Source organism: Leptinotarsa decemlineata, unplaced genomic scaffold, assembly GCF_025532065.1.
Source record: "Leptinotarsa decemlineata unplaced genomic scaffold, Ldec_3_MD MMD2_tig00002082_RagTag_RagTag, whole genome shotgun sequence".
NCBI classification, from domain to species: Eukaryota; Metazoa; Arthropoda; class Insecta; order Coleoptera; family Chrysomelidae; genus Leptinotarsa; species Leptinotarsa decemlineata.
The window spans coordinates 9,200,806-9,489,163 of record NW_027412573.1 but is presented as its reverse complement, the minus strand read 5'-3'; the positions used below and the strand labels follow the sequence as shown (position 1 = coordinate 9,489,163).

At 35.8% G+C, this 288,358-nt stretch overlaps 3 protein-coding genes, 1 long non-coding RNA gene and 1 pseudogene across 5 annotated transcripts; 3 read left to right on the top strand and 2 right to left on the bottom strand.

The window, feature by feature from the left end:
- The first annotated feature begins 60,406 nt into the window (after nucleotides 1-60,406).
- On the top strand, nucleotides 60,407-164,877 carry Ntan1 (N-terminal amidohydrolase 1). Of its 2 annotated transcripts, none has more exons than XM_074176970.1 (7): nucleotides 60,407-60,593; nucleotides 116,080-116,273; nucleotides 116,329-116,394; nucleotides 155,375-155,557; nucleotides 159,363-159,571; nucleotides 162,102-162,263; nucleotides 164,609-164,877. In XM_074176970.1, the coding sequence occupies exons 2-7, from the start codon at nucleotides 116,087-116,089 to the stop codon at nucleotides 164,732-164,734; spliced, it is 933 nt and encodes a 310-aa protein (XP_074033071.1). In that variant the 5' UTR covers nucleotides 60,407-60,593; nucleotides 116,080-116,086; the 3' UTR covers nucleotides 164,735-164,877. The 2 variants fall into 2 exon arrangements, with proteins under 2 accessions (XP_074033071.1, XP_074033070.1); XM_074176969.1 differs by lacking the exon at nucleotides 60,407-60,593 and adding an exon at nucleotides 95,006-95,161.
- On the bottom strand, nucleotides 61,730-62,289 carry LOC141482862 (uncharacterized). The gene is made up of 2 exons (XR_012465763.1): nucleotides 62,147-62,289; nucleotides 61,730-61,986 (listed from the first exon to the last, which is right to left on the bottom strand). It is a non-coding gene; the product is annotated as an uncharacterized lncRNA (long non-coding RNA).
- On the bottom strand, nucleotides 73,090-86,023 carry LOC141482858 (uncharacterized). The gene is made up of 3 exons (XM_074176722.1): nucleotides 85,294-86,023; nucleotides 82,910-83,424; nucleotides 73,090-73,128 (listed from the first exon to the last, which is right to left on the bottom strand). The coding sequence occupies exons 1-3, from the start codon at nucleotides 86,021-86,023 to the stop codon at nucleotides 73,090-73,092; spliced, it is 1,284 nt and encodes a 427-aa protein (XP_074032823.1).
- A 92,704-nt stretch (nucleotides 164,878-257,581) lies between the features above and the next one.
- On the top strand, nucleotides 257,582-258,337 carry LOC111504955 (small ribosomal subunit protein RACK1-like; annotated as a pseudogene).
- A 16,473-nt stretch (nucleotides 258,338-274,810) lies between these two features.
- On the top strand, nucleotides 274,811-279,390 carry LOC141482924 (uncharacterized). The gene is made up of 2 exons (XM_074176966.1): nucleotides 274,811-276,178; nucleotides 276,267-279,390. Exon 2 carries the CDS (start codon nucleotides 277,765-277,767, stop codon nucleotides 279,112-279,114), a length of 1,350 nt encoding a protein of 449 aa, XP_074033067.1. The 5' UTR covers nucleotides 274,811-276,178; nucleotides 276,267-277,764; the 3' UTR covers nucleotides 279,115-279,390.
- Nucleotides 279,391-288,358: the final 8,968 nt, after the last annotated feature.

Here is a 288,358-nt window from a genome sequence, read left to right as displayed (position 1 = left end):
CCTCTGCCATAATCATAGTGGCTTCTTGCAAAAACATCTTGAGAGTCGATTCATCAGAAACACTTGTAACGCAGTTGTCGAGATAAAATCTTTTATTTGCCAGCTTCAATATTAGCCTTCGGATGTCTGCTTCTTCGTACACAGAAAAAATTTTTGAGTAAAATTTCACTCCGAACCTGCTCTTAGCAGGTTCACTGTTTTCTAGAGTGAAATTAACTCGTAATTTCCTCGGAGTAAGTGGTAGTGTCTTTCCTCCTCCAGCTCAATGTTGATACAATTGATAGATTTTGAGTGAAAATATCCACTCTTTATAGAGTTTGAATTTGGAATCTAACTAGTGTTTATGTTACAGTCGAGCTCGAGTTGAACTGAATCCAGTTAGAGTTCAAAATTGCATCTTGCTAGAGTTCAAATTTAAGTTTATTTACAGTAGAGAATTCACTAGTAATAAATAGTTCTAGAGTTCTAGTTCTAGTAGCTAGAGTTCGAACATAACCCTAGCTGAATTTCCTATTAAACTCTTGTTAAGACTTCGATAATATTGAATGTCCTTTAGGTGAAACACTTTGTGGCAAATAACTTTCTCTAACTAATTCTCAAATGCATTCAGTCAATACAAAACAACATAATAATGAACATACACTTAAAAAAAAATGTCCTTTCCAATTCTTCATCTATAATTGGCCGAAGGATTTTTAATAAATATGAAATCTATTCCTGAACTGAAATTATTCAAATTAGCATTGAACGAACTTTTATTATGTTTTTTCATTCTGTAGATGAATATTTTTTGCACTGATTTCAGACCTAACAGATATATGTATGTTTCTCTTTTGTGATAATAATGTTGCAGAATTTAGGCTAGGTATTATTTTTACTTTTAGGACATTGACTAATCATATATAAATTATTTCATCAGCAGAGAAATAAACTCTTACTCACCTACTTACTTTTTTTGCCCTTTATAGACACTTTCACTTTCGAATATTATGAGCCTCTCTTCCAAAGATCTCCGTAAGTTGATTTCTACTCCTTGATAGGATGATTGGAGGCAACATGAATAATCAGTGTCACTATTTTTCGGGTTTGAAAACCGTCGACGTTTGGTGGTACCTGGATTAGGTAATTTGCTTAAAAGGAGTTCATGTTAACTCAGTTGATTTAGGTAGGTGCTAACACCTGTACCTAGAGACTGAACGGAACCAACAGCTCATCGTACGATGAGATACTAGACTAACCCACAAGGTGTACCGAAAACCCACGCACACGGGTAGGTACCTGCACGCACTATTCTAGACAAAAACGTGGAGTCATCTCTACTCTAACTTAACAGGCTCGAAGAATAATATGTGAACCAGAGCATCTAGAGGAAGAACTGGAACTTGAGATCGAATGGATACAGAATACCAGAAATGAGACGGGTTGGCTGTCCTTGTTCAACTTTCTCTGACTGATCCACTGTGTATGCTGTTTTTGGCGAGTGCTTTAGCTGGGGATGTGAGGGTTGAGCAAACTGGCCATCGGATGCCTGCTTCCACGTAGCTCCGCTGGATACGAGAATGACAGAATAACATACGATTCTATTATTCCCTAACTGAATGGCATCCCAACGAAGGTTCAATCCTAAGGTGTGTGTATCCGTGCCGAAAGTATAAATGACACTGAGCCTATCAGCTGTCTCTAGCGGAACCTTCAGGATACCGGGCGCCCTCTCGTCGTAGCATCGCCTTGTAACGGTAATGCCAGGCACTGCTGTGATTTACCTTCTTTCCCTAGCTACTCTTGGGACTTTTATGGACAGAGTAAACCTTAATTTTTTTTTTGACGCTGAGTCTACGAAAGAGATGGATGTCGAGCTTACGACTCCAACTGATCTCCCTGTAAGTTTAGATCAGGAGCGAGATCTTCTCAACTCCCCAACTCTTGATCCAAAAACTGTATCTAAAGAAAGGTTCGGTGGTACAGCCAGGAAACGACTGAGTCGCCTCCTTAAGAGCGGAGTACCTTATGAAACCGCCTTGTACCAAATTCTTGAGCGGCGTACGCAGAATCTGTCTCAGGTGGAGGAACACACCCCCCACGAGCACGTTAACAAACATTTGCGGTCAAGTGATGATTCACCAAAACCAAAGGCGAAAAGCTCTGCATGGTTGAATCTAAGGCATCGTCAGGTATACCTGACATGCAAAAACCCTCATATGGGAAGGTTGTCGCGGGTATCAAGGTGGGCATATTGCACCTTGATTATCCGACTACCTCATTAACGGCCAATCAGCTGGAATCTCTTCAGGGGGCTATTTTATCGGCCACTTGATGGGCCACAGGTACAATTCCAGAGCTGCGTTTTTTGGTCTGGATAGTTACAGGTCGTCCGTGAGGATTAGGTTAGCGCCGACTGGCTTGCGGGTGTAGTTAATACCCTGCAATGCGTCACAGGTGACCAACTTCCGAAGCCACACATCTGTGTTGCTTACCTACCCGACGGAGGCAGTCAAAAACTGACCTCCGAGCAGGTCCTCACTAGAATGAGGAAAATGAACCATAGTGTGTCGACCTTGGAGTGGACTAGTCTCCACAAGGAAAAGTCAGACCCTGGTCAAACATGGATCTACGCTGTTGACGATAGATCTATGACAGTGCTGGCGTGAATGTGTTTCAGACCACATTTTGGTTTTGGGCACCCCTCCAAAAGGAATCTACTCAACCGAATCACTCCAGTGTACCGTTAGGGAAGGAGTTCAATCAAACCTCTATCCAAACATAGGGGTAAACCAGCGACTCACATCCATCTCAAGGCCGGGAAAACAGGTGATTTTCAGGAGATGAAGGCGGCTAAAGTCTCGTCGAGAAAACCAGGTAACAAGGCTGGACGTGGCTCTCTGAAAGCGAAGAGAATAATCGTCTCGTCAAAGTGATCCAAAGAACCAGCAGGCAACTCAGAGCCGGCAGGTGTCCTCACCTCATCATCTGAGCCTACACATTCTTTGATTCCGGGAGAGGAGGGTGGAGGGCCAATTGTAAAATATTACATGTTTCGTTCATGCTCCATGTGCATTTGAAACGCAAAAACTCAGTTTCCGTATGAGTTTCAGAGAAACTCTGGTTTCCAATATTGAAGCACGGAGATGAAGGTATTGACAGTCCACGAAGAAGTGGCTGCATTCCACCAGCAGCATACTTGTCAACAATGGGGGACAAGCAGGATAAAACCTAGTAACAGTGCGTACTGCGTACCAATGAAAACGAACCAGCATAAGTGGGCACCAATTATAGGTGAGCATTCGCATGCACACCCCATTTCTACCAATATTCCTCCTACTACCACCACCATTATCTCCACCGCAATCTTCATGATCCCAACCTTCACCCTCTAAAATTATAAATACGAGTGAACTTGTAGCTCGCCACTCAGTCGTTGCTGAGACTTCCAGATATAACCTTTGTCCTTGCACACACATACCACTGATGATGTCGCAGAAGTAGACGAAACGTTTGTTATATTCTCTGCAATCGTGACTCGGGCCGTGAAAACGTATGTTTTTATAGAGGAAATTTTACTTCAATGAGTGATGTGGATTTATTTCTCATGCAGATTTGCTCACTAGCAAAATATATTTCACTGGTTTGTCGACTTCTTTGCCTGAACACACCCAGTATAATACTATAATATGAAATATTATGTAATTTCAAGGAGTAACGAACACTAATTAGTGTAATTCACTTTACACCGAACAGTTATGGTTCGTGGTAAATTTGCCAAAGATTTTTCCATTGCGAATCACGCCTAGCTAGACTCGTGATGTTTCCAATGCAGGTAAGATCTTATTTAGTATGGTCACAAACCGAGTTTACAAATTATTATCCGGTGACTGATTTTTTCGGTTGGTTTACCGTTCTCCGGAACATCTCGGTTCTGGACGATTGTAGGTGGACTAGACGTATTATTTTGTCGGCATCTTCGACAGTATCTACAGGGTTTGTTGAGAATTTATAATGAGAAGCCTCTTTGACGAAATATTCATTGAACATTTTATATGAGGCATAGGTACTAGCTACTTGACAGAAACAACTCCACTAAAAATCATACTGACAGAATCAATATACGTTTCACGGGAAATATCAAGAAGTACTTGTGTGAATCGCAAAAAATGGATTGTTTTTTTAAATATTCTGATCTTGACAAACGTGTGAGCGATTCAAATGAAAAAATATTGACGTTGCAGTTTCTTACAGTACTTCTGTATTCTCTATAAACACATCTGAGTGTATTCTCTATAAACACATCTGAGTTTTATGTGTTCCTGCTACCACAGATTACTACATATCTGAAAGTCATACCGCATGCTACAGAAGAGTATTACAAAAATTATATTATTGTGGTATAAGAGGACCACCTCATCAGCTAATAAAGAATTATTTATCAGATCGGGAGCAACCAGTTCAAATTGAAGGAAGTAGAAGCTGCTGGAGGATAATAACGTATGGTGTACCTCAGGAAACGGTACTAGGACCACTTTTGTTTGACATTTATGTACACAGCCTAATTTCACTCAGAACTGAAGGAAGGTTCATACATTTTGCAGGTGATGTGGCTATCCTATATACTTACGACGGGGAACATTGGCTAGATTTAAAGGTCAAAGCAGAACGAGATTTAAAACATATTATATGCGATTGGTTCAAATATGATAAATTAACATCAAATAAGCAAAAAAAGCATCATCCATCCTTTACATCTCATCTCCACCTACAAGAAGAATCCTCAATTCAACTCGTTAAATTATATTGTACTCGTAATCGATGACTAAAAATCTGAAATCACGAATAGTCAATAATTGTGGGTTTACAACAGAACGTGCAACCAAAGTGTATCACTCATTGAAAGACTTCTTGACTTATATAACAACCTGCCAGTAGAAGTTATGACGGTATCCTGGTGGGATTTGCCAAGTTTACGATCAGTGAAGCGGTACCTACCTATTACTTCTTTCAAGTCAAAACAATACGGTGGTACAGTTTCCATTCGAAAAGTTTTTGAAATGATAACATTGGTGAGTTTTCTCTTTCCATGGATATTGATATCATATGATTTTTGAAAAGAAAGATGTACACAATACTGGAATAATGCAATACAGTTGCTTCAAAGTACGAAATTATAATTTTCAGAGGTAGAAAGTGATTTTCACCATTGAAACTGATAGTGAATTGACAAAACTATTTTTTTATTTATTATTGAACCAAATAAATTCACAGTGGTTTATTAACTAAAATGAAGATGCAAGTTGTTTTCAATGTTTTTTAGGAAGTTTTTAACATACTATTGGTTTAGTCGGTATATTGGGCCGATGCGAGTGTTAAAAACTCACAAAAATTCATAGAGAAAATAAAAGATAATCAATTAGAAGAAGGCGAATTATTGGCATCGTTCGATGTGAGTTCCTTATTTCTAGAGTGTTTGAGGGATCTTCTGAAATCGAACAACTTAGCAAATGAAGCTGTTGAAGAATACATTCAACTCACCAAGCTTTGCATGGATCAAAATTGTTTTCAATATAATATTTTGTAAATATATTTAGATAGGCAATATTGTGAAACTAATTTTATATAGATGAAAATTGTTCTATATATAGCTGTAACATTTAAACATACATAAGGACATATTGTAAATAATAGAAAGGCCAATTGTAAAATTAATTTAGGGTGGTACACTTGTATGGGTGGTATTACTGATTACCTACCTGTATGATGTACCTGATTAGTATAAGTAGCTTTAGTTTTGAGTAGTTATTAGTTTTATCTTCCTCTTGAAGATGATCACTTGGTGATCGAAACACGTGTCGAGGTGTAAAAATAACGATTTGGTGTTGGGAAAAAACTCCAGTAATATTCATTACTACACCAAAGGTTCCAAACAGTATATCACAACTACTCCCTTGGCTAATACCACGAAGGGCGTTGGATTATATCCGACAGGCGTCAGTGCAGGAATCTTCACAGATAATTTCCTGCATATGCAATTGGCAATACAACTGAAAGAGTCGACCTTCAATTATGGAACGGGCACACTTGCAGACCGGTTTCGGGCTCATTAGCCACTCATCAGTGCAAGATAGTGACCATCATCGACCTAAAGTCAATGATATTCCACAATTGAAAGTGGAATTTTTTTCAGAGTATTTCATTCCTCTTCCGAAGTTGGAGCGAACATCACAAATTGTCACTCCATCTAGTGGACGAGGTACTAACCATCTGCATATCCGTAATTTGTCCGATTCCTCTGAATAAGGAAGAAAAACTTTCTTAATAGTCAGTGGGCTATGTTTGAAGACTGGCAGTCGTTTGAAGTTCCATTTGCTTTAGATTTGTTTACGGATATAATCCAACGCCCTTCGTGGTATAAGCCAGGGGAGTAGTTGTTTTCTGATAGGCGTCAGTCTATTAAACCTACTGTGTAGGTATATAGAGACTGGCTTGAACGTTTGAAGTTGCATTTGCTTTAAAAAAAATTCTAATATATTGGCAGTTATTCCTTTTTGATTTTTAATTTCTATAATTCTTCGACAGATGTCAAAGATGTCAAAGAAAAAGTGTAGAAGGGCAAACTCTTTAGTTTGCCCTTCTACACTTATATAAAGTTCTCCATTATAATGTTTATATTTTTCAGATTGTGGAAGGTAACAAATATCCAAAAAAGATCGATAAAAGGCTGATTTTCCTTCCCAAAAAAAATTACTTCCGTTGAATCTTTTAATACTCTTGACAACAATTAAAAATGTCACTTTTGATGACGGTTGTACAAAAAAAGGATTATTTTCCGAAAAGTCTACCAACTGAAGAAAGCTAGGTATGGAAAATTAATATTTTCGGATGGTTATTCAATTTGTGTGCAAAATTTATGAATATGACAAGCTATCGCCTATTTGAACTTTTCAATGGTTTGCATTACCTTTCGGGGTGAACTTTTCAGTTTGCCCTTTTTATCAATATCATATTGATAGAATAGAAGCAATTCAACGACGATTTTCAAAACTGCTGAGCCTAAAAATCGATGGCATTTATTCTCCAATAGGAACAACCCACTCTGAATTGCTACAAAAGCATAACTTTTTCAGTCTCGAAAAAATGCGTGAATGTTATTGTGTTGTACTAACCTATAAAATTATCAAAAGCATAGTAGACTGCCCAACATTACTGGAAAAGTTTAATATTTGCATTCCTAGAATCAGTTCCAGACAGCCGAGTACTTTCTTTACAAAAACATCTCGCACTAAAATAATTGTTTTGTCACCTATAATAAATATAAAATGTGTAGACTTTATAGTCACTTGTTGGTATTGTTTGTAGTGTTTATAGACTTTACAGTCACTTGTTTGTGATGTATTTATTATACTCTGTTCTGTTTCCTGCTCTGTAACTGGGATATGTCCTGTAGAGTATTGTATTACAAATAAATAAATAAATTATACTTTAGCATATCCTTTATTAATAAATCTTCGTTTATTTTCAAGTTGTGGAAAAAACAGTGAGAAGCATAGAAGTGTATTATTGATGTATTCTCAAATTCCAAACTTACCGTCGGTATCAAACAGTTTCCCGTTATTTTGCCTTACTATGTTCCGTACCATAAGTTCTGCTAACAATTCATATATGAGTCATAGCGCACATCGGCAATGCATAAGGGCAACGACACAGAAGGCTTGCACTGAGGAGAATTCCACATATCACCTTCGGAATCAGAGGATGAGCTAGTGAGCGAACTCACGATCGGTACACTCGTATTGCATTCGTTTTGTTAGCATTTGACTGTACTCCAGGCGAATTAGAAAAAAGTACTTTAATATAGAGTGTACTGTGAGTTTATCAAATTCAGATCTGGGTGCTATAATGTGCAAAATATACAAAATATAACTTTCGAAAACGAAAGCTTTGTGGTTTTCTACTCCTTTGCCGTTGAACACGAAATGTAGGAAACTCCCCAAGAAATGAAGAGAGAGAATAACTACAATGAAGTCTCTAGGAAATATGCATATCATGCATATGTCTCAATATTCTGAGTAGTTATTCAGAAAAAAGAAAACAAGTAGTGAAAATAGGTGATGGCCTGATTGAACTGCAGTATAATAAATGTGGTGTACCTCAAGGTACCGTTCTTGGTCCTGTTCTTTTCAACCTTTATGTCAACGATGTGTTTAAGTTGAACAGTGCAGGAAGAGTAAATGGATACGCCGATGATATACTACAATATTTTATCAGGCGGATACTTGGGACGAATTGAAAAACATGGTGGAAAAAGATTTTATTCTCATAAATGACTGGTTTTGCCAAAAACTGTTAACTGTCAATCCGAAGTGAACTAAACTTATCACCTTCAGTTGCAAAAAGTCCGGAGCTGCACCTTTCTATCAAATTGTAGTAAACTTACCTAAAAAACATTATATATCAAATCTTAAAGAAGCATCAAATATCTAGGCTTGTACATCGATAATAACTTGAGGTGGAACTCCCATATCAACTTTGTTATTAAAAACTGCGTAAAATTATTTATCAATTCAAAACTGTTAAAAAATATTTGCCCATCACCGAATTGAAAAAACTGTACTATTCTCTTGTTGAGAGTCATTTGAGATACGCTATTAGAGTTTGGGAAAACGCATCTAGGATATATGTGAATCCTTTGGAAATAATCCAAAAAAGAGTCATTCGACTAATTCTCAATAAACCCCTCAGATTTTCTTCCAATAGCCTGTATAAAGAGTGATTTTTTTTATATTGGACAGCTATATTTCCTGTGTGTAAACGTCAGATTTCATTTCTGTAACTCAGAACCAGGTAAGTCTGAACACGAATATAATACACGAAATCGAAATGTAATATTAATAATTGGTTTTATTGATAAGTTCATACATAAGTAATCAGTACATACATAGCTCTTATTAAATGACCTGATTCATTTTTCGCCCATGTCACATGACACATGGTCAAAACTTGCTCTTCCATTCAACCTTAAACGTGGGAGATAAGACTTCAAATACTTGACACAAATTTAACGTCTGAGCTTAACGCATCTTTCGCAAATGAAACACTAAATTAAATCTAAATTATTTCCTCATTGTGTAAACTTTTTGTGTAGTGTAAGTATTTTGTTTTATCCCATATACACCTGACAAATATTTTGTTTTGTCTCATATACACCTGTTTTTTTGTGAAATTGACAAGTATAAGTTATATTATACAATCATATTTGTAAATATGTTCATGTGTGAAAATGTGATGATTCAGTTTTTATTCATTTTGTTACATGACTCTACATTTATTTGTGACATTTGTGATATTTATTTGTGTGTGATATTTAAGTGACGTGCCAAATATACACTATTGTATCAAATATTGGTAAATAAATATTCTATTCTATTCTATTCTATTCTATTCCTTACTCATTGCATTTTTTTGGATCGTAATAATATTAGTATATTAAAATTTTATCATAATATTTATATACCTTCCTGTTATTTTATTTTATTATATAAAATACTTTTCGTTTTATTTACTGTCTTATTCATTTACCATTCATACATAGATGTCAATTTTTATGGGAAACAAGTGCTTCGCACTTATCCTAAAATCACTTTATTTATTCATTCTATGTTGTGACTTATTTGTATCTGTATTTGCATTTATCTCTCGTGAATGAAGTTATATTATTATATTATATTATATTATTATATAGGTTTCTTGATATAGACAAGACATTGAAATATGTATAGAGCCGTAACGGTTAATATATTAAATTTTTTAAATAGAGGTCTACAGCTGTCAGTTCGTTTTGCCCTTCCCAGGATTCTAATAGCCGTTTTTGTAAAATGAATATCCTTTCCCAATCAGTTGAAAGTCCCCAAAAAAATCAATCCTTATGACAGCTTACAATGGAATAACCCCATGTAAGCTGCTCTCGAAATATAAGAGGGAACAAATTCATTGTTTCTACAAAGCAGGTAAAGGGTCTGGACAGCTTAGTAGAGAGATCTTTGATGTGTTTTTTCCAATTGAAGTTTTGATCCAGTGTTACCCCCAAAAACTTAATGGATTTTTGACTGTCCTTCAGTTCTTTCAGTGTGAACGTAATTGTTTCAGTTTTCTTGACATTCAAGCATAACTTATTGGCTGCAAAACAATTTCGATTTTTTCCAAGGAGTTGTCAGTTAGTTGCTTTGGATATTCATGTTCAGGGTGACTCTCAAAAATAGTAGTATCATTGGTCCAAACACAACGCATTTATGAGTCAACATCAGACAGCGCTGTTTCGACTCGTCATACGTTTCATTAGTGGTGTTAGGCTGTACTACAAATACACTGCTTGGCTCAACTGTCCTTGAAGGACTGAGTAAGTAAGGAGGATGAAATCGCCTTTCTCGAGTTAAAAGTCGAATCAACTCTCGAGTTGAAAGTCGAAATTTTGAGATCAAAGTCGAAATTTACAAGAAACAAATACTTAATTGAAATATGTGGACCTTTTGCTCATTTTACGAATTACTTACCTACTTCAAATATTCTAGAGATCTGTACATTCTTTTTTTTAACTTTTTTCATATAACTTAAGAATGAAAATCTGTTGGTTCGATACGCCCGATTAATTTTGTTGGAATAATACTAATAGGGCATTAATTTCATCGGCACTGAATATGCCGGCCGGCTGCATTTTATTACCATTTGCTCTGGATTTAATTAGATGGATTTCGCTCGGTGCACTAATGGCGAATTATTGAAAAGTCGTGTGAAAGATGTGGGAAAGATTACCATTTTGTCCCACTTTGTACCTACTCCATTTAAATTAACAGTTAATGTGTGGTATTTTGCACCATTGTTAGAGAACTAGCTCTGATATTTATTCCGAGTCTATTACAATTAGTGTAACACGATATCAATTCCTTATTTGTAGGATACTTTTTCATTCACGAATAAAATTACAAAATCTGGTTTTGTGTTTATGACGGAAGTATTAGCTATATCACCGAATATAGTTTTATTTAGGAAAAACTACTTTGAAGAATGGAAATAATTGTTGAGCTGAAATTGTTGAAATATAAGATAAAGTAAAAAATTGATATTCAAAAAGACATTCAGAAAGTCAAAAATTATCGTAGTGGGATTTGCAATTTGTACGTTAGAAAATGGATTACTTTCCTATGCATCAAACCTATATTATATTCTACGGCATTGAAAACTACCATTTGTGCCATTTTGTGTTATTTTATGAAAACATATCGATAAAAAAAACATTAAAAGTGTCAGATTTCAAATAATTTCTCCATGAAAGTTATGCTTATTCATTGCCTCACAGAGGCTATCCTTTGTTTGGAGGTGATTGACAATGTTTCATAATGAATTTCACTAGTTCGGACTTCCATTGTCTACTATATAAAATGATTTGAAATCCCTCAATCAACTAAAAAAGAATAATTAAAAATGAATAGCTGAAAATAACAATTATATTAAGCAAAATAAACCTGAAATGAAATAATAGTGAAATAAACTACAAGTAAAAATATAACAATTGAATAAATTCCGTGATTTTTCAAAATTCGTTGTACTGAAGCATGTGATATACCTAAATCTTTATCTGCACTGCGAATAGAAGCTTCTGGATATATATAAAAATATGCCAAAACGTTAACAGTATTGTTCTTATTTGAAGTAACAGGTTTTGGTAATGTTGAAGGCACTTTTAACATGGAGCCATAGTTAAGGAAATTATTTTGTAATCTTACAAACTCCCTCTCGTTCATTGGTGTTAATTCAGGATACATTTGGTTGAATTTTCTACAAGTTCTGACAATGATTTGATCACACTGTCCGTGTATAATAAATAATTTCATAAGAACTTCGTTTGAATAATCAATATTTGCATTCATTTTTGGCGATTTTTTGAAACACTGTCAATAACCATTTATCAATTACTTATAAAAGTTACCAAACTGTCATAAGCTTGATATTTTCACGGCTACCTAGAAATCAAATTCTTTAAAAATTATTTTTTGTACAACTGTTATTGAAAATCTCTTTGATAAAAACACTTCAATCAGAATACCTATCAAAAAATCATTTAGAAAAGTTCACACATGCAGTTCGTGCTATTGGTAATATTGAATCCCTGTGAAGTTACTGACGATGACGAAGTAGTATTTAGTTCAACTGTAGAAAGTCCTTCATGACTAACCAATAATCCTCCTTAAAATAACCTGAGTAGGCGTATGTAGTTGTAACATATGCCTTGTAATCCAAAGATCGTGTGTTCAAATCCCATGGACCCTATAATTTTTTTTATTATCAGCGGTAACGTTATACAAAAAAATTTGTATGATACATTTGTTGAAAGTGATTTTATTTTGCTCGTTAGTTTGCTCCACTTGCTGACGCTCGTTTTGCAATAATCCCCACTCACAAATTGAAATGCCACTTTCACAACAACAGGTAAAACGCGAATAACTATTTTTCCACAAAAATGGCTTTATTGAGAAAACTTGACGATTTAGGTATAGGGACATGATATATCATCTTGAAGCATTTTTCACCATCTTTCAATTTACTGAGTAATTTACAGGGGGTTTCATTTGAGAAAATGAACTTTTGACTACTTTTATGCACAATGGAAATAATAGTTATTTTAGCACGCCCTGTATGATATGGAGTCGATTTCTTGGTGTTATTTGAATATTTCGAGTTTGTCCAAATTATCATCAAAATATCAACTTTTCACGAATTGAGAGTACTGATGTACTTAATTTCAATTAAGGCTATGTTTTGGACCATATTTAGCACAATTTATTTTTTATCTCGAAAATACATAGAGATAATAGGACATTATCGACAAAAAAGTATTAAAATACCAGAGCGATTCCAAAAATGTATCAATATATTCCATTCAAAAAAATAAAGTTGCTAGGACTTTTTGATGGAAGTGGCAATGCCGCAATGCTGAAAATATTTCAGTTCGATAGAACAGGTAAGGAAATGTGATAGCTGAAATTTTCAGAAAAATCATGCTCTGCGTTCTCCAGAAACGTCTAACCTACCATCGACCGTGAGTCACGCTGTATAAGTCAAATATTACAAATGTGCCATTTACTTATTTTGATACTTCCTGTTGCCTGACAAGTAAGTAATCTTAAATAATTTTTCCAAATTCCTCAACCTTAAAGATTAAAAACTTTTGGAACCTCAATTTTCACTAAACTTCCTTTTCAATTAGATCACTTTCTTTCAGGTGAGCACTGAAGATGACGAAAGTCTAAAGCGCTTTGCAAGAATTTCAAAAATTTTACACTTGAAGGTTATCTCAATGGTGACATATCCTTCAATCTATCACAAGACTGTGTAGATCCAATAATTAAACAAATTTTAGAAAATTGATGACAATTTAGTAGAAAATGAAATAACATTTCAGTAGAATGGTGCACCACCACATTCTGATGTTTGGGTGAGACAGTTTTTGGACGAACGATTTCCAATGCATTGGATCGGCAGAAAGGGTCCAGTGCAGTGGCCAACTAGATCACCTAATTTCACACCGACGGACTTCTTTCTGTGGAGACACCTGAAGTCGAAAGTGTACTCTACTGAGCCTACAAATCTAGAAGACCTGCGATAGAGAATTGTTCGGCTTGATTGCCGACTCCCAACATCTTGAATAATGTACGGAACGCTTTCGAGAGTAGACTTTATTATTGTATGGAACTAGATGGAGGTCATTCTGAACACTTTATCCATTGATTGTGTTGCTATTGATATTACTTTTGTTGATTTCCTAAATAAAATGAGCGACAGCGAATTTTCTGTTCTTTCTTAAATCAAACGTTCAACATTTAATTTCTCAATAACGAATGAACCAATTTCGAAAAAAATTGCAGAAGTAATAGAGGGATAAAATGATGTTTCACTCGACACCCATGCCATTGAAAAAATTAGGGGGGGGGTTGTTGCTGATCGCAGGGGGGTGAAGTTTCGTACATCAATAAAAAACACATCAAGTGAAATCATATTATATCATATCATTATAAATGAGCTCGAGAGAAGAACAAGCGATTCTCAATTTATTTGTATAATGTGTACTGTCAATTGTATGGCCCAAAATTTTATAGGAAGTTTTTATGGGTGAAGAGAAAATTAGGGCTGGTAGTCCGTAGTAGAATGGAACATGAAGTATCAGACGTTTCGTCTGGTACTGCCGCATACATCATCAGTGGTATGTAATAGAGATATAACTTCCATACCAGCACATATCACTGTTGATGTCTGCTACAGTGACAGAAGAAACGTTTGGTACTCCATGTTCTATTCTACCATGGCCTACCACACCGGATTTCTTTTGTATTCACGACTCCGGCCGTGAGTCATGATTGAAATCTCATAAAGTTATTATGGGATCATATCCATTTTCAATTTTGAATAAATCATCAGATGAAATGTCACATGCTCTAAGTACATTATCACAGATGTGACCTATTACGTACGTAATATATTTCAATACTGATTTTGTTTCATTACCCAACACAACAAAAAAATATTTTTTGAATGTTTCCTACACTAAATTAGTCAATTTCTACTAATTTTGGGGTGATAAAAACGAAAATAACAATGAAAAATTTTTATTAGCTCTGGTTTTTGAGATACACAGTACTTAATCTTAAAGAGTAGTTATACTATACGTGAAAAGTGAAAGTACATAAAACAATATTGTTATGTTTCTTTTAGAATATTTTAAGTACAAAATTAATAAAAAAAACATTATTCTTAGTGTTTTGACAAATAAAAGAAGTTTGTACCACCAAATTTCAATTAAGTCCATCCGATTCATTGTAAGATCGCTGTCGTTTAGCTTGTCTTTTATAAAACACTTCTGGAGCATCTCTACACACAGACCAGCAGTAGTCTGCAAGCATTGCTTCATTCCAACGGCCCTGATATCTCTGTTCCATTAAGGCAATGTCTTGATGGAATCTTTCTCCATGTTCGTCACTCACAGCTCCACAGTTTTGTGGGAAGAAATTAAGATGAGAGTGAAGAAAATGAATTTTTAAGGACATGTTGCATCCAAGTTGGTGGTAAGCTTGAAGAAGCTCTTTAACCAATGCTGTGAAGTTATCATCTCTTTTGTTACCTAAAAACCCATGTACAACCCCCTTAAAGGCTTCCCAGGTTTTTTTTTTCATTTCCTGTTAAAATCATGTCAAATGCAGGATCATTTACGATTTCACGGATTTGAGGCCCAATAAAGATGCCTTCCTTGACTTTAGCATCACTCAACCTGGGAAACTTTGCTCTCGAGTACTTAAAAGCTTGTCCTTCCTGGTCCATGGCCTTCACAAAGTTTTTCATTAGTCCCAACTTAATATGTAATGGGGGAAGGAGAACATCCTTAGGATCTACAAGAGGCTCGTAAACTACATTTTTCTCATTAGGGTTTAGCTCACGTGTAGGCCAGTTCATTTTTTTATAGTGAGATTTTCTATCCCGACTGTCCCACAGACACAAAAAACAACAGTACTTGGTGAACCCTAATTGCATTCCTAGGAGTATAGCAATGACTTTCAGATCACCACAGATGTGCCACTTGTGTTGTTCATATTTGATTGATTGGAGAAGTGTTTTCATATTTATATACGTTTCCTTCATGTGAACTGCATGACCTATAGGAATAGAGGGTAGCTGATTTCCATTATGCAGAAGTACAGCTTTTAAACTGTATAAACAGTCTCCATTCAGATGGAGTGTGATCCAAATTCAAGCAGTCCATCAAACCATTAACATCAGAACAAACTACGAGGTTTTCTTTTTTCTCAAAAAAAGGAAGCAAATCTTTTTGACGCTGTCTGTACTGAGATATTTTCACATCATGTTTTAGAAGATTCCACTGTTGTAGTCTTGACCCTAACAGCTCAGCCTTTTCCTTAGACAAGCGAAGATCTCTTATAAGGTCACTCAACTCTGCTTGCGGATCACTAGACCTATCGCTTACCTCAAAATCAGGGTCATAGGATGTAGAAGGATTGGTTGCTCCTTCTAAACAGTCTTCATCACCTTCCTCTAAAATTTCATAGTTTTGGGGTGGAGAAGGGACTGGCAAATTGTCTGAGTGTGGTACAGGCCGAAGAGCAGATGGGAGATTAGGGTATTTAACCGTTCCTCTTTTCTTCATAGATAAACCTTTCTTAATGGGAGGAGTTGAGCAGAAATAACAGTCGTCTGTATGATTGGTAGGCTCACGCCAAACCATAGGTACTGCAAAAGCCATTGCCCGGTTTTTATTTTTCAGTCACTCTCGCAATATGACGAAACAAGAATTACAACATATATGAGTAGCCCATGATTTATCTTGGTCCCCAACTTTCACACCAAAATAATGTTCATAGGCTGTCTTAACGATAGGTGTCATTTTACGTTTCTGAGCCTTAAATGTTATTTCACCACATATATAGCAAAAGCTATCGATAGAATTCACACACTTACGAGGCATTTCAGATCAGCACTTAAATCAATTTAAAAATCAACTTCACACGATAATTTCAATAGCAACCACGTGCGTACAATTGACAAACTCACATAGGTTATGTTTACTACTTAAGAACAGCTGATGAGAGGGGTGTTATGTAATCAAACATGTGTACCAACTGTTGGTGATGAAATATTTCATTTGTTGAAAACTCAATATACATATATATAATATAATGATACTATATCTTGAAAACAAGAGCTAATATATAATTTTTATGGTCACGGTTTTAACACGTGGAAATACATTAAAATCATTTAATTTCAACCCCGAAACAAAAACTTTGGAAATTAAACTCGGTCTATGTATTCAGAAATCAGGAATCTCTTATCTCCTACATTTTTCAGCGTTGTCCTCTTTTTTCTTCAGAACTATACATGTATCAGAGTTTTATAATTTATATTTGAAATAGTTTCTAGCAACAATTTTCTATTGCGATATGTTCCATCAGGAGTGAAACAAATCAATGGGAATTAACGCTTTAAAAGAAATAACATTAGACATTTGGTTATATTTCACTACAGGCATATTCGCGTATCTATTTTCTTGGTAGGATTTTGCTCGACGGATTCCATTTGTTTTGCCAATAAGGAGTTAATGGGAGTTCGTGTGATAGATCAGGATAGGATAACCAATATTACCTGATTTCTCTTCATTTACGTCTAAAGTTAATGCTCTTTGTCTTGAATGTATGACTTTCCTTTATTTTGTATTACACAACGTTGTTGTCTAACTACAACCTGAAGGGTTTAATTTATTGACCGAAACCTACTCTGGTTCTTCTGAACAAACAAGATGATTGTGTAACAATATTGATTAATATTATTAGTATATTTCAGAAAACTGTATCTTCTGGGTATAATAATTTGTAGTATCTGTGCTGCGTGTATCAAATTCTTTACTAATCATTCGAACTGAAGTTCGAATGATGTATTTTTGGCGTGTTGATGAAACATGTTGGGTATTATAATGAAGTTGCACTGCATTTAGTTTTGGAAAACAAACGAGAACATAAAACTTATTCATTCAATAACATACAGATAGAAATGTGAAATAGTAATTTAGTGTCTGTTCAGTTTGAATGCTTGAAATTGTATGCCTGTTCTTCACGTCGACCTCAAGGTTGTGCCTGGCATCCGGAGGGAAGTAACTATACAGGGTGAACGCCTGAATAAAAGATGTCCCATAAATAATATACATTTATAGAAGCAGTCCACTTGATAGTTCAGTATGTAACTGAGGGTCTCTCATTAAGGCCTATTGATGTCATCATGTGTGGAATATAACACCGTTCAAATGTCCGCCACGGCTTCTCTGAGTAGGGCGCATCAGAAACGTCCAATTTTCCATGACTCTGGCGCATAAATGAGGATGAATTTGACCGATGACATGGGTTATGTTGGCTTTGAGGACCGCTGTGGTTTGTAGCTTATTCGCATACACCTGCGACTTGAGAAGAAGTCTAACGGGGTCAAATCTCACAATCTCGGTGGCCAGTTCACATCACCTCCACATGAGATGATCATGCTCCCAAATCGCTATTGCAAAATATCCAATGTGATATGAGCTGTGAAGCACGTAGCGCCGTTACGTTAAAACTATACGTCGATGGAGTCCAGATCATCCAATTCAGGCCAAGAGAAGTCCCCTTGTTTCTCCCTCACGGGTTGAGTGCTCTGAGTTGAAATCTTCTCCACACGGTTACTGTGTGCAGAACATTCCATCCCGTCTTACCAACCCCGCTCCTCCGGAGCGGTCCACAACTTACTGATGGCACTTCAGAAAGATTGACATCTGGCCTTTTTAAGTCGAAAGTCAACCTTTAGGTGATTTTACTTTCTAATCTGATGTTTTGTTTTATCGCTTTTTCCTGACTCCATTGTGTCATATTATTAACCTATGTTTCATACAAGGATATGTACCTATTGCTTTCAAATACTCTTTTACCATCAAATCTGGCATCAAGAAATTTGCCACAAATTATAGGCCAATAACTATCACAAACAATTTCGCTAATGTTTTCGAAAAATGCTTGAAAAATAGACATGTTCATTACCTAGACAAGAATAATATCTTAAATGAATGCCAGTTTGGATTCAGAGAACATATGTCAACAGAAAATGCTGTCTTTCAATTGATTCATAGTATATGGAATAATTTCAATATTGGCAAAAAGTGCCTAACAGTCTTTTTAGTTTTAGCGGAAGCCTTTGACACTGTCAATCATCATGTCTTACTTAGGCGTTTAGAATTCATTGGAGTAAGAGGAATCACCCTTAAGCTTTTTGAAAATTATTTATCTAGCAGAAATCAGATTGTTAAAGTCAACAATTTTTATAGTGATCCACTACCTATAACCATGGGCGTCCCCCAGGGGACAGTTCTAGGCCCAATTTTGTTCCAAATATACATCAATGACATTTACAAACTTGAAAGCATCCAAGGCAGCATTATATCTTATGCAGACGATACAGCTCTGTCATTTCTAGGCGATACATGGGACGACGTCTTTGAAAGAGCTGAAAGGGGACTCACATCTGTTTTGTCTTGGTTGAACACAAGTCTCTTGAGCCTAAACATCGCTGAAACTAAATACATAACATTTATCCCCACAAATAAAAATCAACCTTCCAAAAATAAGCTCACTATTTTCCAAACCCCAATGATATGCATATGTCCTACAGTTGATAAGGTAAACAACATGAAATATCTTGGTGTATATGTAGACCAACATCTACGATGGGACGGACGAACATGTAGACCAGACCGTTAAAAGACTTAGTAAATTATTTTATAAATACTACCAACTCAGAAATCTCAATAATAAAAAGCTACTAGCAATGATATATAACTCACTCGCAGAATCAGTTCTGAGATATTGCATTATAATATGGGGTGGCGTCAGCAGAAGCGTGTTACATAATTTTGAGGTAATGCAAAATACTATCCTGAAAATCATTTTCAAACGCAAAAAGGATACTCCACTGTAGCACTATACAAAGAATCAGACTTATTTGAAAAGTATACACTTATCACTGCATATTATGGATGCATAATAACCTCACCTCCAATATAAATCATAATTATGAAACCCTAGCCAAACTTCATCAAAAAACGTATGTCCCTCGCTGTAAAACCAGCGTGAACAGTAACCTCGTTACAATCTCTCTTTCCGTGCACAAATCAGAGCTCCTCTAGAAAAATTACCTGCCCGAATAGCTCGGGATAGCAACTCTTGGATATAAGTTTACATATTGCTAAATACTGCTATATCTTTTACTGAAAATGCGCACCTCAAGCGATATTGATGAACACATTCGGAACTTGGCTGGATGCTTTACTGGTTTCAATGACACAAATCAATTAATTCATACTTGTGTTTGTATGGGGTTGAAATTGACGAAAAGGATATTGTGACTCGTAAATTTTCACAAAATTGATGGACTCTAGAGAGCATTTCATTTGAATTACTCCAATTTCATACTATATGAACACGCCTGGGGAAGTTATTTGTATAGTGAAACACGTATTGTAATTTTGTAAACTGTCCACTGAAAATCTCACAATTAGGACTTACCTGAATATGTTATGCATTATCATTGGCCAATCCCATTACATATAGAAACATCTCAGATGTTGATGATGTTCTTTTCAACTGTTTGTATATATTATTTGAGATGAGAAACCGTTCGAAGCGGGGACAAAATTATTTATGGTGCTCAAACAAAATGTATGATATTTTTTTGAAAAATTCAGTTATGTATGTCTTTACAAAGTCGTAGGTCCACACCTGAACTTGGGCATATCATGCACCAGAATATCACTCTGGAGTCAGGGCCGTCGCAATGGGGGGGGGATGGGGGGATCCCTCCTCCCCTGCTTTTTCGACTTGGGAAAAAGTAGGGAAATTTCAGGCCATGAAGGTAGAAAAAATAATAGTAGGGGTGAGTGGCGGGGGATCTCTGTCTCTCTCTTATGGGTGTTTGACAGTCCCCCGGTGCAGACCACACGGCACTCAACCAGTAAAGTTATCGGTCAACCACCTAATCCCGCATCTGCGGGTAACAGGCGTTGGCCGGTTTCAAGCTAGATGTGTGGGAGAGGTGCCTCGCAAGAGCCCTCGGCGGCTACTCATCCAACGCTGGAAAGGTAACTTTCCTAACATGAGTGCCCCTCGGGGTAACGTAAGGGTATGCGGTGCAGACCACACGGCGTACACCTAAAAGTTGTTGATGAACCGCCCTATCCCGCACCTACACGGGTAATGGGCGTGACATCTTCGACATATGATGTGTGGTAGAGGATGCTCGAAAGAGTCCTCGACGGTTACTCATCAAACGTTGGAAAGGGAACTTTCCTAACATGAGTTCTAGGGGGGAGGTGAGTGCCCGCTCGCGGCTGGAGGCTAGCGAGCCTCATCTCCAACTGGCGTTGACCTCTTAGGGGCAGCGGCTCCACTAGCGGGTAAAGGGATACAGGGTTGCGGTAATCCATTCATGGGTGCATTGCAGCCCCATACCGAGGCACTGGACGGCTTATGCTGTTACGTGATCCTCGCCTGCTTCTATACAGATCCGAGCGTTCGAGGTGTCGGGGCTCGCGGTCCTTCCGGGCTCTAGTATCCGAGTCTAGTCTTGGAGGGCACCAAGGCAGACGCTTGAGGTGTCGGACCCCGGTTGGACGGAGCTACTAGTATCCGAGCTTAGGACCCCGACCGGCCACTTCCGGGACCATATTCCCAACTGATTTGGCATGGTTGGCGGGGGCAGGTGTGCGACGCGATCACTCTCTGGCGAAAGAAGAGCTCAGTTAACTTATAAGAACGTTCGGTCGAACGCTGCCGATGGTCCTGTCTCTTGGTTAGCCACACTAAGTAGATGTAAGGAGGCAACTCCGGGTTCGATGAGCGGGAGGAAGCCCTGCGAAATCCTGTTGGTGTGGGGTGAAGGGCGGTACCCGCAAGGATTTCCCGAAAATCCACCCCTCCACACCCGATCGCATCCAACGCCAGGGTGCGCCACTCACCCCTTTCATTTGTATTGATAATTCCCATACATGGTAGATATGTTGGAAGACCAAGGACCTTGGTCCAAAGTAGAATAATTCCCATTATTATTTTCATTATTAACAAAACAAACAAAATTTTTGTTTGTGCATACATTAACGCATACGCGAATCTTTGGATAGCTAAGTAAGAAATTAATATATTATAGTAGTAACTGATTCCTCGGCTTTCATTTTTTCGAAAGTTGGGAAATTTTGCTGGTGGGGTTGGCAAAATTTGGATTCTCTCCCCCCCTGGGGCTACAGCCCTGCCTGGCGTATGTGTTTGTGGAGTTGTTTTCGTACGTTGTCTAGAAGTGGCGTACTGGGCATCCTACTGAATCAACTGCAGATAGAGCTTATGACTACAGTTGGAATCGTGATTTTGTTCACTCCTTCTGAAATGACCTGCCCGGTACTGACGAAGAGAAAGTACCTCGAAACCGGTCTATCTGTGGTTTTCCTGACCAAATGAAATTAAATTTCTGCTTTCAAATGGAAGACGATACACAGGGTGCCTGATGGTTTTACTTCAGCTTTCTGCGCGGCATTAGCTGGGTTAGTTGTTGTTTTTCCATCGGGTATCTACCACATGTACCTAAAAAGTCGAAGATCCACATGAGAGGCAAGGGGTAAGGAGTTTTTCACCTGAACTTGTCAGTTCAGCGTTTATACCGAGGTTTCTCCGAATTTCTAAAAACATCTACTTTTCCTCAATTCCATAAAACTTTTCAATTGTTTCAATATCAGAATTCACTGAAATGTATTATTGATTTGGGTTCACACCAGATCTTTTGTGAGTTATTCCGTTATTTCAGTATCTCGACACGTGTTTCGATTACCAAGTGGCCATTTTCAAGAAGAATATTGAACTAGTTCAATATTCCTCTTGTTCATGTTCATATCCACTCAGAGTGGTGTTTTACCAAGGTTTTGTACTTTGATTCTGCAGGATCTTCTTTTATATACTTGACGAGTATGAGTAAGAATTTAAAATTCAATTTCAAACAAATTTCACGACTATTACTTACTTGTAGATATCGCACTGATGATGGCGTAAGAGCCGAAAGCGCTTTGCAACTTACAATTAATTATTCACGCGAAATACGAGTCTATTCCTGATGTATTGAAATTATTTCAGTCATATTCTAGCCACGTCAAAAATTATTATTATATTACAATATTGCTCGTAATTTGTTTCCAAAGATATACATTAAATAGTGAATCTACTGATAAATATCCAGTATGTAAAAAAACTGAACCAATAAAATGGATAAATCCATTGACTTCAGTATTATTTATTATCATTATTTTAAAGAGTCGTAAATCCCAATGGACCTGAACCAGTTAATTTCTAACTTCATAGACATCTACATGTGGCTCATATAATAAAATCTTATCTTCCCCATAAGTCTTTTCGAGTAATAAATTCAAATTTCAGTGAAGACCCATGAAAACTATCCGACTGAAGGGCAAGATAAATGTTTTAATCCTCGAATCTTATCGGATATGTCAAATAGAGCGATGGTCGAATATCTGAATTTATCAGCAGACCGTGATTAATATCCCAATCTTTTCTGATAGTCTTGTTAAGCGTTACAAATGCTTCAACTCTAAGGTTCGGTTCACGGAACATGTGAAGGATTTTCCTAGTAGGCGGGGAATTTACCACCGTTTTTGGGCGTTTATTAAGGTATGGGATAATGAACTGATATATCAATGAAATGCTGACGTTAGAAAGTTGAGATTTGAGAATTCGAGTCTTTCAAAAAAGATAATATGAAAAACTGCAGTTCAAAGTTGTTGTTGACCTTTTTTGGGTTCCTTCACCTCTCACATATCTCAACTTTTCTAAGGCCAATATCTACTTCACACTGCAGGAGTGGAAAAAAATCTAACAAATCTTTCAGTACTTTCTTGGGTTTCTTGATAGCATTATAATGGTCTCAATTACAATTTCAATTTATTTTCAGATTGTGGAAATGATCGATGGAAACTCTATTTCTTCACAAAAATGACTTTCGTTCAAACTATTCGGATGGAAAAAATTCTGAGAAAAAACCAATTACACTAGCCAACAAATAAGAAAAAAACTAGTGACTAATCCTAACTACGACTTCAACATCAAAAATTTTCCATCACGTAAAGATTTTGCGTTATACGTAGTTATTTTTATTTTATACAAACATTTTCACATATTATAGGGAAATATAAGATCAAAACAAGAAAAAAACAATATATTTTGAGGATAACAGACTTTATTTACAATACACATGAAAAAACATTCAAATTAAGCCTTTTGTGCATAACCTTTTTGCAAATGTTGACTCTCGTTTATGTTTATGTTTAATAGTTTTCCCTCATAAAGAACCAACAATAATCCCCCATCGTCGCTGCATCCCATCTGCCTTGGTAACGTTGCTTCATGGTGAGCATGTCTTGGTGGAACCTTTCCCCTTGTTCGTCACTGACAGCACCCAAATTTCCTGAGAAAAATTCAAATAGGAGTGTAATAGTTTTCCTACAATTGTTTTGTAATTTTCTACTTTCTTGTTTCCCAAAAACTCCGAAACAATTCTTTTGAAAGAACTCCACGCAGCTAATTCAACATTATTTAATTTTTGATCAAACTTGGTAGTTTTCTAATTTGTGGTCCAACAAATATACCTTCCATGAGCTTTGCATCACCTAATTTTGGAAAAACGTTTTCAAGAAATTAAAACGCATAACCTTCTTTGTCTAATGCTTTTACAAAATTTTTCATCAACCCCAGATTAATATGTAACGGGGGTAACAAAAATTTTTGGAATTAACAAGAGATATATTCTTCACGTTAGCTTGACCTCTGTAATATATTTATCTCTCGGAGGCCACTCTTTTACTTGATGAAGGCTCTGTGTTGCTCTACTGTTCCAAAGGCAAAGAAAACAGCAAAACTTCGTAAATCCGCCCTGAAGACCTGGTAATAGTCCTATGACTTTTAGCTTTAGACGAATCTATAAATAAAAGCCATTCGTCCGGGTTATGTGCAAATCCTAATTTATTCCATCACACCATTTAGATTTACACAAATACACATTTTATCCTGCATAGTAAAAAACGAGGATAGCTCTTGGTTACGGTTCCTAAATATTGTAACTTTGGTTTTAGAGGTTAGTTGTAATCTAGACCCTAATAGTTCAGCATTCTCTTTGGACACGTGGAGGTCCCGAACTAGGTCATTTAATTCAGGTTATTCGATTAAATGGGGTGTTCTTCCTTCACTCTCGGGAAAATGAGGACAGTCTTTTTCTGGCACATCATGGAAATCTGCCTGGTCATCATACATTGGTAAACTGGAACTGGTAAACCTTCTCTATGAATACTGGACAGAGCCGCTGTGTTGCCAGATTTTAAACAATTTCCTCAATCAAGGGTTAATTTTTGTGAAAAAATCATAACTCAAAAATCTTATCTAGTGTTATCATCATAAACACGAAGGAAAACAATCATTGAAATGAGGAAAAAACTGCAACTCAAATTCAGTAATCGATCTGAACGAGAAACTTATCACATGAAGTGAAAATTTCATAACAAATAAAAAGGAAAATTGATATGATAATATTTCAAACTCTATAAATCAGCAACTGTTATCTTCAGATGATGAGTTATTTAGTCTAGTAATACTAACATATATTTTGCAGGCTGATTCAGTACAAATTCTACAATGCACATAACTAATGATGCTAACTTGGTTACCTATTACGATTACCTAAAAAAAACATTTCTGGACTCTATAGACACTTTCACAAATGATATTGATATTTCGTGATTTTGTCTTTCAAAATACTAGAAGAAATGACGAGAAGAAAATAACTATCGAAAACGAAATTGATTATTTCAGGCCCAACAGCACAAATATGACAAAAAATATCTTGTAATATGAATATTCAATGTTTTCAAATCTATGGATTGCTAAAAAAATAAGGTAAATGTTCAATTTTCGCGGGATACTTACACTCAATTAGCGATTTTTCATTTTTTATGTTAGTACACTCGTCTCAAACATATGTTCACAGTTTCAGTTGTTTAGCATGTTTTGTTTGTTGACAGGGGCATACGGTGATTGTACTCTGAGTCAGAAAAATGTTCACAAGTGGTACAAGCTTTTCACAGAAGTTCGAGGGTATGTGAATGACAACGCTCGTCCTGGATGCCTCAGCACATTGACACCCGATGGAAATCTTGGAAAAGTGATGGAAATTATTATGGAGAATCGTCGAATCACTATCAGAGATGTTGATGCGGAGGTCGGCGTATCGGTTGGTTCATGACATGCAATGCAAAATTGCTGAATTTTAACCAAAAAAACCGTCGCATGAGCATAGCTCAGGAATTTCGAATATGTCAAGATTTCACTCACTGTTTTCTTAGATTACCGTGCCATAGTGTATCAGTAGTTCTTCCTACATGGTCGTACAGTCAATAAGGAGTATTGAAGGCATGCGCCGCTGGCGAGAAGCAATACAAAAAAAAACGTCCGGTATTGTGAAAGAACAGTTCATGACTTTTGCATCCCGATAATGCACCTGCTCACTAGTCATTGCTTGTTCGTAATTTTTTGGCCAAAATCATGCCTCAGCCACCGTATTCACCCGATTTTCCCCCTTGCGAACTTCTTCCTGTTCCCACTATTGAAGAGACACATGAAAGAACAAAGTTCTGAGAAATTGAGGAGACAAACCTAATCACTAAGAAACCTCAAGGACATACCAAAAAGTGTATATCTTAGGGAACCAGTCAGGTTTTCGAAGTGAACATTCTTGTGAAACAGCCTTACAACTGACAATCACTAGGTGGAACCAATTGATTGATAAAGGAAAGTATATCGTGGCAGTCTTCATTGCTCTGAAACGAGCATTTGAAACAATAGATAGAGGTATTCTAGTGCAGAAATTAAAAACATATGGAATCAAATCAACTGCTTTGAAATGGTTGGAAAGCTACCTGAGTGATAGAAAATAGATTGTGAAAATAAATAACCATTTACTACAAGACAGATAAATATAGGTGTACCACAAGGTATTGTAATTTGACCTCTACTATTTATACTATACATGAATGACATCAACTGCTCTGTTAATTGTGAATTTATTAATCTTTATGCAGATGGTACTCTGTTGGCAGTTACTGGTGGTTGTATGGAGACCTCTGTTCAAAAAATGAATGATGAATTAATTAACCTTGAAAAATACTTGAAGGGAAATAAGTTGAAATTTAATGTACAAAAAACAAAAGCTATGATCATTTCCAATTACAACAGGACAAAAAATATAGATGAAGATAACATAACTTTAATTATAGAAAATACTTACAAAAATTGAAAATATAAAACAATTCAAGTACCTTGAAAATTTAACATATAAAGAACACTTTATATCAATACAGAAAAAAATTCTAAAAAACTCTTTTTCTTCTCAAGAATAGCTGCTCATATATTGTTGAAAGCAAGATTGATTGTAATTTCAAAAACTACACCTCACGGTGTAGATTGATAGTTTTTAATAGTATCATTAAACCACATTTTGACTTTTGTCCTACAATATACTATTTCCATCAGACAATAACAGGGAAGCTTCTCTACAAAAACTTCAAAATCGTGGGATAGGATTAATCCTAAAATGTAATAGATATGCCCCAATAACCCATATGTTAGAGACTTTACAGTGGCAATCAGTAACCAAAAGGTTGACTTTCTCAGTAATGATTCATTTTTAAAATTGTCAAAGGTTTGATGCCAACTCATTTCAAACAGTTGATCAAGTTTAATCATGAGGTCCACGAATACTGTACTAGAAGTACAAACAATTTTCATGTATATAGAGCCAATACCAGAAAATGTATGAACTGACTATTCATACGAGGTTTAGTTGAATATAATTCCCTTCCGAATGAAATTAAAGGATGTGGCACACTTGCATCGTTTAAGAAAATACTTGCAAAATATCTGTGATTGTTATGAATATAGTTATATTGTATTATAGATTTTCAGCTGAATTGAGTCAGTTATTGTATTGTTTTGATATTTGTATTATCTCAAGCTCACTTTGTTTATTGTTAATAATGTATTTTATTCTAAATTTATATACGGATTCATTTACTGTATTATGTTTTGATATAGTATTTACTTAATAATCATTTATTGTAGAATTATAACTTTGTATTGTGAATATTACGATTATTCCTATTCAATGAAGACTAGTTACTCACTTAGAACAACTTCAAGGACTGGAAAAACGTTGAAATTAGTCAATCATATCTGAGGGGACTACTTTGAAGATGACAAACTAGAAATTGATTAATTAATAAATATTTTTCGAAAAAAATTATAATTCACCCTATTGAAAATTCATTGTTTTTAATTAATGTGTAACTTTTGTATTGCTTGTATCACAACCAGAAGCCAACTGATGTTCTGTCAATTTATAAATTCTTGTTCAACATTAATTGAATTCGAAAACTGTACAGTTGCTAAAGTTCAGTCATAAATTAAAATTTTATCCAAGAAACAGATATATTAGCATTCAAAAACAGACGCGGATTAAATCAGGAATGTATATATTTGCAATATCTCACCATTTTTATAAGCAGTTTTGTTTAACGTCTTCTTAACTCCTGACGAAATTACTGATAATAAATTACCTGAAGATACATTTCATAACAATTTCGGCATCTTTGATTTGTAATACATATTAATATGATCAAGTCATATAATTTCATAGTTATTGTCTATTAATTATCATTTATCATGTATGTAAAGTAATCGAAATTTTCCAAAAATGTCACAAGAAAGTATATTCGAAATTTTTTCGATTTAATACAGAATATGTCGACAGAATATGGATCACAAGGCCATCTACAATAATGTAACGGGGTGTGGATAATTCAACTCGGATATTATTCAAAATAATTGGAAAAACATATTATTGTTTTTTTATCCATTTATACATTTGAGAATTAAAAAAAACAGCGATATGTTATTTATTCGATGTGGACATAACGAAAGTATACAGAGTGGGTCATCAAAAAGGTAGCGTAACACAGATTTAGAAAGAACCCAAAACTCCACATACTAATGACAAGTATGTTTATGAAAAACACAAACTGAAAGATTCCTAGGAATATCATCGATGACACGAGTAGATTTAACTTATTCGTGACACAACATTGTGATTTTCTGAATAAATTGAGGGCTTCCACTCGTAATGTTATCCAGATTTGTGCTGAAGAATGTTTGAAGTAGAAATGGAATGGAAGTAGTTGTTTCGCAAGTACTCTTTTGTTCGTATATTTCAATTTTTTTTTCTGATTGATTCGGTCGTTACTTGATGAAGATCCATAGTAATTTCATAAACTACAACTCACAATTTGATCTCCACGAACATCATTTGAAAAATATATTATAACATGTTCCGCAAACATAGTAGCTTCTTCAATAGTGATTTCTCTATTAGCAAACAAAGTAGCTTCTTCAACAGTGATTTCACTGTTGAAGAAGCTACTGTCTTAGCGAAACACCTCGTGATATATTTCTCAAATTAAGTTTGTAGGATCAAATCGTGAGGTGCACTTTATGAAATGTTTATTTGGATTTATTTGGTTGGAGAGGTTTTTTTCTCCATTCTGTGTCTGAAAGTTACTTCTTTGCATGAACTACACACTTTTGTGTAGAGTTTGATTTGAAATTTATTGGTTTCTTCATTTAGAAGCCAAAACCTTGCTTTTCCAAAAATTGAACTTGGTATTTTGCGTCTCTTTTGGTTCGAATTTATAATCTCTTTTGTTCGCGATTTTTATTAATGATTCAACAAAAATAATACACAATTCAAAACTGCTCTACGCCAATGAACTTAAAATTGTTCAAAAGTGATAGGAAATTATAGGGACTGCTTAGACTTATAGTATGAATTAGATCTGATATATGATTGGTGTTCCAACAATCGTTTGAATTTTAACAATGCTAAATGTCATGTATTGTCTTTTTCCAGAAAGGCAAGTCTAATACAATTTACTTATGAAATTGATAACAATACCACAAGTCGTGTTAATGAAATTAAAGATCTTGGCCATTAATTTTGATCAGAAATTGACTTTTGTTTCACATATAGACCAAACTGTTTCGTCCGCTAGTGGAATGTTGGGCTTCATAATGAGAAACACCAGAGAATTTAAAGATGTTAAGGTGATAATCACGTTATTCTATGCTTATGTGAGGTCAAACTAGAATATGGGGCGATGATCTGGTACCCCACTTATAATTCTCACATACAGTTGTCTGAAGAAAGTTCTTGAAATTCTTGTCTTTTAGCACTACAGGTATTTACCCCCAAAGGGGAGTAGACTCCTCATTACGGCCACATTTCTATATAATTTAATAAATAACAGCATCTCTTGTGCTCTGCTTCTACAAAAAATAAATTTTTATTTACCACGCCTCAACTCAAGATACGAGAAAACATTTTATTGTCGGAGTAGCATAACAAATATGAATTTCAAATCACCAGTAAATTTAATGTGTTATAATTTCAATTTAGTATGTAATATGTATTTTATGTCAACATTGTGAAGGCTAATTCATTTTTGATATGTCAAATGCGGTTTTTTCTATTGATTGGGAATGGGATAAAAAATGTTCGTAAATAAACAATTTAGTTCAATGTCAACGTTTCGGACCTTATTAAATCCATCATCAGGGATCAACCATTAGTTATCCATGTCAAAAAAAAGTTTAAAATATATGTGTCAGACAACATAGGTACAAACGAAAATGAGGACTAACTAAATGAAAACACATACACCACAGACACATTTTTAATGTGTCATATTCGTTTGTACCTATGTTGTCTGACACATATATTTTAAACGTTTTTTTGACATGGATAACTAATGTTTGAGCCCTGATAATGGATTTAATAAAGTCCGAACGTTGATATAAAAGTAATTTTTTCATCTACAAACATTTTTGATCCCTTTCCCAACCAATAGAAAAAACCGCATTTGAAAATATTTTGGATCACCAAACCAGCCAAATTTAATATGTCAATTGAATCTTATATTATGTCATTTACATTATTCATATCATTTGTAATTTGTCCATTCAATTTTGTAATATGTAGATTTAATTAAATTGAATGTTAATTTTTCAGTATATTTTTAATATTTTCTGTAATTGGGTGTACACCTGTTGGAAATAAAGTGTTATCTATCTATCTACCTATCTATCTATCTATCTATCTATTTTTTTTTTTTTTCAGGAGGAGGGGAAATCTTCATAGACTCTGTGCCGGATTCCTACCGACTAAAACCCCTCCCCCGTTGCTTAGCAATACGTACCGGAAACTGCTCTCGCATTACTTCGATACGTTTTCCCTAGACAGTGTTTGTACGAAACACTAAAAGTAAAAAATTGAAGAACTATAGGACGTTTACATATACATTTAAAGAAAATATCACAGTTATTATCACGAACTTTTGGCAGCTATCACATTTGGTCATCGATTTGTGCTCCGCCTGATCTCAAGTTTCCTTGAGCTTATTTCTCGTCACCTGCTCTCTTTTTCCTTACTTTTGATGATTCCTCTTATCGTCATATAGGTTTTGTTCCAAGTCTCTTTGCCACACAAGAGGCTTCCCATCATATTTTCGGCATTGAATATGGTGTTTGTTTCACATGCATACAGAAGTCTCGCATTTTCCCATCTTATACAGACAAAAAGGGTGTGTTCTACGTCGTCGTCTGCAATGCAATAAATACAGTCTGGAGATTCTGCTCTTCTACGGTTATATAGGTACCTACGGAAACAACCGTGCCCCGACAGTGCCTGGGTGAGGTGATAGTCCACCTCTCCGTAGGTTCGATTCAACCAACTCTCTATCACAGGTATTAATCGGTGTGTCCATCTACCGTATTGACCGCTATCCCATTTTCGTTGCCAGTTATTTATCAAATTTTCTCTAGCGATTCCCTTTGAAAAGTCTGCATATTTCTCTTTTCTCTCGATGACTTGGAGCTCTATTGGTGGAACTCCAGCAATAACACATGCTGCTTCTGCAGATATAGTTCTATATGCACTACATATTCTAACTGTTAATTTCTTCTGTAGGCCGGTGAGTTTTTGGACCAATTTTTTGTTTCGCGTTACTGTGTGCCATGATGGTGAACCGTATAAAATCTGGGAGTGTACTACTCCAGACAAAATCTTCCTCTTGGAGGACCTAGGACCCCCAACATGGGCATCAGATTGGCCAGCGCAAAAACTGTTCTTTCTGCCTTGAGGATACTTTGGGTTACGTGTTCGGCAAAAGTGAGCTTCGTGTCAAGCCATACCCCAAGATACTTGACAGCTTTGCTCAGTACTATCTCTGTGCCTTGCAGATCAAAAGTTATTGGTCCCATTTTTCTCCTCTTAGTGAGCAATACTGCTTCGATTTTTTCTGGAGCTAAACTAAGAAGTCTACTCTCCATCCAGTTTGCCACCAGCAAAAGTGCTCTGTTTGCAGTGTTAACTAAAAGTTCTTCTCTTTTTTCTGCAACGATCATCGCCACATCATCAGCAAAGCCGACCAATTCAACTCCTTCGGGCATTTTTATAGAAAATAGACCATCGTATAATATATTCCACAAAGTAGGGCCAAGAACTGAGCCTTGAAGCACGCTGCTAGTGATGCTAACAAGTTTTGTCGCTTCCTTTGTTTCCAGAACAATCTCTCTTTCTGATAGATATGATGCCATTATAGTAATCATGCTCTCATTAATTCCCCTAATCCTAATTGACTCCAGTATCACCCGCCACGATGCACTATTGAAGGCATTTTTTACGTCTAGAGTGATTAACGCACATACTTCTTGTTGAGCGGCAGCTCCTTGTGCAATATTCACTACCATATTGATCGCGTCTACAGTTTGTCTTCCTTTTCGAAATCCAAACTGCTGATCTGACAGTCCTCCGGTACGTATTAGTTCTTCATTGAGTCGTGTAAGCAGGAGTTGCTCATATAGTTTACCTTCTGAATCAAGTAAGCATATTGGTCTATATGACGAAGGATTATCTATGAGTTTGTTGCCTTTTCTCAAAAGCACAAGCTTAGCATTCTTCCATTCAATTGGAAAGTTTCCTTGCTTCGCTAATCTATCTATCTATCTATCTATCTATCGGCTCAAATTCGGCTCGATACATCACTTATTCAAATAGATGAATCAATGTATTTCAGAGTGAATATTACTGGAGTTTTATTCCAACACGAAACCGTTATTTTCAACACCTAGACACGTGTTTCCATCACCAAGTGATTATCTTCGATAGAAAGATTAAACTGTTTAATCTTCCTTTTGAAGTTGATCACTTGGTGATTGAAACACGTGTCGAGGTGTTGAAAATAACGGTTTGGTGTTGGGATATAACTCCAGTAATATTCATTAATACACCAAAGGTTCCAAACAGTGCATTACAAGTACATGATGACATCGAGGTCAACGGAACCGAATCCGTATCGTAACAATTCAACAAAAATTAAGCTAAAATAAGCAGATATTTGGTTTGTAGAGAGCCAGTTTGATGTTTCTCTTGGGGATGATCACTTGGTGGTTGAAACACGTGTTAAGATGTTGAAAATATCTGTTTGGGTTGGGATAAAATTTCAGTAATATTCATTACTACGCCAAATATTCCAAACAGTGCATAACAAGTATTCCAAAGTGTTGAAAATGATAATGTTTGTTATTTTGGATCACAAAATCGATCATTTACGTATCTTTTAAAGCAATTGATCATGAAAACATCATGAATAACTGGTTAATAACATTCGAGAGTTATGATTATTGAAATATTAAAAAAAGACTTTATAGCGTTTTCTGTGAATGTTGAAAATATGATTTGAACCATAATCGATCATACATTTTTTGTTGACCTACATATTCATAAATAACTCATCCACTTCAAAAAATATTTTCTCATTGTGTCACTGGAAGTCTGAGTAGAGTGGCATATTTGTTATGACAGACATTATCGAATGCTTTTGAACAATATATGGAACAATATATAAAGTGTTTTTGGAATACGTTAGTTATGGATTTTCATCAAGTATCGGCCGATTCCATCATATATATATGGATAAATTTCAAGTTGGCCTCTTTTTTGTCGAAATCATCAAAAATTTGAGATGCATATCCAGCATTTTTTGTAGGTCGAAATCTACACTTTTAGTTTGACTTATCTGTATATATGTATTTTCCTCATTTATTACACCACACACAAGTAACATATGTTGCTTCCATGGATTGTACGATATTTATTTGCAATGTATTTCTCTTCTACTTGTCTTGTATGTGAGCAAATGAATATATTAACAGTAATAATATACTGTTATATTTGTTACAAAAACTAGACAAAAATTAATTGGCGCTCCGGTGACTTTCTTGACTCAAGTGGCGCATTTGCTTTTTTAGCTACAGGAAAACACGAAAAAACCTGCAGCACCACTTCATCTGAAGATCTTGATCTGCCAATGTCCTCTCTTTCATAAAACAAAATGTAGGCAGTCTCCACGAGGCTCCAATAAATTCAAGACATCGCCAGAACACTTAGTAATACGACTATCGTGAAACTTAAATCAGTTCGTTTCGTCTTTGGTCAATGCGTAATAATGACCATATTCAACACAATATCCACAGTGAACAATTACTACATGAAGATTATAATAGTAGTTTGCTAGATTGAAGTGTTCATCTACCCTGAATCTTTGTAAGAGTTTGGTTCTTGAGTCATGTTTGAAGATCATCAGTATTATTATTAGAAATTAGTAGAAGTGTTTCATATTTGATGAATTTCTCATACAACATTGGTATAGGACCAAAGTTGACCATATTCTACTAGTATGATTTATTATACATCGTGACTTCTTGATAGTTTTAGTGACAAGCGAAGAAAATCTTACGGAAAATCCACCTTTTTTTTAAGCCATTATTAATTCCGGTCGTGAAAGCAGAAGAGCTATCCATGAAAATCAGCCAAGATATTTCCTCTCTGAAATATATCTCTTGTAAGTGTTTTAAACGACGAACTGAACTATTCAAAATTAGTTACGCTTCGAAAGTCGACTTTACCGTTTTGTAGCCAATACTTAAAATAACTCATTTGAATATACCGCATCTGATCCACCTACCCGACAAGTTGTTCCATCTAATGAACATTTAGCAGATAATTATAAAATCTATTTCTTCGTAAACAGATTTTATGTTCAAAAACATTCACAAATCGTAATAAAATGATCGCGGGAGAGTCTCAATAAGATACGCCCAGATGAACAAGGTATTCGACAGGAAGAAATAGTTGGGATTTTACCACAAGTAACGAGTGACGTAAAACAGTTTTTTTTAATAACTCTGCTTAGCTTCATGCATATTAATTGATGTGAAATTTTTTTCACGTTGTGAGTACTTACGAACTCTTTTAATTTGGATGACTCGAATGACCTTGGAAAATATTTTTCAATATCCTGGATTGTCATACATTATTCCATTATATTACCATTTGAAAATTTCGCTGAAATTTCCATCAGAAGGTAAATAAAATTCTGCTAGAAGAACTGAAATGTATTTCATTCATTTTATTGCTTATACAGTTTTTCGGCTGTAGTAGATTTTGATGATCCTTTGTTGAATGTTTGCCATATTGAACCAAAGTCATTTTTTGTAAAGGAAAATAGCATTCCTATAGTCTTTTTTTGGTTATTTTCACCTTCTACAAACTCAAGTTGCGATGGAGGACTTTATACAGATGTAGAAAAGGCTAACTTCTTTGGAGTATTGTTCTCATGTATGGAGCTCCACCCCTAAGAATAACCTGAACCTGAAGTTGCTGCCATCCAGAAAAGAACTTTATGCCTGATTGGAGACGCAAACATCACTTGCAACCTTGATAGTCTGGAACATCGAAGAAAAGTTAAGGATTTGCCTCTCTTCTATAGATTCTTTCACAGAAAGTGTTCAAGTGACTTGACCCATTTGATTCCACCAAGAACGATACATATCAGAAATACGCGACAGACTGTGGCTGCTCATCGTTTCAAAGTTCAACCCAGTACACCTCGAGCTCCACTGTTTAAGAAGTATTTCATTTGGAGAACTGCGTCTACGTGGAATAAACTTCCTGAGAACGTTTTTCTGAATGGATTGAATCTCCAGCGATTCAAATCTAATGTGGATCGCTACTTTCATACAGGCACTGCTCTACTGTATCTGAATGTGTAGAGTAGGGAAGGTGAGTGTAGGCCCACAGCACTTAGGCCACATGTGACCCATTGTACATCCTCCCGAGGAGTTTTCCTCCTAGGTCATCGTCCATCCTGTCCTTTCCAGGAAGGTGGACAGATCACTAGGAGACATATCCTTTATATCGGCAGGTGTAGTCCATGACTCACTGAACACACACTCCCTTATTGACGTTAATTCCGGACATTCGCATAGGACATGCCTGACAGTTTCATCTTCCTGTTCACACATCCTGCATAGAGATGTGTCCACTAGCCCCATATTATGGAAGTGTTTCCTTAGTTGACAGTGGCCATTCAGAAATCGTACTGTTAAGCGTCCTGGTCATTTCCAGATATTTCTTTGGCGCCAGCTTCCCAGTGATCCTGGCAAGATTGCATCCTTTGATTCCATTCCATCTCTTTAGGAATTGAGCATCGGTATGAAGTTTAGCTGGTTCCGCAATTGTCGAAGTCATTAGGCCGTAGGTGTCACTGGGTCCCAAAATTCTCAGTTCAGCCGCTTCCTTGGCTAAAGAATCGGCAATGCGATCACCTTCACTCCTGTCATGGTCTTTAACCCACCTCAGAATAGTGTCATTATCTACCAAAGCTTTGGCTAAATCTTGGTGGCACTTTAATACTAGCCCTGAGGTAACACGTTGTCTGTTCAATGCTTATAGGGCTTGTCTACTATCAGTGCAGATTGTAATGTTTTTGCCAGAAACTCCTTTTCTGATTATTTCTTTTATGGTGATTGAGTTACCAGCCAGTTCTGTTTAAACCACGTTTCCCCATTCCCCACTCAATCCTTAGGCTTAGTGATTTGAAGTACACTCCACATTTCACTAGTTCGGACTTCCATTGTCTACTATATAAAATGATTTGAAATCCCTGAAACAAGTAAAAAAGAATAATTAAAAAAGAATAGTTGAAAATAACAATTATATTAACCAACAATAAACCTGAAATGAAATGATAGTCAAATAACCTACAAGTAAAAATATAATAATTGAATAAATAAAAATTGAAGGAATGAAAAAAGAAAATAATTAAAAAAAAAATAAAAAAGTGTAAAGATTTCAAGTCACGTTAGTTCACGACGTTTCGATTGTTGGTATCTACAATCGTCTTCGGGTGATGACTGGACTGATTCCTTCGAGAGATGACTATTTTATAGGCCGTTGAAATACTTTCACTTTCTCTACTTTCCATTTTCCGCTTCATTGATTCCGTGAGAGATGACCGTTTTGGCGGGAGTTGGTCATTTTTCGTTTGATGATGGGTTTCCATATGTTTCGTATATCTACGCTGGCCTGGCTGAATACGTTGTTGGACAACATGTATGCGGCTTCCTTAAATTTTCTCCTGAACCAATGTTTCTCTCTGTGCAAGATCTCAGCTTGGGACCACTCGATGTTGTGTTGATGGGTCCAAATATGGTCTGCTATTCCTGATTTGCTGGTTTCTCCTCGCTGTGTGTGCTTCTTGTGCTCGGCAATGCGAACATTCAATGGCCTCTTAGTTTCAAGTACAACATTAGAACCTGTTTCAGATCCGGTAACACTATCCGTAGCAGCCTCACGAAAACCAGGCCCCCAAACGCGGACTGCGATTCCAAGAATTGCATTTACCGGATACCCTGTGAGTGCGGAAAATCCTATATTGGTGAAACTAAGAGGCCATTGAATGTTCGCATTGCCGAGCACAAGAAGCACACACAGCGAGGAGAAACCAGCAAATCAGGAATAGCAGACCATGTTTGGACCCATCAACACAACATCGAGTGGTTTCAAGCTGAGATCTTGCACAGAGAGGAACATTGGTTCAGGAGAAAATTTAAGGAAGCCGCATACATGTTGTCCAACAACGTATTCAGCCAGGCCAGCGTAGATATACGAAACATATGGAAACCCATCATCAAACGAAAAATGACCAACTCCCGCCAAAACGGTCATCTCTCACGGAATCAATGAAGCGCAAAATGGAAAGTAGAGAAAGTGAAAGTATTTCAACGGCCTATAAAATAGTCATCTCTCGGAGGAATCAGTCCAGTCATCACCCGAAGACGATTGTAGATACCAACAATCGAAACGTCGTGAACTAACGTGACTTGAAATCTCTACACTTTTTTATTTTTTTTTTACTTATTTTCTTTTTTCATTCCTTTAATTTTTATTTATTCAATGATTATATTTTTACTTGTAGGTTATTTCACTATCATTTCATTTCAGGTTTATTGTTGCTTAATATAATTGTTATTTTCAACTATTCTTTTTTAATTATTCTTTTTTACTTGTTTCAGGGATTTCAAATCATTTTATATAGTAGACAATGGAAGTCCGAACTAGTGAAATTCATCACGAAACATTGTCAATCACCTTCAAACGTACACTCCACATCCTGAGTGTGATTGATATCCTGTATATAGTTTGTAAGTGTAGCACTCTTTACATAGTACTTTTTTATATATTATCTACGTACCGATGAGCAGTATGACTAGGTGAGCGACAGAATAAAGAACGGAGAATAAGGAGTTGTTTTATTTGAGTTGATTACATCACACTGAGCCTTCTTTGATTTTTAAGCCTTCAGTATATACGCGTATTGCATTTAGGCACGGCTCCTAGAGTGTCTTAAATATTTTCCTGTAGTGTTTGTGTTTTGTCCTTGAGAAAACATTTTCAGTTCACCCCGATAAGTCACTGCGTAAATTCAAAATATTTGTTAAATTTGACTATCAATAAACCTAAAAAATTAAACAAATATGACTACTTATCTTAACGTTTCGGATGCTAAAATCTGCCTGGTCTTATATCTTATAATAGTTTTTCCTTCGCCGGTTCGCTTTATTTTGAATCGTCTTTGACACATACCCAACGAGTTCTAAAATGTGAAATATTTCAATGTTGATTAACTTCTGGAATATTCGAGGTTGTACAGGTTGTAGTAGCCTGTTGCAAGCACAAATTTTATATTTTTTCAGATGTGGCAAACTGTTTGGCATAATTTAAGTTGTTGTCGGAATGTTATTCGGGCAGATACGCAATTTCAAAATATTTTGAGTCCAACATTCTCATTATTGTGAGCGATTCTAATCAGTTTTCTACTAGGTTTCGACAAAAAAAATGTATAGTATACTAATATAATTAGTATACATATTATACTAATTTAATGATGTTGATATTGGATAGATTCGATTGGCAGATTTGATCATTTTATTGATGCGAGTGGAATAGTTGAATTGTGAATTATAAGTACACGTAACACCAAGATCCTTCATTTCAGTTTTTCAGTACATGTCCAAGAGAATCAACTCATACTGTAACAAGTCACCTACGGATCTTATAACGTAAAGCACTATTTGCTACTGGTACTAAATATGAACGATTTCTCAAGTGTGCAACTCTATCATCGTGACTGTACTATTGTTTTCACTGATTCAATTAAAGAACCGATATAGCAGTTGCACGAGACTATAATTTCAACCATTCTCCGAGTCTATAAACAAGTACGTAAAAGATGGCTTCCTGGTTCGGTTTGGGCACGATGTTTTGATTTCCTTTGGTGGAACTTCACGATATTGTGAGTTACCTTGCACCTATTCATCTAGAATTCAACAAAAACCGGTGAATATATGCATTTTCTATATATTACACACACTACGACACAAGGTGAGTCTGAAAAATATTCCATGGATGAAATTATTCAGTTTCTCAACTTGGATGTACCAAGAATATGGGTCTGAACTCATTTTCGATTAATAATGGGAGCAACTATATCTTGGGGGGAAGTGAAGATATATTAAGTTGTTTCAAAAGTTTTGTCCGTTTTATTGTTGTGTTTTTTTCAAGAACAAAACACAAGCGCTACAGGAAAATCCCTAAAGCGCTCTCAGAGCGATGCCTGTGCGACAGTAGCTATTCACATTGGATTTGAATCGCTGGAGATTGAATCCATTTAGAAAAACTTTCTCAGGAAGTTTATTCCACATAAACGAAGTTCTACAGATGAAAGAGTTCTTACACAGTGGAGTTCGAGGTGTACTGGGTTGAATCTCAAAACGATGAGCAACCACAGTCCGTTGCGTATTTCTATTATGTACCGCTCTTCGTGGAATCAAATGTGCCGAGTCACATGAACACCTCCCGTGAAAGTATCTATAGAAGAGAGACAAATCTCCAACCTTTCTTCGATGTTCCAGGCTATCAAGGTTGCACGTGATGTTCGCGTCTCCAATCAGGCGGATGGCTCTTTTATGGATGGAATCCAACAACTTCAGGGTATGTTTGGGGACAGAGCTCCATATATGATAACAATACTCCAAAGAAGGTCTGATCTGAGGTCTGTACAGTTTTCTGATTCGGAACAGTGTTCCAAGCTTTTGAGAATCAGCCTTTGCGACTCCAGCGATATGATTGTGCTAAGACATATTGGTGCCCATTTTAACCCCCAACAACTTATCGAAGCAGAAAGCGGAATTGTCCGACTTGACAATATTAGGTATATCCATTTCGGAGACATTTATCTTTTTGGAGGAAACCGATGCTTGGATTTGTGTGGCATTGAATTGAACCTGATTACTTTCACCCCACTTCAAAATCACTTCTAGATCCACATTGAGATATGCAACATTCTGCTGATGGTGAAGATGTGCCTCTGTAGCCAATGCCCAGGAATCCAAATGGAATGACGAGCCAAGTGTTGTCAGCAAAACAATATATTGGATTCTTGTTTTTTTCCAACAAAAATATACAATATATACAATATACAATAAAAAGAGGGGTGGAAACAATAATGATCCCTGGGGAACACCAGCGTCGATGGTGAAAGTATTCGAGAAATATAAATCGACGGCCACTCGCAGGGAACGTTTATTCAGGAAGCTGAAGAGTCATACACAGAAATGATCCGAAAAGCCATAGCATCAAAGTTTGGCCAGCAAACCCTTATGCCACACACGGTCAAAGGCCTTAGAAATATTCAGCGTGATAGCTCTTGATTTTCCCTGTTTCTCGATTGCGTTGTTCCAAATGTGGGTCGCCTGTTGATCTTCGTTTCCAAAAGCCATATTGATGATCGCTCAAGATGTTGAAGCCTTCCAACTATTCGAAGATATGGTGGTTTACGACTTTTTTTATGATTTTTGATATCACTGATATCAAAGCGAGTGGTCTATAGTTATTTGAAACATTTTTCTTGCCCTCATCAGGAATAGGCTGAACGCGAGCAATCTTCCAACAAGAAGGAAAAACCCGTTTCTTATGTGTTTTTGTAACTTCATATCTCAATGAATATTTATTCTACTCTATCTGGGTATGTACCGCGAAGATGAACCCGTAGTGGTCAACCTACAGTAACCCAGTACGAGGATTTGAGGATCGCAGTGGAAACTTACCCATCACGAACGGTGGATAAGATTGTGGAAGAACTGGGCTTCAGTTCCCATGCGGTATTCAATGGTTTCAAACGTATTGGTAAGGTCAAAAAGCTAGAAACGATCGACCGGAACTGTCACGTTTCGAGGTCTGTTCTTCTTTGCTTTTGCACAACCAAAACGATCCTTTCTTGGACCGGATCGTCACGTGCGATGAAAAATGGATCCACTACGACAAAATGGGACGTTTAGAACAGTGGTCGGACACCGATGAGCCACCCAGCCACTTCTAAAAGGGTTAATTCATGGTGCAACCGACCAAACAATCACAGCAAAGTTCTATCGTGAGGAAATTGACGAAATGTAATAAAAATAGCGGTAACAGCAGCCACCACTGGTCAAGAGACGAGATCTGATTCCGCTCCACGACAACACCTGTCCGCACGTTTCACAAATAACCGTACAAAAATTGAACGAATCGAGCATCGAATATCTGCTTCATCCACCATTCTTCCCAGACCGCTGGCCAATCGACTACACCATTTGACGCCCTTCGATGACTTTCCCACCGGCAGAACCTTCGCCAATCGGTACCAGGCAAAACGGTCTTCTTCGATTTCATCGAATCCCAAGCACGAATCAATCGACTTGTGTTACGTTGCAAAAATTGCACTGATTCAAATGATGCATATATCGATTGAATTATAAGTTTTTGCCGAGATATTGCATATTGAAGTAGATTCATAAAAACAGATTTCTTTTTAACAGCTTCAAAGTACTACTTCTGTTTTGCTACGCATCTAGAATGGAGAGGTTTTGTGAAAATTGTTCAATTATTATAATGAATAATGTTATTAATTTTCGTCAATTAATAGATCAGTCTATTCATAAAAAAATATATGTTGTATTCTTGCAATTGCACATTTTTTTCAAACAGAGAATCTGCTCTATCATATCTATCATCCAAGAGAATTCGAAAGAACAAAAATTATTACATTAACAAATAACGTTAAAACAGTTATTTCGTAAATAATTCAAAATGTAACGTTCCAAAACTGAGCGAATGAAAAAAATTGGGGGAACACAGTTGAAATTTAAATTTTGCTTATATTCCATACGTTCCATCCCATCTAGAGCAGATCTCTGTAAAAAAAAATCTGTTTTACCGTTAATCAGCTGTTGCCCCCATACGAACGACAACTCTCAGAAGTTGAAAAACGTGTGCGAGCTAAGGACTAACGAGGTCTTACCTTTCAACGTGTGATTCCTAACACGGTTGCAGAATCAGATAGATTATCTCGAGAAAAATATCTGGTCGAGGCAGGAATCGAACCCACGATTTTCCGATCGTCAGTCGGGCGCACTACCACCGCGGCCAATACCACAACAAAGTAGCTGTTTTAAGAGGGCTTTATCTTACAGTTTCTGTCTGAAAGTTACTGTATTGCAAGATCTATTCACCTTCGTATGGAGTTATTTTTTTTAATTGATTGTTTCCGTTATTTTATTGTAATTAAGATGGTGAAGTAAAAAGCCACAACCATTCTTTCCCAAAAATTTATCTCTCCTAAAATTAAAACTCTTCCAATTCAAACAGATTAATGACGTTTTATTTGATATGAAAAGGACAACTCATGGGATAGATGATATATCAATGATGATGTTAAGATACTGCAGTCCTTCTAGTGGTCCCTCCGTAGCTCATCTGATAGCATAGAAACAAATGTAATGAAAAATTTATGTATTCACAAATTACAGAAAATGCTCAAACCAATTAACTAAATCCCTTCCGTCCAACTGGATGCTAGAAAAAAATACTACATCTGATTCTCACATGCAGGTTTCTTGATTCGGTAATTGTTGATCTTGATGAAAAAAACATTAGTGTGTCGACATATAGAGATTTTTCGAAAGCGTTCGATAAAATTAATCATAATCTCTCATATGTCAATCTAACGTCATATCTAACTAATCGAAAGCAAAATATGATTTCAAACGGAAGGAACTCTGATTACGTTGGACTCGAAGAGGAACTGCCACAAGGAGGTATTCTTGGTCCCTTGTTTTTCTTTATTTATACCGCTGATTTTTCAGGAATATGCAGATGATACCAGTTATTCATTAATTTTTAAAGAACATCTTAATGATGCCCAGAATCATCTCAATAATGAACCTGAAGTTATGTACTAAAAAGGTAACAATCACAATCTGAAACTGAACTCGACTGAGTTGAAAATATCAGTTCTCTCACCAAAATCACAATATGATTTTTTTCATTCAAATTTGGCAGTTGCTATCAATAATGTGCCATTAGTCGTGAATTTGAATTACATGGAAATAAAATTCCCCTCTTATGTTTCTGAAAACTCTTCATTGCAACAAGTTCATCCTTGATATAAGTTGGCGCAAAACTCTATGTGAAACTCTTGCTCATTTTTGTACAGTCCTTGTCTTTATATTGAATATAAATATAAAATCCAGAAAGTTCATAATTTTTGTGTGAGTTTCATTTGCGGAATACGTGTTTATGATCACGTATCTTATTCTTAGTATTATGAATATAGAATAAAGAAAATACTTTTATCTGGTTTCTACTGTGTTTACTTATTCGTTACGACCGGTTTCGGCATATAAGGCCATTTTCAAGTAACTACTACAAATTGTCAAGTTCCGTCTTAAATAGTGTGGACGGGTATCTGCTCTAGGTACCTGACCTAACACGTTACCAATATTACAATATGTCACGATTACCAACTATTGGATGGATCCTAAAATCCCTAAATTCAAAAGGGGTGAGCTGCATAGATCTAGATAGTAGTTGAGTGTTATGAACTTGGGGCCCTTGTACAATTTATTTATTTCCAACGCTTCCAATAAATTCATCTCCCTTCTTTTGTTACATGTATGAAGAATGTTTCCTTCATTTATTGTATGGTTTGTTTCTTTTAGATGTCCATATATGGCTGATTTTTTATCTGATAATATATGTTCTCGGTATCTTAGAAATCACAGTAGAAACCAGTATTTTATTTATTCTATATTCAACATGAATTTCTACAAAATTAATAAGTCATCAATCGAACAACTTAGTATTATGAATAAAACGCTACCATCACCCAGTATACCACACAATGCTCAATCAATTCTGGCCGCTCAGGGTTCAGCTGTTCCGAAACATTAGAGAGAGATTAGCTCCTCCCAAACGGTCATCTTCGATACTTTTATCACCGTAATAGCAAGGTACGAGCTAATTTCCGAAGAACTAATTATGGGTACTATATAACTTATTACTTATTATAACATGTCAAACATAATGAAGCCGTACCCGTAACGTCTTGAATATTATTTTTCTTCTGACATAATTGAGACCATTACTGTTCTTTTCTACGATATGATTTACAGTAGTGTCTGGGTTATACGAAGATAATGGTTGGTCACAAACACTGATTAACCAATGTTTTTTGCGTGCATGGATTGTCATTATCTGAAAAATGTATATGTCTACTTCAATAGTGATGTACATAAGTATAATCAACGGACAACTAAAATTTTGTTTCGCAATATAAAACAAAATTCGAGTCTGATATAACCCGGTCAAGTTTTATATGGTCGGTGATTATTCAAATTATTTGAAGTATCTATATTGTCGCTGAAGGATATATACACAGAATTTGAAATATTTTGTTCCTTTCGGCATCTGTTTGCCGGCCATACTTTCTTCTAGGTTTGTCAAAAATTAAATTCCAACAAATTCTCAAGTTTGGCAAACCAATTTTCATGTAGCTGCAACAGTCCAGGATATTGTGGAAAATATCATTCACTCGAACCATAATAAATTCGTAACATATCACGCTTTTCTGAATTCGAAAACGGCATTTTTATACAGGCATTTTTATAAATTTCTTGAGGTTCATTGGCGGTAGATTCGGATACATTTCATTGTACTTTCTACATGTTCTGCTGATAATTTTGTCACACTGTCCAAAAATAATAAACAAATTCATAAGAACTTCGTCTGAATAGTTTTGTTCCATCGTTTTGAAGGTATTTGCAACTTCTGAAGTGATGAAAATGTCGATATTATTAGGAGAATGTCACAACGCTACTGTCAAATAGTAATCATGGCCTGCTTACCAAATACCGAATGGAAATACCATTCTGAAGGGACATTTTCACAAATAAATGTTCATAAGTCCGAAACTTGACTAGATAGGTATAGGTATGATATACATAGAAAGAAAGCAAATTTCAGCAGCTTTCCGAATTTTCAATAATATACAAGGTGTTTCATTCAAAATAATCAAATTTCAGCAACTTTTTCAAGCAAACGAAAAAACTGTATTTTTTTACCACCCTGTATTGAAGTAACGGAGATTAGGCTGACGTGTGGGAAGTGTCCAAGTATCACCTAACTCCAAACCAAATTTCGATATCATAGTACTTCTTATCTGAAAGATATCGGCATTTTTAGAAGTCATGATTTTCGAAGAAAAAAATTGAAATTAATTTTCATTTCGAAAACGGTAACAGATAGGTATAGGGAAATATCAAGAAAAGTTGTCGGGCAATTGTTGGAGATTCCAAAAATGATATTATATACAGAGTGTTCCATTTGAAAAATCAAAGTTGCTACTGCTTTCTAATAGAAGCGGCAACACCGAATTGTCGAAAATATTTCAGTTGGCTAGAGAATGTCCGAATATGCCCTCCATTAAATTTTCAAAGTGATCCGTTGTCTGGTTCACCAGAAACGTCTAATGTGCCATCCACCGTGAATCAGCCTGTATAGAACTAGTACTATGTTGCTGTATCGCTGATGTTCCAATGTTTTGACTGAAACAGAATCAACGAATTCAGGAGTGCGTAACGTAATGGCGAGTTACAGAAAAATTGATAGCCTAAAAACCTTCTCTATGAAACATTACTTATACATGTCAAGTTTCATCACGATCGGTTGACTGATGTAGAAGTTTATCACTTACCAACCAACCAACCAACCAACATCCATTTTTATATATTAGATTTGGAAATTGAAATAACAAATATTGTCGTTTCATTTGAACAAATACATTTTCATTTCGGTGCATAGATTAAACTAAGTTAGGTCTAAAGTGGGTGGGTCTATTCGACCCTCCACCGCAGCCCGCAAGGGTTTATTATGGCTCACACCTATTTACACTCGACCAAATAAACCCAGCTTCTTAACGAAGCCGATTTGTTTGTATGGTGAGTGATCTTTCAGATCAAATGGTAAGAGTACAGCTCTGCAATTGGCTATGTGCACAAGTCTATATACAGTCCATCTAGCCTCTCTCTCCAGACAAATGTATGCCAGAGAGCTTCGCCTGGGTAGTTTTTTGTAAAGCCTTCGGCCACCAGGCAATTACACAATAAGTGATAATCGGTCTGACAATCATCCCATAGATCCAATGGATTTGTTTGGGATCTAAGCCCCAAGTTTCATCACAAATCCTTCGACATGTCCTAAGGGACAGTCTGGCTTTGTGTGAAACTTTTTACAAGTGATCGTTCCAGGTGAGTTTTTTATCAAGGATAATGCCAAGATATTACACTTCCGTTCCAAATGAAATGACCTCACCATTGAGGAAAATTGACGTTAGATCTTCCAATTTTCTCCTCCTAGTGAAGGGAATTATCACATTTTTGCTGGGGTTACAGACATCTGGTCCCTCAGGCACCAATTATGAACAACATCCATCGTACTTTAGAGGATATTCGGTGCATAGTCACTTTTCATTTTATTCAGTTACCCGGCCAATGTCGTCTTCGACAAAAAATATTTCCAAATAATGGATTGTGATATATCAATGAATTTCTCTTGAAAACTTCTATCGAATGCAGTATATTTCATTTTATTGGTCCGTATAAAAAACCAAGCTGATGATGTCAAGAATGAAACGGCGGATTCCAAATCTGAGTCTTGCATATTAAGGATATTTTCAGGGAGATTTCAAAACAGCATTCTGAATAGTATCAAATTACTCAACTTTTCCTTGATTTGAACGAACCTGTATTTCTAATGGTTTCCAAGATTCCAATAGTAACCGTCGAATTTGGTACACCCTGTAAATATTTCGAAAAGATTGGTCCATCCAGTTTGTACCCGATAAAAAAATGTCCATGTTCTATACATTTCCGTCGAGTATCCTCATTGTAGTTATTTTCTTTCTTCCTTTCTTCAACAGTTAACCATATTTTTCGTTTGTTGGAGGAAACGTACAAAGTATCTTTTTCTTAATTCTTTTTTCCTATCTATCATCTTCAAACAAGTCGTGGAAGACTTTTGAACGTCCAACCTTATTCATTTCCATTTTTTCACTTTGTTTTGTTTTTGTATTTCTATGTAGATAAATTTTATCATTATTGTTCCTTCTTTGCTATCATTTGTATTTCTTGTTACTCTCAAGAACTTAAGAATACTTACATTTACCATCTCGTCATAATAAACTGGTCTGGTATTCATCATAGACCCTATATGAATATTACTGGAGTTTTTTCCCAACTACAAACCGTTAATTTGATTCCTCGACGCGTGTTTCGATCACCAAGTGATCACCTTCAAGAGAAAGATCAGTTTGAAGAAAAGTGTAAGACAATTAACTGTATTTCCCAGCTGTTTTATCCTTCTTCAGATTTCTGAAACTCGAGAAGCTCGGTTAATAAGCATTTCGAATATAAATATTTGGTATCAGACAAATTATATTGAACTGAAAGTTGAGCACAATTTCCAATAGAATGAATCAATGATAACGTTGGCTCTAGAAGAATATTGACATTATTTATCGAACAAAACTAAACTATCTTGGATATAAATCTGATTCTTGACTGACAGTCTTCTCATTCATTCTCTCAAGATATCAATGTGAGTCTGTAGCTATATATAGAAAACATACGATAAAGTAACCATCAACGATAAAAGTGTGTCTATGAAACGACTGAGGCCATTAGAAATTGGTGCTTATCTTTGAAATAATCGGGCCGTCTTGTCATCGTTCAATAATGTTTTCAATACAGCCCATCAAAAGTTGTGGAATACAGTTACACACTTCTTATACTCTTCGACTGTGTTGTCTTCGTGCTAACGTTTCTCAGACGGCAGTTGAAGTAGACTAATCCAAAATGACTTTTCGAAATCAAGCATTGGTGACGTAAATATATACATTTTTCAAAATAAGTCATCATACTGAATTTCAATAGTTAGGGCTTCCGTTGCTTTCATTCCACATGAAATTGAAATTTTTGATTTTATTCGTTCTTTCAGACATTTCAAATAATATAATATCATATTAGAAAACGAACTAGTGAAATTCACCATGAAACATTGTCAATCACTTAAAAACAAAGTCATCACGATGAATTTCATGTCATGTCAATCACTTTCAAACAAAAGTCATAATATTGTGAAAAATGAGAAATGAAACTGTAACTAACGTTATTGCAGTTTCCTTCTATAAAGAAATTCACAAACTTATACAATAAACTTCATTGCATAAGTTTGAAAATGTCCTTATAGTACAAAACTGCAGTGACGTTAGATACAAAACAAGTTATAAAAAACAGAAAGTTTAATTTATGATTTTAAATGATGATCTGCTACCCGTACTAATGGCTGGCTACATCCATCAATTTATTATCATATTGTTATATCTGAAACTGAACAGTCTCCATGTTTACTGGAAATATGGTATTCATGTTCGCATGTTTGAAACATGTAGTTTCGATTTATTATTTCGAATGGAAAAGTGTTTTTGTACAACTGTCATTAAAAGTGACATTTTTAATGGTTGTCAAGAGTATTAAAAGGTGATGTTTACAAAGTAGCGTGTTAAAAACTTTAAAAACTCCCGTTGGCTCAATATGAAAAACCGTATGATTCATCATTTAGGTTGTTTTGTCCATAAATTGATCACCCTTCCCCATTCTCCTCTTTTGATACAAAAACTAATTCTGCGTGAAAATATTCACTGAAGAAACATTAGACATAAAAACAAATTAACCATGCCACAACATCGCACTGCACAGTTTCAGAGATCATTTCTTTTTGGTGCTGTAAAACTCTATAATTCATTGCCTGAGCAATTGAAGAGATTCAATATCAGGAAATTCAAATACAAATATAAAAATTATATCTATGATAGTCAGTAATGTCAACTTTTGCTTTTTAGACAACAGATCAATTAAATTAAATTATTTATCAACTATCTTTAGAAGGTAATCACTAATTATTATTTTATTTACGGTTCTCATTTCGTGGTACCATCACTGTTAATCGCTTTTATTTTTGTATGTTTGCGTGCATTATGGAGTGGTGCTTGTAGGTTGAGTTAGAATACCTTTGAGCTAGACTTCCCCAAGGAGTACCAGAATCTCCTGTAACCTATTTTCATCTCCAAATATATCTTTGTATTTTTTTTGTATTATCAATAAAGCCGATTTATTATTTTTTTTTCACCGTACTGTGCGCTGGTCAGGCCCTATCCCCCGAAGCCCCGATACATTCGGGAGGGCGCGCCAGCATAATCAACCAATGACCACTCCCCACACTGTGGGGTAAGTGATCATTGGGTCCGAGAATCATGTGCCCTGAGCAAACGCAGTGAGCCAAAAATGACAGCCTTCTGCATCTGTGCGGCTAATATTTCTGCCTTAGTGCGGCAAGCCGGTATGATTTTGAGATTCGAGAGTAGAGAAGACATCATTCCACCGTGGTGGTATGGTGTGAGTCTCCTCTCCAGCCGTGCCAACGGGTGGTAGAACTGCCACTTCTACCACTTCGTTAGCAGACTGGGGAGGAGCTATATAGCCCTGCCGCCGAAGATAGGATACGTAATCCCTAAGATTTTGGGCGGAAAAGGCGGCATGCTCCGGATGTGTTTCACACCACAGAGCATGCAATCTCGCCATGTACCCTCTTCGCGCGGACTCACTACTCTCGTAGCAATGCATAAGGCTATCTCTCAGCTCATGCGTCCACTCAAAGCGTCCGTTGTCGTTGCCAGGGTTGTCATCAGTAGGCAAATCATCGTTATGGGCCCCACCACCTTGCTTCTGACCCCTCCGAGCGGGTCGATTGTGGGGGCCCCTTCCTTGATCACTGGGAACCAAGTGTTGGGTCCACCGGGTGGTTAGCCCTGTGGACCCACAGCCGGCACCGGAGGGAGAATAGAGTTCTCCTTCCCGGGTGCGCCTGGGCTGCCGGTCCGGTTTTGCACCAGTTGCTCGGGTAAGTGGTGTCGCAACTCACCAAAGGCCAAGGGTGTTAGTGGCCATCCCTGCTTATTATTATTATTATTATTATTATTAAATGTATTTTTAACACTAGTATTGAAATTAATTTTACCACGATTCTTTTGATCAAATAGTAATGAACAAAACATAATTATTCAATTTCCAAGGAAGTTTTATTGTGAGTAATAGATATAGATACAATGAAAATATGTTACAAATGTATTATATACATTAATTACATTATTATTACTATTTATGAACATTAATATTAGAAAAACTGCTGATATTGATACCTTGCGATGTTGAAGAACCTTGTAATATATTTGAACTATCTGAGGTGACAATTTCATGGGCATTAACATTCGATTCTTGAAGTGAAAAAGACGATGCTGTAACGCTGGAGCTAGATGTTCGGATTATTTTTTCAGCTATAGCCTTTTTATAAGAAATAGATTTATCGATGTAACCCTCAGGTACTGTTTTAGCCTTCTATCCTCTTTGTTTCTTAATATCCATTATATTTGCTCCTGATTTTGCTAGCAGAGAAGCCCTTGAGGGCATTTTCCCAAACGTATTCATACCAACTGGGTTGGCACTGCATTTATAATTTGAGTATATCAGAAAAAAACGTTGATGATTGATAATAGAATTGCGTAATGCATCGAACTTATTAAAATAGTCAATGTTTTTTCTAACAATGCAAAAAGAACGACCTATTTTCGTTTTTTTGTATTTGGAATTTTAACAATCAATGATTTATCCATTAATTTAATATCTTCCATTAATAAATGGCACAGCCCTTCACGCCGGCAGACTCCTTATATTCCGAAAATAGTAGCAACTTTTACCATCAGATATTTTTCATCTGGCGCATCATTTATAAACCTCTGGACTTGTTCAAACGTAAGAGTTTTGGATTTTTTATGCCTATAACTTTCATTTTTCCGCTGTAAGAATGCTATTAACTTGAAATATTTGCTTGTATTAACACCATTTTTAACGAGCGCACTCGACTGTATCATTGAAAACTTGCTCCAGATAAGAAGACGATTTCGCTGAAATTCCCTCCGACGTTTCCTCAGTTTCAAAATCACCGGAAGTTATCCCCCAAGAAATCGTAATTTTGAGAACTTGATCAGAACTTGATTTTTCTCAAAGAATATAAACTTTCACGGCCTGAGCCAACTGTATGAAAGCTATTTTCCGGGTTTTTCGTCCGTGGTCTGCAGGTTTATTACGCCTGACGTTTCATCTACTACTGCTGTAGACCTTGTTTATGCACCTTTGAGGACAAGTAGCCAGATTTCATTAATGTTAATTGTCTCTTCTCTTCTATTGAGATTATCCCTCATCGAATCTCTATTCGTGTCTCAGCCTTGGATAGTTATTTTGAGTTTCATCGAATATTACTGTATCTTCCAATGAGATAATATGAGTGCCCTCTTTGTCGATAGCATAATCGGCTACAGCTGATATGTCGGTTTGTCCGAGTCGATAATTAGGTACGGAGGTGGCAAACTTCTTCATGGAAAGTTATGAACAATGAACCTTAAAGCAAGCGGCCATGAAACCATTTTGTTGGATGCATTTTGTTGATGACACCTTCATGGTAAGGCAAGATGGCGAAGAGACACCAAACGAATTTCTATTATATCCAAGCTCTCTGGACTCAAAAATCCAATTCACAATGGAACAAAAAACCCAAGGGTCTCTAGCCTTTTTGGATATTCTTGTGAAGAGACGTGAATATGCTGCATTGGATTACAGAAAGCACAAGGAACGAACATAATAGATTAGAGTAGATTGCTGGTGAGCTGGCCCATGTCCTGATTCACTGCGACCATTTCAGATCTATTGAGATGCTCCTTGGTTGTTAGAGGTCTTTGTCTAGCTTGATCTCTTTGATGAGACTCCATAACCTCAACACTGTTCCCTTCATATAGCTGGCAGCCTCTGGTTTCTCTTCCCCGCATCTTACGTGTCTCAGCCTTACTATCGCTTCGCATTCACAGAGCACATACATGAATAATGCCATTGCCCTGCGCAATCCTGCGAAATCCTTTCAACTTGGCATCTTCCCTCTATCCAAACGTCACCACTGCCAAACGCCCCGTGCTCATCCAAACCAGCGGGGGTCGAAGACCCAAAACTTTATTGAATGCCAAAATAAATTACAATTCTTTACATGTTTCAATATAACATATCCATATTATACTATTTGATCTAAAAAAAAAACAATCCAGTATAAGGTGATATATAAGTAATAAGGAAGTTATTCCATATCGTTATAATGATTTAAATATATACAAATATTTCTATATTTCCCATACTGAACAATTAATTTTGCCATATATATTAGAGTTTCACAAATCACTTTTTTGAGTACCCTAGATTGGGAAGATCGTCGTCATTCCAAATTGGCAACACCGGTTGCCTCTCACTCGTCCCACTCATTTCTCACTACACTCTCTGTCCATTCATCCGCCACGCGTAATCATTCATTTTTCCTTCCATTCCTATCTCTTAACTGCATACCTCCCTTTTCTTGTTCCAGCCGTTCTTTCCATTCACGTCACCCAACTCTATCTCAGTCCATACATTTCTCTATCACATGTTCTGCCGTTTCAGGCTCCCCCCATTCACATGGGCACAGCACCTCCGGCGCCAGGTTAAACCTAGCCAGATATCCCGGGAAGTTACCGTGCCCCGTGAACAGTTGAACTGCCTTCCTCGACAGATCCAGTGACTCATACCCGACTGCTTTACATAATCTGTAGAGCAGTCGCCCAGTCAGGCCGTTATCCCATTTTCACTGCCATTCTTCCATAATCCATCCCTTTATCCTTTTTCTCTCGTCGCTCTTGCTACTCATTTTTCATAGATTCCATGCCTTCTTATGCCTTTGGTGGCCTCCTTGTGGGCCTTTCCATTGCCAAGATTATCATTTCGGTGCCCTCTTCGCCATAAGATTTCGGTCCGTGCCCCCTTTCATACCTCGCTTCAACCATTCTCTGAATCATTGCCATCCATTTACTCCTCACTCGTGCCACTTTCATCCTTTCCACATTGGATTACAGAAGGCACAAGGAACGAACATAATAGATTAGATTGAATTGCCGGTGAGCTAGCCCATGGCCTGATTCACTGCGACCCTTTCAGATCTATTGAGATGCTCCTTGGTTGTTAGAGGTCGTTGTCTAGCTTGATCTCTTTGATGAGACTCCATAATCTCAACACTGTTCCCTTCATATAGCTGGCAGCCTCTGGTTTCTCTTCCCCTCATCTTACCTGTCTCAGCCTTGCTATCGCTTCGCATTCACAGAGCACCTACAGAGCGGTTCCTTTCTCTCCATGACAGAACCTGCATTGGGTTTCTCCTTCAGATCCTTGTTGCTCATATGTTTCCTGAGTCAATTATGCCCCGTTAGTAGACCCACCATTACCTTACAACCTTATGGTTAGGGTTTAGCAGGTCTTCCGTGAATCTGGGCGATGATTTCTTTATGAATTCTTTCGCCTGCCTCATTCCTGGGAGCTTATTCCACCAGAACCAACACATAAAGACAGGTACCTGAACAAAAATTGGAACCACCAGCTACAACAAAAGAGAGGGGTGATTGAAACGTTAGTAGAGAGAGCACGACGTATCTGTGAACCTGTCAGTCTTCTCGATAAACTCAATGACCTAAAAAATGCCTTCGAAGGGAATGGGTACAGCGAGGGAGAATTCGAGCGGCCATTCCACTAAGGAGAGATAACGTCAAAGTAACCGCAGCTAGGCAAAAATTGTCTTTCCCTATGTTGAAAATGTTACAGACCGAATTAGGAAAATCTTAGAGAAACACGACGTGAAACTAATATTTAGGCAAAAAGTGTAAGGTCAGCTAAGGACCCCAGAGAACCTTCAACAACACCCAGGGTATAGCGGATTCTTTGTAACTGCGGGTTGGTCTACACTGACATCACGAAAAGAAGTGTAGGCACCCGTCTCTCTGAACGCCTTGGACACACCGAAAAATCAGCTGTAGCCGAAAATGTCTTGACAAAGAGGGCATTTACATTATATCATTCGAAGAAGCAGTAATATTCGATGAAACTCAAAATTACTATCAAAGTGTTTACTCAAATTTATAAACAAACGTACAAAATCAAATAGATGTCTATAAATATTAAAAAAAAATTAGTACATGCATAATGTTTTAACACAGTCCTAAGTGTAAACACTTGTGTTTGACTGGGTTAGTTAAAAAATAAAGATTATGTCAACTGTTAATAGATATTGTTCATAAAAAATAAATTGAAATGAAGAAATGTATCAACAATAGTATTTTATTATGGATAAATTATCTGTTGAACTGAATTATTTCAATGTGAGCACTTTTTCAATTTTTTTAGTATTATCGAATATCCAATTGTGTAATCTTCTTTAAAATGCGTTGTTTCCAACTTTTCAATTTTTCGTGTAATTATATTGTAAATTTCACAATCAATACATATGCAGTGTATTTACATTAAATGTAGACTACACTTATTAGCAATTTGAAAGCATTTATTGGTCTTTGATCTTGTATTACTGATGTTCAATTATGTAAGCATTTGCGAAATGTTTTTTATATAGATGGTAGTGATTTTGTGAAATGTTTGTCTGATATTCAAAATGAAATATTTTCTGAATGAAACTTTCGATGGAAATGGAATTTTTAAAATTTTTTTTTTGCTCACTTGGACGGTTGTTCACTCAATCAATCGGCCGACCTCATTAATCTTCAGCTCGCTTTAGCTTTAGCTATTTAGATTTGATAGATTTTAATGAATTTACAGGCCAGGTTATGATTCCATAAGTCATAATTTCGAAAAATAATGCATGGTGAAACAACAATAGTCTTTTCACTTCAAATATATTTCTCAGAAGTCTAAACCTGTAAAGACATTTTCTTAATTTTTTTATTGATTCAAGTAAATGTTTCTTACACTTCAGGCAACAATCTGTATATGAATTCCTGAATATTTTATTTCTGTTTTTTTTTTAATTCAAGAGTTGAATTGCATTTCTGAAAATGTTTCTGCAAACATTTCGAACTATGAATTTTTATTTCATAAAATTTTGGTTGATATTTTTCACTATATGAAATGAATTTAGTTTTCCTGATATTAGATGTGAGCAAGTCATAACTCAAGTTATGTTTCAAAAGTGACATGCAACTTCATCCTTTGATATGGTCTCATCACAGTTACCTCCATCCACGTCATCAAGATTTGTATTCAGTAAATCATTAATGTAAATCAAAAAAAGGACAGGTCCTAAATCCGCGCCTTAAGGAACACCACACTTTGTTATTTGTTGATTACTCTTATATTCATTTATTTTTACGAACTGTTTTATGTTCCTCAAGAAACTCAGGAAAAGTTCAAAGCAATAGAAATTAAAAAAGCACGCTCAAAAGACCTGGAAATAGGCTTTCACACAATTGATATTTCTGTTCCAAGATGAACATCTAGGCAGAGTCATACTTTTTTGTGCAAAAAGGGCACAAACTTACTTTATGTTGAAATCAACAATTAACCTAACCTAACCTAATTTGTCGTAATGCAATGGACTGATATTTGATGAAAATTAATAACACTATCCATGATAATGATTTCACAATGTTCTCAAACATTTTGATTTCTAGACTAGTATCGCTAGCACCATAGCTTCCTACCGAGAAAGCTACAGTGTTAGTGAAACGCGTCTAGAAATTAAAATGTTAATGAACATTTTATAATTATTATCATGGATAGTATATTATATATAAATGTTCACAATCTTTAATTTTTGTTAATTTTTTTAAGTAAATGGTAAACTGTTGGACAATGAACGGCATTATTATTATTATGCAGGGTTTTTTCTACAACTACTTAGCTCAGAGTTTATTTCTTTATTAATTTTTATTTTGTATTATAAATTTTTGTGAGGAAAATAACTTTTCATAACTCTATTATCGAGCGGTCGTCCAAAGTATCCATCTGCTTGGGTTTTTATGTTGATTCTTTTATTTTAATTTTTACTTATTATTTTCGTATTTTCTCATCGTATATCATTGAAATTCTCTCTTCTCTCGAAACGAAAGTTTATTGCCGAAAAACAGATGAATATTTAGAACGACACCACTGGGGATGTTTCGAGTAGGTACTCATTGTTAACACTCTTATGGATTAAGACAAGGAATTCGGGCCCAAGTGGTTGACCCTTCTTGACTATATGTATGATCCCTACCATTGTCAGTGATGATTTTTCGAGAGTTACTTTGAACACATTTTTTGGCCGATGCATTCATTCTGTTCTGGGATTCGGCCGGGAACTAATTCGGATTCTGATTCTTCTCGCCACGAGGTTGCACTGTTTTGTTGGTGTTATTAATGAATTTTATTATTTGTAAACGCTCTGTCCGTCTGATTAATAATTCACCTATCACTAGTCCCGACAATTATCATTATCATTATTCCAAAAGGGTGAGCAGGATCCCAATAATCAGAAGAACCATTTTAACACAGTGGTCGGGAAGAAGTTTGCGGAGTTCGAAGAGAAAATCTCGATATTTCATCCGTTTTTCCTTCTCTTTTCGGATATTCGTCTCGACAGTACACATAGGGGTATTTCACCTTTCCAGCCGGTCAAAAGTCCAATCTCTCAAACTTGTCACATAGAACAAATTCAGCCACCCACTATGAGCCAGATAGTGGGTGAATTCTGGGCAACCCTTTTCCACCCCGCTCAGTGCCTCAATCGTGTAAAATGTTAGTCAAAAGTCAACCGTTCCGTTGTGGCACGCACGCTCGACTTGGTGGCGATATTTGTAAGGTGGATATCCACGTAAATAATACATTTGGTGAATTTCTATGGGGAACGTTTCTAGTTCAGGTAAGATCACATATTTATATGATAAGTTTGCATTGATGTATGCTTGATGATTGGTGTAAATGTCAGCTTGAAGTATGTACTTTTTCGAAAGAACATTTAATATATTTCTATGTTTATGAGTCTGAAAGTTATACATCCGGGTGCTTCCGAGCTAAATTTTTGAATGTATATCATAGATTAGTTCAAGAATATTATTCTGATATATTAAGTAGGTTTGCCTCTTTTCAACCTAATCACACTCTATTGGCGACAGTAATAAATATCTAATTTCTCAACTTTTATTATTTCGTGGGTAACATGATTTGTACTTCGTGTAGGGATACCTGGTGGTTCGAAGTATAGAGTCGTGACTCGAAGAGGATTGTTTAATAAAATGCAGCAACAGAACTTGCCTACTTTTGAAGAAAAATTGAATTATTTGGAAACTGACATTCAATCATCTGAACATTTTTCTGAAGTTTAAATGAAACATTTAAAACATAAAATTTCACATTTGAAGTGTGAATTAAAAAAAAATGGTTGAAGGCAAATAGAACACAAAACAAATTTTTAGTCAGTAGTACCACATGGCTGCAAGGAACTTTTGGAATACCAAAGGTGTCATTGCAAAAACGTGTCGGTTGTCCAACAAAACCATTTTGTGAGCTATCTGACAGAAGCAAGAGAAGAAAAACAAATGAAACAAGGGGATATGTAAATCAGGAAGTACTCTTACATGCTGTGAGGTCATCATTACATACATCTGGAGATAGAAATGTGTCACATGTGCTTTCTGAAAATACAAAGTCTTCGAAACGAGCTAAGAAATACAGGAAAGCGTATTCCACATCTTCACAAGTCAAAAATGGTCAGCTAACTCCTCTAAAAGCATTGACGATGTTTGTGGAAGCAAACCTTTCAAGAAAACAATATGAAATAATAAGAAATTCGAACAGATAGCGTTACCCCAGTTATAGTATTCTACAGAGAGAGAAAAAAAATTGTTACCTTCCACAAGAGTTATTTACAGTGAATGAAATATGTGTAGAAGTAAATTTGCAAGATTTGTTGAATCACACAGTTAGTCGATTATTGACATAATTATTAGAAATCCTTACCACATTGACTCAAGAAGAACTTGATTCATTAGAGCTTATATACAAGTGGGCTTGTGATGGTTCTCAGCAATCACAGTTCAAGCAAAAAATGCAAAACGAAGAAGCTACAGATGCAAATATCTTCCAAAGTTGCTTAGTTCCTCTACAGCTAGTTTGTTGTAGGCAGTTACGGTCCGAAGCAGACAAAACTATTGTTAAAGAAAGAAAAGCGTACATTCAACAAAAATTCAGGATGGAAACTGGGTTAATAGTGGATGTTTCAAAGTCGAGTTCGGAAACACTAATGATGGAAACACAAGCAGAAGATTTTTTGCAGATCCACAACAAGCTAGTGAAATAACAGGTGTGGACTTTGATCTCATCTATAGATTGAAAATTATTTTAGAAGTGATTTCAAGTGGCCATAAAGTCGATGTGAACAAATTTGGAAATTATTGTTTAGAAACTGCTAAACTCTATATTTCGTTATACCCTTGGCATCCCATGACACTAACAATGCATAAGATTTTGATCCATGGCACAACAGTCATAGACAAAGCATTATTACTAATTGGCTTGCTTTCAGAAGAAACTGCTGAAGCCAGGAATAAACATTTAAGAATGTTTTGCTATAATTTAGCGAGAAAATTTTCCAGGACAAACTGCTACTTTGATGTTCTGTATCGGTTATTGCTTTCCTCTGATCCGTTGCTATCGAGTCTTAGGCCAAAACACATAAAAAAATCGCAGCCATTCTCGAAGGAAACAATACATATGCTATTACCTGCTGATCCCAAACCTGAAGTTTCTAACTCTAAAGAGTCGGAAGCAGAAGAAGATGAAGAATCTGATGAAGAACCCTGGCACTTGTCATCATTTGATTAATGCAAGTCATACTACCAGATCTTTCTGTAATTTCATAAATGAATTTATCAGCACATAGTGTTCCTACTTTTGTTCTTAACAATTTTTTTTATGTTATTGTTTATTGATTAAATATATACTTTGTATTTACTCAAGAAAGAGGTTTCTTCACAGAGAGTTTCTGATTCTGTGAATACTGATTCATTCATAAAAATATAAATAAATACTGTTTTTGTGATGTTTTGTAGAGTAATACTTATTGTATTTTGTAAATATTATTATTATAATTATTATTATTTGCTGAAAAACACTTGGTTTCAACTCAAATCGCAATATAAATAACTCAACCCAACAAAAAACTACAAAAATAATTTTGACCAGCTATAAAAGTGAAATAACCCTATGTGCAGTAGCTGAAAACTCCACGATTAATATCGTCTTCCTCTGATGCTCGAGAAGAACTACATCAGCCTCATCAGCTTGTATAAGCCTGAGGGTGGTGAATGAATATTTCCAATATATTCGGCATTTCTCATTCCCCACAATGGATTCAATATCCCCCGGAGCGTAAGGAAATACAGGTGTCCCGTCAATAACGTCATAATTAAAATCATTGTTATTATTTTCTGCTAACTGTGCGAAACAGGGTCGTTTTCAATAATTTTGTTAGGAATCACACGTTAAAAGGTAAAACCTCGTTAGTCCTTAGCTCGCACAAGTTTCTCAACTTCTGAGAGTTGTCGTTCGTATGGGGGCGACAACTGATTAACAAAAAAAACCGATTTTAAACAGAAACAAATTCAGATTATATCGAAAACATGCATTCCATTATGTATGCACTGTAAATGTGTATAAGTACGCGTTCAAAACGTTCAAGGCCCAAGGTAAATCCTTCGCCCGATGAGACTTCATTAGAAAAATGCAGAGCCTACGTCGAAAGCCGATAGCAGAATCATCGGCAGCTTTACTCAACAAAAGCTCGCCTCGTACCCCCGGCCGCTTGTGCTGTCACACGAGCCATGTGCTATATGGCTGGAATGGCCCTTCCTCCAGCAACAACATTCAGTTCACTCAGAACGTTTCGTTCGGCCACTACGCTTTGGTTGGCAAGATTGCCGTGCGACACGCGCCTACTTTGCAAGTCAAATATTTTGTTTGTTTTCCTTGGAGCATTGTCTTTTAGTTGACTTCGGAGCATGGGCGATTGAATTCGATTTTGTTCAAGAACTACCTACTTCTGGTTGGAAAATTGTGAGTTTTTATATCAATTAATATTTACAAATAGAACTATAGTGATGATTTGGTAGCTAATATTGAGAAACACATTGCAAGTTCATAGTCGGGGTAAATAACAATAACATTTATTTACTACAAAATATAAAAAGTAACAATAATGGATACGGATTTCGAAAAAATAGTTCGCATTGTCAGATACCATAACCCATTTCAAGCTAGATTTAGAATCGAACAAAAAATGTGGAGTGTTTCATTAGACCTGAAGAAAGCATTCGATACTATGGACCATAAAATTCATCTGAAAATAATGCATAATATTGGTACCTGAGGTTTAGTTAATAATTGGTTTCGAAATTATTTAATGAATAAAAAGCAATATGTATATATTGGCGACATAATTAGTTCCGAAAAAAAATAATATGTGGGGTACCGCAAGGATCCATACTTGGGTCTGTTTTGTTTCTTATATGTTTCAATTCTTTGGATACAGTGAACTTATTCGGTAAATTACAAATGTTTGCTGATTACGTCACTTTCATTTACAATGGAAATAGTGTACAAGAAATTAAAATTATTACTTCAAAAGATCCTAATCAAATATCTTCATGGCTCCAATGCCATGAAATGTCACTAAATCTTCAGTAATCTTCATATGTGTTTATATCAATTGATTCAAAACACCCAGCTAAATTCAATAATGAAAATTTTAATTAGGTACTCTCCTGAATGTCTTGGTCTTCAGTCTGGATGAAAATGTTTCATGAAGACAACACATTGAAACAAGAAAAAAAAGAAATAGCTCCCATAACTGGAATTTTATTCAGAATGAGAAAAAACCTCAATTTGATTAGTATCTTCCAAAATTTATTATCTAATATCAGTATGGGGAATGAATAACTTTTCATTAGTTTATTCCAAAATTCATTATCTAATATCAGTATGGGAAACGGCAACAAATTCCTTATTGAAACCAATTAAAAAAATTCAGAACAAAATTATAAGGTTGATCGATTTTCACTTGCTATCGTCCAACCTGTGTTAGGAATCACACGGTAAAAGGTAAGACCTCGTTAATCCTTAGCTCGAACAAGTTTCGACTTTTGGGGGTTGTCGCTCGTAGGAGTGCGACAGCTGGTTAACGGAAAAACAGATTTAAAACAGATTTTTATATTCAAGTTGAACTACAAGGAGCCTACAGTCAACTGGTATAAACCGAAAAAACTGTTAGATTTGTCATCCTCACTTGAATCAAATTATGTACCTTCCATTCATTTGGTCGAAAAGAAGTTCAAACATTCAAAACTGATGTTTGTTTGAAGGTGGCTGACAATGTTTCGTGTGGCATTTTATTAGTTCTGACTTCCATTGACTAACATGATGTAAATTGATATTAAATCCCTGAAAGAATCTGTAAAAAAAATTAAAAAAATCAGCTAGAAAATAACAATTATATTAAGCAAAAAAAATTTTTCGTCACAATTTTCCTTTTTTGATTCACAGTACCATTACTAACGCACGGAAGGTTTTTTTACTCTAGAATAAACAATTCGAAACATAAATTCACCGACCTGTATATGAAGAATAAAAATCCATGAAGCTGCCCACTCATGTTTGATAATTTTAATTAATCAATTACGGTAACTGCTAATTCACTCATTGACTACGACTATAGTTCTACAGGCGACGAAATGGACGTGTTATTAAAAGTAATAATGGCTCTTTGTGGTACATTGGCGTAGTTGTCAGTGAGTTTTCTGTGGGAGCTGATGAATTGAATAACCAGATATTTTGACTGATACATGAAACTGTAAATATATGGGTTATGGGCTAAATACGAAAGTCCAGTGGATCCAGTAACTAATTATGATCATTGATCAGTGTTTCTTACTAAGAATTCCAAACCGTTCACAAAACTTACAACAGATATTTCACTAATGCCCCCCTTTTTATTTTTTGAACTGGTCAACTCAAAAAATTGAAATTTGGGATAATGAAATTGATGCATGAATACTTTATCTTGAAGTGAAATTGACAGATGAAACTTTCAAGATAGCGCCTGGGAAAAAAAAATAAATGGAAAGGGGGATCTTGTGACATCTTGTCAAAGATCCTAACAAATGCTTCACTAACCTAGAATATAATGGTTGCCTTGAACTTCTTGACATATGAAAAGCCTATCCGGTATTTCACGTCGAACATTTTCGAACACAGTAACGTCAATATCTCTACAAATATTCCTGATTCTCTGCCGTATATCCAATATTGAAGCAGGTTCAGTTTCGTACACCTTTTGCTTCAAGTAGCCCCACAAAAAAAGTCCATAGGTGTCAAATCTGGCGAGCGGGCTGGCCATACTGTAGGACCTCGGCGGCCAATACAACGACTGGTAAAAGTAGTATCCAAATAGTGTCTTACTTGTCTGCATGTTTTGCATGTTGGTGCTCTATCTTGTTGGAATACAATATCCATACCGAATTCATTAGGATTCGCTTTGACGATTTCAGTGACGAGAGGGTCAGCATTAGTTTCCAAATACAGTGATCAATAAATAGAGGTGCTACAATATGGTTTCAGAATATTCCTGCACAAACTTTAATTTTCTCTGGATATTGGATATGTGTTTCCAGGAAAACGGGAGGGTTGGTGTTACTCCAATAACAGCAATTTTGTCTGTGAACATTGCCGTTTAAAAAATGTACATTCGTCACTAAAAAAAATATTGTGGAGATACGTAGGATGCCTTGCAATGGTTTCCGTCATGATTTCGCAGAATTCTGTTCTTCGATCAATGTCATTTTCAGTTGATTGGTGTACCATTTTAATTTTGTATGGATGATACCTATTCCTCTTCAAAAGTCTCCACACAGTAGAAGGAGACACCTCACAAACATTCGCGACGGAATAAGTAGACTGTTCAGGATTTACTACCATCTCATCAATCATTTGCACTTGCTGTTCTTCCGTAATGGACGGATGACCTGGGGGCTTTTTGTTATGTACACTACCAGTAGTTGTGAATATGGATACAAGTTCCTTCAAATATTTTCTACAGATAGGATGATTCGGAAAACGTTCATTGAAAATCCTTTCGGTCTCGTGAAAGTTACGCGTTGCACTGTAAATAAAAATCGATTGAATTTTTTTTTCCAATGGACGAGAATTGACCATTTTAGAGATTGTTGACGTGGTACCTTTCTAGTAGTAAAACCGATAACTAAATGATAATATCCTCACTGAACAATGATGTTCATTGTCGTACTGACATTTTTTGATGTTTTTATAAACAAAAATTAACTTAACAAACCTTATCGGGTTGTTGGAATTACCATATGGCAGATACAAAGGAATATTTATAGAAATATGGATATTAATGTGTTTGTCTTCAGGAAATTATTAAATGTTCCGCCATTTTGTAGTAGGTGAAAATATTGACTTCATATTCTAGGGTTGTGAAGTATTCGTCAGGAGCTTCAAAATGATGTGTCACAAGACCCCCCTTTCCATTATTTTTTGCCCAAATGGCGCCCAGTCGCCATTTGGGCGCCAGATTCATCTGTCAATTTTACTACAAAATAAAGTAATCAATCATCAATTTTATTATCCTAAATTTCGATATTTTTGAGTTATCGCGTTCAAAAAATAAAAGGGGGAGGAACATTAAAGAAATGCACAGGTACTTCAAGCGTGTTCAATGAAAACTGAATTCTGCCTAATTAGTGCTTCTTATATACATTACTAATTTATAATATCACTTAATTTGAATGTGTAATGAAACTACTTGAGTTCAATATTGCATTATTCAATTACCTACATAATTTCAACATTAAGTTACAAGTTCAACAAGTCTATTTACCTTTTCACACACACACAAAATATATGTTGTTACTATTTTGGCAAGGGTTAAAAAATCATGTGCTCCATAAGATGAAATACAAAAAAATAAGGTCAGGTATTGATGAAGAATAAATGATTTGCATCTTGTTTCTTAATGAATTATCTGTTTTTCAATCCAATAAGCTCATTGTATTTTCCACTAGACAGTTTTGCAGAACAAAAATTTTAATGTGAGAATTCCAGTTGGAAGTTTATAAAACCGTTGGTAATACCTCAAAACTGGTCTGTAGGTGATTTACTCAAATAATTTCAGCAAGGTTCTACTGCTGGATTTCTATCATATATAATTGAATATCCAGCGTAGTATTAGCCGGGGAAGTAGTTGTTTTTCGACAGGCATTTACCAGAACCTACGGTGTGAGTAGTTGAGAGAGATGAATGTTTCGAAATTCTATTTCGTCATAAATACTTCCTTAATGACAATACTGTTGAGACTAGATGAGTTAATAATTCCTACTTGAACTGAACTGAACTGAATATAAATTTAACTAGAGAATAATGAAGTCGGGCTCATACAAGAGGTTCAATATTACAAACTTCTGGCCCGAGGTATGGGTAGGTTTTTCATATTAAATTTTTTTCAGGTTTTCTCATAGCGTAATTAGACTTATATTTATTGCGAATTCCATAAGAAAGACCTATTCAAATTATTTTTTTTTTATTGTACTATTATTCACAATACTAACAACTGTGTCAAATAAAAAAAAAATCTTCATATATTTTTGTTGAAAATAATCAAGGCTTCTGAAAGGTGATTTTTAAAATTCATCTTCGATTTATTTTCAAGTTTGAGGTGTGGCATTCATATGACCCGCCCCCATGAATAAATACTGTAAATCAAATGAATACTACTGTTGTAATGAATACTGATCTCGAAGATCGAAGATCGAAAAGTGCTTCAAAAAGAAAAATACACGAAGATCGTAAGAGACCCTACTGCATCAATTGAAAGAAAGTTGTACCAGACTTTGAAAAGACACCAAGTCTATTTTAAAGAAAAAGAGAGATTATCGCTAACACAAAAAGGATGTTCCGCTCAGACCGATCATTAGCTCCAGAGATTCAGCCACTCAGAACTTGTCCAGATTTTTACTACCAATAATTAAACCTCTGCAAGGTGAAACATCATCTTTTGTGAGAAATTCAAGGCATTTCGTTTCCACATCGGTGAAACTAAGAGGCCATTGGAAGTTCGCATTGCTTAACACAAGAAATACACACAGCGAGGAGATACCAGCAAATCCAGAATAGCAGAGCATGTTTGGACTCATCAATACAACATCAAGTGGGCTCAAGCTGAAATCATCCACAAAGAGGAACACTGGTTTGGGAGAAAATTCAAAGAAGCCGCGTATATGTTGTCCAACAACGCATTTAGTCAAGCTAGCGTAGAGATACCTAACATATGGAAACCTCTAATCAAGCGAAAAACGACCAGCTCCCGCCAAACGGTCATCTCCCGCCAAAACCAATGAAGCGGAAAGAGGGAAGAGGAATTAGATGAAAGCACTCGAATGACCTATAAATAGTCAGATCTCGGAGGAATAAGTCCAGTTATCACCCGAAGACGATTGTGGATATTAACAATCGAAACGTTGTGACATTACTTGGTTTGAAATCTTTTGATTTTTATTTTTCCATTTTTTGTTAATAATATTTTTAATTTTTCAATATTTTCAGCTTTTATTAATACTTCAATTTTTATTCGTTTGGTTGCTGTTGTAGATTATTTCTTTGTAATTTCAGTTTTTTGTTTAATGAAATTGTTATTTTCAGTTAATCTTTTTTTATTTTTTCACGGTTATCAAATCAATTTATATTATATTAGACAATGGAAGTCCGAACTGATGAAATACACCACGAAACAATGTTAACCACCTTCAAACTATCGGCCACTTGCAAGGAACGTTTTTTCAGGAAGCTGAAGAGCCCTACACAAAAATGATAGGTACGACAAGCCATAACATCAAAGTTTGGCCAGCAAACCCTCATGTTACACACGGTCGAAGGCCTTATAAATATCAAGCGTAACAGGTCTTAATTCTTCATGTTTCTCGTTTGCGTTATTCCAAATATGGGTGACGTACAATAGAAGGTCGCCTGTTGATCTTTTGTTTCCGAAAGCAATATGCATCATTTTGAAGCCTTCCAAATATTTGAGGATACGTTGGTTTACGACTTTCTCCATAATTTTTGATATCACTGATAGCAAAGCGACTGGTCTATAGTTATTTGGAAGATTTTCCTTGTCCTTTTCTAATGAGACAGGTTGAATAGTCTGCAAAATAATGGTGCGAGTTCATTTGCGTACTTTTTAAGTACGATGACGGGCACTCCATGTAGCTCAAAGCAATACTTACATTTTTAGGTTTCAGAAATATCGTACTTATTTTTCCAACATATTCGCGATTGTTAACTTTTCAGTGGTGAGATGACCTGTTCTTTTTATATTTTACCAAACGCTGTTTTATTTTGTTTTTCATAACTGATTTTTCAAAGAGTCTCAGAATTTGTTTCGTTTCTTCAAGATACTCTTGGTAGGATTCATTGTTGGCCTCAGTTAAAGTTATGCTTGTTTTGATCGAAAGGATTTTGCTACATCTCCCTATGAAACTGATATTTTGTCAGCTGATTCCATTAGTGACTTTGTGATTCAAAGAATCCACTTTATCTGTGATCTTTTGAAATCGATTATGTTTGTAATATTTTCAATTATTTTTGTAACATTGAATGTCTGACCAATTTTCTTTCAATTTCACTAGTTCGGACTTCCATTGTCTACTATATAAAATGATTTGAAATCCCTGAAACAAGTAAAAAAGGATAATTAAAAAAGAATAGTTGAAAATAACAATTATATTAAGCAACAATAAACCTGAAATGAAATGATAGTGAAATAACCTACAAGTAAAAATATAATAATTGAATAAATAAAAATTAAAGGAATGAAAAAAAGAAAATAACAAAAATAAAAAGGTGTAGAGATTCCAAGTCATGTTAGTTCACGACGTTTCAATTGTTGGTATCTACAATCGTCTTCGGGTGATGACTGGACTGATTCCTCCGAGAGATGACTATTTTATAGGTCGTTGTTTCAGGGATTTCAAATCATTTTATATAGTAGACAATGGAAGTCCGAACTAGTGAAATTCATCACGAAACATTGTCAATCACCTTCAAACCAATTTTCTTTCATTCCACTCAGTTTGCTTTCATCCATAAATAATGTTTACTTAATTTTCCAAACGTCCAACTCAAATTATGTGTTTTTTCCGGATTATTGTGGATAAGTTATCAATTAGATCGATTTCTATGACAACAGATTCGCTTTAGAATATTTTCAATAGCGTCACTAATAAAATAGTAGTCTATGTAGGATCGTGAATTATTGATTGGACAGAAATCTTCAAGAACCCATAGTACTCTAGAGGTGTTTTATAGAAAACTGGAACAGCTTACAGAATTTTAAGATGGATTTCTATAAGAGGGCATTATATGGTTTCCAAAACATTCAATTTAGAATAAGTCTGAAGTCATGATTCACCTGTTATGGAGCCCAATGAAAAATGTATCTCTACGCCTACGTTAAATGACGCCCAGCATGTGTATGGTGATCAATTAAGAATACGGGGCTTTCTGTCTTGACGCTCTATCAACTCATATAAAATGAATTCACAAACAATGTTGTCATCACTTTAGGAGCCGGCTTACAGAAGCCTGACTACACTAATTGTTCTTTATTCGCGGAACATTCTAAAGGTGATTTCAGTGAAGCTATTCTTGATGTAAGAATACTTTTTTGCGATAGTTATTCTTCTAGTCCAACCTGGTAAATTGAATCAAAATTCATAAAAAAAGAATTTTATGCAAAGGTATTGTCTAGAAAATGTTCTTTATTGAATAATACTTCTTTATTATATACTATGAATTTTTTTATTCGTTGCACAATTGAAACTGAAATACTATCAAAAGTTTATGCATGTCTGATGCCCATACTGAATTCGTTCAGAAAATAGGACTGTTTATTCAAAAATTCAATAAAATGTTATTGACAAAATACTTTTTGTCTATGACTGCTATGAAAACACCAATAAACACAAGAAGCAACGCCTGGAAGTGACCAATTTTCTACAAATATGTGAAATTTTTCATACGGTTCGGTGTATTTGAAAATTATGGCCTACTCAATATTTATTTCATAAACCGATATGTTCTATGTAAAAGAAAGCTACGTAACGCCGAAAAAAGTTCAGCAAAACTGGATCGAGAAGGTAATGGTTTTTGGTTGCCAGATTTTCCAGTCGTCCAAAGTATTTTGAAATATTTTTGTACTGTTGTAAGTTATCATCTTCATCATGTGGAAAATGAATTCCTATTCTCAATACTTAAAGTTACTCTCAACATAGAACACGAAATATTGCTCTTCAGGCAATATTGCCTAAAGAGTAAATCAGAAAATTATACCCCGAACCAACAAACAATTTTTCAAGGTTCTAAATACGGTGCTGGACTGAAAATATCTGCAGAGAATGTACTCATTTCTGAAAATTCTTTTGCCACTAATACCTAGGTAAGCTGTGACTATTTTACTTCACGATAACGCAAAAGCGAGTATGTTTATTTGATACTCCTCACTCGTCAATAAGTGATGCTTCAAAAATAGAGAGAATCAGGCACCATAAATTTAAACTTATTCGCAGGATAAATGCTATTCTTCTGAAGTGTAAAACGAGTATTAGTCTTTCAGAATGTGGTTGCTGTTGGACTTACAAGAGCATGTACAGATAAAAAACTATGGAAATTATCCGTTAATGGTAACAAAGATTTAACTTCAACTATGTTGTTGAGAAAACACAAGAAACAAAATGGCAAGATCATTCATTTCAACAACATTTGCAGAAAATCTTGGATCAAAAGATATATTCGAAAAAAGATTGTTTTAAATCAGAAAGGGAGATGCATCAGTTTTGGACAAGAATGATTCTGGTAACATGACTACAGGTATGGCGAGTTTTTCAAAACTCAGTGACCCGAAGGTCCACGTAGGGATTGCTCTCAATGATTTTCTATCATACCTCTGAATGCAGATAGCGATTTTATTGTACCCAGACGCCATGGAGGATGGCATTCCATGCTATTGCGAGTCACGTATATGGCGAAAAAAATGGTTGAATTTATCGAAAACACCACGATACCTTCGTCTTCACAGAAAGTGTGATATCTAGAAGGAGGATCTTCTGGATCATGTTTCACAATCATAACAAAAAAAAAGGATGTACCACATTTTTTTTTTGTTTTGAAAACTGTTCGAACATAACTATAACTTCAAATAATCCGATATGATTTCAACCTATTCTAGTGTTAATTTATGTTTTGAATACCCTGAATATTTCTGTGTAGTTAACATCATTATCATACAGCAATTTTATTACCAATAAATATATTACAAAACAACCAAAAGGTAGATAATTCTGATGAAACAAGAAATACAATCAATTTTGAAGAAATACTAAAATAATGCAACACAGAAGAAGTATCGTAAACAAGTAGTTTGAAAAATATTTTTCACTACCATGTAACTTATGTAATAATCGTGTAAAAAATGCTGTTTCAAAAATGTGTACAATATAGAATTTCCCAATTTCCATTATTATTTTCTTTGTTTTCTTTCTACTCAAACATTTTGTTGTACTCGAGCATTGAAGATTTAAATTTTGAACGAGATCACCGAATTTTTAACCTCTAATATCATTTCACAGCTATTATTTACCCATATTCAGTGCTATCGCAACTATATGTCAATGTATAAATGGAATAATCAATCTTTAAAGTAATTGAATCTACTCCTTCTCATATTCGGTCAAACTAAAACGTGAATGAATATACTATCAACATTTTTAAAAGACCGTGTACAACTTGATTTTATCGAAATCTGGATTATTTCACAGTTCTCAGAGAAATAACCTTTGGAAATGTTAATTCATTGCTGTGTACAGTATTGGTGAAAATGCAAATTAAGTTTTGTATGCAAATCGGAATGCAAATTGTGCTCACTTATATTTGTTTTTCCATGAAATTCAAATATATCCATTCACAGAACATAATGAATTATCGGACTTTCTGATATCAGTGTCTGAACTCTTCAATTATTTTAGGTTAGATTGCTCACCAGAAAAATATTTAGCCGAAAAATCATTCGATGAGAAAATGTTGCTGATTTTTTTGGTGATAACTGCTGTTTATTCCTTTGGAGGGTGAATTGAGCATTTGACTCCTTGTTATTTCATTTCGAAATTATTGCAACAAAATCTTTCAAAGTCCAATTATCGTGAAGCAGTCATTTTCGATAATTGATTTAAGTAATAATTAATAATGAATCAAATATGGTCTTATAATAAAAGCTGAAAATATTCACTATTTTGAAACCTCAGTGGTAGAATTATTTAGACGACTCTACCTTCCATTTCACGTGCAATCACAAAAAAAGCTGATGGTGTTAGATCAGGAAAACGATCAGGTCATTCAATACTCCGTCAATACTTCATTACTTTATCCAAATTGTCAAAATAATTCGTTGGTTTGTTTCTTCAATACGGTCCGATTATTTATTCAGTGTCTTTTAAAATTGGTCTTATTGATCTCCAATAATATTTTTGAATGTACTTCGTACCAAAATAACCAGAAAATTGGAATTCTGATTTCTCTCATTAGTACATGCATATCAAATTTGAAAATTGAAGACTATTTGTGTTATAAACTAATAGAATTGATGGAAAAATTTAGGTATGTATTTGGAAGATTCGATAGCAAAAAACAAACCAAAAGCTAGTGAAATGTGAACTCACATGTTCCAAAATTGAAAATTCCAATTGTCTAAACATTTGAAACAGTAACACTAGTTAATTTTTATGGGAAAATCTATTGATTCATTCACTTGGAGAATCAAGAGCTGTTGCGCTTGTTGATTTGGAGTGTTGGTTTCGTGACTTTTTTTAGATTCTCCAAATATTGGTTTCCAATATGATTTTTAAATGATGGTACTCAATATTACTTATAAATTCGGTCTTCAAGTCTTTGTTCAATTTCTATCATCATTATCATTACTGAAGAATAAAATCCTTAAATTATAAAAATACTTTTTGTCAACTAGCAAGAAATGGTCTCAAATAAGATATATCTGCTATGCAGTAAGCATTACAGAATATTTGAAGCATGGAAATAATGTAAGTATTACATCACTAAACAAACATTTTCTAGTTACAAAAAACAAAAAAAATATAGACAGTTTTCTAAGGAACTGTCGGGACTGGTGATAGGTGAATTATTATTTAGACGAACACAGCGTTTTTCAATAATAAAATGTATTAACAACAAAACACAATGACAAACAAAACACGAAAAAGAAAATTAGAGGGTAACCTCGAGGAACTAACGCCAAGTTTTTTCTCGATCAGCGAGCGGGTTTAGTTCTCGGCGGAGACCCCTGAATAAGAAATAGTTCTCGGCCGGAATCCGGAATCCCAGAAGCGAATGAACGAATGCATTGGTTAAAAAATGTGTTAGAAGTAACTCTCTCACTGACAATGGTTGTGGTCATAAATATAGTCAAGAAGGGTCAACTACTTGGTCCCAAATTCCTTGTCTTAATCCATAAAAGTGTTAACAATAAGTACCTACTCGAAACATCCTGTCTGTCTTTGTAAAGACAGAGAGAAGAGAATGTTTCAATGAAATACGATGAGAAAATACAAAAATAATAAGTAAAAATAAAAATGAAAGATTTAACATGAAAACTCAAGCAGATGGATATTTTGGACGACTGCTCGATAATGCAGTTATGGAAAGTTGATGTCCCAACAAAAACTTATAATACAAACTAAAAATTAAAAGGAATGCAATGTTGCTAAACTAAGTAGTTGTAGGAAAAACTCCACAGAACCAAAATAAATGGTATTTGGGCATTTTTCAAATAACGTATTTAATGCGGCTCAAGAATAAGGTTTTTTTTGATCATCTTGTTCATTTTCTGTTTGTAATAATATATCGGTAGGAGTACAGGCTTTTCATCCAACAAATGACCTATTAGTCCAGTCATTTTAGGGGGTTTGCCTAGGAAAGTAAACATACCCAGTTGTAAATTTGTATAAACTCTGTATTTTGGCATCATCAAAGTATTCTCAAAATTCACATATGATTCGTCGGCCGCAACTTCAAAAATTGGTGGTCAAAAGTCAAAAGTCAAGAGAATTAAATTCTCTACAACTTTTGTTTCGAACATTTTTTCATACGTTGAATCGTTTTTGAGCAGCGCGAGCGCATTTTGAATATTATTTGAAATCAACTGGATGTCCCGATCGAAATCAGCTCATTGAAGGTTTATAAATTATAACTTGATGAATAATTATAAATAATTTTAATTTTTTATCAATAAATACATTATATTCAAATATTTTTTTCATTAATTATTTATTTTCAATTATTCTTTAATAAATAAAAATGAATAGAAAAGAAATACAATTTTAAATGATATTTTTATTAAAAAATGTCATTTGATACATTTGTGAATGTCAAAATTAAAAAACAGACAAAATAATTGAAAGAATAATGAGTTTTAATTTCAATTTTCTTCTTCTTCATCGTCGTCGTTTTCTTGCAGCTGTAAAAATTCAAGGGCGTTATCATCTTCATTGTCAGCTTCACCCAGATTCGTTTCCAATTCTTACATGATTTCTGGATCAAAGGACTTATCTTCGTTAACATCGGTCTCATATGGTACAGAATTAAGACAAGCTTGCCCATCACACTGGCCACAAGCTAAAGAGCATTGCAACTCCGCTTTCCTGCATCCACATCTTGAACCACAACCACTTTTGCAATTACAGAATATCGTATTGAATACTCAACTGGAGCAAGTGGTAAAATGGATAGGTTCTAGCAATCCGTTACGCATTGTCCAACCCCATTCCTGGGATTCCAAATCATGTCCTGACCAAGTTTGAACTTGGTAATGAACACGATTGAAATGTTGATGAGCTGCTCCACTTATTGGTGGGATATTTGATAATTGCACAGGTTTATTGAGCTTTGTTAGCTCGACATATTGTGCATAACGAAGATGATCGATAGTATCTACAGTCTTTGGAGCATTATAAACAGTTAATAAAGTTTGCAATCCACTATCAAATAATCTTTGATGCTGCGGCAAGCTCATCCAAATTAGATAGTTTCTCGAATGTTCTTGAAAACGTTTTTTTTTTCTTTTTTGAAGAGTGCAGAAGTTGAATCACAGCCGCTCAAAGCGTGAAGGAACAAAATGTGTTTTTTAGAACTTGAATATTCGTAGAAACTCTTAGAGTAGTATATTTCCGTTTTCACATTTGCTTTGCCAACTTTTTCAAAGAAAATTTCTTGTTCAAGAGATAGTATACGCCCAATTAAAATCACAAGTAAATCAATATCTTCACCGACTATAATTGCTGTTTTTTGACGTTTAGATTCTTCAATAGCTATCTCAATAATGAGAAAAGAGAATACAATTAAAATGTAATTAAAGTATATCCCTTAATGACTTTTTGAAATACAGGAATAAATTGCATACTTGAATTCATAGATCGGTTCATTGATGAAAAAAATATTTAAATATAATGTATTTGTTGAAAAAAAATTAAAATTATTAATGATTATTTATTAAGTAATAATTTATAAACCTTAAATGAGCTGATTTCGATCGGGACAACCAGTTGATTTCAAATAATATTTTAAATGCGCTCGCGCTGCCCTCTATCTCAAAAACGATTCAACGTATAAAAAAATGATTAAAACAAAAGTTGTAGAGAATTTAATTCGCTACAATATTGATAATAAATACAATTAGCACAACGAGATATTGGCAAAAACCTTGCAAAAAGTCGTTTTTTTTTACTTTTGACTCCCAATTTTTGGAGTTGCGGCCGTCGAATAATATGTGAATTTTGAGAATACTTTTATGATGCCAAAATACAAAGTTTATACAAATTTGAAGCTGGGTATGTCAACCTTTCGAAATACAGGCTTAAATCGACCTAAAATGACTGGACAATATATATATTGTTGCAAATACAATGTTTATCGGGTGAAGGATGCCTATGCCTATGCCTATGCAATTTCATAGTTTGCATCTAGCAAAAATACAGCCCACTTTGTGGAAAGAGAGAGGAATACACATATGGCTGAAACCGTTTTCCCATATTCCTCATTAAAAATCCTTTCTCGAAGTGTTCCTGGTGTGATACATTGAGATTAATGCACGCAATATGTATATGCTAATAATAGGCCCGTCCTACCGACACATCATAAAACAGCTTGTACTCTTCCAATGACAAATAATAGACGCATAATTTTAATATTTTATTGGATACCGCTGGGATATTTTCACAATATGTTGTTGTGACAGGAGCACTCAATAAAACGTATGAAAGATTGTGTACAGATACTGCTCGAACCTGCTGTCAGATTTGATGCACGAAGAATGGATCGAGAGGAATTTTAAGAGCCTTCAACCTGTCGACGTTTCATGTGTCGCGGGAGGATTACAAGGCACTTATGGGATGTATTTGAATTTTTTTGCAGCCTGCTAAACATTTTTGAATATGCGATCTCACATAGTTGCTTTGGAAATTATAATGGAATTCGAAATTTAACTCATAAATTATTCGATACTTATTCTAATGAATCACAGTGAGGTGTCAAAAGTGGCCACAGTGTACCAAATAAGTACCAGAAATAGTTGTTGATATAATTGAAGCCGTGGATGAAAACTAGTTCACTATTGAATTTAGAAAAATTAACGAAATAATTCAAACTGGAAAAGAAATGAAAAATATATATCGTGGATTCATTGAAAAGTTAACATATTTCTCAGAGTCTAGGATTATATATATATATATATATATATATATATATATATATATATATATACAGTGTGACCCATTTAAAATGGAACCACCCCTGTAGAATGTGCATTTTTCAATCAATCTCAATTTTTTTTTATTGAAATATTAAGCATGAAAAACTGTATCTTGACACTAACTTTCACAATTTTAGTTTCATTTCCAAGGCACTCTATGGTTTTTTTTGTTTGTCAAAAACGGCAAAAGTTTATTAGGCAATTTTTGTTTTCAAATTTGACTACACCACTGGATTCGTAGTCGTTATAAATCAAAACTGTCAAATTTTCATTAAAAAATATTTGTTAACAACGAAGTTACAACAACTTCAATTTTGGAAACAAAGTATTTGTTTGTAATTTTTATTCAGATTATAGACATATTTGAGATCTGACAACACTGTCATCACCAAGTAGAACACCAGTGAATTTGTACAGTGAAAATCCGAAGTCAACAGCTCAATGCGTTCTACAGTTATAACTCCTGAAAATATGGTAATGTGAGAGATTTGTGGTGCAAGCGTTTTGTAATAAAAATCTGACTACGCCACTGGATTTGTGGATAATATTCCCTTAAAATCATTCATTTGAGTGTAGGTTACGAGAAGTGTATTATAGAATAACAGAAAATTAAAAATTCATTTTCAAGTTATGCAGTACTTAGTACATCCTTCCGCATAGCCGCTGAAATCAAATTGATTTAAAGCATGGAAATCATTTATTCAATAATAAAACAGAGAGCAGGACAAAAATTGTTCCCTGTAAATTCTTCATAACTCAGCTAAAACAATCTTTTAGAGGAGATATCAATAATTTGAGGAAGCTGAAGTCATTATGCAAAGGTTTTATAATAAATCAACAGTAGGCTGTGATTTTGACAGTTAATCATAAATAAAATAATAGTTGTTAGTTACGTGCATTTAATAATGGCTTTGCAATTATCATTAGAAGAAAGAATTGAAATTGTGAGAATTTCTGGGGACAATTATCATAGTGAAAGAGAAGCAGCTAGGATATTTAATCACAGACATCCAAATCGACTTCCCATTGACAGAAGCACCGTCAGTAAAATTAACAAAACATTTAAAGAAACCGGTGCAGTCAGCAAACATATTTTAAAAAATAATCACCGAAGAAGAAATTTAAACGAAGGTGCTGTTTTAGATTATTTTAGAAACCACCCAAACAGAAGTTTACGAGTCGCCAGTTTGGATTTAAACTTACCGAGAGAGACTATTCGACGATGTCTTAAACAAAACAAAATGAGAGCATTTAAACCTAAATTTCTTCACTCTTTAAAGGCAGGTGATGAAGTGAAACGTATGGAATTTTGTTTGTGGGCACAAGGCGAGTACCTGAATACAAGAAATTTTTTAAACTGCATAATGTTTAGTGATGAAGCTTCTTTCAGCACCAATGGGGTAGTTTCATCGCAAAATGCTCGGTATTGGGCTACGGAAAATCCGCACTGGATCATAAATTGTAAAAGTCAATATTCCGAAAAAGTTAACGTTTGGTGTGGTATAGTACAAAATAGAATAATAGGTCCATAATTTTTTGATGGAAACATAAACGGGCAAAATTTTTTGGAATTTCTAAATAACCAATTATCGGACGAAATAGATGAAATGCCTCTTGCGGAACAAGTAAATTTATATTTTCAGCTCGACGGCTGTTCCGTGCACAATTCGAGGATTGTTAAAGAGTGGCTAAATAACCAGTTTCCAAATCATTGGATAGGACGAGGTAGTGACTTAATTGAATGGCCACCTAGATCGCCTGATCTAACAATATTAGACTTTTTTCTGTGGGGTATTCTGACACAAAAAGTATACAGAACAAGACCAACGAATCGAGCTGAACTCATGCAAAGGATACGACAAGCTTGTGCCGAAATTACAGTTCAACAAATAAGAAATAGTGTAAACAATATTCGGAAGAGATACGATAAATGTATTGAACTTAATGGAGGTTTGGTAGAAGCCACAAAAATTTGAATGTTCAGTTTTAAATCAATGTTTATTTTAGTATCAGTTTTTTCTTAATGGCAATTAATTGTTAAATAAATACTTTGAAACTTGTTTGTATACATTTTGTTTTCATCAGCTATAGAAGAAGGTAGAGTAAGTTCAGAATCTCATAAAATGTGATTTTCCAGGTGCGCTGTTACAAAAGTACTATTATTTATTATTGGGAAACTTCCAAAAAGCTTACAAGTATGACCATTAATACTTCAAGATTTGGTAAAAGCGCAATTGGGAGATCCCATGACATGAGATTCTGAACTTGGTCTACTACTGCGTAACTTGAAAATGAACTTTTAATTTTCTGTTATTCAATTATTCAATTTTTATTTTTATTTTCACTTCTCGTAACCTACACTCAAATGAATGATTTTAAGGGAATATTATCCACAAATCCAGTGGCGTAGTCAGATTTTTATTACAAAACGCTTGCACCACAAATCTCTCACATTACCATATTTTCAGGAGTTATAACTGTAGAACGCATTGAGCTGTTGACTTCGGATTTTCACTGTACAAATTCACTGGTGTTCTACTTGGTGATGACAGTGTTGTCAGATCTCAAATATGTCTATAATCTGAATAAAAATTACAAACAAATACTTTGTTTCCAAAATTGAAGTTGTTGTAACTTCGTTGTTAACAAATATTTTTTAATGAAAATTTGACAGTTTTGATTTATAACGACTACGAATCCAGTGGTGTAGTCAAATTTGAAAACAAAAATTGCCTAATAAACTTTTGCCGTTTTTGACAGACAAAAAAAACCATAGAGTGCCTTGGAAATGAAACTAAAATTGTGAAAGTTAGTGTCGAAATACAGTTTTTCATGCTTAATATTTCAATAAAAAAAAAATGAGATTGATTGAAAAATGCACATTCTACAGGGGTGGTTCCATTTTAAATGGGTCACACTGTATATATATATATATATATATATATATATATATATATATATATGATGAAACCAGCAAATACTTGATAAGAATCCTCTATCAAGTATCTCATTGTGAGAACTGAATAATTTTCATGATCTCTGGTAACAAAAATCATGAAATTAGACATACAGTGTCACACATAAAGTCCGCATCAAATGGGTTTTTTTTGTTCATCTCTTCAAGCAACTTTTGATATCTCTATTAGGTTGTGCTTTAAAAATGATGCCAAATGACATGCATATTACCGATCAAGTGATTTTTCTTCCCTGTCCAATTTGACATTTTTTCCAAAAAATGTTCAAAAAAGCAGGTATTGCTCGAAATTTCGAAAATCGGTAAAGAGAAAAGATGATTGTTTTTTCATTTCTTACCCATATACCAATTTTTAGCTCTCTAGTACAAATTTAGTTTTTTTACAGTTTTTCGAAAATTTGACATTTGCCGATTTCTCAAATTAACCAAACCTTAACAAAGTTAGTGCTTTATGCCTAACTTATCTTTCCAACGCATTTTTATTACCAACTGCAATTCTAAATACAACTTATTTCGCAAAAATTTAAAACACCAGAAAAAATTATGCCAAAAATGATGCAAAGTTGATACAGTTTTTAAAAACAGATGAATATTTCACTTTATTTCTACTTTTTGCGAAATAGCTTGATACATAAGCATAATTAAAAAACAATATCAATGAAAAGTCAATAATTTATTCTTTACTGCACTTTTCAAACAGTTAAACTCTGATTTACTAATTACGAAAAATTACAACGCAATTAAACTAAGGGTACTGTGGAAACAATTGAACTGAACTGAATAAGCAAAATATTTTATTGTCATATGACATTCGTTGAATAACTCAAAATAGTGTTTATCAGTTTTAGATTTAAAATAGTTTATTCGTTGTCTAGTGTGTTGTTAAAAATGCTGAATCTTCAAGAGAAAATTGAAATCGTTTTAATATGCGGCGAGAATACCGGTCACCGACAAGTAGCTGATATTTTCAATGCCAGACATCCTGCAAGAAATATTCATCAGTCAACAGTTAGTAGGATAATAGCTAAGTTTAAATCTACTGGCTCGGTTGAGAGTAATTTTAGAAAAGCACATCAGCCATCTAGACATACTGAAGAAGTGGAATTTGAAATATGTTTGGATGTCGTAGAACATAAAAAAACAAGTATTCAAGATATTGCAGATAGAACAGATGTTAACCGAGAGAGTGTACGACGTATTTTACACAAAAATAAATTTACGCCTTATAAACCGAAATTTATCAATACATTAAAAGAAAGGGACTTCGATATGCCCTTGTATTTTTCTTTTTGATTTCAAGGGGAAAAAGAAGAAAATTATCATTTTCCTTATCAAATTTTATGGACAGATGAAACGACCTTCTCTTCAAATGGCGTTGTGAGCTTGCAAAACTGCAGGTGGTGGGCAAAAGAAAACCCACATTTCGTAATCGAATGTCGAGATCAATATTCGCTTAAGACGAATGTATGGTGTGGCATATTAATCGATCAAATTATAGGACCATACTTTTTTAGACATAATTTAAATTCTGCGGACTACCTACACTTTGTGAATACCGAACTATCTGAAGTTTTGGATAATATGCCCCTTCAAGTAAGAAATGTTGTGTGGTATCAGTGTGATGGTGCACCTATTCATACTACAAGGGTGGTTAAAGAGCGTCTTTTGGAAATATTTAGGGGCAAAGTAATCAGTCGCAATATGGAACACTTTTGGCCGCCTAGATCTCCTGATATAACCCCACTAGATTTATTCTTGTGGGGTTACTTAAAACAAAAGGTGTATAAGCAAAGACCTTTTCGAGATATAAATAATTTAGAGGCAGTTATTCGAGAATGTGTTGTAAGCACGAAACCCCGTAGTATAAAGAATGCAGTTAAAGATGTTTTAAAAAGGACAATTGATTGCTTTGAACGTGGTGGACGGCACACCGAAATGTGACTTTTTATTTCAAGTAACGGCCCAATCAATCAGAAAATTATATAAAATGATTTGAATTCCCTAAAAAACTAATAACAGAAGAATTAAAAAGGAATAACTGAAGATAACAATTATATTAAGCAACAAAAAGAAAGAAACATCGTGAAGTCGTGAAGGAACTTGCTTTGGAATCTCTTAACTCTTTATTTTATCTTTACTTTTTGTTCAATTATTCTATTTCTACTTGTATTTTATTTCACTATTATTTCATTTCAGGTTTTTTTTCTCAATATAATTATTATTCTTAGCGATTTATTTTTAATTCTTCCTTTTCATTAGTTTTTTCAGGGATTTCAAACCATTAATGGAAAATCAGACAATGGAAGTCCATTCAAACAATTAAAAGGACAATAAGTGATAATCAGTTAAACTCTTGAGATGGCTGACTTTGGTCCTAGAAAGATTTTTTATTTCACTGTTTTGTCGTTATATCTATACATTGTATAAAACGAACATAGCACTTTCAACCATGAAGTTGAGATTCAGAATCTGAGATTACTTTTATTCGAATTTGGGTATATAAGATTGAGGTTATTATGTGATGAAAACATCTAACTACCAATTGAGTAAGATTTTTGTAGATGAAGATTTGATTATTACTTTTCACTAGAACATGGTCTTGGCCTTTTCCTAATAGAGACCTTACGGTGACTGTGTGAATTCCTGGATTGGCTGTTAGGTATAGGTCCAGAAGACTAGCATGTTATCCATCACTGCCAGGAAACCTGGTTGGCTCATTTATAATCTGAGATAGTCCGCTGCTTATAGCAAAAGCTTCAGCTTCGCGACCTTGGTCGTCGTTGATATTTGAAAATTTTGGCCATTCGATATTGTGGACATTAAAGTCACCGAATATAGAAATTTCGGCACTGGGATGATTGATTCGCAGAAATAGTGTTTGCAAGTAAAGAGAATAGTGTCAAAATCTAGGTAACAACTATCTGTTCCACCCAGCATCGGTTGAAACTTTTGATGTTTGTGGCCCTGAGTCTCTGTTATTCGTTCATGAACTCGGAAGGAGAATAGGCCAAGCAACGAAAGATCACCGATCTACCTGTTTTTTGATGGAAAGAATTAGTATTGCTATTCAACGTGGCAATGCTGCTTCGGTCCTTGGAACTATTCCTCCCTCACATAATTTTGATGGGATCATGCCTTGCCCTAATTTCAGTACGGAACTGAAATCTCTTCGAAACAAGGAAGGATCGATCGCAGCTTGAGAAATGGTTCTTATGGAGATTCTGTGAAACATGTTCTTCCTTACGAATCAGTAGAGTGTTGTCCTAAAAATCTAGAGAAGAAAATTGTATTGGATAATTTAGGAAATACTTGCTACATGAATAGTGTGATGTTTAAATGAAACTACGTTTCTTACTTTCACAACACAAACTATATTTTCTTGGAAAGGTAACAAAACAAGTGCACATAGACTGCCAAAAAAGGAACACGTCCGAAAAACAGATGTTCCCCGGTGCGCGCGCCGTTTGTACTGATGGTATTGCCTATACAGGGTTGTTCAACTATACTACATTACACATGTTCAACTATACTACATTACACACTCCCACCCTTAAATGTGTCGTAACAGAGCCTATCAGGCGCATTTCTATTACGCTTAGGGCGTTCATAGGCGGAGTGAACGAAATTCTTATGATCTAATATATTTGGGATAGGATTATTTATTGACGAAGAACTCGGACCATATGCGATCGTTTCAGGAGCGACCTCCGATTTTGAATTCGAATCAAAATATTTATCATCCAAAGTGAATTCGTCGTCAATACAATATCTTATCTGATTAAAATGTCTTTTCCAATTCAGATTATCTTTTGGAACCTTCACAATGCAAACATTTTTGCCGATAAATTTTTCTATTTTAGCCTTACACCACACGGGTGTTTTCCCTCGATAGTCCCTAACGTACACAATCTGTCCTATTCTGAAGTTGCTTTTTCTTTTCCCTTTATAATTACTTTTATTTACAACCTGCGATTTAACTAAATTATCTTTAACTAAGGAAACATCTTTCACATCAGCACTGCTCCTTCCCGCTGGCCTGAGCAGGTCAAAACGGGTTCGAAGCGATCGCCCCAAAAACAACTTAGCAGGTGATTCCCCCGAAGAACAATGCGGGGTGTTTCTATATTGCAATAGAAATTTACATAACGACAGATTCACGTCCACCAGCTGATTATCAGACAATTCTTTCAATAAAAAAGCTTTAACTGTTTTAACAGAGTTTTCAGCCGCGCCGTTTGAAGATGGATTATAAGGTGGTATGGTTACATGATTTATGCCATTTACTTTGGTGAATGTACTGAATTCTTCTGAAATTAGCTGAGGGCCATTATCTGAAACTAACATTGAGGGTATTCCAAATCTTGAGAAAAGATCGCGCAATTTTTGAATGGTCACTTTGCTTGTAATAGACGTCATCGGAAACACTTCTAGCCATTTGGAATAGGCGTCAGTCACAACCAAAAAGTATAAATTTTTCAAAGGTCCTAGAAAGTCTATATGAATTCTTTGCCAAATTACCTCCGGTATTGGCCACGATACCAAAGGCGTTTTTTCGGGGGTGCTGCGTGCCGACTGACATTCTTGACATTTTTTTACCATCACTTCAATATCTTTACTGAGAGATGGCCACCATACGTAAGATCGAGCAAGTGACTTCGTCTTCACGATACCAAAATGTCCGCTATGCAGTTCGGCCAAAATTGTTTTACGTAAAGAAGACGGAACTAAAACACGGTGCCCCCAAAGGAGAACATCATCTTCAATGCCAATTTCGAAACGTAATTTATAAAAAGGTTTTACTTCCTCGAGACAATTGGAAGGCCATCCATTTTTCACGTATGATACCACCTGCGATAATACAGGATCCATCATGGTTTCTTCTCGCATCCTAGTAACATCAATGGGTAAATATTCCGCATTGGATAAATAATTCAAGTTGATATGAGAATTTTCAAAATCTCTTATGCCTTCTTCGAAATCAAAATTTTTTGAATCACTGTCAGCATCAAGAATCGGCAGTCTGGAAAGGAAGTCTGCAATGTTAGCTGAGGTATTGACATACTCTATCGTGAAGTCAAACCCACTTAGGATATAAGCATAACGTTGTAAACGATTGGCTGCTATAGTTGGTATTCCCTTTTTTGGGCCAAAAATACTAACTAATGGACGGTTGTCACTGCGCAAGATGAAATGTCGACCATATAAATATTGGTAAAAACGCTTGACACCGAATACCACTGCTAGAGCTTCCTTATCTAACTGTGAATATTTTTTCTCCGAATCCGTCAACGTTCGAGACGCAAAGCACACGGGGCGCTCCACCCCGTCCTCACAAATCTGCGACAGAACCGCACCCAAACCGTAGGCACTACTATCCACGGTTAACGTAGATTTGAGGGCTGCATTGAAATGCACTAAAAATGTATCGGAAAGTAGAACTATTTTGATTTTTTTAAATGCATCTTGGCAACTTTCAGTCCAATGCCATACTGCATTCTTCTTCAACAAATTGTACAACGGACTCACAATATTAGGCATACTTGGTATAAATCTGTTGTAATAAGTGACCATCCCCAAAAAAGATTTGAGTTGTGACACCGTTTTGGGCTCAGACATTTTTTCAATCGCCCTCAACTTTTCAGGGGCTTTGTGAATACCATTTTTATCAATAATCAGCCCCAGATATGACACACTATCTGAAAAAAATTCACATTTTTCTTTTTTTATTGTCAAGCCACAATCTTGTAGAATATTGAATACTTTTTCCAAATTACTCAGGTGACTCTCTTTATTTTTGCCAGTGATAATGATATCATCCAAAAAACATCCTACTCCTTCCAGATTCATGAATAACTGTTCCATCATTCTTTGAAACTGCGCCGGCGCACAGGCCAAACCGAATTGCAGAACATTGTAATGAAACAAACCCCTGTGAGTTGAAATAGTCGTCAGAATTCGCGATTCTGGATGTAATGGTACCTGTTGATAAGCATGTGCTAAATCAATTTTAGAGAATTGTTCTCCCCCACTCAATTTTTCTAATAAATCATCCATTCGAGGCAATGGATATTTATCGACTATCAAATGGGGATTTATTGTTATTTTATAATCGCCACATAACCTAACAGTGTTATCTTTTTTTAGGATCGGTACTACAGGTGTTGCCCACGGACTAAACTCCACTGAAGAAATTATTTTATTACTTAGAAGCCTATCAATCTCTTCATCAACTTTCTTCTTCATTGCAAATGGTAAAGGTCGAAATTTACAAAACCTAGGTTGAGCATTTGGATCGACTCGTAACTGCAACTGAAATTTATTGAAGCAACCTAGCTTGCTAGAAAACACCTTTGGAAATTTGTTCATAAAGTAATCTTCAAATGACGTATTACCGTGTAAACTATGAATACTATATTTCGCTTCCTGAAACACCATATTGAATGATCTTATAAAATTTCTGCCAAGAAGTGCTGGGCCTTTCGAATCGACCACACAAAAATCTAAAAACCTTCGTTTTGAACCATAATCTACTTGAAATTTTGCGATCCCCTCAGGTAGCACCCTATCTCCCGAAAAATTTATGAGTTCAATGTTAGTTCCAAACAATTGGACCGTGGAAAAATATTTCTTAAACAACGAAAGTGGCAAAACCGATGTTGCAGCACCTGAATCTAATTCCATTTTCAAAGGAACGTTATTTAAACAAATATCTATAATTATAGACTCATCTGATTTCTGGCGAAGACACAAGACTTGTGAACCAACATTTTGTTCACACTGTAACATCGCATCAGCCTGTGAAATTGACTCTATTTGAGTCAGATAATGTAGCTTATTTCTTTGTTTCTTGCAAACAGAACTCAGATGACCTTTAATTGAGCATGTATTACAAGTATACTCACGATACGGACAAACATTTGCTAAATGATCTTTTCCGCAGCGAAAACACTTCACCTTAACACGAAACACTTCTCCAGCTGCTCTACCACCGAATGATGAATGCCCCTTTTCCACACTGGAACTACTGGAAGCCTCCTTACGACCTCCGTTTCGTTGAACGATTCGATTAACATCGATTTCATTAGGTTCACGTTTGATTTCGGAATCACACTGAAGCATTCCCACTTGGGCCGCTTCTTCTGTCAAGGCCACTTGTAATGCATTTGAAAAAGTTACTGAACTTTTTTCGCTGAACAGCTTGTTTCTCACCTTGCCCGGATTATAACCTGTGATGAATTTGTCACACAACTTCGTATCGAACGATTCACCAAAATCGCAATACATGGATAGCTTTTTCAACCGTGCACTCCATTCTTGGGCACTTTCAGTTTCCTGCTTGAATGCCGAATAAAAACTGAATCTTTCCACAAAAACAACATTTTGTTTCTTGAAATAATTATCCAAATGACCGGTTAATATCACCAAACTGGACGTTTCTGGCTCATCTGGTACACATAAAGTTTGAAGCAACCCGTATGCATCCTGGTGCAAGCCGTTTAGTAGTATTGCACGCTTAATATTGTCGTCAGTAATATTATTCGCAATAAAGTACTGCTGCAACCTTTTCCAATGCACAACCCAGTCATTAACAGCTGGATTGAACTCCAGTTGAATTCCTCTCGGAGCCGCCATCCTTCCTCACTAGCACAAGTTTTTGTACTTTGTTCGCAAATGTATTAGCAATGAAGTAAGAATAAATAGCACTTTATCCTCGTCGCCAGAATATGTGATGTTTAAATGAAACTACGTTTCTTACTTTCACAACACAAACTATATTTTCTTGGAAAGGTAACAAAACAAGTGCACATAGACTGCCAAAAAAGGAACACGTCCGAAAAACAGATGTTCCCCGGTGCGCGCGCCGTTTGTACTGATGGTATTGCCTATACAGGGTTGTTCAACTATACTACATTACACATGTTCAACTATACTACATTACAAATAGCATTTTACAAGCGTTGTTCATGACAAAAAATTTCAAGAACGAGGTTTTAATGATGAACGAGAACGGGAATGTTTCCTACTTATTCATCAAACTCTAACACCTGTTCATGCAGCTGCAGTTTCGTAAGAATGTATCATATTTTTCTCCAACCGATTTCCTGGAGTCTTTGAAGACTAGACACTCATTAGGACAACAAGAGGATTGTTCCAAATTCTTGGGGTTCTTGTTGAATACTCTTCGTGATCAAAACAATAGCAGAATCAATACTCCTGACCACTCTGGATTGAATGATTCCGTACAGTCCATCTCTTTTTGTGTTTGTGAATCTTTTGCTGGAAAAATCCTCAGTTGTAGTAAATGTTCAAAAGGTAGCGAAAACTCATGTGAATTTCTGGAACTTCATCTAGCGGTTCCTAATATATGACTAATAACCAGTCCGTGCAAAGATTATTGTGAAGCCATCTGAAATTGGAGTTTTTAACAGGTGATGATCGTCTGTATTGCCAAACTAACTGAATGTTATGAGAAAACAAGTATAACTGAGGCACCAGTCAATCTAATAATAACACTGATGATCTTCAAACAAGACTCAACCTCTGACGGAAGCAGACTACTATTATAATATTCATGGAGTAATTGTTCGCTGTGGTTCTGGCGTTGAATTTGGTCATTATTACGCCTTGGTCAAAGACGAAACGGACTGGTTTAAGTTTGACGATAGTCGTGTCACGAAGTGTTCTGGTGATGTATTGAATCTATTGGAACCTCTGGAGACACCCTACATTTTGTTTAATGGGAAAGAGGACATTGACAGATCAAGATTTTCAGATGATGTGGTGCAGCAGGTTTTTCCGGGTTTTCCTGCAGCTGAAAAAGCAAATGCGCCACTGGAATCAATGAAGTCGCCCCAGAGCTCCAGTTAGTTTTCATTGTTGTTTTAATTTTTAGCCTTATATTGTGTCCATTGAGAGGACACCTGAATGAAATAATAGGTCTATACAACGACAATGCAACAAAGGGATAAAGACACCTCGTTATTTCTCATGCGAAGCAGCTGGATCCCATCCAGAAAAGAGCCATCCGCTTGATTGGAGACGCGAACATCACTTGCAACCTTGATAGTCTGGAATATCTAAGATAGGTTGGAAATGTGTCTCTCTTCTGTAGAAGTGTGATTTGGCACATTTGATTCCAACAAGAGCGGTACATATCAGAAATAGGCGACGGACTGTAGCTACTCATCCTTTTGAGGTCCAACTCAGTACACCTCGAACTTCACTATTTGATAACTCTTTCATTTGGAGTACTGCTTTTATGAGAACGTTCCTGTGAATGTTTTTCCAAATAGATTTGATCTCCTGAGATTCAAATCCAATGTGAATCAGGCACCGCTCTAAGAACGCCTCAAGGATTTTTCTGTAGTGCTTGTGTTTTATCCTTAGAAGAAAAGAGAACGTGCGGCACTGAAACGGAAGGCAAAACATTTATGGACAATCCAAAATATGTCCAAAAGAATATGACATACACTCACCAGAGGAACTGCACCAACTTGTCCAGGGAACGGGTGTTATGAGAAAGATGGATGAAAAACACAATACGCCCATGAATCTGCAGCGTTTACTGGAAAATTGGAAGAAATAGACAAGTCAAAAGTAGAACAAAAAGTATTTAAACTGAAATTATTATCCATTCAACGATGTAGTAATCGGTGATAGCAATCTGCTTGTCGTCCGGGATGGGAAAGCTGCTGCTAAGAGGAACGTGAATACCAACTGAAACTATGGAAACATATTTCACATCGGAACAAAAACGAAATAATCGATTTTAATCGGAGAACGCGACAAAGTCGTGATTCTGTGTATCACATCCCGATATGCGGGGTCGATAAATTTTGATTTGATTCATATCGTGGTTATGGAGCTCTCCTTTTAAAGTGTACGATCGCAATATTCAGTGCAGTGAATGGTTTTGCATTTTTATGTTCGGTTATTTATAAGTGCGGATGCAGGAGGATTGCGGTGAATGATGGTCTTTTTGTCTCCAACAAGACAATTCCAACTATTTAACAGTGCTTGCATTTCTGCTGTCTTCTCACGGATCTTCTTCGAGTATTTTAAATGTTTCTGTGTTGATACAAATGAAATATCTGGGAGAAAAACCTTTGACTTTCTACTTTTCCATCATCATACAAAAAATTAGGGAAACATTCAAAGAAAATAATAGAAAAAATAATTTTAAAATTAACTCTTCGCAAAGATGTGTAGATCATACAAAAATGTAATTTCTAAACACAAACTGCAAGAAAAAACACTCTAGGAACAATTACTTTTATATGAACACCGAATTATACACAAACAATTTTTTCTATGTAGTTTATACTCCAAATATTCGTTATTAAATTGAATCAGATATTACTCACAAGACTACTACACAATATAGTATATGAAAAAGAAACATCCTCAATCGAGGACTTTCTTTATATAGAAATAAGAAGTAGAATGCCAAAACTTTTCTTTCCCAAAAAATAATCTCTCCTAAGAATATACCCCTTTCAATTTAAACAAGATTCATATGAATGGTATGCATAAATATGCTACACATCTTTCTGAATGGTTCATTTTGTTATTAAATGCTTCCTTTCTTTCGTCAGAAATTTCCCACATTTTTTGTATAAAAATGGAGAAGTAGAAAGCCGGAATCTTCCTTTCCCAAAAATTAATACCTATCTCCTAAAAATTCCCAGATTCATATGGCTGGTATTGAATTGAATACGCTATTGAATGTCATAATGTACTGTCATCAAACATTTTTTTTTAAGATTCCCACATTTTTCTATATCAAGATGGAGTAGTAGAAAGCCAAAAACTTGTTTTCCCAAAAATTATTGGTGCTGAACAGGCAATAAGGAAAGTGTCTCATGTAAGAGGAATTTCACTTCTTCCAATAATTATATTGTGTAGGAATCCTTCGAATGATATCTGATTCGATTCCATTACGAATGTTTGAAATGCAAACGAAAGAGAAAAAAGTGTTTTTGCATAAATCAATATTCATATAAAAGTAGTTGTTTCAAAGTATTTTTTTTTTCGTGTAATTCAATGTTTATATGAAAATAGTTATTTCGAGACTATTTTTTCTTCCAGTTTGTTTCTGAAAGTTACTTCTTTACTGATCCAACACCTTTATTAAGAGTTCATTTTGGAATCAATTGCTTTCTTTCTTCCTTCAGAAGTTTTTCACGTTTTTTGTATAAAGATGGAAAAGTGAAAAGTCAAAATATTTTTTACTTAAACATTATTCTCTCATAAAAATGTAACCCTCAAAATCCAAATGAAATATCATTTCATAATCGATTAATACATTTTTTTTTGGTTTAGAAAAACAAATTGCCCCTAAAACTATATCTAATCTAGATAATCAGTTAATGAAGTTATACCTATATTCGAAATATGAATAACCATTTACGGAGATATGGGAGTTTCCAGAGGACTACATGTAAATGTGATGAATTTACCAGAAATTATTGGTTAGTTGATCTTTTCAAAAATAATTGTAATCCAATATTCTGAAAGATCAAACTGAATTTTCCTCAGTAAAAGCAGTATTATATACTAGGACACGTGTTGCGGTTTTGAACTGACCAGAGAAAATCTCACCACGAAGTGTTACTTTTGTAGTGTTTTTGTTCTCTGTCCTGTTAAAGCTCAAATCAGCCACCACCCAGGTATTCTATTGGAGGAATATTTTACCTCCAGTAAATGTTGAACCTGTGAGCTCCATTACGCATTTTGTCTTTGTTCCCATTCTTGGTACCGAAAACAGCCTAGTTATATCAAGCTACCTAACTTGTATGTCACCCATATTTGGAATAACACAATCGAGAACCATTGGGAATCAAGAGCTGTGTCTAAGGCCTTTGACCATGTCCGGCATAAGAGTTTGTTGGCCAAACTTTCATGCTATGGCTTGTCTTACCATTTTTATGTATGGCTCTTCAGCTTCCTGATGAAACGTTCCCTGCAAGTGGCCGTTGATGAATATCTCTCGAATACATTCACCATCAACGCTGGTGTTCCCCAGGGATCCATATTGTTTCCAACCCTCTTTTTATTGTATATCAACGACTTATTGGAAAAAAACCAAGAATCCAATATATTTCTTTATTGACGACAGCACACTTGTCTCATCATTCCATTTGGATTGCAGGACATCGGCTACGGAGGCATATCTTCACCGGCAGCAGGAGGTTATACCGCGTGACTCACGGTCGATGGTAGGTTAGACGTTTCTGGAAAACGCAAAGCATGATTTTTCTGAAAATTTCACCTCTCACATTCACTTACCTGTTCTATCGATCTAAAATATTTTCAGCATTGCGGCGTTGCCACTTCCATCAAAAAGTCCTAGCAACTTAATTTTTTTGAATGAAACACCCCGTACATTAATACATTTTTGGAATCGCTCTGGTATTTTAATACCTTTTTGTTAATAATGTCCTATACCTATCTCTATCTGTTTTCGAGATAAAAAATAAATTGTGCTAAATATGGTCCAAAACATAGCCTTAATTGAAATTAAGTACACCAGTACTCATGAAAAGTTGATATTTTGATGATGGTTTGGACAAACTCGAAATATTCAAATAACACCAAGAAATCGACTCCATATCATACAGGGCGTGCTAAAATTACTATTATTTCCATTGTGCATAAAAGTAGTGAAAAGTTCATTTTTTCAAATGAAACCCCCTGTATATTCCTCGGTGAAAGATGGTGAAAAATGCTTCAAGATGATATGTCATGTCCCCATACCTAAATCGTCAAGTTTTCTCAATAAAGTCGCTTCTTCTAGAAACATTATTTTTTTTTTTTAGAATTTGGATTTAGGTAGCAGTGGAATTATCAAGCTTATAGCAGTTCGGTTACTTTTATAAGTAATTTACAAAGAGTTATCGACGGTGTTTCGAATCATCTTCCAAAATGAATGGAAATGTCGATTATTCAAACGAAGTTCTTATGAAATTATTTATTATACACATGAACAAAGTGATCAAATCATTGTCAGAATGTGTAAAAAATTCAACCAAATGTATCCTGAATTAACACCAATGAACGAGAGGAAGTTTGTAAGGTTACAAAATAATTTCCTTAACTATGGCTCGAAGTTTCCAGGGAACAACTGTACCAAAAATCATTCATTTCTATAGGTAAAAAGTAAGATTTTGTGGGCCAAAACATGTGAAAATACAGTCAATAACATAATAGGATGATTCAAAATAACAAAATTATAAACAAAATATCACATTTTCACAATAAATGCTGAAAATGTTGTCCATTAAATTATAAACACTGTAAAATGTTTTTTTGTACGCGACTTGTGGTTGCTTTCTCAATTTCCTGGGGATCCAGATCTCAATACTTCACACTATTCGCCGTCGCAATTCTTCTTTGGTAGGCACTGGAGTATCCCACGGCCCTAAACGCCTAAACCAACGATCGTCGAAGAGTTCGTCAAGTTTCCTGGAAACTTTCTGGGTGGAATGAGCTGGCGCTCCGCCCGGTTGAAACCACGAATTCCTATATTCCTCTAAAGGCAAATTTTCAAGAAAATCGGTTACAGTCGTCCTTAATATTTGGAAATATATTTCTGCATTCAGTGTATCTTCATAAATAAAAAAGCTAATTTTATTGTTCTTCAGAATATAGAAAACATTCAGGTCAAATTTTTCCTGAAAACCCATTTCTTTTGTAACATCAGGATTATTTTTTTTAATTAGCTTTATTTATTGTCTCATCAACTATTGCAGTTATTGAAGACATTCATATTGTTAGTGAATACATTGATACTGTGTTACGGTACCTACTAAATTTTGTTTAAGAGATTAGTTTGTTTTAAAAAGTTCATCACATTTTCGACTGCACTGTATTCTCCTAAGATTTGCGCGATGATCAGCCCAAAAATGTTTATTCCTTCTATTGAAAATACCATCCCTCGTAAATTTTGATTCGTCGCTCCAAATTATTTTTGACAAAAATTCCCGATCTCCCTGTGTATGAATCAAAAGTGATTCACAAAAATGCATTCTACGTTCGAAGTCTTCTGCTTTTAGAGCTTGAACTTTGGTAAATTTATACGGATGCATTCCGTGATTTTTCAAAATTCGTTGTACTGAAGCATGTGATACACCTAAATCTTTTTCTGCACTGCGAATGGATATGCATTAAAATATGCCAAAACGTTAACAGTATTGTTCTCATTTGAAGTAACAGGTTTTGGTAATGTTGAACGGATACATTTGGTTGAATTTTCTACAAGTTCTGGCAATGATTTGATCACACTGTCCGTGTATAATAAATAATTTGCATTCATTTTTGGCGATTTTTTTAAACACCGTCAATAACCATTTATCAATTACTTATAAAAGTCACCAAACTGTCATAAGCTTGATATTTCCACGGCTACCTAGAAATCAAATTCTTTAAAAATAATTTTTTGTACAACTGTTATTGAAAATCTCTATGATAGAAACACTTCAATCAGAACACCTACCAAAAATCATTTAGAAAAGTTCACACATGCAGTTCGTGCTATTGGTAATATTAAATCCCTGTGAAGTTACTGACGATGACGAAGTAGTATTCAGTCCAACTGTAGAAAGTCCTTCATGACTAACCAATAATCCTCCTTAAAATAACGTGAGTTGGCGTACGTAGTTGTAACATATGCCTTGTAAACCAAAGATCGTGTGTTCAAATCCCATGGACTCTATAATTGTTTTTATTATCAGCAGTAACGTTATACAAAAAATTTGTATGATACATTTGTTGAAAGTGATTTTGTTTCGCTCGTGAGTTTGCTCCACTTGCTGACGCTCGTTTTGCAATAATTCCCACTCACAAAATAAAATGTCACTTTCAACACTTGTAGGTAAAACGTGAATAACTATTTTTCCAAAAAAACGGCTTTGTTAAAAAAACTTGACGATTCAGGTATAGGGACATGTATATCATCTTGAAGCATTTTTCACCATATTTCAATTTATCGAGTAATATGCAGGGGGTTTCATTTGAAAAAATGATCTTTCGACTACTTTTATGCACAATAGAAAAAATAGTAATTTTAGCACGCCCTGTATGATATGGAGTCGATTTCTTGGTGTTATTTGAATATTTCGAGTTTGTCCAAACTATCATCAAAATATCAACTTTTCATGAATTGAGAGTACTGATGTACTTAATTTCAATTAAGGCTATGTTTTGGACCATATATAGCACAATTTATTTTTTATCTCGAAAACAGATGGAGATATGTATAGGACATCATCAACAAAAAAGTATTGAAATACCAGAGCGATTTCAAAAATGTATTAATATACGGGGTGTTCCATTTAAAAAAATATAATTGCCAGGACTTTTTGATAGAAGTGGCAACGTCGCAATGCTGAAAATATTTTAGATCGATAGAACAGGTAAGGAAATGTGAGAGGTGAAATTTTCAGAAAAATCATGCTTTGCGTTTTCCAGAAACGTCTAACCTACCATCGACCGTGAGTCACGCTGTATACCTTAATGAGGATCTGGAAGTGATTTCGAACTGGAGTGAAAGTGAACAGGTTCAATTCAATCTCACAAAAAAGCAGGCATCGGTTTTCTCCAAGAATATAAATGTCTCCGAAGCGGATATAATAATGGCAGGTCAAACAATTCCGCTTTCTACTTCGATAAGTTTGTTGGAGGTTGAAATGGACACCAATATGTTTTGGCACAATCATGTCGCTTTAATTGCAAAGGCTGCTTCTCGACAGCTCGGAACACTGTTCCGAACCAGAAAACTATACACACCTCAGCAACTTTTGATGCTTTATAAAGCTCAGATCAGACCTTCTTTGGAGTATTGTTGTCATGTACGGAGCTCTGCCTCCAAACATACCCTGAAGTTGCTGGGTTCCATCCAGAAAATAGCCATTTGCCTGATTGGAGACGCGAACATCACGTGCAACCTTGATAGCCTGGAATATCGAAGAAAGGTTCGAGATTTGTCTCTCTTCCATAGATACTTTCACGGGAAGTGTTCAAGTGACTTGGCACTTTTGATTCCACCAAGACCGGTACATATCAGAAATACGCGACGGACTCTGTGGCTGGTCATCGTTCCGAGGGTCAACTCAGTACACCTCGAACATCACTGTTTGAGAACTATTTCATTTGGAGAACCGCGTTTATGAAGAATAAACTCCCTGAGAATGTTTTTCCAAATGGATTTAATCTCCAGCGATTCAAATCCAATGTGAATATCTACTTTCGCACAAGCACCGCTCTGAGAGCGCTTTTTAAGTATTTTTCTGCAGTGCTCGTGTTTTCTGCTTGAAAAATCCTTACTTGTTGCAAAAGTATCTTCAGTTCAACCATCGTTCACCATTTGTATGATAAGTGATCAACAACTATTCTGACTCACTTCGTATAACCATCACAGTTATATCAAATTAAATCGAAACTCAAATCAAGTCGTTGGTTTTTTTGATTGTGAAATCCTAGATCGAAGAGAAACGAAACCAAATAAATAAGTCTGAAAATGTATCATCTGATTAGCTTTATTATATTATATCCATAAATAACAAATCAGTAAAAAATATTCAATTCTGATGAAAACAGGACTCGATAGATCACATTTTGATTTAATGTTCCTCATAATAATAACATATTAATAAACTTAATGAGAACTCTCAATATCGGTCGTAAGGCTGATAACTTATCGCCAGAAGTTATTGCTTTTAGTCTGTCAGCTGCACTGTTCCAAACAAGATATCCTTCAAAAACTTGTGCTTGGTGAGTTAGTTGTTTGTTAATTATTTATCATTCATTTTCTGGAGAAATCCGGTGTGATTTATTCAAACTGCTCTGTAGTTTATTTCTACTGAGTCTTTGATGCATGAAAAAGTTTCATATTTTTTCACACAATCTGAAGATTTTGGAATGGAAAATGTGTCACTTTACGATTCTGCCATATGGTGAATGAGTTTCACAAAGAACTTCGGCTAGATTCAGAAAGTTACAATCACGTCAAATCTCATTCCAAATAAGCGTGATTTCAGAGTATGTATTTTGAAATTAAGGTACATGATACACACAAGATAACATTAATGGTAAGCTATAAAATAATTGGTGAAAGTATTCGATAAAAACACTCATATAGGTGGATTTTTATGTTTATATTGCTACTGGAAATGTATTTTTCAACCATCATTATTCACGTTTAAGAGGTGACAAACCCAATTTTGAAAATTCATATGGCAAAGTACCTACTCCCTCTGATATCTCAAATAATGGATAACAATGTACAATAAACACTGACAAGCTACATTCCCGTTGATAAATAAAGTAGGCACTATTCAAAATTTATTCAAATATCAATATCAATATTCGTGGAAAAATTGGCCCAGCTGCCATGCCAATGTTGTAGAAACTATTGCAACTTATCTAATATTCATTTCACATGATCAAGTGGATTCAGTCTTTGATTCATAACTCAATAAAATCATCTCAAATCGTCTAACATCGGATTAACGTGTACGAAAAAAACCTCATTGGTCTGGAAGTTCGTTTCATATCCTATCGGTTCGTCAGAGTTTTATCTGAGCATGATTTTCACCTGTGAAATATGCAATGGATACAAGAACTATTCGGAAATAATTCTTATCAAAAAGTATATGTATATTCTTGTTTAATTCGAATGGTTTCTAGATTATCTACCTGCTACGTTAGAAACTATGCACAAAACGAAGAATTACTGCTCTCATTCCCTACTGATATACAGGGCTATTCAAATTCGTTTCTGTACATGGGGATTTCTTGAACGATAAGAGATAGAGAATCGGTTAAATTGTGGCAAAGTTGCGTATTTTAGAGACCTATTCAATGATGTGAAAAAATCGAATATGGTTCTTTTGGTCCCAAATTATATTTTTTCCTATATCTTCTTTATTCGCAGACATATTGAAAATCTATCCACATTTAGCTGTAGACATTTGATGTGGGCTATCAGAATATGTCCATGAATATTTTATATAGGGTGTCATCTGACTTGAGCCACCCCCATCTTTGAATTTTTGAATACGGACCTGTATTTTTTGTTGTAGTTTTTGAATCGAAGTCGTTCACGTCATACTGAGAAATTCAATTTTATTTTATATTTCGGGATGTTTCGGTAATATTCCATTATAATTGGGCGAATTATTCCCTTTTAAATTACGGCCCTGGAAATTGGTTGACTGAGTTGAATAAAAACACAATAGCAACTTTCACGTCTCCCTATGTACCGTAGAGTTTTAGGTACCTATTGATATTTTTTCATATTTCGAATTTCGAATAAGAAAATCCTTTATGATTATCTGAAACATATCTACCACAAAAATATATTATATATGTTTTGATGAGCAGAAAAGGAAATGATAGCAATAATAACATCCAAAACGAACACTATAATTGTAATGAAAATTGAAGTGAAGTAATTTATATACCCAAAAAAAGTAATGGCACATTAAATGTTCGAACTGGAGTCCTTTCATATCAAGACAAATAATGGGACAATTAGATGGCCTGCAAGATCACCAGATCTCACTATTTTGGACTATTTTCTTTGGGGGACATTGAAAAATAGGATTTACGCTGGCAGAGAGATAGAAAATGTGGAAGACTCGAGATTGAGGATTTTGAATGATTTCATCAAAAACTTCATTATTAGGTTCAACAACTACTCAATCAAGTCGCCCCGGAGCGCCAATTAATTTTTCTTGTTTCACGATTTTTCATAATTTGTATTACTATTTTGTATGTTTCTATAATCAAAAATTCATCTTTCCTTAGAGGTTAGTATTATTATTTTGCAACTGATCTCAATATATGTTCTTCACATGTTGACTAAAAAAATATTTTATGCAAAATTCTACGCGTGGGTAGAAAAATGTAACAAATCTACTGTAGAATAAATTATAATGAATTAAGTCACAATTAATTTGAATATTTGACAAAATTAAATATTTCGCCGAGTTGAAATATCATTTGAAACATTTTTAATATTTATGTGATGATGGTACTCCTTATGGTATTCAACATAAAAAATTAATAGAATTCCAGCTTTTCTTACAGAACGTTATGAATATTCAAATCGAAGGTATTAAGGAGCAAAGTGACGACATTATATATACGCTTGAGAAATTCATTGGAGACAATATCTATGAAAGTCATTTGACAAAAGCAAGCTCATTTTCACCAAAGTCATTCGGTGATCACTCAAATATGTAATTCGAAGAAATTTTTGTTTGAAGGTGATGAATTTCATTAGTTCGGACTTCCATTGTCTAATATTATATAAAATGATTTAAAATCCCTGAAAGAATCAATAAAAAAGAAAAATTGAAAAAAGAATAGCTAAAACTTACAATTATATTAAGCAAAAGAAACCCTGAAATGAAATTACAGTGAAATAAAATACAAGTAAAACAATTAAACAAAAAATTAACAGATGGCTTGGAAGCCAAGTTACTTCACGACGTTTCGATTGTTAGTATCCACAATCGTCTTCGGGTAATGACTGGACTAATTCCTCCGAGAGATGACTATTTATGGGTCATTCGAGTACTTTCACTTATCTCCGCTTTCCTCATTCCGCTTTACCGCTTTAGCTGGAGATGAGTTTGGCGGGAGTTGGCCATTTTTTCCTCAATTATGGGTTTCCATATGTTGCTTATCTCTACGCTAGCTTGGCTGAATACATTGGTCAACATGTATGCGGCTTCTTTGAATTTCCTTCTGAACCAATGTTCCTCCCTGTGTATGATCTCAGCTTGGGACCAGTCGATGTTATGTTGATGGATCCAAACACGATCTGCTATTCCTGATTTGCTGGTTTTTCCTAGCTGTGTGTGTTTCTTGTGCTCGGCAATGGCCTCTTAGTTTCACCGATTTAGGATTTTCCGTACTCACATGGTATCGGGTAAATGCAATTCCTGGAATTGCAGTCCGCCCACTAATAATAATATAAAACCAGAGTTAAAAACGAGCATTGTAGTTAATGCGATCGAAACGATGGGCACTGCGACCGTTACCACATTGCCTTTGATAATGTCTACCGTAGTAATCGACGAAACTTCAGGCATCAAACGATGATCCTAATCCTAACGACAGATGAGATTAGTTATTTTCACGACGTTTGCATCAGTTTCAGAAGTTGAAGGTCATCCTGGACGTGGATCATTTTCGATGTCTTCTCGAGCTAGAATAAGTCTATATCATAGATTAACCAAGTTTCACTAAATATTTCGCTTCGACAGAGGTTCTTAATCAAATCACAGAAAAACGGCAGATTCCTGGCCTGACACAAACAAAGGCTATAGCCCAACTGAGCAAGCTAGATCCCTTCAACCGCCTGGAACATGTCATATTACATCCCGGCAATATGATATTTGACCTTGAGACTAGCACCGTTGGTCTCACAGAGAACCAGTACCGTTATTTTCTAGTCAAACCTCGTAGTTTGCTGACACGTATACAATTTTGAGAAAAACTAAGGTTTTCCATGAAAAAACTTGGACATTGTGGGCGCAATTGATAATACGTCTCTATAATCAATCATCCAGGCGTCAAGGAGAGAAGGAATGGACGACACAAGCTATAGGTGGATTTACTGTATGATATACATGACCATTATAGGAAAAACAGTAGTGGCAGGGGGGCTGTCATCACGGTGAGGTTTCCTCCCCACTGTTTTGAAACTTCATAATGGATGAGTTACTCAGTATTCTGGCCATACCGCTCTGTACAGTCATCAGAGAATGATATAGTGGAGGGACGCATGCAGCAGAAATATTAAAACAAGATGGACGGAGGAAGAAGGGCTGACTATAAGCTCAATGAAATAGAAAATAGTAGCATTCACCAAGAGGTCCAAAACAGATGGCCTAGTATCATCAATACTTCGACATGAAGACATACTTTCGTCGGGGGAAGTCAAATAACTGGAAGTTATATTAGATCCCACCCTGACCTGACATCAACGTCTAGAAGGGGTGAAAAGAAACCCGAAGGTAGCACTGATACTAACCAGATGCATCTATGGAAAGACATAGGGGGTGAAACAAGACATGACGTATTGACCCTACACCATGGTGGTTAAACCCACGATAACATTATGCATCTGTGGTCTTGTGGTCGAAGATAAAATATTCGACCCATATTAACACACTGAGCAGCGTGCAAATACTTGCATGTCTGGGAATAACGGTATCTATGAAAACCACCCCAACAGCTGCATTGGAAACACTCTTCAGTCTTCCTACTCTAGATCTTGTAATTGAGGAAGCAAGAGTTGCAAAACAGAAATTTCCTTCTCGAACCACATGACACCGAATAACATGTTCGACGCAAACTACGCGGTTGAGGTTGTAGAATGCGAAGAGTGGAGACTGATCAGTCATTCCAACAGACGCGGGAAAAGTTTTATCAAAACAGCTATCCGATAAGAGAATCTATGAACTGCATCAACAAAGCAGGGATCGGCTCCGAACGATTCCAGGGCTACTCATTGGACACTGTCCATCAAGAGGACACTTGTACAACGGAGACCTTAGCTGCAGACAAGGAAACAAAAGGACAAGGACGGCTCGTTATATTTCATGAGCCCTTATTATGCCCAGAAGAATATGACATAGGTCCAGCAAGAAACCAGTAGAGATTAGTACAGGAAATAAGATTGTAGGAATGGGTCACGAGAAACATGGGGAAAATGCAAGAAACCTTTGAGACTTTGGGGTATTTTCCGGAGACTTTGAAGAAATGGACGAGTTAGACGGCTCCCAAAAAGGAAAAAAATTGACAGATGCAAGGATGCAAATGAATGAAGTTTTGCACAATGCGATTGGGGAAACACTTGAAGAAACTGCTTGAAACAGAAGATTTTTCAACTTTGGAATTAGAGAGAATTGGATCAAAGCGCTAAGTTTTGACCCTACTCCAAAAACAAATTTTTCAAAAATCAGCGCGAGCCGATGAAACGAATATTGAACTTCCATTTTATTGTCTCTTGGTCAATAACTCGGAAATCTCCTCGCTTAATTTCCACGAGAGCATCATTCCCTAATTACGACCAGTTACCATTATAAATGTAAATTGTACGTCAGAGTCTCGAGTCCGCTGCAGAACGTTCTTCAATTTAAATCCGCAATAAATCGCCAGTCAGTGCGGCCGCTTGAAATATGAACCATAATCCACCTGAGAAATATCATAGGCCAGCTCTGCTAGACTGGACACTCCATTTATCATTACCGACGGCCACGAATAAATTAACATTGTCTTAGGATGAACTGCGGGATTAAATGGCATTAAGTGATTTATCATAAACGGCAGAACGCCCGCGGAAAGTCCAATATCCGCATTTTCTGTTTTGCCGTTCGTTAGCGAAACTTCCTAGGTTTCCAACGGTACGAAAACAAGTTGTGTAAATACGATTTTCTTTTCACAGTCGATTTTCTGGGAAAGGTACTACCCACTATTCCCCCTCTAGAATTCAAAATGCCGGAAATTACTTTTCGACAGCATCTAGTCAGGCGAATTTTGAAACAGCTTAATATCAACAAGGAGTCTGGCCCTGATGAAGTGCCAGTGCGCAAATGAACTCACACCAGTATTTTGCAGACTTTTCAACTTGTCTTAAAAAAATAGTATATTGTACAACAAGTGAGACAAACGACATATTTCTCATGAGCGCAGAAGTTTCTTGAGACGAGTGTCGTAAATCAAGCAAGTGGGAAATATGTCATTTTCTCACAAATTGTACACTGTACTTTTTCTACGGTAGCGTTGTTTTCAAGTATTGAAAAATAAAATACATATACAGGGTGTCCCTGGACTTCCTCTTTTCCTCTCGGGAATGTATAGATGGGGTCAAAATATCACCAGTACTTCATATAACTTTTTTTCCTAAAATCCTTCGTTACCAAGTAACGGGCCCTCGAAGTTACAAAATGAAAAATGTTTTTCTTTGATAACTTTTCAAGTGAATATTCAAAATCATCCAAATTTTGGTAATTGACTAAACAAATGAATTCCTTCGATGAGCTTTCATGCAGGAGTCAGTTATGTTGCTACAAAGTCAGGAACGGACTACCCCCGATGGTCCACACCCCAAAACTTTGAAATGACAGATATTTTTCAATATTTTTCAACAAATTAAGGTTACTTGGACAATTTTATGAATAAAAGTACTCATGTGGAAAGTCGATCGGAGCAACGAGTCTTGATAAAAATGTAGTTTCCCTCGACGACATCAAACCCGCTCGCCCACCATTATTTGAAATGAATAATTATCAAAGCAGAAATAATAATGATAACGTTAATTCAACCACATTTATCCTGAGATGTCTACCATTATTCGAAAATATTAGTTTTTAAGGAAAATGGAAATGATAGGTAAAATGTTCATAACGAATTTTTATAATGCAAACTCGTTTAACTAACGAAACTCAAGAGCCTCAAGAGCAAACAGAAATGAAAAATCCGCTACAGAAACTGCTCGATATGACCACCTTCTCTCTCTATACATTTTCTTAGTCTGCGAAGACTCCCTCTCTGTACTTGAAATAGCATTCCAGGGTCGTTTCGTATGGCTTCACAATGTAATGTTATTCTATTCAACAATGCATCTCTTGTGTGAATAGGTGTAGCGTAAACAATGCTTTTTAGATGCCCCCACAGAAAGAAATCCAATGGATTTAAATCCGGAGACCGCGATGGCCATGAATATGGCCCACCTCTACCAATCCATCTATTGTGGAAAATATGGTTCAGATGGTCACGCACAATCAAACTAAAATGAGGAGGAGCGCCATCATGCATAAACCACATATCTCTTCGGGTTTGCAATGGAACATGTTCCAAAAGTCCATTCAAATCGTTCTGAATGAACTCCAAATAACGTTCTCCATTCAATCGGTCCTGTAGAATGAATGGTCCTATAAGATGGTTTCCTATGATACCAGCCCAAACATTCACGTTGAATTTCCGTTGGTGTTTGTTTTGCAATATCCCATGGGGATTTTCTTCGGCCCATATATGGAGATTATGAGAGTTGATAACTCCATCTCTACTGAAACCTGCTTCATCAGTGAATAAAACTCGATTAATAAAAGTCATATCCTCTCTTTGCCTATCCATGAACCAATTGGCATATTCCAGTCGTGCTGGAAAATCTTGAGGTGTCATGGCATGTACCTTCTGGATGTGAAATGGGTGGAGCAGTTGTTCCCTAATTATTCTATGAATAGTGGACTTGGATGTATGGAACTGTTCTGATAGATTTCTGATGCTCATTGAAGGATCATCAGCGACGGCTTCCAAAATATTTTCCTCCAATACAACGGTACGTACAGTCCTAGGAGCGCCCTCACCACCTCGTTTTGGCAAAACTGTACCTACAATAATATCGAAATAAAACAACGTGCTCAAATTAATTATCAATTATTACATACCTGTCTCCCTCAAGCTGCGATCGACACGCTCGAATGTTTCTCTTGACGGTACCGTTCGATTGGGAAAATGCTCGGAATACAGACGACGAGCTTCTGCAGCATTACAAAATGCTCGTCCATAAAATACATGCATATCTGCATATTCATTGAATGTAAACTGTTCGGCCATATCAAAAAAATTCAAAATATTCTATAGAATATTGACAATACAATGATAGTCATATGACAACGCACCACTCAACAAAACAAAATTTCATTCCAGTGTCTCATTTTTTATCAAAACTTTCTAAAAGGTTTTTTTGTCAATATTGTTGAAAGAAATGGAACATAATTATTCCCCGGATATTTTTCACCTGATCATGTGCAGCCGTTTTTGTAGTTCATTCGTTTGCTTTTTATTAGTATAGTAAATATTTTTTCCGATGTGCGTTTTTTCAGCTAAATTTAGATTCGTGTTAAAGAATTTCTCCCATAAAATTATAATTATCAGTGAAACTCCTCAACAGTTTAGCTGTGAAGAAGAATTTGAAACATTCGAATGTTGAGTTTCATGAGATTCAGATAACTGATCAACACGAAACGTGATTATTCCACACGTATTATGTACATACAAAATATGGAATGAATTCGATATTTCATAGTAAAGTAGCTTGTTAGTTTAAAAACACCACGAATCTACAGAACTTGATATTTCTTTTGAAAAAATATCTGCTATCACAATTGTGACTTAAACTTCCATATAGGTACTGTACTTTTTGTTTACGACTTCATTTTAGCATACTTCGACTTATTCCTGTTATAAATGTTGTTGAATTAACGTTATCATTATTATTTCTGCTTTGATAATTATTCATTTCAAATAATAGTGGACGAGCGGATTTGATGTCGTCGAGTAGAACTACATTTTTATCAAGACTCGTTGCTCCGATCGACTTTCCACACGAGTACTTTTATTCATAAAATTGTCCAAGTAACCTTATTTTGTTGAAAAATATTGAAAAATATCTGTCATTTCAAAGTTTTGAGGTGTGGACCATCGGGGGTAGTCCGTTCCTGACTTTGTAGCAAAACAACTGACTCCTGCATGAAAGCTCATCGACGGAATTCATTTGTTTAGTCAATTACCAAAATTTGGATGATTTTGAATATTCACTTGAAAAGTTATCAAAGAAAAACATTTTTCATTTTGTAACTTCGAGGGCCCGTAACTTGGTTACGAAGACTTTTAGGAAAAAAAGTTATATGAAGTACTGGTGATATTTTGACCCCATCTATACATTACCGAGAGGAAAAGAGGAAGTCCAGGGACACCCTGTATAATAATACTTGTATGTAGTAATAATATAGTAATTAACAGTTATATTTGAACAATTTTGTAAAGTAATTCCTGATAAGTCGTTTTGTTTCAACATGTTCTACGGTTGAAGTTAAAGTTGATGGGGAAACGTACTGAGCTTCCACAAAATTGTTGTGTTCAGGTACTAATTGCGCTGGAGGCTGAAGGGATTCTACTATACTTTTTCTGATTGATTCGGCCGTTACTTGATGAAGATCCATAGTAATTACAAAAACTACATCTCAACGATTTGATCTCCACAAACTTTATTCGAAAAATATATCACATCACAATACAACACTTGAAAAAGCTAATATCTTAGCGAAACATGTTGTGATATATTTTTCAAATAAAGTTTGTGGAGATCAAATCGTTGAGGTGTAGTTTTTGAAATGTCTACTATACTTTTTGAAATTTTCATTTTGTTAGCTATGGAGATGTCGATATAAAATTCAGCAACATTGCTGGATTTCCAACCCTCATGGCATTTCAAAGTTAAAAGATCTGCCCCTGCATTAAGTAAAATAGTCGCAGATGACCTTCGGAAACAGTGGCCAGTATATAATTCAGGGTTCGGTAATTGCAAAAATTTCGCTATTTCTTTCGCCATGGTACCAAATTTATTCATCCCCACAGGCTGTTTCGTAATTAAAAAAAAACGTGTTTCATTTGTGCATGGTCGAGACTTCACACATTTTTTTTTGCAAATTTGGTAGAATTCTCCTGTGACTGTGTAATGTTTTAGTATCGGGTAATTTTATTAAAAAGGCCGGATTAAAATCTTCCATGTCATCAATTTTTAATTATCGAAGTTCATCTCAACGGCATGCCCCTGTAAGACCAACATGAAGAAGCTTCCCATTAGAAGCGAAAGCTTGGCAAAGTAAAGCAGAGTTTGATTTTTGATTTTTTTACTGAGAGATCCTGTTAATCTATTTTACTATACATATATATATACACATATATACACACATACATATATATATATATATATATATATATATATACAAAAAATAATTTAAGAAGATGTATATAAACTCATGATAATAATAATGTAAATAAACTCCCTGTAGATCTGTTTCCAAATGGATTTAATCTCCAGCGATTCAAATCCAATGTGAATCGCCACTTTCGCACTGGCACCGCTCTGAGAGCGCCTTAAGGATTTTTCTGTAGTGCTTGTATTTTGTCCTTAAAAAAATCCCTCTTCGTCTTATATTTCCCATACTTCTCCCTGAAATTTCAAACACTTTCTTATTCACATCTCATAACGATGCTTTGTTGCACTTTGACATGCTGTCTACCGCCAAACATTACACTAGGTAGCTAATCTGTGTGAAAAAAATCACAAATTGTTATCATCTCCTGATAGGTGAGTGAAACATATGCCGAAATAAAGCAATTCACGGAAATTCAAAGCAATGAAATATCACACAAAATATCAATACACCTGAACACAATTACAAAACAAAGCCAAACAGTTGCCAGAAGAATTTATCAACGGTTTTTGTATATCTACATTTTCTTTCCAAGCATTAAAATGATCGATTACAAAATTCACTTGAGTTATACTCCTTTATATCTCTTTGAAAGAGGTTAAGGTATAGGTTTTATTTTCGAATGTTTCTTCAACTGTGTTAGGTTGTTGTAATCTTCAGTTTCATCCTAGATTCAGTAGGGCCATCTGCTTTTCAATTCGAAGCCATTCTGATTAGAACTAATATGCTTACCGAACATGCTCTTGGCGATATTCAAGTTTCGATATAGTACTACTGTTACTGTTACTACTGATATAGTATCGCTGTTCTTGTTCATCTTTCACTGCTTGAACCATTGTGCATGCTGTTTTTGGCGAGTGTATTGGCTTAGGATGTGGTGGTTGAGCAAACCGGCCCTCGGATGCCTGCTTCCACGGATATGTGAATGACAGAATCACTTGTGGTTCTGAATGGCATCCCAACGATGGCTTACCACTGAGGTTTGTGTATCCGTGCCGAGAGCCTATCAGCTGTCTCTAACGGAACCTTCAAGATACCGGGCGCCCTCTCGTCGTAGTATCGCCTTGTCACGGTAATGCGGGGCTCTGCCATGATTGACCTGCCTTCCCTAGCTACTCGTGGGGGGACTTTTATGGACAGAGTAAACTTGAAAACTCTTTCTGACGCTGAGTCTACAGTGGAGATGGATGTCGAGCTCACGACTCCAACTGACCCTTGTGTAAATTTAGTTCAGGAGTGAGAGCTTCTCAACTCTCCAACTCCTGATCCAATAACTGAACCCGAAAAAAAGACTTGGGGGTGCAGCCAGGAAACGACCGCAGTGATGCCAACTTGAGGGTTTTCCCCCTAAATTTAGGATATATAATTTGAAAAAGGGGATTTTTTGGAGGGGGGCATTTTTTTAGGGTATTTTTTAGGGAGAACTGATTTCGACACAAATGAAGAACAGGAAGCTGATGAGTTTTTCGAAATTATTAATGAATTGGGAATTAATATAGTATAAGTATTCATGCTCAAATATGTGTGTTCATTTGATGTATTTATTTTTTATTCATTAGTTGATGTTATTTATTACTGACGTACTCACATAAAGGCAATAGAAAAGTTACCATGTTTCAAAAATCTTATGTAACATTTTTCAATAACCTTTTTATTTAAAACTTCGTTATAATGAGAATATGAAGGTAAGTTAATCTATTAACTTTTTAACTGTTTAATGTTATAGCAACTTTGAATATTCAATTCATTCACTAATTCACTAAAAAAATTTGGGGTTTCTCGGTTTGAATTTAGGGGGTTTTAAAATAGGCTTAGGGGAAAAAATTGAGCAGTTGGCATCACTGAATGACTGAGTCGTCTCCTCAAGAGCGGGGTACCTTATGAAACCGCCTTGAACCACATTCTTGAGCGGCGTACGGAAAATCTGTCTAAGGTGGAGGATCAAACCCCCCATGAGCAGGTTAGCAAACTTTTGCGCTCAAGTGATTATTCACCAAAACCAGAGGTCAAAAAGTCCTGCACGGTTGAATTTAAGGCACCGTCAGGTGTAGCTGACGTGCAAAAACCGTCATATGGGAAGGTTGTCGCGGGTATCAAGGTAGGAATCTTGCACCTTGACTATCCGACTACCTCATCAATGATGAAACAGCAGAGCATATACTTTCTGCCCGCCCTGCTGGCGACCGAATCAGGTTTTTAGAGTTCTGCAGAGCCGTACGCTCACCATCTGACCTGAAATACCACTCACCATACAAACTAATCGGCTTCGTTAAGAAGCTGGGTTTATTTGGTCGAGTGTGAATAGGTGTGAGCCACAATAAACCCTTGCAGGTTGCGGTGGAGGGTCAAATAGACCCACTCAGTTTGGACCTAACCTAACCTAACTTCAAATAGTGTTGAATTTGTGTATATGGTACATAAAGTCCATGCATTAATATTTCTCGAGTTTTTTGTATTTGAAATGTAGATATTTTGTGTTTCAAATAGTGAGGATGAAGACAAATGCCTTCTAATTCATAACTTATAGTTATGAAAACATGGTTGTCCATTAATACCTTCAAAATGTAACCTAAACTAAGGAAAACAGTTATCTGAAAGAGGTTAATTAATGACAATGGCTCTCTAGTTTCAGTTTGACAATATATAGCTTAGTCATACAAACGATGAGTGTGCAATAAAAGTCAAATCATCCATGTTCATTGCAACCGGTGGTACACAGCGTACTGTCATTGATTAACGTTTATGATGGGCAATAATTATTTGTAATTTACTTTTATTGTCGTGACCTGTAACAATGTAATGATTTATATTCTCTTCATTGACCAACAGTGAGACCAGCTAATTGTTTGAAAAATTTATAGCACCGTATCCTTTAGGTAAATACTTGTCTGGAGATGATGTATGGAGTTGAATATATTCACAGATTTTGTTGCTCCATAGGAATTCGATAAATGTTCTGTTCAAAGTAAGACATTTCGAACTGAACCAGGTTCTCTTATAGAAATGAAGTTATGAATCACAAAGTATACAAAAGTTAAAAACCTTCGAAACCATGTTAATTATGTACAGGTACCGTGATTTTTATTTATCGTTCATTAACAAACTCAGATATTACATATAAGAAATGATGCATCATAGAAAAAGTGTATTGTGGTTGCTTGAAAGAGCAAAAACTTTCTCTTTGAACAAAATTTTTGAGAATTATGCCTTTCAGTCTAAGAGCCAGCGTCCCGCAGACTTATAGTATAGTAACTAAGACATATCGCTTCGTTCGCACGACTGAGAAAGTATCATGTGGTCTGCCTGCATGTTAGAACCGATCTATCCGTCTGGTTTTTTTAATATTTATATATAATGATAATGTAAATAACATATTTGAATTGCAGCTTTGTTGAATCACTAGTTCTCAGTGAGATAAAGAGTGAGAAAGTCAAAATCGGACGCCTTCATTAGCACGACTGAGAAAGTATTATGTGGTCTGTCTGAATGTCAGAACCGACGTATCTGTCTGTTTTTTTGAATATGTGTATGTAATCATAATATAAATGACATATACAATTTTCACCTTTGCTGAAATAACGCAAAGTTGTTTTAAATTTTCTTTGAAGTTCTATAAAGTATAGTAGGAACCGGAATAAATGTCTGCCATTACATTTTTCCATTCATTATATTTTCAGATATTCAAAAAGCAGACAATCTGCGATCACGTTTTCAGAGTCAATTTAAGTGCTTTTCGACTTCTGGACACGCTCAAGGGAACCCCTGGTAGGAATAGTGAATCCCCACTTCACCTACGGCAGGTTATATACCTAGTATACCTAGCATTAAAAAGGACTTTGCTACCATACTATAAGTCTGCGGAACGCTGGCTCTCAGTATATTTGCCTTGGTTTGTGTATTCATTCAGTTCGATTCGTTTTTGAATTTTTGTTATAGCTGCAATGCGATATTATTATAAAGTTATAGAAACAATTTCGACATTTTATCCGTTTTTTTCTCCTCTTTCCGGACGATAGTCGTCTCGTCAGGTGCTAAAAACTCCACGTCTTGCTCTGATGGTTAAAAAGAATCACATTAAGCTCACTAGCTTGTATGAGTTAGAGGGTGAAAAATCAATAACTCCAATAAATTTGGCACTTTTTATTATTTTTATTATTACTATGATTATAATAATAATTATTATCATGTTTTTTGTAGTGAGGTAATTCTGGAAAGTTACATAGCATTTGTATATGTAAAAAGATGGCTACCGGGGCGATAACCGTTTGGTTCTTCTTATTTAATGGACCGTCAGATAAAATGATGGTTCGAACCGATAGGCCAGATGATCCATTTTCACTATCTATAGTCCAACCCGTGCCAGGAATCGTTCGTGAAAAAGACCTCGTTGATCCTCAGCTCGCACAAGTTTCGACTGTCGTTCGTAGGGGAGAGGCGATATATGTTTGACGAAATATCAGTTTTTGTAGCTGACTGCAGAAATATATACTTTTGTAGCATTTTAGTATAATTTTTCGAAAATTCAATTTCCCAGTAAAATCAATTCACAAAAAAGTGGCAACTTATTATTAAGTGTAGGTTATAGCGTTTTTCCTTACTGAAACGCCATCTACGTGATCTACAGAGAACTCAATCCTTGGATGTCAAGGATAAACGAGGCTTTCCAAGGCGGTCGACGTCGAAGGCAATATAAGACAGGTTTTAACTAAATAAGTGTAAAACATTTAAGGAGGTGATTCCTCATCGAAAAAAAAAATAGGATCTCTCATATAAAGAAATTTCATTGGAGCATCCCTTGTTAAGATACAGCCCCTTAAAGGGGCTGACGTTTTGTACTACCAAAAAGACACTTAGCCAGAAATTTATTTGGTTTATCCCATGGTTGTAAGGGGTGGAAATCGCAACCCCTAAAATTTTGTTTGCAATGAAACGTTTTGTCTTATTATTTGTTTACCATTCAAAAATGTATTTCCAATAGCTTGTTCCCTTCTGAACAAAAAATGTCTCTTGGGATTTTTGCCCAAAATAGACCAGTTCGCAGCGAAAAATTATTTTACGAACAACTACAGAGATACATCGTCATAAATGCGAAAATACGAAACTAATCTATCTAGTAGGTCGCTATTAGCGATAGTGACAATTAAATTGGTATGACGCTGTCAGTTTGTGAATTTTCGAAATTGAAATAATACTAATTGTGTGTTGTTGTTCTGTTCTCAATTTGTAACTTTAATAATTCACTTGTTATTAAAATGGCATACACAAATGAGGAAATGGCTGATATGTATTACGTTTACGGTCTCTCACAGGGGAATGGGTTAGAAGCATCTAGGAGATATGCTGAAATGTATCCTCAACGGCAGCATCCTTCACATAGAATATTTGCTCGACTTCATCAATGATCACGAGAATATGGTTCATCCGGCAAAAGAACGTAGGATTGTGGTCGCCATCGAGAAGTACGAACACCACAGATTGAGGAAGCAGTACTTGATTTAGTTGAAGAACAACCTACTACCAGTAGAAAGATTGCTTTCCAGCTAAATGTTGATCATATGACGGTATTTAGAATTTTAAAGGAACAACTCTTATACCCTTACCATCTGCAACGAGTACAGGCACTGTTACCGCGAGACTTTCCGAACTGTCTTGAATTTTGCGAGTGGATGCTGGAAATGATTAGAAGAAATTGTGACATTCTGAAGACGATATAATTCACAGATGAATGTAGTTTTTCTCGGGACAAGATTATTAATTTTCATAATTACCACATAGGGGCTGATGAAAATCCTCACGCTATTGTCGAAACTAACCAGCAAGAACAGTTTTCTCTTAATTGGTTGCTCGGAGTTATTGGGGATGATTTAATTGGGCCTCATTTTCTACCTCCTCGAATAAATGGTGAGGCATACGTTCAATTTTTAAGAGAAGTGCATCCAGTACTTCTGGAGGAAGTTCCTTTGTGCGTCAGAAGGGATATGTTTTTCATGCATGATGGGGCTCCCGCCCATTTTAGTCAAGTAGCACGTCAGCATTTAACTGAAACATATGCAAATCAATGGATAGGTCGAGGAGGACCACAGAACTGGCCCGCTCGATCCCCGGATCTCAATCCTCTCGATTTCTCTATTTGGAGCCATTTACAGCATTTGGTTTATCGCACTCCTGTTCGCGATGTAGATGACTTGTAACTCTTTCAGTGCTTGTGAAAAAAATTGTTATACAAATTTTATGTACCCCCTTCAAGGGGATGTATCTTAACAAAGGATGATCCAATAAAGTTTCTTTATATGAAAAATCCAATATTTTTTTCGATGAGGAATCACCTCCTTAAATGTTTTACACTTATTCAGTTACACCCGGTATATTTCTAAAGATTTGTCCGTTTACATGAGTTCATTTCAAACTATTCATATATTTAGGTCAATACTTATTCCATTTGATCGAAATAAGCGTCATTTGAATCAGTGCACTTTTGCCAACGTATCACATGTCGATTAATTCCGTCAGTATGAAGATTGTGTGATCGGGACTCGATAAAGTCGACGAAGGTCGTTTTTATCTGGTCCTGACTGGCGAAGGTTCTACCGGAGAGAAAGTTATCGAACTGTTTGAAAAGATGGTAGTCAGTTGGCGAGAGATCTGGGGAGCGAGGCAGAACTTTGACGCACCATTCATCTAATTTTTGGCCGGTAATTTGTGGAACGTGCAGACTAGCGTTGTCGTGGAGCATTATCGGACCTCTTTTGTTAATCAGTGCCGGCTGTTAACCAGTGAATCACAACCACCATACAGTAAACATCATTGTCGTCAACGTCTCCTCTTGTGATACAGCATCCACTTTCCATCCCACGTGGCGTTTCGATCCAGAAAAGGGTTGTATTGGTTGCGCAAAAGCAGAGAAGAACACACTTTGAAACGTGATAATGTCTGTCGATCATTCAAAAACTGAATGGAATCTGACGCCCAGTTCTTCCGACATCCACGCACCATTTGTGATGGGTTAGTCTCCAACAGGATCTTTAAATCCTCGTCCTAGATTACTGTAGGTCGACCACTTCGAGGCTTATTTTCGAGGCAAAAATCTCCGGAACGATATTTCGCAAACCAACGTCGTACAGTGCGTTCATTAACACTATCATTGCCAAATGCCCGATTAATTTTCCGGGCTGTATCGACAGCACTCGACTTTCGAAAATTACATAAAAAATCCTCAGAGTGTTTTAATTTGTACCAAAGTAAAAATGTTACGTTGGAATTATATTGCTATAGAATATATTGATTTGGGAAAATTATCGCATTTAGTTCAATCCACAGAAATACTGTTCGAAATATTCAAATAATATATCATAATTACATGAGTTATCATTTCATATGAAAGTATAACTCAGTTGATGATTAAATGTGTGCCAGAAATTATTTATTTATAGCTTATCTTTTCTGTGTAGTACTGTAAAATATTGAATTGACTAGCAGACCCGGCGAACGTCGTTCTGCCTAAGAGTCAAAGAATGAGCAACTTTAGGATTTTAAAACTGATACAAAATTATTAAGTATTGAGTTATCAAGTTCTTTATCATTATTATTATTAGCTTTATGGATGAAATATTATTTTTCAATACTTATAATCCTATTCCCGAAGAAGACAAAGTCAAAAACACAAAAATCATAAAAATTGATCCAGACATCCTCGAGTTCTGTCATTATTATTATCATTATATCATATTTCAACACTCATTATCCCATTTCCGAAGAAAACAAATCCGAAAACACAAAAATCAAAAAATTTGGTCCAGCTACTCTGGAGTTCATTTATTATTATTATAATTATTATTTTTATTGATGAAATATATATATATATATATATATATATATATATATATATATGTATTATACTACCGGGGACTTTTGTTATTTTATATCAGATGCGTTTTTGCTATACCATGTTTTATAGTGACTTCACGGAAACGCGGTCGAATGGGATAAAAAGTATCATATGTCCCTATTCTTGTTCTAAGCCTCTCCACCAATTTTCAGCCAAATCGGTTCATCCGTTTTTGATTTATGAATAGTGTAACTAACATCACTTTCTTTTATATATATATATATATATATATATATATATATATATATATATATATATATATATATATATATATATATATATATATATATATATATATATATTTCTCAAGATTCAGGTCTGAAAATATAACACAACTTTCTTTCCCAAAAATTAAACACTCCTGAAAATATAACCCTTTCAATTATAAACTACATGATAAATTATGAAAATATTATTGGACTATTTTTGTAGACGTATCGATTAGTACCAGACTCGTACGAGAATATGAAGAATTACCAAGAGAACTTACAAACTGAAAGTATTCTGGAAAAGTATTAATAAGCGGTCATTGGATAATATTCATAAATATTCTGTGATTTCTTTCAACAGAGAAACAGTTAGGAATCCGTGTTATTCAATGGAAACATCATGTAGTTATTTGTGGAAGATTCAAGATTAATTGGATATGGCGCTCGGATATGCGACAATAATAATAGCTTTGACCTGAAAACAAAACAAATAGTGAAATATTAGATTGGTTTGCCTACTTGACGTTACCACAAATTATTCCCCCAAACTTTTCTTTTTTATAAATAATGTCGGTACAAGTTTGAAGTGATTCATCATCCTAAATTACTCAATGAACTTTTAATGACTTAATCGTTGAGGTTTATGTTGAAACAATTGGAGTAATTACAGTGAATCACTGTTTTTCGGAGAATTATTGTTCATAATCGGCATTTTATACAAATTATCATAATGTTACTTGAGTTTGCCGTGACAACCGTTTTAAACTTTTAGAATATGACAATTTTCTATTCTAATTAGTAATTATTACTCATTTTACAGATCATATTATGATTTATCGTTTTCAAGTGATCATTCGAGTGAACGAGATGATCACAATTCTTTTAACCAGTTGGAAACCGTTTAGCAAAAGCCGCGGAGACTGTAGAGCTTATAGTCGTTTTTGCTATCAGCATGTGCAGCATATATCTTCCCAGTCTATTTTTGTGGGAATAAAGTGCCCTTTCGATACTATGAGGGGTATTGAATAAGTTTTGAGAATGAGAATTATCCATTCTTCACTTTCATACAGATACAAGCTGATAGCTCGATGTAGATTTCTCAAGCATCGAAGAAAGATTACGTATATTCGCTGTTTTCAGCTCCAGGTGAGACGATATCTGAAAAACTGATTGCAGGAAATATCGTGTTGCCTTACCTAACCCTATAAACTCCTTTCAAACCACTCTGTTGAAATAGATGCTATGAGTTTTGGAACCTCAAGATCATACCCCCTTGAAAGAATTCTTAAATAAGCTGTCATATTTGGTTCATTCAAGTTTTTGAGAAATTGAGTCATGGTGTCAATTATGGAGTAGATCCACCTAAAAGCGTGTTTTTTTTAATGGTAAGGATCATAGTTGACAATTTTAGAGAGAAATGAGCGAGTCCAAATTCTGCTGATGTCACCACGCCATGTATATCTGTTCTGTTTGAAATATGTTTTTTCCGTTAATCAGCTGTCGCCCTCATACGAACGACAACTCTCACAAGTTGATAAACTTGTGCGAGCTAAGGACTAACGAGGTCTTACCTTTTAACGTGTAATTCTTAACACGGTTGCAAAATCATCCCAGCTTCAACCAGATAAATTCTCCTGAGAAAAATATCTGGTCGAGGCAGGAATCGAACCTACGGTCTTCCGATCGTGAGTCGGGCACACTACCGTCGCGTCCAGTTGAACATGAAGGGATACAGAGCCAGACATCTCTCTGTATCTGTAGAGCAGAAAGGGTGAGTGTAAACCCACAGCAATTAGCTATTGTACATCCTTTCGAGGAGTTGTTAGGTCATCGTCCATCCTTTCCAGGAAGGTGGACAGGTCACTAGGAGACATCTCCTTTATATCAGCAAGACTCGTCGAACACCCACTCTCTTTGGCAACTTAAGATCTCTTTCAGCGGTCTCCGCGAAGGTTTTGAAAGGTGCAGCGACATTACTGTCATTGCGCGGCTTCTTCAATCTTCTTGGGGTTCCCTTCGCGGAGGTGTTCAAGTGAGCACATTTTACTGCAGGGGCAGCCGGTTCCTTGCCTTTCATGGCGGAGCTCTCTTTCTCTTTTTGACCTCGGCGCCGCAACTGCGCTTACGCCTTGGCTTTGTATTACATCACGAGGTGATCTGCTATGTCCAGCCTCATTCCGACATTTCTGTTCATCCCCAGCCACCGCCTTAGATTTAGGTGAGTACTTCTGTCCAGCCTCGGGGTTGGTTTTTGTTTTTGTTGTTTCTGTTTTTGTGTTTGTTTCATTCATGTGTGTTCCTACGAGTAGCAAGGGAAGAGTTGGTCACCTCTGGCAGAGCTCGGCATTACCAGAGGTAGGCTGATTACAATGAGGTTTCTCCCAGTTCCCCAAGGGGATCGTTCGTAACCACATATCATCCTGTGGTCATTCAGCTGTCGGTACGATTCCTTACACCTCAGCTTGGGTAGGCTGGTCCACGGTGGCATGTCTAGCAAAAGCTTTTGGAGTGTTATTTCTGCCACTGAGTCCAGCGATCCCGTCCGTAAGGTCACATTTGCTTCCCGGATAGAGCCCCGAATCCCCTGGCCGTTTCCTTATCCACCACCTAGGGACGCACCCGAAAGGTACCCCAACCCACGGGAGTGTGAATGCATTTTGACCATTTCAAAAATTTGACCACCACCTCAACTATACTTCAAATTCCGAAGTCAACATGAGTTATCTGAATAACGGTTCACCAAATCAATCAAATTCCATTTGTTCTAGTGTTTTTTGAAGATATTTTCTCTTTCAGTTACAGGATGGTTCTAGTACTGAACGGAGTCTTGCAAGAGGACTGTCCACATGACACAACTTCTCTCTATCACACCCACCCAGTCTACAGGGAAACAGCAGCTCAATTACTAGCTGTTCCCAACAAAATAATCGGACCTGTCGGCCTACTTTACGTTCAACAGAGAGAATTGGCTGCAACCGTTCCTCATGACAGTGAGTAGTTTTTCAAATTGGCATTATTAGTTTACTCACCGGAATTTATTTTTAGAAAATGTTAGCATTCTGGGAGCGGACGATGTCACCACCTGCTTGATTGTTGTCGTGCGTCACTCTGGTGAGTAGAATGATAATATTTTCGAATTGTATCAACTGATCTGACTAGAAAGTCAAAGGCTCTGCGGCTTATTTGCAAACAAACGAGTAATCTTGCGACTGAAACATCAAATTCAGAACATTTTCAGAGGAATCTGAACATATAATTATGAATACGAAATTCACTTAACATCTGTTTCTCTGTACTGGTAAGTCCTAGGAAGCTGAAATTTGGTATATGAATGCTTTGTAAGTCTTTAATGCGACGTAAGAAAGGATTTTCGAATATTCCAACTGGAGCTCCCACACTGGTGATGAAAGGGGCGCATTTACATATGAAAATTCCTTTTTCGTCAGTGGTTCTCTGTACCTCTTTATTTTCGGAGGATGAATTTTGTACGTAGTTTCATTTTATGTTGAATATGTGCAATAGGGATTTTTAAATATTCCAACTGGGGATGAAGGGGGCCGAGTTTACACATGAAAATCACCTTTTCATCATTATTTCTCCCTACCGCTATATTTTTGAAGGCTGAAATTTTGTATGTACGTTCGATGTATGTTGTAGATGCGCAACGAGAAAGGAATTTTGAATATTACACCTGGGGCACCAGCCGCAGGGGAAAAAGGGGCGTTCACAAAATAAAGTTACCTTTTCTGTTTTTCCATACCGCTATATTTTCGAAGGATGAAATTTTGTATGTACTTTCAATTTATGTTGAAGATGCGCAATAAGAAAGGATTTTTAAATATTCCAACTGGGGATGAAAAGGGAGAGTTTGCTTGTGAGAATTACCTTTTCATCACTGTTTCTTCGTACCGTTATATTTTCGGAGGCTGAAATTTTGTATGTAGGTTCGTTTTTATGTTGCTGATGTTTAATAAGATAGAATTTTTAAATATTCCACCTGGGGCGTCAACCGCGGGGAAAACGGCTTGTTCATGATATAAAGTTACCTATTCATCACCGTTTTTCCGTACCGCTATATTTTCGGAGGCTGAAATTTTGTATGTAGGTTCGTTTTTATGTTGCTGATGTTTAATAAGATAGAATTTTTAAATATTCCACCTGGGGCGTCAACCGCGGGGAAAACGGCTTGTTCATGATATAAAGTTACCTATTCATCACCGTTTTTCCGTACCGCTATATTTTCGGAGGCTGAAATTTTGTATGTAGGTTCGTTTTTATGTTGCTGATGTTTAATAAGATAGAATTTTTAAATATTCCACCTGGGGCGTCAACCGCGGGGAAAACGGCATGTTCATAATATAAAGTTACCTATTCATCACCGTTTTTCCGTACCGCTATATTTTCGGAGGCTGAAATTTTGTATGTAGGTTCGTTTTTATGTTGTTGATGTGTAATGAGATAGAATTTTTAAATATTCCACCTGGGGCGCCAATCGCGGGGAAAACGGCATGTTCATAATATAATCATCACCGTTTTTCCGTACCGCTATATTTTCGGAGGCTGAAATTTTGTATGTAGGTTGGTTTTTATGTTGTTGATGTATAATAAGATAGAATTTTTAAAAATTCCACCTGGGGCGCCAACCGCGGGGAAAACGGCGTGTTCATGATATAAAGTTACAAATTCATCACCGTTTCTCCGTACCGCTATATTTTCGGAAGCTGAAATTTTCTATGTAGGTTTGTATTATATTGTAGGTGTGCAATAAGAAAGGACTTTCAAATATTCCAAATGGGATGCCAGCCGCGGGGCTGAAGCCCACACTGGGGATGAAAAAGGAGAGTTTACTAAATTGATGGATGTAGCCGTTACTACGTGGTAGGAGATCATATAAAAAATAGGAATGAAAATTTCTATGTTTTTTACCACTTTTATTTGTAACTGACGTTACTGCAGTTTCGTCCTATATGGATTTTCTCAAACTTATACAATAAGCTAACCATCATTCATTACATTCGCCAATATATACCATTTAGGTACTTGATTGAATACCTGTATTTACAGTTCAATCTGCGGATATGCCAATTTAAAAACCGGAGAGTAAATTAAATCGATTTGGTCATTTAACAGGTTACACCCGCAATGTTTATGCTTGTGAATTTCCGAGTATTCTAAATAATTGAGATTGCAACCCTTCCTTGCATAATGCAGAATTTCCGTATCGTTTAGATTCGGAAGCTTGTGGTTGCATGCCAAGAAATGTTTGAAAACGTCGAATCGTTTTTTCCTAGTCTGAAGGACCTTTCATGTTCAGCATACCGTTTTTGGAAATTTTGTCCGCATTGTCCCGCACAAACACTATTACAATCCGGACACTTGAGCTTATAAACTACAGATTTTTCCAACTTGTCGACCTTATCTTTGGTATTGAAAAGGAAATGAGATAACCTGGCATATGGTCTGAATGCTACCTCCACATTGTTTTTTCTGAAGAAACCTGCGATTATTTATGTTCTTTTTCCAAAATATGTTAGCGTTACCCATTTCTTGATTTCTGGTTGTTTGACCTGAGGATATATTAATCTGTAAGTGAATTTCCGGCTTTGTTTCCTGACTAACTTCTGGATAGTATCTGCGTTTGAACCATTATTATGACCTATCTGTGTAATTGTATCAATTTCCCTGGCTAGATTATCTGCAGACAAAGGCAGTGAGAATGCTCTGAGCAACATTGAATTTTAGGCTGCTAATTTATGACTGTGAGGACGGAAAGAATCGCTTGGGATGGTGATGTCTGTATAGCTAGGTTTTCTGAAAACATTGAACTCGAATTTATTCTGATTGTGTGTAATGGCCAGGTCTAAGGAATTTATCTGTTCCTCTATCTCTGTTTCGAGTGTGAACTGAATGTTGCTATTGGGATTGTTCATGAATGTCATAAATTGGTTCAGCTGTCGTGTAGTACCTCTGAAACAGTACAAGAATATCGTCTACATATCTGTACCGAAAATGAATATGTTTTTTACCCAGGTCGGAGTTTAGTATAGTGGCCTCCAAGTTGTTCATAAATATGTCTGCTAAAAGTGGACTAAGGGATGAGCCCATTAATAAACCTGCATTCTGTTTATAGAATTTGTTGTTGAACTGTAGGTAGCTCTGATTCAGGCACACATGTCTAAAATGAGGGGCTTACACTCGTTGTACGGTATGTTGGAGAACATACTCCTTGCATCGAATGAAACTAAAATTGAATTATGTGGCGTGGTTTGGTTCCTTATGTTTTCTAATAAAGTCAGTGAATTTTTAATGCTGTGAGGTGGGACGAAAATGGAGAGTTTACTTATGAAAATTACCTTTTTATCACTGTTCCTCTGTACCGCTATATTTTCGGAGGCTGAAATTTCATATGTAGGTTCGTTTTATATTGTAGAAGTGCATAAAAATGGATTTTCAAATATTCCAAATGGGACGCCAGCCGCGGGGAAAAATGGCGTGTAATATTTTCAGTAATATACATATACTTGCATACTTCAATGTTCATGTAAAACCAGTTGTTTCGAAAGTATATTTCTTTCGTATAATCCAATGTTTGTATGAAAGTAGTTGTATTGTGCCTTTTTGTGCCTTTTTTCCAGATTGTGTCTGAAAGTTTCTTCTTTGCAAAAAGATGGAGAAGTAGAAAGCCAAAGTATTTCTTCATCAAAAATAAATCTCTCCCAATGCCTTTTCCAATGTGAACAACTTCCTTTTTTATCATTTCAAAAATGTGGTTGTTTTTTCTTGGATCTGCCATAGGCCATAGTCATTTGACTTCTCTATGTTATTATTTCCTTTTGTGTTTTACAATTCTGCTTCTTGGTAATCTAGTTCATCTGCGGCATTTCCTATATATAGTATACTTTGCCTTATCCTCCCATGTTTTTTCATCCTTTTTTTATTAACTCAAATACTCATTGCAAAAATGTGAATTGTATTAAATTGATAAAGATCAGACAGCTCTGGTATCTTGGTAAAATATTTTGTGATTTCGTTCTAGTTCTAGTTATCTGAATAAAAATGGATAAGGTTGACAATTTTTGAGTTATATTTAAACTTATCGCCAATTAAAATAGTATATTGTTCAATAAGTGGAGAAAGTCATCTATTCCACACGATGTTTAGAAATTGTGGCATGTACGAATACAAGTGCCGATGCACGAGTAGCACACTATACTTTTTATATGCACCGGGAAAAATGATTGAAATTTACCTCGGAATTTTCATTTCGAACGAAGAAAATTACTTCAGTTTTATTGAAAATATACTCTCTCTATTGAATAATTCACATCCCCGAGCGTAATTTCAGTAGGCAATGTACTTTTCATTGAGAATTAAATATTCATCTAATATATGTGTGAAATCATAACGTATTATTTCATGTGGAGAGAATTACTAACTGGACGATGGGTATTCCCTCTTAGTGAAATGTAAATTTTCGCCATCTCTTTATCGAATGTAAAGTTACGCTTGTATTTGTGAGTGATTATTGTATTGTTCATTCTTGTCTACAGAAGCGCATCGGTTTGTCTGACGTGTGCCTTAGAATATTTTTGTTGTTGGTGATAATAAGTAAAGAAGGTGAGTACATTTCTTGTAAAATTTCAATAACTAGTCCAATAAACAGATGAATTCATTGAGTTTTCTCGTTATGCATTATAGAGTGTTTTTTTTTATTACAAGTATATCCTAACCTCACATCGCGAATTATTTCATACTATATGGAATAGTACAACATACATTATTTTAACTGATTTTCAAATAATTACAGAACATATATTTGAAAATGTTTGTGATAATTACTGAATGTTATTGAGAAAAAGAGATATACTCGATAGCAGTGGCGTGACTCATCAGTGACGCCGTATGCACGATCCATTTTAAAAATGAATTTCGATGAGGAATAAAGTTTCGTATTGGTGGTTGCAAATATCGACAATGTTAAATCGTAATTCCATTCACCTAAAAAATATCTGAACGTTTTATTCGTATCTCTCATAATTTTGGATAAATTTGAGGATTTGTGATTCTTATTATTGAACTTGAAAACATTTTTGCGATGGGAGGCAAGTTGGAACTCAAAATTGAAGGAATCGAGAAACACTTTAGGACCTTTTTGTTTCTGTTGAAGAGGTGAACAAAACACTTCATCACCACTTCATACCATATCGTTATAGCTATATTTGCTATATTTCAGATGTTGGAAAACATTTGAAAAAGTCTAATTTTTTATTTAAACGGTTGAATATGTATCAAAAATTTTTGAGAAATATTAATATTGAAGTCAAACTAGTAGTAGTTTCTCTCTAGGAATGTGTGTTCGTCAACTTACTGTGTTTTTAGATTTCTAAACCTATTCATTTGATGATATTTCATTTCTCTTTTAGGATAATAACAGAAATTCAGGAAAAAAGAAAAAGAAAAATTACTTTCATTTCTCTTTCCGAAGAATACCACCATGAGCAAGAAAGAAAATGTGTTAGTTTGAAGAATGTTTTTTTTTGTACTGTTATTTGACTTTTTTGAAAATGAAAAAAAAATGTTTTGTAGAATTTCATTTCAAGAATGTATATGAACTTATTTTGTATATATATATATATATTTTTAATATATCAATGTGTAATATGTCTTGTGCATTCAATTATCTAAATCATGAGAAAAAATGGCCACTTAAGAGTTAAGAGTCAACATCCGATTGAGGTATCATTGTCTTCAAAACTACTCTGAATACGGACTTTCTTACAACGGAATATCCCAAGGTAATATAACCCGTAAATGAAAAATTACACCGTTAAATTTTATCAGAGTATTGAATTCCACTGTGAAATTATATGAGAGTGTAAAATTCTACTGTAAAATTCTGTCAAGAGTGTAATATCTCGATATAAATTTATATCGCAAATTGACCCTATAAAGTTTTATTTCAACACAAAAGTACACTCAAAATGAAAAATTACACTGAAAAATTCCACACTTGTCTTCGGGGTTGAATTACAAAATAATATTCCGCATGGAATGTGAGATCACACACGAAAGTAATTTCTCGCTAATATGGGCGGTAATTAAATTGCCACCGGTACCGGTGTAAAATTTTTTACCAGTGTGATCCAATCAAAACTACATATTTCACAACTAAATAACTAATTGTGACCTAAAAAATGTATGTTAACATTATTGCAGTTATCGATATCAATAACAGGTACAATATCTTGAATTTCATCTTCTATTTTTTTTGAAATATATATTCCACTAGAAGATGCTGTTTTTTTTCAAGAGATTCCAGCTATCATTTGCTGATGACATTTTGCTTGACAGACTGCCGCTTTGATCGATTTCCACCCATCGGCATCCTATCACTTGAGGGTTGTTATGTTTTGCATCACAGTCTGCCATTATCGCGAAGGATGATTGTCGAATACAATGACCTGTTTAATTTTTTTTTGATATATGCAAAAATCAAGCAATTTGCTGTGTCTTGTTACCAAATGTGTTTATTTCAACACAATCACTGTACGTTTCTCCTTCTGGTGATTTCTGAATAATAACAACTATGATAATCAACTTCATTGAAGAGAACTCACGAGAGATTCACAAATAATTTTTCGCAAATTCGTGTTCAATATGAATCTATCTCTATATAATGTTTTGAGCGAGAGAAACATTCTCTTAAAAACTTTGTTAACGTGACTACTGAATGTGATATCATTATCGAATGTTAAAACTAAATTTATCGTTACTTCAACCATTGTTAGCTGTGTACCATTTATGGAAATAGATTTCGGAAGAAAAAAATACCATTAGTTTGGATTTCACTGAAGTATGTTTCAAATTCTGCGAAGCACTCAAGCAAAAAACTTTATTGAGGTCCCAGTCGATATCATTTTGAGTTTAGATTAGGTTATCTCTAGGAAAGCTGAGTATGAACTGAGTATTTTCCTCATATGCCTGACGTTGTAGATTTCAATATATCTGCTGTATTATAAAAAACAGGGGACCTAAAATACTTTTCTGGGGTACACATAGTTATGAGATACATGTGGTCAGCGAGATTTTTTTTATTTTCATTATATTTACTAAAACAGACGAGTCAATGTCCTGGATATCACACTTTCTAATTTTTTTAGCTACTCTACTTGTGTCAAACTTGTGTCAAGCACACTTTCTATAGATGCGGATGATAATTAGAACCCATCAGACAAAAACCACAGTCTGTTTACATTAACATAGCACTCAAATTAATGGAAAATAATCAATTTAAATCAAAAGGAATCAATCAAATACCAATTACAACTAACTTGAAAGCCATATTCATCAAAGATGTCCGAAAGATACAAATTCAAGCGATAATTCATCCTCTACCCGCTAAATGAAAATAAATCTCGTTTCTATATTACATGGTCATAAACTTCCTCGGCGAGCGAGAGAAAAAAAAATTGAAACACGTAAGAACATAATTAATCTGATTAATTGAATATCAGCGGAGGATGCACTTCGCTTAGAAAAAGTCACTGCCATAATTCAGTAATTTATGTTTGTATGCAACACGAAAGCAAGCTATTACGGAAGTGTACTCTGATGGTGTGGAAAAAAGTAATTAGTTATTTGAACTTGCTCAAAGAAGGTGCGCCTATTCGAGGAAGAATGTTTTGTGGAAACGGAAAATGTTTCCCAAGTGATTTCTTATTATTAATATCCTCCATTTCATCTAATTCGTGCATTTTATATGAATGTGCGGATAACCAGACGATATCTGCAGACGACACCTACAGGGATTTCGTTTATGAAAAAGATTCATTTTAGAATGCCTGATTTAGATTTTCACATATAAATTGATTTGTATAGAATGAGAAACTTCTCAAATACATCTGAAACAATTACTCACATTGGAAGTGACATCCAATGTTGTTCTAGACTGTGTAAAATGAATCAAAATTCCTGAGTACATTTTTTTGTTATTTTCGAAAATATGGTACTCTCATCACAAAAGAAGATGCACTTTCAAAATTCTTTCTTACTTTCTCGGTAACCCTTGAGGATATATTGTGTATCGTTCAATTCATCACTTTTATACCATCCAATCAGTTATCTGTATTTGATAGTCCTAATGGTCAGCATAAAAAAGTGCTTATCATCTGTACTAGAACCCATAGACACAACAGAGTGATTGAAAGTGAACCTGGAGTTATAATAGTAGAACATCCGAACCTAAATCGACCTTCACCGAGCTGATAATAGAATGAAATATATTTTATAAAGAATTTAGTTTATTAGAAAATATGTTAAAAATGGGTTCGCTAAAAAAATCCTGGACAGACTATTTTTAATTATTTAAAAAAAAAAAGATTTTTAATTAAATTTTGCAACATCAAGATAATGAGAAAATTTTTATCCTTACTTGAAGTATAAAACGTATAGAATGTGCAGCCGTTGGGTTGTCTATTATTTACCTGGGCGAACTACTGGTTTGTCAGGTATAAACAGGAATATCGATGCCAGTTACTTTCACTGATTAGATAATAAAAAAAAATGTATTCATCATAAGCGCTGTTTCGTTGCGAACACATTGATATAGGGCTGTCTTCAGAAAATTCGGTGCTATTAGGGGTTTGCGAACTTTAAAGATTTGAATTTCAATGCGCGTGGAAATGTGTGACAGAGAGATCCGAGGTAAGTATACTGTGTAATAATAAAGGACCCAACATCGTATATATATATATATATATATATATATATATATATATATATATATATATATATATATATATATATATATATATATATATATGACTTATAACCGTAATAATATATTTGTAATAGACAAGTTTTTGTAATCTCAAAATATGATAACGTGAATAATAAAAAAATCAATTACTTACTTTGAAATTTTTGAACTTTTCCTGGAAAAAATTCAAGAGAAACAAAGTGGACGGCCGAAAATTGAAATTAAAAAATGTTAAAAAAGATAGATTGAACATCTTGTATTGAGTTTGAAAATTTTTATTACAGAACAGCATGAATACAAAAATTATATTAATGAAAAATAAATATTCTTTATTCTATATCTGATTCGTCAGAAGTATCATTGTCGCACTCAAATTCTTCTGATTCATTAGATTCTTCCTTCTTCTCTTCCATTTCGACGATGTCCTGGATTTTCAAAGGAGTTTGATGTCCGATCACCTGTTGGTTTTAAAAAATCATCTAAATGCCATTCGAGGCGACTACGATGTTCGGTCCTTTATTATTACACAGTATACTTACCTCGGATCTCTCTGTCACACATTTCCACGCGCATTGAAATTCAAATCTTTAAAGTTCGCAAACCTCTAATAGCACCGAATTTTCTGGAGACAACCCTATATCAACGTGTTCGCAATGAAACAGCGCTTATGATGAATACATTTTTTTTATTATCTAATCAGTGAAAGTAACTGGCATCGATATACCTGTTTATACCTGAAAAACCACTAGTTTGCCCAGGTAAATAATAGACAACCCAACGGCTGCACATTTTATACGTTTTATACTTCGTCAGGACAAAAATTTTCTTATTATCTTGATGTTGTAAAATTTAATTAAAAATCATTTTTCAAAAAATAATTAAAAATAGTCTGTCCAGGATTTTTCTAGCGAACCCATTTTTATCATATTTTCTAATATACTAAATCCATTATAAAATATATTTCATTCTATCATCAGCTCGGTGAAGGTCGATTTAGGTTCGGATCTTAGACTATAAGGAAATAAATATTTCGAAATTAAATCTCTAAATATTTATCTCTCAACCTACCTATCCAGTAAGTCGACAACAAAACTACAATGGACACTGAATTATATCCGACAGACAATCGAATTGATCATCTACAGACCGGTTCCGTGAAATAACTTTTCCTGCAGTACAGGAGGTATAAACCTTCCTCCGGTGCAGGATAGATCCAACCAAATACCAGTGTACCTGTTACTCGTCTGACTTCAAAGCTGCTCCACTGTATGTATGGAATCTTCACCTAGCTCATCCCGTGAACAAAGCTCTAAATAGGGGAAGAAACATTCCATGCATCAATACTGTAACCTATATCGAAATGAGTCGGAAGATTGAATAAGTTAATAAATACTCCATCTCTTCAAACCTACCTAAAGTTCTGGTGGATTCTTTACGTATTAAAATCTCACTAATACCAAAAATGAAAAAAACTCAGTTATCTACAAACGAAAAGGTCTGAAAGCAAGCTGAGGTAATAAACAGACAGTCTCTATATTAAAACTTTTCACCATTGACATCTTTCTTCTAGAAAAACTTCAAAGCATTTTATCGAATCACTAAAGGCAATCGAAGTCACGGAGCAGAACCAATCAATCACCAACATTCCTAGCGAAGGAGCACTTCAAATCATACAGAGGAACCTATTCGAAGACGAGAACCTGGAAGATAAAATGAACCTACCTATAGCAGTGATCAGAGAATTACTAAGTTTATGTGCACGGAACTGCTATTACCAACTGAAGTACGAATTCTTTACGCAAGATGAGGGACTGCCAATGGGGTTGCCACTTTCACCAGTTATAGCCAACATATATATGGAGTGGTTTGAAACTCTGGCCATTGAAGAAGCTCACAGTCTGGTTGACATACGTTAACGATACTTTGACAGTATGGAACCATGGGAATACAGAACTAGACACCTTTCTGAAGCACATCAACGGCGTGAAACCTACCATCACCTTCACAAAGGAGAAGGAAGTTCACAACGAATTTCCATTCTCAGACATTTCGGAGAAGAGGACCGACATTGAGTGAGAAACATATAAGTAGTTGTTTACAGCTGATTCTCGGCCTCCCCCCACCACTATGACGTATTAATTGCTTTTTTTATTGGTTGTTGTTTGGTGAAGTTTTTTTGTTGTGCAGTGAAGTCAAGGCGTTGTGACCTTGAAGTGTCTGGTGCATGGATCGTTCAGATTTTTTTTTCATATGAGATTTTGTGTGTTTATGTGTGTGTGTGTGTGTGTGTGTGTGTGTGTGTAGAAGAATGCACGGTACAGGGTTTCATCATGTGCTTGTTTGTCTATGTACAAACATACGTCTGCATACTTCGAAGATCCTCCAAGTAATAAATGCTCCATCGGTGTTAGGGCACCAAGTTAGTAGTGGAGTGACGTCACAGCAATAACCGTTCAACGGCTAGAGAGCGACATGTTCACTCCACGACGTGTGGCAGAGTAATGCGTATTCATCGGTCTGCCCTCACCTCTCCCGAAGCGATGAAGGTTCGCTCTAGCCCCGCTATCGATGGTGACACAACGGCAGCCGAGGACCGTTTGCCTAGCGTCTACCCTCTCCGAGACCGCAACGACCACTGCTTGCTCGTACCGGCAACTGTTATCGCATCAAGTTGGGAGATGGGCTTGGCTGTGACGTCAGGCATCTCTAGTGGATAGCAACTAGCAATGTGAATCTTTCACGGTTTCATGGTGGGGGTGACTCACACTGTTTAATATAAAAGAAATGCCTGGCACACTATGAAATCAGTAGACGAATATATCTGCAGCAGTTAGCAATTGGTAGAGTGTTATTCAGTTCGTAATAGAAGGAAGACGGTGAGTGTATTTGTCTGTTGGAAATTGTTTATATTTTCATATATATTTTCATCATGTCCGTTTCAAAAGTAGACTTGAATAAAATTAATAATTTGATTGTACAGGAGGTTGAAATAGTAGAGCAAAAGGCCTTATCATCATTGCCAATTGATGAAGTGTTCATAATTAAAAATATGTCAACTTATTCTACACGATTTGGTAAATCAATTTTATTAACTTTGCAAGATGTGAGCAATGATAAATTATTTAAAACATGGCTACCAAAACGTATTTCGTTGCAATTCAGTGATGACGATATATCTTGTATCAACTCATCAGGTGGTAAATATACGATGATGTATTTAGGACAGAGCCAACAAAGTTTTGCTGGCATGAAAACGCGATCTCTAGTCAAATTCAATATAATTGAATAATAATAGTAATAATTTATAGTGAATTTCTTTAGGTCATAGCTTACGAAGTTTTTTTGGTGTGAAAACGCTAACTCTAGTCAAATTCAATATGATTGAATAATAATAGTAATTATAATGAATTTCTTATTGTTTTATAATATTCATATATTAGATGATAATAATTATATGGAAATATAAACATTACTAACTTAGTTGAATACACTCACTTTGTAACTACAAGTAAAATGGGAATGTGAGTATTATATCACTGAAAAATTGGAGGTTGCTTATTGTTTTTTTTTATTCAATTTCAGTTCCACCATTTAAAGATGTGGATGCAGTACGCAAGTCAAGATTGGGTCGATGTTGTAGATCTCAAATCATCGGTTCAACATTTGTCGTCTAAATTGAAGGTGTTGGGTGATGGAGCCGAACATGCAAGCAATTATGATATGAGTGTATGCTATGATGAAAAACAAATCGAATTATGCCTTCGTGATGCTGAGAACTATTGGAGTGGTGCAGAAGTTTGTAACAAATTTTTGGATAATGAATTGGAATTGTGGCAACTTTGTGATGTTATGATTGAACTGAACCTAAGAAGATTCCTGTATAGCCTCCAACCATACTTGCCAGAATGGATTATTCATCACTTTGAATTGAATGATGAAAATCGAGAGGAAATTGAAGATGGTCGCGAAAATGATGATTATGAGGAAGAAGTTATTTTAGATAGTCTGTATGTTCCTGTAAATCATAAATAATGTCAAATAAAAAACTTTGTATTATTTTCATGTTTTATTTATTTAAATCTCATGAAATACAATAGAAAATGATTACAAAACAATAAATATGATATAAAATACAATACATGATATAAGTCAGTTACAAATAAAAAAAAAAGATCATGAAACAGTACATGATAGAGTGAAAAAAAAGTGTCAATATCTGCTATGAACTGAACCATCCAATGCATTGTATGTTAAAACTGTATCATGCAAAATTAATGCATATACTTTAGTGTTGTCTGGAAACTTGGTCTTCCTCGTCTCAAACTCAATCTTTATATCAATAGTTGATGATTTTGTTGCATTCGGTTGATGAGAACAATCGATGACGAATAGTGGATTCTCTCTAAATTGTCCAATGTCCATCAGAGGTTCACTCATATCTTTATCATAATAACTTCGCTGGAAACTCTCAAAAGCATAATAAGCAGGAGCATCAAGTTTTTTATCGAAATTCAAATTCCAACGCTCATATGGATAAACTTCAGAATTCAAGTATACTCGAATACTATTGATATCAGCAGTTGTGAATTTTGTAATATCCTGTGTTCTATCTTCAGATGTGGTAGTACTTTGGAATGCGATGATGACAAAACGAGGAGTTTCCAATGCGTTAGTTGTTTTGATGGCCCATATGTCTGAAGAAGTCCCACGTAATGATGGTAGTTCATAGAGGTCCCACATACGATACGCCAACTTGATTTTGGCATTCAGACCGCTTTTGTTTATTCTACTCAAAAGTTTGAGCTTGTGTTTATCATCTGGTACAATATGTCTTATTTTCCATTCGATTTTATTTATTTCCAAATCAGCATCAACCTCACCTATATATGAGTTTTTGAATGATCGAGCGATAATCAAAATCAATTCCTGTTTGGCATTCAAGATACTTTTGTTGTAATCTTCAGCAAAACCCATCAAATATTTCAGTGGTAGTTTTCCACTAAAAACATGACTGTTTGTATCCAAGATATCTTGCTTCAATTGTGAAAGTCCCCAACCAGATGTCAATAATGTGTTAGCATGAGATTGTCCAAATGATATCATGGTTTTCATTGTAGATGTTATCCCAGGTTTTCTAACAACAGCCACTTGTTCACCACCCATTTCATAACGAATTTCGTCAAAGAGAAATGCAATTGCATTATTCGAGAGATAGCATGTTTTCGCTACATCTTTGGGGGTGAATTTACCTTCTATGTAAATGAAGCTCTCGGCAATATCTAGTATAACATCTTGATTATTGATTGCAATTCTGATTTCATCCGAATTCCTGAATAGCGGTGATCCATAGGGCTTATATGTGTGCTCATGTAAACTTATGAGAGAATGATCGAGCACTGGTTCATTGAATATATTCAACTTTTCATTGTTTGTTTCGAGCACCATTGTTATTTTCTCACTTTCAATCCAATCGATTTCAAAAATTTAAGATCACTCACAGACAGAGCGTTATGTGCTAACTGTTTAGCATACACTTGTGGAATGAGCTTCTTTTTATGCACACCTTTCTTTTTGATAGTGCAACTCGTTTGGGATTGTTCAATGCGATTTTGTCTATTATAAATGAAACCCATAACAACAGTTATTCGATTTTCTTCAATTCCAAAATAATGAAAATCTCTTCTTCACTTCCAAAATCGATAAGGTTATTTTTTTCATCCAAAATACGCACTGTAATGTTGTGAATCAATTGAAGACCTTCTGGACTGACAGGCATATATATAATACTGTGTGGTTCTTTAGTGAGATTGTAGCCAGGTTCAACATCAATATCGAATGAGAAAAGAATGTGGGATTCTTCACCATTTATATATGAACCAGATATTATATTGCAATCTAAGCGGATAAGTCTCACAGTTGTAATGTTTATTGGTAATGATGATTCATGTATCTGATTTGGTGGAAATATTTCATGAGCGAACCCCATCATTTCTGCTATTGAATTTGGATGTGTCAGATCAATTTCATATTTGGATCGCATTTCACATTTGAATGTATTATTATTGGCGTGTAGATAGAAAATATCATCTGCAACGACATCATTTGGTTTTTTATCATGAAACAATCTGAACATGATATGTTTCTGTATGACGGCATTGATCTCTTCTATTTCATAAGCACCACATGGAATTTCAATTGTCAACTTTTGGGGTATCGATGAGTTGTCATTACTGATTCTAAAACTAACTAAGTTATTAGCTTCAGTTATATTATTGATTGTATTGCATCCATAGAATCCCAAAAGTCCTAATCCATAACGACTGTTCCTATCCAATTCAATTGGTGGAAAAAAATCCGCACTCAAGACACTTGTCCCGACAGCTTGTAGCTCGAACTTTCGTGACATGACTGATGAATATTTTGAAACACATTTCAATTTATTATTGTACACAGCAACAGCACATTTGAGACAATTTACACTTTTTGGAAGGTGTTGTATTGTAATAAGTATCATTTTTATTGATACCAATATTCACATCCTCTATATTACAAATACAACACATAGATTTCCGAGGTATAGGACCGTCATTAACATCCGATTCTGAATTTTGATCGTGGTGGTGGTGCTCATAACAATATCTATGTTTCATTATATCGATGTCATCTTGCAGATGCTTAGGCAACTTTTCCCAAACATATGCAATCTCATGTGCAACACATGCAAGTATCACTTCCTTAGACATATTTGCAAGCATCACTTTATCCATTTTTTTCAAGGTACCATATTTTGAAAACATTCTAAGTGAAAACCCCATTCCCTTGATAGCCTCCCGATCCAGTTTTGGTGTTGAATCCATTTTTATTTGGAAAATTATTTAGAGAGAAACTGCAAGCACAAGTGACCACAGAGAACTGTATTAAATTTCTGTTGTCGATCATAGTTATATTTGATTTTTACATTCGAACATTTTCGAAAGAATCGAGTCAATTCCAATGGTGGGGGTAGATCTCCAAAACTATCGAAATATGTGACTTCTTTCCCATATTTTTTATATGCCACCCAATGTGTTCCTGGTCCACTTATTCCATCTAAATTAACAATAGCTGTCTCGTTTTGTTTTGGACCTGAAGATGGTAATCTATCACGCATAAAAACACCACGAAAATGTGGAATTTTCATTTTTTGTGCATAATAACTGAGATCGTGATCAGTAAGAGGCCTCTGAGGTAGGGGTTCAATTAGTTTTTTGTTTTGTTTGTGGCTTTGTATGGTTTTAAATATAGTCCTAAACCTTTACGGTATGGTTTGAGATATATTCCACTTCCGCGTTTGCCTAATGCTACAGCCTCCATGGTTTTATTGTGACGATTGGCTTCCATTAAAGCCGCTCTGCTGGCTTTTGCCGAATTCACGGCCTTGGTAATACCAGCAGCGGCTCCCGCCAAACTTCCTAGTGCGGATAGTCCAGCAAAAATTGGTATCAATGGTAAAAGTCCACCGATCTTGGGAACAGGAATTATGCGTGGTGTGCGGATTTTCTTCTTTCCACCGGCAGCTTTAAGGTATTTACGTGCCGCCTGCAATGCCACAGTAATAGCTTTTTTGCTATTATTCGTCACAAATTGATTCCCACCAGCTTTCTTCAATACATTTCGCACTTTATGGACTATCCCAGCACCAAATGCAACTTTTTTAATTTTATTTTTCTTCGTTTGTTTCCTCTTACATTTTTTCTTATTGGTACTACAACCCATGCCCACATGTCTTTTCGCTTTCATAATGTTGGTGACAAGTAATGCAGCTGCTCTTTCCCCAATACTCGCGTCCTTCGATTTAACCCTATCCCAAGCGCTGTATTCAAGTTCTTTGTCGGCTAAATGTCTTGCTGCAAGATCGGATGGATGCTTAGAATATTGAATATCGTGTTTTTTGCATTCAATATCTAATTTATTGATTCCAGGGTCGTTACGAGCTAAACGTTGTTTCAATTTTGTACCCGGTCCACAGTATTGATAACCTCCGGGTAGATGTAATTCGAAAGGAAGTTTGTTTATTAAATCATTAACAAAACCACAACCTCTTTTAATTTTACGATCACTTTCAATACGTCCGTATCGTTTGATGGTACACATTGAAATGAATAAGCTAATAACATTTATATAGTCTCCAACCACGGCACGATGCGCATTGTAAAACAGAAAGAAAAGTTTGCTGTAGATAATCTAGATGAGAAATTTGGTTGTGGATTGAATGGACAAAGGGTATTCAGACATGGTCCACTACTTCCATCATCAGTTCGAGGACTCATTATAGGACCTTCAAATTGTGGAAAGACGAATGCAATGATATCACTATTAACACATCCACAAGGACTGAGATTTAGAAATGTGTATCTCTATTCGAAATCACTCAATCAACCTAAATATCAGTACTTGCGAAGTGTTTTGGAACCTATAAAAGGATTAGGTTTTTATACATTCAGCAATAATGCAGAAATAGTGGAACCCTCCGACGCTAAGCCTAATTCTGTTTTCATTTTCGATGATGTGATATGTGAAAAGCAAGATATTATTAGATCATATTTCTGTATGGGACGTCATAAGGATGTTGATTGTTTTTATCTAGCACAGACATATTCACGGGTACCCAAACAGTTAGTGCGTGACAATACCAATTTCATTTTAATGTTCAAACAAGATGAGACGAATTTACATCACATTTATTCAGATCATGTTTCACCCGATGTAACATTCAAACAATTCCAATTGATGTGTGTTAAATGCTGGGAGGACCAATATGGATTTCTAGTCATTGATAAGGATAGAAAAATAGATGAAGGTAGATATCGCAAAGGATTCGATAGTTTTATATACCCATGATCTTGTTTTTTACACTTATTCGATCACTGAATATTGTAGAGGTCACTTCATCAGCGAATTAGGCTATAATTTAAAAAAGGGCATTATGAATACAAAAAAAGATTCTGAAAATAAAAACAATGAAATGAATTTGAAACGTCAACTAGTAGAGACAACAGAAGCTGTCAGGCAGAAATTCAACTCTATCAAGAATGATAATATTGAAAATCGTACGACACTTGAAAGATTGTATGAGCCCATAATGAAACCATTGAATGTTTTATCATCAAACGCTACTTCTAAATCACCAGTGTTATCACCAAATCATGGAACTGTTCAATCTACTTCAAATTATCCCATGAGTACTCCAATAGGAAGAAAACAATCTTTTGCTAGTGTATCATCTGTGAATAGTGACACGAGCACACTTCAAGACGATATGAGAACAACTCTATTCGAAACACCATCATCGTCCCACATCGATTCCTCGGATCCTGTCACCTCACCTGATATGAATGAAAGTGGTGAAGATGTTTTGATGAAACATTTGAATAATGTAAAATCTAGAAATCCAGCATATGATGGAACATTTGGCGTACGTATGGATCCTATTACACAAAAGCTGAAAATGGGAAGTCTAGTGGTGTATTTCAAAGATGGAAACATTTCATTTTGGGATGCTAATAAAGTGAAAAAATATGAATGCGCAGGTAGTCCAGAATTGTATGATATGATCTTTTTGAAGAATCCACGAGATGTTGATAATAAAGAAACTCGTCAAGTATATTCCAAAATATTGAAAATAACGAATGCTCCATATAAACAATATCATCAGAAGAATGGTTTTAAAAATACAAATTCTAAAAAATTTCGTGAAGTTATCAAACCTCTATTAGACTCACGACAATATCCAATAAGAAGTAGAAGTAAAATTGGTGGAGCACTCAAACGAGTGAAAATGGAGAAAATATATAATTCTAAACCTGTGAATTATGTGTACTGGAATTCACCGAAAGAGTTAGTTGCTCGCCTACGATTATTGGTAGCTTCAAAGTCAGCTGGTCATACAGGACATGACAATGAAATAATTTCAATAATTGAAGAATTACGTGAAGAAGGTATAATATATTAACATATTCACATGTAATGATCACTGTCACATCATCATTCAATGCAGTAACATTATCACATTTTCTCTTTAATCATATTGAAATAGAATGACTAATGAAATAAGTGATGTCAAACGACAAGTTGTTAATGAATTACATAAACCTGCAAGACGTAATTTTCGTAGAAGAATAACCACCATCAAAGGTTTTGCAGATCTATGGCAAATAGATTTAGCTGAACTGCAACCTTATGCAAAAAGTAATGAAGGATACCGATATATACTTGTAGTGATAGATTGTTACTCCAAATATCTGTGGACTGTAGCAGTTAAAGATAAAACAGGTAGTACAGTAACTAATGCAATGAAACATGTACTGAAAGAAGCCAAATACTCCCCCAAACACATACAAAGCGATCAAGGGAAAGAATTTTTCAATAAAAGCTTCTCATCTCTCATGCGAGAATATAATATCAATCATTATTCAACATTTAGCACAAAGAAGGCAGCTATAGCAGAAAGAGTGATTCGTACAATAAAGGGGTGGCTCTATAAGGAATTTTCGATGAGAGGTCACCACAAATGGCTTGATATTCTTCCAACTATAACTAGTAGATATAACAATAAAGTTCATCGTACAATAGGTATGGCACCCATTAATGTTGATCCATCAACAAGATTGATATTCAAAGGTATCAATGGAGTTGGAAAAAAACAAAGTAAACCCAAATTCCGATTGAATGATATTGTACGAATAAGCAAATACAAAAATATTTTTGAAAAGTCTTACACTGCGAACTTTACCACGGAACTCTTCAAGATTGTTAAAATCAATAAAACTTTTCCCACAACCTATAATCTTGAAGATATGAATGAACAACCTATTAGAGGATGTTTTTACGAAGAAGAGTTATTGCGAACCGAAAATCCTGATGTATATCTGATCGAGAAAGTGCTGAAGAAAAGGAAAAATAAAGTATATGTAAAGTGGTTAGGACTTCCTAGTGAACAGAATTCTTGGATTGATGAATCAAATATGCTTTAAATGTATCTAATAATGTATTTATGAATAAAGTAATGTTAAAGTTCATTATTGTTTTCATTTCAATTATATGTAAGTGAATTGAAAAAATATTGCAGCGGTAAACATTGCCCCAACCATTCGCAATGTTCTGTGTATACCAAACCAAATTAATTGTATACTCCATTCCCGCTTAAAATTTTTTTCAACTCACAATATTGAGAACACAATACCATTCCCAAAACTAATCGCTGTCACTTTGAAATGCTTTCTCCAACTCTTTTCGCCAATTATCTCTCACTGATAATGCCGTCTCATAAAGTCGAGTCGACTCCTCAAGCTCTGCCTGTGCTTGCATTCTCGAACGTTGATTGAATTTGTCATCTTTCATGATTTTTGAACGTAGTTCATCTGCTTCTTTGCTCATGTTAGCCAATTCAATTTTCGCTAATGCAATCTTAGCATCTAATGCTTGAAGAGTGTCCTTATTGACACTAATAGCTTGCTCACTCTTTTCATGTTCAGCAATAGCCTTTTGCGCCTTTACAAGACGGCATTTCGCTTTCTTTTTCATATCTCCAAACCGAAGTAATGGAGTGAAAGAAGATAGCGATTCAGTCATCAAATCACCCTTCATTTCTTTGGGTTCACATTTTGTCTTCCTCTTCGATCTGTCACTTTTCGTTGTGGGCTTTTTCTCCTGCAAACCACTTTTCGATTGTTTTTTTTCTTTCAACTCAGTGACAATCGATGAAGATGCATTATTAACCTTCCTTTTGATAGTTCTGGATTTTTTATCAACACCAAGAGGGGGGGTAGATGAAGGGTGTTTGGATGATGATGATTGTGAAATGATTGGAGTTTCAACGATAATTTGTTGAATTGGTTCCGGCACATCTGCGAAGTTAACGAAGTCGCTAATATCAAAATCACTTATCGAGTCTTGAGACTGTAAATGTAATACTGGAATATTTTCAAAATTAGTGTGATCGATATCAACAAGTGGTGAACCATCTTCAGCAATCAATAGTGGCATGGAGCTCATGATAATGATTATTTAGGTTTGGAGGAATGATATGTGATAGCAATAGAATGTGGATAGGAAAGGTGATGATGTTACTGATACTTCACCTTTTATAGAAGAAAATAAACTAGCGCATGCGCTCTTTCGTCAACTAGCCCACTCTTTCATCGACTAGAGATGCCATATCCTTCTCTCCCACTTAAAACGAGTCAAGTGATAGGTGGGAGTCGTACCACTTCCGTTTCCTATTCAATCGTATAAGTCGACTTGCGATCCTGAAGTTCATTCATTCACTCTCTACAACTGTGAGCAAACAACAACAAGATGAATTCTGCAAAAATAAATGCTGCATTAAATAGAATATCTGCTGTTGATGAAAACAATTGGATAGACGAATCAGATGATGATGATGTCAATGTTCCGCTAGAGGAAGTGATAGTTGAAGCAGAAGATGTTGGAGTCGATGAAGATGAGATAGACGAAGTTGAAAACGAGGCCAACCAAAGCGACGAAGATGATGACGTGATGGAGTTTGAGAGGGTCATGGATGAAGAAGGAGATGATGAAGGGATAGAAGCTGACACAACTGAAGGCGATGGTGCTTTGAGGATCGGTATGCGAACGCTCAATGTCAGTGAGACATTGGAAGATCCCTTGGATTTGTATTGTGCAATGGATGCATACGTATTGATCAGCACAATAGATGGAGAGAACAAAAAACTATGCTGGTGCTGCTTTCGGTTTTATTCGCATAGAAACAATAATGGAGGGTGGTATGCCCATGTCAACACCCACAACACTGTCTCAATTATGGAAATGGGACAAAATTGGTGTGAAGCTTGCGAGAGGCCACTAACAAACTTCACCCGAGTATCTACATGTATTATATGTAATAATGTCCAACCTGTGGCACAATAACCGTGGACCTACTGGTCAAAAAAAAAAACAACAGCCCTTTTCAGGGCTACATTATTCACACAAACGGTAGTAGTAGAATTCACAGATTATGTGATAAATGACTACTTTGACTAAAAAGTCGAAGTTAGGATTTGGTTTATCATCGAATATCTGTGTATATGATGAGTACTACTTTGACTGAAAAGTCGAAGTTGATATTTTCTCAATCATTGAATATAATGATGAGTACTACAGAGTTGGATGATGATACTTTCACATAAGTTTTGACTATAGTGTTAACCTATTTCTGATTGAAAGTATAATGATAGCTCTGAAAATAGTTGTTTATTGTCTTTAATTGTAGCCCTTAAAAGGGCTGTTTTTCCTATTAATCCATACAATGGTATGGACTAACGCTCTTCATCATCAGAAACAATCATGATGGTGTCATCATCTGAATCATCTGTATCTGATGATATACTGATGATGTCGTCCTCATATTCATCAGATTCATCTGAATCAGATGATATACTAATTATGTCGTCCGCATGATCATCTAGCTCGTTATCCTGTAGATCGTCTAACTCATCTACTTCCTCTTGCATACGTTCCGGGAAATCATCAGGAAGATCGTAGATGCGTTGCAGCATTTCTGCGAAGGTTGTACTGAAATGATCAAACGTAGAATCTATTTCATGTACCTGGATGGGTCCTGTACTCATCATAGAAGACTCTGGTACACTCATCGGTTCGGTGGTGGAATCAGCAATCGACATTGTGGAAGAATGATGTAGAACTGGGATTGATACTATATTTATATTGGAAGAAATAAAACGGAGGGGGTGAAGTGTAAATGTAGAACAGTGTTTGAGATTCGAAAACATTAAAAATGACGATCTTCATGAAACTCTGAGCGATTATTATGAGAAATTCTAAGTGATTATTATGAAAAACTAATAAGAGAGAGGGAGGAAGACACTGCCCCAGCCTCGCAGTGCCTCGTGTACACCAACCAAAAAAGTGTGTACTCCGTGGAAGGAAAGGAAAGGAAAGGAAAGGAAAGGGTGGGAGAAACAGGGAAACGATTACATATCGTCGTCGGAATTTAGGACATCATCGTCATCAATTAGGATAGGAGATGGCGGAGGACTGTCCTCGATAAGGATTGGGGATGGTGGAAGTCTGATGTCGCCAGCGTCATCGTCGTCGTCGTCGTCATCCTCATCTGTGATGTCTACAGGCGGTGGGTCACCCCATTCGTCATCCCATTGGTAGGGATCCGGATAATCCCCGTCCGATAAGTCAGCTTCATCACTCCCAGTGACATGCTGAACCTGCACCCTGTAGTCATTATTCATGAATTCGAAGGGAATGTCATGAGGTGCCGTTGTGGAGTCCACGAATCCTTCATGGATAGAAGCCCAGTAAGGATGTTGATGCGCTGGGTCACTGTACGGCTCAGTAGTTGAATCAGGTTCCATGTTGAAGGTGGCTGATCAACTGAATATTCCAACAGATAATTCCTACTTTTATACTTTTGAAAGGGAGTGGGGAGGAGTGGGGATGAAAGAACTTGGAATTGAAAATGGAAAAAAAGAAAAATAATGAAAAGACGAAGTGAAGAAAAATGCTCCAACCATCGCATTGTTCAATGTGTACCAAACCAAAACAATGTACACCCTTTATTTCACTTCTTTTTTCATTTTTTTTTTGTTTTTTATTCCTAAAATTATAATTACAAACCTAAAACTACCATGCTACCTAATTATCCTAAAACTATCCTAGTTGACCTAAAAACTATTTCCCTTTATTCAAAAATTTCTTTATAAATATTTTTAGTTCATTATTGAGCTCTATCGAAGAGGTCTCTGCCTTCCGCCTTTCCTTCAGAGCTGCAGTCCTTCGATCTAGCTCGGCCATCCTCATTAACAACTCGCGCCGTTGGCTAGCAATTTCATTCTCCTCCCGGGAAATGCTAGCCAACGCGGCCTCACTATTTCGTGAAGCAAGTGCAACATCCCTACACCTCTGTAGGAAAGTTTCCATCTCCTGGGGGTTAACCTCTCCGAAAGGCTCCGGCACTGGTGGCACTTGTGGCGCGATCTCCCCGGCAGGCTTCGACACTGGTGGCACGACCTCCATGGCAGGATCAGGCACCGGTGTGAGTTCCATGGGTGTCAACATCGCTGATAATGCAAATTGGGTGAGGATTTCACCTGGAGATGGCACCCTCGGCACCGGCTTATATGCCCTCCGTCTTTCCACTGTCAATGCGAGCGGTGTGGGACGTCTCGGAGGATTCCTTTTGGCGGTCGACCAACTACCTGCATAAGGGTTAGTCCTATTGCATTTACTCCTATACCTTTGAATAGGACCAACCTTAGCTGCAGATTGCCGCTTGGCTTTGTTAACAACCCTGTCTTCCTGAAATGAGACAGGGCTGCGTGGCCGCTGCACACCACCCGAAGTTGAAGCCTTCACCTCTTGGACCATCGCCACCCCGTCTCCCTCGAACATGTCAGGGCTGCCTGGTCGCTCCACCTCAACATCCACAGGTATGATCGATGCCACAGCGTTGTCGATTTCCTACGTGTAGTTTTCCATTCTGAAAATGTAATACAAAGTTAGTTGTTATGAAAAAGTAACATTGATAACTTACTCAAAATTCGCTTGTTGTAGACTGTAGAAGACTGCTGTATTAGACTGGTGTTGTAGTAGATTGCTGTAGCTGGACTGCACTCGATGAGAAGACTTGTCGTACTGAATGCCGAGAAGTGTGCTCCTCAGGGTGTAGGCAGAAGTGGGAGTGGTGGGAGTGAGGTGGGGGCGCGCATGCGCAATTGTGGGGTGAGGCGAGCAATGGTGGGAAGGGGGCGGGGCTAAAAGTGGAGGAGAGTGGGCGGGGACTACAGTGTGTTGTTAAATTTTTTTTTTAATGAAACATAAAATTAAAAATTTTTAGTCATAGAACCGGCATTGGTCATCCTCAGTCATAGAACCGGCATTGATCATCTACTTGAATTGTGACTGGAGAAAAAAATCTTTATTTTTTGTAAATCTATATTATTAAAATCAATAATGGGGGTATTTAATGTTCAGTGTGTATGTAGAATCGATATTTTTTGAGAAATGAGTGGTGGAATCTCATTATTATAATATTGAATTTATTACACTTATTTTCAATTTTACACGAAAAATAGTAATGACAAAAGTTGTAGAGAATTTAATTTCCAACAAATTTGGTCTCTATTATTTTTTTCGCAGGATTGATATTTTTCGAGAAAAGAACGGGTTGTAATCTCATTATGTAATATTGAATTTATTACACTTATTTTCAATTTAACACGAAAAATAGTAATGACAAAAGTTGTAGAGAATTTAATTTCCAACAAATTTGGTCTCTATCAATTTTTTCGCAGGATTGATATTTTTCGAGAAAAGAACGGGTTGTAATCTCATTATGTAATATTAAATTTATTACACTTATTTTCAGTTTTACACGAAAAATGGTAATGACAAAAGTTGTAGAGAATTCAATTTCCAACAAATTTGGTCTTTATTAATTTTTTCGCAGGATTGATATTTTTCAAGAAAAGAACGGGTTGTAATCTCATTATGTAATATTGAATTTATTACACTTATTTTCAATTTAACACGAAAAATAGTAATGACAAAAGTTGTAGAGAATTTAATTTCCAACAAATTTGGTCTCTATCAATTTTTTCGCAGGATTGATATTTTTCGAGAAAAGAACGGGTTGTAATCTCATTATGTAATATTAAATTTATTACACTTATTTTCAGTTTTACACGAAAAATGGTAATGACAAAAGTTGTAGAGAATTCAATTTCCAACAAATTTGGTCTCCATTAATTTTTTCGCAGGATTGATATTTTTCAAGAAAAGAACGGGTTGTAATCTCATTATGTAATATTGAATTTATTACACTTATTTTCAATTTAACACGAAAAATAGTAATGACAAAAGTTGTAGAGAATTTAATTTCCAACAAATTTGGTCTCTATTAATTTTTTCGCAGGATTGATATTTTTCGAGAAAAGAACGGGTTGTAATCTCATTATGTAATATTAAATTTATTACACTTATTTTCAATTTTACACGAAAAATGGTAATGACAAAAGTTGTAGAGAATTCAATTTCCAACAAATTTGGTCTTCATTAATTTTTTCGCAGGATTGATATTTTTCAAGAAAAGAACGGGTTGTAATCTCATTATGTAATATTGAATTTATTACACTTATTTTCAATTTTACACGAAAAATAGTAATGACAAAAGTTGTAGAGAATTCAATTTCCAACAAATTTGGTCTTTATTAATTTTTTCGCAGGATTGATATTTTTCAAGAAAAGAACGGGTTGTAATCTCATTATGTAATATTGAATTTATTACACTTATTTTCAATTTTACACGAAAAATAGTAATGACAAAAGTTGTAGAGAATTCAATTTCCAACAAATTTGGTCTCCATTAATTTTTTCGCAGGATCGATATTTTTCGAGAAAAGAATGGGTTGTAATCTTGAGAAAAATTCCGAATCTTGACGATCAAAATTTTTTTTTTAATTATAAACCTTTAATAATTCATAGAAAAAGTAAAATATTGATATTAGTGGTTCAAATCCCGGTTTTTTCGCAGGATCGATATTTTTCGAGAAAAGAACGGGTTGTAATCTTGAGAAAGATTCCGAATCTTGACGATCAAAATTTTTTTTTTAATTATAAACCTTTAATAATTCATAAAAAAAAGTAAAATATTGATATTAGTGGTTCAAATCCCGGTTTTTTCGCAGGATCGATATTTTTCGAGAAAAGAACGGGTTGTAATCTTGAGAAAGATTCCGAATCTCGACGATCAATTTTTTTTTTTTTTTTAACCTTTATTAATTCATAAAAAAGTAAAATATTGATCTTAGTGGTTCAAATCCCGGATTACCCATAAAAAAAATCAATAATTTTTATATAAATGAAGCTTTCATATCTTATATAGAATAATAAATGTTATTAACACCAATATGTAAGCCTGTGGCGTAATGGTTAAGACCCTAGCCTATGCAGACGTATGACATGAGTTCAAATCCCCGTGTGACCAAAAATTTTTTTCTTTATTTCTCACCATTATTCCTTGTGATTTAAATAGAATTGAAACTGTTAGTATAAGTGGGCCTGTGGCAGCGTAGATGTTAAGGTATCATCCTACCGCACAGACTATCCAAGTTCGAAACTTGGCAATGACAAAACTAGAAAAAAACTAGAAAAAATAATAAGAAGGAGGCGGGGAGGGGGGGGGGGCAAGAGGGCATAGGTGTGTGAAAAAATATTGTTTTTTTAATTTTAAAATTTATTTTCAAATTTCAAAAATTTTTTTTCAAATTTGCTTTTTTTTTTCAAATTAAATTTTTTTTTTCAAATTTTAACAGTTGGGAACATGTCAAGTCAGAATTCGAGTACATCACTAATGCCACTTCAGGGACATTGAAATATATATAATAATACTTGTTGATAACTTTCATTATTAATTTTTCAAATACACATTTTTTTTCCTAACCTAACTTAATCAGGCCCTGCCCAGGCAGGCTATTCCACTTCACTATTCACCATGTTGGTTCAATTAATACGTCATCTGTTGCTTTTGGTTTTGGTTCTATTATTCTAATATTTGGATCAATGTTCAGTCCTGGATATCCCACTCCACCTGATGGCCTGACTTTATGGCTTTTCTCCAAAACTTCAACTCTCTCTTCCAGTACATCATACTTTTTCATTGTAGTCGCTGTTATGTTTGACATAGCATCAATTTTTTTATTTGTAGACGCTGTTATGTCAGACATTTTTATGTCTACATCATTTGTAAGTTTGTCAAATTTACGAGTGAAAGTTATCCGAGCCTCTGCAATTTTATCGTCAAATGCTTGACGGGCATCGCGAGCAATATTGCCTATTGTGGATTGTATTGCAGCTTGTAGGGCTAGAAGTATAACCTCCTTTGTTCCGTTAATTTCCCCCTCAAGGTATGATACAGTTACACAATCACTCTTGTCAATTGGTTCGCTTGTATTTTTCAATATTTTTCTTTGTATGTCATAATGACCATCTTTTGTTAATTTAAATCCATTGCCGGGTGGACCTCGGATGACATTACCACCCCATTTTTTTTTTCTGCCAAATTTATCGATTGTTTTAGACATTGTGCACCCACGATGATTCTTTTCAAACTGATATTCCTTTCATTTACATTATACTATATATTGCAGTAATCGATTAGGGAAATAGAAATAATACAAATAAAATTTCAATCATTTTATATTCATTACAGTAATACATATACATACATACATAATACATTAATATCACAATACTTCTGTCATATTGAATTTTCCGGTTTTGAAGATATTGAATGATACTTCAATCATTGATCTCGGCAGATAATAAATTAATCAATTGATCCAATGGAGTCTCCTGAGATTGTGATTGTTGAATAATATTACTTATCCAACGAATGTTCTCATTTGGATCGTTTTCATAAAATTCAATATCATTATGACCCCAAGGAAGAGTGTGGGTAGTATTCGGAATGATAAATCGTTTATCGTCGTGGTATGATAATGCAACTTTATTTTTCAATTCAGTATACATATCATGCAACACGCTTCTAAATGAATTCATCTTTCTGAATATCATACCACCTTGTTCGACGATTTTTTGATAATCTTCGCATGTCAATTCATTCTTTATTACCGATCGTTTAACCCCTTTGGCTTTCTTAAATTCACCATCAACAGATTTCACATAATATGCTTTAGCACCTGTACCATAAAAACTCATGATTGGATCATTTGGAAATTCATCTTTGAAGTTACCCAAGACTGAACTTGTTACTGGAATATTGAATTGGTTAACTATACTGTAATTGGATGTATCAAATCTACTTATGTTAGTTTTTATGAATTCATAAAAATTTTCTGTGTTTACTTTAAGAATGAGCGAGTCGGTATCTGTGTAAAGTAAAGAGACATTTTCATCAAAGTGTTGTTTGATGCATCCATAGAAAAAGTCATACATGACTGTTTTAGATAATTCTAATATGGAAAATCCCAAATATAATGGTTTATCGTAATGAACCTTCACTCTACCCAATTGAATGGCAACGAAATTATCAGTGAAAATTGAACAATTTTTGAAATTTGGTTTGGCTATGAGAGTGCTGGCACCTATATTTTTCTTTATATTTTCCCAATGTGTAACGAGTCTAACATCAATTCGATTATCTACATTCTCCATTGTCTTTCCATACACCGCATTATTCATTAGTTTATAGAAATCTTTAACAGATTTGTTGTTAGACCTATTACGCATTTCAGTATTAAGATCTATATAGGGTTTCATCCAGCATGATTGTTTGAATTTCAATACTCTATGTGTATTCATTACAATCAATCCATTTTTGACAGCTTGCTGTAGATTCCTATAATGAACAATATATTTTCTTTTATCATTCAAATTTGGAATTAATTTGGGAATTTTCGATTGTGTACGAGGTGGTATTATTTTTTCGACTAAAAATGGAAGGTCAGAATGTTTATCATGCAACTCTTGTGGATAATGAATGTCCACTTCAAATACATACCCATACGGACTATCAGTACTCACATCCATCACATCGAGATTAAGAATTTCATTTGGTGTCAACCATGTAAATTCACTTGTTGGTAGAGGTTGTGACATACTGTGACCGTATAGATTTGTTGCATCTAAATATGTAATGAATGTGGAATGTTCATTGGGATTATAATTGGGTAAAAATCTATTATTTGCTATATGTTTCCTCTCGCTACATTGACTAATTCCACCTCGTATACCTTTTTGAAAAAAGTGAATCATATCAATGTCAGTTAGTAATTCCAATTCAACATTAGTGAACTTCAACATGGCATCCCATGATAATCCAGGTGCAGTATAATATTGTGCCGGATCTAAGTTATATATCTCTAAACTTGTGGTGCGGAAGTTTTCAAAAATATCACATAGTAGCAATACATCCGACTTCAAATACAAATCAGAGTATTCCCCCAAATTCTGACACTCGAATAAATTCCAAACATTTCTAGCCCTATCATAATCAGTTTCCGATATATGTTCACAATTGAGTGTGTCATAAAACTGATTTTTTGTCGGAAGTAATGGATAATTCAATTTGTCAATGTCATCAACAAAACTATATGGAAATACACCTTTCTGTCTCATCAAATTGAATTTCTCAATTTGTGGGAAATGTTTGTGCATCTCCAAACATTGATCGGAGGTCAAGTTTGCACCCAACTTCTCCAACGAATTAGTCATAAATTTATAACTATCGATAAATCTCATTTTGAGATAATTCTTCCTAACCACACCATCTTTATCGGTATAGCTGTGTGTGAAGAGATGCTTCGTGAAAGATATATATTTCTCTTTAGTTTGCGGGATAACATCAACTTTCTCTTTATTCCTATACAATTCTTTTATGAATAAATGACAATCATAACCACTTAAATTATGAAAAATGATAGGTATGAAGTTTGGTATTTTGAAATTTAAATTACATTTCGAGTGAGCGGCATGTGATCTTTTCTTTCCTGTGACATGACAATGATCTCTTACTTTGACTTCACCATCAGTAAATGCTTTATTACATATACCACAAGTTCTGGCTGCAGCAAACTGTTCTTCTTCTTCGTCAGTTTGTGTATCCATCGGTTTAGGGTTTCTGAGATGATTTTCATGTATCTCTTTCAAATCATCTTCAATGCTACTCACAAATTTCTGGGCTGCATCTACACCCCTATATGTAACAAATTTTGACAAATCATCATTATATGAACACTTTATCAAATAAGCAAATGAATATGGGGCATGTTTGAATGTTTTAATCGTGTATGAACTTTCAGGATTTGGCTCATTCACATGAATCGGTTTAAGCACTGATTCAAAATCAGCATACACTACAAATGGCACCCTCATTTGCCTCTCAAAGTTTTCAAACATTAGTTTATTTTCCGCAACCATTCTACCATATTTATTGATCTTTAAATTAGTAGTTGGTGTTGTGGTACTAATGTGATTACAATCATACATATTATGACGTAAAAGCAATCTCTCATCAGAAAAATATATCAAACATCCGTCACAAAAATATTTTTTCTGTCTATGAGCTGATAGTTGATTAGAAACTAATCTTGAAAGATCTTTGATCCAACAATAGTGACCATTACCGGAGTCATCAGTTATAAACAACAAATTGACATGTCTCCGGAGTCTTCTCTGTGAGTATCGCAATGGACCAATCACTTCATACTTCATTTTACCCTTCTCAAATGTACTCTCTAAACCGTAAACATTAATTGAAATATCATTCCTATCTTCGAATATTTCGATACTCTTATTATTAACTTTAACCGGAAAATCCATACCTGTGACATCTAAAACAGTGGAAAAATGTGGATATGACGTAAGTTCGGACACTCGACTATCTGCAGGATATAATGCTGATGTTATAGCCCAAGCAAAACAATATTGATCTTCATTACGAACATTCACAACAGCTTTCTTCCATTGAATACATTGAGGCAGCTTCACATATGAACGTCCTTCCAGTGGACTGTATTTATTAATGTTGACCTCGAGAAACAATATTTTTTCACAAGTCCAACCTGAATTATTAAAAAAAAATTACTATTCAATCTTATTGAAATTTTTAAAAAATAAATACCTGAGTCACGATCCTGGAACTCAGTCGTTTGAGCCACAATTACATCACGGAATCCATCAAAAACAGCATTCAAATCTGAAGATTGGTCCACTATTTTATTTTGGGAATTAAATGACTTCGTGTCCCTCGAATCATCAGTCTGAAGAATATAATTCCCAAAAACTTCCATATTCACCTTGATGCTTTTATGGATCCTGATGGCTGATTCCAGTAATTCAATGACCTTCTGCCTAATCTCATTGAAAAATGACATGTAGTCACTGGTTACAATCGAACTCTCCACCCTGTATGTAGCAATGCGGCAATTGAATGCATTCGTTATAATTTGAACACCGTCAGACAATTGAACACATGCATTATTTTTATGACTCATGGTTCTTCGGTGAGAATTCACTTGGGTCATAGGAATTGTCACATTACAACAATTGCACGTATACATAGGTGTTGCATTATCCACTCTCACCCGTTTCACTGCAGGCCCTCCTTGGCAACTCTGGAGCTGATGCCGACGAAGATTATCACTACGAGTGAAAGATTTACCACAGTCACAGGAATACATTTTATATAATAGTTCTCACTAACTCACTTGATGTAAACTGACATAGCCAACACTCGTACGCTTCTTAAATACACTCTGATAGGACCCGTCAAGACGTCATAGCCAACCCCACTTCTCAACTACATGCGCCAAGATTACCTCCCAACTGAATGCGATAACAGATGTCGATATACGAGCAAGCAGTGGTCGTTGCGGTCTCGGAGAGGGTAGACGCTAGGCAAACGGTCCTCGGCTGCCGTTGTGTCACCATCGATAGCGGGGCTAGAGCGAACCTTCATCGCTTCGGGAGAGGTGAGGGCAGACCGATGAATACGCATTACTCTGCCACACGTCGTGGAGTGAACATGTCGCTCTCTAGCCGTTGAACGGTTATTGCTGTGACGTCACTCCACTACTAACTTGGTGCCCTAACACCGATGGAGCATTTATTACTTGGAGGATCTTCGAAGTATGCAGACGTATGTTTGTACATAGACAAACAAGCACATGATGAAACCCTGTACCGTGCATTCTCCTACACACACACACACACACATAAACACACAAAATCTCATATGAAAAAAAAATCTGAACGATCCATGCACCAGACACTTCAAGGTCACAACGCCTTGACTTCACTGCACAACAAAAAAACTTCACCAAACAACAACCAATAAAAAAAGCAATTAATACGTCATAGTGGTGGGGGGAGGCCGAGAATCAGCTGTAAACAACTACTCATATATATACCGAAAACTTACTCACACGGCACAGTATCTGAATCACGAATCCAACGACCATCAATCTACCAAACAATGAATCATAAAGACTCTAATGGATTTTGCTTTCGGGCTCTATAATACAAAGGAAGGTCTCGAGATAGAACTAGGCAGATCTTCAACAGAATGGTTACTCCAGAGATATGGTGGAACAGACTTTGATCAAAAAACAGCAAGAACATCACAAGGAAGAGAAGCCATCTCAACCAGTACTTGCCCTTCCCTACGTTGAAAGATTTTCGGAAAGAATAAGAAGAATTGGGTACAAGTACAACATCAGAAGCTGCTGCTTCACATCCGGTAACACCATCCGTAGCAGCCTCACAAAAACCAGGCCACCCAACGCAGACTGCGATTCCAAGAATTGCATTTACCGGATACCCTGTGAGTGTGGCAAATCCTACATCGCTGAAACTGAGAGGTATTTGGGAGGCCGTATTGCCCAGCACAAGAGAAACACACAACGAGGAGAAACCAGCAAATCAGGAATAGCAGAGCATGTTTGGACTCATCAAAATAACATCAAGTGGTTCCAAGTTGATATCACACACAGGGAGAAACATTCGTTCAAGGGGAAGTTCAAAGAAGATGCATATAAAATATGTTGTCCAACGACGCATTCAACCAAGCTAGAGAAAAGATATGCAACATATGGAAACCCGTAATTGAACGAAAAACTGCCGCTAAACCGCTGAGGCGAAAAGAGGGAAGAGGAAATAGGTGAAAGCGTTCCAATGGCTCTGTGGTCATTTTCATCTTCCATCTTTATTATTTTTTCGTTTCATAATAACACATTTCACGTGTAGTATATTTGATATTTTAGCTACTCGGTTTCATTTTATTTCTTCTTTCAGGGATGGAAGTGAGAAGTGAATAAATGTTCATAGTATATTCTATAATAAAATATGGTATCCTACAAGTTTCTGATACCGAAAGTGATTTCCTGAAAATAGTCGGTTTTGAATGTTTTCGTAGATATATCTTTCGACTTCGGATTCGGATACATTCCAAAACTAGGACATACTGAAAAAAAAACACCATACCTTCTATTAACCTAGTACTCATAAAAAGTATCAGTTTTGAACTTAGAATTTTATAATATACGATATGAAGGGAATTCCGGAAATAGATCATTCGAAAATCAATCTTAAACGTGTTTTTTACAATGGATAAAAATATCGAGCAAAGAGTTCGTCTTGAATTTTGCATTGCAGATGAAACTTCGTTTTCTGGAGTTCTGAAACTGTTGCATAAGAGCCGAAACCAAAAAAAGCTCGTCACAGCGATGTACTCGGAATTCTTTCCAGGTGACACAGTAAATAAATAATATTATCTAAGCGTTATGTGGCGTTTGTGAGAGAGAGAGAAAAATACCAAAGACTTGCAAAAGGAATCTTGGATTTTGAACCACGAAAACGCACTATCTCACATAGCTATCATTGTGAACGAATTTCTGGGCAAAACCTCAACAATTCATATCGAAAAGCCACCGTATTCACCTGATATGGCTCCAATCGATTTTTTCATTTTTCCAAAACTCAAAATACCAGTTCAAAATAGTCGGTCCAAAAGAATGAGTTCAAAAAATAATTTTCATTGGATTGGGTTGTTCATAGTCATAAGTGTATTTTGGGAGGCGATACAATAAGTTTGAATTAAGAATATATATTTTGCGTTTCATCGACCAATTCCCGGTACTTTCTTGACATATTATATATAATATTATGTTATGATAATAATAATAATATGAATAATTAGAAGTGGGAATGGAAAATCACTCTGAGCACTCTGGGACAAAAACATTTTTTTATAAACCATTGCGCACGGCCCAATTTTATCGATTTTCCTGCACGTACTTGATCACAGAAGAAATTACAGTCATGAACTGAATAGCAGGTGTTACAAAATCCGTAATGATAGACCTGCAGGTACATTGTGGAGGAATTACAGTCAAATTAAATAGCAGTTTCATTTCACATACCAATATAATAATGATAACGAAATGGAATGTCCAATAGTGTTTATTTTTTCGTGCGGCAATGTCTACTCGACGAACACAGATTTGCAACTACTAATTTTCTTGCCGTACTCTGCAATTAGTATAGGTGTAACCTCACATTAATGCTCGAAACTTTATCTTCAAATCATTGGAATTTTATGTCGTACTATAATCTTATAGCCTTGTGAACTGTAGAGTATCAGAGCTGACAATGTCTCTGTGTTTATTTTTGTAATATTATTTCCATCTGGAAAAACTTGGCTTCAAGTAATGTTATATGAGAATAGAATGAATGATGGAGTTGGATCACTATCACTACATGGGCTAAGAAAGAAAAAAATGCGTTTAATGTTGATGATATTTCCCTTCTCAAGATAGTCGATGAATATTAGACCACGTAAGTACATCCCAAAATACCGAGGCCATAATCTTTCCAGCCGATTGTTGTGCTTTCAGGTGCTTTGGACGAGGTTCATCAGTTGCTCTCCACTCAGATGACGATCGTTTTGATTCTATAGTGAAGTGATAGATCCATGTTTCATCCATGGATCTGCACTTGACTACGTGTTAGGTGCGGTGTTAGGTCTGACTTTCTAGCTCAGGTAGTATGAAACAAAGTCGCTTCCCGCTGTCTGAACCTATAATAAGGGAGCCCAAGCGGAGATTTCTGGATTTACTAAAGCGCGGTAGATTAATATACAGGGGGATACCTTGTACCCAGTTAAGTACCTCTACCAAATATGAGCCCCATATATAAGGCTGCCCGTGAAGGAAAAAGGATCAGATTAGTACCAAAAAAAATGATCATCAGAAATTCTCGAGTGCGTCAGATTAAAATAGGGTGAGTTAATTACATGCTGAAAAGTGTATATTCCAGTAATCTAACAATTTGAGAGTGACGTAAAGAAAGGGGAGGCAGCAAAGTTGTAAAAAAATAACGTCATTTCGACATTCTCGAGCGTAGCTAATTTTTTTTTATTTTGAAGGAAATAATTCAAGGATAGCGGGAAAAATATATTATCTGACGATTTCCGCAAGCCGAAATAACAAAAATTTGTCGATAAAGTTTAATGCGTGCAGCTGTGTGATACCTACATTTCCCTTTCCGAGTTTCTATTCCTATTTCACTTTTTCTCTATCTATTACTCTCTCACTCCGTTCCCACTCAGAATTCTGTTGCCGTGACGCCATCACAATTGATCACAGAGACTCGTTCGTGATGGAGATGATGATTAATTGATCAATTGATTATAAAAAATTGAAGTATTCTACTTAAAAAACGTGCACTCATTTATTTGCATGCTATTTCCTGAGCTTTTCCATTGATCAAGTTCAATGATTGAAAAAAAATATGTTTTTTGTCAGATTAGGCAAATCCCTCTAGATAATCGTCAGATTATGAGACAGCACGTCTAGAACATAAAGATGAACCATATATATCTCAATCTGACGCGCTTGAGTATTTCAAAATGGCGAATTTTTTTTGCACATTATAATAATGGCGCGATTTTGCGTCAGATCGAAATCGTCAGATTATTGAATGAGAGGTTTTTTTTTTGTTGCAGTTAACACCCCCTTAGAAAGTCTGACGCGCTCGATTACATTTTTTTCTTTTCACTTTTAACCCTTACGTTCAACCACCCACATCATGCAAACGATCAGATTAACATACCAACATTATTAAAAATACGTAGGACATTGATGCTATCAATATCTGACGCGCTCGAGTATATCCGTGCAACAGTATTTTTTTACATAATTAAAAATTTATAGCCGCTTCCCCCACCAATGAAAAGGTATATATTATATAACATTTTTTTCTTCTTATCATCTGAGCTTTGCAACCTAATATGTCTCAATGACGCTCGAGTAAATCCCCATTTTGCATCGTGGGCTCCCCTACTACTATGAATGCTTAGATCTTCAAAACTACGCGACGGATGTTGATGCGGGTTATTATGAATAGATAGAGTTATTCAATGAAAAGGGTTATATGAATATAACATGTATACAGGCCGTTCCTTTAATCATGTGGTAACAATATAGTGGCCGTGTTTCGATAAGTGACCTCACTTGAAAAAGCTAATGTTTAGCGAAACATGTTGTGATATATTTTTTCAATAAAGTTTGTGAAGATCAAATCGTTTAGGTGTAGTTTGTGAAAAAGGAATATGTATGTTGAGCTACACCGGAATTGTCGTATTCCGAACATCCAAATATTTAAACGATACGAAAGAAATTTGAGAGACTAGTGCATTCAACAGAAAGAAAATAAGAGAATGTGTGGTTACTGGAAGTGTGAGGAATCAAATAAATGTTTACACAGTGAAAACATTTTTTTTTTAGGATTGGCCAGTTACAAAAATTATGCTAATCAAGATTGTTCTTTACGAGAAAATGCCCACGAAATGGGGATTTCTGTAAAATCCACCAGAACAATTTAGAAAAAGAACAAATATAAATGCTACAGGATACGCAAAGTTCATCACCTGGATGAAAGGGATTATGGAAGGAAAGGACGATTTGCAAAGTGGTTGAGACGTAGAAATAGAGACGTTGGAAATATTTGTATAAAAATAATATGAACAGACGATTCAAAATTCACCACAATGGTTGGTTTAACAGAAATATCCATTATAGGTGTAATAATACAAATGAACATTTACATAGGGAAACCCATTTTCAAGAAAGGTTCGAAATAAATGTTTGGTTTGGAATTGTGGGAACAAACATCCAACAGAACGGCGCTCTTCCCCATAATACTGCAATGGTATGGGAACATTTAGATGCAATATTCCCAAAAAAAATAATTGGAAACAATGGACCAATTAACTGGTCAGCTCGATCTCCAGTTCTTACTCCTTTAGATTTTTGGTCTGGGGATACATAAAGGATAAAGTTTTTTCAACACCAAGTACAGATATCGACCATCTCAAACTAATAATAAAAGATGCATGTATTAGTATTACACCTATTATGCTAGAAATTTGCCACAGAAATTGTCTGGACAGACTTATGTGCATTCAACACAGAGGTCGTCAATTCGAGCATTTAATGTAGATTGCCATGTGAAATAAATTGTTGTTCTGTTTGATTGTTGTCACTGATGAAACGCTATAAAAATATCAAATGTGATATACCCTTGGATTGAGCATTTATCGCTTTATCAATATCTGTAATAAAAAAGACAGGTCCGTATTTACAAAAAATGTTGATAGTGGCCATGTCGACACGAAACGTTTTATCCAATATTTATTACATCGTCATAATACACTTTGAATACAATGATTTTTTCCCATTTTTGGTATTCTCCGAAATAATAATTTCATTCGAAAAAAAAACGAAAAACAGCATTTTTGGTTTTTCCCTCATAACTCGAGAAGGGCGAGATTCCCCGTAAATTTTCTTCGATCATACCGATGACAGTTACCATTTAATCGTCTTCGTATCTATTATGGTTTAGCAATGTTACCACATGATAAAAGAAACGGCCTATATGGGATATAGTAGAGAAACACTGATAATTTTAGAGGTTTTGATTGTGATGTCTTAAATAAACACATTTTTTGCGCTTACATTGCAAACGCTGGCTGTATCCTACGAGATAGATCAAAAGATGTACTACAGTATTATATACACCTTGAAAAGGTCTACAACAAAGTTCGCGATGGTATATGTCTATATCTTAGGGATAACCCAAAATAACAATTTTTTATTATGGGCTCATTCACGAATCGATTTCAAGCAATACAACATTAATACTTATCCAATTATGTACCTTAAATACATTGTGCATTGAAGTAGATCATTTAGCCCTTTACAACATGTAATTCAAATGAATATTTGAATTACTCCGGTAGGTGGAGGTTGTAATCCTTTCCCATATCCTTTTTTCCTGCATATTGCACAATATTTATCATTGGAATTTCCGTGCCAGACACAGAGCGATAAGTCTTCATGGAAACACTAATTTCTAAAGATGAAAGAGATGAGTTTTTCTATATTTTCCAGTTTCCCTATTGAAGAATGTAAACTTTCACGGCCAGAGATACAGTTTTAAACTGCAGGGACATGGCGATTTCGGCGATATCGGCCTGCGGGCCGATTTGATTAGCAGCGAACGCACGTGTTTATTTGTATCAGCATTGCACCGGGTATCAGCATTGCACCCGTGCGAAGCCGGGGCGGCTCGCTAGTATCTTATGAAGTACAAGTAACCCCATCCTCTTTGTATGAATATAACATATTTTCCCTTGTCATAGTATTACATCGGTTTGTTGATGACGAAGGTTTTTGCCTTTCACCTTTTGCCATTCACCTGTACGTAATTTCATTTTTATAGGCTCAGGAGCGGTAGCTATGGCTCATCTTGATGGATCTGGGACTGACGAAGCCGTTTGCACTATGGTGCAGAGGGTACAAGAACTAGCACTGGGATATCCTGAAGGGAGAATAGAACTTCAACTGATAGGAGGATTCAACGACCCACGACATTATTCTGATGAAATTTTCTTCAACGTTATAAGTGAGTGGATTTTCTTTGAAACATATTAAAAAATTATCTTTCTCTCGTGACAAAACATTTTCTTTTTTTATAATCTATTCATTCATCTGAACGATCGATTTTCACTTGCTATCGTCTAATCCGTGTTAGGAATCACAGGTTAAAAGGTAAGACCTCGTGACACAGCTGGTTAACGGAAAAACAAATTTTGAACAGATTTTTTTATACATAGGTATATACCGTCTCACACAAAATAGTTTACTTTTTTTTTCAAGCTATCTCTCTGATATGTTACTTCAACGCTTCAGATTAATCATGCAAACAGAAAGATTTTAGCTTTTTTTAAAAAATGGATATGCAATTGATACCCATTCTATCAGAAATTTAGTTGCTCATAATTTACGGAGACTGGGGTAATGGTAGTCACCTAAGGGGGAAAAATCATAAAAAATGATTGTTTCACTCTTTTGAAATGTTAGCGATCTTAACAGTATACTTATAACATCTCATAAGTAACCAAGGACTTGAAATGTAATTATAACTTAACTTTTTTATGTTCACACCAAAAACAAAAAATATCAGCTTTGACTGGTATTACCCCGACCCTGGGTATTTCAATGATATAATCATGAGTTATCGGTATATCCTGTCAATTATTTTATTAAAATACAAGTTGATTCGATAAAATTACAAATCTACTTCTTTGAGCAGCGATCGCACAAATAGTCTTCGGGAGTGTCCCATCCAGAGCATTCAGCATGGACCCACAAACCACAAGACGTGCATCTATACCACATTTCACCATCTTTGCCTGTATCTTCGCAATAAAAGCAAACGTCTTTTCCAATGTCCGATAGGCTAATGTCATCTTCTGACTCATCGATACAAATGTCATCTTCATCCATAGAAGAATCTGTGTCCGATTCAAACAATGTCCTTTTCATGTTCTTATGCTGTAGCTGTGAATGCTTTTTAATCGCAGCAAATTTTGTACCCTTCTTTTCTACCTTTTCTTTCTTTATCTTAGTCTTCATTGCACATTGCTGACCTTTTCTTTCTCGTTTTTCCTTAGACTTTTTTTCCTTTTCTTCTTTCTTTCTCTTTTTTTCTTGAAGTCGCTCTTTCATGGGAGTAGAGGTCAAGATCTCTGAATGCTGCTTAGGTCTTGCTCCTCTTGTTGGCACATCGGTAGAAGTGCTGCATCCGGGTATAGGAGAAAAAACTTGAATGGGAACTTGGATAGGGTTGGACTGATTAATACCAACAGTCTTTGCAGGTGACTTCACAGGTCTTTGCAGGTTGTTTTCATTATTAGCAATCACTGTATCTTCCACACACACTGGTGTCGAGTCCTTATTCTTTTGAAGAATGTCTTCTACCAAGAAGTCTTCATCAGTAAAGATTCCCGGATTTAATGGATGTATCCCAGTGTTTTTGAATCCACTTGTTGCTTTAGCAATGGTAGCAACTAATGAGTAAGCTTTGTTAAAAAGCTCGGCTACATCATATGGTGTTATCTTCACTAAGTTCTTAGACTTCATGAACAAATCACACTCCCTCTTATATGCAGATTTCAATGGTGAATAAAATACTACATCTAAAGGCTGAAGCCTATGCGATATATGCGGTGGTAAGGAAACCATAACCACTCCATTCTCCCTGCAAAAGGCATAAGCCTCAGCGGAGCAATGTGTGCTGTGGTTGTCTAATATGAGAAGCATTTTGTTCTCTACACTTGTGTGAGTAAATTCAGCGAAGTGTTGTAACCAAGTTAAAAACAGCTCTTCATTTATCCATCCAGTCTTTGAACAGCCGTAGATTGATCCCGGTGGCCCATTTTTTTCCAACAACTGGGACATACGCGTCCTTGGAAAAATGAACATAGGAGGGACGTAGGACCCCCCTGTGCTCATAGCACATACAACGGTAATGTTTTTGCCTCTTTCCCAGCTGGTAATGGAGCCAACACGTTTTTGCCCCCTCTCTGCTAAAATTAGACCAGGGTCCTGCACTGTCGTTATCCCTGTTTCATCAACATTCCATATGTTTGTATCCTTGAACTTATATTTATCAACTGCTTCTTCCAAATTACTAAAAAAACGATTGACTTCTTGTTTGTTAAACCCTACAGCTCTTCCTACGCTTGTGGCTTCAGGTTTTCTAACACTTATCTTGTGTCTTTGCATAAAACCATACATCCAGTCTAAGCCAGCCATTTTAGTGTCTTTGTTAAACCTATGTTTTAAATGATTCTTTTCTGCATATTCAAACGCAATTTTCCTTAACTTTATTGCTGTAATTCCATAGAAAATTTTAGACAGTGTCTTTACATGATCAGCTAGAGCTTCTTCGTGGAAAGTCACATTTCCTGCCTAAGCGTGGGTCAGAATCAGTACCGCTCTTTAATCGGACTTGTAATGTGCTAAAGGGTATTCCAAAATTTTCCGCGGCCTTTCTCATTGATAGCCATTATCAACAGCCTGTTTAGCTTTTTTAAGGTCTTCTGCTGTCCACTTAGCTTTTTCAGTTTTTCTAATATACTTCCTCGCCATCTGAAACATACAAAACAAAAATTGATAACGAATGGGGTAATGATGGTCAGTTGACATAAACACTGCCATTACCCCAAACAGTATGACTACCATTACCCCGAACGCATGGTTTTATTTCACAAGAAAAAATCAACAACAACCTGTTATAATACCTTCATAAACAGCAATGGTTATAGTAATGGGGCTTACCTTGATACTGTGTGACCATTGGTTTATCAGCGGGAACAGTGAAACGTGTGAAAACAGCACTTTAAACGACAGGTTTTCTAATGAGGCGCAACATAAAAACACTCCAACTCACTCAACGTCCAAACGACGACTGCCAAGATGGCGCGCGTTCGAGTAGTAGTTCGAGATCGTGCCGCAAGCAGGCAGCACCGATCAGAGCGATCTGCGTTACCGTCGTTACCGAGATATTATACCGACCACGATTACCCCTTGACTGTCATTACCCCACTCTCCCCTATTATCATATTTCAGACTTATTTTGTTGTCTGTCATGGTATTGCTACACGAGGTGTTTCTTTCCCGTTTGGGCCTTTGTTCACGAGATAGGGCAGATAGGTACTAGTTAACAATTTTTCTCAAATACAAAAGTTTCCTGCACTGCACTGATGAGAGGTAATACTTTGGAACCAGGTGATCTAGTCGACTGATTTCAGCGTGGTGCTGGTCCTAGATGCACGAGAAACATCTTCAAGAATAACCTCTATGAGTTCTGCCAGATATAATTCAATATCCATCGTGGTTTCACCTGAGAAAATAGTTGCTTATCGGTAGGCATTGACCAGAACCTTCTGTGTAGGTGCTTTGGGATAGATGATAGTAATTATAATGTTCATACTCCAATTCTTTTTCTACGTTGTCTTTTCATGATCTTTTTATCTGGTTCTCCATTCTGGTTTACCTTATGAATTCTTGTATTATCATCGATTCTTTCAGAATCTTTGTAATGAACAATTTGAGCGTCAAACTTCTGTCTCACCCATTATATTTCCCAGACCTCTCACCAACCGACTACCATCTTTTCAAGCACTACTTATTTTTTTTCACCGGCAGAATCTTCGCCAATCAGGAGCAGACAAAAACGGCTTTCGTCTTCTTCATCGAATCCAGAGCACACCATTTTCATGCTAATGGAATGAATCAACTTGTGTTACGTTTGCGAAATTTCACTGGTTATAATGGCGCTCATTTCGATTGAATTGAGTAATAATTCACTTATATATAACCGTTCAAAATAAACAGATGAAACCAATATATAACATTTTCAGACTCCTTTCACAAGCATCCAGTGGAGATAGATCTGACACTAGCTTGTCTGGGAGAACTCAATACAACTATAAGAGGTGGAATACACTGGCCCATCATCTATGGAGTTGGTGTTAACGTGAAAACAGGAGAAATTTTTCCTGCTAGTTTTCCTGATAAGGGTCCTGATCACTCATTGAGATGTGCTCGATATCTAACTGGAGTGCCACAGGTAATATTTTTTTTAATTGGGTGGGTGGATCACTATTAGGTACTTGAGTGGATATGCACAATTAACATCACATTTGTTGGTGTCAACATTTCAGGCTTTGAAAAGTAATTCAATTGAAACATAATACATGTTATTCTTGTAGGGAGAATCAAAGTTCAAGTTAGTTTTGGTCTTGATTTCAAATTTCCTGCATAAAAAAAGTTTCGTTGTATTAGCCAGGAGAGTAGTTGTTTTTTGATAAACGTCAGTCGAGACAGGCTTGAACGTTTAAAGTTCATTTCTTCAGATTTTTTTATTGCTAGTCTTCAAGCATAGTCCATTGACTAATAAGATAGATGAATATTGTTAGAAATACTCGTTTGAAAAGTGAACTCATCAAAAATACAATTCATCGTACCCTAAATAACTATAGTCATACACAATCAACAAGTGTTTCACAAGTTTCATTAAACACTTTTTTTGGAGATAACTTCTCAAATCTCAGCAGGATATTTTGGTAAACAAATTTTATAATGTTTGATAGAGTCGACTGAGTTGTTAACAACAAATCCATTTGTACCTGGTATTTATATTCTGCTCAATTGTTACAATATGTAGGTATCTTCACTAATAGCAGGGGAGCCCATGATGCAAAATGGGGATTTACACGAGCGTCATTGAGACATATTAGGTTGCAAAGCTTAGATGATAAGATGAAAAAATGTTATATAATATATACATTTTCATCGGTGGGGGAAGCGGCTATAGATTTTTAAATATGTATAAAAATACTGTTGCATGGACATAGGTACTCGAGCGCGTCAGATATTGATAGCATCAATATCTACGTATTTTTAATAATGTTGGTATGTTAGTCTGATCGTTTGCATGATGTGGGTGGTTGTACGTAAGGGTTGAAAGTGAAAAAAAATTTAATCGAACGCGTCAGAGCGCGTAAGTGCAACAAAAAAAAGCTCTCATTCAATAATCTGACGATTTCGTACTGACGCAAACTCGCGGCAATCATTATAATGTGCAAAAAAAATTCTCCATTTTGAAATACTCAAGCGCGTCAGATTAAGATATATATGGTTCATCTTTATGTTTTAGACGTGATGTCTCATAATCTGACGATTATCTAGAGGTATTCGCCTATTCTGATAAAAACAATATATTTTTTTATTTTTTTTAATTCATTGAACTTAATTAATTGAAAAGCTCAGTAAATAGCATGCAAATTAATAAGTGTATGTTTTTGAAGTAGAATACTTGTATTTATAAAAAAATAATTTTAAAAAATGCTCAAAAAAATTAATTTTTTTATAATCAATTGATTAATTAATGAAGAAAGAAGGAACTCAACTTTCTATGTTTTATATATTGTATAGGTTTGAAAATATCCTTATATATTGTATAAGTTTGAAAATGTCTTCATAGGACGAAACTGCAGTAACGTTAGTTACAAATAAAAGTGGCAAAAAAAATAGAAAATTCAATTTCTCTTTTCTTCATTATAATTTCCTACCACGTAGTAACGGCTACATCCATTAATTAATTGATTAATTATTCATCAGCTTCATCTTCATCACTAACGAGTCTCTGTCATGGCAACAGAAATCAGAGTGGTGACGGAGTGAGAGAGTAATAGATAGAGAAGAAGTGAATAGAGAATAGAGGAATAGAAACTAGCAGAGGGAAATATAGGTATCACACAGCTGCACGCATTAAAACTTATCGACGAATTTTTGTTATTTCAGCTTGCGGAAATCGTCAGATTATATATTTTTCGTTATTCTTGAATTATTCCTTTCGAAATGAAAAAAATTAGCTACGCTCGAGAATGTCAAAAAGACGTTATTTTTTTACAACTTTGCTGACCTCACCTTTCTTTACGTCACTCTCAAATTGTCAGATTACTGAAATATACACTTTTTAGCAGGTTATTAACTCACGCTACCTCAATCTGACGCGCTCGAGAATTTCTGATGATCAAATTTTTTTACTAATCTGATCCTTCATCCCTCACAGGCGGCCTTATATATGGGGCTCATATTCGGTGGAGGTACTTAACCGGGTACAAGGTATCCCCCTGTATATTAATCTGCCGCGCTTTAGTAAATCCCGAAATGCCCGCTTGGGTTCCCCTATTATAATGTTTTGTGATTGAAACCGTTTCTGAAACAAAGTTCTATCTTATTCTATTCTATCTTATTATTCATTATTTATCATTTATTACTTGTGATTCACTCTCACTAATTTCTGTATGAAACAAAACCGTTTCCAGGGAGAACCTTGTGAAATTAATTCAGGACACTCAAGACGTAGGTACCTAGCAGGGGTATTTATGGTATAAATAAGGATAACATTGTACTTATGTATATTTAGTTTAATCTTCCTCTTGAAGATGATCACTTGGTGATAGAAATACATGTTGAGGTGCTAAAATAACAGTTTGATGTTGGGATATAGCTCCAGTAATATTCATTTATCATTCATTATTTATTTTTTATAGTTTTAATTGTTTAAATATTTTTGTGATTTCATGTTACAGGTTCTAGATATCTACGACTGCAATTTGGGTTTATTGAGAATCGGACCTTTCAACTATGAACCACTCAGGGGTGTAGATTTATGGCTATCCCAGACTGATGATTTTATTTTGCAACATCTGTCAACTTCTCCAGAAGTTGAACCGCCCCATTTTGTTATGGAGGTTTGTATATTAATATATATTGCGCATGAGTTAAACATAAGCCAACTCTTTGTTATCTATGCAGTAGATTCATGGGATGAATACGAATATCTTGAAAGCAGCATTGCAAAAACTAAGCAGACAGGCATTAGTTATTTTTCCAGCATTTTCTGATGATCTAATGGGTATCCCAAAATGTACACAACAATTCATAAAAATCAAACTTACAGTTTTTGCAATTGTTGTTTCCTCAGTGTGCGGCAATTTTGTCAATGTAGGAAGATATCAAGTTGCAAATGCGTATGGTCGTTCAGGCTAATTTTGCTATAAAATTCAGCATCCACTTTTTGACAATTATTGTTTCATTCAGCCAACTCTCCTCGCTCTGTATGGTCACTGGACTTTTGAACGGCTTGTTATTGGACGGCCAGTATATTTATCATAACCAATGTATTCAGTCTATTGAAATGTCTCTCAATACCCAGAAAATATGCCACTTTTTGGAACTTACAACAAGTTTCAATCGTTGGATCTCTCTCCCGATCTTCAGAGAAATAAAGACGTTCAGTGACCTGTCAGTTGCACCGAAGTTAAATTCTCCACATTCATAAGATATCAAGCAGATGAAGTTATTGAAACCGCTGTTTCACATTGATGGTTCAATCTTCTTGATATTGCTGCGAATTGTTTGATCATATCTGAAGCAGGTGCCGATTCAGATCCAATCCTTCTTCAGTATTTTCAAAAGAAAAAAAACAAAGCTGCTCGTGACCGCCAAAATTTATCCCACCAGTTTCTTGGAGTATTCAGGCTGCCGAAGATCCCACTTGATGTACTCGCCTACAGCTGTTTCCATGGTACCATACCATAGCATAGACGTATCTTTTATATATCTTAACCAAATTGGCGACTTCATGTTGACTTATTTTATAGCCAGCACCTTGAATGACTCCATGTTTGAATTGGCTATGAAAGGTGACAGTCCAAATCGTAGCCATCTTCTTGTGTGAAGCAGTCATCTGTCAGTTGGAAGTAGCATATCAGAACGCAGAATTATAACAATTCTACGATTTCTTCCAACAGTAACTTCTTTCTGGCTATATCGCCATCCCCCAATTTTTTTTGCTGAAAACCTGAAATTCTCCAACGGGAACTTCAGTATAAAAGGTCCCTACATTGATGCACTGTTTGAAATCTTTGATGTAGTAATGAATATTACTCCAGTAATATTTCCTACATTGAAACGGATCAGTTGGTTTCGCCATGTAACGTATTTTTTCCTCAATGTTGGTTCCAAGAGTAATGAAATATATGATTGGTCTGTAGAACACTCTTTTTATGAGTTTGGATGGATAGTTCATACAGGTGGGGCAGCTTGCTCATTTCTCAGTTGTTGTGTTTTCAAAATATGTTATACTTGCCTCTCTATCAACTTGGTACCTGCTGAAACCTTCATTCTGCAGAACATCTTCGATTTCAAGCTTATGGAGAATTGTCCTCAGAAATACGGTGGGGGTCTCTTGGTCTGCAGGTGACATTTTTATGACCGTTATCCCTTTTTGAATCTTCACTTCTACCTCTTATTTGATTCGTTTCTTTGCAAGGATATGTATGTTGAACTCAAGAAATAAAAATATCGTGGAACAACGCCATGCTCTTTCACTTTCTTGAAAAGCATTTTGAGATAAGACTAATATGAGACCAATTACTCTACTTTCATAAATTGTATGAGAATGCTGAGCCTAACATGTATAGGCACTACCCAATAAAATAACGAATCTTTGTCCTAGAGATATCTGCAATTTACTTTGAAATGAAATAAATGCTGAAATACAACATAGGTTTTGCGACGTTGCCTTGATATTTTACATTTTCTATAACATCCAAGAGATTTTATTTGCTCATAAATTCTATAACGAATACAAGAGTAACTCAGTATTTCATTCAGATTATCTCACAATACGCAAAGATATCTTGTTTATTTTTATGAGGAGAAAACAAACTTATGTTGGACTCCAAAGTATTAAAACAATTTCATTTTCCTACATCTTTTATATTCTCAACAGTTAACTTGTTGATATTTGCAAAGTTTCCTTCGACCAAGCTTTCATTTTTAGATTATTTTCATTCTTACATTTTCTGACTCTTCATTCAATAATTTTATATTACATTTTGTGTCAACTCATTCAAATACAATGAATTTATAATTTTCAGTTTTATATATTCGCCTAATTTTTATACTTTCAGGTTAGGAATCTATGTAAACCACATTCCAACAACTAAATCAGTTCTGTTATAATATTTGATATCGTACATGTGTTTGAAGTGATAAATAATGGATATATAATATTATTTTATTCATCCAGATAAGAGCAACTCTGAGATACATTCAAGAAAATCAATTTCCGGCTGTGACTGTGTTCAGAGACAATCGGCCCCACTACTACCGGAGGGATGAGCATTCTGGCACCTGGACCCCTATTAGATATTAATTGTCAACATTAGAATCTATTTTTGTTATCGATGATTTGTTATTTGGAACGTTGAGAATATCTTTATCACATTAATAATTTAGTTTGGGAGGGCTTGTAAACATTTTCTTTATGACTTCGTATAATATACATTCTTATTCGTTGTGGTAAAGTTTTTTTTTGCGAGAATGTATTTCATTCCTTCAAGAAGTACTGTAGAATTTCCCATTGAAAGTTACGAGTATAACTTTCAGTTAAATCTATGGAATTGAACGATGCAACGTTACATATTTGTAATAGTCTATAGACTACCAACAGAATATGCTGTTTTTAAATTAATGACTTTGTGATCGAGAAACACAAAAAGAGTTTATTTTTTTCTATACAACGAGACTTGCTCCCAATGTGCAAGAGTTCTGATGAGTATTTATTATCAAATTGTTTCAAAAACCGAAAATGTTCGCATCAGCTAAAAAATTGAAGTCACATATCAAAAAACATGAAACAAATAACTTTGTAATAGCTTGTAAATAATAACTTACTGTATTTTAGGAAATTGTATTATTAGTGTTCTACCATTGTCTAAGGATTTAGACAATGGTTCTACCACAGTATACTGTATATAAGTATACTTGCATAAGTATACTGTGGTTATACTTATACAGGGTCCTGCAACACTGGCGCGGTGTTCCATATCTCTATTTAGAAAACAGATAGAAATCTAAATTTCTATAATATTACCTTATTACTCGAGCTCGACAAAATAAAAATATTGGCGGTCACACAGAGTGTTCAATTTTTTCTGGGCGGATCCCAACTGTGTTTTTTCGAATGGCAACCTATATTTTTTATCGTTTTTTCGGTTTCTACATAGAAAATGAAAGACACTTTATGTATATCTTCACTTCGAAAATATTAATGGTTTGCGAGATATCTAGCATGACAAGTTTTTTTTCCAATATTCGTCACTCAGAATATTTGAAATTATAAAGTTGTGCGAAGTCCAATTGTATTTTTTTCTTGATCAAATATTCTACAGTGGTAACTCTTTCAAACGATGTATCTGAAGTCTACCTGTGATATACAGGGTAAGAAAAACCGCTTGCCTCATATTGTGAACAAAAATTTGCAGAATCTTCCTCATTTTAAATGGAACACCCTGTATATTATTGATCCATAAGGAGCGTCAACAAAACTTCTACTAATTCCATTTTGTATTCCCTATGGTCAAGTTCAATAGTTTTTCTTAAAAAAGAATTTTTTTCGAAAAATGGTCGTTCTTCCTATTTCTACGCCATAAACGAAATCCATTTGACGACTGGTAAGAATGTACGAAAGATATCTTGTTTCAATTTTGTATATTATAATAATAATAATAATAATAATAATGTTTATTGTGCAAAAACAGGTTTTATACACAAAGGGAAAAGGGTTAGCCGGAGGCTATCTTCCACCCGTCCCATAATTAGGAAAAAAAATAAGCATACAGTAAGAAAGACTACCTATAACAATAACAATTACAATAGACAATAGATATAAAGATAACATAAAAGATTACAATCGTTTTTGAACATCTAAGAAATTAATTTTCAAAGTACTTTTGAATTGATATATAGACAAATGCATATACGGTAATAAATTATTTAGATACTTTGGTGCAAAGTAAGAAAAACATCCCTCAAATTTGGTGGTAACATGATATGGAATGGTAAATGTATCTTTTCTTAAATTGATAGAATGATTATCAGATCGCTTACTAAGTAATCTGAACAAGTAATTAGGAGTTTTGCTTTCCAATAGTTTATATAAGAATACAGATATGAGATAACGAATTCTAAACTCAATATTCAGCTGATCTAATTTCAATAAATATGGAGTTACATGATTACGGTAGTTTATGCAGCACACAAATCTCATACAAGCATTTTGTATACGTTGAAGTTTGTGTTTATTATAGTCTGGTAAGAAGTTGTAATACACTGAGCTGCAATATTCAATATGGGGATAAATCAATGATTGAACTAATTTCAGCTTTGTTTCTTGGGAAAGCTGGAACTTAAACTTGTATAAGGATTTCAGTTTAAAAAAACAAGTTTTGTAAATGTGTTTAACGTGCTCGTTGAACGAGAGATTGTTATCAATATATACCCCTAAATTTTTTGCTGAACTCACCCAGTCAATCGGTTCATTGTCAAGAAAAAGATGAAAATTTGTTTCAACTTCATTTCTTTGTAGATCAGATCCCAAACATAGGGCTACTGTTTTATTTGGATTAATTCGAAGGCCATGATTTTTGGAAAATAGAAATGTATTTTCTAAATCCAAGTTCATCCTGGTGATAGCATGGTAAATATTATTAGATTGACTTGACAGATATAATTGAAAATCATCAGCATATAAATGTACGTCGCACTGGGATAACGTGGCAGGAAAGTCAAAAATGAAAAGAGAGAACAGTAATGGACCTAGAATGCTACCTTGTGGTACACCAGAAGAAGTTTCCTGAAGAGATGAGCATAATTGACCATTATCCAGTATAACCCGTTGAGCCCTTCCTGTGAGATAGCTTCTCACCCAATCTAAAGAACTGCATTCAAACCCAATGTATTTTAGTTTACTCAGCAATAGTTTGAAGTTTACCAGATCGAATGCTTTGCTTTGATCAAGCATAACTAAAAATGAAACCATCGATTTGTCCCGAGAAGTAGTGATATCATTGATAACCTTCAACAGAGCAGTGTTGGTACCGTGTTTCTGTCGGAATCCAGATTGCACTTCTGGAAGTATGTTAGCTGTATCCAAGTATACTTTGATTTGTTGTGTTATTATTTTTTCAAAAATTTTTGAGAATGCTGGTAAAATACTTATTGGACGTAACTCGTTGAAACAGGTGGGTGTAGGTATTTTGGAAGTGGGTAAAATATTAGCAATTTTCCAAAGATCAGGAAAAATGCCTTGCCTCAGAGACTCATTAAAAATATGTTTTACTTCATCTATGCAATATGGAATAATGAATGAAATCATTTTAATATTGATATTATCGATACCGAAAGCATTTGATTTTATTTTATTGATAGCTTCAAAGATATCCTTATTGGATATTTCCATAAACGAGAAACTTGCATTGACATTGAATCTGTTATTACTATAGAATAATAAAGTATCACTGTTAATTGTAGAATTTCCAGTGACATTAAGAAAAAAGTTATTGATTTCTTCTGGATTACGCAGTTCTTGCGGTAGTCTGTTGATTTGTGAAGAACTCTTTGTATTCACACCCCAATATGACAAATTTTTCCAAATTGCTTTAGAGTTTTTTTTTATTTTTGTTTAAAATATATTGCATATATGCTGTTTTTTCACGTTTCAGAGCGTCATTAACGTAATTCCGTAGGGTTACATAATACTTCTTTGAAGCTGGTGTTCTCAAAGTTAAATATGTTTTATGAGCTTTATCCCTGGTTTGCATCATGAGCTTGAGGTTGTATGTGACGTAAGGCAGAAATTTCTTTTTACAATTCAACCTGCGGATAGGAGCATGTTTATCAAATAAATGTATTATACAATCATTTAAAAAGTTTACTTTAGAGTTCATGTTTTGTAAATCAACAATATTGCCCCATGGCATGTTCACAGCGTCGTTATGAAAATTAGTGAAATCGAAGTTTTTGTAACTTCTGAAGTATATTGAATCAGTAGGTAATTGTTCATGTTGAAAGCTGGTTACACAGCTGACCATTAAGTGGTCTGTAATACCATTCATATCAATAGTATTAAAACTTCTTACCAGTAATTCCTTATTTATACAGATGACATCTAAGAGGCTTTCAGATGTATTAGTAATACGAGTGGGATTCTCTACAATTTGACACATATCAAAAACAGAAAGCAAATTAATGAACGATTGAGTATCGTTAGAATTTGGATTCAGGAGATTAATATTAATATCACCCACTAAAATTATAACTGTCGTTTCTAAGTAGATTTGTTCTAGAATTTCACATAAATCATTGAGACATAAATCAACCCTTGTTCCTGGTGGACGATATACAGTTCCGAAAGCAATTTTATATTCATTTAAGTGAACGATGATCCACAACTGTTCCAAGCCATTAGCAGTGATGCCTGAGTGATACACTTTATATTTGAGAGAGGACTTTAGATAAATACAAACACCTCCGCCTCTACTGTTGCGATCTAGCCGTACCAAGTTGAATTGAGGAATTGAAACAAACTTATCTGGGAATTCTGGGTTGAGCCATGATTCTGTCACACCAACAATTGCAAACTCATATTCAAGTATAATGTCTTTGAATATATCAAAACAATTATTTAAGGAACGAATGTTTATTTGACCAATTTTGAAGTCTAATAGTTTTTTGAGGAGGCGATGGTGGGAGTACCATTTATGTATCTAATATATATATCTTCATTTCCCTTTTGCTTGCGTTCGTTCAATTCCTGCAATATCTTTTTCAGGTAATCTCTTTGAAGTTTTTTTTTTTCTGTGCTGATTTGAATGTTTATTTTGAGATCTTTCAGTTTACGCTTATTTTTCAGAATGGTAATTACATCTTCTTTACTATTGAGCGTTACTTTCAAAGGTGGATACGTAGTAATATCACTGGTGCCTACAGTTGGTGCTATGGTCTTGATGATTTTAATAGTTTTGTTCAGATCGGTGTCTTGATCATCCCCATCAAGTTTGTATATAATTAGATTTTTTCTCTGCGCTGTCGTTCAGATACTTCGTTTATTAATTAGTAATTAGTGTCAGGTTTTTGAGAGAAACGTTTTATACTGGTGGAATTGTCTTCCTGAACTTGATAAATACTTCACTTGCAAATGGTAGTTTTCCCAACCAATTGAAACTCAGTACTATAATGCCCATTCCTAAAATTAATAACGCAATAGAAATGTCTGACTATAGGGCCATAAATACTTTACCAACTATAGAGAAACTCTTAGAAATAATAGTGCACGAACAAATAACTCAGTACTTCAGTAAGAATGATCTGTTTATGGGTAACCAATCTGGTTTTAGAGAACATCATTCATGTGAAACTGCCCTTCAGTTAACAATATCGAAATGGAAGCAGGTACTTGATGATGGTAAATATGTAGTGGCAGTATTTCTTGACTTCAAAAGAGCGTTTGAGACCATCGACAGAGAAATTTTACTTCTAAAATTGAAATATTATGGCATTCAGAGTAAAGTATTGAATTGGTTCAAAGAATATCTCAGTAATAGATCTCAAAGAACCAAAATAGGCAACTCTTATTCAAACGAAATTATTAATAATTTTGGTGTACCTCAAGGCAGTGTGCTGGGACCACTGCTTTTTATAATATATTTGAATGATCTCAATTATGTGCAAGGTCATGATTTTCTGAATTTATTCGCGGATGACACATTGGTTGCATGTTATGGTCACAATCTTAACGAAACAATAACTCGAATGAACCAAGTATTAAAAAAATATGAAACCTATCTGGGAACTAATAAACTAAAATTAAATACAAAAAAAACCAAAGCCATGATTCTCAGTAATAAACATAAATTAAAGTATGTGGACTATGAGTCTCTACAACTTACCATTGATCATGACAAGATTGAATGGGTAACCGAGTTTAAATACTTAGGTTTCATAATAGATGACTCACTAACACTGAACGCTCATAGCGATTACATTTGCAAAAAAATTTCGAAAAAACTCTTCTTTTTTTCTAGGATATCATCTCAAGTGTCTTTATTTTCAAAGATAACTATATATAGAAGCATTATACAACCACATTTTGATTACTGTTCTAGTCTTCTATATCTCTTGGACAAAAACAACAAACAAAAATTAGAAAAATTACAAAATCGAGGAATGCGAATAATCTTGATGTGTAATAGATATACTCCCATTCAAATTATGCTAAATACTCTAAATTGGTATAGTGTAACGCAAAGACTATTTTATATGTCAATGATGTTCATTTATAAAATCACAAAGAATTTATTATCAAGTTACTTCAAGTCTTTTATTACTTATAACAATCAAATTCACCGTTATGATACAAGGACTAATAATGAATTTCATATAGCTAGAACCAAAACTAAAAATTCTATGATATCATTATTTTTCAGGGGACTGAATGATTTCAACGAACTCCCTCAAGACATTAAATGCTCGGTCACTATCGATAGTTTCAAATATCAGCTAAAAAAACATATAAGGTCACTGGATATTTATTAAATTTTTTTTCGTTCTTTTAACTTTCTTTTCTTTCTTTTTAGCTTTTAAAATACTTTTAACTTTATACACACACATTCATATGTTTCACTGTTTTACACTTATTTTGAAGAATATTTTTTTAACAGATTGATATAAAAATTGTTTTTATCTATTTGTATTTTATTACTAGTAGCTATTATAATTGATGTATTCATATATTTCGCGATATTGACAATTTTTTCACATTTATCATAATTTTTAAGATTTGTATGTATATTAGGAATTCCTATTTCAAATAAAGATATATATATATATATATATAACTTCTGTAATATCCTGGTTTTTATTCATTTTCAATTGCATCACCTCCTGTTGCAGGTTTTTCACAAGTTCAGATAACTCCTTAATAGCTTGGGAGAGTTTTAGACAACTTCCACAATTAGTACCTTCAGTTTTTTCCGTACCTCCGCCTATGCATTCTTCGCATTTATAAATAATTCCTGGAGTATCGCTAAATAAAGCACTTTGCTCTCTAGAAAAACCCAAACATCTGGTATGAAATACTCGAGTACAAAAACCACATTGAATGCCTGGTGATTTCTCACCTAATGTTTTTGTGCATTTTACACATTTGCTTGACATTTCGATGAACTTTATAATTTCAACTGCACTTAAGAGGAATGAATAATTTTTACTTGAACTGCACTGATGGATTCTTCACACTACGAACTAATGGAGATCCAATATTCACTAATTTTTGATAAATATTAATAAGAGAAACTTGAATTCATCGAAGAGCGATTGAAAACACGTCTAGCTTATTCACAGATTTAACATATAAAAGCGTGTCCTATAGTTTTTCTTATTTTTTATTTATTTTTTCTAAAAATGACAACTCTCTATTTTATCGCCATAATATCAATGCTTTTTTTACTGTGAAATCCATATGTGACGGCTGTGATCGAGATATATATTATGTTTATAACACATTTATTCTCTAAATAGAATACCGTGCAATTTCTTCATTTGATGCATAGTTTTTGTCCAAGCCTTTCCTTAAAATATCGCCCCATGCCTAAAATTACCTGTTGCTAGATAAACAAGTTTTGAATTACCCCGCAAAATGTACGTTCTTGAATAATTACAATAATTTCAATAATCTCGAAGTTTGTGCCATATTTTTTCGGTCTGAAACAACCTTCAGGGAATAAAATAAAATTAAAGATTTGTTGAAACTGGATGTATCAATTATTCTAAACATGAGCGCATCAAGCCAGCCACTAATGAAGATAATGAATTGCAAGTTCTTCTTGCTGTTGAAGAAGATCCTAGTAGGAGTCAACGACAAATTGGTGAAATAGTAGATATAAGTGAGAGATCAGTGCAACGAGTTTTGAAGAAACAAAGCTGTCATCCATCTCATACTACTGTATACCGATTTTGAGGAAAGAGTGAGATTTTCCAATTGGGCCATGGGAAAAATTCGTCGAAACGAATATTTTTTCAATAACATTTTATGGTCGGATGAATCGACATTCCATAAAAATGGATTTGTGAATCGACATAATTACCATTATTATTCGACAGAAAATCCCCACTTATTGAGACAGGTGGACTATCAATATAGATGGTCGATAAATGTCTGGAGAATGTCTCATTGGAGAATATGTAATTGGTCCATACTTTTTTTAGGGACATATGAATGGAACAATGTATGTGCACCTGCTCACTATTCGGCAGAAGTGAGATATCATCTAAATGAAGCTAGATCACCAGATTTAACAAAACTGGATTTTTTCTTATTCACCGAGCCACCTAGGCACCAGCTTCTTCGGAAAATATGCGACTTAAAATAACGAATTCTTTTGGCAACATAACACCAGCTATCTTACGCAGGATAGAACAGTATTTCAAACATAGACTTCAGCTCTGCATTCAAGAAAGTGGAAGACATGTCGAACATATTTTATAAAAGTTTCATTATCAACCTTCATTAAACTCTTTCTTCTTTAGTATTGTAGTTTATCAATTGACAAATTTAAATATCTAGAACTTAAGCCCTGAATAAATCATGAATATACACCATAACATGAAAAAAAATTAGTAATATTCACAATGTTTTTTCACTTAATCTTGTTTGGTTTGATATTGCACGATTTACGGGAAAAATTCTGCATCCAATGAAAAAAATAATTTTCCATTTAGAAAAATGTGATAGCTACAAACATTTATTTCGTAAAAAAATATTTGTTTGGACACGCTATAATGTTCAAAATTGAAACAAGATATCTTTCGTACATTCTTATCAGTCGTCAAATGGATTACGCTTTGAAAAAAGTCTTTCATCGAGTTTATGGCGTAGAAATAGGAAGAACGACCATTTTCCGAAAGAAATGTTTTTTTAAAAAAAACTATTGAACCTAGCCATAGGAAATACTCAATGAAATTCGTAGAGGTTTCGTTGACGCTCCTTCTGAATCAATAATATACAGGGTGTTCCATTTAGAATAAGGAAGATTCTGCAAATTTTTATTTACAATATGTGACAAGCGTTTTTCATACCCTGTATATTACTGGTCGACTTCAGATATATCGTTTGAGAGAGTTACCACTTTAGAATATTTGATCAAAAAAAATACAATTGGACTTGGCACAACTTTATAATTTCAAATATTCTGAGTGACGAATATTGGAAAAAAAAAACTGTCATGCTAGATATCTCGAGAACCGTCAATATTTTCGAAGTGAAGATATACATAAAGTGTCTTTTATTTTCTATGTAGAAACCGAAAAAGTAATAAAAAATATAGGTTGCTATTTAAAAAAACACAGTTGGGATCCGCCCAATTGGCGGTCACACCCTGTGTGACCGCTAATATTTTTATTTTGTCTAGCTCGTGCAATGAGGTGATATTATAGAAATTTAGATTCCTATCTGTTTCCTAAATTGAGATATAGAACACCTCGCCACTGTTGTGATTCTACTATGCAACTAAATCAAAACAGTGAGTTACTATGCCTGAAAATGAAAGACAATATCTTCACTAACCGTTTTGAGATAACATTTATACTTTGATGTCCCCTTTGGAAAGCTTTTTCATTTTGAATAATCCATCTATCTATCTATGATTTATGTACGATTGCTGTTTCTTTACATATCGTCACACTGCCATCTGACTGTGATAGTTTAAAACTGTTAATATGTCTATTTCTGATATTTATGTTCATTGCAATTTAAGATAATTCGTAAAAAAAGTATGTTGTTTTCTAGTTTCATATAAATGAAATTAGATGAAGATGCTTATACAATGTTGGTTCAAAAGATAATCTTCCTTTATGAAATCTAGTAGACAAGACTAATTGTTCTAAAATTGCCAGAAATTGGTAATCTTTTTTAATTATTTAAAATGTAAACTGAATTATGACATGGTGAGCTGCCTATGTTGATAGTTTTTCTTTAAATAGAATACATGTGCTTTTCACCTGACATTTATTTGTTATGAGATTAACTTTTTTTCATACTGATTTGTGGATTTTATTGCTTATTATCAGAATTACAATTTTCATCATTACGTTCAAAATTCGCACCACTATACTGTAAAATCAACGGCGAATCTGATGTCAACTTTGAAAACCTTTCAATTGAAAATGAAATAAAGTAGGTTACAGTAAAGTTGTGCAGTGTTCAATCAGATTCACTTCTGTGGGCCCAACTTTATACGCATGTTAATAGATGGGGATAGAACCGAAATATGTTGCTCGTATTTTAATCAGATCTTCAATTTATTGACCATAACGAGAAAATCTTTCGCTTCAGATTGATTCATTTCCAAATGTAAATAAGCTTGATGATAGTAATACCAATTTTACATTGCCAAGCATTATTACTTTTAAGTGTACTCAGCCCCTCTGTGAATGGGTGGCTGAAACTTATAGGATCTTTTTATTATTTTTTTTTATCAAGCGTGCCCCATATGTCACATAGGGAAGGAGTCCAAGTGATTACACCAGGTCTATTTTATGCATTTTGGTTACATTGGTCGTCTGATTTTCAAAAAAAGTTCCTCACGTCGACGCTCCAGTTCATCGCACACAAAACTGGAGGAATAACATGGAAAAATAAGTTGGAAGGAATTGAAGTGTTTTCCGCAAAACAATGCTCTTGCCGACTGTAGTGAATGCTGACGAATTAGTGGACAAGATGAACTTTCAGAACTCCAATTTGAAAAACTGAAGTTTTGTGCTTTCGCGGGAATCAAATAAGAACTTTGGTCATCAGGGGATGGGTAACCGTGGTATAATGGAGACATTGACTCTGAACGTTCCTTCCATGAATGCGATGGGCACCTTCAGCGATGGTTGTCTACAGTGCGTTGCGACATCTTCGTTATAAGATCATATGTTGTGCCTTAATGATATTTCAAGAGACCGTGCTTTATTAATCTTCGTGATTTTTATTTTCCTTATGAAGTTGTTTTGAAGTTTACAAATCTCATGTCCATTTTTTTATTAGGACAAAACACAAGCAATACAGGAGAAACGTTCTCAGGAAGTTTTTCTCCATAAGCGCTGGTCTCCAAATGGAAGAGTTCTTAAACAGTGAAGTTCGAGGTTCACTGAGTTGAACCTCAAAACGATGAGCAGCCACAATCCGTCGCATATTTCTGATATGTACCGCTCGTGGTGGAATCAAATCTGCTAAGTAACTTGACCACTTCCCGTGAAAGTATCCATAGAAAAGAGACAAACCTCCAACCTTTTTTCGATGTTCCAGACTATCAAGGTTGCAAGTGATGTTCGCGACTCCAATCAGGCGGCTGGTTCTTTTCTGGATGGAATCCAGCAACTTCCGGGTATGTTTGGGGGCGGAGCTCCATACATTAGAGCAATACTTCAAAGAAGGTCTGATCTGAGCTTTATAAAGCATCAAAAGTTGCTGAGGTGTGTACTGTTTTCTGGTTCTGAACAGTGTTCCAAACTTTTGAGCAGCAGCCTTTGCAATTCCAGCGATATGATTGTGTCAAGACATATCGGTGTCAATTTTAACCCCCAACAAACTTATCGAAGTAGAAAGCGGAATTGTCTGACCCGACATTATTCTATCCGGTACGGAAACATCAGTCTTTTTGGAGAAAACCATTGTTTGGGATTTTGTGACATTGAAACCTCCTTTCTCCTGCTGCCGGTGAAGACATGCATCCGCAGCCGATGTCTTGGAATCCATGAATGTAATGACGAGACAAGTGTGCTGTCGTCAGTAAAGCAACTTGGTTTTTTCCAATGAGCCGTTGATATTCAAAAGAGGGTTGGAGACAATATGGATCGTTTAGTATCCAAAACTAAACCGAGTTCATTAGTTGCTTGGGCAGCTGCCCTGAAGAGAAATGCTTCAATTTCTGTTATCTCATGATCGTGTACAGTGCAGAGGAAGAGATCTGATACCTGATGACTTTACAGTTCTCGTACCATTTTGTCATATAGATACTCCAAACTCAAAAGTCCACAGCCTCCCGTGGAATGGAACATTTGGAATGCAAATCTATGTAGATCCATCATTTTTCCGGTATTCACGTCAGCTTCATGCAGCTCCTCTCGGACCCATTCCACTACCCCAAACGAGTACGTAAGATTGCAATGGCAAGCATATTCGTAGCAGATACTTTATTCCTCTCGTTAGTTCCGATTACCAGATCTGTCGGAGTTTGTGATGATACTTGCCGCGGAGAGCGTTCTTCACTGCTGTTACCTCTTATGAGTGGCGTTGTTCTATTCCGGGGTGAGTGTACGTCTCTCCTGCATCCAGATGGTGCTAGATGCCTACATCTACGAGCTGCACATCCTCTATGTAGTCTCCTTATCATTATCTTTCGAGAGGGACCGTTGCATATTAGCCTATCCCTAATTTCATACCGACAGCCTATTTGTTTGAAGGTGGTTGTCCATGTTTCGTGGTGCATTTCATCAGTTCGGACTTCCATTGTCTTCCATTCCATTGAAGGAATGTGTCACACAGGACAGTATCTGAACGAGAAATTCAACTACCATCAATCGACTAAGAAAGGAATCATCAAGACTCTACTAGATCGTGCCTTTAGGCTCTGTAATACAAAGGAAGGTCTTGAAAAGAAACTAGGCATCATCAAAAATGACCTTCAACGGAATGGTTACACCAGAGTGATGGTAGAACAGGCTTTAGCTAGATGACAGCAAGAGGTCCACAAGGAAGAGAAGCCGCCACAACCAGTACTTGTACTTCCCCACATCAGAGGATTATCGGACAGGACAAAAAAGATTGAGTCCAAGTATAACATCAGCACCTGCTTCAGATCTGGGAAAACTATCCGTATCAGCCTCACGAAAACAAGGCCACCAAACGCTTTCATTTATATTTCAATTTTTAATTTTTTTGGTTGTTGCTTGTATGTTATTTCTTTGTAATTTCAGTTTTTTGTTTAATGAAATTGTTATTTTCGGTTAATCATTTTAATTTTTTTCAGGGATTTCAAATCCGAACTGATGAAATACACCGATAGCTTATTATTATCCTAAGTTTGCGCTGGTCAGGCCCTATCCCTCGAAGTTCCGATAAATTCGAGAAGGCAGGCCAGCATTATCAATCAACGACCATTCTTCACACCGTGGGGTGGGTGATCCGAAAATCATATGCCCCGAGTAAGCGCAGTGAGTCAAGAATGACATCCTTCTGCATTTGTCCGGCTAAGATTCCTGCCTTCAGTGCGGCAAGCCAGCATGATTCCACCAAGGATTACAATAATCAGAACATCCATTATGACACAGTGATCTGAACAGAGTACCCGTTACGTCGATGGATCTAGGCCAAGACAGCATCTTGTGTTATGAACCTCTATACTCATCACGCGACTGCGGTAGACTGAGGTGTTGAAGACACCATCCTGGCAGGTCACGATGATCCCCTCAGTTTGTGACTTCAGCCCACTCGACCTGAGAAAAGCGAAATTCAAACGCTGGGATTAGCCAAGGTCTTCAATGTTGTTGAAGAAGACCTCATGCATTGGCTCATTCTTGTGTTGCCGTCGGAGTGAAGTGATCTTTGCGGCTCTATATGGGCCTTTTGCCCATATAGTGACAAAGTTGTGATCACCTCATGCAGTATCGAAAACTAAACCCTGTTCACCAGCTGCGCGGGCAGCTGTCTCCAATTCCTGCTCTCTCATGGTCGCGGTCCATGCAGTGAAGGGGACCCAAACTCCAGACGACTTTACAGGTTCCATCCAGTACCATTCTTGCAGGTAGACACTCCACACTCAAAAGTACACGACCTTCCCGTTGTCGGGGGATTACAATTGTGGAACGAACGGAGGGGCATTAGTTTTCGGGTCATTACGTCGAGTTCATAGAGCTTCTCCCGAGTCCACTTTACTACTCCAAACGAGTGGAGTAAGATTGGAATTGCAAGCATATTTGTTGCATTATTATTAGTGTTATCATTATCATTAGATTTATTATCATTATCATTAGTGTTATTATCATTATTCTTATTATTATGGATAATGAACCATCGTATTACGGACGAAGCTAATACGAATACAAAACAAAAATCAACTCATTCAAGGCTTTTCATTATACGTACATGATCTGTGGAATAATGAATTTATTCCATAAATTAACCGCTCACTTTATATTGTTTTTGCTTTCCTTCAAACTCTGAATTCACGTGGAACAACAGATCCACTTCGGAACTTTTCATTTTATCATAATAATATAATGATTAATTTTCATTTTTGTACAATACGGTGGGGAATTGAGGAAGAGGGGAAGAAGTTCACCTCGAACACGAACCTGAAACTCTTTGGAGACTCGTCGGATGAAAACGAATTTGTTTTTAACGAGCGTTTTAATTACTTTGAGTACTTGTACTTTTTGTCTTCACCAACTGGATCGCCGAAGATAGAGTGTGGAGACATGGAAACAATTTACACTCTTATAATCTCAGAGAATGTAGGCGTTGCGTTAAACGATAATTTCATGAAAGAGAAAATTTCCAGTAAAATTGTTCATACATTGCAATTTTACGTATCACCAATTTGAATCGAAAGGGGAATATTTTCAGATGAAACATCAGCATACAGTTTGATATAAAATATTCACTTATTAGTTATATTTGAACAAATTGTTAGATTGATTGCAAAAATTGAATTAACGTATGGATCACTATACTGAATACTCCTGGTTATGTAGAAAATGTAGGAATGTTATCAATTCTACTTTGAGAATTAGAACAAGAATTTGCAACAAGCTTCATATTTTTTCATATGTTTTATGTAATCGTCTACGTAGCCTTCAACTACTACTTTCTATCTGTCAAAACATTTCAAAGCCATCGCATCACCAACAAGTATTTCTCTGATATCTGTAAAGTAGGGAGGGTGAGTGTAGACTCACAGCACTTAGGCCACATGTGACCCATTGTACATTCTCCCGAGGAGTTGTCCTCCTAGGTCATCGTCCGTCCTGTCCTTCCCAGGAAGGTGAACAGGTCACTTGGAAACATCTCCTTTATATTGGCAGGTATAGGCCAAGACTCGTCGAACACACACTCTCTTTAGCAACCTTGAGGTGTCTGATGGTGGCCTCCCCGAAGGTTTTGGAAGGTTTAACGATATTACTGTCGTTGTGCGGCTTCCTCAACCTTCTTGGGGTTCCCTCCGTGGAGGTGCACAAGTGAGAGAGCTTTCCTGCAGGGGCAGCCGGTTCCTTGCCTTTATTCGAAGCGGAGCTCTTGGCGCCCGCCGCAGGAAGTGCCCTTGCCATTGGAGGTGATCCGCTATGTCCAGCCTCATTCCAAGCGATAGATTGGGGTGGACAATTCTGTTCATCTCCAGCCACCGCCTCAGTGAGCACTTCTGTCAAGCCTCGGGATTGGTTTTTGTTTTTGTTGTTTCTGTTTTAGTGTTGTTCCATTCATGTGTGTTCCCACGAGTAACAAGGAAAGAGTTGGTCACCTCTGGCAGAGCCCCACATTTCCGGAGGTAGGCTGATTACAAAGAGGTTTCACCCAGTTCCCCAAGGGAATCGTTCGTGACCGCATATCACCCTGCGGCCATTCAGCTATCGGCACGATTCCTTACATCTCAGCTTGGGAAGGCTGGTCCACGGTGGCATGGAGGTAGTCTGGATTATAGTTACCTGTGGTATATAAATATCAGCATGAGGAGCAACTTGTAGTATTCAAATCACTGTTGAAGAAGTGTTAGCGAAACATGTCGTGATATATTTCTCAAATAAAGTTTGTGGAGATCAAATCTTTAGGTGTAGTTTATGAAATTAGTATGAATCTTCATCAAGTGTCGGCCAAATCAATCAGACGAAAAACCTCTTTTCTAATTTCTGCATATTCTACAAGATCATGATAATAATAATAATAATGATGATACGTCTTTATTCACCATAAAAATACAAATGGAATGGACAAAAATAAAATAAAACAGTATACAGGAACAATTAAAAAAAACAAAGAAAAAATCTTCCATTATATGGTGAATAGGACTATCAGCCAAGGCTGTTTTTCAAGTCAACCTGGGAGAAACTATAAATAAATAATATGTCGAGTTAACAATATCAAAAAAATTTAGTTATTGCTTTACTTTAGAAAATTCATTTTAGAAATGCCAAGGTAGGGAACGGACAAGAGGCTAATGAGTGTATGATCGAAATTCGCAGGGTGGTTGAATATAATATTTGGGTGCATTATACGAGAAGCAGCGGGTGATGATGAAAGATTTGTGTTTGGGGATGACTAAAACTGAACTGTTCCTTGTAGTAAAGCTGTTAATCATAGAGAATGTTTTGAGCTTCTTCAGTAAGTAATCAGGTTGTCGAGTTATCAAAACTTTATGTGTGTTGGTAAGAAGATGTAGAGTTCTAAGTTGCTCAACATTTAACTATCCTGATTCTTGCATTGCTGGGCATATATGGTCATATTTCCGAATAACAAACGAGAATGGTAGACAACTATTCTGAATACGCTGTAGTCGGAGAGCATCCGATTGTTTTAAAGCAGGTCCATAAATACTGTCGCAGTAGGAAATTTTTGTCATAATCAGAGACTCGCATAGTCTAAGTTTCAAGTTTGTGTTGAGCAAATCAGGATTAGGAAAAATCTGTCTGAGAACTTTATAAGAAGATTGGTTCAGATAGCTGACATGTTTAGTGTAGCGAAGATCCAGATCAAACCACAATCCTAAATTTTTTATCTCGTCCACGGAGGGAAGTTTTCGATGCGAACTTGAAAGTTAGAGTTGGTGAGCTCTCTGTTCTTCTTAGCTCCGAACATCATTATTGCGGATTTGTCAGAATTGAGCTTGAGCTTATGGGCAGTAGAAATGTCAAAGATGGCTTGGAGATCGTTATTAATATGCGGCAGCGCAGATGTAGACTCGCCAGGCGAAAAATAGAAATATAACTGCGTGTCGTCTGCATAGTGGTGTATATTCCATTTTTTCACGGATCGATAAAAGTCACAAATATACAAGCTTAAAAGCAAGGGCCGAAGGATAGATCCTTGTGGCACTCCCTTTAATACCGGAAGAGCCTCTGAAATAACTTCATCCACAACAACTCTTTGAGTACGATTCTTGAGATAGTTTTCTAAGAGAGACACTGCTTTCCGAGAAAAACCGAAGTAGACAAGTTTGTCACACGATATCTCATGATCTAGAGTGTCAAATGCCTTGCTGTAATCTAGAAGTATTAAACAGGTAAAATTTTGTTCATCTGCAGCTTGAAAAATATCGTCGGTAATTGACAGAAGAGCCGTAGTGGTACTATGCTGAGGTCTGAATCATCTTTTACAAAATAGATATGTGCGTTTCATCCGCAAATTTCTTGGAACGAAACTAATTGGTGATAACGTCGACTCTGAAAAAATTAGATTTTACGTATTTAGAATTGTGTGAAATTACTTTTTCGACTATTTTCACACTTCTAATAAATATCGAATGTGATTTATCATGTATTAAATTTTTGGAAAAGTAGAAAGCTATATGTAAATAATAAATTGAGAGTAGATGCGGTACTTATCGAACACTGCCTTATGTTCAACAAACAAACTGGGTCAGTAATCCATTTTCTCCTATTATTCAACAATCAGCTCAATGAAACTGTCAGAAACTGCTGGATCTGGAAAGTTTACGCTGACTACAAACACTGTATATAATTGAAACTACAAATGATTGAAATGACATTGAATTTCCCATAACACAAACTCAACTTTGTGAGAAAATCAATGTATGTTGGGTTTAATGTGTAATTGAGTTAGACCACGGTATACCCCAGTTAACAAGGATAACATCCACAAATCCATTACGTGGAAGAGACATCGCTAATTGAAGTCGATTAAAATTGATAATCAAATGCACAGGGAACAATATCATTGTTGGCAAATTTCTATTCAGGTTTCTCAACGAAAAAGTATATTAAAATGGAGGTGAAGAAAATATTTCATTCACTGCAAAAAATAAATTTCCTAACTCAGACTATCTGTAGCACTCCTCTCCTTCTTTGTATAAGGTAAGTTGGGGTGAGATCGCACGCATTTCAAGTGTTTAAAATTTAAAGGAACCTTAAAAGCTGCCAATGTTCTGGATTCGGACTTACCCCATGTTAAGGGGCAAGACCGAATGCATTTAAACATCTCCATATAAATATAATAGAAAGCGACGCGGGGCTAGATCGAATCCGAACTTTCCCTCTATTATATTCCCCGTCAAAATTTTTAAATGAAGCCACAAAAATCTTCTGCCCTCATACCTTAAAAATTCGAACTTGCCCCGCGTAGACAAAACAACTAGTTACCAGCGGACATTTTATCATCAAAATGGTAAGACATAAAGAAACATATCAAAAACTCAAAATAGGTACGCTCACTCAAAGTCATTAGATAAAAAACTAATAGTAAGTATTAGGCTTATAATATGCACAAACTTCTGTTTAGCATACATTAAGTAAGACCTGCAAAATTCACTGCAAATGAAAACATACTGCCACGGCGATCTTCTAGGGGATTTGGTAAGAACATTTCAATGTTTTCAAAAACAATGGTGTCGATGTCGTCTACTGGAGGCCAAAAGAACTTCTCAGTTGCAATATTGTACCTTAAAAACTTAACTTGATATTCGTGGTTATCTGTAGGTTGTTGTATGATTTGCCAGCGTAATACTTAATTATTCTTTTCGTAAAATACTTGACCAACACCCAATCATGTAGCTTAAAATTTTCAAAATGCGAGGCTGTGTTTTCTTCAAAGCTGCCATCACTTGGGAGGTCCAGGTCATAGTCCGATTCCTCGCAAAACAGTTCAGGGTTGCCTTCGTCGCTACTTTGACTGCTGATTTCTTTTTGCTCCCTTTTTTTGTTTCTTTGCCTTGATATTTCCTTAAGACTTTGCTAGATTCCTGCTGTTCTATTCTTTCCTCAGCTTCTTGATGGGTGATAACCTCGGCACCTGTTGCTACTCGCCTTTTTTTCTTGTTTGAATTGTTCGAGACATTCTGTTGAACCGTTTCTAGCAGCAACTCTTCAAATGAAATATTGCTTGGTCCAGCTTCCAGCTCGTCCCTTTCGTCTTGAGTTGTTTCGAAGTTGACCTCTTCATTAGGAATAACCCTTTGACTGTCCTGTATTTCATCCCTTGCTACTTGATCTGCTTCTACGTTGTCCTCTTCATTAGTGATGCTCTCAGTTTCGGTATCTTCAGTAACTTCTCTATCTTTTTCCTTTTTCCACCTCTTCAGCGCTTCTGGATGATATTTCTCTTTTGGAATGACGGTGGAAGTGAAGGGAAATATTCCTGCCTTTTCGAAGCCGTTTTGTATTATTTCCGGTTTCAAATCATTCCACACTTTACGAGCTTTCTCAGAAAATATTTTCTTCGGAAACTTGATTCCTTGATTTTTCCTTTGCCTAGAGACCAACTCTTCATCCCATGTGGTTTTGAAAGACCTGAAAACAGCTAAGTCCAGTGGCAAAACAACAAACTCAGTGGTAGGTGAGAAGTATGGGACGGAAGTTTCAAGATCGTAATGTCATTTTGACGGGCAACTTCTACAACCCTATGATCGATATGAGTGCTATGACCGTCGTAGATTAATAGTACTGGTCTTGCTTCGTTTAATGGCGGTATGAATGTTTCAGTAATATAATTTACGAATATGTCTGACTCCATCCAGCCATTACTGCTGGCGGCGTACACCAAATCCAGTTCATCGGCTGATATTTCTGCCATCCATTAATCCCACACATTTTTGCCCTTAAAGACAATCAGTGGAGGGGCTTTGTCGCCGACGGCATTAACTGCAGACAAGATTGTTATATTTTCCTTTCCCGGACCGCTTGTAGTACGGGAACATGCAACACCTTTAGCCCCAACCACTTTTGTTCTGGACGGATCGAATGGTAGACTTGTTTCGTCTAGATTCCAGATTCGTTTTGAATATTCAACTAACTGGAGGTCGGTTAAAGTTCCCTGTAAGAATTTGAAATAGTTGTCTATAACGAATGGATCAGTCATTTTTTTTTCAAGTATTCAACGGACTCAGGCTTTTTGATTGACAAGTTATGCCTCTTCTTGAAATGTAAATACCAGTTAGCGCCAGGAGTATTATTTTTGACTGGCGTCTTCAGATTGTTTTTCGTAACATATTCAGACACCACAAGCAAAACTTCCTTTCAAGGATCTTTAGGCCACCTGCCAAAATATTTTCGTGATGGATTGGAATAACAGTTGCTTGTCAAGTGACTGGCTTCTCTGTCCATGGGTGCCTTTTAGATGGTCGTATAATATAGACTTAGGGATATTATTGTGCAGCTTCATGCAGTGTTAGTCGGCCACTTTGTATATTCTCCAATGCAGTACTTATATCCTCCTCAACATGACGTCACTGCGGTGCGTTAGCTGAGTATGTTTTGCTTTTTTTTTTGTTGTGAGTAAATACATATTAGATGTTTATGGGTACTTCTTTGTTTTGTGTGAATTGATTATTTAGTAATTTGTACCGATATGCATAACCTGTCTATTTTTGTAATATAATTGTTAATCAGCTTTATATCGTTCCGAATTGTCTGTTCATACCCAGTCATTCTGGCCAGTCCACTAGTTGAGACTGGCTCATTGATAACTAGTAAGTGGCGCCCATTTATATCAACTCAGAAAAATCAAATGAAATTAATCTCGTGGACCCACCCACGTGGGTACGAGTTCATGCACCTCAGCTATTGGACAGATGAATAAGGGTACCTAATATTATTTGAGTAGTACTTTCTCTTGACGTGCGTAAGCGTGCGTAAGATAACGCTGTTTTAGGTGAACTCAATCATATATACAGTGTGTAAAAGCGAAATGGAATAAATTAATTATTTCAGTTACTGTACTTAAAAAAAATCCCGAAACACGTTAAATGTAAATTATAATTTGACATTCTTCAACGTAAAAATGCGACCCCTACCTTCAACCCCCTTTAAATGACAGCTATAACCCCCAATTTTTTTAAATGGGTAGTATAGGTTTGTAATATATCGTTTGAAAGGTCTCTTCATTCTTTATTTTAAAATGTTATCGCTTTCAAGTGTATTGCAATAATTAGGATAAAATAAATTAAAATTATGTGGTTACCAAAATTCGATAAGATACACTCCAAAACTGAAGTGTAATGCAAAACGTAATGAAATGTAGAATACGAAAAAGAACTATGGATGTTAACGACGCAAATGTTCAAAATGTTCACTGTGATTGTCTTGGCAACATCATAATCTCAAATTAAACTATCTTCTAACATTATTCAACATATCAGGCGTGACCGACCTGATCGCAAGCGCTATTCGTTCTTTCAAGTCATTTAAATCTGAAGGTTCAGTTTTGTACACATAGCTCTTTACATATCCCCATAAAAAGAAATCTAATGATGAAAGATCAAGTGATCGCACTGGCCATTCAATCGATCCTCGCCTCCTATCCACCGATTGGGAAATGTTGTATCGAGGTATTGCCGAACATTAACTTGATAATATGGTGGTGCTTCATCCTGCTGAAACCGTATCGTGTTCACTGGAACTTGAGGGTTTCGTGGATCAGGATAGGCATTTGCTAAACTTGGAATGACATCATTTTGAAGTAGTGCCAAATAATTATCGCCATTCAAGTTGCCCTCGATGAAAAAGAGACCAATGATATGTTTCCAACAATCCCTGCCTATTGACAATGACCTTTTGAGGCTATGGAGTGTGTTCTTCTCTCCGTCAGTGAGGATTTTCCGTTAACCAGTAGCGGCAATTTTGTCAACTAGCATGACCGTTAAGAGAGAAAGTACACTCACCAGAAAACATAACGTATTCTAATTGGATGATATTGTTATCCAACATGTCCATCATTTGCTCACAAAAATAAGTTCTTCTTTCAAAATCATCTTCCATGAACTCCTGAGTAGGTACCATCGATGTATGGCTAACATTGAATGTAGTGAATGACTGTCTATTCGATGTATGTGGAAATTCCAGCATAACATCTGATTCGAGTTCATCACTCATTGCATTGGCAGCTGCTTTCTTTACCTGCCCCACGAAACTGCTTCTCTACTCTGCTTGGATATGGATATGGGCGGTAAATTAGGAAATTTCTCATGAAATAGGCGAGCTACATCCTGTTGTGTTTGGGTTTTATCTCCGTAACCAATTATTAGTAAAACACTCATTTTATGCATTTCCGTTAATCTAACCATTTGTCAGACTTGAAGTTAACGAGTATTTTGCAATAATTTTTGAGTGTATTTTGTCGAATTTCGGTAAGCTAATTCATTTTATCTCAATTGTTGCAATACACTTGAGAGTGTTAACATTTTTTAATAGGGAATGAAGAGACCTTTCAAACAATATATCACAAGTCTATACTTCCTATTTAAAAAATCAGGGGTTGTACCTGTCATTTGACGGGGGTTGGAGGTAGGGGTAGCATTTTTCCGTTGAAGTATGTCAAATTATAATTTAAATTTGACGTGTTTCGGGATAAAATTGTACCGTAACCGAAATGATTATTTAATATCATTTAGTTTTACACACTATATACAGCGTGACTCACGGTCGATGGTAAGTTAGACGTTTCTGGAAAACGCCAATGAACGACAGGAAGTTTGTAAAATTACAAAATAATTTCCTTAACTATGGCTTCATGTTAAAAGCGCCTTCAACATTATCAAAACCTGTTACTTCAAATGAGGACAATACTGTCAACGTTTTGGCATATTTTAATGCATATCCAGAAGCTTCCATTCGTAGTGCAGAAAAAGATTTAGGTGTATCACATGCTTCAGTAAAATGAATTTTGAAAAATCACGTGATTTTTTCCGTACGGAATGCCTCCGTATGAATTCACCAAAGTTCAAGCTCTAAAAGCAGAAGACTTCGAACGTAGAATGCATTTTTGTGAATTCCTTTTGATTCATACAGCGGAAGATCGGGAATTTTTGTCAAAAATAATTTGGAGCGACGAATCAAAATTTACGAGGGATGGTATTTTCAACAGAAGGAATAAACCTTTTTTGGGCTGATCATAATCCTCATGTTACAAAAGAAATGGGTTTTCAGGAAAAATTTGACCTGAATGTTTTCTGTATTCTGAAGAACAATAAAATTAGCTTTTTTATTTATGAAGACACACTGAATGCAGAGAGATATCTCCAAATATTAAGGATGACTGTAACCGATTTTCTTGAAAATTTGTTTTTATAGGAATATAGGAATCCGTGGTTTCAACTGGACGGAGCGCCAGCTCATTCCACCTAGGAAGTTTTCGGATCACCCGATCTCACGCCACTTGACTTTTTTATGGGGTGTTTTAGAAGAAAGGGTATACAGTACTCCAGTGCCTGCCAAAGAAGAATTGCCACGGCGAATAGTGCGGAGTATTGAAGATCTGGATCCACAGGAAATTGAAAAAGCAACCACAAGTCGCATACAAAAAAACATTATGAAGTGTTTTGAATGTAATGGACAACATTTCCAGCATTTATTGTGGAAATGTGATATTTTGTTGACAATTTTGTTATTTTGAATCATCCTATTCTGTTATTGTCTGTACTTTCACATGTTTCAGTCCACAAAATCTTACTTTTTACCTAGAAATGACTGATTTTTGGTATAGTTGTTCCCTGGAAACTTTGAGCCATAGTTGAGGAAATTATTTTGTAACCTTACAAACTTCCTCTCGTTCATTGGTGTTAATTCAGGATACATTTTGTTGAATTTTTTACACGTTCTGACAATGATTTGATCACTTTGTTGATGTGTATAATAAATAATTTCATAAGATCTTCATTTGAATAATCGATATTTGCATTCATTTTGGAATATGATTCGAAACACCGTCGATAACTCTTTGTAAATTACTTATAAAAGTTACCGAACTGCTATAAGCTTGATAATTCCACTGCTACCTAAATCAAAATTCTAAAAAAAAAATAATGTTTCCAGAAGAAGCGACTTTATTGAGAAAACTTGACGATTTAGGCATGGGGACATGATATATCATCTTGAAGCATTTTTCACCATCTTTCAATTCACCGAGTAATATACAGGGGGTTTCATTTGAAAAAATGAACTTTTTACTACTTTTATGCACAATGGAAATAATAGTAATTTTAGCACGCCCTGTATGATATGGATTTCTTGGTGTTATTTGAATATTTCGAGTTTATCCAAACTATCATCAAAATATCAACTTTTCATGAATTGAGAGTACTGATGTACTTAATTTCAATTAAGGCTATGTTTTGGACCATATTTAGCACAATTTACTTTTTATATCGAAAACAGATAGAGATAGGTATAGAATATTATTGACAAAAAAGCATTAAAATAGCAGAGCAATTTCAAACGCCGCAATGTTGAAAATATTTTAGATCGATAGAACAGGTAAGAAAATGTGAGAGGTGAAATTTTCAGAAAAATCATGCTTTGCGTTTCCCAGAAACGTCTAACCTACCATCGACCGTGAGTCACGCTGTATAAAAGTTATAAAATGATCATATTTTGCACTGTATTTCGCCTGAAATTATCGAGGGAAAAACTATCGAAGTGTATGAATATAATTACTCTGATGTAGATTCATATGGTGTATTCTGTAATTAATATTGAATTCTGAGAAGAACAAAAGAGTTTCCACCAGATTTCCGTGTTTCTTTTTTAGAAAAAAACTCTGCTTTTCTCAGTCGGACGAAAGGCTCTTTAAATTGAGATAAATAATGCAATGCAATACTCCCTGGGTAGAGTTCCAAGTAGTCCCAGGTTGTTCATTCATATTAATCTCTATCAGAGGAAATCGTAGAAGCAGTATCATTAGTGAGAACTTTAATCTCTATGAGTATGTCTGTCTGGCGCAGTGTTTATTCCGCTTTCCTTACTTCAGTCTGAAAACAAATTAATGCTGATATGATTTATTGAATCACTGCACAAGATTCTGTCAAGCATTTTTGTACATGAATACAAGTAGTGAGTTATATAGTATGTCTCAGAGATATCAGGTATAGATGAAAGTTCATTTCATGATAAGTAGCATATCTTTTCAACTTCAAACTATTGTATATAGAAAAATGATACAGTTCCAGAGGAAGAACATTATCAGAAGCTATGAATATTTTTTGAGCGATATGAGTAGACTATTCACAGTTATATCTTTTTATCATAAACTCTAAGAGAAGTTCCATCTTAACTAGCTACTTTTTCCCACGAAACTTTCATTAGAGACGAATTTCTTTTTCTTGAGACCATCGTTTTCGTGTATTCACCTTTTAGGATCTTTGTACGTGATTTTATGTTTTTCTTCGGCACTGCTAGGTCTCTTACTCGCTCATTCTGGCGGGGGTATCCATTTTTATCTATATAATTAGTTTTCTGAAAACGCGTACGTCCTAAATCTTTTGAAAAATGGTTATTTTTCCATTTTCTGTACTGGTAACGTTGTCAACTTCAAATGATTCATAGTGTTGCCGCCAAGATAAAAGATTCTATTATATTGTCTCGTCTTGTCTTGTCCCAAACGTAATTATTTTCTCGAAAAATCGTGTCCCGACAAGACATCTTGATCAAGCTGAGACAAAAAAAAACTGAACATCGTGAATATACAAGAAGCTAACAGGATTGGGGATAGCGGAGGATATTCTGAAATAATCTGTTGATCACGCTCGAAAATGGATTGAAACAAAAATTACTACCAATACAAATCATAAAATATTGGAAAATTCGAAGAATGCGCATATATTTTTTCAAATAGATCTGAGGAAATGGATCGTACTGGTTGTCATTGCTAAGGCGAGAGGTTGAAAATGGAAATATAAACCCTAAGTGGATTCTCCAAAAAACATCCTGTATATGTAATCATGTAGACTGTCGCATATGTCATCCGGACATATGGGGTGAATTTTGGGTTTCAATAACGGAAAAAAATATTTCCCGAAATTTCGACCTCTAAAGAAAGCTAAGTATGGAAATTTAATTTTTTTTCTATTGATTTTCCAATTTGTAGGCAAAATTTATGAACACAACAGATTGCTGACTCATTGATGGTTTATATTACGCAGTAACTTCTCAATGTGAATTTTTCAGTTTGCATTTTAATACACTCCAGCAGATTTTTTCATTCAGCTTCGTTCATTCTTCAGATTGTGAAAGGTTATATACCCAATAAACAGTGAGAAATATTGAGTTCTCCACTGACTGTTGCTTCAACTAGGCTAGTAGTATCTTCCTTAGATTCACTAAGAACTGGATATATCTAAGGTCTTTGACCGTAAGTGACTTGAGGGTTTGCTGGCCTATAACTTCGATGCTATGGCTTCTTGGATCATTTATGTGTATGGCTCTCCAGCTTCCTGAAAGTGGCCGTCGATTGATATCTCTCGAATAATTTCACCATCAACGCTGGTGTTCCCCAGGAATCCATATTGTCTCCAACTCTCTTTTTATTGTATATTAACGACTTGTTGGAAAAAACCAAGACTCCAATATATTGCTTCGCTGACGACAGCACACTTGTCTTGTCATTCCGTTTGAACTCCAGGACATCGGTTGCGGATGCACATCTTCAGCGGCAGCAGCATGTTGCATAGGAGTGATTTCTAATTGGGGCGAAAGTAACCAGGTTCAATTCAATGCCACAAAAACCCAGGCATCGGTTTTTGTCCAAGAACATAAATGTCCCCAAACTGGATATGATAATATTAGCTCAGACAATTCCCCTTTCTGCTTCGATAAGTTTGTAGGAGGTTAGAATGGACACCAATATGTCTTGACACAATCATGTCGCTGGAATTGCAAAGGCTGCATCTCAAAAGCTTGGAACTCTGTTCCAAACCAGAAAACTGTACACACCTCAGCAACTTTTGATAATTTATAAAGCTCAGATCAGACCTTCTTGGGGTTATGTTTCTAATGTATGGAGCTCCGCCCCTAAGAATACTCTGAAGCTGCTGAATTCCATCCAGAAAAAAGCCTTCCGCCAGATTAGAGACTCGAACATCACTTGCAACCTTGATAATCTGGAACATCGAAGGAAGGTTAGAGATTTGTCACTCTTTAATAGATACTTTCACGGAAAGTGTTCAAGTGACGAGAGTGAGTAAGTCCCTTCGGCACTCCACTGAACTCGCGAGGGTTAATTGTGGTTCACATTTATTCAAACTCAACTGAGTGAATCCATCATTTCAACGAAACCGATTACTTGCGCGTGATCTTTCAGGTTAGCTGGAAAAAGTGAGACACTGCTAAACGCTGAATAACTCATCAGATCCGCGGCAGAACAAGCACAGATAATGTGGTCTCCTACCAGGAAATAAAATTTTGAGAAGATTTTTCCACTCTATGATTGACAGACCATGGTTCATTTTCTTCAATCTACTGAGGACCTGTTCAGCAGTTAGTTAGCAAATGTTTGGCTTGGAAAGTAGTTTTCCATTTAAGGAAGGTGTTTTCCATAACTACACGCACCACCTAGAAAACGATCTCCTGATCTCAGCTAACCTGATGCTATCCAGACCAGAATATCAGCTCTGAACCACCTCCTGGAATATTTTCTATGGTACCCATAATGGCACTTCGAAGAGATTCAACTAAAGTGGTTAATGTTTGATAGTCATTGACAATTTTATAAGTTTCTAATTTCATTGTCTGTAGTTCGCGTGATTCCCCGTTTGAGCATATGCGTTTGAAGACCTGCAGATCTCTCTTGATGTAGAATTTGGTGCAAAGGCAGATTCATGAGAAATTCTGTTCTTAAGGAGATGACAAAGTTGCTATTTGACTGCAGCCAGAGAGAACAGTTGGTATCGTTTAGTGTGCGTCTCTTTTCTCTGTAGACAAAGGATCAGATTCTTTGCTTACTTCATGGCACTAGTCGAGCAGCAACGCGTTTTATTCAAAATGGTACCAACTATTGGTGTGACATAGAAATTTCAGCTGCTATCTCTCTCAGATTTGAATGACGACTTTTGTCAACATTACCTTAATGGTTTAGGTTTAGACTTTCACGGCTGAGGTTTTCAGTGTCATTTCTTTTCGAGTTTGAGCCGCGGAATTTTGGAAACACGACATCGAAACAGAGACCCATTATCAGTAGCAGGGATCTATCGCATACCGTGCACTTGTGTAAAGGTATATATCGGAACCACTAAACGATCCATGGGAACAAGACTAAAAGAGAATTAGAGGAACTGCAGACTAGGCCAAACGGACAAGTCAGCTGTGGCAGAACATGCACTTATAGTGAAGGAGGGCACAGAATTTTATTTGAAAACACAGAACTAATTGCCCCCAACCAAGGATACCATAGCCGACTGATACGGGAGGCAGTAGAGATCCACAAACATACGGAGAATTTCAACCGAAAAGAAGAAGCGGTGCACCTCAATCAAATATGGAACTCCATTTTAAGGAATTCGAGAATAGCGAACAGGACAACATGTAGCAATATTGTTAATGTTCCAAGTTCGAGTGCAGGAACGAGTACAGGTACAAATGCAGGTACAAATACAGGTACAAAAACAACTGATGCAGGTACAAATACAGGTACAAAAACAACTGATTACCTGACAAGGCATAAATACGCTTCACGAAGCCGAAAAGGTAGTCATCGGACAACAAGCCAAGATGGTTAAACCTCTGAAGAAGCTAGCCACTCGCGCCAGCGAAACGTCAGGAAGAAATGACACCGAACATTACCTTAACTTCAGCAATGTTATGTTCAGTTGGAAATATTAACGGCCAACCATAGTGAGGCAAATCTTCCATCACATCTCGACTGTTCTTACGACCGCTCATACGACTCGTACTCACACGTTTTCGATAAAGTTGATTTCCAGTAAGTTTTAGTTTATAAGCAATACAGGATTGAAGACAACTTTTTTGTTCGATAGTTTTATCTTTTGTTGAATTCTCAAAATACGTTTGAGGTTGAGTGAAAAATTAACTGTAGACAAACTAAATGAGGCATGATACTCAAACTCTGCGTGAGTATAAAGAACAGTAGTGCCAACCTAGCTACGATAATAATTTCGACAACCCCATTCGCACGGGCTCATTGAATGATCAAATCCTGATACTTTCTTGACAGGATATATGTCGGGTATAACTCGAAGTTCATAGTGGTAGTAACCAGAGAAGTATCAGGTTACCCTGAAACGTTATAAAGAAAACATTCCGAAGTAAAATGTTACCCCTTTTCCATGATTCAACTTCATTATCACGTGATGATGAATCAACTTCATCAAAATAAAAATTCTGTTATCCCTTGTACTAAAACAAAATGTTTGATAATCAACAATAAACCGCAAAGTATCCATTCTATTCCAAATATGACGAGGGAAATTCATATCCGAGTCACTTCAATTCTCTATCGATACACTGAACATCTCTGCCATGGAAAATGGAAAGCAACATCCCATCGAAGTTGCCCGTGGAAACCAGTAAAGCTCAGTCGGGAGCGCTTTTCGGCAGTTGTGCTTTTAGCGTGCTTCTAGCAACACGAGTTCCTCGGCTTTCACTTCAATTCTTCACATCTTGTCTATGCGCTCTTTCGCGAAACTTCCTACACAAGGTAAGTGGGGTGTTTTTCTGTGTCATATGTGCTATATTTCATTTATAATGTATTAGGAAAATTGAATTTTATCAAAAGACATAGCGAATCTAGGATATAGTAATAGATATATAACTTTTAGTTACTCTTCTGTACAATTTATCAGGATTATGAAATGCAATTTTTCTCCTGAGAAGTACTCAGGATGCATTTAAATTATTGTATAATAATAATAATTTGACAAGTAACAGGTCAGCCAAATGTTGGCAATATACTTACGAGTGCCAGAAACTCCAAAATAGTGTCTGAGCACTGTATGTGAGAGAACATATCAAATACATGTGAAATTTAATATTAAAGTACGTTTATAGATATATATTATATTCGGATATTTCACAAATAGACGTGTTGTTGAAACAGCAAATTAGATCTTGAAGGGTAGAAGAATATTATAGTACAACAGATGAAAATACCAATAATGAATGGAAGTATCAACAGGAAATTATTAATTTCCATTAGTATGTTTTTCTGAAATTTCTTCTTATTTTTCGAATCATCTATAAGTGATGACAAAAAGTCGATAAATGTAACAACAATTCATTTAAGAAGACAAAAATTAAATAATTATGAGAATCCATGAAATGAAAGAAAATGGATGAAAATTGTACGTAAAAGTTGTTCTACTTTCTTCAATAGAATGTATTGCCTGGCCCTTCTGCAGGGTTCTACTCTTCTACCCATGCTGTCGATAAGGCTGTTGATAACATGCCGAGGAACATTGTCCCACTCTTCTAAAATAGCATTTCGAAGCTGTTCTAAGCTGTCAGGTGAATCATTCCTGGTATACAACCTCTTCGAAATGAAACTCCAAATATGCTCTATGGGATTCATGTCCGGTGATATCGGTGGCCAATCCATCCATAAATACAAAAGCATTACCTATGTCACCTCAGAACAGTCTGCCATATGGCAATTCCAACAATCCGATAAGGCTTTTCAAATTATTTTTTGTTTATAAAAACGACAAAAAATGTCATTTCGACAATGAACATCATTGTTCAGTCAGAATATTCTCATTTAATTTTCTGTTTTACCAGAAGGAATGGTCAATTATCGTCCATTGGACGAAACGATTGAAGCGATTTTTATTTACGGTGTGACGCGTAACTTTCACGAGACCAAAAGGATTTTCAATGAACGTTTGCCGAATCGTCCTATTTGTAGAAAATATTTGGGGGAACTTGTATCCAAATCCACCGATAGTATACATAACAAAAAGCCCCCAGGTGGTAGTAAATCCTGAACAGTCTACTTATTGCGTCGCGAATATTTGTGAGGTGTCTCCTTCTACTGTGTGGAGACTTTTGAAGAGGAGCGAGTATCATCCATACAGAATTAAAATGGTAAACCAATTAACTGAAGATGACCCTGATCGAAGAACAGAAGTCTGCGGAATCATGACGGAAACTATCGCAAGGTATCCTACCTATTTCCACATTATTTGTTTTAGTGACGAATGTAAATTTTTTTAAATGACATTGTTCACAGACAAAATTGCCGTTATTGGAGTCACACTTATGTTCACGTTTTCCGGGAAACACATACCCAATATCCAGAAAAAATCAATTTTTGGGCAGGAATATTGGGAAATTATACTGTAGGACCTCTATTTATTTATCAAAATTCAACAGGGAAACTAATGTTGACTCTCTCATCACTGAAATCGTCGAAGCGAATCCTAATGAATTCGATATGGATATTGTATTTTAACAAGATGGAACACCACCACATTTCTCCAGACAAGTAAGAAACTATTTGGATACTACTTTTTCCTGTAGTTGGATGGGCTGTTGAGATCCTAGAGAATGGTCAGCCCGCTCGCCAGATTTGACACCTTTGGACTTTCTTTATGGGGTTATTTGAAGCAAAAGGTGTACAAAACTGAACCTGCTTCAATATTGGATATACGGCAGAGAAAAAAACGTATTTGTAGAGATATTGGCGTTACGAAATGTCAGATAGGCTGTTCATATGTCAAGAAGTCCAAGTCAATCATTTCGAGCATTTTCCGAACTGATCTCGAACTTATTACGTCATATTATGTAGTTGATTGTCAATGTATTCAGGCAATAATTGAAAGTTCCGCCATTTTATATCAGGTGAAGATATTGACATTATACTCTAGGGTTGTGAAAGTGTTTTGAACAATATCTTAATTGTGAATGATGAAAATAAAATGAAAACAACATTAAAAATTATTTGGCGCTCCGGGGCGACTTCATTGATTCCAGTGGCGCATTTGCTTTTTCAGCTGCAGGAAAACCCGGAAAAACCTGCAGCAGCACATAATCTGAAGGTCTTGATCTAACAATGTCCTCTCTTTTATAAAACAAAATGTAGGGTGTCTTCAGAGAGGCTCCAAAGAATTCAATGCATTTGTCAGAAGTTTCAAAAAGAGATATCACAAGATGTCCCTTCCCATTGAATTTTTTCCCAGGTGGCGCCCAGTCGTCATCTTGAAAATTGCATCTATCAATTTCACTTCAAAATAAAGTATTCTTGCATTAATTTCGTTATCCCAAATTTCAATTTCTTGAGTTGGCCCGTTCAGAAAATAAAAAGCGGGGACATTGAAGAAATGCACTGTATAATGTTATTTGATTCATGATTCCAAAAATATTGTTTTTTTGTCAACAAGATATTCTACTTGAGAATCCCATTTTAGATGACTATCATTTATCATTTCCAGATATTTAAATTTTTTTTTGAATCGATGTTTGTTACTACACCATTGTCTTCTATTCATAGTGACTTGTGCTAATATGAAGATAATGGCACAAAAAATGTGCCAATGTGGTAGAGCCAATGAAGAAACTTCTATAAAAATGAAAAAAAATATAGTGAATTTTCAGTCAATACTACAGTGTTTTTCATTCGGAAGTCTACACCCAAATTTGCTTCTCTATGTGCAAAATCGAAAGAAAGAAAATTTCAACAATTGTGTGGTGAAAATAAACAAATGTGATGTAATTAGACGATAATTAATTGATGAAAATCCATAAAGTATTCAAATGACACTTCAATTAATAGTTTACAAAACCGCAACATGTGTCGCGCTATACATTAGCGGAATCATATAACCTTCTACTTAATTAATGAGTAACAATTATACTCGAGTTTGAATGGAAACTAATTGAAAATTTTAACGCCATGAAAGACAATTTTAGCAATGTTTCAAATGAACCTGTAAAAAAATCATTACCAATTTCAGATTCAGAACAGGGAAATAATTCAATTCTATGTGACAAAATGACTGGTCATACATGGAGACTGGCTGTAAATCAAATTATCTAAAAAAACAATTCATTTCGGCCAGTCTCAAATTACCTACACTGTAGGTTAATGGACTGACACTTATCAGAAAACTACTTCCCTGGCTAAAACCACGAAGGGCGTTGGATCATATCCGACAGGTGTCAGGGCAGGATTCTTCACTGAAGTTATTCCTGCATATGTTGTTGGCGAATCAACTGCCGGAATCGGTTTTCAATTATTGGAACACACTTGCAGACCGGTTTCGGCTGCTTGGCCAGTCTCCAAGTATGCCCACTCATTTTGTGAAGTTTTCTTCCTTTTACGAGGAATTGTTCGTTGATTGTCGTTCGCTTCTACCTAGTTCGAGGAGTGATACTCTGAAAGGAATACTATTTTCAATTATCGAAAATAATCGACTTTATGTTGATGATAGACACTACTTTGCACTGACGAGTGGCCAAACAGCCCGAAACCGGTGTGCAATTTTGTTAGTTGGAAATCGATTCCTGCAGTTGTACGGCCAACAGCATATGCAAGAATAACTCCAGTGATGAATCTTATCGGATATAATCCAACGCCCTTCGTGTTATTAGCCAGGAGAGTAGTTGTTTCATGATAGGTGTCAGTCCATTAACCTACAGTGTAGGTAATTTGAGACTGGCATGAACGAATTGTTTTTTTAGATAATTCAATTATATTTGGTCATCTAGCGAACTTTCAGTAATTTCTAAGTATTTCGAAAGATTGAGTTGCGAACGTTTCCCTTTCAAAATACTTCATACTCGTGGTTGAACTCATTCTCTTTTGAACTCATCTGCTCTTTTGTTGCTCGGAAAAAGTTTCTCGCCGTTCGGCTAATAAGAAAAAGATGAATATTTTGAATCAAACTTCCAAGATTTTCCAAGCAATTCAACAAACACCTTATAAAATTCGAGTATGAATAAGAGTAAAGAATATTACTGGAAATTTTTCCCAACACCAAACCATTATTTTAACACATCGATCGCCAAGTGATCATCTTCGGAAGAAAGATCTTTCTCTTTTGGAATCAGTAATTCATTGAAAATATCTGACCTTTTTATATAATCCTTGAATGAAGTTCTGAAAATTGCACTGTGAAAAGTTATTTGAAAGTCTTCCGAAACTGAAAAGCAATGTCTGCATTTATAATCCACAGAAACTCACTTGATATACTATCCGGTTCAGAATTTTTTCAGACGGAAACTACATCTGTTCTCTTTGTCAAATCCCAAAAGGAAATTGTGAAAATTGCACTGTAAAATGTTATCTCAGTGCGAACCGCTTCAACCGTTACCTCATCAACTTTGATAATGTCTACCGCAGTAGTAAACGAAACTTCGGACTGAAAAACCTGCAGAACACGACAAAAAAACCAACCGTGAAAGTTTACATTCTGTTGATTCGATGTTTTTCGAAACTGAATAGCAATTTTTCCATTCATAATTTACAGGAAATTACGCAATGCAGATTTCAGTTTAGCTTCTTTTCTCAGACGGGGTAGCCATGTTCGATTGAAATCAATTGTACATGATGTCATATCTTCATTTCTCACAGATTTTCATTTTAACCAAAAATAGTACTGTACTCTGGATTAAATAGTAATATGTATGTACATTTTTCGTGAATGAAAACCATGTGGGCTGTCGCACTTCAGCAGAATATTTCATGAAATAATTTCTTAGGCCCAATCAAGTGACTGATACGTGAAAAAATGTGAACATGTGAGTTATAATCCGAATGAAACATTTGAATGATTTCAGGAAAAGTATAGTTGAATTTCGAAACACGCCGTTCCAGTAACTATACGGAACTGAATCAAAATAACAACAAAATGCATAAAAGTTATACTAACAAGTTATTCACATTACAGTAAGTTTCGTAAAACACAAATACAAGCTTTATTATTTTCATTGAGAACGAAATATCATCAATTAAATATATAGGACACTAGTAAACATCAATATTTTAAACCGAGTGTAAGGCTAATCACACACTGGCACTCTCATTACAGCGACATTTTAATCTCAAAAATTCCAATACCCTCCAGTTTGCTGCGGCTAATCTGATTTGAGTTTTAAAAAACTTCAGAGTTTTTAGCTATCATAGCAAAACATATGAAAATCACTATTTCTATGTTTGAATATTCTTTTGACGTTCACGAAATTTTCATTTCTTCAAACTATTTTTATCCTTACTGTGTGCTAGCCAAACTAGCTACGTCACTGCTTTCCAAAACGAAACGATAACCTTTTGTCTCAGTTCGTAATATACCATTATCCACAAGATATAAATGGAGCCGGAGTATAGCACAGTTGAATTATTTATATTTTACTGTCAGACCACATGAAATATTACCATGTTATATATTTTCACCATTTTGGTTCGTTGTCATTCACTTATATGTCAGAATATGTTGGAATTATATGTACCTACGGGAGCTCTTGCGTAAGAACTGAAATAATATTCAATGTTATTCAAAGAAAGAGCCTTAGCTGGTGTCTCATAATGTGCAAATTTGTTCTGAATATTCATCCAAAATGACTAACTAGTAGATAAGGCAATATTGTGAAATGCATTTGTAACATAATCAATATATGTATGTATATATGGTTTCATCTATTATTATTGAATAAACAGACCGTTTTCAGTGTAATAAATACTCATTTCTGATTTATTTATTTTCTGAAATTAATTTGGCAGCTGCTGACACCAGATGCAGATCTCTCCACATCAAATTTTGAATATCAACCTAACCTAACTACACCGTGTACCTTTTTGAGATAATTTTCCTTCTAAGTTTCACTTCGGAACGCAGCAGGAGGCTAATACTTAAGGCTAAAGGCCTTTCAACTACCACGAAATGGTGCGGGACTTGCTCGAATAGTAAGCCATTAAAAAACAAACAGCTTCAGATTAGGCTTATGTTACAAAACCAATGAAAAGAATAAATGGGTATGTTTATAGACCATAACAAATAACTGTCTGAAAATATAACATGAGAGTAAAACAAAAACAATAAGCACGTCTCAAATAGCTGATTGTCAAACAAAAATTATCTCTTTATCAACTCGTGAAATGTTATGCATTCTCTCATAAGGTAGAATTCCAACTTACACAAAAACCTCAAAAACTCCAAATTGACTCACAATTCTATATTGGGTTCTGGTCTCCCTCTCTGATACATTATCCGTGTGAAATACTGATCTGTTCCGAGTGTCACCAAACGAAACAACAATTAACCCACTGACTGCGATTTACTGTAATTTCACTATCGCAAAATCTCTTTTCGGAAAGTCGCAACTTTCCCAACTGACTCTCCATCACAAAGGAATCTTTTCGCAACTGACTTTCTCAACTTCTCTATCGCAATTAACTTTCGCGACCGACTTCTCGCAACTGTCAGATCGCGACTGTTCCCCAATTAACTTTCGCAACTCTCTTTCGCCAAAGACTCTTTTCGCAACTCCTCTCTCGCAAAATCATTTTTTACAAAATCCCTTTTCGCAACCCTCTTCCACTACTGACTTTCTCGACCGTTTCGCGACCCTCTTACGCAACTGTCCGATCGCCACTCTCCCAATTAACCGACTAATTAGTATTTCCAAGCCGAAAAACTGTCCCTAACGGTTCCTTGATTGGTCTGATCACTGTTTGATATTCCCGAATTTTTCCACAACCCTTCCTACTCAAGACCTTCATCTTCTTTTCATCAAAGTCATTGGTCAATTTTTATTTTAAATACATTTTCGGGCCCACCTATTCAGATATGATCGAACTTCCTGTCCACGAAGCTGAAGTGCAGACTCGTAGCTTGCATTTTCGCGTTCCCAGTATTATAAATCATCAACAGGATACGTTTGTTGAGTCTAGCCCGAACGAAACATAATCTTCATGATGCCGTCAAGGTTCAACTATCATAGATTAAATTCAATGCTTACTCTGTTGGAAAAATATCGATTTCGAAACACCGGGTAACCGACCCCGATCTTTATGAATAAAATAATATTTTTCGTTAACTATCACCATGGCAGTTTTTAAAAATTTAAGAAACTTAAGACGCAGGTAGCTAGAAGAGGAATCTATGGTTTGAATAAGGATAACATTGTGAGTATATTTAGTTTAATCTTCCTCTTGAAGATGATCACTAGGTGATCGAAACACGTGTTGAGCTGTTAAAATAACGGTTTGGTGTTGGGAAAAAACTTCAGTGGTATCCATTACTATACCAAAGGTTCCAAACAGTGCATATAATATAGGTAACAATATAAACGTTCATTTCTACTATGACTTGAGTTCCAAGAAGGCTATGAAAAACAAAGCGGCAATATCTTTGAGAAATAAAGTCTTTAATGAAATACCCCTCTTTGTCATCTGAACATCGGAAAATCAATTCCGATTAAACTCAGAAATCTAATACCAATGAATTTCTCGAGATGATGAAATAAATTAAAGTCGGGAAATATAACATGAATTATTTACCCTCTCCTCTGTTGCGCTTGACATCAAATATCCTTATTAATTTTCGCGTCACTATCCCAACAAGTCTGATACAATCATGTCAGGAGGAACGAAATGGAAATTGTTTTTTTCTGAAAGCTTCGAGAACAAGACGAGGAGAAATGAGGGGTCATTTGGAAGTTCATTCCTGCAGATTTACAATTGACATTTGATAATAATAAAGAAATTAGTTGTTATCTTATGTTATTCATGATTATAATTATTATAGAAAGTCAACAATACATTTTATTCAAGATGCGTTTCGCTACACGGCAGCTTCATCAGTGAGAATGGCTGTTTTATACGTTCTCATTATTTATGTTTTATTCCAAATAGTTGTTCGATTCTTCAATATTATTTTTTGAAAGTTCATCAACACTCCAATTTCAATTTGTTGAATATGTAAGAACAAATTTTGACGTGCCCAGGTGTCTGTTACATATATCAGCTTTAATGATTTGCCTTACATTTTGATCGAGTCAGCTGACTGAACATGAACTAAATTCATGAATTTCACTAGTTCGGACTTCCATTGTCTACTATATAAAATGATTTGAAATCCCTGAAACAACTAAAAAAGGATAATTAAAAATGAATAGCTGAAAATAACAATTATATTAAGCAAAATAAACCTGAAATGAAATAATAGTGAAATAAACTACAAGTTAAAATATAACAATTGAATAAATAAAAACAAAATAAAAATAAAAAGTGTAGAGATTCCAAGTCACGTTAGTTCACGACGTTTCGATTGTTACTATCTACAATCGTTTTCGGGTGATGACTGGACTGATTCCTCCGAGAGATAACTATTTATAGGTCGTTCAAATACTTTCACTTATCCCTGCTTTCCATTTTCCGCTCTACTGGTTCCGTGGGAGATGCCCGTTTTGGCGGGAGTTGTCCATTTTTCGCTTGATGATGGGTTTCCATATGTTGCGTATTTCTACGCTGGCCTGGCTGAATACATTGTTAGACAACATGTATGCGGCTTCCTTGAATTTTCTCCTAAACCAATGTTCCTCTCTGTGCAAGATCTCAGCTTGGGACCACTCGATGTTGTGTTGATGGGTCCAAATATGATCTGCTATTCCTGATTTGCTGATTTTCCCTCGCTGTGTGTGCTTCTTGTGCTCGGCAATGCGAACATTCAATGGTCTCTTAGTTTCACCAATATAGGATTTTCCGCATTCACAGGGTATCCGGTAAATGCAATTCTTCGAATCGCAGTCCGCGTTTGGGGGCCTGGTTTTCGTGAGGCTGCTACGGATAGTGTTACCGGATATGAAACAGGTTCTGAAGTTGTACTTGGAACCAATTCTTCTTATCCTCTCCGACAATCCTCTGATGTAGGGAAGTGCAAGCACTGGTTGTGATGGCTTCTCTTCCTTGCGAGGCTCCTGCTGTCTTTTAGCCAAAGTTTTTTCTACCATGGCTTTGGAGTAACCATTCCGTTGAAGATCATTTTTGATGATGTATAGTTCCTAGAACTAGACATCATCAGTTCTAGAGTTCAGCTTTGGAGTAGCCATTCTATTTCCTAGAATGGCTACTCCAAAGCGATGGTAGTAAAGACTTTGGCTAAAAGACAGCAGGAGCCTCGCAAGGAAGAGAAGCCGTCACAACCAGTGCTTGCACTTCCCTACATCAGAGGATTGTCGGAGAGGATAAGAAGAATTGGTTCCAAGTACAACATCAGAACCTGTTTTAGATCCGGTAACACTATCACGAAAAACCAGGCCACCAAACGCGGACTGCGATTCGAAGAATTGCATTTACCGGATACCATGTGAATGCGGAAAATCCTATATTGGTGAAACTAAGAGGCCATTGAATGTTCGCATTGCCGAGCACAAGAAGCACACACAGCTAGGGGAAACCAGCAAATCAGGAATAGCAGACCTTGTTTGAACCCATCAACACAACATCGAGTGGTCCCAAGCTGAGATCTTGCACAGAGAGGAACATTGGTTTAGGAGAAAATTCAAGGAAGCCGCATACATGTTGTCCAACAACGTATTCAGCCAGACCAGCGTAGAAATACGCAACATATGGAAACCCATCATCAAGCGAAAAATGGCCAACTCCCGCCAAAACGGTCATCTCCCACGGAACCAGTGAAGCGGAAAATGGAAAGCGGGGATAAGTGAAAGTATTTGAACGACCTATAAATAGTCATCTCTCGGAGGAATCAGTCCAGTCATCACCCGAAGACGATTGTAGATACTAACAATCGAAACGTCGTGAACCAACGTGACTTGGAATCTCTACACTTTTTATTTTTATTTTCTTCTTTCATTCCTTCATTTTTATTTTGTTCTTATTTATTCAATTTTTATATTTTAACTTGTAGTTTATTTCACTATTATTTCATTTCAGGTTCATTTTGCTTAATATAATTGTTATTTTTAGCTATTCATTTTTAATTATCCTTTTTCAGTTGTTTCAGGGATTTCAAATCATTTTATATAGTAGACAATGGAAGTCCGAACTAGTGAAATTCATTATGAAACATTGTCAATCACCTTCAAACAAACTAAATTCATATTCAATTAATGACTTTCCACCAATCCTTTGGAGTCACTTGATATATACAACACATATAAAACTATATGAAAATATAGAAAAAGCGAGAGATTACCTCATTAAAATTGTAAACTCTAATCGACGTACGGTTCTGAAATACCGAAATTAAACTTTGGAAAAAAAGATAGCAAAAAAGGATGACGTATTTAACCAGTATGGACGTTATCATTTTTCGTTAAAGGATATACGAGTACCTTCAAACCGACTGTATTCATACAAAACTGTAATTTGACTGAAGAATATATCTTTCTTCTTTGTGGCTGCAATAAAAACTCAATTTTCAGTATGTCATTGTTTGTGATATATTTATACAGTGCATTTTCAGGAAAAATAAAAAAATACGTCAACAATAGTATACAGGGGGAAACATTTTGATATATTCACATTTGATGTTACTTCCCCTATCGCATTCCCAGAGCATATAACCAATTTTTTTCAAATGGATCCCTCTATATTGTTTCGCATTATCAGATGCTTCATGATGAGCAAATTTCAACAAGGTATAAAACAAATGATCTGAAGCTTATGGTTCGGGAGAGAAATCTAGATTTTTGAGTCGTTGTGTATGAACTTGACGATATGAATGAGGATTCGTACTCGTATCACTCCAGTATCGACAATTTTGCCGATTCACCTCCCCATTCAAACTAAACGAACATTCACCCGAAAAACAAATTTTATACAAGAAATTCTGATACAAGATGATCCGTTCAGTGAGACTTCCACGAAACTCGATACATCTATCAAAATCATCTTCGTTCAATTCATGAACTAGTCTAATCTTATATGGATGAAATTTGTATTTATGAAGGATCCTGAAAACATTTGTACAACTGTTTCCTGATTCTTGAGATGACTTAGTAAAAAATTGCGAAATTTCCATTAGTCCAACGTGCCCTAAAACTGCAGTACAAATAGCTCCATCGTTTAATAATTCCGAAACGTATTTGTGTCGCACATTTCTTTCTGGATGATTATCATTGAACATAATGGCAGCAGATCCAGCACTATTTCCATTCTAGTAGTATAGTGTCCGACCGAAAGTTCGGTTTCGGTCGAGTTTCGGTTTCGGCGCCAAACCTGCCGAAACTACGACCGAAACTGAAACTGCATTCGGGAGTTCCCGCGCAGTGATCGGTCATGTTCGGCGCGTACAATTTTATACAATCGACGATAAATTGCCGCTTCCACGTGCCTAATCATGTCGTGACTATTGTGATGTAAGGTATCAACTCAAATAAGTAATTTTATATTTATTATTTTTGAAAACCCATCAATAATATTCAAAAGAAGAATCTACACCTACTCAAATGAACACCTCACCTATTTTAAGTATTTTTAAGGTGCAATTAATATTTTTTCTTGAATAAGGGTTTTTTATGTTGATTATCAATGAGTAAAAATGTCGAAGAGTGCATAACGTTGTGATTTGAAGATAAAAAAAATAAAGACTGACTGATTATAAAAACGTTTTCTTTATTTTTCCCTCGAAATATAATCCGTGTAAGGAAGTTTCGGTTTCGGCCGAAACTGAGACCGTTGCCGAAATTTGTTTTCGGTTTCGGTCGCATAAACCAGTTTCGGTCGGATACTATGGTAGTACAAACTCACTATTTCAATCCGTTCCCGAAGCGTATAAACCATTGCTTCTCAAGAATTCACAAAAAAAAACACCGATTGTAACGTCACCTGATAAGTAATCGTTATTGTAGAACGAGAGAAATACAAAATAAAGAGAATATCAAATTCAAACTGAACTTAGTCAAAATAAGACTTTTTTGAAGTATACTTTCAGGGTCGCTCATTTTTAACCGAAATATTTTTTAGCTTCCAAACTATGAGCTTCATGGAACATGTGATAATGCAAAACAATTGATCCATTTAAAAAAATGGTGACATGCTCTGGGAATGCGATAGGGAAAGTTGAATCAGATGTGAATATGTCAAAATGTGTCCTCCTGTATACTATGGTTGACGTGTTTTTTCATTTTCCTGCAAACCATTGTACCAAAAGTTATTCAGTGGCTCGTTTTAAATGGAATGCACTGTATATATGACTCTGAAATAATCGACGATAATGGTATGTAGTATGATATAGCAACGTCAACTATTTTCGATAATATTTATCGTTTCTGTTATTGAAATAATATGCAAATATGAATAATGTTTAGTAATTGTGATAAACACCATATCTGATAATATCAATGTGTGTTGGTAATTGAATATATCGAAATCATCATTCTCAGGATGTTTCTGACAAAAAAATGCTATATTTATCGTTTGTTTTCAAATATTTGAAACGAATATAAAACTGCTAATGGCTAAAAAAGCGGCTGATACGATTTTCAAAAATTAAGAAGTATAGTATAGAGAATTGAAATACTCATGGAATGAGGAATCACAAAACTCCTTTCTTATTCGAAAATAAGTTTCCTTCTCGTCTACGAATGATGCAAAACTGCCTTTCTAACAAAAATTTCTAAGAAATATGCCTTTTCACGAATGATACTTTCTCACACAAATGTTCGTTCAAACCTATTGAGCAAAAGGGGGTTGTTGAGAATAGATATCGATGTCCATTCAAACGAATGTCAATTCGTAACCTTACAGTGTCATTTAAGATAAAGGATTTGAAGTCACTTCATCGGAAAAATGATAGTAACGAGAGAAAATTCCTCAAAATAAAATCCAACTACCTACTTCAAGCGATTTCGCATCAAAAACTTTCAGTATTGTCATCTATTAATATCATATGTATATTTGACGTTAGATTGTAATTCCATTCTCGCTTATGTACTCTATACTCTATTTTATGTTTTTATTTTTTTATCACCTGTGGTGATGAATATTTCCATTATTTGTTTCAAAGCACTTGTCATTGTGCCTCAGGTTGATCTCGGTTGTGATCTCGATAAAATTTCAAGCAAATCATAAATGAACTTATTTTAATCCTTGATCAAATTTATACTTTTTTGTTAGAGGATTGCATCTCTGATTTGATAAAATCTTGAAAACATATATATAACTTTATTTGATGAAGCAAACCGTATTTTAACAAGCTAACCTTATTCCATACATTTTCCGAAAACCAGTAACACAAGAATTATCGGGAAATTTCAACTCTATGCAATTTTTTTAGCTGTTTGAAATTATTTTATATGACTTCCTTCATAGTTCAACGAAAAATAATATCAGAGGAACAGCATGTTACAACAAAAAGAAAGTCAACTTATTTGTATTCGTGTTTTTTTTTTTGAAAGAAAGTGAAGTATTCCAGATCAGTAACTTATTTATCAATTTGGATTTCGTAAAACGCTTGCCTTTGATAGAATTACTCACTAATAATATAAAAATACATATATTAACTAACAGATGTAGAATATTCTATTCCTAGCAGTCTGAGGTCTTAAGCTAAGCTTGCATTGTGCTCCTCACGCTGCTAAATTTCAACAAAAAAAATATAGGTTCATACCAGTGTACTAATGCTATCTAAATAAAAATGTAACTTGGAAAATAGTTTGAATAGAGACATTTATGTAGGTAGAGTATACACTGATGGAAGTTTCTGATTCAGTCGTTCTCAAAGATATTTTTCAGTTGATTATAATGGTTCTTAATGGATAGTTTCATTTCTTTTCTTTAAGTTTTTTGTGACTTTTGATATTTTTTATATGTGTAGGTAGCTGATTGCATAGTTTAGGACCAAGGTAAGTGACGAATTTCTGGTTGTGAGTCAATTTGCAACGTGGAATATTTGTATCTTGGCTTGCCATCATTCTTGTATTGTGCGTGTGATAAATTATGTTAATGGGTTTACTCATTGTCCATAGTAAGCATTCATAGGCATATATTTTCCTTATGTTGAATAGGCCAGTTTCTTCATATAAGGACTCGGTTGAATATCTTAGAGATTTTCCAAACATTATTTTAATCAAAGTGTTTTGAATTATATCCAAATTGTGTAGGGAAGTCTTGTATAATCCCCCTCAAAAATGATACAATAGCGTATAATTGACTCAGCCAAGGCATTATAAACCAGCAACATAACATCTCTTCTAAGAATATTTCGGAGTTGATAAAATTTATAAATAAGCTTTCGAAGTCTTTAAACCGTATATTTTACATGATCGTTCCAGCGTAGTGATTGATCAATCGTGATACCCAAGTACTTAGTTGATTCTATTTTATTTATTTCTGGGCAAGAGCAATTAGAATTCTCTGAGCAAGTTGATTTGTTAATAGGAAGTATTGTTTGTTTTGGTTGATCCTTTTTCTTGTAGAGGAGAAAGTTATGAATTTTGTTTTGTCTAGACTGAGGCTCAGTAAGTTAGTACTTAGCCAAGAGTGAATTTGTTTCATGCAAATTCCTGCTTTTTCATATTCCATGTTTCACCTACGAATACTACAGCCATATCATCAACGTAAGACGTTAAATGCCTTTCGAAATTTTTATTGGTAAAAATATTATTGACATACAGTAAAAATAATATGGGACCATGACAGTTCCCTGTGGTACATCCTTGGTAACAGGCAGTGAATCGCTATAAGACTCATTTATTTTTACTCTCTGTATTCTGTTTGATAAATGATCTTTGATTTGAATAAATTTAATGCAATGCCTCTTACTTCCACCTCCTCCAAACTCTGAAAGAGTATGTTATGTTCGACGGTATCAAACGCCTTTGCCAGGTCTAAAAATACAGCTGAACATTTTTTCTGGTCCTGAAAGCAGTTGAATACTTTATTCGTTAGTTCAAAAACGACTTGTTCTTTTGATAAGTTTTTCCTGAATCCATATTGTGAGTTGGGAATGATTTTATGTGAGATAAATGTGATATTTTTTGATGAAGGATACCGTAATTTTGTCAGGACCAGGAGAAATCTTATTTTTCAATCCAGATATTATCTTTATGATTTCATTTTCAGTTATCGGATGGAGGAATAGCGAATTTCTCATATTACTATTTTTTTCTATAGGAGGAAATGTTGGTTTATCTATTCTGTTTGACATGATTTCACCTATATTCATGAAATAGTAGTTGAACTCGAATTGAAAGGGGTTATATTTTTAGGAGTGATTAATTTTTGGGAAAGAAAGTTTTTGGAAAGAAGGAGTAGTAGAAAGCCAAAAACTTTCTTTCCTAAAAATAATTGAACTCGTTCGCTACTTTTTCCTTATTTTTCTTTCTATTCCTGAACTATCGACTCAAGGGAAAAATATAATGAACTTTTCACATAGGTTGCAAATTTCATGACATTTGAGAAAAAAAAACTGTTCTATTCTTGAGAAAAATAGATCAAATGCATTTCCATAAATAATTATTCCGTTCAATTTCCATTATCGAATTTTTACAAAAAAATTCAACTTGAATGTTTGAGAGCAACAGCACCAATAGAAACCACAGTTCAATCAAATAACAAACAAGTTACGTCTCAGACCCATTCTGGAAAATGTAGCCTTCTATATTAATTTACTCGTAGACGCTCTATCAAGAGTTTTAAAATCGCTACCGTAAATTTAAGTTTCATTTGAGTACAATGGTAGAGAATTTGCAAGCTTTACACTTTTCAAACAGGCTGAAAAACCACATGATTTTATAACAAACAATGAAAATGTTTCTATTGTTTGCTTTTTCAATTCCATATTAAATTGTTAATGTGCCTTCCAGAACATGAAATGGCTGGCCTTGTAATTTCCTATTTGAGAGCTTCTGTACGTTCAAAATGAATTGTTTTTCTCGTTTCATTTTCTTTTTTTTTCTGGTTAAATATTTTACCACAAACAGACTGTGAGAGGAAATGACCGATTCTTGAAGAGAATCCTTGATGAAAATATTCCAACATCAGTTCATTAGCAAATTTCCTCGGAACATGCATCTCTATCAAATGGCTTTTTCAGAAATTTCAAGTAGAAAATCTAGTCACACCTAGTGCTTTCAAAATGTGCCAGAAGATGCGATAAAAGTAACTCTCACTAATCATGAAGTATGTATTTATTGGTAAGCTTAATAATTAATAACAAATGGAAATGAAATGTAATTGATACTGACTGAAATATCTCAATCAGCTAATTGAATTGAAAAGTGGTCTTGGAGAAGTTGTCCTGAATTTTCGAGTCTTTTGATTTGCAAACATTCTATTTGTTTGGAACAGTTTTTTACTGAAAGATATTTTTGGTAATTTCACAGTTGAATTTTTCTCCATTTCTTAATTTTTATATGGATATTACTGCAGTTTAGTCCCCTCATCAAACCGTTATATCGATGATTTTATAATCCCATTTTCATCAGGGTATCAACGGTAAATAAAGGATTCGGGTTATTGATTATTAATGCGGTTATAGGAATGAAGGCTTTCACGGCTGACGTAAATGTTTTGGTTGGTTTCCCGGTTGGTCTTCTTTGGTTACAATCTCCAAACGTTTCAACTGCAACTGCGGAAGTCATCTTCAGCGTGATCAAAATATTCTTCTTGAGGTATGTCCATCGAATGAAATTCTAATGTTTTTTGTTATTGATGACAGAATGTAAGAATAGACATATTTGCTATTTATAGTAGATTATTTGGAACATATGAATGGAAAGTAGGCTCCAAAAAAGGTATTTTGAATATACATTCAATACTTTGGTTGTGCAGAGATTTCAGTGGAAGTACTTTTTTTCCTACAGATATATACTAGCCAAATCAAAAACTTGATATGGTCAACAATTATGGTTCGACAATGAATATCCAGTGGAACTCCGATTGTTTTGTCATTTCGTATCATTACTTCTGAGGCATATATTATTCCTAAAGTTTAATTTATCTCAAATTAATTTCATAAAACATTTTTGAATATTAATGACCCCACTATTATGACCTATAACAATTTATTTTATGATTTTCGTTATATGTTCATTCCTTCAGTCTTACTTAATAAATACTAGAAAAACAAACCTTTTTTCGTCAGTTGGATATCGAAAAAAATTATTGCCGACATCACCCTGCAAATTGCAGCAACCCACAGCTAGACACTTGTTCATTTTGAAACTAGACACGAATTTTTCACAAATACAAAACCACCACTTACAACGACTCACTCTGTAATAGTATTCCATGCCTCAACTTAGCTCATTTGGTAAACGCTTCAGATTCAGTCGGTTGCGCTGTAGTTCGGCCGCGCATAAAATTCAAGGTGGGGAATCTTGACCCAAATATGGCGGGGAGTGAACTTACTGGTGTTTACTTCTATATGGTGCTTTGGTAGATATGTTTTCTCTTTTTCTTTCTGTTGATGTTCTCTTGGTGTTTGTGTATTCATATGGCCTCTATATATATTCTTGTTGAATAATGAGTCGACGTTATTTTCGAATAGAATCTTGTGTTCCTCGTTGGACAATGCATGCTCAGTGACTGTAATCTCCCGCTGTTTTGAGTGAATCTGCTGTCTTTTGGTGATCTCAGATACTCTGATATTTTCTTAGTTGGTTTGAAGACGGTGTTGATTTTCTCTTCCTTTAGAATTTTTCCGATTCGGTATGGCAGATAAACACTGCCTTGGGGTTGCTCTTCACTGGTGTTCCTCTTCTTCCTTGTACGCGCAGCAGGGATTATGTATTTTCTGTCGTAGCCGTACGCTTGTAACATAGTAGTTAGGTGTTTTATTTCATCGTCGACGTATCTTTCTTCACATTTTCTTCAAAGTTATCTTCACTAGGGTGTTGATGACGGCTCGTTTATGTTTGGGATGATGGTTGGATCCATTATGTATGTATCGATCTGTATGTGTGTTCTTCCTGTACACCTTATGGCTTAGTTGATAACCTTCCCCGATGACTAAAACATCAAGGAATGGGATTTAGAGGTTTTCTTCTAATTCCATGGTTAACTGGATTTTCGGAAAAAAAGCGATTTATTTCCAACAGGAGTACCCAGTTACAGAAAATGCTATTATTACAGAGTATATATGGAATAAATATTAAAAGTAATGGAATATAGAAATATATAAAAGTAAATGCTAAAACAAAGTATATATAAAATATTCGTATAATTAGAATTACAGAGAGGAATCAAAAATTGAGTATATAACACAAAAATTTACAAATCATGCAGTGTAACAGTACTGACGTAGAAGTTATTTATAGTATTATCTAAAGTGATTGTGGATACAAGATACCAAGGCGTTCAGAGAGTCGAAATGAAAATCGCAGTGTTCACAGATTTTATTGAAGATACTGCACATTAAATTCAATGGTGATCGTAGCATAATATTTGTGCGTGATGCTTCGCAATATAATTTCAGATTGTGTCGACCTTCACTTCTTGGTACTAAGAAATTGATATCGGGTAAAAGAACCGTACTGTCAATGTTGTTGTTGAGTAATTTATGCAGGAATTTTATACCAAGGATAACTCTCCCATTTTCCAAAGATGTCATATAAAATCGTGTCAACAATATGTTGTGATCGATGCCTCTCGTGGGGTATTGACCATTAACTTTTAGACATAAGTATTTTAGGAACTTCCTTTGTACGCTCTCAATTGATGTTTTTTGGTAGTCGTAAGCCGGATTCCATAACAAAGAGCCATACTCTTACTTAGATCTGGCATACGCAAAATATACCAATTTTAAGGTGGCAATACTTTTGAAATTTTTGCCATTTCTGTAAATGAATCCAAGCATCCTATTTGCATCAGCAGTCATATTCCTTATATGCGTTGTAAATGTTAATCTACTGTCGTATGTCATACCAAGATTTTTTATCTCATGTACGCGGATGATTGTAGATTTGTTGATTGAATAATCGTACATTAAAGTTCGCTTTTTTGTTGTAAATGATATTGTTTTACATTTGGATACGTTCAGTTGTAGACGATTATTATAACACCAAAGTTTGATTACATTTAATTCATGTTGTACACGTTGGCAGTCAGTCAGTAGATTTTATAATATATTTTCAGGTCGTCTGCTGATAGTAGGTTAGAAATATTCAATGAGGTTGCCAAGTCATTAATAAAAAATAAAAGAGGTACAAGATTAGAACCTTGTGGTATCCCAGATAACTACGTACTGGGTCGATTTGAAAGATTCATATTCGACGAATTATTTTCTGTTAACTAGATATTATTCATTTAGAGTAAACAGTTGGTTAGAGAGTCCAAATTCTGTCAATTTGCTGAAAAGAACGTAATGGTCTATTTGATCGAAGGCTCTTTGAAAGTCTGAATAAACAACATCGACTTGTTTTTGCTTGTCCAGGTACGTACAGAGATATTGATTTAAACATGCAAAGTTTGTCATACATTATCTTTGTTGTACGAAACCATGCTGAGTAGGAGAAATAACTTTTTGAATATGGGAGTACATAACATTTTGCACACATATCACGAGTTTAGAAAAGTTACATAAAATTGAAATTGCCCTGTAGTTTGTGATATCGCTAGAGTCACCTTTTTTTAATATCCGATAAATTCGAGCCGTTTTCCACTACTCAGAGAAGGCACAAATTGATAAAATTAAATCAAATATGCCTATTAGAGGTATAGAGAGAACGTCAATACAGTCCTTTATCACAAGACTAGGAAAATTGTCAACGCCTGCGGTGAGTTTATTTCTTAATTTTTTTGAATCAATAATAATATCGATTTAAGAGAAAACAGGGATGTTTATTGTATCTAAATCAGAATCATGAGAATTTTCACGAAGCATATTATCCTCCGAAACCAAGTATACACTTCTGAAGTACTTGGCGAATCCATTGACAATATCCCCAGGTTTATCAAATACCTCATCATCAAGTTTCATTATACCCAGTATACGCGAATGACCTTTTTTACTGTGTATGAAAGACCAGAAAGTCGAGCTGTCAGATAAAATATAATTTCCAGCTAAGTTTGTAAATTGACTATATGTTGCTTTTATTTTAGTTTTGACAGTTTTTCTCAGAAGCGAGAATTGATTTTGATAAAATGCTGTTTTATATTCATTATAGTTTTTATATGCTAATTCCTTTTTCTTTATATGGCTGATAACATCGGCGTCGAACCATGGGGAAATTTACGTGTTTTTAATGTTCTCAGTGGAACTGTTTGAAAAAAGATGCTTTGTATGAAAGCTATTCAGATGATTCAGGAGTTCTGAAGTTCTTTTTTCCCATGGCTCCAAACAAAGCATGTGTCGTCTACATATCTCAACCAGTGCTTAGGTCTTTTTTCTGGAGTTTGAATGGCTCTTTTTTCAAAATTTTCCATGTAGAAATTCGCCACTACTGGGCTAATTTCAGCCAAGTGTTCCAAATCGCGCGAGAAATACGCACAAACCCGCCATTACATAAAGTGCGCGGAAATCAGCACTATAAATGACACAACAGAAATTAGATATTGTTGATATGTCAAGAAGAGCACTTCAACCACGCCACTGAAGATGACTACCGTAGTTGCAGTTGACACGTTTGGAGATTGTAACGAAAAAAGACCACGGCAAAACCTGGAAACCAACAAAAACATTAATGCGAGTGTTTCATATTTTTGTGACTCACCGTATAAATACAACTATGAAAACAAGTTTGGGATTTGTTATATCAAATCATACAACGACAGTTTAAAAATCTGTTTAAAATCTGTTTTTCCGTTAATCAGCTGTCGTCCCCATACGAACGATAACTCTCAGAAGTTGAGAAACTTATCCGCTCTTCAGATCTAATGTTGAGAACCATCTGCATTCGACCAAGATGTTCAGGGTGTCATTTTGAAAAGGGGATATTCTTCAAAAAAAGTATTTTCTCCGTCAAGTGGAACTTGGAGAGAACATGAAACACCTAGAAGAATCGACTCATCTAACTATAACTGAAAATATAAAATGTACACGTACATTCCTTCTAGTGAGAATTGCACTTTTCGCTATTTTAGAACTTGTATGGATCTGTTGAAAAAATATTTGCTTAAAATCTGTTTTTCGATTAATCAGCTGCCGCCCCCATACGAACGAAAACTCTCAGAAGTTGAGAAACTTGTGCGAGCTAAGAACTAACGAGGTCTTACCTTTTAACGTGTAATTCCTAACACGATTGCAGAATCATCCCAGCTTCAACCAGATAAATTCTCTCGAGAAAAATATCTGGTCGAGGCGGGAATCAGAACCCACGGCCTTCCGATCGTGAGTCGGGCGCACTACCACCGCGGCCAATTCCACTTATATAAAATTTCACAGTAATTTTCCAGAATTTCTAATATTCTTGATTCATGATCAGCAAGCGAATCCACCAATTTGAGTTTCTCTCTAGACAAAAATCATTATTCGCAACGAGGGAACTTCATGTTTCTTAGTGATTTTGTTCCCTATACCCCCTAAGAGGGCGGGCCTAAATAAGTTGTTATTGCCAAGTATCAACTTTCCGGCAACCTTCAGTCGACTCGAGCAGTTTTCTGAAATTAACATCAGTTCCAACTGACAACGGCAATTAATTAACTTTTAGCCGAAGTAATTTCCAGTAAACTTCAATCATTCAACTTCGAGGCGACGATTTCCCTTTGTGCCGCCGAAACAATATTAGAACTACGTATCAATGTATTCAAGAGTTCTGACAGCAGGAAGTTGTGTTCTAACGACTTATTATGCCAGTAACTTGCGATTCGGAGTCAAGTCTTGGAACTAACGCTCACTCAGGTAATGGCAGTAATCAGTATGAATGGTATGAAACTGAAACTCTGCATATTTTTCCAGTATTAAAGGGCGGATGAAAGACATACTGAACTCAAATATTGAAGGAGAGTCTTTCTTTGTTTTTATGGACCTTTTCTACATACAGTAATAGTACCGGTGAACTCCGATGATACTGCGTAGAAACAATATATTTTTCTCAAAGGAAAACATTCTGTTCATCAGTAAATAGTCGTATATCAGGACTGTTCTGAAAATAAGGTGATGAATGTTCGAATTTCGCGAGCAATGTACATTTTATTGGTGATTTTTTTTGTGTTCGTACACTTGTCTTTAAAATATGTTCATTAATAGGAGATGAATCTTAAAAACTGAAAGATACTATGTCAAGTCACTATACGACGTTTCGATTTTCAGTATCCACATTCGTCTTCGGGTGATGACTGGACTTATTCCTCCGAGAGATAACTATTTATAGGTCATTCGAGAGCTTCCACCTATCCCCTCTTATGTTTGTTTGAAAGTGGTTGACAATGTTTCGTGGTGTATTTCATCGTATTTCAATGCAGAACTAGACATTTTCCTGAAGCACATCAACAACGTAAGTCCTTCCATCACTTTCACAATGGAGAAGGCAGTCCACAACGGATTGCCTTTCTTAGACGTATTGGTGAAGAGGACCGACACTAAATAGAAAACATCTGTATATCAAAAACCCACTCACACAGGTCAGTATCTGCACCAGAAATCCAACCACCATCAATCGACTAAGAGAGAAATCATCAGACTCCACTAGACCGTGCTTTCGAGCTCTGTAATACAAAGGGAGGTCTCGAAAAAGAAAGAGACATCATCAAAAATGACCTTTAGCTAGAAAACAGCAAGAGCTCTACAAGGAAGAGAAGCCGCCACAACCAGTATTTGTACTCCCCTACATCAGAGGATTATCGGAAAGGATAAGAAGGATTGGGTCCAAGTAGGTATAACATCAGGACCTACTTCAGATCTGGGAACACCATCCGTAGCAGCCTCACAAAAACCAGGCCACCAAACGCGGACTACGATTCCAAGAATTGCATTTACCGGATACCCTGCGAGTGCGGAGAATCATACATCGGTGAAACTAAGAGGCCATTGAAAGTTCGCATTGCTGAGCACAAGAGGAACACTGGTTTAGGAGAAAATTCAAGGAAGCCGCGTATATGTTGTCCAACAACGCATTTAGTCAAGCTAGCGTAGAGATACGTAACATATGGAAAACTCTTATCGAGCGAAAAACGACCAACTCCCGCCAAACGATCATCTCCCGCTAAAACCAATGAAGCGGAAAGAGGAAAGAGGGGATAGGTGAAAGGTGAAAGCACCCGAATGACATATAAATAGTACGATATCGAAAGAATAAGTCCAGTTTTCACCCGAAGACGATTGTGGATACTTACAATCGAAACGTCGTGACGTAACTTGATTTGGAATCTTTTAATTTTGATTTTTATTTTTTATTTTTATTAATGATATTTTTCAATTCTCAGCTTTTATTAATATTTCAATTTTTATTTTCTGGTTGTAGCTTGTATGTTATTTCCTTGTAATTTAAGTTTTTTGTTTTAATAAAATTGTTATTTTCGGTTTATCTTTAATTTTTCTCAGGGATTTCAAATCAATTTATATTATATTAGACAATGGAAGTCCGAACTGATGAAATATTCCCTTTTACATTTCTCCGCTTCATCGGTTTTACCGGAAGCTGATGATTTCAGCTTGAGACCACTTGGTGTTATGTTAATGAGCTCAAACATGCTCTGCTATTCCTGATTTGCTGGTTTCTACTCGCTGTGTGTGTTTCTTGTGCTCGGCAATGCGAACTTTTAATGACCTCTTGGTTTCATCGATGTACGATTCTCCGCACTCGCAGGGTATACGGTAAATGCAATTCTTGGAATCGCAGTCCGCGTTTGGTGGCCTAATTTTCGTGAGGCTACTACGAATAGTGTTCCCAGATCCGAAGCAGATTCTGATGTTATACTTGGACGAAATTCTTCAAATCCTTTCGGCATTCCTCTGGTGTAGGAAAGTACAATTACTGGTTGTGGCGGTTTCTCTTCCTTGTGAGGCTCTTGCTGTCTTATGGCTAAAGTCTGCACCATCACTTTGGAGTAACCATTCCGTGAAAGGACATCATTGATGGTGCCTAGTTCCTTCTCAAACATGACCTTCACCGTCATAAAAATGTTTATAAGTGGTACAAGAAGGTCGAGAAGATGTGAATGACGACGCTCGCACTGCATATCAACAACTGATGAAAATGTTGAGAAAGTGGAAAACGTTGTTAGGGAGAATCGTCGAATCACTATCAGAGAAGTTGCTGAGGAAGTCGAAATATAGGATGGCTCATGACATGCAATTTTTTCGAAAATTCGGGGCATGAAGCGTGTGGTAGCAAAGATTTGCTTGAAAAGGTCTTGACTGATCACATTGAGCAAATTGAATCTGAATTGAATCAAAAAATCTGTTTTTCCGTTAACCAGCTGTTGCACCCTTACGAACGACAACCCTCAGAAGTCGAAAGTTGTGCGAGCTAAGGATTAACGAGGTCTTACCTTTCAACGTGTGATTCCTAACACGGGTTGGACGATAGCAAGTGAAGATCGATCGTTCAGACTAGGGCTTGAACCACCGACCAACACGGCAGTCAATTCGCGTGAGTCAACAAATCACCCACGCCGAACCGCTTGGCTACCGACCGACCACCATATATTGTTCTTCTTTTATAGGTCAACAGAAAAATTCGGATTGGTATCTCACGATACTATATTGTTATTGTATATTGTATATTGATACTATATTGTTACTTTCAAATTCATTTCAAAATTGGAATTATACGGCCTCACCCATGGATGCGACACGAGTGATGAAGAAAGGTTGCTATTGTGTTGGTATTGTTTCACACGGAGAATCACCTTGAAGACACGGATGACATTTTCGTTTTCTGTTGTCTTCACCATATTCAATTGTTTTTCATAGGTACTAAGGTTGGGTTAACCCCAAAGTGAGTGGGGCTATTCGACTCTCCACCGCAATCCGCAAGTGTTTATTGTGGCTCACATCTTTCACACTCGACCAAATAAACCCAGCTCCTTAACGAAGCCGGTTAGTTTGAATGGTGAGTGGTCTTTCAGGTCAGATGGTGAAATTACGGCTCTGCTGGACTCTAAAAATCTGATTCGGTACCCAGTGGGGCAGGCACAAAATATGTGGTCTGCTCTCTCATCACTTTCCAAACAGAGGCGACACACACAGTCTTCCGACAGTCCGAGTACCTGCATATGATGATTCAAATGATAGTGACCTGTAAGAAGGTCTGTTAGACAGACTACTGTAGTCCAACAACTGTTTGGTATCAAGCTTCCAAGGGCGAATAAACGCCTTAGAGTGAGCCAATCCTGGAATATTCTGCTGGAAGTCCATAAATCTTCTTGCCATTCAGGTGTTCAATCTTTGTTTGGCCAAGCGATGCCAAAAACAGATTCTGGCCCGATGAAGCTGCTTGCACCACCCTTCTTTGCAGAGGAATCAGTAGCCTCATTATTCATAGGTACTTACAATGATGGAGTTTCACGATATTGTTATTGACAGATTAACCTGTGTGAACTTGAAATATGAATCAAACTATTGGATTCATTGAAAGAATTTCGAAAATTCATCAATGAATTCATTGAGGAATAGATCGTTGAATTTTACGTATTTTAGCGTAGAACGACTAGCAGGTGACGTCATGGGACCTGGTCGCGATCGTCGCAATACAATATTCGTAAGAATATTATCAATTTCAGCCATCGTAATGAATGAAATACGACATCGGCAAGGCAAGAAACTGTTAAGTTCGAACTAGGTACTAAGCGAATACAAACACCGTCGTCTAGGTCAGATGACATCACACGCCGAACGAAAGTTAAATAGTTGCACCTATAACTTCAACTATCCATAACTTTTTTATTTGTAGAGATTTTTCGATAATTCTTTGACAATTTCGTTCTACTTTACCAAAATTTTCATAATATATCTGTATTGAAAACTTCTCCATTACAAAACTCTTCATTACTATTAATGTCACCTATTTTTCACAATACGCTACCACTAATTTCACACATCGAAAGGTCTGAGTTAGAAGTACGCCTCAAACGATAATATTTTCAGATGGAATAAAACAGATTGTATCGACAAATTTCACCCCTACAGCTTCATACCAACCCTAAAATCACGTTATGTTCACAAAATGTTTCGTAACGTGAGAATACGTTATAAAAACACATCAATTCCAGCTCATCCATCCATATAGTTATTATGTTTTTCAAGACTGCATAAAATATTGAATATTTATCGTTTAACCGTTTGTCATAACAATATGGTGAATTAACGTAGGCGGAGTTGATAAAATATTGTATCTAATCGATTAATCAGGTTAGGAGACTATTAGAAACCAGGATGTTGTAAATCAATTTCATCAACAATATCCCATTTCCAGTGAATTCATTCGGTGTCAAAAATACGTGGAATATCAAAAAATATATTTTTATTAAATTTATTGCAGTAGATCCCTGAAAAAAAATTCGGGGAGTAGGTTAGGTCCAAAATAAGTGGGTCTATTCGACCCTCCACCGCAACCCGTAAGGGTTTATTGTGGCTCACACCTATTCACACTCGACCAAATGGACCTAGCTTCTCAACGAAGCCGATTAGTTTGTATGTTGAGTGGACTTTCAGGTCAGATGTTAAGTGTACGGCTCTGCCGAACTCTGAAAACCTGATTCGGTCCCCAGCATATGATGATTCAAGTAACAGTGACCTGTAAAAAGGCCTCTCAGACATAGTAGCTTATCCCCACTGTAGTCAAACAACTGTTTGGTATCAAACTTCAAAGGGTGAATAAACGCCTTAGAAGATTCTGCCAGAAGTCCATAAATCTTTCAGCCATTTAGGTGTTCAATGTTTGTTTGGCAAAGCCCAAATCGATGCCAATAACAGGTTCTGGTCCAAAAAAGCTGCTTGCAGCACCCTCCTTTGCAGAAGAGTTAGCAGCCTCTTTGGCTTTCAGGCCAGTATGGTTAAGAATCCAGACCAGTCTTCCTCTCAAGGAGACTCGTTTTTGGCAATTTGCTACCAGTTCAGACGTTGCTCGGTAGGAGCCAAGACCTTCCAACGCCGCTTCACTGTCGGAAAGTAGGTACTTCCCTGACGCTTTTTTTTGAGAGAGTAGCATTTTTCTGGCATAGTCTGGGAAGAATCACATCATTCACATGTTTTTTGTTGGCAATTATCGCAATAAGCTATGTTAGGCAGCAGCGATAGTGAGTTTGAAAAAAGGCTATACAAAGTTTGCAATGCAGCAACGGCTGCTATTCCGTACAATTATTCTGGAAAATCAAAGTCCAGGAATGAAAAGGTTCATGATTTTTTCTGGATATGAATAAATGCAAAACTATCACAGAGGACAAATTTTGGCTTATTTGGCGCAAAAAATGTTATCGCTTTTCTCAAAAGGGAAAATGTTAGTTATAGAGTAACTAAATGAGACGCCTTCAACAGCGAGCAGATCAACAAATTCATTAAAGAAGCAAATAATGAAACGTATACATATCTAAAGTTAATTCAAACAAAATATCACGATTGCAGGATATAGAACTATCTAGTTTATTTGTTTTATTTTCAAATAGCAACAATTATTGGATCAGCAGATACGTGTAGACGGGAACCAACAAATATGTCAAATGATCTAATAAACGATAAGGAAGATATGCTGCTTGTGAAATAAAAAACATATTGGGAAAAATTTTTTGTAATTGAGCAAGAACACTTGCTGTTATGAAGGCAATATTTATTTGTTTTCTTAGAAGAAAAAAATGGTTTCTTCACGAAAAAATTGATCCAGCAATCTAACCAATCTTTGTTCAAAAAAATTATTGGGTCAATAAACTAGTTAACTGGCAATATTTATGTTTACGGCCATCCAATACTCCACATAACACATTTTTCGGAAATTACAAATTAGAATAATAATAGATTCAGCCTGTTCGGATTGAGAATCGCAGAATTTTAAAATTTACCCAGTCTTGAAAATCACCAAAGTCATAGCATTCGTTGAACTTCAGCGACGTTATTTGCTGATAATGGTAGAAACACCACAAATTTAAAAAGACATGGTGGCTGGAAGTCTACCAATTTCGCTGAAGGATATATAGACAATTCACCTACAAACAAGATCAAAATTTGTTTGAAGGTGATTGACAATGTTTCGTGATGAATTTCACTAGTTCGGACTTCCATTGTCTACTATATAAAATGATTTGAAATCCCTGAAACAAGTAAGAAAGGAAAATTAAAAAAGAATAGTTGAAAATAACAATTATATTAAGCAACAATAAACCTGAAATGAAATGATAGTGAAATAAACTACAAGTAAAAATATAATAATTGAATAAATAAAAAAGTGAATAAATAAAAAAAATAAAAAGTGTAGAGATTCCAAGTCACGTTAGTTCACGACGTTTCGATTGTTGGTATCTACAATCGTCTTCGGGTCATTGACCCGAAACTCATTTCAGTGTTGAGTGAATTAACGATGAATGTTGGGAAACAATTCAGGCCGCGCAAAGTTTTGCATTACAGATCAGCTGAATGGGAGGATCTTCAAGACCATTTCCAAAAATTTCCCCGGCTAGATGTTTGTTTCAGCTCTAACGATTCATCAACTTGTGTCAACTGAAGTCACGGAAGTTATTCTATCATCCAAAGATGCATATATTCCTTTTTCAATGAAACGACCATCTAACGGCAAACCTTGGTTCAACTGTCGCCTCCAAAAATCTCGCCTACCGGCAGTGGCGCAAGAATATCAGTGTCGAAAACGAAAATAGGTTTGTCAATGCTCGCAACAGCTGCAAACTCAGGATAAATGACAGCAAAGAACTTCACAACCAGAAAGTTAGGGATAAACTGGTTGCCAATCACAACGGATCTAGATCCTTCTGGTCGGTAGCTGAAGATGTTAATCAGAACTTTACAAAATCCACAATTTCACGGATGGTTCACTTGCAACAACAGCCATAGAAAAAACAAATCTACTAGCTGAACAACTTGCTTGCACAGTCGATTTACTGGGAAAGGCACCACCCACTATTCCCAATCTAGAATCTACATTGCTAAAAATTACTTTTCGACAGTGTCTAGTCAGGCGAATTGTGGAATAGCTTGATATCTATGATTTGAATTCTCGTGTTTTGAAAGGAATTGCTGAGTTTATTGTGGTTCCACTCACATTCCTCATAAATTTGTGTTTCAGTACTGGTGTATTTCCGGAATCATTAAAAATTGCCAGGGTAATTGCCATTTTAAAAAAAGGAGACCCCTCGCTCCAGGGCAATTATCGACCAATATCATCAATTCCGATTATTGGGAAAGTTTTTGAAATACCGATTGAAAATCGCTTTATAGTTTTCTTTGAAAAATACTCCCTTATACACAAATTCCAGTTCGGGTTCAGAAAAAATCGGAGCACACTTGATGCAGTTTACACTGTGGTAAAAAATGTAGTCCAGAGTTTTGAAGAAGTTACTTATACTTCAATCACCTTAGTAGATCTCCTTTGACAAGGCCTTTGACTGCGTTTCCCATGATCTACTGATAAAAAAGCTGGAGCACTTTGGTATGAGAGGGCTACCACTGAAACTATTGAAATCTTACCTAACGGACAGATACAAATGCGTCTCAGATGACACGAGACGTTCCCAAGTGGAAAAAATTAATCATGGCGTTCCGCAAGGGTCGGTTTTAGGACCCCTTCTTTTTATCATCTATATAAATGATCTTTCCTATCAATTTTTGCCTAATAAATTAGTTATGTATGCTGATGACGCTACCATACTTAACACCAACCGTGTTCTACACAATCTCACAAATATAGAGGATGAGGTATTAGACTCAGCTGAACACTGGTATTTTGATAACTTGCTGACTCTGAATATAGATAAAACGCAGAAATTAAACTTCTTCAGCAATCATACGTTGAGTATGATACCGTTAACCTTCTAGGAATAACACTGGATGACAATCTAGCCTGGGGTCCACATATTGACATTCTGTGTAAGAAAGTCTCCACCTATATCTTTGTTCTCCGCAAACTAAAAACATTTACAAATCGAGAAACTCTACTCAGTACTTTTCACGTCCTTATTCAATCACATCTGAATTATGGTGTCATGTTGTGGGGAAATTCAACGCACGCCAGTAAAGTGTTCATTATACAGAAAAGAGCGCTGAGAGTTATGGCTAATGCTGAATACGGAGATCATTGCCGTCCGCTATTTGTCAGGTATGGTAGCATGACAGTGCCTTCATATCCATCATTCTCTTCTTCACATTCATAAACATAAAGACATATTCACAACCAGTTCGGATTTCCATACTTACAATACAAGAACAAAAGACATTTTACTTGAGCCTCGATATCGTCTAGATAAATCGGCTAGGAATTCTCCCAATATTAAACTTTATAATAAATTGACTGAGAAGACAAGAAATCTTGACATGATAAAATTTAAATCTGCGATGAAAAAATCTCTTTTACAATACGGTTTTTACTCTGTTAATGAAGAAATGATTAATGATTACTCTATATAGCCAGCTAGTCTAGACATTTATTTATATATAAGTCTCTCATTTATTTATATATAATGTATATGTGTAAATTTTGTGTGTTGTAATGTTATACAAATAGCTGAATTTATGCCAGAAGTTTACTTGTTTTTCTAATCTGAATGCTAGATTAGTATTTATATTTTTAAATCTTTTATTGTAACCTAGTACTGAGGAACTGACTTGCTATAAATGTATCTTTGTATATAATGCAGTGAAATGAACATCTACCTATATATCTATCTATAGCTTGATATCAAAAAGGCATCTGGCCGTGATGAAGTGACCGTCATTGTATTTAAAAAGTGCGCAAATAAAATCGCACCAGTATTTTGCAGACTTTACAACCTGTCTTACAAGAAAGGGGTTTTTCCTTCTTGTTGGAAGATTGCTCGCGTTCAGCCTATTCCCAAAAAGGGCAAGAAAAGTCTTCCAAATAACTATAGACCAGTCGCTTCGCTATCAGTGATATCAAAAATCATGGAAAAAGTCGTAAACCATCATATCATCAAATATTTGGAAGGCTTCAACATCTTGAGCGTTCATCAATATGGCTTTCGGAAACAAAGATCAACTGGCGACCTTACATCATATGTCACCCATATTTGGAATAACGCAATCGAGAAACATGGAGGATCAAGAGCTGTTTCGCTTGATATTTCTGAGGCTTTTGACCGTGTGTTGCATGAGGGTTTGCTGGTCAAACTTCGATGCTATGGCTTGTCAGATCATTTCTGTGTATGGCTGTTCTGTTTCCTGAAAAAACGTTCCCTGCAAGTGGCCGTCGATGGATCTCTCTTGGATCCATATTGTCTCTAGCCCTCCTTCTATTGTATATCAACGACTTTTTAGGGAAAACCAAGAATCCAATATATTGCTTTGCTGACGATAGCACACTTGTCTCGTCATTCCATTTGGATTCCAGGACATCAGCTACGGAGCACATCTTCATCGGCAGCAGGAGGTTGCATATCTTAATGAGGATCTAGAAGTGATTTCGAATTAGGGTGAAAATAACCAAGTTCAATTCACTGCCACAAAAACCCAGGCATCAGTTTCCTGCCTCCGAACCGGATATAATAATATCAGGTAAAACAATTCCGCTTTCTGCTCCGATAAGTTTTTGGGGGTTAAAATGGACACCAATATGTCTTGGCACAATCATGTCGCTGAAATTGCAAAAGCTGCTTCTCAAAAGCTTGAAACACTATTCCGAACCAGAAAACTACACACCTCAGCAACTTTTGATGCTTTATAAAGCTTCGAACAGATCTTTGGAGTATTATTCCCATGTATGGAGCTCTGCTCTCAAACATACCCCGAAGTTGCTGGATTCCATCCAGAAAAATGCCATCCGCCTGATTGGAGACACGAACATCACGTGCAACCTTAATAGCCTGAAACATCGAAGAAAGGTTGGAGATTTGTCTTTCTTCTATTGATAATTTCACGGGAATTGTTAAAGTGACTTGGCACATTTGATTCCACCAATAGCGGTACATATCAGAAATATGCGACGGACTGTGGCTGCTCATCATTTTGAGGTTCAACTCAGTACACCTCCAACTTGACTGTTCAAGAACTCTTTCATCTGGAGGACTGTGCTTATGTGGAATAAACTTCCTGAGAACGTTTGTCCAAATGGATTCAATCTCCAGCGATTCAAATCCGGTATGAATCGCTACTTTCACACAGGCACCGCTCTGAGAACGCCTTAAGGATTTTCCTGTAGTGCTTGTGTTTCGTACTTAAAAAAACAGGTACGTATACATGTACAGTTACAGGTACAAATAAAGTTTGTGAAGATCAAGCCGTTTCTGGAGTAGTTTGTGAAAAACAAATGAGTGATCTACCTTTGACAGGGATATTAATTCTATTAAGGCTCTTCAACTTGTATTTAATATCCCCCACCCTGAAAATCCAATACTGTAAGATGCAGTTTAATAACAAATGCAGTAAATTGTGTGGTTTCAAGCGATTTACGTTAACTAAATACGCTCTATAGTATCTCAATCTCAAAAATAAAGTCGCCTGTTCATGATTGAAATTTTTTCGATTCGATTGATCGCAATGAATCTTTCCGAACCAATTTAGAAGTGGATGTTTCTTTTTCATTCCACCGTCAAGGTAATTTCTATTAGGATAATATCGTTCAAGAGTGGTGAAATCTCGACGCTGCTGTCTCAATTCCCATCACGTTCCTCCCAATTCGAGGAAAAAAGTAAGTACAAAACCTTCGATAGTGATATTTCAAATCAGTCGACGATTTGAATGGAAAAAACCCGTGTGGGTGTCAATTCGAATCTTAGTTATGAAGTTGATTTCGAACGTATCGGGAATTTCTTAATCATGATGAAAAATCAAAATTCTCGGGAGCTATTAAATAATACAGTAAATCGACCATAGTTTCTTCATTTCCATGTACAAAAACAAAATGAAAATTTCGAAACTCTATTCTCTGTTGTATCATTTCAAAATATTTTTTTTCTCATGTGAGTATGCATCTTTCCGCGATACAGTTTTCAAACCTGTTTTGATAAGTTTTTATTGTTTTTAACTACAAGATAAATTAAAACTACAAATGAATAACAATCGAAATGAGCCTACCACAAGACATGGAACAACAATTGATGCAGTTTTCTCTAGATATCTTTCTAATTTTCATTCGAAAACATGTGTCTGATTTCTCCCTCTCTCGGTCTTACAATCAACCACAGTAATTACTGATGTATCCGATAATGGAAATAATGAAGATGAAAATAAAAAATGTATTCAAGTGGAACGAGTCCCAACCATTTATACATTTTTGAACTTCGATAACCGGCAGGTAGTAGAACTACTGACAGGAAAACGCTGAAAAAGTTAGGTGACAGAAAAAAGTGAGGGAAAATAGCAGTGTTGAATAGCAGTGTTCACAGCTCACTTATGTCACGGAGCTGTGGTTGGAAGAAAAAAGTGACGTGACAGATGATGTGGAACGTGGAATGACAAAAGTGTGGTTGTCGGTGAGAAACGAGACAGGAAAAAATTGGCCAAATAGTTATTCGTCAAATTGGTCTTCGAGTTCGTCCTTGAATTGGTCCTTTGTGTGGTCCTTGAATAGGTACACGAACACGTTTGGATTAGGTCCTTGGTTTGATCCTCAAGTTGGTCCCCGATTTGGTCCCCGAATTGATCCTCGTATTAGATTTGATTTTCGAATAGGTCCTTGAGTTCATCCTCGTAATGGTTCTCGAGTTGATCCTGATGATGTAATGGATTGTGTCGTGAAGCACATCAAATGAAGGAATATTGAATTAATTGGAAAAAAAAAAACAAAGATAACGACATGTCAAGAGCCACATCTTTGCTAATAATTGTCGGAGCGTGATGTGCAGCACATGAAAGGGATATCAATTCATTATTGAAGAAAAATCAGGCGACATGTCAAAAAGTTAACGCCACCCTATGAGTGATTTTTTGAAATAATTGTAATTAGAAAAATAAATCAATCAGTGAAATATCTTGCAGTAGATAATTATCAATTCCAAAAACATAAAAAGATTGAAACCTCATTTTAACCCATTATTTTTTATATTATTCACAAAACATCATTTGAGAAAATGTTTCGGTAATTATGTTTCTGAGGTTCTATATTATCCGAGATTGTGTATGGAACTTTCAATATAGCCTCAGATTAAAAAATTGAGAGAAGTCAAATCTGGCGAACGAGCAGGACGTTTCAACGGAATGCGCCTACCAATCTACATGTCTTACTATGTCTGAATCATTCTTTCAAAAAATGTCGGAGCATACCATTCTTTTGGAAAAAAATTGGGTTTTCAAATTCGTCTAGATTGTTGACAACAATTTTTCGTCGTCGGTGGATGTGGTTCTGAAGAATTCCCAGATGTAAATCACTGGTCAGATTTTCCTCTAGATATCTGAGACCAACAAGATTTTTTCCGATTTTTCTGCCCAGACATTGATTTTCTCAGAAGTTTGAGTGTAACCTTCTCGGATAATATATCGATGATAAATATCGCATATTTTCTATAATCTAAGAATAGAAGTCTCCTCAATATGCTTCCCCGAAGACCGCTCCCAAAAGTATTCCTAAACTCAAAAATAATATTGCTTACTACTTCCTGTTTGACGTCTTTCTGTGGCTTAGTTCTTGAAGAACTGATTCATCTTCTAACTCAACTACAATAAAATACTGTGATCCAAAGTAACAAATGCTGAAGTCGAAAATTATCAGATAGATAGTTTTGTTATCATAGATGATTTTTTAAAAGATAAAACACGAGCACTGAGAAAATCCTTAAGGTGCTCTAAGAGCGGTGCCTGTGCAAAAGTAGCGATTCACATTGGATTTGAATCGCTGGAGATTAAATCCATTTGGAAAAACGTTCTCATAAAGTGTATTCCACATAAATGCAGTTCTCCAGATGAAAGAGTTCTGAGTTGAACCTCAAAACATGGGCAGCCACAGTCCGTCTCGTATTTCTGATATGTACCGCTCTTGGTGGAATCAAAGGGGCTAGTGATAAACTTGCAACACCCATCTACTATATTCAGATATGAGGTACCGAAACCGCAACATCACGAGAAATCTCGCGTAAGCCTCGGCAGAAAGCGGGAAGTCTTAGACTAAATGCTGAAATGAAGCTCTGTTGGGTAGAGAGCCACCCGTTAGCTCCAGCGGGGGCGCCTCCCATCGGCCAGTCGTGGGTCTATGAGGCGGCGCTTTACCTTGCGGACGTCCTGAGGCGCAATATTGAAGTCTCATCCTGCTGATCCCCCCTTTTCCTTCACCAATCTCTAATCTTCCTACCACTCCCGTATGTGGGAGAAATGTAGATATTGTAAATACTCTATACAGTAGACCTTACATATATTTGTTAAAGGGAAATGTATAATAAAGTATTTTTGATTTTGAGTTCAACTGAAGCTGGACTTGATACTGTGAAAATGTTTTCATTATTATGGATAGTTTTATGGATGGAACAAGTAACAGACTAGTGTAATAATAACCGTTGTATTCATTCTGTCTGTTTGAACATGAAACAAATAGTTTCTTTTACATTCAGCAATATAATCGGATCTATGGAGTCAACAAAATATTTATGGAAACATCAAACTGAATATGTTCCAATCAAAAATATCCAACATACAAAATCCATGAATTTCAAGTGACAACATGCGCTTATATATCAGATAAACTCTACAAAATATTCAACTGATGTATTCGAACGAATCAGTCCATTACAAACGACTTGATTGTGCCGTGTACATCATGGTTCATTGCAAATTTCATTTACTTCGCCGGTCGGAAAATCGAAGATAAAATCACTGCCTGATTGTTAGGTGCAAATTCAATTGGTTTAATTTCAGATTTCACAAGTTTGTACCCTATCAAGATCTCGTCGATTTGATTCCCACAAGGAATTTCGTCGGTTCGAATTTCGTTCTCTTCATATGAAAACAAGAATCGAATTTTTCAATTTCCGTTCGTGATACTGAAAATTTATCAGAGGTAGGCAAGTTCACTAGAATGTAACAAAGAGCTTTTGATATACTGCTGGAGTACAATTGACACTTTCTTCGTCGCTTGAATCCATGTCGGAATCACTAATAAATTATCTGAGATCACAGAAATTGACAGCCAATATGGATCCTAGCCTATATCATCTTATTTCGAAAAATTGACTGAGCTGCCATCGTAACATTCATTCCATCCATTCATGATTTATTCTGTTTCCAATGTGATATAAATAAACATCCTTACGACAGCCTTGATGTTTTTCTATCGTGTACTAGATATAAAGAAATATTATTTTACGTGACATCAAATATACCGGTCGTGCATGAAATATATGTATTTCGGGCGTAATTTGCTTTTATGGACCAAGGCGTGTTAATTCTTACACGTCACTCACACGCTGCCATCAAGGTGGGGTATTATCTCCCCTTCTGTGGTAATAACTTCTCCTTAAAATCTACCTGTTCACCTAGAACTAGCACTAATAGCTTATCAAGTTCTGTAACTACTGTAGAATAGTTCAAGGTTCCAGTCAGATGACCTTGTCATTTTGGCAAGATCCACGTCGAGAAAGGTAGCTTGTATTATCCTCCAAAGCACGATGGACGTTGTTCACAGTTGTTGCCTGAGGGAGCAGATGTCTGTCAACCCCAGCAAAAATGTGATAATCCCCTTCACCATCAGGAGAAAACTAGACGATCTAACGCCACTTTTCCTCAATGGTGATGTCATTCCATTTGAAACGGAGGTGAAATATCTTGGCATTGTCCTTGATAAAAGACTCACCTGGAATGCTCACTTGGAAAAAGTTTTATAAAAAGCCAGATTGTCTCTCTGGACATGTCGGTTCCAAACAAATTCATTGGATTCATATGACGATTGTCAGATGATCACTAATGGTGCAATTGCCTAGTGGCCGAAGCCCTTACAGAAAACGGCCCAGGCAAAGCTCTCGGGCTTTCAGAAAGGCTTATCTGGCCATCAGTGGTACCATCAGTACCATACCGTAAGTGGCTATGGAGATCCTTGTAGATATACCTCCCCTTCACATTTTTCTCTAGACAGAGGCTAGATGGACTTCATATAGACATGCCAATTCCATTTATTAATTTATTTATTATGAAAATGACCTCTGTCTTCTGTCTTCATGCCAACTGTCAACAACGAAATGCCATATAAAGTACTGTTCCCGAGTAGAGAGGGCTGGATCCTCTGGGATAAGGAAATATTAGGAGCAGATAGTTGTTGATTCACACATAGATCAAAATCACCTTCTGATTCTGATGCAGGTGTTTTGAGTCGCAGACCCAGGACAGAGATATTGACCTATCTAGGAACCTACGCGACTGTATTTCAAGCAGAAATTTACGCTATTGAATTGTGTACGACGAAATTGGAAGAATCTAACCTCATACACAAGTCAAGTGTTTTCAGTCGCAGACCCAGGACAGAGATATTGACCTATCTAGGAACCTACGCGACTGTATTTCAAGCGGAAATTTACGCTATTGAATTGTGTGCGACGAAATTGGAAGAATCTAACCTCATACACAAGTCAAGTGTTTTCAGTCGCAGACCCAGGACAGAAATATTGACCTATCTAGGAACCTACGCGACTGTATTTCAAGCGGAAATTTACGCTATTGAATTGTGTGCGATGAAATTGGAAGAATCTAACCTCATACACAAGTCAAGTGTTTTCAGTCGCAGACCCAGGACAGAGATATTGACCTATCTAGTAACCTACGCGACCGTATTTCAAGCGGAAATTTACGCTATTGAATTGTGTGCGACGAAATTGGAAGAATCTAACCTCATACACAAGTCACTAAAAATATTCTTGGACAGTCAAGCGGCGTTGGAAGCATATTTTACGCCCTTGATACATAAATAACTATTATTTACGTTACGTTTAACGACGATATCGTTTGACATGTCGTGTGAATGTTCGTTGCTGAGAAATTGTGAAAATTAATGGATAATTCCGACTGGATTAAAGAATAGATTTATCAATATGTTCAAGAATAACACTATTCGGGAGTGCAGATGAAAATTTGGGTTATTTATATCCCTTATGTGTAACAAAAGTATGTATAAACAAAAACACCGAAACTATTAGGATAGACTATGAATTTTTAATCAACATTTTCGGGTAATTTCACCTTCCACAATCAAAAATAGATCGTAATGAGATTTTTCTCACAAGACTTTTCGTTCAGGACTAGAGATTCTTCTGACATTGGCGAATTTATTCGAAAATATTATGAAAAATAAGAAAGAAAAAACTTTGAAAGGCTCATGCAGCTTTTCGTAGCTAGTGAACGAAAATGTTTCCAATAATGCTATTTAAAAATTTGAATTATACACTGAAACAATCAATAAGGAAGTTGAAACTCATTATGAAAAGGTGGAAGAAGGGGAAAACTAAAATTTTCTCCTCGCAAATAAGCTTGAAATTCTTAAAGAAGTGATTAGTTGGTTATGTAATTGTTCATTCCCAATAGTTTTTTGTTAACTTTCTCTTGAAACCTTGATTGAACTACTGAACTGAATGTTCCTCTGGCTTCTTCAGAATGTGTCTCCACTACGCCTTTTGTAGCGAAATATGTTATTATTACTATTATTTTGTTCTTCTCCCATTATCTATCTATTCTTCCCCTTGTTTCAGCATTCTTTCTTTATTGTAATTCAGTATTTGTGATGTGAAATTACATCGAAATGACTATGTAACTGTGATAGTACTCGATTGGTAGTTATGATATTGAAAGCCAAAGAGGAAGTTCTAAAAGTTCTTAATACAAAAAACTTGTCAGTTAGAAATATCACCAGTAGCATCAGTGTTTTACTCAACAGATGAATAATTTCTAAAGCTTCTAGTCTAGAAGATCTGTATAATTTAAAAAGTATAACTAATATTTGAAATTCAGCACTGAAGATAAAATAAGAGAAATGAGAATATTGTGGAATATTCAATGTCTCTTACTGTCTTTTGGGTGTATAACCTTTTACAATCTCTGATGAAATGAAATAAAGGGCAAACAAAGCGAACACTTCGAACACTTCAATTAGTCAGTAACTTGCCGTAGTAATACATTTTGTCTTCAAATTGAATAATCAATGGAAGTTATATAAGTTATTATACACTGTGTCCGTAAAGTATGGCACAAATTCATTTTTAACTAAACAGGTCATTTTAAGAAATAATCCTGAAACACGTCGATTTTTGATGTTAATTTACCGTATTTTAAAATAACGTTCGAGTAATGACGTCACTGTCATTTTTTTTGGAACACCCCCATTTTGTCTCAATTTTCGGATGACTCTAGCTGAGCTGATTCCAAAAATGTATCACATGTTGATTCCAATTGGTACAGGGTGGACAAAAATACAGTAGTTGTGTGTGTGCTAATAAAGTAACGCGTAACATTCTTTATTAGGTAAATTAACAATATTATCAAAAATACTTATTGTCTAACGAAAAGAATATGCTGGAATACATGACTTTATATTAAATGTTCGAACTGCAGCCCTTGCTGTATTTGACAGTAACCCAAACGGTGTACAAATTCTTGTTGAACCTTGTGTATGGTTTCTTGCGTAATATTGTTTATTTCTGTTGGAATTTCCACTAGTACATCTTCAATATTTGCTGGTTTCGTTTTATAAATAACATTCTTCAGATGGCCCCACAGAAAATAATTCAAAGGATTTAAATCTGGTGACCTCGCTGGCCATTCAGTGGGTCCACGTCTACCAATCCACCTGTTCGGAAAAATTTCATCTACGTACCTTCTAACATCTACAGCATAATGTGGAGGTGCACCATCCTGTTGAAACCATAAACTTTCATCAAAACCTCCAGGATTACGTCTGCTGGGAAATAAATTACGTAAAATAGGTACGAGATACCTCCTTAAAAACTCAAGGTACTTTGCCCCGTTTAAATTACCTTCGATAAAGTAGGGTCCAATTATTCGATTTCGTACAACTCCAGCCCATACGTTTACCTTTTGAGGGTATTGTGTATGATGCTCACGCATCCAGTGGGGTTTTTTTTTCGCCCAATATCTACAATTCTGACGGTTAACCTCACCATTTAACGTGAAAGTGGACTCATCAGAAAAAATAATGTTTTGTATCAAGAGAGGGTCTCGGTGACATTTATCCATCATTTCTTCGCAAAATTGGAGTCGTCTATCAGGATCATCTTCGTTTAATTCTTGCACAAGTTTGATTTTATAAGGATGCCATTTTTCAAGCTTCAATAGTTTGTGTACCGTTGTTTTGCCAACACCGATTTCGCGACTAACTTAACGCACAGAAGTGTGCGCATCTTCTTCAAAATGTACGCAAACCTGATTTGCGTACATTTGCAACCGTACCAGTTTCTCGGAATTTCGTTTCCAGCTTACTGACTGTTGAACGCGTTATAGGTCTTTCTGGATATTTATCATTAAACAAATTGCACACTTCCATCTGAGTTCGCGATCTGTCTCCATACCCAATCATCATAAGTATTTCAATTCTTTGTTTTACACTTAACTCCATTTCTACTTCCAATTAAATCTAAGCAATCATTCGAATATTCACGAATACCAAAAATATTGTGGTACTAAACTGTCACTGAACATCAATAGATTACTAAACAAATAATGATATTTCACAAAAAACTAGACGACTATGTTTTTTATAAATGTAGATAAGAAATAATTTCTTTCATATTCTGTCTGCTAGACCACAACTACCAAACATGTTTGGAAACAGCTCATTTTTATTACTCTAAACATGTAGCAAACTACGGGGTGTTACATTTAAACCAATTGCCGCTAGACAATAAGTATTTTTGATAATATTGTTAATTTACCTAGTAAAGAATGTTACGCGTTACTTTATTAACACACACACAACTACTGTATTTTTGTCCACCCTGTACCAATTGGAATCAACATGTGATACATTTTTGGAATCAGCTCAGCTAGAGTAATCCAAAAATTGAGACAAAATGGGGGTTTTCCATTAAAAAAAAATGACGGTGACGTCATTACTCGAACGTAATTCACCCTGTATATTAGATTATTATTTTAAAATACGGTAAATCAACATCAAAAATCGACGTGTTTCAGGATTATTTTTTAAAATGACCTGTTTAGCTAGAAATGAATTTGTTCCATACTTTACGGACACAGTGTCTATTAATTGAGTTAGACACGTTTTTTTAATACATTGAATATTTCTTTTTATTTGTTCCCATTATATGGGAAAAGGTAATAACTCATTAGTCTTCAGCTCGCAAAAGCATATTTGGAAAACGCTTAGGACAGTATAAAATTAAAACAGTGTTCAAGACCACCCGGATCTGCGAAAGACGAAAGAGATCCACTATCAGCTCCGAGGGTATATCGTATATCATGCATCTGCGAAAGAGTTTATATCGGTACAACCAAAAAATCCGTGGGTACAAGGTTGAAAGAACATCGAAGAAACTGTAGATGAGGTCAAATAGACAAACCGAAAGTAGCGGAACACGCATTTACTGAAGGATATCACACGATACTGTAAATATACGGATAACTGCAATAGGAAAGAAGAGGCTCAACCGGATTTGGAATCCTATACTCAAAGATGCTGAAGTAGCAATAGCGCAATGCAGTGTTATGGCTCCATGAGATGACAGTTCACTCATTAATAAGTCAAGTATCAATACCGTAATCAATAACAAACCGCTAACAGATATGGCGGGAATAGCAACACATCAACAAAAGAGGCGAGCTACCTCAGTCAACATAAATACAACCTACGAACTGGAAATCACCAGTATCCACTGACCTGCAGGCCCTGAGACTGGTCGAAAATTCCATCTCAGAGCTGAACAACAGAAAGACAGTCCATCTCGTCATCCTGAACATTTCTGCATAAATTGCTTGATTTCGTTCTGCCTCGAGTCTGGTCCGGTGAATTTGGTCCTTTCTGAAAGGTAGAACATTTCAGGTTCGAGTTGAAGGAACCCTGTCTCCTGTCAGGGAAATCCAAGATAGAGTGCCTCAGGGATAACCTTTACGTAAGCGACCTTCCGAGGTTCGATCACGTAAATATTTCAATTTGCGCCGATGATACGGCTCTCCTCGCTTCTTCCATAGGTTGGCGCGTTGGCGGTCGTCTACATGCAACGCGCATTGGATGACCTAGAAGGCTGGTACTTCGACTGGAACGTTTCTTCAGACACAAGGGTAACGATCTCAGGCAAGGGGATCGAATGGAAACCGCGAGTCGAGGATAGCTAAACTCTATCCTCTGGTCAACAGACCAGTGGATAGTTGTTCAAGCCTTTCATCATGTATGCTTCAGGTGCTTGGGGACAAACCGCCCCGTCAAATCTTTTCATTTTGGAAAGATTACAAAACAAACTTTTCAGGATACTGGTGAATGCTCCATGGTTCGTGCAGAATGAAGCCATCCACAGAGATTTGAAGCTGTTAACTAAACGGTAGCCCATTCAGTCGAGGGATCAGAGTTTTCGAGTCAGCGGAAACTCATGATAACTCATTAGTTAGGATAGCTGTAGATTACACTATAGATGACCCCACTCGATTCAGAAGGCCCCGTCGCTCGGTTGAGTGAAGGTCTCATGACGTCTGTTAAAATGAACAATTTGGTCATCAAATACCCCAGTCAGGAAGGGATACACAAGGCCAGAGTGGCATATTGGTCATTGACCCTTATGTCGCCACTCAAACACCTTCAGTTATGAACCATTCGTCTTCCTGACGAACATCAGTTGAAAGAGTGAGGGAACAATTTTCAACCTGATTAAAATCAAAATAACAGATCACCAGTCATCGATGAATCATCAAGATGAATAAACCTCTGACGAAGCAAGCCACTCGTACTGGCGAAACGTTAGGATACAGTTCCAAACTACGACGGCCTTCAAACCCGAATGAAAATAGTAACAGTGATAATCTCGGCCGCGAAAGCATTAACCGATTCGCCGTTGACGTCATTCAACAATTATTGAACATCATTACATGTCAAATGTATAAATAACACTTTTCTATTGAATTTTTTCCATTTCATGCAGGGGTTCACAGAAATTCCTCAGACTGGAACGCGGTCCGCTGCTTTGCCTGAGAAACATCGTTGAATAAGAACGTGAGAGCATGTTTCATCTTACCTGATAGATGTTGCATGTCACTCAGTAGAGTTTTCGTTTTACGGCCGTTTCGGCAATATCAGCCCCAGACACGATGGAACAAGCTGAAGAGGATACTTCAGCGATATTTCAGTTATTTATGTCGGAAGTGAATGGAGTGTGTTCGTGATTTTGTATGGTGGCCAGTGGAGTGGACTGTGATGGAAGAGTGGTTTTTCCCATGTTGCCGAGATTCAATTTCATTTCGCGAATTTAATGCCTCCATTGTCACAGTACTTTGCTCATCGCCATTGGGTTACTTATGAGACGAATGAGATAAAATCAGCCGCAGTCAACATTATTCAAGCTTCGATTCACTTTTCTTCCGCTGTGGGATAGTGTTGACATTATGAAAACTGGCAGAAGTTCTTTATCCATGTATAAAGTTCAATTTTCCATGTTGGAAGTTGTGTTTGATATTTCAGCTGAGCATCTGTTGGCAAAATATATTCATTGGGCTTGATTAACAAAATTCGGGACTTGATTGGGGCGGTTTCGAAACAAAAGAGGATGGTATATTCTGAAGCAAACAAGGTCTGTTAACAATTGGTTCAAAAGGAAATACTGCAACTACCGTGACTGATAAACCAGATATCACTTCTCATATCGATTTCTGATCGATAAAGATCCGATTGAAAATATATCTGAGTTTGAAGTTCCTACAGAGCAAACTGGAACTGGAGAATATCATCAGGAGTTCGAATTCCTTTCTTTGCAAGGTCTATGACCATCCATTTGCGAGAATAAGTTAACACCACCTTCATCAGGGTTATTGAATGAGAATGTAATTGTAATAACTGCCATTGCGATAATTGACGAAATATATAGTTTTATTCATAAAGATCGGGGTCGGTCACTCGGTTTTTCGGTATCAATACTTTTTCAACAGAATAAGCGTTGAATTTAAGTTATGATTGTTGAACCTTGACGGCATGATTATCTTTCCTTCGAACTAGACATAACAAACATATCCTGTTGATAAGTAATAATACTGGGAACGCGAAAATGCAAGCTAAGAGTTTGCATTCTAGCTCCGTGGACAGGAAGTTCGGCCTTATCTGAATAGGTGGGCCCGAAAATTTATTTAAATAGAAAACTGAACAATAACTTCAATGAAAAGAAGATTTTTCTTGAGTAGGAAGGGTTATGGAAAAATTCGGGAATATTAAACAAAGATCAGACCAATCAGGAGACGGTACAAGGGAGGAGTATTAGCAACAATTTTTCGGATCTGAGAAGACTATGGAGTCGGTTAATGGGCATGGTGGCGATCGGTCAGTTGGGGGAGTTGCGAAAGAAAGTTACGTGATATAGGTCGCGAAAGTGAATTTCTATAGAGAAGTTACGAAAGTCAGTTGAAAAGTCAGTTGCGAAAAGATTACTCTGCGATCGATAGTTAATTTGGGAGAGTCTCGAAAGGGAGTTGCAAAAGTCAGTTGCGGAAGAGGGTCGCGAAAAAAGGGGCTGTCCGAAAAAGGATGTTTTTTACACGATAGTGGAATTCTGGTAAATTTGCGGGTAGTGAGTTAACTGTGGTGTTGCGTTTGGTGGCACTTACAACGGTTGGGTATTTTAGACGGATACCGGACCAGAGAGGGAGATCAGAACCCAGCCTAGTATCGTGAGTCGATTTGAATTTTTTTTTACTAACCCCTATGTCGGTATAAAGAGAGAGAGGATGCCATTTTAATTTTGTAATAATTGTCATTTTAATTTTCAAATAATTATCTTATTATTGTTGCGTCTTGTGGACGATATAAGAAGGCAACAAATTACACTACACCCCTTTCATATGTGTAATAGCGATTAGTACGTACGGGTTTGAAGCCAGGCAATTTCAAATAATAACTTCAGAATTTCCGCAAAACTCGAATAGAGTAATTGTTTTCATGTAAGTTGGAATTCTACCTTATGGGAGAAATATAACATTTCACAAGTTGTTGAAGAGACACTATTTGTTTGACAATCAGCTATTTGAGACGTGCTTTCTTGTAAAATTTTGATCGTACTTTTCGAAAAAAAATTTCTATTGTTTTGTTGGATTTTGGTATTATTTATTTTTCACAGTTATTTCTTTTGTAATATAAGCCTAATCTGAAGCTTTTTGTTGTTTTTAATGGCTCACTACTTGAGTAAGTCCCGCACCGTTTCAGGAGTTAAAAGGCCTTTAGCCTCAAGTATTTGTCTCCTGCCTCATTCTGGAGTTGAACCTAGAAGGAAAATCATCTCATATCATAAAAGGTACACGGTATAATTAGGTTTCCAAAAGACCGGCCTTCGTGCGATCGGCACGAACCCTACAGTTTTTCTCGGACCTCCCTTAACATTCTAAATTTGATGCGGAAAATCTGCATCTGGTGACAGTGCTGCTAAAATTCATTTGAGAAAATAAATAAATGAGAAAGGAGCATTTAAGGAACTAGAAAGCTTCTATTATTACATAATAGATTTATATCCGAATTTCCAATCGAATCAAACCTAATTCATAACCTAACTCAGCCTTTGAATATGTAATGGAAACTGAAAAAAGGTCTACAGAGCAATAGGTTTCGGTTATAAAAATTTCTGAAATTACAGAAAAACAATAATTTCACACTGTAGAAACCTGTATATGAGACGGGTGCTGTCAAAATCATTTCATTTTGTCAAAATAACGACTCGTATTTTTGATCAATCTGTACAGAAGATATATTCATAACTGAAAAATTTGTAAATGAAACACCTGAGTTGATCACGTGAATGAACAGAAAATATTACTCGCCATATATTAGAATAAAACAAAAGTGTTGATAAGTAGACTCTGTTACCGCTGCAAAAACAAAAGAACATCGTATTCAGCTCGTAAAAGTTGTGGTGTGAGAAAAAAAAACAATTTCTTGCAAGTGCGCGTATTCTCTGAAAACCATGAGATCAGAAAATAAAATGCAAAATAAAATAAAAGCAAACATAAACATTTTCATCAAACACGACAGGTACCAAGGTGACGTTTGAGGTAGTGAAACACTACGAGAAAGCAAAAATGAAAATTCTGGCTCAGTGAATATGCATAAGATTTGTCACTTAGGCCAATCAGTCTTGATAAATGATTATGCTACGATTAGGCTTGATATCAATGTACCTACCTATTGATTTGTGAAAGCAACTTTGGAAACTTATTTCATACTTCATTATTGATATCGATGGTCAAATTGATATATTTTTTTCAAGGATGAAACAACAAGCACTACAGAAAAACCCTAAGGCCCTCTTAGAGCGGTGCCTGTGCGAAAGTAGTGATAAACATTGGATTTGAATCGCTGAAAATCAAATTCATTTGGAAAAACGTTCTCAGGAAGTTTATTTCACATAAATGCAGTTCTTCAAATGAAAGAGTTCTTAAATAGTGAAGTTCAAGGTGTACTGAGTTGAAACGATGAGCAGCCACAGTCCGTCGCGTATTTCTGATATGTACCGCTTTTGGTGGAATCAAATGTGCCAAGTCACTTGAACACCTCCCTTGAGAGTATCTACACAGTAAAAATAAAAATCTCAAAGTGAAGAAAATTATCTCGATTTAAAGAAATCATGCTCTCCTATATTCATGAAGAGAACTCCGTAAGAGAAATTAATTGTGTTCTTCTGAAGAGGAGCATTTTTCATTCAAATGCTTTTATTTGTATAAATTAAATATACTCATTTAATTCATCAAAACTGTCCCTCTCATACAGATGTCTTTAGTTACTTGAATCCAAATAATCTCATCTGTAATAATAATAATAATAATATTTATTTGACTACGTTACATAATACAATAAGTTTGTAGCAAGTCATGTTTGGCTTTACATTTTAAATTTACAAGTTAAAATTTACACAACATTCACAAATTAAAATTCACACAACAATCACATATGTAAAAACTTTGAAAATCGAAAAGAAGTAGTGACTTGTATGTTACCAACCACAAAAATGTGTTCTGAAGTCATCGACAGAATAGAAGCAATGCCTCAACAAATAATTTTTCAGTTTTCTCTTGTATGTGTTCAGACTGAGTTCTTTGAAATCTTGGGGCAAAATATTGTACAGAGAGTAATCTATGGAATTTTTTTGCGAAAAGTGAAGACGAAATCGATTTAATCTAATGTGGTGAGCGTTTCGTGTGTTATGTTCGTGGATATGACATTGTTTCGTCAAGGACGGTTTCTTCTTATGGATTTCAATCGAGACGTAATATAGAAATAAAGTTGGCAATGGCAATGGAGTTTTTTTAAATATTCTTGACAGTGATCCCTGTATCCAATATTAGCCAGCACTCTCAATGACTTCTTTTGCATCCTCAATATTAGAATGGAATGACATGAATTTCCCCGAAGTTGTACCCTATAACTGATATGTGAGTGGAACAGTGAAAAGTATGAGGTTTTCAATATATTTGCACTAGTGATGTACTTCAATTGGCGAAGAACAAATAGAGAACCCGAGAGTTTTCTCTTCAGTTGAGAAATATGTGCAGACCAGTTGAGATGCTTAATGCTTAATGGTTCGAAAGTTTGATAAGGTACCGTTGAGCATCACTGCTTGTTGACGATTAGTAAGATATCTTCTTATTAAGTGAAGCGGAATACCTCTAACCCCGTAATAGTTTAATTTTTCCAATAGAATTTCATGTGAGACGTAGTCGAACGCTTTCGACAGGTCACAAAGCATCAACGCTGTGTAATTGCCATGCTCAAGTTCCTCAATCACGCCATACACGACGTCGTACCCTGCATCTATTGTTGAGCGCGACTTTCTGAAACCATATTGTGAGTTGCTGAAAAATTTATTATTTTCAAAGTAGGCATAGAGCTGAAATTATAATTTCAACCACTTTACTGAATATTGAAATAATACTTATTGGTCTGTAGTTATCGATGGCTTTTTCATCACCTTTTTCAAAAAGGAGCACTACTTCAGAAGACTTGAAGATATCTGGAAAGCTACCAGTACATAAGATTAAATTGATCAGTATAGTAAGAGGTTGGATTATTATAGACGAGATTTCCTTTAGTATTCGACTATTGAGTTCATGGGTATCTGAACATTTGGTGTCCTTCAGTGAATTAATCGCTTCCAAAACTTCCATCTCATGCACGGGTAGGAAGAAAAATGACTTACACGGAGCAGGAAATTTTTTAAAACTTAAAAGCTCCTCGTTTGCAACATACGGGAGAGAATTGATGATATTATCAGCAATGTTACTGAAGAAGTTGTTCATCTCATCAGATGATAGTTCGATTGATGGTTTTAAATCGTATTTATTTCTCTCGAAATTTATTATTTTCCAGCAAGCTTCAGATTTATTATTGGACGAAGAAATGTATTCATCATACGCCATTTTTTTAGCGGATATCAGTTTATTACCATATTCTTTTTTGACCTGTTTGTACGCTGTGAAACCATTTGGGGTCTTGGTTAAAGTCTACTATTTGTTTGAGGCTGTGCATATTATTTCTTAACAATCTCAGATCATCTGAAAACCATTGAACCAGTGATTTGTTCACTTTTCGTTTACATTTTTTCAGAGGAAAATGTAAACGAAATGTAATATGAATAGCTATAAGTGGTAAGGGAAGAAATTAAATAATACATTATATACTTATTATGATTGGTTTATTTGAAGCATTCGCAAATCATAAATATTATCCTGAAAAAGCATATGATAAAAAACAAAACGTAATAGAGAACTAAATTTTCTTCGCTACTCTTTGGTTAAATATTATATTCCAACGGCACACTATTAGGAAATCATACAGTTATGCAAATAACAAAAATAAATATTCAATCCGAAAACAAATATAAAAAATAGACATATTTTTGACAAATTGCAAATTAACAAATAAAAAAAATCGAAGCCTATCAACAACATTACAACTTAGACAATAAAATGAATTAATTTATTAGTAATTTTACACGAATAAAGTTTTTGAAATTACATACCATTCTGGTAAATAACATTAAAAAAAACACAATCGTCTACCAAATTCTGCTTTTGTTTATCCACAGTTGCTGGAACATCAGTTGGATTCTGAAACGAAAGAAGAAATCAGCACATCATTGTTAGTCACTATTTCAAATATCTAGAAAGGTAAAACTATGAAAACATCGGCCACTTAATAAAAAAAAAAAAACTTTTTTTTATACCACGAAGGGCGTTGGATTATATTCGACAGGTGTCAGTGCAGGATTCTTCACAGAAGTTATTCCTGCATATGCTGTTGGCGATACAACTGCCGCAATAGATTTTCAATTATTGGAACACACTTTCAGCCGGTTTCGGGCTGTTTGGCCACTCGTCAGTGCAAGGTAGTGTATGTCATCAACATAAAGTCGATGATTTCCGATAATTGAAAATCGAATTCCGTCAGAGTATCATTCCTCGAACTAAGCTGAAGCATACAACAAACAACAGGTTTGTCGTCGCCTCATCTGCCTATGAACGAGGTAACCAACTGCATATCCGAAATTTACCCAATTCCTTGTATAAGGAAAGAAAACTCCCAACAAGAAGAAAAAACCCTTTCTTGTAAGACATATCTTGTGAATTATGTCTTCTCTTCAAAATAGCTCAAATTGAAATCAATTGCCTCAGTATGATCACAAACTTTTTGCTTTTGCAGAAAACAAAATGGAGCATATAGAAATTCAATCTCCAAATGATGTACAACTTAATCGGTTCACACAAAAAAGGTACCAAAAGAAAATAAAAAATATATTATGTATATAAATATCATACGTGCAAAGTTAACAACTGTTATGTGGACAATTTTTGAATCCCTCTTCGAACCAAATAATGTCATTGTTCGTAAAATAATTGTGTTTGAAATATAAAGAGCTAAGTCAAATCAAAATGAAGCAGAATCATGCCTATCATTTTTTTATAGAAATTATTTTAGATATCAATTTGGATTCTCTAAATTTGAAAAACTTAGCACGAATAAATCCAAATCAGTTGTACGATATTCAGATAATGTTATCATGTACAAAAAGTACTTTAGAAGAAGTATGATATTATTGAATCATTGAGAAAATGATTTAGAATTATATGTATACATTCAGATTTGAAACGTTGAATCTTACCTTATACAAGTAGAAATAGATAATTGATGACAATGAGTTGATTGTTGTTATATTTTTTGATTTCCCGACGGATTTCGAAACTATTGATGATTCCATTTTCTATTCTAAATTAGGATATAATGGCATTACGGATGAGAAGAAAATTAAGGTGTTCGAGACAATTGAGAATTGATTAGAAAAAATTCATAAAAGTAATCAGAAATTCAACGTAGTATATTTTTACATTATATTGACATTAGTATATTATTATTGCTTCAATATTTTCATTGTATCTGCTTTGAATCAATTCTCGATAATTATAATTTTTTCATAGAATAGATGCGCATCCATCTATTACGCATAAAAAAAAAGTTAAACCCCAAAAACTCATTCAAAAGGGTCCATCTCAGTTCCTAAGCATTTCATAAAACTGTGTCAGCGTATGCTTCAAAAGGTTACAACTGATGTCGCATTCTTCTGGAATATCGCTTAAGCGGATTATATACAGTGTGTCAATTTGAAAACTTCCCACCCTCAATATCTCCCTTCCAGTACATAATATGAAAAAATGGTCAGACAGGTCAACTTTATTTGCAAGGGGGACACTCTGAATGAATATTTTCAACCCTCGGGGTTCAACCCCCTAGGAGGGGTGGATGTTACCCTCAGAATTTCAAATGGAAAGGGGGGTCAAGTGGCACATCATTTTGAAGGGCATTCAATTCTCTTGCCAATGATACCTTTTTCATTAGTTTTTGATGAGCAGTTTTTGAACAATAACGTTCCAAACGAACGGTGATTAGAAGTGAATAAGAATAAATGATTAAAACTCGCCCGCACTAGATGTTTGGTATTCAGGTTGGTATTCAAAACAAATGATTGTAATGGACTATTGGAAAAGGTGAGCATCGTACTAGGTAGCATCGTTCCAACCCTTGAGTAATATTCGAATTCGTGGATGTGAGAGGAATGTAGAACTACTTAGTTAACGAAATACGCATCGAGTGCAAACAAAAAATACTAAATTGCAAAAAACAAATTTCAACCATCTTGTTACGCTTTATCTGATAATATGTTCAAAATGTTGTCCATTCTGCTCTAAACAGTAATACAGTCTGTTTTCGAACTCCTCTCGAACATTTTGGAAAACTTCACCACTAATTGACCGGCATGCTGCTGTAATTCGTCCTTTGGGGTCATCCATATCAGTGGGCTGTGTTTTATAAACGACAGATTTGAGATATCCCCAAAGAAAAAAATCTAATGGAGTCAAATCCGGTGATCTCGGTGGCCACTCAATTGATCCCCTTCTGCCAATCCATCTCTCCCGGAATCGCTCGTTCAACCATTGTCGGACGGGGCGAAAATAATGAGGTGGCGCACCGTCCTGTTGGAAATGTAACAAATCTTCCTGCAACAGTAAATTACCGTGTGCATCAATTTGAGTTTCGAGCTCGTGAGTTATAAGTGGATCGATAGGTGCTTGAAGCATATCTAGGTACAGATCACCATTCAAGTTTTCTTCAAAAAATAAAGGTCCGATAATGGCATTTCCAAGAATACCAGCCCAAACATTAACTTTTTGTGGGTGTTGTGTATGTCCTTCTCGAAAATTGTGAGGGTTTTCGTCACTCCAATAGCGACAATTTTGCCTATTAACATTGCCATTCAGGAAAAATGAACATTCATCACTGAAACAGATATTGAACAAAAGATTAGGTAAAGCATTGATTCGAAGAGTCATGATTTCACAGAATTCTATTCTTCTGTCATAATCATCCTCATGGAGCTCGTGGAGAATCTGCATTTTATATGGATGAAATTTGTGCATTTTCAGTGCTTTCCTTACAGTCTCGTGTGACATTCCCGTCTGTTCTGCTACTGATCGTAAGGAGCTAGTCGGCTCTGCAGCAAATGTTCCCAACACCTCAATTTGAGCATCCTCATTCAGTACTCTGGGGTTATTCCTTTTTTTATTCTTCACCGAACCAGTTTCGGAAAACTTTGTCACCAAATCAAGCACATACCGGTGACTTATATTAAGATTTGGATTTCTTTCATTAAAAAGAGATGCCGCCCTTCGTGCGCACTTGCCCACCTCTCCATAAATAAAAATTATTTCAATTCGGTCTTGGATAGTGTAAACCATTCTTACAATTTATACACTTTCTAAGGTATCGCTGATCAGCTCAACAAATGAAACTGAAATGATAGTACTACCAAATGGCTTGAATGCGATGAACACCTTTTTTGCTCAAAAAACGATACTTTTTATAGCAGAAGTAACAAAAAAGGGATAAGAGTTTTAAATCCGATAATAAACCCAAATGAAAGTCACCGAAATCAGATAACTAATTAATGTAAATTTTTTGAGGCTTGTCTAATTTTACCCCTGATGGAAAGTTGAAAAGCTGACCCGTCATCACAAGTTTTACTTATAAGAGAGTCAATAAATTGTATTTCTTTGCATACTAACTTGATAACCAGGCATTTTAGTATAGGCCAATTCTAATTACTTCTATTAGTTTAGAACTACATTTTCGGATACTGCTGATCGGAAAATAATAAATGAGGGCACCGTCGGCAAGCGAATTGAATGCCCTTCAAAATGATGTGCCACTTGACCCCCCTTTCCATTTGAAATTCTGAGGGTAACATCCACCCCTCCTAGGGGGTTGAACCCCGAGGGTTGAAAATATTCATTCAGAGTGTCCCCCTTGCAAATAAAGTTGACCTGTCTGACCATTTTTTCATATTATGTACTGGAAGGGAGATATTGAGGGTGGGAAGTTTTCAAATTGACACACTGTATGTAAATACCAGTATTATACCAATTAAAACGAGTCGAACCGTTCCTTTTGGTGAAATTCTGTTTCGGTTCACGTAACAAGTATCCTTCGGTTGGAATGAATTTGGGTCCCCAATTATCCCAGATATTTCCCCAAACGATGTTGAAACGAGAATATGATTAATATGAGGTATTTCACATATTCTCGTTTGACCCTCATTTGTTGTCAACTGTGGAACGATTCATGGAACTAGATGATGCGGGATAGCAAATTGATGAAATGGCATTCGAATTCTCTGGTAGAGTTTCTCTACAACTTTTCTCATCGAAGCAACAAAGTAAATGTCCCTAATGAATGATATGATCTCCAAATGATTTGGTAGAAAATGGATACCTATTCGTTAATAATATTCTAACCCCTTTTTTTGGCTCGACAAATTTCGTACCACGTTGAAATTAATAAATGTTGAATTATTATCTGAGTTATAATAACTCAGATAATTAATTTTTATTGTTGTTTCTATTTTATTTTTATCGTTGTTTCTCCACAAATAAATGGATATATAATACTTCTATATATATATATAGTGTATGTGTAGCTAAAAGTGGGGACATACAAACACACGACCAGTATTGTCGGGTAATTTTTATGCTTAGATTTTTTATCAGAAAAGAAGCAGATTGACTGTAGACAATATATTTTACAGATACATACTACATGCATAGTATTTTTATCCACAAGCATTAATTAATCATTACAGAAAGTGATCTGAGTCATTGATAGAGTTTCTAACAGTAGAACAGTGGCTCCAGACTCAAAACAGAATATCTCCTGCAAAAATAGTATCTCGAGAGTCAACTGCAGAAGTAGTGTGTTTTTTCTTTATCTGCAATGTATTGATTCGCTATATTTCGTAGTCTAATTGCATTACTGCTTCGTTTTGAATTGATACACAAAATTGCAGACAATATATTTTACAGATACATACTACATGTATAGTATTTTTATCTACAAGCATTAATTAATTATTACAGAAAGTGAACTGAGTCATTAATAGAGTTCAACTCTCTAACAGTAGAACAGTAGCTCGAGACTCAAAACAGAATATTCACAGCAAAAACAGAATCTCGTGAGTCAACTGTCAAAACAGTATGTTTTTTCTTCATCTGTAATGTATTGATTCGCTATATTTCGCAGTATAATTGCATTACGGCTTCGTTGTGAATTATTTGAACTTGTCGCTCGCGGCATTGTGAATAACAACTATTTGGATCAATAAGTTCATGAATGTAGCCGTTACTATGTGGTAGGAAATCATAATGAAAAAAAAAGAATTGAAACTTTCTATGTTTTTACCACTTTTATTTGTAACTAATGTTACTGCAGTTTCGTCCTATAAGAACATTATCAAACTTATACATGTATATATGTATGTATACATTATTCATCGAATAAAAATCATAGAAGTCGGTGCAGTCATTCTTGAATTGAAAATAATATCACTAACACGAATTTGTGACTTCATTTCATAAGACCAATTAAAATTAGTATCACCATTTTTGTTTGAAGGTGGTTGACAATGTTTCGTGGTGTATTTCATCAGTTCGGACTTCCATTGCCTAATATAATATAAATTGATTTGATAACCCTGAAAAAAATCAAAAAGATTAACCGAAAATAACAATTTTATCAAACAAAAAACTGAAATTACAAAGAAATAACATACAACAACAACCAAACAAATAAAAATTGAAATATTAATGAAAGCTGAAAAAATTAAAAATATTATTAACAAAAAATTAAAAAATAAAAATTGAAAGATTTCAAACCAAGTTATGTCCCAACGTTTCGATTGTTAGTATCCACAATCGTCTTCGGGTGATAACTGGACTTATTCCTCCGAGATATGACTATTTATAGGTCATTCGAGTGCTTTCACCTGTCCCCTCTTCCCGCTTCATTGGTTTTGGCGGGAGATGACCGTTTGGCGGGAGTTGGTCGTTTTTCGCTTGATTAGATGTTTCCATATGCTACGTATCTCTATGCTAGCGTGACTAAATGCGTTGTTGGACAACATATACGCGGTTTCTTTGAATTTTCTCCTGAACCAGTGTTCTTCCTTGTGGATGATTTCAGCTTGAACCCACTTGATGTTATGTTCATGAGTCCAAACTTGCCCTGCTATTCTTGATTGGCTGGTTTCTCCTCGCGGTGTGTGTTTCTTATGTTCGGCAATGCGAACTTTCAATGGCCTCTTAGTTTCACCGATGTATGATTCTCCGCACTCGCAGGGTATCCGGTAAATGCCTGGTGGCCTGGTTTTCGTGAGGCTGCTATGAATAGTGTTCCCAGATCTGAAGCAGGTCCTGATGTTATACTTGGACCCAATCCATCTTATCCTTTCCGATAATTCTCTAGCGTAGGGAAGTACAAGTACTGGTTGTGGCGGCTGCTCTTCCTCGTGGAGTTCTTACTGTCTTCTAGCCTATTCCTAGGCCTGTTCTACCATCACTCTGGAGTAACCATTCCGTTGAAGATCATTTTTGATGATGCCTAGTTCCTTTTCGAGACCTTCCTTTGTAGTGCAGAGCCCAAAAGCACGGTCCAGTAAAGTCTTGATGATTCATCTATTAGTCGATTGATGGTGGTTGGATTTCTGGTTCAGATTCTGTCCTGTGTTAGTGGGTTTTCGATATACAGATGTTTCCCATTTAGTGTCGGTCCGCTTCAACAATACATCTAAGAAAGGCATCCATTGCGAAAGTGATGGAAGGCCATACGTTGTTGATGTGCTTCAGGAAAGTGTCTAATTCTGCATTCCCATGGTTCCATATTATGAAAGTGTCGTCTACGTATCTCAACCAGACTCGGGGCTTCTTCAATGGCCAAAGTTCCAAACCACTCCATATATAAATTGCCTATAATAGGTGAAAGAAACGATCTCATTGGCAGAACGTTGGTGTAGAGGCTTTCCACGTCGAAACTGATCAGTTGATCCTGCTCTTTGACTTCGATTTTCCCTAGTAGTTCAACGAAATGCCTTGAATTTTTCACAAAAGATGATGTTTCACATTGCAGTGGTTTAATTATTGGTAGTAAAAATCTGGACAAGTTCTGAGTGGCTGAATCTCTGGAGCTAATGATCGGTCTGAGCGGAACATCCTATAATATTTCAATTTTTATTTATTTGGTTGTTGTTGTATGTTATTTCTTTGTAATTTCAGTTTTTTGTTTAATGAAATTGTTATTTTCAGTTGATCTTTTTGATTTTTTTCAGGGTTATCAAATCAATTTATATTAATTAGGCAATGGAAGTCCGAACTGATGAACTAGTATCACCATTATTATTATTGATTTCTAATAATCCTGTTGATAAACACTCAGTTTGTTCATGAAATATCATATATACATTTTTTAAAAAACAACAAAGGATTTGTCTCGTATTATTATTACCCAACTATTGGTCCCATTTGTAAATCGATTCTGTCACATCGAACATATCGTCTAATATGTTCGTTTAATCCGGATTGTCCTCTCCGTCCTTCCTTATGGCTTAGGATCACGATCAATTGGTTCGGACCTTCGGAAACCCTTTAACTTCCGCGTCCCTTACCCTCTAAGATAACCATTTGAAACGGAACTAAAAGCCCGTCTCTTTGGTACAGAAATCTCACTACTCATTTGAATAATTATTCAATAGCTTTCAATCGAAGCTAGGAACAGATCGAGTTTGGAACTGTTTACCATCACTGATCTAGTTACTACTTATTCAAGTAACAGATATTGGTGAGCCGAATACATAATACCCGATCGTGGATCTACGTCAATATACAATTTTTGCGAATGACTTGTTTCACTATTTTCAACAACTTTCATCAGTACACGTGGTAACATATGCGGATGATACAAATTTCCTTTTGACAGAGAAAGACTTGGCAAAACTCTATCAGATATTACTGGAAAGGTATACCAGCAAATTATAACATGGGCAAGTAAAAATCACCTGAAAATCAATATAACTAAAACTGTGCTGATGAAATTTACTATGGTTACAAATGAGTCCGAAATTTCCAGTATATATGAGGATGATGATTTTCATGTAGAATCCTCTAAAGAAACTAAAGTATTAGGCATCACAGTTGATTACAGACTCACCTGGACCCCACATATAGACTCACTTTGTGAAAAACTACGTAAAAATTGTTATGCGTTAAAGTTCTTGTCTAACTACTGTAATGCTGAAATCTTGCTGAGTCTGTACTATACCACTATTCATTGTCATTTGCGATACGGGATTTTGAATTGGGGTACGGGATCGTCCGTGGAAAGGATTTTTATATTACAAAAGTCGGCAGTCCGAATAATTGCTAAACTGGGATGGAGAGAGTCATGCAGGAGTCTTTCAAAAACCTGAAACTTCTTACGGTTGTTGGGATATATATTTATGAATTATGTATTTTTGTTTACAAATAACAAATCAAGTTTTTTTATCGAACAAGCAAACTCATGATTATCCAACTCGCTCTGGAAATTTGCTAGTACCTCGATCACATCGAACAGCCCTCTCCCAGAAAAGCCATCTTTATCTCGGACCGAAAATTTTCAACAAATTAGACGTAAATATACAGGCAGCCCCTAATATAAATATTTTTAAATCTAGATTGAAAACTTTTTCAATTGAAAAAAATTGCTACTCCTTGGATGAATTTTATCGATGATTTTATTCCTCTCCACGTTATTTTGTGTTTCTTTTTCATTTGGCAAATGTAAATAGGTTTTTCTTTTTTTAAGCTGACGTTTTCCTTGTTATTGTATATTGAAAGATATGTTTTTTAATCTTTTTTCCATTGTACCTTTCAACAAGTGAAATATTTGATAATAAATAAATAAATAAAAATCCACTGCAATACTCTAGGCAGCTTGTGTCAAAAAAGGGCAGTTGGCGGGAAGTTTTGCAAGAGTTTTGAAATTCGGTTCTGTATGGTATTTTGGGATGCTGAACACGAATCTGAGGTTTGCCAACAAAATTTTTCACGGGAAATTGTTTTTTTTTTCAAAAATTGTGAAAAAAATCGACTTCGTTTCGGCTTTTTGCAAATAATTCGAAAACTACGCATTTTGTGTAGAAAGATCACCCATACAAAAAGGAAGAAGATTAAATTTCCTATACTTTATGTCATTGAAGTTTTTTTCAACGGTCAACCATTAAGCCATGGGAGAACGCTAAAAGTGAGGGGAAACCTCCAAAACTCCAAAAATCGGGATTTACCGGCGATTTGACACGGGAATGCAATTTTAAAGGAATTATTCGTTGAACTCACACTATCACAATTGTCGGTAACTGTGTAAGTGAAATGTAATACATTTTAAAGAATTCCCTGACTTAAAGTTCACTTACCTTTTACAGGTTATAAGTTGAAACAAGGTACTGACACCCTTTTCTATGCAGCAATCTGCTAATTCAACTAGTAGGCAAATGACCTTTACTGAATCTCAGGCTTAGAGTCAGTGATCACGCTTGCTCCACCAGCTCCCCCTGCGCTTCTAAAGCTGATTTCGTGCAAGTGCACCACAAATTGCCAGCAAAATTGTGGGTGCAGGAAGGCAGGTCTATCCTGCTCCTCCTCATTCGTAAATTGTGAGGGCACCTGCAATAACATTGAAACGGTGCAAGAGGAGGAGCAGGACGAGGAGGAAGCTGAGGCTGAGATGGACGATTTGTTGCCGTTGGACATTCCACAAGAAGAAAACTCAAAAAGTAAATGCTTGCAATATTTCAATAATACTCAATCCGTTATTGAAATTTAACTTCCTCCACTGATTCCATGCTTTTATTTTTTTCTTTTACAGATGAAGATGATCCAAATCCTAGTAAATGGCCCTCAGAAAGGTTGAGTACGTAAGGAAATCGAAGGTACAATAATTTGAGGATTGCAGAGAAACATTATTTCGACAGTCACAACTTTCTAAACCTTCTAGAGTTCTCACAGTCCTCACTAACCCGTTCGAAGAAGAATTTGAAGGTTGTAGAATGAAGATGATGACAATTTTAACATTCATGTTACTATTAATATATACAAATTCAATTTCGTACATATAAACGATTCTATGTTTTCATAATCAATATTTTATTTGAAATTGAATTGAACTTTTTTCTTTATACTCACTTTTTCATTCTTTTTTAAAATACTTTCACATATATTCATGTATGGCTATAATTTACAGAACTATACTTAGGTACGAATGTGTTTCGACGTCAAATAATTACGTTGGCTGGATAGGGATGACGACTCCCGCGTAAAATCGCCAAAAATCCCGATTTTAGGAATTTCGGGGTTTTCCCCCACATTTAGCGTTCTCTCGTGGCTTAAGAGTTGATCGTAGAAAAAATCTTTGAGAACATAAAATGTAAGAAATTTTATTCTCTATCTTTATGTAAAGGTGATCTTTCTACATCAATCACGTAGTTTTCGAATCATTCGCAAAAAACCAAAACTAAGTCGAATTTTTTCACAATTTTTGCAAAAAAAACATATTTCCCGTGAAAAATGTTGTTGAAAAACCTCAGGTTCGTATTCAGTGACCCAAAATACTGTTTAGAACCAATTTTCAAAACTCTTGCAAAACAAAACGCAAAAAACACAAGCTGCCTGGACTACAAGACTTGATAACAGTTATAGTCGAATCAACTGGTGCATACTTGAAGTTTCGGCGTTCTCAAAGGCAAAAAAAAACAATACAGAGAATTAAAGCCGCTGCCAACTAGTCCACGTGGACTAAAGGATTGACGGTTCGTATTGGATGATTTTTACTAACCGAGTGTTATGATAAAATAAAATAAATTCAAATTTGAAGTCATATCACGGTTACGAATAGAATACGAGCCGTCGTGTAGTCAATGTTCAGTTCAGGAACTGATCGCGATTTGAGTGTTGAAATTCGATATTGGTGCAGTTATTATTACTAAAAATTTTTGTTATCTGTTTAAAATGTAGCGTCCTTGAAGAAGTACTAATAGTAATAACGAGTGTGATAACAACACAGACTTTTTCCTATGTAGTGATTCCAATAACGATGGTGAACAATGCGAAAAAGAGATACCGGTGAATAAGTTTCGGATGCATTTGAATATTGAAACACAAAAATTATGTTTCAATGTATATAAGAATCTAAACCTCAAGTTTGGTTTCGAGGGAAACGGAAAAACAAACAAGCAACATCATATATGACTGAAATTCCTTTCTAAACGGTACGTAATGAACGCAAGACGCGATGTGATACGGGATTACCAAAACTTTCAGATGTTCATCTAATTTAAATATAGTTTAAAAGACTAAAAAACACGGCTTTTAAGAACATCGAAGTAAAAAGGTAAAATTTTTTTTAAATAAGCTCAAAACAATAACGAACAAAAAATACTAGTATCATTGTGAAAAAAGCGACGGGCGCTTGATATACAAAACATATGACACAAAGCGTCCACGAGGCTAAATACGTATTTGTGGAAATTATAAGATTTTGATTTCCAGCCTCATTACGGAGAAGTCTAGATGAAACGAACCAGATACTTGCAGACTTCATGATGGCGTTGGCAGAAACACTCAAATCATTAACACTACCGTGACAGTCCACCAAAGTTGTATCATCCGCAAAAAGAAAAAATGTTTTAGGAAGTATATGGTAGTATAGGTCATTTATATATAGTATAAACAAGATTGGTCCCAGTACAGAACCCTGGGGCACACCATGTTTGACAGATTTCACATTTGATTTAATCCCATGTAATGATACACACTGTGATCTAGCGTGCAGATATGATTCAAAGAATTTAAGGGACAGTCCACGAATACCATAATAGGAAGGTTTCTTAAGCAGAATATTATGCGAAACACAATCAAATGCCTTCGATAGATCGCACAACATTATGAATGAATGACTACCCTCCTCGAAACCTATCACTATACTGGATATGATATTCAAAAGAGCTTCGAATGTGGACTTACCCTTTCTATACGCAAATTGTCTAGGGCAGAAAAGAGAATTAGCTTCTGAGTATGCTATTGATCTGCTTTTAACAATCACCTCGATAACTTTTCCAAGTATAGATATTATTGAAATAGGTCGAAAGTTGTCAATAATATGAGGGTCTCTTTTTTTTTAAAGGACTACAGATATATTCAATATTGCAGGAAAAACCCCATGAGAAAAACATTCATTCATTAATAGGGATAATGGGTACGCAATCATATTGGCAATACTTTTGATGATCCCACTGTTAAGCTCAAAAAAGTCCGAACAATTGGAGTTCTTGAGAGACTGGATACTTTTCATTGCTTCCCTTGGGGTCGTGGGGAACAATACGAAGGAGTTAACTGGTGTTTTAAGATTTATCAAGAAATCTGTCGCTTCATAATTTACTCCAGGAAGAGATGAAATGAGATAATCTACAATGTCAACAAAATAATCATTAAAGTTGTTTTCCCAATGCGGTGTATCAACCTCCCTTCATGGTCTCCTATCACATTCATAATTGATGATCCTTCAAGTATCTCTACTGATATTTGGAGAACATGCCAAAAAACTTTCATACGATTCTCGTTTTGCCACTTGTATAGACTTTTTGTAATCTTTTGTAATTTTTTGAAGATTTTTTTCGGTCACCAAATCTTTCCTAGCGTTTTGGACAACCCTGATGTTCGAGAGGATTTCCCTCTTAAAGCGCAATTCACCACCGAACCAACTGACTGGAGGTCTTTGATCGCGATTATGTCTCGCCCTCCTCAAAGGAAACATCTCGACCACATAGCCATTCAAGACCTCCACAAGAAGTTCACCCAAAGCATCCGGAGAACGATCCGTGTATTAGAAAATACTCCAGTCGAAACATTCAAGGCCGCTCTTAAATGTGTGTATAGCTGAAAAAGAAATAAATCTTCCATAAATTGCGTCTTTTTTGATGTAACTGTGAATTCACTCAGCATGTATTGTCCCAAGTGATCCCATAGACAAGATTCAAAAGCACCCGTCACAAAAAGGTCATCAGGAATATTAGTTATGATATCATCTATGCAGGTAGCAGTGTCTGGGGAAATTCTTAAAGGTTCCTTGATTGCGACAGTCAAATCAAAAGATTCGAAAAAATTTGTTAGTTCAGAGCAATAACGTGTTGTTAATAAAAAACTTATATTGAAATCACCGAGAAGTATCACTTTACTATTTTCTTCAGTATCTTTTGTAGACAAGCATCGAATGTATTCATAAAACTATCAAAATTTCCATTACAAGATCTATACAAACTAACAACGTGTACACTCGAAACCTCAATGCCACATATTTCTATATCCAAATCAATACAAAATTCCTTAAAATTGAGGGGGTTTGTAAGTAATAGTTTTTCTTGACAAAAATCGCAATACCTCCATGAATTTTTTTTGTCTACAGTAGTAACTGACTAAATAGTTCATTACTTTGAGATCAATTTCACTCAACCAGTGTTCAGAGACACAAAATACATCAAAGCTGTACTTACTTAAAAAGATATTTATCTCATCGATTTTATTTGATATGCATTGATTCGAAAAATCAAAACTCGAAATATTCAAGTTTCTATTGTCATCTTGGGTTTCAGGTGAAAAAACTTGCTGACGCTATACTCTGATGCTATACTGATATACTGATGCTATACTCCAAGTCATTTAATCGGATTCCAAATCAGTCCTTCTTTCCCTTACTAACTACAAAAAACATATCAATAAAAATTCACTTATTTTCGAAATTATAAACATTTTAGAGTACTTCTTCAGTAATGAAATTGACATTGTTTTCATTTGGATCAAATGCCATTTGGGTACTGTCGGAAATGAAAAAGTAGATTTGGCAGCGAAAGAAGCCACCTCTCTAGAGTTGATAACTGATATCAGCTCACCGCAAGATATAGTCTCAGACATTACATATGAAATACGACTAAATTGGGGGAGACTCTAGAAAGAATTCTCTTCTAAAACAAAAAATCATCATTCATTAATCCACTCCACTATCCTCAAAAATATCCCCCACGAACAACTTTTCAAGATTTTACGCCACTACCAACACACGAATAAAAATGAACTATGGTAAGTTCCCTGCACATCAGGCAAAAATAGGCATTGATGTGAATCCATTATGCTCTTGTGACAATTTTTCTTTGGCGGATATAAATAACATCCTATTCACATGTCCCAACTTCCGGATTTCTTAAATAATTTACTTTCTTCTCCTCTCTGGAACTTGGCTGCTGGCAAAACTACTAGACGATTTGAAGATCATACTAAGGATGTATTGAGTGTCGCATTCTCGGTTGACAATCGCCAGATAGTTTCTGGCTCTCGAGACAAGACCATCAAGTTGTGGAACACCTTGGCAGAATGAGAGTACACGATTCAAGACGATGGACCTTCTGATTAGATTTTCACCCAATCACGCCAACCCCACCATCGTTTCTGCTGGCTGGGATCCTATGGTAAAGGTGAGGAACTTGGCCAATTGCCGACTAAAGATTAATCATTCTGGCACACTGGCTATTTGAACACTGTTACCGTTTCTCCAGACGGTTGTATGTGCGTCAGTAGTGGCAAAGACTGCAAAGCCATGCTCTGGGATTTGAATAACGGCAAGCATTTACACACCTTGGATCACAATGACATCATTACTGCACTATGCTTCTCACCTAATATGTACTGGCTTAGTGCAGCTTTTGGCTCCTCCATCAGGATATGGGATCTGGAAAGCAAGGAAATGGTTGAGGATCTCAGGCCGGAAGTTGTTTCGCAGAACAGTAAGGCTGAACCTCCTCAGTGTTTGTCTTTGACATGGTCGACAGATGGATAAACTTTGTTTGCAGGTTACTCTGATAATACCATCAGAGTATGGCAAGTTCGTGTGTCTGCATACTGATTTGTTTTTACTTTTGACGTTGTAAATAAAAATATTTGTGAATAAACTGTCCGAAGAATACGGATGATATCTGTATTTATATAGTCTGTGAGACGTATTCCAAAGGTGTAGTCGACCTTAGATACATAATGTATTGCCTCAATAATCGAACATGGCTTCTTTCTTGCTCCAGAAAAATCAGCTGAGATGTTCTTTACTCGGCATACACTGAGAGCCGAAGACAAGTCAATCTTGGCTCTCTGTCTATCCCAATTGTACTCAATTATCAATATTTGAGGTTAATTTTAGATAATGAGCTTACATGGAAGAAGCATATCAACTATGTTCAAACCAAATGTGAAAAAGGCATAAACATAAACAGAACTTCATTATTATTCTACAGGTCGTACATTCGATCCATACTTGATCACGGATGTATATTGTATGGATCAGCCGCAGATTCGAATCTGTTACTAATACACCGAGTGCAAGCAAAAGCTTTAAAAATTTGTCTTGGCGCCTTTAAATCATCTCCAACCCCAGCTATACTTGCGGAAGTTCAGGAACCTCCTCTCCTACTACGCAGACATTTTCTGTCCTGCAAGGAATTAGTCAATATCAAATTATATAGTAATAACCTAATGGGGACCATTTACAGTATATCAATTGAAAATCTCGGTAATCAATACTAGAATCACAAAAACAATCCCCCTTTGACTGAAGCCTTCGCCGCAATATCAGAGAGGATAAATGACATCAACTGTCAACATATTGTTTCAGTTTCAGCTGGAATTTTCTATGTTGATGTTCAAACCAACAGTCATATTCCCCAACTTCTCAGTGAATTCTCAACTCGAACAAGCTCTAACAAAATCGGTACTGGGAATAATTGAATCTTCCAACACAATATACTGTGATAGGTATATAGAAAACAATTCTCAATTCCACCTTCCCAATAAAACTTCGATTTACACAGCAGAGGCTTATGAATAGAATAGAATAGTTTATTGGCTACGTGATACAGTTGAACAAATATTTGTAGCAAGTCAAAACATAAAAATTTATAAATATGACGTCATATAAACAAATAAAACTATCACAATGCTTGTATAACAGAACAGTGTACATAATAATAAAAACAATCAATCACTAAAGTTAAAAATAAGAAAAATTGTTACTAACTCAAAGTCACATGAATTATCTATGTTGTATAACATGTATTCATCTGTAGAATAAAAACAGTGATTCAAAAAAAATGATTTCAGTTTTGGCTTGAAACACTAGAAACTGAGTTGTTTTATGTGACATGGTAACTCATTATAGAATTTCAAATTCAATGAATTATTATGTGAAGTGCTCAGTCTGAATCTCTCAGTTCTTATCAGATTTCCTGATCTTGTAGGATATTCATGTTGTTGCGATTGTAAAATGTATTTTGATTTGATTTTATGAATTTCAATCAACGTTTCATATACAAAAGCTGTAGGAAGCGGCATAATTTTGAGATGAATAGAAAGTGGGCGACAATAATCTTTAAAGTTGGCATTAGATATTAGACGTATAACTCTTTTTTGCAATATAAAAATGTTTTTGGAATGACAAGAATCCCCCCACAACACTATGCCATATATCATGTGACTATGGAAGAGCCCGAAGTACGAAGATTTTGACCGCTCTGATACCCGCGAAATCCTTCAGTCTACGAATCATAAATATTGCCCTTGATAATTTCTTGGCCAGTTTGTCAACATGACATGACCAGTTCAATCTGTCGTCTATATGAATCCCCAGTAGCTTAACACTTTTACCCGAGGTTAAATACGTATTCGTGGAAACTATAAGATTTTGATTTTTAGCCTCATTAAGGAGAAGTCTATTTGAAACAAACCAGTTACTTGCAGACTTCATGGTGGCGCTGGCAGAAACACTCAAATCATTAACAATACCGTGACAATCCACCAAAGTGGTATCATCCGCAAAAAGAAAACATTTTTTAGGAAGTATATGGTAGCATAGGTCATTTATATATAGTAAAAACAAGATTGGTCCTAGTACAGAACCCTGGGGCACACCATGTTTGACAGATTTCACATTTGATTTAATCCCATGTAATGATACACACTGTGATCTATCGTGCAAATAGGATTCAAAGAATTTAAGGGACAGTCCACGGATATCATAATAGGAAAGTTTCTTAAGCAGAATATTATGCGAAACACAATCAAATACCTTCGATAGATCGCACAACGTTATGAATGAATGTCTGCCTCCACAAAACCTATCACTATACTGGATATGATATTCAAAAAAGCTTCGATTGTGGACTTACCCTTTCCATACGCAAATTGTCCAGGGCAGAAAAGACAATTAGCTTCTAAGTATGCTAATAATCTGCTTTTGGCAATTACCTCGATAACTTTTCCATGTATAGGTATTATTGAAATAGGTCGAAAGTTGTCAATAATATGAGGATCTCTTTTTTTAAAAAGAGCTAGGACTACAGATTTTTTCAATATTGCGGAAAAAACCCCTTGAGAAAAACATTCATTTATTAATAGGGATAATGGATACGCAATCATATTGGCAATACTTTTGATGATCCCACTGTTAAGCTCAAAAAAGTCCGAACAACTGGAGTTCTTGAGAGACTCGATACTTTCCATTACTTCCAGATTTGAGAATTCATTGCCAGCTCAAAGTTTTTTTCATGTAAAGTCACCTTAAACGAAAAATGCTTTACTTCAAACTCTTTTGTGGGTTAAACATAATGGCGAAGCCAGTTCAGTCATTTTATCGGATTCCAAATCAGTCCTTCTTTCCCTTACTAACTATAAAAGACATATCAATAAAAATTCACTCATTTTTGAAATTATAAAAATTTTAGAGTACTTCTTCAGTAATGAAATTGACATTGTTTTCATTTGGATCAAAGGCCATTCGGGTATTGTCGGAAATGAAAAAGTAAATTTGGCAGCGAAAGAAGCCACCTCTCTAGAATTGATAACTAATATCAGCTCCTTGCAAGATATATTCTCAGACGTTAGATATGAAATACCACTAAATTGGGGGAGACTCTGGAAAGAATTCTCTTCTAAAACAAAAAATCATCATTCATTAATCCACTCCACTATCCTTAAAAGTATCCCCCACGAACAACTTTTCTGCACACATCTGGCAAAAATAGGCATTGATGTGAATCCATTTTGCTCTTGTGACAATTTTTCTTTGGCGGATATAAATCACATCCTATTCACATGTCCCAACTTCGAACTGTACCGGACGGATTTCTCAAATAATTTACTTTCCTCGAATGTTTCGTTTCTAACTAATATAACAGTGCTTTTAGCTACACTAAATGAAAATATATACAACACAATTCTAAAATTCATAATTCAATCCAAAATATCAATATTAAACTGAGAATACAGTACAAAAACACACTTTTGTCTATTTTTTTGTCTATGGTTTTGAAAACCATTTTGAAAATGGTGTAATAGCCGAAACTAGTGAACAATAAAGAAATATCGTGTAAAATAGACAAAAGTGTGTTTTTGTAGTGTATCCTCAGTGAACATGAATTTCCACAAAATAAACAAGTCGTCAATCAAAGAAGATCAATATAAAAAGTAGTAACTCTTTTGATTCAAAAATTCTGTGGCAAAATAAACTCCGGTTTGATGCCGGGGGGGATATCATATTTCTACTCGTATTTTGTATTTTTCCATTTTACTTTCACGAACAAATTTTATTCGCTTAACAAAAATGGCAGCACACAGAAACTGATACATGTCCATTATTTCATTGAAACAATGGCAACATACTAAGCCCTTGAATGCCGAGCCTGACTTTTTAACAAGAGAAGAATCGTGAATCATCATTTCAATTCCACCTGCCAGAGTTTCATAAAATATATTTACGTCCTGTCTGGAGAGTATTTGCCAGGTTATGTTAAAACTCGTTCTCTGAACGACTTTTCAGCAAAATTTACATATTTACTCGGAACTGAGAGTTTGAGGCTAGATTGGAAAAGTTATCGAGAGAGTTCCAAATCAAATTCTCATAAATATTTTGATGATAATGAGTTTTCGAAGGAACATGAGCACGCTATGAGTTTCTGAAGTGCTCTCATCACGCGAAATATTCCTGTGAACTTTCACATTATCGATATTGAGTCTGAATGGAGAATTGCGTGTTCAGTGTCAGACATACTGAAAAAATTCAACTTTCAACATGTCGGAGATCCGATCCTATTCAGTAATCGAAAAAAAATCTTAAATTATAATCAGTCAATCTATAAGTTGCTCCTGAAAGTTTTTGATAACTGTTAAGCTTCTGTAAGTTTCACCTTTTCACTAATTTTGTTTGCTTTAGAAGCTTCTGAAAGTGGCTTCATTGCCACCTTTGGAAGAAACTTTTTTTCAATTCAGTTCAAAAACGATATAAACACAAGATGGTATCTGAGTACGATTCAACATAGTACGATTCAACATGCAATAAAATCAATCGAATTTATATCACCCTGTATTCACAATTTACCAAAGTAATTTTTGGGGCTTATTGGAAAGTTCAAAAAGCTCGAAAAGCGGGTGCCCCACGATTTGAACGATCGACAAAAATTGTCACGTTTCTTCTTCGCTTCTGCGCAACCAAAACGATCCTTTTTTGGATCGGATCGTAGACCTTCTACGACAACAGAAGATGTTCAGGACAGTGGTTGGACAAAGAAGAGCCACCCAGGCACTTTCCTAAGGCGAAAACCCAATAAAGAAAAACCATGGTTTTTATATGGTGGTCAGCGGCTGGTATGATTCATTATAACTTTCTGCAAACAGGCCAAACCATCACAGCAGAGTCCTATTGCGAGGAAATCGACGAAATGTACTGAAAATTGCAGCAGCCGGCATCGGTGGACAGAAGAGGTCCGATCCTGCTCCACGATAACGATCGTCCGCACGTTTCACAAACCACCATCCGAAAATTAAACGAATTGGGCGTCAAAGTTTTGCCTCACCCACCATACTTCCCAGACCTCTCGCCAACCGACTACCATTTTCTCAAGCACTTTGATACTCCAATCAGGACCAGGCGGAACTGGCCTTCGTCGACTTCATCGAATCCCAAACACACAGTTTTTATGCTGGTGGAATTAATCGACTTGTGTTACGTTGGCAAAAGTGCAAATGGCGCTCATTTTAAATAAACTGAGTAAGTATTCACTGAGATGTTACAATTTGAAATAGACTCATTAAAAAGGACAAAGCTTTTGAAACAACCTAATATCTGTTAGTCCAATCAATAAGTTCAAAAACATGAAAAATAGAGATAAAGGTCCTATAAATATGAGCTACAGCTCATTCGATTCGGAATTACCTCTAGAAAAATGTTTTTGAAGGATTTTGGTGCAGGTAAAAAATTGCAATTGTTATCAACAAAATAAGATTTAAAAAAAATGTTATTTAGTTTTTCGTTAATAACTCAAAAACTATTAATATTTAAGCAATTTTGGGAAAAGCTCGTTAAAGAGGAGGAAATTTTCGATCAAAAAGTCCCAACTTCCGAAAATCCATCTCCATTATTTATAATTTTAATTTTTCGTTGAAAATAAGGTTCCGCGCGAGTGTTACGGCATCATGTTATCGAAAGAAATAATTTTTTTATAACATAAAATGTCATCTTAAAAATTTGAAAAAATTTGTTTACCTTCTTAACACTTGAATGAATCGATTTCCGTAGCATGGGGATTTTCTTCAGCCCTCACATGATTGTTATGGAAATTTTGAATGGCATTCCGAGAAAAATTTGCTTCGTCTGTGAACAAAATTTGTGTCTCAAACTGCGGATTTAGTGCAATACTTTGTAGATACCACTGACACACGCTGTGGAAAATCTCTGGGGAGTAATGCCTGCACTCTTGAAATATGGTATGGGTATAACAAAAAATCAACCAAAATACGCCAAACAATTCAATGACAAATATCCAGAGTTCTAGCGATCTTCCTCGTACTCATCTCAGGATGTTCCTCAATTTCTTGCAGCACCGCTGCCTCAATTTCAGGAGTTCTTACTACACGAGGTCTACCTTCCGGAGTCCCTTTCTTGAAACTACCAGTTTCCCCAAGTCGACGATGAATATTTGAAAAGGTTCGGCTATCTGGTTAGGCACGATTAGGATATCTTTCCTGATAAATGCGCCTGGCTTCTGTTGCATTACCATCGGCAAGGCCATATACGTAATGCATTTGCGCCATTTCCGCATTCGTATAATTTACCATATTTACTGATATTCAGAAAAACAGAGGACTACCAAAATAACTTCAATAACACTTCAAAATCAGTCAAAACGCGCTGTGACAGTTTTTAACACCAACACCTTACTTTAAACCAACATCAATATTAGCTACTGACGTTTGTACATACAGAGAATTCGTTTTTTATTGCTAAGGTGGGTACGCTGTTTTTTCTGCTTTTAATCTTTAAAAGAAATCACATATTGACAAACTCCATATTTCCAAGAGGTGCAGTAAATGAATTCTGCTACTCGTCATTTATTCCAGGATAACGAAATTTATGTTTTCAAAAATTATTAAGCGGTGCTGCGTTATGACGTAATTTTAATTGAGAACAGTGCATCTGACAACAAACAAATACCTTTTAGATCCTCAATTATTTTGCAAGAAATCTGATCTCTTACTTTGCTTTCAGTCGATGCACGATACCGCATCAGATTTTTAAGGAATTTATCCTTAAGTAAAGCAATTTTTAATTTTTTGAGCGAAAACCATGCGTCGGACAAAGAAAACCCAGCAAATCAAATGTGCTCAAAAATGTATGAAGATTTTAAAAATAATTTTTAATTCAAGATAAAGCAGTGAAGTAGTATTTTTTTCGCCAAAAATATACATTTCAAAACTCGTACGTAAGCCACTGGCAGAGAAAATTAAGAAAATTGTACATCAGAAAATGCGCCTTGAGGCATGGAACATATGTTCCAAATATGCCAAAGATGTCTACAAAATTATCTCAGTTATTATTATTAAAAAACTGATTATATATATATATATATATATATATATATATATATATATATATATATATATATATATATTACAATGTAGGTTTTCACGGATGGTAGAATATGATGTGTTGTTCTTCCGGGTGTTCATCCGTTGGGTACTATTCGATAGTCGACGTTTCGCCATCATCTCAGATGGCATTATCAAGACGAGTTACTGCTTCGCTTCGACCTTCGACCAGTTACACCTCTCGAAGCGAAGCAGTAACTCGTCTTGATAATGCCATCTGAGATGATGGCGAAACGTCGACTATCGAATAGTACCCAACGGATGAACACCCGGAAGGACAACACATCATATATATATATATATATATATATATATATATATATATATATATATATATATATATATATATATATATATATATATATATATATATATATATATATATATATATATATATATATATATATATATATATATATATATATATATATATATATATATATATATATATATATGAATATTAGAATATTCCATATATTTTATTTTGTTGATTATTGATGTTCGTTACCTATGTTATGATATTTATGTTTCAATAATTGTGTGTAAGGCTCATTAGCCTAATTTTATTAAATTGACTACAATTTTATTATGTCACAAAAATTTTAGTGAATTATACATGATTTTATACATATAACTCTCATATAGAAATGCAACTGAGCCCTATTTTGAAGTGTACTAATTATTGTCAATATTTGGAATAAGTAAATCACCCACGCACAGGCACTGCCTTAGTGGATACTTGTTTATTCGAAATATCTCTGAATGAAAGTGCACTATTATTATATTATTGTATTTTATTTTAAGAAACTTATTATTATTTTGAGAATTATTTATTGAGGATATATATATATATATATATATATATATATATATATATATATATATATATATATATATATATATATATATATATATATATATATATATATATATATATTATTAAAAAACTGATTATTTTTGAAAACTTTGCCACCCCGTATCTCAAAAGTTAAGGCGTTTAGGACATACGTCCATAGGACGTTTTTTCCTTAAAATGGGTCTAAGAATTATCTCCTTGAATATTAGCATGTGTTTAAGGAACACCCTGTATATGTATATATATATATATATATATATATATATATATATATATATATATATATATATATATATATATATATATATATATATATATATATATATATATATATTCAAAGTAGAACTCATGTGAATGATATCTGATTTTTATTCCACAACGAATATTTGAAATACAAACTGAGTAGAGAAAAGTATCTTCTGTATAATTCAGTGTTCATATAGAAGTATTTGTTTCGATAGAATTTTTTTGCTTTCGTGTAATTCAATGTTTATATGAAAGTAGCTGTTTCAGGAGGACTTTCTTTCAGTTTGTGTCTGAAAGTTACTTCTTTGCATAATCTACACATCCATGTATAGAGTTACTTATTTTCAAATTGATTACTTCCTTCTTTTCTTTGGAAGATTCCCTCTTCCCTTTTTTTTGTATCAAGATGAAGTAGTAGAAAGCCAAAAACTTTCTTTCCCAAAAATTAATCACTCCTAGAAATATAACCCCTTCAATTCAAATTAGATTCCTCTTGGCTGGGCTTAAATCAAATAGGTGAATGAATGTCATTACGATGTCATCGATGACATAAGCAGATCAAGCTTATTCCGTGACATTCAAAATCGTAATTCATGAATGACGTGTATGTATTTTCTATAATGTTATCCAATTTGGTACTGAAGAGTCTTAGGGCAAGTGTCTTAAGACGAAACATCGGTGTATACCAGTGAGGGTGACAGTGTTCCATGTAAGTGCAATTCATTACCATTCATTCAAAGTAGAACTCATGTGAATGATATCTGATTTTTATTCCACAACGAATATTTGAAATACAAACTGAGTAGAGAAAAGTATCTTCTGTATAATTCAATGTTCATAAAGAAGTATTTGTTTCGATAGAATTTTTTTGCTCTCGTGTAATTCAATGTTTATATGAAAGTAGCTGTTTCAGGAGGACTTTCTTTCAGTTTGTGTCTGAAAGTTACTTCTTTGCATGATCTACACATCCATGTATAGAGTTACTTATTTTCAAATTGATTACTTTCTTTCTTCGGAAGATTCCTCATCCCTTTTTTTTGTATCAAGATGGAGTAGTAGAAAGCCAAAAACTTTCTTTCCCAAAAATGAATCACTCCTAAAAATATAACCCCTTCAATTCAAACAAATATTCGTTGATTCAAAAATGGATAGTGAAACCATAATAACTCATGATGCTGCTTTTATTGTTATGAGCTGTGCTTATATGCACTTTAGGAAAAAAGAAGGAGAAGAAAATGGTGATTGATCTCACCGCCCACATTTCTTTCAATGCTTTTTCACGCGTCATGAACGAGATTTCTGTTTTTATGATCATTGTGCCATGCATTCCATATTATCGATTCACCTTCAAAGAAATCTAAAAATTCCACTACATTTTCATTACTCCACTCCATTTTCAGACAAATAAATGAACTACTCGACCACAAATACATAATAAATACTACCTAGGCTGAAGTATGAACCTTCAAGAGAAAGCTATTGGAATTTCATGATATTCTACTCAAAAGTTTGTGAGTTGTGCTAAGAGTGACACTACCCAAGCTGGAAGCGTTTCTGATGAACGAGGATTGGGAAGGAGTGTTTAGTAATAGAAATGTTCAAATTAGTTATAATAAATTCTTGAATGATTTCCAAAATTATATTGAAATGTCATCTTATACTATAAAAGTCAAGCAGAAGGAATATAAAATCAAACCTTGGATTACAAAAGCGTTAATAACATCCATAAGACATAGGGACATACTCAAAAAAAGGTATTGCATAGTCGTTCATCAGTACATGACAGAGAGTACAAACAATACAGAAATAAACTCAATAACTTGCTGAAAAAAACGAAAAATGAATATTACAAAAATAAATTTGAATCCGTGAAAGGTGATAGCAGAAAAACTTGGCAAATAATCAATGAGACTATAAACCGAAATACTAGTAAATATTATTTAACCAGTATACCAATAACCAATACCGAAAACGTTGTAATCACCGATAATGAACAAAAATCAAATATGTTTAATAAATATTTTGTTGAAATAGGAATAAAAATGCAAACCAATATAAATAAATCCCAGTTCGAACAACCAACCCCAAAAGTTTTCTAATGATACAACAGTAAACTCTACAATTGTACTGGAACCTACGACAAGAAATGAGATCATCAATATCATATCAACGCTCAAAAGCAATTGTTCACCAGGTCAGGACATGATCTCGACAAAACTTATAAAACATTTTCACGATTATTTAGTAGATCCTCTAATCCATATCATAAATTTTTGTTACGACAGCGGCAATCTACCTGATGAATGGAAAAGAAGTATTATCACACCAGTTTATAAATCTGGTGAACGGAAACTTATTCAAAATTATCGATCAATCTCTGTGATTGATAACTTCGCAAAAATTTTTGAACATATCATCAAAAAAAGACTCATAACTTTCCTGAATAATAATGTAATAACTGAAAGGCAATACGGGTTTCTGAGTAATTCAAACACAGAAAAAGCAGTTCTTGACTTTGTGGAAAAAACGGTAAACACTCTGGATAGATCAGATAAATGTCTCGCTATCTTTCTTGACCTGGCCAAGGTGATTGATACTTTATCTCATGAAATTCTTTACGCTTTACGATTATGGAATCAGAGGACCGGCATACGATATTCTACAGAAGTATCTATATAAGAGATCCCAAAAAGTGAAGTTAGGAGAATATGTTAGTAATCCTTTAGAAATGTCAATTGGAGTACCACAAGGAACTGTGCTAGGCCCAATATTATTTCTTATTTATATAAATAGTTTTGGATTTTCGAAAAACTAAAGCTCATATTATCTCATATGGCGACGATACCACTTTGATTTTTTCTACAAACACTTGGGATAAGGTTATTGATGATGCGAATAATGTATTAGAACAAGTTAAAAAATGGCTAGACCGAAACCTACTTAGCTTGATTGTAAAAAAAACTAAAAACATTTCTTCTTCTGTGATTGCAGGTGATCAACCGATGGTAAAGAACAGTATTCATGTACACGAGAATAATTGGCAAAATCTTTTAACATGCAATTGTCCTAAAATTGAGAAATGTAATAGTATCAAGTATTTAGGTGTTATGAAATACCAAAACTTAAGGTGGGAAAATCATGTTGTATCTTTGACTAACAGACTCAGACAGCTAAGTAGAAAAATTTATAAATTGAGGGAATTTCTGAATGATAAAACACTATAAGAATAATTTACTATTCATTAGCTGAATCCATATTACGGTATTGTATAAAAGCATGGGGAGGTTTATTTCGCAATAATTTAACAAAACTCAAATCAATGCAAAACAAAATCCTGAAAATAATATTCAAAAAACCAAAACTTCATTCAACTGCACAACTATATGAGCACTCCCAGATACTCGATATTAGAAGCTTGTATGCCTACCAATGCTTAGAATGGATGTTTCATAACCTAAGTCGTTTCAATCGCCCCATGGAAGTTGTAAATAATACCAGATCACTGGATAATCTCACAGTATATATACCAATGTACAAAAAGAGCCACACAAAAAGAACCATTTTCTCTTTTGGGCCGAAACTGTATAATCTTCCACCTCATGAACTGAAGATAATAACCAATTTCCATAAGTAGAAACAACAAACAAAACTTTTCATTCTGAAAAATCCAAAAGAAATTTATAAAATAATAAATTATTTGATGTATTCTCTGCATTCCATAATCCTACGTTCCTGAAACTATCTCATTCTTCAATAAGGTCTAACTTTCCCTTCATAATATACTGAGTAGTTATTCACTTTCATTATTCAATGATTTATTGTACAATTACAATGTTTCTGGAGGGTTGCAGACAAGCACAACTCAAGCATACAAAATGCTTGGGTGCAGTCTTGTCATCCAACAGAAACTTTATAATAATCATCGATATGTATCTTTATTTGTACACTTTAGTCTGAATTAATCTGAATCTAAAATCTGAATCTGAAAACTTTTGTTATTTCCAAAACAACGGAGCAAAAACAATTTCGTGTTTTAATTTAACACTGCTTCTTGATGGGAAAAAATACTGTTCAAGCGAAGCAATGGCTTGAAAAGTGTTATAAGAACTCCGCTCCAACAGAAGCAACAATCAAACGTTGTTTTGCTGACTTCCATTGTGGAGGTAGAGACACCGATGATGCAGAAGGTAGTGGACGTCCAAATGAGGTAGTAACACCAGAAAACTTAAAAAAATCCACAAAATCGTTTCGAATGATCGGAAAGAACATGTTGGCTTTATATTCATGAGCATTTGTGTGAATTGGGTGCCGCGCGAACTCACTGTTGACCAAAAACAAGAACGACTTGATGATTCTCAGCAGTGGTTGGCCATGTTCAAATATAACAAATTAGAATGTTTGCGTCAATATGTCACAATGAATAAAACATGGATCAATTACTACACTCCGGAATCAAAACGATCGTCATCTGAGTGGAATCAACTGTTATAGGGGAGCCCAAGTGGGAATTTTGGGATTTACTGAAGCGCGGCAGATTAATATACAGGGGGACACCTTGTACCCGGTTAAGTACCTCCACCAAATATGAGCCCCATATATAAGGCCGCCCGTGAAAGATAAAGGATCAGATTAGAAAAAAAAATGATCATCAGAAATTCTCTAGCGTGTCAGATTAAGGTGGGGTGGGTTAATTACATACTAAAAAGTGTATATTCCAGTAATCTGACAATTTGAGAGTGACGTAAAGAAAGGGGAGGGCAGCAAAGTTGTTAAAAAAAACGTCATCTCGACATTCTCGAGCGTAGCTGATTTTTTTTATTTTGAAGAAAATGATTCAAGGATATCGAAAAATATGTAATCTGACAATTTCCGCAAGCCGAAATAAAAAAAAATTCGTCGATAAAGTTTAATGCGTGCAGCTGTGTGACACCTATATTTTTCTCTCCGCGTTTCTATTCCTTTTTAACTTTTTCTCTATCTATTACTCTCTCACTCCGTCCCCACTCTGAATTCTGTTGCCATGACGCCATCACAGCTGATCACAGAGACTCGTTCGTGATGAAGATGAAGATGATGATTAATCAATCGATTAATTGATGGATGTAGCCGTTACTACGTGGTAGGAATTCATAATGAAGAAAAGGGAAATGAAACTTTTTATGCTTTTTACCACTTTTATTTGTAACTAACATTACTGCAGTTTCGTCCTATAAGGACATTTTCAAACTTATATATTGTATAAGTAACTGCAGTAACGTCCGTTTTGAATAAAAGTGGTTAAAAACATAGAAAGTTTCATTTCTCTTTTTTTCATCAATTAATCAATTGATTATGAAAAATTAAATTTTTTTGAGCATTTTTCCAAATTATTTTATTATGAATACAATCATTCTACTCAAAAAACATACACTTATTTATTTGCATACTATTTCTTGAGTTTTTCAATTAATTAAGTTCAATTAATTTTTTTTTGTCAGATTAGGCGAATCCCCTAGGTAATAGTCAGATTATGAGACAGCACGTTTAAAACATAAAGATGAACCATATATATCTTAATCTGAAGCGCTTGAGTATTTCCAAATGACCATTTTTTTGCACATTATAATAATGGCCACGCGTTTGCTTCCGCTCGATATTTTTTTTTTCATTTTCAACCCTTACGTACAACCACCCACATCATGCAAACGATCAGATTAACATACCAACATTATTAAAAATACGTAGGACATTGATGGTATCAATATCTGACGCGCTCGAGTATGTCCATGCAACAGTTTTTTTTTACATATTTAATAATCTATAGCAGCTTCCCCCACCGATGAAAAGGTATATATTATAAAACATTTTTTTCTTCTTATCTTCTAAGCTTTACAACCTATTAGGTCTCTATGACGCTCGAGGTAATCCCCATTTTGCATCGTGAGCTCCCCTGCTACTAGTGAACCTCGTCCAAAGAGCTCGAAAGCACAACAATCAGGTGAAAAAGTTGGTTATGGCCTCGGTATTTTGGGATGTGCGTGGTGTACTATTCATCGACTATTTTGAGAAGAGAAATACCATCAGCAGTGATATTATATAACGTTATTGGAGCGTTTAAAGGCCGAAATTGCAAAGAAACGACCATATATGGTGAAAAAATGAATTGTTTCACCAAGACAACGCACCATGTCATAAGTCAATCAAAACAATGGCGAAACTATATGAATTGAACTTCGAATTGCTCCCAGATCCACCGTATTAGCCAGATTTGGCTCCCAGCGACTACTGGCTGTTTGCAGACTTCGAAAAAATGCTCACCGGTAAAAAGTCGCTCAAATGAAGAGGTTATTGCTGAAACTGAAGCTTATCTTGAGGCAAAATAAATCGTTCTACAAAAGTGGTATTGAAATGTTAGAGCGGCACTCAAATGATTGTGTAGCTCTTGATGGAGATTACGTTAATGAATAAATCCAACTTTTAATAAAAAAAAGTGTTTTTTTTCTTATGCCCGGGAAGTTTGCATTAATCTACGTATCGACAGCAATCGCAAATATTTGTCTCCATTGACTCTGCCTAAAATACCGACAGACGATGTAAAACACCGAATGGCGAATATTCGCCACATTAGTCGCTACTTGACGAAAATCCATTAATTAGTAGTTGGGAATCGCCGAATGCCGCATGTCTGTTTCCGGCTTCACCTACAATCAGGATTTCTCAGTAATGAATCATTTTCTTGCTATCTAGTATTTCGCATCGTGTTAACGGGCATTGCCACATAATCAACATACAGAAAGGATATCGTTCGCTTAGTCCCCAAACATTGCTTTCGGCAAGTAAACAACCCTTACCCATCTTGTTACTCCATATACTATTTTCCCCTCATTGGTATTCTCAAGATGTTGGCGTTAGCTCTTTAAACCGAATATTGACATGAGGGTTCATATTTCAAGACTCCTTCTCCATTATTCTGTTTTATTATCCCTGGGCACCTCTCGGGTTATGACACCAAACAAATACGTTTACAGTTCTGTAGCTCAAGGATATGAATCGAAGTCACGTTTTGTGCTCATGTTGAGGAACGCCAGCTTCAACTTTGTAGTTGATTAGTTTTCTGGAGTTTCGGCAAGACTTTGTGAATTTTATATCAAATCAAATCAAATACTTTATTGTCGAAGATGAAATCTCATTGACAAAGTATTACTATTCTAAAAAATATAAGATACACAACTTAAAAGATATTGTCGTAGATAAAATATTATTGTCAAAGTGTTATTATTTTAAAGAATATAAGTTATACAAATTGAAAGTAATATTTGAACATTCGGTGATTTCAGCATTTTGGGGTGAAAAAGTAGTCAGAAAGTAATGATATGTATGCTACATATTGAAATAAATAATAATAATAATGAATATTCTCATGCAACACATAAATGTAAGTATGATAATATAAAAACTATAAAGCATAAAAATATAAAAGTGAATGCATAGAAAATAACAGTAAGTATCAACTTCGTAAACATTTTCAACTATACAGTTCAGAGCTGAATGTAAACATCAAACAAAAAGTTAAAAAAGTCACATAGTTTAAACACCAGTAGATACTGAAACACAAAAATTGAAATTAATTGTTTATATAATTTAAATTTCTGTCTGAATAGAATTCGTCTAAAGAATAAAAGGCCTTTGAAATCAGAAGCATTTTCACAGACTTTCTAAATTGAGTGGTAGATGTTATGCCATTGATCTCAATTGGCAAATGGTCAAACAGTTTTTTCCATTATATATGAAAGACCTCTCAATTTTTGATGATATTGGAATCGGTAAACATATATTGAGCTTATTTCTGGTATTTCGTCGTGATGAAATGAAAATTTCAGCCCTGTATGTTTTTTGCATCAGACATAACATTTCCAATAGAAGTATGGAAGGCAAGGTCCAGATTTTATGGTTTCTGAATAATGGGCGACAGGAATACCTGAATCCAACCCTACACATATTCCTAATTCCTCTTTTTTGTAGTACAAACACCCTATCAAACATGTATTGGCAACACGTTCCCCAAAAACAGATACCGTATTTCAGATGGGAATCGATTAGAGCAAAGTACACATTTTTTGCCATATTAGTGCTGCTGATACTCTGACTGCCAAGCATCCTGATGAAATGTTTTGACTACGGTTATTTAAGTGACCTTCAAAATCCAAATTTTTATCAATTTGTAATCCCAGAAATTTTGCTGACATTTTGTTTTCTATTTATTGAGTACCCAGGTAGATATCTAGTTTGGAGCTCTTCAGGGTGATGATGCTAGTTTTTGAGATATTAAATGACAAGGGATTAGCATCACACCAGTCTTTTATTTTTAAAATATCCATTCTGATCAAATTGTAACGGTCTAAATTTACTTGTAAATATTGTAGATATTGTTCGTTTATTTACTATGGAATCGACAGAATTGTCATTTATTGATGACGAACTTTTCGTCACAGCTAGGGACACATCTGGTTTGTCAGTGTGCCCAACCTACATTTTCAAAGAAGTTGTTACGTTTCAATTTAGCACTAGATCAAACTGCTCTTATGTGACCTTTCAAAAACACTACCTTACCTTTTAAGATCTTTATTCAGAGGATATTAACAATGTAATTCAGTTACAAGTTCATTTTATTCATTTAACATCATAGTAATGGGAATCTTCCGTTCCATAGAAAACCATACCTGAAATGTATAAGAATAAATGTATGCTCCCTGACTAACTGCTTTGACCAGTACTTACGCATTCTCCTATTGCCAATCGACGTTGGAGATCCGAAATTCCTCGCTAGGTTGAAATAGTTGTTATTGTTTGTTTCTCAGTTTTCTTCACCTATCATTTTTTTCAGCCGTTGTCTGCCTTATTCCCTATACCTTTCCGAGAATATTTCTTGCATAGATTGTTATTCATCACTTCCAGAAGGTTTACTGACATATTAGAGCCATATCGCCTGAAAAACAATATTAGTTACCTCTGGGTTTCTGAATACTGTTTGATATTTTCGGTAAATATTCTGCATAATATGAATGCTCTAATATTTGTACTGAAAGGGAAGGTTATGGCGACTTACCTTATATGTTTCTATTCCATCGCATGAATAAGGATTGGTAAATAGTTGAAAATAGGTTGGAACAATATATTTTGTAAATATTCGTAAACAAGGTTAAGAGACAGCTGTTGGTTGACATCTGCCGAACTTTCGTAGTATCGTTCCGTCGACTTACACCGAACTAGTTCTACAGTTGTTCACGGGTGAGGGATTGATCGGTTACTCAAGTTGTCAAGGGTTGTTTTAGGGTTGCATTGCTTTGAGAAGGAGTTTTGATGGGTCATGGACTTGTTGATGATGTATCAAGTGGCTGTGGAGGAATTGTTAGATTTATGATGTTGTGCACAGCGCCCCCTTGGTGCTTGTAGTGTAGATTGGATGCACTGTGGCAACAACTGGTTAGCTGTCAGATGTGGCATTCTCTTAGTATTTGGAAGTTAGCCTTCGGTGAGCTTGGTTCGGAGTTCAAAGGGTATCATCAGACTGATTGTAGGATATATTTGGTTGTATTTGTGCCATCCTTCACGGGGATTATTTCTACAAGTCAGGATTGTATAGTGGAAGACTGATTGGTCATTTTGGTGTGGATATTTGCAGTCGGAAACTTAAGCTCTTTTGAGGATTTGTGGTGGATACCGAACTCGTGCCAGGTGGAAGGATTTCCGAAATTAGGTATGTCTGAATCACTGTCGCATCTCTCATGTGATCTTAGCTATGATATCACTTCTTCAATTCTACAACCTTCGTTTCTCGTCTCTAGATTCATAAGAAACAGAAGGCCCTCAGTCACTCATCAAGTCCCAGCAGGACTTCCGTGCAGAACACCGCACACGAAGAATCGTATAGAAAACCCCTTGGCCAGGGTAAGAATTTTACCATTAAATGTGTTTTAAATGATTTTAGTAATTTCTGGTTCCATCGTTATATCTCAACTGAATATTAGTATTGAAGAGAGGTTTCAACACTCATTCAATTTTCTTGATTTTTACGGGTCATATGGTTATACAGGGCACCCAAAAATATACTCTTGTTATCTTGCTACTTTGCTTAAATGAAAATATACCAGGGGTATTGATTAGTCAAATAGTCCTATTGAATGGGGGTTGAATCTCACCTTGTTTTTATCTGATTCTGATTGAGAATTTTCTTCCGTAGGGTTTTCTTTTTCCTGTCTTTTTTTCCTCTATTTTCTTCCTGGATCTTATTTGGTGATCCATTACTGGTCCAGCTTGTCGTGCCCTACAGGGTGATCTATCTTGGTGGTGCTACAGGGTGATCCATCTCCGCCGTACTACAGGGTGATCCATCTCAGCAGTACTACAGGGTGATCCACTTCCGTCGAACTACGGGGTAGCCTAACACCATATACCGGGTGGCCCAAAAGGAGCACGCAAGTTATAATTGATTTATTTGAATATTTGTGCTATACTGAGTTATTTGAATAATTGTTTGCCCTTATGTTTATTGATACCTGTTGATATAGTGTTCGTTTATCGTTTATTGATCAAGAGATTGTTATTGATACCTGATTGATATAGATATTTGTGAAACGGAAATTGAGGTATATTCTTCCTTTCACGATTGCTGATTGACACCGATGCGCCTACGCCTGAGCTCACGCGACGCAAACGAGTTTGTCTTACCATCCGATACTAGTATTTACGATTTCACCTACTCAATTTTCGTAGTAGTTTTACTCGACGTATTGTAGTTTTTTTTTTGAGCGTCGTTACTACCGTAATTTATGGCTGATTGAATTCGTGGTTAGATACACCGCGCTCTTGTATGGACATTTGAACATCGCGTAGTAGTGTGAATATTGCATTGTTGTCTTAGAAGCGTTGTTGGTTAAGCCCTGTAAGTTAGGATTACTGAATAAATCATATTGGGGATCTTTATCTTTTATTTCCAATATTAATTGGTAAGTTATTGATATTGTGAGTTACTTAGGGTATCTGGAGGATTAAATTTACCTGGCGCCCATTAAGATCTATTTGAAATTTGCTAAGTTGTTTAACCCACTCCCGTCTCCACTGTTTAGCTTAGCCGCGGATACCCATCTGTCCTATTTGTTACCGACAGATGATTTAGTCCCCTCTTGTGGTTTGTGAGGTGACATTTTGGCGCCCAACGTGGGGCCCTTAAAAGAAGGTTTTTTTTTTTTTTTGCGTTTTGGCTTTAGTAGGTGACTTTTGGAAACTTTGGAAAAATATAAATATTTTTTTTTTTAATTGATACCACTCTAGTAGAATAGCGTTATGGCAAGAAGACTGGTAATAAATCGTCTTGATAAAGACGAACTGGCCTATGAATTAGCATATCGGGGCGTAGCAACTGGCACTTGTGAGGAAATGAGACATCGTTTGGTTCAAGTAATGCAGATGGAAAGGTACGGCGAGAGTCTTCGATATCCTTCATATCCATTCACTTTCGAGGAAGATGAGGCTGCAATCAGAGGGAAACTAGATGATATCAGAAGGCTGATTGATGACATAACCGATTCTGGAACGAGTAGCGGGGCAATGAAACTTCAGACCAAGCTAGCACATGTGTTGAATCGTATAGACAATATGGACCCAGATAAGGATAAGGACAAAGAAACCCGGAAATCCGAACTCCTGGGTTTGGCTCTGTCGTTGATGGACGAATTTTCACATAAAGTTGACAGCAGCAAGAGAAGTGATACGAAGCGTGTGCCGGTTGCACTAAATCAATTAGAAAGCAGATTGGGAGCGCAATCATTCCATGCTAACTTAGGAGCAGTTGCTCGATCGTCTCTGACGGAAGATCCAGTCTTTGACCCATGCTCAACCAGTAAAATGATTCCGCCTTATAAATGGAATCTGAAGAAGTTTTCTGGAGATGGTAAAGGAATGTCGGTGACAGCATTTTTCGAGGGAATAGAGGAGTTGAGACTAGCGCGACATGTCCCCAACGCTGTTTTGTTGGACTCAGGTGTGGACCTTTTTGCTGACAAGGCGTATCAATTTTATAAAGATTGTCGGAATCGAGTATCGACCTGGGAAGAACTAGTGGAAGAGTTTCGAGAAGAATATCTCTCTGCCAATCATTCTGACGCATTGTTCGAAGAATTGCAGAAAAGGACTCAACACCACTCAGAAACCATCGGAGTTTATCTTGCAGTGATGTCAAGCTACTTCAGCCGCCTAGGTTGCCCAATGACAGAGGAAGCTAAGCTGAACATAGTTATGAAGAATTTACATCCCTTTTACCAAGACAGATTACGTGAACCCTTACCCACAACCATTTCAGAACTTCGCTCGGTATGTCGAAGAATGGAAGCCAGAAGGGACATAATCAATAGCTACGTAGAACCATCAGCACGTCGTGGCAACGTGATAGAGAAGGATTTGGCTTTCGTAGAGGTCACCAAGGAATTGAATGCCTTAGAGATAGCAACGGCACGAATTCCGTCGAACAATCAGTCGAAGGAGATAGTATGTTTCCGATGCGATCAACCCGGACATCGTGCTATAGGATGTGCTCTACCGAAGCAACTGGAATGCTACAGATGTAAGAGAAAAGGGTATACCGTTCGTAATTGTCCAAACTGCTCCGTGTCGGGAAACGACAAGCGACGCCTTTGAATCGTCGAGGGGAAGGCGCTCGCGAATTGCACTCGGCGACTGCTATTCAACCAATCCTTGATTATATTCTGGATCACGCCGAAAACGATGAGAGACCCTACCTTAAAGTTGAAGTCTTGGGGCGTAGTTTACTGGGGTTATTAGACTCAGGTGCCTCAGCCACTATCTTGGGACACCCAGGTTGGCAAATCGTAAAAGATTTGGTACATTTGAATTCAGCAAAGAGAATTAGTTGCACTGTTGCCAATGGTCAAGTATGTGAAAGTATAGGAGAATGTGAAGTGCCATTTTGTTTAAGAGGCAAGCTGAAATTAATTCGAGTTTTAGTGGTTCCTGATGTCCCTCATCACTTAATTTTGGGAACGAATTTCTGGAGAGCAATGGGAGTGGTTCCGAATCTGAGGCACAACGAGTGGAAATTTTCTGAGGAAATTTGCTATCTGAACGCATTGGACCATCTTCGAGGACAAACAGTTTTATCACCATTGGAAGAGGCCCGGCTAAACGCTGTAGTAGAGAAGAACAAGGAGCTCATGGGGAATAATTTAGGCTGTACGAATCTAGCTGAACATGTCATCGTGACCAACTCACCACCCATCAAGCAGCGTTATTATCCAGTGTCGCCTATTATTCAACAACATATTGATCGAGAACTAACAGAGATGTTGAAGAACGATATTATCGAGAAGTCGAATAGTGGCTGGTCGTCACCGGTTCTTCTCGTTAAGAAGAAAGATGGGAGCTACCGCTTTTGCGTTGATTACAGAAAACTAAATTCGGTAACGGAACGAGACAGCTACCCTCTCCCATATGTTTCCCACACGCTCGATAAATTGAAAAATGCACATTATTTATCCTCTCTTGATATCAAGTCTGCGTATTGGCAAGTTCCTGTGGCGGAAAAGTCGAGACCGTATACAGCGTTTACCGTTCCTGGGCGTGGTTTGTTCCAATTTAAAAGGATGCCGTTCGGATTACATAATTCACCAGCAACGTGGCAGAGGTTGATCGATACCGTCCTAGGACCTGAACTAGAACCACACGTCTTCGTCTATTTGGATGATGTAGTGATCGTTACCGAAACTCTGGAGAAACATCTGACAATTCTTGATGAAGTTTTCCGCAGATTGAGAGAAGCAAATCTCACTGTTAGCTTCGAAAAGTGTCAATTTTGTAGGCCAGAAATGAAGTATTTGGGATACGTTGTAGATAGAAATGGGTTGCATGTCGACCCCGATAAAGTCAAGGCTATGTTGCAGCTTCCTAGACCAGAATCGGTAAAAGATGTCAGGAGACTGGTGGGTACTTTTTCCTGGTACAGGAGATTCATGCCTGAGTTTGCATCCATCGTTTCTCCACTCACATCGCTGCTGAAAAAGGGTAGAAAGTTTGATTGGACCGAAACTTGCGATATCGCTTTTCAGAAGATGAAGGAACGTCTTATATCAGCACCAGTCTTGAGCTGTCCGGATTATTCCCTCCCATTTGTTCTGCAAACAGACGCCTCGGCATTTGGAATTGGCGCTGTTCTCACTCAGACTCGCGAGGATGAGGACGTAGTAATTTGCTATTTGAGTAGATCATTGACGAAACAAGAGCGCAATTTTTCTACTACAGAAAGGGAATGCTTGGCCGTGCTGTGGGCGATTGAAAAACTGCGACCTTATTTAGAAGCTATTCCGTTCACCGTAATAACCGATCACTATTCCTTGGTCTGGTTACAGAATTTGAAAGATCCATCAGGACGACTGGCAAGATGGGCAGTCCGCATGCAGCAATATGACTTCAAAATTGTTCACAGGAAAGGGAAGGATCACATCGTTCCTGACACCCTTTCTCGATCGGTCCCAGTCATTGATGCCATCAACCAGCAGATGAAAGAAGAGATTTTGGACAAGTGGTACCTGCGCGTGAAAGATCGAGTGAGTTTACAACCCGAAAAATACCCCAATTGGAGATTCTCTCAGGGATCACTCTACAAGTACGTCAAACCGTGTTACGTGGAATTAGAAGACCAAACCGACGTTTGGAAGTTAGTTGTACCAAAAGCGGATCGGAAGAAAATTCTTATTGAAGCTCATGCAGACCCGACCTCAGGACATCAAGGAATATTCAAAACCTACCATCGTATCAGGGAAAGGCATTATTGGCCAAAGATGAAATCTGACGTGTCGAAGTTTGTTCGAAATTGTTCCACTTGTTCCGCCTATAAACCCGACCTCAGAGGACCAAATGGACTAATGACTCCACAACCGAAAGTGACCCGGCCATGGGAAATGATCGCCAGTGATATCATGGGACCCTTACCTAGATCTACAAAAGGCAATAAATTTATCTTAGTCGTAACAGATTACTTTAGCAAGTTTTCATTAGTCTTTCCGCTAAGATCGTCAACAGCAGAAATCATCATAAGGAAGATCGAAGAGGAAGTTTTTCTGGTATATGGAGTTCCCCGAATTCTTTTGTGCGATAATGGGCCGCAATACCGATCTCGACAGATGAGAAAACTCGTGGAAGAATATAAGGTGAAAATTAGGTATAATGCCCATTATCATCCTCAGGCAAACCCGACTGAACGAGTGAACAGAACATTGAAGTCAATGTTGGCTATGTATGTGTCCGATAATCACAGGACCTGGGATTTCAACTTACCCAAGCTATCATGCGCCTTGAGAACGGCTCGACATGAGACGACTAACCACACTCCATATTTCGTGAATTTCGGCCGCTCAATGGTTTTGTGCGGAGAGGAGATCTCTCGGAGGAAAAATCTATTGGTTGATAGTGAACCTGCTGAAGATTCGAGGCCTGAAGGATTTAGAAAACTCTTTGAGGAGATAAGGAAAAGGTTAGATGTGGCTGCTCGAAAGAATGAAAAAACTTATAACCTTCGAAGAAGGAGTGAAGAATTTTGGCCAAATCAACCCGTTTGGAGGAAGAATTTTGTGGTATCGGAGGCGGACAAATATTTTAGTGCTAAGCTAGCGCCAAGATTTGTCGGGCCTTTTTATATTAAAAAAAGGGTATCCCCGTGGACATATGAATTAAGAGATGAAGACGGTAATTATAAGGGGATATGGAATGCGAAAGACCTAAAGTCAGCTAGCGCTGATGAAAATTTACGCTAGTAAATTTTCTTGAGGCAAGGGGGGAATTGTAACGGTCTAAATTTACTTGTAAATATTGTAGATATTGTTCGTTTATTTACTATGGAATCGACAGAATTGTCATTTATTGATGACGAACTTTTCGTCACAGCTAGGGACACATCTGGTTTGTCAGTGTGCCCAACCTACATTTTCAAAGAAGTTGTTACGTTTCAATTTAGCACTAGATCAAACTGCTCTTATGTGACCTTTCAAAAACACTACCTTACCTTTTAAGATCTTTATTCAGAGGATATTAACAATGTAATTCAGTTACAAGTTCATTTTATTCATTTAACATCATAGTAATGGGAATCTTCCGTTCCATAGAAAACCATACCTGAAATGTATAAGAATAAATGTATGCTCCCTGACTAACTGCTTTGACCAGTACTTACGCATTCTCCTATTGCCAATCGACGTTGGAGATCCGAAATTCCTCGCTAGGTTGAAATAGTTGTTATTGTTTGTTTCTCAGTTTTCTTCACCTATCATTTTTTTCAGCCGTTGTCTGCCTTATTCCCTATACCTTTCCGAGAATATTTCTTGCATAGATTGTTATTCATCACTTCCAGAAGGTTTACTGACATATTAGAGCCATATCGCCTGAAAAACAATATTAGTTACCTCTGGGTTTCTGAATACTGTTTGATATTTTCGGTAAATATTCTGCATAATATGAATGCTCTAATATTTGTACTGAAAGGGAAGGTTATGGCGACTTACCTTATATGTTTCTATTCCATCGCATGAATAAGGATTGGTAAATAGTTGAAAATAGGTTGGAACAATATATTTTGTAAATATTCGTAAACAAGGTTAAGAGACAGCTGTTGGTTGACATCTGCCGAACTTTCGTAGTATCGTTCCGTCGACTTACACCGAACTAGTTCTACAGTTGTTCACGGGTGAGGGATTGATCGGTTACTCAAGTTGTCAAGGGTTGTTTTAGGGTTGCATTGCTTTGAGAAGGAGTTTTGATGGGTCATGGACTTGTTGATGATGTATCAAGTGGCTGTGGAGGAATTGTTAGATTTATGATGTTGTGCACAGCGCCCCCTTGGTGCTTGTAGTGTAGATTGGATGCACTGTGGCAACAACTGGTTAGCTGTCAGATGTGGCATTCTCTTAGTATTTGGAAGTTAGCCTTCGGTGAGCTTGGTTCGGAGTTCAAAGGGTATCATCAGACTGATTGTAGGATATATTTGGTTGTATTTGTGCCATCCTTCACGGGGATTATTTCTACAAGTCAGGATTGTATAGTGGAAGACTGATTGGTCATTTTGGTGTGGATATTTGCAGTCGGAAACTTAAGCTCTTTTGAGGATTTGTGGTGGATACCGAACTCGTGCCAGGTGGAAGGATTTCCGAAATTAGGTATGTCTGAATCACTGTCGCATCTCTCATGTGATCTTAGCTATGATATCACTTCTTCAATTCTACAACCTTCGTTTCTCGTCTCTAGATTCATAAGAAACAGAAGGCCCTCAGTCACTCATCAAGTCCCAGCAGGACTTCCGTGCAGAACACCGCACACGAAGAATCGTATAGAAAACCCCTTGGCCAGGGTAAGAATTTTACCATTAAATGTGTTTTAAATGATTTTAGTAATTTCTGGTTCCATCGTTATATCTCAACTGAATATTAGTATTGAAGAGAGGTTTCAACACTCATTCAATTTTCTTGATTTTTACGGGTCATATGGTTATACAGGGCACCCAAAAATATACTCTTGTTATCTTGCTACTTTGCTTAAATGAAAATATACCAGGGGTATTGATTAGTCAAATAGTCCTATTGAATGGGGGTTGAATCTCACCTTGTTTTTATCTGATTCTGATTGAGAATTTTCTTCCGTAGGGTTTTCTTTTTCCTGTCTTTTTTTCCTCTATTTTCTTCCTGGATCTTATTTGGTGATCCATTACTGGTCCAGCTTGTCGTGCCCTACAGGGTGATCTATCTTGGTGGTGCTACAGGGTGATCCATCTCCGCCGTACTACAGGGTGATCCATCTCAGCAGTACTACAGGGTGATCCACTTCCGTCGAACTACGGGGTAGCCTAACACCATATACCGGGTGGCCCAAAAGGAGCACGCAAGTTATAATTGATTTATTTGAATATTTGTGCTATACTGAGTTATTTGAATAATTGTTTGCCCTTATGTTTATTGATACCTGTTGATATAGTGTTCGTTTATCGTTTATTGATCAAGAGATTGTTATTGATACCTGATTGATATAGATATTTGTGAAACGGAAATTGAGGTATATTCTTCCTTTCACGATTGCTGATTGACACCGATGCGCCTACGCCTGAGCTCACGCGACGCAAACGAGTTTGTCTTACCATCCGATACTAGTATTTACGATTTCACCTACTCAATTTTCGTAGTAGTTTTACTCGACGTATTGTAGTTTTTTTTTTGAGCGTCGTTACTACCGTAATTTATGGCTGATTGAATTCGTGGTTAGATACACCGCGCTCTTGTATGGACATTTGAACATCGCGTAGTAGTGTGAATATTGCATTGTTGTCTTAGAAGCGTTGTTGGTTAAGCCCTGTAAGTTAGGATTACTGAATAAATCATATTGGGGATCTTTATCTTTTATTTCCAATATTAATTGGTAAGTTATTGATATTGTGAGTTACTTAGGGTATCTGGAGGATTAAATTTACCTGGCGCCCATTAAGATCTATTTGAAATTTGCTAAGTTGTTTAACCCACTCCCGTCTCCACTGTTTAGCTTAGCCGCGGATACCCATCTGTCCTATTTGTTACCGACAGATGATTTAGTCCCCTCTTGTGGTTTGTGAGGTGACAAAATCATGCAGTTCATTCTTGCAATGCCAAAATAATGTGGTGTCACCAGCGAATTGGGTTATTTCTGCGGTTATATCGATGCGCGCTAGGTCGTTAATATATAACAAGAAGAGAATTGGACCTAGAAGTGATCCTTGTGGAACACCACAAATAACTGTCTGGAGATGGGATATGTTGTTCGGGAGTTTGACTTTCTGAGTACGTTCTGACAGGTATGATCTGAACCATTCCAAAGATATATCTCGAAAACCATACACTTCTAGTTTTTGCAGCAGAAGTTCATGACACACGCAATCGAAAGCTTTCACAATTGACTTCTGAAAAGTATCCATAACAAGTTCATATACATAGAACAACAACATGAAGACTTGCTTTGGAGTTGCGAGCTCAATGCATCATCAATTAACAAGTCTCAACGACTTCTCTCTTTTTAGAGATATGCCTGATTCAGGCACAGTCCCATGACAGTTGATGTCCTATCGATACATTTATTCCACTTGAAACGGAAATTCATTTCGCAGTTTTTCCTTCATTGTCAATTTTATGGAAGTTTCAATACAAGAAGGAGTCCAGTTATGTCCAAAAATAGAGAATGATGTGAAGAGTTTAACTTTCCGAACGGTTGCATTATACTTAACCGAAAAAACCATTATTGACCTGAAGAAGAGAATAGCGTGTCTATCTAGTAGTTTCGAAGTAACAAGAATGAGCTTGTGTGACGATTGTGGATACCAGAGAAGTACCTGGAAACATCCTAGGAAACATAATCGAATATCCCACATCATTGAGGAAGGATGGGGGGTATCATGGTGTTATAGCTGTCTATCCTTCCCTCCGAAAATAAGGTTTGAAAAAGTACGAGGGTGATCCCACAAGTACCCGGCCTGACCTAGAGATGGCGGTAGTTGTTTGAAAAATATCACTGTATTAGAAAGTACATAATCTATGAAGTATATTGTCGTAACTCAGTACTCGCTTGGCTTATTAACGAGAGGATTTTATTCGCTGTTTCACCCATTTCATCATTCATCCAAATAATGAAAGAACTCATTTAAAAACTTGATTGAATATTCATTGTGACGAAACGGGAAAAATACTTCAGCGATGAACTTACACTAAAATCTTAATCAAAAATACAATAAATCACCAAACCCTTACATTATACTGCCACCCAGTAGGATGGAAAAAAAGGAGATGTGCTGCATTGCTTGAGCCTTTTCTGAAGATTAATAGGTACTGAATGAATTACTCAATACTGTCTCTTCTTGATCTTGACCTCCTACAATATTTATGAAGATTTATACGCTGACATTGCAACTGTGATCCGGTCACTGTACTAAGGTAAAATGCTCAGTATGCAATCTATGCAAAGTTTACGTATTTGGAGATTGTTTTATATTTCTATATCCTGTGATCGTATCAATTTTGATGTCTATGAATGTTTTAGAATACTGAAGTTGAGGTTGGAATATCTTTCAACTCATATATTCGCGTAAATGAATTTGAATTATTTCATGATTATTTTCCATATTTGACAATATCTATTGAAAAAACTGTCCCAATACCAGAAGAGTCATAACGATTTTCTGAGGACGCTGACTTGGTTAGCCAAACGCGCGTCGAAAGACCGTAATTTTTGTTTCGATGTTGGGAAAGTGTTTTCAGTAGATTCAATTCACGCCAGAGGTTTCAGTACAAACTATCAATATGAAGCATATGTTTCGAATTTGAAGACGACGCGTTGTTTGGTATCTGTTTGGCAGCCATCAGAAGCTAACGTTTTTGGTGAATTTGTGAAAATGGAGAAAATTGGTTGTCGTTATGTGGTACAATACTTTTATTGCCGTCAGCCCAATCAACATGGAACTGAACTGGATTCCACTTTGGGTGAGTCTTCTTCGTTTACAACAGTGAAATATTGGTTAGCAAGGTTTGAACGAGCATCGCAGTGGTTCTCCAAATGAGGTGACGACTCCAGAAACGGCGAAGAAAATCCACGACGCAGTACCTACCGAATGATCGTCGACTGAAAGTGGGCAAGCTGACAGACCTAGTAGGCATTTCAGAAAAGTATATCATCTGAAAATTTCGACATGAGAAAGCTGTGTGCAAGATGCCGCGTTTGCTCCCACTCGAGCAAAAACAGCGTCGTGAAGATGTTTCAAGTGAGTATTCATCGAAGTTTCACAGCAACCAAGCAAAATTCTTGCGTCGTTTCATAACCATGGAGGAAACATAGGTCCATTACTTTACACCCGGGACAAAAGAACAATCAAAACAGTAGACTCAACAGGGAAAACCGGCTCCAAAGAAGACAAAACCGTTTCATCTGCAGGCAACGTCAAGGCATCGACTATCTCGAAAAAGGTAAAACTATCAAGGGAGAGTAAGTATTATGCGACCTTACTGCAACGTTTGAGTGAAGAAATCAAGCAAAAACAACCGAATGTGGCTGAGAAAAAGTGTTGTTTTATCAAGACAATGCACCAGTCCACAAACCCATTATCACAATGATCAATATTAAGAAACCTATTCACCAGATTCAGCTCCTTCCAATCATTCTCTGTTCCTAAATTTGAAAAAATGGCTCAGTGGTCGGAAATTTTCCAACGGTGAAGAAATGATGTCGGTAGTTACCTAATGGCTATGTCAAACAAACATTGAACACCTGGATGGCAAGAAGATGTATGGCAGAATCTTCCAGGATTGGCTCACTCCAAGACGTTTATTCACCCTTCGAAGCTTGATAGCAAACAGTTGTTGGACTACAGTAGGGATGAACTACGATGTCTAACAGGCCTTCTTACAGGTCAATGTCATTTGAATCATCATATGCAGAGACTCGGAGTGTCGGAAGACAGTGTGTGTCGCCTCTGTTTGGAAAATGATGAAACAGCAGAGAATATACTTTGTGCCTGCCCCGCTCTTACCATCTGACCTGAAAGACAACTCACAATTCAAACTAATCGGCTTCGTGAAGAAGCTGGGTGTATTTGGCCGAGTATAAATAGGTGTGAGCCACAATAAACCCTTGCGGGTTGCGGCGGAAGGTCGAATAGACCCACTCACTTCCGACCCAACCTAACCCACGGACTATGTCTTATAAAAACGGTACCTAATTTATTGAACGTCGCTGGGAAAAGTGCATAGAGCTGCAAGGAGATTATGGTGAAAAATAAATACATCATTTCCCAAAATTTTTGTGTTTTCTTTGATCAGCTGGGTATTTTTGGGGCTACCCTCGTAATGCCTAAAAGATTCGCCATTTGAAAATT

Bases quoted from the DNA above. Each gene is read 5' to 3' on its own strand.
- LOC141482924 (XM_074176966.1), top strand. From the start codon at position 277,765: ATGGCAAGAAGACTGGTAATAAATCGTCTTGATAAAGACGAACTGGCC.
- LOC141482858 (XM_074176722.1), bottom strand. From the start codon at position 86,023: ATGGCGGCTCCGAGAGGAATTCAACTGGAGTTCAATCCAGCTGTTAAT. The intron at 83,425-85,293 runs GTGAGTATACTT...CTAACATTGCAG, and splicing joins AGCAAATGTTTGTCCGTATC to ACTTCCTTTCCAGACTGCCG. The intron at 73,129-82,909 runs GTAATTTGGCAA...GAATTTTTACAG, and splicing joins TATCGTGGCCAATACCGGAG to CTGCAAGAAAACGACGACGA.
- Ntan1 (XM_074176969.1), top strand. From the start codon at position 95,049: ATGAGAACTCTCAATATCGGTCGTAAGGCTGATAACTTATCGCCAGAA. The intron at 116,274-116,328 runs GTGAGTAGTTTT...ATTTATTTTTAG, and splicing joins TGCAACCGTTCCTCATGACA to AAAATGTTAGCATTCTGGGA. The intron at 116,395-155,374 runs GTGAGTAGAATG...TCATTTTTATAG, and splicing joins TGTTGTCGTGCGTCACTCTG to GCTCAGGAGCGGTAGCTATG.